Source organism: Aquarana catesbeiana, linkage group LG08 (assembly GCF_042186555.1).
Source record: "Aquarana catesbeiana isolate 2022-GZ linkage group LG08, ASM4218655v1, whole genome shotgun sequence".
Lineage (NCBI taxonomy): Eukaryota > Metazoa > Chordata > Amphibia > Anura > Ranidae > Aquarana > Aquarana catesbeiana.
In genome coordinates, this window is record NC_133331.1 from 3618001 (window position 1) to 3874947 (window position 256947).

At 46.2% G+C, this 256947-nt stretch overlaps 3 protein-coding genes across 3 annotated transcripts; 2 read left to right on the plus strand and 1 right to left on the minus strand.

Moving 5' to 3' along the window:
- Positions 1 to 3974: 3974 nt before the first annotated feature.
- CLSTN3 (calsyntenin 3) lies at positions 3975 to 144752 on the minus strand. Its single transcript, XM_073595434.1, has 19 exons — positions 144372 to 144752; positions 140708 to 140919; positions 76068 to 76190; positions 70263 to 70458; positions 66424 to 66632; positions 56772 to 56921; positions 52120 to 52305; positions 49614 to 49883; positions 47540 to 47652; positions 41700 to 41862; positions 39785 to 39835; positions 38028 to 38179; positions 37616 to 37764; positions 33551 to 33777; positions 30698 to 30862; positions 26332 to 26477; positions 15359 to 15494; positions 11813 to 12006; positions 3975 to 5633 (listed from the first exon to the last, which is right to left on the minus strand). Exons 2-19 carry the CDS (start codon positions 140778 to 140780, stop codon positions 5553 to 5555), a joined length of 2784 nt encoding a protein of 927 aa, XP_073451535.1. The 5' UTR covers positions 140781 to 140919; positions 144372 to 144752; the 3' UTR covers positions 3975 to 5552.
- Positions 144753 to 173639: 28887 nt separating this feature from the next.
- RBP5 (retinol binding protein 5) lies at positions 173640 to 195269 on the plus strand. Its single transcript, XM_073595435.1, has 4 exons — positions 173640 to 173908; positions 187682 to 187860; positions 192690 to 192791; positions 195127 to 195269. The coding sequence occupies exons 1-4, from the start codon at positions 173836 to 173838 to the stop codon at positions 195178 to 195180; spliced, it is 408 nt and encodes a 135-aa protein (XP_073451536.1). The 5' UTR covers positions 173640 to 173835; the 3' UTR covers positions 195181 to 195269.
- Positions 195270 to 217663: 22394 nt separating this feature from the next.
- On the plus strand, positions 217664 to 251547 carry LOC141105547 (complement C1r-A subcomponent-like). The gene is made up of 10 exons (XM_073595436.1): positions 217664 to 217761; positions 222487 to 222757; positions 225385 to 225571; positions 228548 to 228583; positions 232621 to 232740; positions 236583 to 236657; positions 241815 to 242576; positions 243836 to 243955; positions 245424 to 245498; positions 247939 to 251547. Coding segments are annotated over exons 1-10 (2448 nt in total). The 5' UTR covers positions 217664 to 217759; the 3' UTR covers positions 248739 to 251547.
- Positions 251548 to 256947: the final 5400 nt, after the last annotated feature.

The following is a 256947-nucleotide window of genomic DNA, read 5'->3' on the forward strand; positions in this document are numbered from 1 at the left end:
GAATATAGAGTAGCTAAGGTCCATATGGTCATAGTTGGTCAATGGCCATGTGACCCTCTCCCCGCCCTATGGGACAATACTGGGCCAATCACTAAGTACCAGCATTGTCACATGAGCAGAAAGGGAGTGAGTCACATGCTCCTCCCTACGTGGAGTAGTAGTGGGTGTTTCTCCACACTCCTGGTGGCTGAATATAGAGTAGCTAAGGTCCATATGGTCATAGTTGGTCAATGGCCATGTGACCCTCTCCCCGCCCTATGGGACAATACTGGGCCAATCACTAAGTACCAACATTGTCACATGAGAGGAAGGGGAGTGAGTCACATGCTCCTCCCTACCTGGAGTAGTAGTGGGTGCGTCTCTACGCTCCTGGTGACTAAATAATGAGTAGCTAAGGTCCATATGGTCATAGTTGGTCAATGGCAGTGTGACTCTCTCCTCGCCCTATGAGACAATACTGGGCCAATCACTAAGTACCAGCATTGTCACATGAGAGGAAGGGGAGTGAGTCACATGCTCCTCCCTACCTGGAGTAGTAGCGGGTGCTTCTCTATGCTCCTGGTGACTAAATAATGAGTAGCTAAGGTCCATATGGTCATAGTTGGTCAATGGCAGTGTGACTCTCTCCTCGCCCTATGAGACAATACTGGGCCAATCACTAAGTACCAGCATTGTCACATGAGAGGAAGGGGAGTGAGTCACATGCTCCTCCCTACCTGGAGTAGTAGCGGGTGCTTCTCTACGCTCCTGGTGACTAAATAATGAGTAGCTAAGGTCCATATGGTCATAGTTGGTCAATGGCAGTGTGACTCTCTCCTCGCCCTATGAGACAATACTGGGCCAATCACTAAGTACCAGCATTGTCACATGAGAGGAAGGGGAGTGAGTCACATGCTCCTCCCTACCTGGAGTAGTAGCGGGTGCTTCTCCACGCTCCTGGTGGCTGAATATAGAGTAGCTAAGTTCCACATGACCATAGCTAGTCAAGCGCATTGTCCAAATATAGCCATGTTGCCATATTAGGTCAATGATGTCATCAGTATCCCCGCCCCTTTCTTACTCATGTATCCCCGCCCTTTTCTTACATGTGGCTGCAGAGCATTCCCTGGCTGCAGCTGATAGGGCTGGCGGCCTGCTATCAGGGCCTTCCAATGGGTTAAGGCCAGACTGGGTTCAGATGAATCCATAGATCATCACTAATATAGTGGGGGGAGATGAGTATGTGCTGCTAGTGAGGGGGGCATTACAAAGAACAATACAAATATTCAAAAAAGCTTTCAACGCAATAGGCAGCCAGCACACTCTGTATCACTCACAGACCATAAAGGATATAGTGAGTAATGGGAAATTGTGCAGCGCTTTATAATATAAGCACATATAGGAAATCAATAATAAACCAATAATAACATGTAGCGGTACCCCCGTAGGGGCTGATGAAAGTTGTGGCCCACCTGTCACCCTGCCCAGCCCGCCGTTCACTTCCCTGTCACTTTTGAGACCATGAACAGTCCATGTGATCGTCTTGTATTTTTATTGAGGGGTTTGAACTTGGATAGGGATCGGAATATATGGGACGCCCAGTAGAACAAACAATTGGTTGATTGCAGGGATGGTTCCGATGATCTGACTCGAACATCGGGTGTTCGTTTGTTCGCACACAAACCGAACATATGGGGGGTGTTAGTGGCAAATTCGAGCGATGCGGAGCACCCCATAATGCACTACGAGATCGCAGTGCATTGACGGCTGCTGATTGGCCACCTGACCTGCATGCTTTGGCCAATCACAGCGTGATCTGCTGTGAGAGCCATGATTGGCCAAAGGTAGGGTGCCTTTGGCCAATCATGGTTCAGGGGACTAAGTCCAAGCCCCACACTTTATAAGACTGCTTACATGGCGGCCGTGTATAGTGTGCAATGTGCATTAAGGGAAAGAGATTGAGAATTTGAGCTAGATTAGGCAGGTTCTTTAGATATATATATACACAGTGTAGTCAGTGTAGAATATATATACAGTGCAGTCAGTGCAGAGTATATAATGGTGTATTGAAGTGGTTAAGGGGAACCCTGACAGAATTAAGAAAACAAAAGGCATGGGGTCCCCCTCAAAATCCATACCAGGCCCTTTGGGTCTGGTATAGATTTTAAGGGAGACTCCACACCAAAATTAAAAAAAAATTGACGTACCCCCCCAAAATCAATACCAGACCCTTATCTGAGCAAGCAGCCTGGCAGGCCAGGAAAGGGGGGGGATTGAGCAAGCGCCCCCCCCTCCTGAACCATACCAGGCCGCTTGCCCTCAACATGGGGAGGGTGCTTTAGGGTCCCCCCCCCAAAGCCACTTGTCCCCATGTCGATGGGGACTAGAGACTCGTCCCCACAACTCTGGCCCAGTGGTTGTGGGGGTCTTGTGGGGGGAAAATAGGGAAAAAAAAGCTCCGCCTCGATGTGAGGTGAGAGCTCCCGCCGACTGTTGTCTCTTGGCTGTGACAGCTGTTATATAGGCAAGGGCAGGGCCACCCAGTTATGTAACCGAGTGACCCCGCCCCCTATGATGTCATGTGACGTTTTTCTTTTTTCAATTTTGTTGAGGAGTTCCCCTTTAAATCTATGCCAGATCCAAAGGGCCTGGTATGGATTTGGGGGGGGGAACCCCACGCTGTTTTTTTTTTTTTTTACATTTTGGCGTGCAGTTCAACTTAAAATCCATTGCCAAGCAGTTGGGCAATATGATGTCACTTGGTAGGCTCTGACCCTACATGTTGCGTCACTGGGAGGGGACTCCATCACTCCACCTCCAAGTGGACTTGATGGTGTTGGAGAAGGTGTTCACTGGTTCACAAGTGAAAGATCACAGTACATACATATAAATAAAGAACGTGCACTTTTGGAAGCACAATGTAGAAACCGTAGCAAGCAGTTCCAACACCATCCAGCTGGGCATGATGATGTCACTTGGTAGGCTCCGACCCTACATGTTGTGTCACTGGGAGGGGACTTTATCACTCCACCACCAAGTGGACTTGATGGTGTTGGAGGAGGTGTTCACTGGTTCACAAGTGGAAGATCGCAGTATATAAATATAAATAAAGAACGTGCACTTTTGGAAGCACAATGTAGAAACCGTAGCAAGCAGTTCCAACACCATCCAGCTGGGCATGATGATGTCACTTGGTAGGCTCCGACCCTACATGTTGTGTCACTGGGAGGGGACTTCATCACTCCACCACCAAGTGGACTTGATGGTGTTGGAGGAGGTGTTCACTGGTTCACAAGTAGAAGATCACAGTATATACATATAAATAAAGTACATGCACATGTTTTGGAAGAACAATGTAGAGACCGCTACTAGCAGTTCCAACACTATGCAGCTGGGCATGATGACATCACTTGGTAGGATCCACTCTTATGTGTTGCGTCCTTGGGAGGGGGACTCATCACTCTACCTAGGGGACTTGCTGGTGTTGGAGCAGACCACCGCTAGAAGTTCTGAAGACAAATAGCTGGGTGTGATGACGTCACTTGGTAGGCTCCGACCTTACATGTTGCGTCCCTGGGTGAGGACTTCATCACTTCACCACCTTCATCACACTTTTATATGTTTATTATTGATTTCCTATATGTACTTAAATTATTCAGCACTGCACAAATTCACTACATTCACTATTACAAAGAACCTGCTGCCTTGTCCTGCATCGGCAATACTCAGGTTTATTTAGTAATCCACAGAGAGAACTGGGAACAACTGGACTGATATCAATGCAGGACAGGCAGATAGCCCAGGAAAGTCTTGGCTCACAAGGTTTCTGGCAGGATCAACAGGTATTTTTTTTTTGCACTTATCAAACCGATATAACAAAATTCTTTTAATAGTAAATTTAACAGACCAGAGAAGAGATCAAATAAGAGAAGTCATTGTAAAGTTTTACATACACTTTGACTCCTACCCAGAAAAAAAAACACACAGAGGCAAGATCTTTTCTATATATTTTTTTATATATAGTTTTATATATATTTATACCAGAAATCAGTGTTATTTCATTCATCGTCGTGACCCCCTCTTTTCTGAAAACTCCCTTTGCAGGGACTGAAAGATGACTCACGGTGAGGGGGGGGTGGAAGAAGATGACCGGGGCTACTTGGTAAATGCTGGGGTTAAGGAATTAAGGCCATTGCTCGCAGGAACCAATCATGTGTCATTGTTGAAGCTGTGCTGAAAAATGATTGGTTGATGTGAGCCACATGGACACCTTTTTCCGCGCACTAGCTTTTACTAATGAAGTCCCGTTATAGAGAGGAAAGGGTGATGGAATGGGTGGATGGATGATAAGTGGGGTAAGAAGGCTAATTTTAGGCCATGGTGTCCCGGGGTCATCAGCCTCTCTATAAACAAAGGACTTCCGGGAGTTGGGAAGGTTTTTCTGGTACACAAGGAAGACATATGGTCTTATTTATCGTGTCTGAAGGGAGGACTGTCTGCTTTTCCCAAGGTGGCCAAATTCTCAAATTCTCTACTTTAAAGGCCAGGTCTATAGACCACTTCTTGGGTAGGCACCAATGGGTCAATTCAGAGTTTCTTCTATCTCTTGGAGACTCTAATGGTGAGATTTCTTTGCAGTATTGCCTCTATCCCCTTTAACACTTTAGTTATTTGTTCACATTGTAATGAATCCTTTAAAGATGTGACTCAACATTGAAGTCTTCAAGCACAGGCTTGATGGAACTTGCCAACAATAAAGCAGAACCTAGTTTTGAGTTAATTGGCCTTTAAGAAAGAACGAAACAGAGGCTCCATTGGTTAATATGGGCAAGAAAGATGGTTCTTATCACCGATACTTTGATGAACAACGTTCCATGAGGCTAAAGCACAGAGAACTGTTTGTTGTCCATAACAAACCCAAAATTGGCCATAAAAACCCAATTTTCTTTCATGTTCACAAAGAAAATGAAAAGGAGAGTCTGACCAGGTGCTAAAAGTAATCCAGACAGTTCTTACTTCAGGCATTGATAAATAAGGCACTAGTCCCAGATGTTGGTGTGAATCTGACCCCCTTTGGCGTTAAAGTATTGAGTGATAATCTAAGTAGGGAGTGAATCCGCAGCCCCTCAAAAACCTAATGTCGAAACATCACATGAAACCGTTACAAACACAGCATGAAGGAGAGGAGGCGGCAAATTTTCCCCTGAGAAATGATGACATGAGTTGTGAGGGAGAGGGGTGGGGGGTGGGGGGTGGGGGAGGGGCGTCCAGAACAAGAGAGATGATGAGCGCATGACGCACAATCCAGCGAATGTGTCCAAGATAGAGACACTCCGAAGAAAGCACGCGCTTCAAATCAAGGAATAAAACAGGATATCCCCAGTCTTTAGTGTCTATACGTGGCACTCCCTGCTTAGAGTGTCAAAACATCGCACACGCCCCTAGAAGAGTGCGTAGGTTAAGTGGCGCAAACACCGCACAGTTGTGTCAGGATGTGGCAGACACACCAGGTGATGGTGGGAATGACACATAAGCGAGAAGCACACATATGCACGGCTTGTAAGAGTTGGCCTTCAGCGTGACTCGTCTTCCAGGTCCCCCTTCTCTGGGACGGCTGCTTTCTGTTTAGGACCCACATTACGAGACTGCAAGGACTGAAAGAGAAAGACAAAAAAAAACAAAAAAAACAGATATATGAAAGAGAGACCTACATACACTGAATGGTCAAACATTTATGGACACCTGACTAATACACCTACGCCATAGTTTTGTGGGGACCTAAATATCACACCTATATGAGCTAGATGGAGATTCTATTTCATGGCCATTTCTGTTCCTAAACCATGGACATGATGAAGCTGATCTCCCTTTTGCAGCCTCCACTGCTCTGGGAAGGCTTTCCACAAGATTTTGGAGTGTGTCTATGGAAATGTTGTGCCCTTTCAGCCAAAAGATTGGTTGTAAGGTCAGATACTGAAGTTGGATGAGAAGACCTGGCTCACAATCACTGTTCCAATTTATCCCAAAGGTCTTCAGTAGGGTTGACGTCAGAGCAGTTTGTGAGCTAGATCTTTTCATCCATCTTCTCTGACCCTTGGTTACTATTAGGGATGAGCTTCGAGTTCGAGTCGAACTCATGTTCGACTCGAACATTAGCTGTTCGCAAGTTCGCCGAACACCGAACAATTTGGGGTGTTCGCGGCAAATTCGAATGCCGCGGAACACCCTTTAAAAGTCTATGGGAGAAATCAAAAGTGCTAATTTTAAAGGCTTATATGGCTACCCCAAAGCACCCTCCCAATGTTGAGGGCATGTGGCCTGGTACGGTTCAGGAGGGGGGGGGGGCCGCACTCTCGTCCCCCCCTCTTTTCCTGCGTGCTCGGATAAGGGTCTGGTATGGATTTTTGGGGGAACCCCACGCCGTTTTTTTTTTTTTTTGGCGCGGGGTTCCCCTTAAAATCCATACCAGACCTGAAGGTTCTGGTATAGAATTTAGGGGAAACCCCACGTCATTTTTTTTTTTAAATTTTGGCCGGGGTTCCCCCCACGTCATTTTTTTTTTTTTAATTTTGGTTCGGGGTTTCCCTGGGGGGAATTCCCATGCCGTTTTTATCAATGAACTTCTATGTCTATTGTCGGCAATGCAATAGCCGCGGGTAGTTTTAAATGAGTTTTTTCCTTCCAAATGTCATTTTGCTGTCAGACTGTTCTAAACACAGGAAACATGCGCCCCTTTACAGGCATACTATACACACCCCCCAGGTACGAAATTTAAAGGGATATTACACTTTTATTGTTTGACTTTAAGCATTATTAAAATCACTGCTCCTGAAAAAACGGCCGTTTTTAAAACTTTTTTTTGCATTGATCCATGTCCCCTGGGGCAGGACCCAGGTCCCCAAACACTTATTTATGACAATAACTTGCATATAAGCCTTTAAAATTAGCACTTTTGATTATTCATGTTCGTGTCCCATAGACTTTAACGGTGTTCGCTTGTTCGAGCGAACTTTTTTCCTGTTCGCATGTTCTGGTGCGAACCGAACAGGGGGGTGTTCGGCTCATCCCTAGTTACTATGTAGGAGACCCTTGGTTACTATGTAGGAGACCCTTTGTTACAATGTAGGAGATCCTTTGTTACGATGTAGGAGACGCTTTGTTACGATGTAGGAGACCCTTGGTTACCGTGTAGGAGACCCTTGGTTACAATGTAGGAGACCCTTGGTTACAATGTAGGAGACCCTTGGTTACAGTGTAGGAGACCCTTGGTTACAGTGTAGGAGACCCTTGGTTACAGTGTAGGAGTCCCTTGGTTACGATGTAGGAGACCCTTGGTTACGATGTAGGAGACCCTTGGTTACGATGTAGGAGACCCTTGGTTACAATGTAGGAGACCCTTGGTTACAATGTAGGAGACCCTTGGTTACAGTGTAGGAGAGACCCTTGGTTACAGTGTAGGAGTCCCTTGGTTACAGTGTAGGAGTCCCTTGGTTACGATGTAGGAGACCCTTGGTTACGATGTAGGTGACCCTTGGTTACGATGTAGGAGACCCTTTGTTACGATGTAGGAGACCCTTTGTTATGATGTAGGAGACCCTTTGTTACGATGTAGGAGACCCTTGGTTACAGTGTAGGAGTCCCTAGGTTTATGACGTAGGAGACCCTTGGTTACGATGTAGGAGTCCCTAGGTTTATGACGTAGGAGACCTTTGGTTACGATGCAGGAGATCCTTGGTTACGATGTAGGAGACCCTTGGTTACAATGTAGGAGACCCTTGGTTACAATGTAGGAGACCCTTGGTTACAGTGTAGGAGAGACCCTTGGTTACAGTGTAGGAGTCCCTTGGTTACAGTGTAGGAGTCCCTTGGTTACGATGTAGGAGACCCTTGGTTACGATGTAGGTGACCCTTGGTTACGATGTAGGAGACCCTTTGTTACGATGTAGGAGACCCTTTGTTATGATGTAGGAGACCCTTTGTTACGATGTAGGAGACCCTTGGTTACAGTGTAGGAGTCCCTAGGTTTATGACGTAGGAGACCCTTGGTTACGATGTAGGAGTCCCTAGGTTTATGACGTAGGAGACCTTTGGTTACGATGCAGGAGATCCTTGGTTACGATGTAGGAGACCCTTGGTTACAATGTAGGAGACCCTTGGTTACAATGTAGGAGACCCTTGGTTACAGTGTAGGAGAGACCCTTGGTTACAGTGTAGAAGTCCCTTGGTTACAGTGTAGAAGTCCCTTGGTTACAGTGTAGAAGTCCCTTGGTTACAGTGTAGAAGTCCCTTGGTTACGATGTAGGAGACCCTTGGTTACGATGTAGGAGACCCTTGGTTACGATGTAGGAGACCCTTTGTTACGATGTAGGAGACCCTTTGTTACGATGTAGGAGACCCTTTGTTACGATGTAGGAGACCCTTTGTTACAGTGTAGGAGTCTCTAGGTTTATGACGTAGGAGATCCTTGGTTACGATGCAGGAGATCCTTGGTTACGATGTAGGAGACCCTTTGTTAAGATGTAGGAGACCCTTGGTTACGATGTAGGAGACCCTTGGTTACGATATAGGAGACCCTTGGTTAGGATGTAGGAGACTCTTGGTTACGATGTAGGAGACCCTTGGTTAGGATGTAGGAGACCCTTGGTTAGGATGTAGGAGACCCTTGGTTACGATGTAAGAGACCCTTTGTTACGATGTAGGAGACCCTTGGTTACGATGTAGGAGACCCTTGGTTAGGATGTAGGAGACCCTTGGTTACGATGTAGGAGACCCTTGGTTAGGATGTAGGAGGTCCTTGGTTACGATGTAGGAGACCCTTGGTTACAATGTAGGGGACCCTTGGTTACAATGTAGGGGACCCTTGGTTACGATGTAGGAGACCCTTTGTTAAGATGTAGGAGACCCTTGGTTACGATGTAGGAGACCCTTGGTTACGATGTAGGAGACTCTTGGTTACGATGTAGGAGACCCTTGGTTAGGATGTAGGAGACCCTTGGTTAGGATGTAGGAGACCCTTGGTTACGATGTAGGAGACCCTTTGTTACGATGTAGGAGACCCTTGGTTACGATGTAGGAGACCCTTGGTTACGATGTAGGAGACCCTTGGTTAGGATGTAGGAGGTCCTTGGTTACGATGTAGGAGACCCTTGGTTACAATGTAGGGGACCCTTGGTTACAATGTAGGGGACCCTTGGTTACGATGTAGGAGACCCTTGGTTACGATGTAGGAGACCCTTGGTTAGGATGTAGGAGACCCTTGGTTACGATGTAGGAGACCCTTGGTTAGGATGTAGGAGGTCCTTGGTTATGATGTAGGAGACCCTTGGTTAGGATGTAGGAGACCCTTGGTTAGGATGTAGGAGGTCCTTGGTTACGATGTAGGAGACCCTTGGTTACAATGTAGGGGACCCTTGGTTACAATGTAGGGGACCCTTGGTTACAATGTAGGAGTCCCTTGGTTACAATGTAGGAGTCCCTTGGTTACAATGTATGAGACCCATGGTTACAATGTAGGAGATCCTTGGTTACAATGTAGGAGACCCTTGGTTACAATGTAGGAGCCCCTTGGTTACGATGTAGGACACCCTTGGTTACGATGTAGGAGACCCTTGGTTACGATGTGGGAGACCCTTGGTTAGGATCAGTGCTGTGTTTTGGCCTAGGCCAACAAGGCCCACGCCTAGGGCGGCACTGGCACTTTGCGGGGGGGGGGGGGGCGGCAAAAAAGCCACCCCCCCACCACCACCACCAAAATGGCACCCACGCCCTCCTCCCGCACAGCAGGGCACATCAGGGGAGTACAGCTTAGGAGTGCAGTGGCGTCGCGGCTGCAGATGGGGCCAGAAAGCAGTTTAGGCAGGAGCCGTCAAGCCGCCCCCGTAAAGCTGTGATTCTCTCTGAATGGCCCTCTGCTGTGGCCAATCATGGGGAGGAAAACAGCGGTCAGGAAGCTGGGCGGCGGCGCGGTGAAACCAATTAGAGCCGCTCTCTCTCTCTTCTCCCTTCGGCTGACAGAAAGGGGAGGGGGGCGAGCGTTCTCTGGTAAATGGAGCAGCAGCGCTGTGACAGGGAGAGGAGAGATGTGGGTTGTCTGTGTATCTCCCCCGCTCGCCCCCCCTCCTCTTTCTGTCAGCCGAACGGAGAAGAGAGAGAGCGGCTCTAATTGGTTTCACCGCGCCGCCGCCCAGCTTCCTGACCGCTGTTTCTCACCCCATAATTGGCCACAGCAGAGGGCCAATCAGAAGACTCTGGGGGCATCATGGGAAAAGTAATTCCTGAAGAGTGACGGCCCCAGTGTGTCCACAGACATCATGCTACAGCCCCCAGCATGCATGCACTCTGCTGAGGGGGGTTACAGGAGGAGAAAAAGAATACTGTGCTGGGGGAAGCCAGACAGAGAGCCACGCTGTATCCCTGTACCCGCACCACCAGGGAGCCACGCTGTACCCGCAACACCAGAGAGCCACGCTGTACCCGCAACACCAGAGAGCCACGCTGTACCCGCACCACCAGAGAGCCACGCTGTACCCGCACCACAAGAGAGCCACGCTGTACCCCTGTACCCGCACCACCAGAGCCACACTGTACCCCTGTACCTGCACCACCAGAGAGCCACGCTGTACACACACCACCAGAGAGGGAGCCACGCTGTACATGCACCACCAGAGAGGGAGTCACGCTGTACCCGCACCACCAGAGAGGAAGCCACGCTGTACCCGCACCACCATAGAGAGAGCCACGCTGTTCCCGCACCCCCAGAGAGCCACGTTGTTCCAGAGTAAGCGAACATCCAGCCGGAGGGATCACTGTTGCGATTTCACCGGGTCTGGTAAGAGAGCCTGTTGGCCATTATCCATTACTGTTCCCAGGGACTGAGCCATTAGGAAGTGCCTAACCTGATATCCTCTAGGCCAACCCTAGTGACACCACTGTCCCGGAGACCACAACAAGTTCCGGAACTGAGTTTCGGTAACTGGCCAGACAGGGATGCGCCAGCGTGGGCACCCAGGACATCTGCCGCCCGGAGTCCCACAAGCGGTGATGGGCTTTCCGTAGCAGCCGACACCTCTCTCCCCACTGTCAGCCACACACACTCAGTACACAGCCAGGAGGAGGAGGAGCCACAGAGGAGGGACACGACTTCAGTGCAAGAGCCTCCCAAAGCACCCAGCACATATCCCCTTACCCCCAAATGAAAAGATGCCATATCGCTCACTGTCCTCCTCCCACGGTGTCCCTCTGTCCTCCCATGAAGATGACAGGGCGGATCTTAAAAAGGAAGGGGTGTGGCCTTGACAGGAAGGGGTGGGTCATAGTTAAATTAGGGGGTGCACGAGCTTAGTCAGGCCTAGGGCAGCACAAAACCTAAATACACCACTGGTTAGGATGTAGGAGACCCTTGGTTACAATGTAGGAGTCCCTTGGTTACGCTGTAGGAGACCCTTGGTAAGGATGTAGGAGACCCTTGGTTAGGATGTAGGAGACACTTGGTTACAATGTAGGAGACCCTTGGTTACAATGTAGGAGACCCTTGGTTAGGATGTAGGAGACCCTTGGTTACAATGTAGGAGACCCTTGGTTACAATGTAGGAGATCCTTGGTTACAATGTAGGAGACCCTTGGTTAGGATGTAGGAGACCCTTGGTTACAATGTAGGAGACCCTTGGTTACAATGTAGGAGACCCTTGGTTAGGATGTAGGAGACCCTTGGTTACAATGTAAGAGATCCTTGGTTACAATGTAGGAGACACTTGGTTACAATGTAGGAGACCCTTGGTTAGGATGTAGGAGACACTTGGTTACGATGTAGACTGTTCACCATGCATGGTCTTACCTCCATAGGGTTCACAGTTATGGTCATTGCTGAGTCCTCCCAGAACGGATCCCGCTGACTAGATGTTTCAAGTTCCTCCCCATCAAATCCTCCTCTCTGCCGCACGTTGTGTATCCTTGACAGCCCCAGAGTAACAATCAGCGCCAAGAAGCCGATACAGACGACGATGATCACCATGGCAACACCAGGAAAAACTGCAGAGAAGTGACAATGATTATGGAAACTGATCATCACAAGAAAGATAATGTTATCAACAACAACGTATCGAATGTTTACTGTAATTACCAACCCTAATAAAAAAATTGAAACAGTTGCAAAATGCGATTGTACGAGATTCTTTAAGGCTGAACTCTGGAATAAGCAAATATATTCTAAAGAGACGTGTGTATCCTTCCTTAAATCCTTGGGTCTTTTTATAAAAAAATAAAAAGTTTGCTGTACGAATGTGAAAAACATTCGCACAGCAACCAAAAATCTCTGTGTTTTGTTTTGTCTAATATGATTATTTCCTATAATCATAAGTACTATCTAGTGGCCACAATACGGTGTCTTTTACCTCAATCATGAAAATACTGCATTATGACCACTAGATGGCGCTGACAATCATGGCAAATACTCATATTAGAAAAAATATGGAGGTTATGCAAATTTTTGTTGAATTTGTACAGCAAATTCTTTTTATAAATAGACCCCCTTGGTAATCTTTGTGTATTGGGGAGCCTTTCCGGTGCAATTCCTGTCCGCATCGCATGCGATTTCCCCCACTACTCTTGTGTATGTGTGTGTGTGTGTGTGGAAAGGGAAAAGCGCCATCTAGTGGGCAGTTTAAAAAAAATGTTAGAACTCACTGTACATCTGGCCACATGCAAAATAATCCACATAGGTGTCCTAGTCCACGGATGATAGCAAATCACAGCCGCTGGAGGTGCTCACAGAGCTGGAGGAGAAGTTCTGGGACTCCCGTTGGTAAAGGGCAGAAGTGATGTCAGCTTGGTGGCGGACCGCCTCTACATCTCCTCAAGCCCTGTGAGCACCTCAGTGGCCCTGATTTGCTATCCTCGGCGGACCGGGGCACCTATGTTGATTATTTTGCATGTGGCCAGATATGTACTGTGAGTTCTAACATTTTTGAAACTGCCCACTAGATGGCGCTTTTATCCTTTTCATTACACACAAAGGAGCAGTGGGGGAAATCACATGCGATTCAGACAGGAACCGCACCGAATTCCTGTTCAAATCGCATGCGATTCTTTGCAGTGGGATTTGCGACCATTAATTTTCTATTGACGCAAATCACGCCGCAAAATATCGGTTTCGGTATCTGGAGCTTTTGGGCGAGTAGCAATACGGGCGCAAATGCTAGGTATCGGTGCACCCCTAGATAGAACCCGTCCCTTGGTCTTTAACCGCTTTACTTCCGCCGTACATCTTTAAAGCAGACTTAAAAAGCTGTGCGATTTTCAATGTGACTTTGATACAATCTTTGGGGTCACTTTGATAAGACATTCACACTCTCTGGCATTGAACTCTTATCAATGTCAGATCAAAGTATTGCATGAACCTCACAGCGACTTCAGTAGTGCCAATTGGAAGGGCTCTCATAGAGATACACGGCAGTTCACATGTCCTGTGACTTGGGCTCTCACAAGTCGGATCTTAAGACGCACAAGTGTGAAAGGAGCGTAAATAATAAAGTGTTGTCGGCTTATTTATTCACCGCCAGATATGCAGAAATAAACCCTTGTGAGGCGCCTGTAAATGGCTGTGATGACAGCTACCCTCACAGACACAGTGTACAGAGCCTGATCCGAGAGACTCTATCCGATCTTTGGTGTCATTGGGAGGAACTGTGCCCCATTGTTAGTGTCATTGGTAGGAACTGTGCCCCATCATTGATGTCATTGGTAGGAACCGTGCTCCTATATTTGGTGTCATTGGTAGGAACCGTGCTCCTATATTTGGTGTCATTGGGAGGAACTGTGCCCCATTGTTAGTGTCATGGGTAGGAATTGTGCCCCATTGTTGGTGTCATTAGGAGAAACTGTGCCCCATTGTTAGTGTCATTGGTAGGAACTGTGCCCCATCATTGATGTCATTGGGAGGAGCTGTGCCCCATTGTTAGTGTCATTGGGAGGAACTCTGCCCCATCATTGATGTCATTGGGAGGAACTGTGCCCCATCATTGATGTCATTGGGAGCAACTGTGCCCCATCATTGATGTCATTGGGAGGAACTGTGCCCCATTGTTAGTGTCATTGGGAGGAACTGTGCCCCATTGTTAGTGTCATTGGGAGGAACTGTGCCCCATTGTTAGTGTCATTGGGAGGAACTGTACCCCATTGTTAGTGTCATTGGGAGGAACTGTGCCCCATCATCGATGTCATTGGGAGGAACTGTGCCCCATCATTGATGTCATTGGGAGGAACTGTGCCCCATTGTTAGTGTCATTGTGAGGAACTGTGCCCCATTGTTAGTGTCATTGGGAGGAACTGTGCCCCATTGTTAGTGTCATTGGGAGGAACTCTGCCCCATCATTGATGTCATTGGGAGGAACTGTGCCCCATTGTTAGTGTCATTGGGAGGAACTGTGCCCCATCATTGATGTCATTGGGAGGAACTGTGCCCCATCATTGATGTCATTGGGAGGAACTGTGCCCCATTGTTAGTGTCATTGGGAGGAACTGTGCCCCATTGTTAGTGTCATTGGGAGGAACTGTGCCCCATTGTTAGTGTCATTGGGAGGAACTGTGCCCCATCATTGATGTCATTGGGAGGAACTGTGCCCCATTGTTAGTGTCATTGGGAGGAACTGTGCCCCATCATTGATGTCATTGGGAGGAACTGTGCCCCATTGTTAGTGTCATTGGGAGGAACTGTGCCCCATCATTGATGTCATTGGGAGGAACTGTGCCCCATCATTGATGTCATTGGGAGGAACTGTGCCCCATTGCTGGTGTCATCTCTCTTCAGATGTCTGACACACCTCCCTCTTGAGTCAGACCTATAGCTATTAAATCAGCAAATCTCATGCCCTTTGCTGATTGGTGAGCTCTAGATTTGACTCAGCAAGGCGCGTCTCAGACCTCTGCAGAGAGACCACTCTGAAGATTTATACATGGATGGAAAAACCTAAAGTTCTAAAATGGGCAAAGACAGGAACCATGGTCGGGAAATAAAAAAAACAAAAATTACCAGCTCACTTACCGGCCAGCCTGCAACAAAACCGAATTGATCTCGTCTAACAGGACAATTCGGTTTATTGCAGGCTGGCTGGTAAAATGAGCTGGTCATTTTTGGTTTTGATGTGCGTTGCCCTTCCACGTGCACCTTTCTGCAAAGGCCAGTTATAGGTGGGGGTGGGGGCCATTTGTATAGTTGATGACAGGGAATCGCCTTTTGCTGGAGTCCCCAGAAGACACTGGAGGGCAGTGAGCGATGGAGCCCACCACACCCAACTTAGAACTTAAAGACACCGGTAGGATGGACTGATTCTTTTAGAAGTTGGAGTAATCTTTGTAAGGCCCATTTTATCCGAAGGGTACAAACCTGAGCTGCGATTGGGACTGACCAGCGTGTGACCGGATAACTCTGCGGGGGGCTGGTGTACATTGTGGACAAACTGCTGCTGTGCTGATTGGATATGGCTGGGCGAGACCGCATGGACTCCGTGAAGAACATCAACCTGTTATAGAGATAATAGAGAAGAAGACATCTCATGAGGACAACATTCCACCGGAACATTCATCATAGATCATAAGGGAACCCCACTCATTCATGATGTCTCGGATGTAGTGAGGAGGGGTTAGAGTATCTGTCAAGTTTTTATTGGTCTCTCACTTTCTGTGGAGTCCCTGAAAAATGAAGTGGTAGGAAATAGAGATGTACAGGATGAAAACATGGTTTCATTGTTTTGGATTCATTAGTTAATCATTTCATTATTTTTGTTGTGTTAGAAAGATTTGTTATCGGAATTCGTTTCATATATTCGGATTTGTTTTGTATATTTGTTGTTCTAAATCGATTTGTATGTTCCGAAGTTATTTTGGAAGATCGGCGATATTCGTTTTAAACGTATTAATTCGTTATTTCGAGAGATTACGTCACTCTGAATCATCCCTGCTAGTCCAACCCACAAAGAGAAACGGAATGAGCTGATAGGAGTCGCATCCGAAAGTAACGAATGGAACGAAAATGGATTTAAGATTCATTCTTTATTTTATGATTCAGAGATTCTGATGGATCCACCTCCATCCAACCCAAACACAAGGGAATCATCTTATATCACTTTTTTACCTTACTGTATTTATTACAATACAGTGCATCCAAAAAGTATTCACAGCGCTTCACTTTTTCCACGTTTTGTTATGTTACAGCCCCATTCCAAAATGGATTAAATTCATTATTTTCCTCAAAATTCTACAAACAATCCCCCATAATGACAACGTGAAAGAAGTTTGTTTGAAATCTTTGCAAATGTATTAAAAATAAAAGACAAAAAAAATTCCATGTACATAAGTATCACAGACTCCTCCCACGTATATAAGTATCACAGGCTCCTCCCATGTACATAAGTATCACAGACTCCTCCCACGTATATAAGTATCACAGGCTCCTCCCATGTACATAAGTATCACAGACTCCTCCCTTGTACCTAAGTATCACAGGCTCCTCCCATGTACATAAGTATCACAGACTCCTCCCATGTACATAAGTATCACAGGCTCCTCCCATGTTCATAAGTATCACAGACTCCTCCCATGTACATAAGTATCACAGGCTCCTCCCATGTACATAAGTATCACAGGCTCCTCCCATGTACATAAGTATCACAGACTCCTCCCATGTACATAAGTATCACAGGCTCCTCCCATGTTCATAAGTATCACAGGCTCCTCCCATGTACATAAGTATCACAGGCTCCTCCCATGTACATAAGTATCACAGGCTCCTCCCATGTACATAAGTATCACAGGCTCCTCCCATGTACATAAGTATCACAGGCTCCTCCCATGTACATAAGTATCACAGGCTCCTCCTATGTACATAAGTATCACAGACTCCTCCCGTGTACATAAGTATCACAGACTCCTCCCGTGTACATAAGTATCACAGGCTCCTCCCGTGTACATAAGTATCACAGGCTCCTCCCATGTACATAAGTATCACAGGCTCCTCCCATGTACATAAGTATCACAGGCTCCTCCCAAGTACATAAGTATCACAGACTCCTCCCACGTACATAAGTATCACAGGCTCCTCCCACGTACATAAGTATCACAGGCTCCTCCCATGTACATAAGTATCACAGGCTCCTCCCATGTACATAAGTATCACAGGCTCCTCCCATGTACATAAGTATCACAGGCTCCTCCCATGTACATAAGTATCACAGACTCCTCCCACGTACATAAGTATCACAGACTCCTCCCACGTACATAAGTATCACAGGCTCCTCCCATGTACATAAGTATCACAGGCTCCTCCCATGTACATAAGTATCACAGGCTCCTCCTATGTACATAAGTATCACAGACTCCTCCCATGTACATAAGTATCACAGCCTCCTCCCATGTACATAAGTATCACAGGCTCCTCCCATGTACATAAGTATCACAGGCTCCTCCCATGTACATAAGTATCACAGACTCCTCCCACGTACATAAGTATCACAGACTCCTCCCATGTACATAAGTATCACAGGCTCCTCCTATGTACATAAGTATCACAGACTCCTCCCATGTACATAAGTATCACAGGCTCCTCCCATGTACATAAGTATCACAGACTCCTCCCATGTACATAAGTATCACAGGCTCCTCCCATGTACATAAGTATCACAGACTCCTCCCATGTACATAAGTATCACAGGCTCCTCCCATGTACATAAGTATCACAGGCTCCTCCCAAGTACATAAGTATCACAGACTCCTCCCACGTACATAAGTATCACAGACTCCTCCCACGTACATAAGTATCACAGACTCCTCCCACGTACATAAGTATCACAGGCTCCTCCCATGTACATAAGTATCACAGGCTCCCCCCATGTACATAAGTATCACAGGCTCCTCCCATATACATAAGTATCACAGGCTCCCCCCATGTACATAAGTATCACAGGCTCCTCCCATGTACATAAGTATCACAGACTCCTCCCATGTACATAAGTATCACAGACTCCTCCCATGTACATAAGTATCACAGGCTCCTCCCATGTACATAAGTATCACAGACTCCTCCCATGTACATAAGTATCACAGGCTCCTCCCATGTACATAAGTATCACAGACTCCTCCCATGCACATAAGTATCACAGACTCCTCCCATGCACATAAGTATCACAGACTCCTCCCATGTACATAAGTATCACAGACTCCTCCCATGTACATAAGTATCACAGGCTCCTCCCATGTACATAAGTATCACAGGCTCCTCCCATGTACATAAGTATCACAAGCTCCTCCCATGTACATAAGTATCACAGCCTTTGCTCAATACTTTGGTGAAGCTCCTTTGGCACCAATTACAGCCTCCAGTCTTTTTGAGTATGAGGCTACAAGCTTGGCACACCTATTTTTGGGCAGTTTCTCCCATTCTTCTTTGTAGGACCTCTCAAGCTCCATCAGGTTGGATGGGGAGCGTTGGTGCACAGCCATGTTCAGATCTTTCCAGAGATGTTCAATCGGGTTCAAGTCTGGGCTCTGGCTGGACCACTCAAGGACATTCACAGAGTTGTCCCGTAGCCACTCCTTTGTTACCTTGGCTGTGTGCTTAGGGTCATTGCCCTGTTGGAAGATGAACCTTCCCCCAGTCTGAGGTCCAGAGCACTCTGGAGCAGGTTTTCATCAAGGCTGTCTCTGTACATTGCTGCATTTATTTATTTATTTCAGGTACTTATATAGCGCCGTCAATTTACGCAGCGCTTTACATATACATTGTACATTCACATCAGTCCCTGCCCTTAAGGAGCTTACAACCTAAGGTCCCTAACTCACATTCATACATACTAGGGCCAATTTAGACAGGATCAGATTTACCTACCAGCATTTCTTTAGATTCATCTTTCCCTCCATCCTGACTGGTCTCCCAGTTCCTGCCGCTGAAAAATCCCCACAGCATAATCCTGCCACCACCATGCTTCACAGTAGGGATGGTATTGGTCAGGTGATGAGCAGTGCCTGGTTTCCTCCAGACATGACGCTTGCCATTCAGGCCAAAGAGTTCAATCTTTGTTTCATCAGACCAGAGAATTTTGCTTCTCATGGTCTGAGAGTCCTTTAGGTGCCTTTTGGCAAACTCCAGGCGGCCTGTCATGTGCCTTTTACTAAGGAGTGTCTTCCGTCTGACCACTCTACCATATAGGACTGATTGGTGGAGTGCTGCAGAGATGGTTGTTCTTCTGGAAGGTTCTCCTCTCTCCACAGAGAAACGCTGGAGCTCTGTCAGAGTGACCATTGGGTTCTTGGTCACCTCCCTGACTAAGGCCCTTCTCCCCCTATCGCTCAGTTTGGCCGGGTGGTCCGCTCTAGTAAGAGTCCTGGTGGTTCCAAATTTCTTCCATTTATGGATGATGGAGGCCACTGTGCTCATTGGGACCTTCAATGCTGCAGAAATGTTTCTGTACCCTTCCCCCCGATCTGGTCTACAGACAATTCCTTGGACTTCATGGCTTGGTTTGTGCTCTGACATGCACTGTTACCTGTGGGACCTTCTATAGACAGGTGTGTGCCTTTCCAAATCACGTCCAATCACCTGAATTTACCACAGGTGGACTCCAATCAAGTTGTAGAAACATCTCAAGGGTGATCAGTGGAAACAGGATGGACCTGAGATCAATTCTGAGTGTCATGGCAAAGGCTGTGATACTTATGTACATGGGAGGAGGAGCCTGTGATACTTATGTACATGGGAGGAGTCTGTGATACTTATGTACATGGGAGGAGTCTGTGATACTTATGTACATGGGAGGAGTCTGTGATACTTATGTACATGGGAGGAGTCTGTGATACTTATGTACATGGGAGGGGCCTGTGATACTTATGTACATGGGAGGGGCCTGTGATACTTATGTACATGGGAGGAGCCTGTGATACTTATGTACATGGGAGGAGCCTGTGATACTTATGTACATGGGAGGAGCCTGTGATACTTATGTACATGGGAGGAGCCTGTGATACTTATGTACATGGGAGGAGTCTGTGATACTTATGTACATGGGAGGAGTCTGTGATACTTATGTACATGGGAGGAGTCTGTGACACTTATGTACATGGGAGGAGCCTGTGATACTTATGTACATGGGAGGAGCCTGTGATACTTATGTACATGGGAGGAGCCTGTGATACTTATGTACATGGGAGGAGTCTGTGATACTTATGTACATGGGAGGAGTCTGTGATACTTATGTACATGGGAGGAGCCTGTGATACTTATGTACATGGGAGGAGTCTAGGATACTTATGTACATGGGAGGAGCCTGTGATACTTATGTACATGGGAGGAGTCTGTGATACTTATGTACATGGGAGGAGTCTAGGATACTTATGTACATGGGAGGAGCCTGTGATACTTATGTACATGGGAGGAGCCTGTGATACTTATGTACATGGGAGGAGTCTAGGATACTTATGTACATGGGATTTTTTCATTTTTTATTTTTAATAAATTTGCAAAGATTTCAAACAAACTTCTCTCACGTTGTCATTATGGGGGATTGTTTGTAGAATTTTGAGGAAAATAATGAATTTAATCCATTTTGGAATAAGGCTGTAACATAACAAAATGTGGAAAAAGTGAAGCGCTGTGAATACTTTCCTAATGCACAGTATGTTTCCATTTCATACGTATGGCATTTTTTATAGTAATTAAAAATATTAATGCAAAAAGAATAGGCTGATTATTAGAATATTCACGCTATGCTCACTAGAATAAAAACGAATGGTTCCAAATCAATTCAAACATTTACAAAAGGCTCAAACTATCGCATCACGTCATCTGAATGAAACAAATGAATATGAATGAATTAGTTGTTTTCGTTATAATTTATTTTGGATTAGTTAAAATTCATTATTGTTGTCATTTAGAGATTTGGATACATCAAAAGCCAACCCACAGAGAGGCCACATACAGTGCCTTGAAAAAGTATTCATACCCCTTGAAATTCTCCACATTTCGTCATGTTACAACCAAAAACGTAAATGTATTTTATTGGGATTTTATGTGATAGACCAACACAAAGTGTCACATAATTGTGAAGTGGAAGGAAAATGATAAATGATACAAATAAATATGTGAAAAGTGTGGGGGAGGGGCATTTGTATGGCGCCCCCCGGAGTCAATACTTTGTAGAACCCCCTTTCTCTACAAGTCTTTTTGGGGATGTCTCTACCAGCTTTGCACATCTAGAGAGGACATTTCTGCCCATTCTTCTTTGTAAAATATCTCAAGCTTTGTCAGATTGGATGGAGAGCGTCTGTGAACAGCAATTTTCAAGTCTTGCCACAGATTCTCAATGTGATTTAGGTCTGGACTGTGACTGGGCCATTCTAACACATGAATATGCTTTGATCTAAACCATTCCATTGTAGCTCTGGCTGGATGTTTCGGGTCGTTGTCCTGCTGGAAGGTGAACCTCCGCCCCAGTCTCAAGTCTTTTGTAGACTCTAACAGGTTTTCTTCTAAGATTGTCCTGTATTTGTCTCCATCCATCTTCCCATCAACTCTGACCAGCTTCCCTGTCCCTGCTGAAGAAAACCATCCCCACCACATGATGCTGCCACCACCATGTTTCGCGGTGGGGATGGTGTGTTCAGGGTGATGTGCAGTGTTAGTTTTGCTTTTAGGTCACAAAGTTAAATTTTGGTCTCCTCTGACCAGATCACCTTCTTCCACATGTTTGCTGTGTCCTCCACATGGCTTCTCACAAACTACAAACAGGACTTCTTATGACTTTCTTTCACCAATGTCTTTCTTCTTGTCACTCTTCCATAAAGGTCAGATTTGTGGAGAACACGACTAATAGTTGTCCTGTGGACAGATTCTCCCACCTGAGCTGTGGATCTCTGCAGCTCCTCCAGAGTTACCATGGACCTCTTGGCTCTTCTCTGATGAATGCTCTCCTTGCCCGGCCGGTCAGTTTAGGTGGACGGCCATGTCTTGGTAGGTTTGCAGTTGTGCCATACTCTTTCCATTTTCCAATGATGGATTGAACAGAGCTCCGTGAGATGTTCAAAGCTTGGGAGATTTTTTTTTATAACCTAACCCTGCTTTATACTTCTCCACAACTTTATCCCTGACCTGTCTGGTGTGTTCCTTGGCCTTCAGGTTTGTTCTCTGAGGTTCTCTAACAAACCTCTCAGGGCTTCACGGAACAGCTGTATTTATACTGAGATTAAATGACACACAGGTGGACTCTATTTACTAAATAGGTGTCTTCTGAAGGCAACTAGTTAAAGGTGGATGAATACAGATGCACGCCACACTTTTCACATATTTATTCGTAAAAAAATGTTGAAAAGCATTTATCATTTTCCTTCCACTTCACAATTATGAGCCACTTTGTGTTGGTCTACCACATAAAATCCCAATAAAATACATTTATGTTTTTGGTTGTAACATGACAAAATGTGGAAAATATCAAGGGGTATGAGTACTTTTTCAAGGCACTGTATGTGTGCCACGTTGGCAGGAAGAGGTTTTAGTTACGGGGGAGGGGGGGTGACTTTACGAATCCCTAGTTCTTCTACGTAACAGATGGGAATCCTTGCAGTTCAGCTTCTTATCAGCACTCACAAAGCATTACCAGTCTGTTAGGACCGCATTACCGCTATGAGTGCTTTTACTGCATAGGACTGTTTGTGGTGTCTCCGAACAATCGATAGAGTTCACCTGACCCGGAAAATAATGTTTGGAGAATGATAGTTCGAATCGGATTTTTTACGGGTCAATAAGGGTCTTCAAAACCTTTGATACGGAAGGTCACTGGTTATCGGAGGCCAAATTTTAAAGACAAAAGTGATTAGACTTAACAACAGCAACAACACTATAATCATCTGTAATTTCACGCTTCATATTTCCAATCCAATAACTGCAATTGTGAGGAAGAAAGGATCTTGTTTGTATAATTCAGCGATCATTGTGTACAGAAAATGGGATAGGGTATTGTTCCCGACTTACAGAAAATAATAAACAGCTTTACACAGCCATGAATAAATAACGCAGTAAATGTAATGACTTAATTGTTAGCGTGAGAAAATACATTATTGCCTGTCTGCGCTCCATTGTGTTCCCACTGGCATACAAGGTGTATTAACTGGATACAGACAGCGCACTTTACTGCATATTGATCTGGTTTTAAGGAGGTTTTCCATATTTAGATGCTGGAAAGGGAGTGTCTGGATGTAATAAAGTGCATGAGAAAGTGTATAACAAAGTTGTGACTGTTGTGACACAGTCTAGAACATTGGACAGTGTCCTTCTCTGACATAGTGAGGTGTGTGGACAGTGTCCTTCTTTGACATAGTGAGGTGTTTGGACAGTGTCCTTCGACATAGTGAGGTGTTTGGACAGTGTCCTTCGACATAGTGAGGTGTTTGGACAGTGTCCTTCTCCGACATAGTGAGGTGTTTGGACACTGTCCTTCTCCGACATAGTGAGGTGTTTGGACAGTGTCCTTCTCCGACATAGTGAGGTGTTTGGACAGTGTCCTTCTCCGGCATAGTGAGGTCTTTGGACAGTGTCCTTCCCTTCTTCAACATAGTGAGGTGTTTGGACAGTGTCCTTCTCCAACATAGTAAGGTGTTTGGACGGTGTCCTTCTTCGACATAGTGAGGTGTTTGGACGGTGTCCTTCGACATAGTGAGGTGTTTGGACAGTGACCTACTCCGGCATAGTGAGGTCTTTTGACAGTGTCCTTCCCTTCTTCGACATAGTGAGGTGTTTGGACAGTGTCCTTCTCTGGCATAGTGAGGTCTTTGGACAGTGTCCTTCCCTTCTTCGACATAGTGAGGTCTTTGGACAGTGTCCTTCCCCAACATAGTGAGATGTTTAGACAGTGTCCTTCTCTGACCTAGTGAGGTGTTTGGACAGTGTCCTTCTCGGACATAGTGAGGTGTGTGGACAGTGTCCTGCGACATAGTGAGATGTTTGGAAAGTGTTCTTCTCTGACATAGCGAGATGTTTGGAAAGTGTCCTTCTCTGAAATAGTGATGTATTTGGAGATAGTGAGATGTTTGGACAGTGCCCTTCTCCGACATAGTGAGATGTTTGGACAGTGCCCTTCTCCGACATAGTGAGATGTTTGGACAGTGCCCTTCTCTGACATAGTGAGGTGTGTGGACAGTGTCCTTCTCTGACATAGTGAGATGTTTGAACAGTGTCCTTCTCCGACATAGTGAGATGTTTGGACAGTGCCCTTCTCCGACATAGTGAGGTGTGTGGACAGTGTCCTTCTCCAACATAGTGAGGTGTTTGGACAGTAGGGGTTATTTACGAAAGGCAAATCCACTTTGCACTTTCAGTGCACTTGGAAGTGCAGTCGCTCTAAATCTAAGAGGTAGATCTGAAATGAGTGGAAGCTCTGCTGATTTGATCATCCAATCATGTGCAAGCTAAAATGTTGTTTTTTATTTTCCTTTCATGTCCCTCTCCGACCTACAGCGACTTTATTTCCAAGTGCACTTTCAGTGCAAAGTGTATTTTCCTTTAGTAAATAACCCCCAGTGTCTTTTTTCTTACATACATAGTACATGCACATTTTGCTATAAGCACTCTGTTGATAGCCACTAAATTAATTGCTTTTTCTCTTAATTTATTAGTTTATTTCCATTGTCTTGGGATATCATGCAAAGGGGCACAATACGACTTCCAGCCCAACAAGAATAAATCATTGGCCTTAGTAAAGGTTGCAAGGAGATAAAAGTGAGTTTAAGGTGACATAATGCAGCTTGACCCATTTTGCACTAGCTGTTCAGGGATGAACATTCTGCTGGACATCCTATTGAAGTGCGCTCATTTCTTTTGTCCTTCAGTTCTTGCTGCAGGCAATGCATAGAGGTCAGGTCAATAGGCGATCAATGTCACATCGTCACTCGATTAAAGGAACAGTAAACCCAAAACCACATGTAAAGGTATGTATGTAAAGAAAATTCATCATTTCACATCGTTCATTAGTAACATTACCATTCTGTGCTGCACATGATTTATTGTTTTAAATTGGTGGCTCAGTGGGGGGTGGGGAGATTTTCTCTACTGACTTCAGTAAGATATCAACTGTGTCTTTCAGCCTCTTGTAGCCTAAAAATGGTGGCTAACAATAAAGCTTTAGTTTTGATAATTTCCTAAAATTGGTTCTATTTATGAACTTCTTTTGGTTGACCACCTTACTTTTTTATTTATGTTAGTGACCCTTTAATAAGTCCCTTCATTGCAAGCTTTTTTTCACCAGTTGTATTGATCCAGAACAGTGGTCTCCAAACTACGGCCCAGGGGCCAGGTGTAGCCCTTTGTTTGCTTTTACCCGACTCTTGGGGCCATAATTCCCCCCCCTAAGGACACCAATGAAGGGGAACCTCCCACTAATACCAATAATGAGGCCCAATGACACTCAATGATGGGGCACTTTTCCTCCCAACGAGATCAACAATGGGCCCAATGACACCCAATGATAGGGCACTACTTCTCCCAATAAGATCAACAGTGGGGCCCATGAGACCCAATGATAGGGCATTATTCTTCCCTATGACACCAAAAATGGGGCTCAATGACACCCAATGATGGGGCACTATTCCTCCCAAGGAGATCAACAATGGGCCCAATGACACCCAATGATGGGGCATTATTCCTCCCAATGAGACCAACAATGGGGCCCAATGACACTATCGACAGGGCACAATTTCTCCCAATGACATACACAATTGGATCTTATGACATCAATGATGGGGCACAATTACTTCCACTTACACCAATGATGGGGCACAATTCCTCCCAATGAGTCCAACAATGGGGCCCAATGAAACCCAATGATAGGCACTACTTCTCCCAATAAGATCAACAATGGGGCCCAATGAGACCCAACGACGGGGCACTATTCTAACCAATGAGACCAACAATGGGGCCCAATGACACCAATGATAGGGCACAATTTCTCCCAATGGCACAAACAATTGGGCCCAATGACACCAATGATGGGGTACAACTCTTCCCAGTGACACCAAGAATGGGGCACAATCCCACCCCACCCCCCACCCCCCCGCTGACACCAAAGATGAGGTACAATTACTTCCACTGAAACAAATAATAGGGCATTTTTTTCCCCCACTGATGTCAAGACTTTTTATACTCTGAATGGTCACAGTGCGGCCCCCTAAAGTCTTAAGGACAGTAAACTGGCCCTTTATTTAGAATGTTTGGAGACCCCTGATCCAGGAGAAGACAAATCAAAGCATGTAACAGCTGCCGGTTCATTCTCCCGGAGAAAACTAAAATCCCGATACAAGATTAGATAGAATTTATGTCCTTACCTCAGTATATAGCTGGTTGCTTATGTACCTCCCGTTCATCTCGCTGCAGGACACATGGAATTTGCGTGTATACAGCTCCGCCCGGACCGCTGTGCGGTAGCTCACGCTACGCAGGATATCCTCATAGACAGCCACATTTTGCACACCTGTACAGAGATTGGTACAAGGAAACACCTATAAGAGGGGCAGTTACAAAAGTGGAATCTAGAACTTAATTTATACATCTAAATATATAGAAACTGATTCAACTCCAATTGTTGAGAGTACAAAAAGATTTGCGTCAGTCATGGCCAAAAAATCTTGGCACCCCTGCATTTGTGTCAGATAATGCACCACTTTACCCAGAAAATTGTTGCAATTACAAATGTTTAGGCATTCTCATGTTCATTTCTTTTGTTTGTATCGATATGACACAAAAAAAGGGAAAAAACAAAAAGCCAAATCTGACACATTCCACCCAAAACTCCAAAAATGGACTGGACAAAACATATTGCACCCCTTGGAAAAAATAACTGAAATCAATGGCTTCCTGTAACCATCAAGGAGTTTCTTACACCTCTCTACCGGAATTTTGGACCACTCTTCTTTCGCCAGCTGCTCCTCTCTGAGATTGGAAGGGTTCTTTTCCCAACTGCTGTTCCGAGATCTCTCCACAGGTGTTCTATGGAATTTAGATCTGGACTCATTGCTGGCCAGTTCAGTACTCTCCAGCACTTTGTCTTAAACCATTTCTGGGTGCTTTTTGACATATGGTCCTGCCGTATGGACCTGTTGTAAGACCCATGACCTCTGACTGAGACCCAACTTTCTGACCCTGGGCCCTGCATTGCACCTGAGAATTCTTTGGTAGGCTTCAGATTTCATAATGCCATGCACACAATGGCAATGCCAAGACATCCAGTGCCTGAAGCAGCAAAGCACCCACAAAACATCAATGAACCTCCACCATGTGTGACTGTAGGGACCGTATTCTTTTCTTTAAAAGGTCTCATTTATTTTTCCAAAAACAGTAGAATGATGGGCTTTACCAAAAAGCCGTCATTTTGTTTTGTCTATCCACATCACATTCTTCCGAAAGGATTTTGACTTCCTCAGGTAAGTTTTGGCAAACTCCAATCTGGCTCTTTTATGTTTTCTGTACCAGCAGTGGGGTCCTCCTGGGTCTCCTACCATAGTGTCCCTTTTCATTCAGAGGGCGAGTATAGTGAGAGCTGACACAGTTGTACCCGATGCCTGAAAGGCAGCTTGAGTTTGACTGGAAGTTGATTGAGGTTCTTTATCTACCATTCCAACAATCCTTCATTGCTGTCACGCACAGCTGTTATTCTATCTCGTGGGCTAATGGGGAGTTTCCTCTGCGCCGTTTTGCCAGACATTGTCCGACTTGCGGTGCCCCTCCCCCCGCTGCACGGCGTGACTTTGGTGGGCAGCACTCGCGGCGGCGTTATCTGGACGCTCTCCGGGGCGGCATGGGTACTCGAGGCTTTACACACACCCGATCACACATCCATTCGAAATTCCCCTTCCGAGGGGTCTTATTCCCTTTCAGGTACATTCATCACTTCCCCTTTTCTTGGTTACCACACTATGTTGTTTCTGTGTTTCCTTCACCTTGCTTTACCCCCTGATGGTCTGTTCCTCCATTCTCACATCTCTCACTTTTTCCCTATCACTTTACCCTACACCTGGGGGGCTCCCTTCCGCTTCCCATTCCTTATATCCTCTCTTTACATCCCAGCGCATCTTCACCCTCTTTCATTCTTCTCTAGACATCCCTCGGTTCCTATGCCTACCCTGGTTGGCTTCCGCTGCCGTCTCCGCGGGGCTCCCCACCTTGGCTCCCGTTTGGGGGCAGCCTGGATGGCTTACGGGGTCCCACCGCTACACCATCAGTACACAGTCTCCCAGTGAGTATATCCACACATCAGCCTGGGGGCTCGTATACCATGCTCCCCCATTATTATTACCCTTTGTCCAATTGGTATACTTAACTATCCTAATATATTTTCAGATAATACACGGGCTCGCTCCTGACGAGTGGCATGGAAGCCACGAAACGCGTTGAGCCACTATTTGCCGTGCCTAACTGTTTATTCAGTCCCTATCAACTATAATATTTTCATAAACCCCCCCCCACAGGTCTAGCGAGGCCTTAGGTCCAGCAGGCATTACTGGTTCTTAATTTTAATTTTACCCAACCTTGATTGTGATGTACTAGGGAATTTGTTTTAGGTGGTATCCTGAGTCACCATTACCTAACCTTTTATCCTGTTCATGTATCCATCAATTGTATGAATAATATTATCATGTATGTTATATTATACTTCCTTGTGCATTTATGGTTTTATACTGTATGCATTTTATGATTGTAATGTGTATGCTTTGGTATTATGTCAATAAATTCCTCTATGTTCATCTTATTACTTGCTTGCCGGTACATGCTTCATATAAAGTCCCACCCTCTCCTCCAACAATCCCCCTTGCTCGTGAATCCTTCATTGCAAAAATGTATAATTTTTTTCTGTTTCATCCACATCCAGGGAGATTGGCTACAGTGCTATGAGCTGTAAACTTCTAGAATGTTGCGCACAGTGGACACAGGAACATTAAGATCTCTGGAGATGGACTTGTAACCTTGAGATTGTCCATGCTTTTCCAAAATTTGTGTTCTCAAATCCTCAGACGATTCTTTACTGCTCTTTCTCTTCTCTGTGTGGCACACAACAGAAAGGTTGAGTCAATTTTTCACCATTTTAACCGGTTGCCAGTGTGATTTCTGTATTGTCAGCACAGGTTAATTAATTGATACAGGGGAGTTTAATTACAAATTACAGGGGCTTCACACACCTGGAATGCAATTATTTCTTACAATTTTGAGAATAATTTTGTCCAGTTTTTGGAGTTTTGCGTGGAATGTGTCAGGTTTGGCTTTTTTGTTTCTCCACTTTTTTGTGTCATACCGATACAAATACAAGAAAAAAACATGAGCATGCCAAAACATTTGTAATTGCAACAATTTTCCTGGGTGAAGCGGAGCATTGTCTGACAGAAATGCAGGGGTGCCAACATTTTTGGTCATGACTATATTCTCTCATATAATATAAGATGGAGGGGACATGTGGAGGCTCCGAAATGTGTTGGCTATTATTATTTGAGGAAATAAGGATTTTTTTTTTTTTTTTTTTGATGTTCCATTTTTCTATGTGAATTTTGGACAAAGTGCCCTCTCATGGCTCTTTTACGAATTTGGAGCTCCCTAACAAACTAGAGCAGTGATAGCGAACCTCGGCACCCCAGATGTTTTGGAACTACATTTCCCATGATGCTCATGCACTCTGCAGTGTAGTGCATCATGGGAAATGTAGTTCCAAAACATCTAGGGTGCCAAGGTTCTCCATCACTGAACTAGAATATGGTATACTGCCTGGTATAGATTGTCAGCACCAAAGAGAATTCAATATATTATTGGATCCAGTGCCTCTCACTACTAAATCCTAACACGGGTTAAATTCCTTCCCTATATCATCCAAAACTTAATAAAAAACATTTGGCTGTAGATTCCGTACACTTTAAATGTGGGGACCAGCAGGCTCACCTACAAATTACAAGGCCCCAAAGGAGAAATGTTGATGGCTTCTCTCTTCTCCAGCAACATCTCTCTAAGGCAGCCATTCTCAACTAGGGTTCTGTATACCTCTAGGGTTCCTCCAGAGGTTGTTGGGGGTTCTTGAATGCAGTGGCACTAAAAAACGCATAGGTGTGAACCAGGCAAACAAGTTGATGGTGCCTACATAATTCCAGGCCAACGCCACTTGGCAGAGCCAGTTGCATGACACCAATGTTCTTTTTAGCTGCTTGACCGCCACTGTAAGAGGAACATTTTTCCAACTAGTCGAAAATGGTTTTAGCTTGGTTACCTGAAAAGTCAAAATTAGTTCTAGGCTTCCTCTGGGGTAAAAAGGTTGAGAAAGACTGCTTTAGAGATATGTGACACTTTTCTGAGTATAGAATATGGTCAAATAGCAACAAAACTTTCAGATGTGAATGCTGTGGAAGTTCCTAATCAGAGGTGCATGAAGATTTTAGTACAAGTTGGATGTCCAGATCTGGAAGGACTAAATTTGGGTCCCAAGAATAGAGAAGAAGAAGAATATGGAAAAGAAGAGAGGTCATCTCCCACCCTCCCACGGCCCCATAGCCACCAAAGTAGACAGCATAGTTACATAGCCACATGTAGGTCCTCATGAAGGAAGCTGTGAGCTCCAATGTACACAGAACCTTCATGGTTCTGCCTTGGAGATAGTAGCAAAGAAAATCTAGGAGAATCTGGAACGTCTAGGAGATATACTTCAGGAAAACTCATCACCTGTGATGCGAAGGCTGCGGGAGTTGTTCTCGGTCTCAAGGCCACGTTGCCATGCAGAAGAGACATCCAGAGACAGGCTCTCATACTCCTGGTTCAGGTCCTCTCCCACGACACCGATCTCACACCGTTCAATAGAGCACTCTATTCCATCTGGAGACTGTACATCTAAGGGACATAGGAAGAATAGTCAGATTCGGTCATTTATTAAAACAGCGTCATTTTTAATTGGATCAGAAGTTGATTTGTCCAGATATTTATGTAGATACTTTTAGGTTATTCAAATAAAAGAAATCCACTAAATTTTGCTACAGTTGAGCAACCTGGGAAAGTTGAAATTGATCTGACTAAATAGATCGAATAGAGGGTCTTTTTTAATGTTTATTAAAATATTCTTGCAGGTTAGCAAGGTAGAGGGATATACAAATGTCATTACATAACAATGAAGTCATAGCCACATCCTTCATGTCTCAAGAAGGAATGTCTCTGAGATTAGTTTTGGTGGAGGGGGAATTGTGTTCCATACAAGAAGAACATTTCATAAAAGATATAAGAAACTTTATTGGAAATTAGTTTTTGTTGGTGTTATTGTTTCATTGGGTCCATATTCTGGTCAAGATTGTTGCTCTGTGGGGACTTTAATTTTGAAAGACTTCTAAGAGGATTGTGTGATGCAGGCTATAGACCATCCATTCTCAACCAGGGTTCCTTGGAACGCTAGGGTCCCTCAGGTTGCTAGGGGTTCCTTGCGCTTTGAATGATTGACCTCCCCTCTGATAGTGCCTTCATAGTTGCAGGGCCAACAAGACTTGGCAAAGTCAGCAACAATTACCTTTTCAGCTGTCTGCAAGGGTGCCATTCTTCCTACTGATCACCAATATAGGGAAATTTTTCTCCCCAATCCTGGAAGTACTGGTTTTAATAAGGGTTCCCTGTTACCTAAACTTTTTTTAGGGGCTCTTTGAGGTAAAAAGGTTGCGAGCTGCAATAGACTGTACAGTGGTTAGCACTCCCTCCTAGCCGCACTAGGGTCCTTGGTCCAAATCTCAACCAAGACACTACCTGCCTGGACTTTGCATGTTTTTCCCTGTGCCTGCGTGGGTTTCCTCCAGGAACTCTGGTTTCCTCCCAAACTCCAAAGACATGCTGGTAGGTTTATTGCCTCCAGTCTAAATTGGTCCTAGTATGTGAGTTAGGGACATTAGATTGTAAGCTCCTTGAGGGCAGGGACTGATGTAAATGTACAGTATATATGTAAAGCACTGCATAAATTGATGGCGCTATATAAGTACCTGTAATAATAATAATAACAGAAAAGAAACAGTTCCCTGTTTAACCTGAGGTTGAAGAGGTAAAAGACAAAGGGGGGAGGGGCATGTCCCTCCTCTGAATCAATCAGGGGTCATGATCTGACTTTATGAAATTTCAGAAATTAGTTCATCTTATCTCGCTCATCATCTTCTGTATTTCTATCCATTCCTTTTTGGAATTGGAGGCGATTAATCAACTTAAAGCCTGGAAACTTATCAAAGGATTCCTGGTATAGGGGTAAAAGTTATAGACTACTTTCCTGGGATTGGAATGAAAATTGGTTTGGGGTTTGTTTTTTGCCCCAGATCTAATTGTCTCCATCACTCTCCCTTTAAGTTTGGACCATTACCAGTGGTTTTATTTTTAAGATACATCCCCCTCTATGGCTATACCTGATGATCTGATTTTTCGTATCCCTATGACTCTGGAGCCTCAATATACACACAAATAGTTTTTGAACATACAGGTAATTTATATGACCAATTGTGGTTTTTGGCGCTATGCATTTTTGCCAACTCGCGAATGTTTCTAATTTGTAAAGTTTTGTTATTTACTTATGTTGTTCTGTGATTGTTTATTATTTTTCTTCTAAAAATTATTTTTATTTTCAGTGCTCACTATGCCTGATATCAATAAATCCTCCTGAAGAAGCCAATAACCCAGGCGAAACATGTAGAGATGAAATCAGTTTGCACTTGTAATAGTACTGTAATATCAATACTTACCCTTTGAAAGTTTGTTTTTAACAACGTTCTAATAAATTTCTACTTTTTCTACAATGATTTTGTTATAATTGTGCTCCCTAAAAATCCCAAAATACTCTCTGAAATTTCTCTGAATCAATCAGGTTGATTCAGAGAAATCAATCAATCAGGTAATCAGTGCCACAGTTCTGGAGTCCACAGAAAGTTCTGGATCTTGCAGAAAGCTCGCCAACATCTGGCTGATACTATTGTGAAATGTTCATATGCGCCCTATATACAATGGAACCTCGGTTTGCGAGTAACGCGGTTAAAGAGCGTTTCGCAAAACGAGCACTGTATTTCTAAAAATCCTAACTCTCTTTGCGAGCGTTGTCTTGCAAAACGAGCAGGATTCAGGCCAAAAGCGGTGTGCAGTACCGCTTTTGGCCTGAGGTGGGGGGCGCCGGAGCCAAACAGCGTCGATCGTCGGCGTTCAGAAATTCACGGAAAGGCCAGAGGACAGTTCGGCTGACCTTGGCAAACCTCGGAAAGGCTCGTGAACGGAGTCTTTCCAAGGTTTGCCGAGGTCAGCCGAAGTGTGCTCGGGCCTTTTCCGACGTTTCCGAGGCTCTCCGGCACCCCCCCCCCGCCTCTGGCCGCATGCGGTATTGCATCCCATTGAAGTTAACGCAAAACTAATTATTTTCGTTTCCATTGACTTCAATGGGAAAACTCTCTTTGATATGCGAGTACATTGGATCACTCCTGGATTATGCTCGTAATCCGAGGTTCCACTGTACATCAATTGAGGCATAAAAAAAAATTGTAAAAACATTTTTGCGACAGAAAAGTACCCCCTTACCTGCTCTTGGTGCTCTTTCGAGCTTATTTGGAGTTAATGAATGAGATACAGTGCAGGTAATCCTCAAATCTGGGAATATTGGGACCCCGAGCGGCCCCTGGAAGTCGAACATGGGGTGCGCGGACCGAGAGGACCCTGTCAGTTGGACTTGTGGGGCATCTGGCTGTAGAACCACAAGGTAGCCATCCAGATCTGGCACTGAGAGACATCCTTCGTCACTGACACACCTGAAGAAGCAGACACATCGCTATTCACCAACAAAACTGGTAAAGGACACCAAATACTACATATGGAGGTAGACAAAAGACATCATCACCAATCATTCCTGGTGTAACCTATATAATTAAAAAGCCATCACTGATGCATATTGTTTCCTAAATTGTGTAAATTTTGGGGAAAAAAATCTTGATATTTTGTTCAAGTTTCCCATATTGGCTAAAATGTATTGGAGTCAAGTGGTTTTGAAAGCGGCAGTTTAGGTATGGCAATTTTTACATAGTTACAGTACATTGGTTTAACTTAGCCCAGTGTAAATATGTATGTACAATGCCTGTGGGATCTCCATAGAAGCTGGAAATCACTGTAGTGGGCACTGCCAGTGAACTCCACTAGCTTGTGGGTCCTGCGCCCATTGACTGCTTTGTTGCTTACTGAACATAAAAGGTCGCTCATTTGGCGCCATTCAAATAACATTTTTCATTATTTTGGACCCCCGCTCACTGTAAGAAATGTCAACTGGGTACAGTGTTGTATGACCGCGCAATTGTCGTTCAAAGTGTGACAGCGCTGAAAGCTGAAAATTGTCCTGGGCAGGAAGGAGGTGGAAGTGTAGGCAAGTAGTTAAAAGTAATGCAAAATGTTTTCTGATTGGACAAGGTGGAGATTGTGACATCACCACCTTTTCTCTCCACCTTGCCCAAACTGAGAACGCTTTGTTTTCGTAGAGAACATACAAAGTGTTCCAAGAATGGCGACGATGCTGAACGAGCAACTTCCTGCGTTCACCATGCATCAGGGAAGCTGCTTGGCACGGGAAGCTGGTGGAGATCACTGTAGTAGAGGTGTCTTATACAGCAATTTCCAGCTTTCTTGGGGATCCCACAGGTATGGTATATACAGTCAATTGCAAGTATCCAAGCTGGACCAATGTAACTGTGTTAAAAATGACAGACCTAAACTTCATCTTTAAAGCCCAACTCCAGGTTTGGGGTCCTCCATCCTCATTTGGGGCATCCTTGGCACCTTTAAAAAAAATTCATATCCATACCTTTTTTTCCAGGTGTCTTTGGTCAGGACGTGGATCACCTGCTGGCGGCACCGTGGTTCCCTGGGCGGAGAGTTGTAGTTCCAGTGTCCACCAGCAGGTGTCTCCCAGCAGCCAGCAGATTCCAGTAATCACTCTCCACCTGGTGCTGGCTGCTGGGAGGGTATTTAGTTCCCCCTCTACCAGTGCCTTCGGAAACAGTGTTTTGCTTTGCCTGCCAGTTAGATGCTTGCTTGCTGTTAAAAAAACACCTGTGCATGTGGTAGGCTAACACCGGGGGGGGCGCAAGATGCCTCTAGAAGTTTCATTTGGAACTCCCAGGGTGCATGAGGCCTATTTGGTGAATCTGCGGGGGACATCTGGAGGGGTTTTTTTTTTAGAGAGGCTGTGGGGGGATCCACTCATGTAAATGCAGTCCCTGTACAGAAAAGCTCAGACTGGGGAAGAGAGAAGCAGCACAAGAGCCAATCAGGTGTGCTGCAGTGCTTATATGCTAACAAGTGATATGCCGATGGGAGGAGAGAAGAGTGACACAAGTGTTGGTGAAAATCTTTGCTTTTTTTAAAGTCTTTCTTTCTCGGTGTATATTGGTTCATCCATCCATTTACCCATCCATCCCTTCATCCATTCACCCATCCATCCATCCCTCCATCCATTCACCCATCCATCCCTTCATCCATTCACCCATCCATCCCTTCATCCATTCACCCATCCATTCACCCATCCATCCATCCCTCCATCCATTCACCCATCCCCCCATCCATCCCTTCATCCATTCACCCATCTATCCATCCCTCCATCCATTCACCCATCCCTCCATCCATTCACCCATCCCTCCATCCATTCTCCCATCCATCCCTCCATCCATTCTCCCATCCCTCCAACCATTCACCCATCCCTCCATCCATTCACCCATCCCTCCATCCATTCATCCATCCCTCCATCCATTCACCCATCTCTAAAGAGGTGTCAGCAAGACATTCTGCACTAACAAGGTAATGATGCAGGGAGCTAATATGCTAATGGCTATTCGACAACCATAATGTATATTATATTATTCGAATTTCAATGTAAATTAAATATAATTGGTTACTATGGAAACTGTCGGTTACTGTTCAAGAAACATTTTTATAGAATAAGCGCACTGTCATACTTTCATACAAAGTAACCTAACAGAGCCTCAGAAGGGCTCCTCTACCTCCATCTGCTCCGGGAAATGAGCCCCATAAAGTTCTATTGGGCTCCTCTTCCTCCATCTGCTCTGAGAAATGAGCCCCATAGACCTCTATTGGGCTCCTCTACCTCTGGCTGCTCTGGGAAATAAGCCTAATAGACTTCTATTGGGCTCCTCTATCTCTGTCTGCTCTGGGAAATAAGCCATATAGATGTCTATTGGGCTCCTCTACCTCTGGCTGCTTTAGGAAATGAACCCCATAGACTTCTATTGGGCTCCTCTACCTCCATCTGCTCTGGGATGTGAGCCCCATAGACTTCAATTTGGCTTTTCTACCACCATCTGTTTCCGGAAATGGGCCCCTTAAACTTCTATTGGGCTCCTCTACCTCCATCTGCTCAGGGAAATGAGCCCCATAGACTTCTATTGGGCTCCTCTACCTCCATCAGCTCCTGGAAATGAGCCCCATAGACTTCTATTAGGCTCCTCTACCTCCATCAGCTCCTGGAAATGAGCCCCATAGACTTCTATTGGGCTCTTCTACCTCCATCTGCTCCAGGAAATGAACCCCATAGACTTCTAATGGGCTCCTTTACCTTTGTGTACTCTGTGAAATGGGCCCCATAAACTTCTATTAGGCCCCTCTAGCGCCATCTGCTATGGAAAATAAGCCCCATAGACTTCTCTTAGGCTCCTCTCGCTCTGTCTGATCCGGGAAATGACCCCCAAAGACTTCTGTTGGGATCCTCTACCTCCGACTGCTTTAGGAAACAAGCCCCATAGATGTCTACGGGGCTCTATACTGTGCAGAAGTAGCCGGGGTGAGAGAACTTGTGGTGCAGGATGTGAGCAATCCCTAGAGGCTACGGACATTGAGCTTCTGTTAGGTCAATGGAGGGGGGGGGGCAAAAGTATTATACTATATGTAATAAAGGCTTATTGCACCTAAAAAATTTGGGGGGGGATTTTATGGCAAATGCTGAAGAGTGGAACCACCTGATCATTTCTTATTGTCTGACACCCAGGTGTGACCTTTATGTTCCCAGCATTGCACACCTGCCCGGCTCATACAAGGAAGGTCTATTTTCCGGGTTAGGTGCTTGTTGGGGTGATTTGTATGTGTCTTTAGGCAGGGAGTATTGTAGAAGTGCCATGTTGGATATGAGGAAGAGGAAGACTTTGGGGTTTGATTTTACAAAGGCAAATAAACTGCTCAATTAACAAGAGAAATTGCGCTTTGCATGGGCATTTTCCTCAGAGTTTAGTGAATGTAAAGTGAATGTAAAGTATAGTTTTCAGTGAAGCAAAAAATACCCAATCACATGCAAGGAAAAAAAAAATGAAAAAGGCATGATTGGATGATGGAAGTCAGCAGAGCTTGGCCTCATTCACTAATCGATGGGGAAAATTCTCTAGCAAAGGGAACAGTCTATTTGCCTTTAATAACTCAATTCCATTGGCTATTTTTTTTTTTTGCATCAGAGCCTTTTCACTTACTGGAGAAGCCACAAAGACTTCTAACTGAGGTCAGTTAAACGGCATAGGTAAGAACCAAACCTACAACAATATTAGGATAGGCACAGCCAATGACCCTTGGGTGACATTGGGTAGCACGCGGTACACCCACCTGACGGAAGTCTTCAGTTTAAGGGGTCGAACGCCCGGTGTTGGAAACTGTAGAGAGTTGAGGTATTCAACGTGCTGCAGAGCTCGGCTGAAGGAGACGGCGTCATCCCCTTCCAAGGACAGCTGGGACTGAGCGGGGTTCACATGAACCTGGGAGCAAAGGTCAAAGATATCCCACAATCAACATGTGCAGCTCAGAGGAACTCCAAGACAAAAGGTGCCGAAAATAGGAAGAGAACCCCAAGTGGCAAGTAAGAGGTGCTCTGCTATTCATGGCCTGTCACAGTATAGAGGGACTGATAGTTGGGTTTAAATGAAATGTTAACCAAGGATGAGGAGATCGTTGGTTAACATTTGGCGATTCCAAGTTCTGGCACATCAACGTGTTACTGACAATCTCACAATTCTGTTACCTTCATTCCTTTCCCCAGACTGTCAAAGTCGGTGTACTGAAGACCCTCCTTACAGGAGTAGAGACATTCTATCACTTCCCGAGAATCCACGGGACCCAACCGAAGGGACAGGCCAGAGATATAACCACGCAGAAACCGGCCAGCAGAAGTGCCTGGAACAACAGCAAAAGTTCAAAATGAGCAGTTTAGCAGGATAGCACAGGGGAGAGGACAGGAGAGAAGAAAGAAGAGGAGAGCACAGAGGAGAGGAGAGGACAGGAGAGAGGAAAGAAGAGGAGAGCACAGAGGAGAGGAGAGGACAGGAGAGAAGAAAGAAGAAGAGAGCACAGAGGAGAGGAGAGGACAGGAGAGAAGAAAGAAGAAGAGAGCAAAGAGGAGGGGACAGGAGAGCACAGAAGAGAACAAAGAAAAGGGCAAGAGGGCACAGAGGAGAGGACATGGGAGCACAGAGGAAGAAGGGGACAGAACAGGAGAGGAGAGAGGAGAATGGGGGGGGGGGATTAGAGGAGAGGTGAGGAGGGGACAGGACAGCAGAGAGATGAGAATAGGAGAGCACAGAAGAGAAGAAAGGGGAAGAGAGCACAGAGGAGAGGAGAGAACAGGGAAGCACAGAGGGAGGAGAGGAGAGCACAGAGGAGGAGAAAGGATTGGAGAGGAGAGGAGAAGAGAATGCAAAGGAAAGGAGAGGACAAAAGAGCACAGAGGAGAGCAGAAAGTAGAGGAGAAAACAAGACAGCACAGTGGAGAGGAGTGGACAGGACAGGAGATTTGAGAGAAGAAGGGGGGGGGGGGATTAGAGGAGAGGTAAGGAGGGGAGAGGAGAGAGGAGAAGGGGGGATTAGAGGAGAGGGGAGGAGGGGACAGGACAGCAGAGAGAAGAGAACAGGAGAGGACAGAAGAGAAGAAAGGAAAGGGGAAGAAAGCACAGAGAAGGAGAAAGGATTGGAGAGGAGAGGAGAAGAGAACACAGAGGAGAGGATAGGAGAACACAAAGGAAAGGAGAGGACAGAGGAGAGCAGAGAGGAGAGGAGAAAACAAGAGGGCACAGAGGAAAGGACAGGAGAGGAGAAGAGGGGGGGGGGGAATTAGGGGAGAGGTAAGGAGGGGACAGGACAGCAGAAGGAAGAGAACAGGAGAGGACAGAAGAGAAGAAAGAAGAGGGGAAGAGAGCACAGAGGAGAGAACAGGGAAACACAGAGGGAGGAGAGGAGAGCACAGAGGAGGAGAAAGGATTTGAGAGGAGAGGAGAACACAAAGGAAAGGAGAGGACAAGAGAGCACAGAGGAGAGCAGAGAGGGGGGGGGGGACAAGAGAGCACAGAGGAGAGGTGAGGGGGGGGGGGGGACAAGAGAGCACAGAGGAGAGGTGAGGGGGGGAGGGGGGGGGGACAAGAGAGCACAGAGGAGAGGTGAGGGGGGGAGGGGGGGGGACAAGAGAGCACAGAGGAGAGGTGGGGGGGGGACAAGAGAGCACAGAGAAGAGGTGAGGACAGGAGAGCAGAGAGGCGAGGACATTGGAGAGGAGAGCAAGAGATCACAAGAGATCACATCGGTGAGGAGAGCAGAGGAGAGGACAGGATAACACAGAGGTAGGAGAGGAGAGCACAGGTGAGGACAGGAGAGAGGAGAGGACAGGACATGAGAGCAGAGAGGGTGGAGAGGACAAGAGAGCATATTGGAGAGGAGAGCACAGAGGAGAAGAGAGGATTAAGGAGTATATATTATACTGTATATACAGACATAATGGGGACAACATACCTGGGGCTCTTGAAACTTCATTGTCATTCACTCTCACCGAAAACTTCTCATCTGTCGAAAAAAAAAAACATAGTTTATGTTGCTTTAACATTTTACTTCTTTTTCATAGATTGAAATCTATTTTAATCTTCTCCTCTCTCTCTAGAGGTTACTTCTGCAAGGAGCAATTTCTGGTTCCCACTGACACCATTGATCTCTTGATCTATCTGTAACAGGGCAACTCTTCTCAATGACCACAAGTGTAAGGAGCATTCTTCCCAATGACCATCACACTAAGGCTCCATTCACACCTGAGAGTTTTGTAGCTTGAAGCTACAAAACGCTTGAGGGGAAAAAATTCATTATTCTCTATGGAGATGGTTCACATCTCCACTCCAAGTCGCCTGAAGCCCAACGCCTGAAGCTCAAACAAGTTCTGGACCCTTTTTTGTCACGCGATTTGGGCATTTTTGGAGCAGGAAGCAAATGACAAAATCTAACAACATAGAAACAGATGATCATTTTTCCTATTGGCTAATAAAGAAAATGCCAAAGCTCAAAAACGCCGGACAACGCTGCATGGAAACGCGTATATATGCCCAAAAAAAGCTTGACAAAACGCCGGAAGAAATGCTAAAAAAACCTGAGCGTAGTGTTTTTGAGCGTTTTTCAAGCATTTTGTCACGTGTATTGTCGCGCTTACTTGCGCGTATTTGCGCGTTTCCATGCAGTGTTTTCCGGCGTTCATTTGAGCTTTGGCGGTTTTTTTATTAGCCAATAGGAAAAATGATCATCTGTTTCATCATTTGTTGCTATGTTTTTAGATTTTGTCATCTACTTCCTGCTCCAAAAACGCCCAAATCTGCCCGATTCGCGCGACAAAAAAGGGTCCAGAACTTGTTTGAGCTTCAGGCGTTGGGCTTCAGGTGACTTGGAGTGGAGATGTGAGCCATCTCTATAGAGAATAATGAATTTTTTCCCCTCAAGCGTTTTGTAGCTTCAGGCTTCAAGCTACAGAATGCTCAGGTGTGACTGGGGCCTTGTAGATATTGTTGTTTTTAGCAGAGGGTTCCTTGAGACCGGAATGTTATTTCTAGGGGCCCCTCTGTGTTGAAAAGGTTGAGAAAGGCTGGTATGGACCCCTGAAAGCTTGTCCTGAAAATGTAGCTGACTTGTAGTTTTGCAACAGCTGGAGGTCCGCTAATTGCAGATCCCTGATGTACAGTATTTAGCTTGAGTTATACGTACGTTCCTCCCTCAGCTGCTCCAAAGTATCTCAGGGATGGGATAAAACCCGACCCTGACCGCTTCTTAATAGTTTATGTAGAGTGAAACTCTGTCTCATCAGAATTTTTTGTGAAGTTATCCTCTTATTAAAAAATATTTCTAAACATTTAATATACAGATACAACATTGATTGATGTAGTGAATTGATACATTGATTCAACTCAATACGATTTAGGTGTCTAAATGGTTTAGGTAGACCACACCTGGTTTATATTTTGATATTTTTCATTCTTATATAAATTAATAGGGAGAGAAATATTACGAAATGAACATTAAATTCCTTTTTGAAAGCAAGTATTCATATTACTTGAGATTTGGCCAAAGTGCATGGCCATAAGGTCTTCATATCAATGAAGGTGGTCTTTGGGGCGTACTTCATACACTGTAAGAGTCTGCAGAACTGATTGTCCATTCTGTTATTTCCTTTACTACACCTCAGTGTATCTTCTCCCAGTTCATCCATCTATGGAAAAGTATCCCATGCCTACCAGAGTCCAGTGCACAGACCTTATGTCCAGTATAGGAACCGCATAGAGAAAAGGTCAACACTATGGACTTTAGTTATAAAATTTCGATAAAACTAGCAAAACATTTGACCTCTGCAACCTCAATACTCAAAAACATCCCATGGCTTTCAGTGGGTACTTACCTGTCCAGCAGCCTCCAATCATGAGCCTGGCCTGACGTTTGGGAGGAGTCAGGGCTCCATTATCATGAATAAGTGCCGGATCGTACGTCACTCCATCCACATAGAGGGAGACGGTTGGGAATTCGAGGCTCAGAGCATAATGATGCCACTCTACATCGCACACCTGATATAAGACAAAAAAGGGGCACGGATGTCACAGGAGAAAAAAGATTAAGGGTCAGAATTATTAGAGAGGACAAGACAAGAAGAAAACATGAGAGCAAAGAGGAGGAGAGAGGAGAGACCAGAACCGTAAAGAGGAGAGCACAGAGGAGGTGAGAGGAAAAAAGGAAGACAGAACCAGAGAGTACAGAGGTGGGGGAGAAGAGAAGCGAAGAGAAGACAGCAAAGCAGAGGAGAGGGGAGGATAGAAAAGAGGACAGGACAGGGGAGCACATAGAAGGGGAGAGGAGAGTACAAAGGAGAGGAGAGGTCAGAAGTGCATAGGGCAAAGAAGAGGAGAAGACAGGAGAGCATGGGAATAAAAGAGCACAGAGAAAAGGAGAGGAAACGAGAGCCAGGGAAGAGAAGAGCGCAGAGAAGGGGCTAGAAGAGCACAGAGGAAAAGACAGGATAGAAAAGAGGACACCACAAGAGAGCACAAAGAAGAGGAGAGGAGAGCATAGGAGAGAAGCGAGCACCAAGAAGGGGATAGAAGAGCAAACAGGAAAGGAGAGGATAGAAAAGAGGATAGGACAGGGGAGGAGACCACTAAGAAAGGGAATGTGGAGTATGGAGGAAAGGAGGAGAGGAGAGCTGTCAGGGCCTGGGTCTGAACCTGCGACCTCTGGCTGTGGCTCTTCTCATTGTGCCACTAGAGATGCTGGACAGCTCCCTTCCTGACTCTATAGACAACCTTACCTTTTGTTTCTCTTGAACCTTGAACTCTTTGCTCCTCCCATGAACTTCCTGAATAAAGCCATGTCTCTGCATTTCCTGTTTGCCAGATTATTGTGCTCTCTTCAGCCGATATCTTGCTCCCTTACATACCTGCTGCTGTCCCTATCTTCGCTACCTCTCGTTACCGATCCTTGGCTTGTTCATGGACTACGCTTCCGTCTGATTCCATCCAGCTACTACTTCTTACCTTTGGTTTGTTTACTGACTACGCTACCTGCTATATCTGGTACCAAAACCCGGTTTGCTCACCTCCTGGTTGGGTGAGCCTGAGGAGCGGGACCTGACAATAGCACGCAGCAAAACCCATCCCCACCATCAGGAGCTCTAATGAATGACGGTTAGTGCTTAGACTCCACACCTCGGGTCATCTGCTAGGCGAGGTCTGCTTGTACCTTTCCAGCTGACTACAGATGAGCCTCTCTACTGCTACAATCACTCGTCTCTGAGCCTGACCCCAGACTGTGATGAGAGGAGAGGAGAACACAGGGGAGAGAAAAATACTGAGAAGAGGATAGAAGACCACAGAGGAAAGGAGAGGAGAAGACAGGGGAGAGAAAAACACTGAGAAGAGTATAGAAGACCACAGAGGAAAGGAGGGGAGAGGACAGGAGAGTACAGGGGAGAAAAAAACAATGAGAAGAGGATAGAAGACCACAGAGGAAAGGAGAGGACAGAGAAGTGCACAGGGGAGAGGAGAAGACTGGACAGGAAAACACAGAGAAGAAGAGAGCACAGAAGATAGGATAGAAGATCACAGAGAAAAGGAAAGGAGAGAAAAGAAGAAGATATCACAAGAGAGCACAGAGAAGAAGATAGAAGAGCACAGAGGAAAGGAGAGGACAGGAGAGTACAAAGAAGAGGAGAGGACAAAAGAGCACAGAATAAAAGAAAGGACAGGACAGAAAAGAGGAGATAACAGGAGAGCAGAGAAAAAAAAGCAGAGGACATTGGAGCACAGAGGAAAGGACAGGAAAGGACAGGAGAGCACAGGGGAGAGGAAAGCACCGAGAAGAGCACAGAGGAAAGGAGAGGAGAGGACAGGAAGTGCACAGAGGAGAAGACTAGACAAGAGAGCACTTAGGAGAGGATAAATAGAAAAGAAGTAGATGGGACAAGAGAACACAGAAGATAAAATAGCAGATCATAGAGAAAAGAAGAAGACAGTACAAGAGAGCACAGAGGAGAAGATGGAAGAACAACGAGGAAAGGAATTAACAGGACATCACAGAGGAGATAACAGGAGAGCAGAAAAAAAGCAGAGGACATGGGAGCACAGAGGAAATGACAGGAGAGCGCAGAAGAGAGGACTGAAGGGCACAGCCTAAAGGAGAGATTATGTGAACACATAAGAATAGGGAGGGAGTAAAAGAAGAGGACAGGAGAGCACAGAAGAGAGGAGAGGACAGGAGAGAGGACAGGACAGGAGAGAACAGAAGGGGGATAGCAGATCATCGAGGAAAGGAGAGAATAGAAAAGAACAAGAAAGGAAAGGAGAGCATAAAGAAAGGAAGAGGAGAGCACAGAGAAGTGGATAGAATAGCATGGATTAAAGGAGAGCACAGAGGAAAGTAGAGGAAGGGAGTGAAAAGAAGAGGACAAGACAGGAGAGCATAGAAGAGAAAAGAGGACAGGAGAACCCAGAAGAAAGGAGTAAAAAGAAGAGGACAAGAGAGCATAAAGGAAAGGAGAGGGCAGGAGAGCACCGATGGGAGGAGAGGGCAGGAGAGCACAGAAGGGAGAAGAGGGCAGGAGAGCACAGAAGGGAGGAGAGGACAGGAGAGCACAGAAGAGAGGAGAGGACAGGAGAGCACAGAAGAGAGGACAGGACAGAAGAGAGGAGAGGACAGGAGAGCACAGAAGAGAGGAGAGGACAGGAGAGCACAGAAGAGAGGAGAGGACAGCAGAGCACAGAAGAGAGGAGAGGGCAGGAGAGCACAGAAGAGAGGAGAGGGCAGGAGAGCACAGAAGGGAGGACAGGAGAGCACAGAAGAGAGGAGAGGACAGGAGAGCACAGAAGAGAGGAGAGGGCTGGAGAGCACAGAAGAGAGGAGAGGGCAGGAGAGCACAGAAGGGAGGAGAGGACAGGAGAGTACAGAAGAGAGGAGAGGACAGCAGAGCACAGAAGAGAGGAGAGGGCAGGAGAGCACAGAAGGGAGGACAGGAGAGCACAGAAGAGAGGAGAGGACAGGAGAACACAGAAGAGAGGAGAGGGCAGGAGAGCACAGAAGGGAGGAGAGCACAGAAGAGAGGAGAGGACAGCAGAGCACAGAAGAGAGGAGAGGGCAGGAGAGCACAGAAGGGAGGACAGGAGAGCACAGAAGAGAGGAGAGGACAGGAGAACACAGAAGAGAGGAGAGGGCAGGAGAGCACAGAAGGGAGGAGAGGACAGGAGAGCACAGAAGAGAGGAGAGGACAGGAGAGCACAGAAGTGAGGAGAGGGCAGGAGAGCACAGAAGAGAGGAGAGGGCAGGAGAGCACAGAAGGGAGGAGAGGGCAGGAGAGCACAGAAGGGAGGAGAGGACAGGAGAGCACAGAAGAGAGGAGAGGGCAGGAGAGCAGAGAAGAGAGAAGAGGGCAGGAGAGCACAGAAGAGAGGAGAGGACAGGAGAGCACAGAGGAGAGGACAGGAGAGCACAGAAGAGAGGAGAGGACAGGAGGGCACAGAAGAGAGGAGAGGACAGGAGAACACAGAAGAGAGGAGAGGGCAGGAGAGCACAGAAGAGAGGAGAGGACAGGAGAGCACAGAAGGGAGGAGAGAGCAGGAGAGCAGAGAGGAAAGGACAGGAGAGCACAGAAGGGAGGAGAGGACAGGAGAGCACAGAGGAGAGGACAGGAGAGCAGAGAAGAGAGGAGAGGACAGGAGAGCACAGAAGAGAGGAGAGGACAGGAGAGCACAGAAGGGAGGAGAGAGCAGGAGAGCAGAGAGGAAAGGACAGGAGAGCACAGAAGGGAGGAGAGGACAGGAGAGCACAGAAGAGAGGAGTGGACAGGAGAGCACAGAAGAGAGGAGTGGACAGGAGAGCACATAGGAGAGGAGAGGACAGGAGAGCACAGAAGAGAGGAGTGGACAGGAGAGCACATAGGAGAGGAGAGGACAGGAGAGCACAGATGGGAGGAGAGGACAGGAGAGCACAGAAGAGAGGAGAGGACAGGAGAGCACAGAAGGGAGGAGAGAGCAGGAGAGCAGAGAGAAGAGGACAGGAGAGCAGAGAGGAGAGGACAGGAGAGCACAGAAGAGAGGAGTGGACAGGAGAGCACATAGGAGAGGAGAGGACAGGAGAGCACAGAAGAGAGGAGTGGACAGGAGAGCACATAGGAGAGGAGAGGACAGGAGAGCACAGAAGAGAGGAGAGGACAGGAGAGCACAGAAGAGAGGAGTGGACAGGAGAGCACATAGGAGAGGAGAGGAGAGGACAGGAAAACACAGAAGAGAGGAGAGGAGAGGACAGAAGAGCACAGAAGAGAGGAGAGGACAGAAGAGCACAGAAGAGAGGAGAGGACAGGAGAGCACAGAGGAGAGGACAGGAGAGCACTGAAGAGAGGAGAGGACAGGAGAGCACAGAAGAGAAGAGAGGACAGGAGAGCACAGAAGAGAGGAGAGGACAGGAGAGCACATAGGAGAGGAGAGGACAGAAGAGCACAGAAGAGAGGAGAGGACAGGAGAGCACATAGGAGAGGAGAGGACAGGAGAGCACAGAAGGGAGGAGAGGACAGGAGAGCACAGTAGAGAGGAGAGGACAGGAGAGCACATAGGAGAGGAGAGGACAGGAGAGCACAGAAGAGAGGAGAGGACAGGAGAGCACATAGGAGAGGAGAGGACAGGAGAGCACAGAAGAGAGGAGAGGACAGGAGAGCACAGAAGAGAGGAGAGGACAGGAAAACACAGAAGAGAGGAGAGGACAGGAGAGCACAGAAGGAAGGAGGGGACAGGAGGGCACAGAAGAGAGGAGAGGACAGGAGAGCACAGAAGAGAGGAGAGGACAGGGGAGAACAGAAGAGAGGAGAAGACAGGAGAGCACAGAGGAAAGGAGAGGACAGGAAAACACAGAAGAGAGGAGAGGACAGGAGAGCACAGAAGGGAGGAGAGGACAGGAGAGCACAGAAGAGAGGAGAGGACAGGAGAGCACAGAAGAGAGGAGAGGACAGGAAAACACAGAAGAGAGGAGAGGACAGGAAAACACAGAAGAGAGGAGAGGACAGGAGAGCACAGAAGAGAGGAGAGAACAGGAGGGCACAGAAGAGAGGAGAGGACAGTAGAGCACAGAAGAGAGGAGAGGACAGGAGAGCACAGAAGAGAGGAGAGGACAGGAGAGCACAGAAGAGAGGAGAGGACAGGAGGGCACAGAAGAGAGGAGAGGACAGGAGGGCACAGAAGAGAGGAGAGGACAGGAGGGCACAGAAGAAAGGAGAGGACAGGAGGGCACAGAAGAGAGGCGAGGACAGGAGAGCACAGAAGAGAGGAGAGGACAGGAGAGTACAGAGGAAAGGAGAGGACAGGAGAGCACAGAAGGGAGGAGAGGACAGGAGAGCACAGAAGAGAGGCGAGGACAGGAAAACACAGAAGAGAGGAGAGGACAGGAGAGCACAGAAGAGAGGAGAGGACAGGAGAGCACAGAAGGGAGGAGAGGACAGGAGAGCACAGAAGAGTGGAGAGGACAGGAGGGCACAGAAGAGGGGCGAGGACAGGAGAGCACAGAAGAGAGGAGAGGACAGGAGAGCACAGAAGAGAGGAGAGGAGAGCACAGAAGAGAGGAGAGGACAGGAGAGCACAGAGGAAAGGAGAGGACAGGAGAAATAAAGAGGAAAACAAGACAGTCCATGGAAGGGAAGGCAGAAAAATATGTCAGGAGAAAGTAAAAGTGACAACAAGTCAACCAGTATGGCTGGTCTCATGTAATTACCTGTTCTAGTTTCCAGAGGAACTTGACGGGACGAGCGCTGTCCAGTAAGGACCAGTAGAGGAAGGAGATTCGGCAACCGTGAACCGCCAAAGTGTAATGTGAGAAGCTGCCATCTTTTCGAGAGGGGGGGGGGGGGTGCAGAACATAAAATTGAGGTTAAAAGAAAAAGAAAGAAAGAGAGTGATACTTCTGTACACAGCACTGTGTTATTTACTAGAACCTAGAGGTTCAAACCTAGATCCCATCCACTAGACCACACCCCCTGCAGTGCATTGGTTAAATATAATGTATACAATATAACACCTAGGGGAAAACAGTGTTATTCAACTCAGCCAATCACCTTCCAGCTTTCTCCATTTTACACTACACTTCCCCCCCTAAGAACAATGAAGATGTACGTACTTTCTTTCCTATATTTATTAGTATAAGGACTAAAAATATAATATTTTCCTAAGCAATTATAAATATGAAACATTTTCTACAAGCACAATGTTGTCTTTTCTTAGCAGTAGGTGGAGCTCTAGACTCCTTTTCGTGTGTTTAGCCATTTTGTATAAAAAAAAGCCAACTGTTTACAGACTACAATAGCTCAGGCTGAAATTTAAACACAAGGGAATGATAAAGTAACACATCACTTATCGGTGGTTTCGATTTGATAAATCCAGCCAAAAGACAGGAAACTTTTGCTGTAGGAAAGGAAGTCCTAAATGTCACACATCACAGCCGGGCTCCAACCAGGCCACCCTCCAACAGGTTTTAACTCTGCCCCTGCCCTGGATTCCCCATGATTAAGCTCCGGGAGGACAGGCGAAATGTGTTGGGGGCGTGGCCTGGTTGGAGCCCAGGCTGAGGCTGTCATATACCTCCTCACAGGGTTTTGCTGTGATGTGCGACTTTTAGGACTTTGTTTCCCCGACTGGATATTTTGAGCTGGGGCGAGCTCTGTCCTTGTCGGCACACCTAGTGATCTGTCATGAAAGAGGACCTGGTGGAGCACCTGTCATTTTTATTGTGGGGAACTTCTGCTGTCTTGTCTCTTTAGATAACTAGGCTTGTGCAATTTGTTTCAGTCCGAATTAGTTTTTTAACGAATTTGGGCAAATTCGGAAAAAATATCCAAAATTAACGAAAACCCATTTAACAAATTTTTCTGAATATTGGTAAATGTGAATAAGCGAAAATTCAGAATTTATGCATTTCCGGATTTTGAATTTTCGAATTGACGAATTTACGAAATTCGAAAATCCGAAAATTTGGAAATTCTAGATTCGCAAATCCGAAAATTCAGAAATTCTAAATTCGAAAATTTGAACATTTGAAAATTCGGAAATATGAAAATTTAAAAATCTGAAATAATAACTAACTTATAATAACTTAACTATTACTAACTATTAAATTATATGTTTTGGAATTTCCTTTCAAATGTGTCTGTTAGTGAAAGTAACAAATTTATCCGAAGTTACGAATTTTCCGAAATAAAGAACCTTATCTAAACAAATGGAATGTAATGAATTAATAAATAACAATAATAATAAAAACATTTTGTTATTATTATTATTAATTTGTCCTGTTCCATTTGTTTAGATGCGACATTCGTTATTTCGGATAATTCGTAACTTCGGATAAATTTGCGTTTGTTACGTTCACTAACAGCCACATTTAAAAGGGAATTCCAATACCTATAATTTAATAGTTAGTTAGTTATTATTTTGAATTTCCAGATTTTGGATTTTCGAATTTCCGAATTTCTGGATTTCTGATTCTTAGAATTTCCGGATTTTGAATTTTCTAATTTATTAATTTTTTGAATTTACGAATTTTGATCATAACGAATGACCCGAAAAAAATGAAGAAAAAAACCCCAGAATGAAACAAAAACAAATGAATTTTTTGGCAGTGCAAATGTCTATAGATAACCCGTAGTGCTCTGGGAGCTCTTTGTCATTTAAAAAATGTTTATAAAGATGTAATGTAATGTAATCGGTTTAAAACCATACGAACTTGAAAAGAAATAATACAAATCTAATTTACAATGACCCCCCCCCCTTTTTAGCACACACCCCTTCGTTCTCACCATTTTGTACGGTGTTACACAACAACACTTCCTCTTCTTTTCCTGCCTTCCCTCCACCTCCCCCTGCATGTTTCAGCCAAAAAGAAAGAGTCAGATGATCAGCTGCTCCGCCCCCTGCAGGTAATCGCCCAGGAGGAACTTCCACTGACTGGGATCCATTGAACCAGTAGACGGGGCTGCTGTCCGGGGTGTCCTGTATGGGGAGGCCGTGTGTCCAGTTGTACAAAGGGCTGGGGGGAGGGAGTAAGTCAACATCTCCAGCGGCCGCTCCTAGAAATAAATGAGGAAGATTTCAGCGTCTGCACAGAAGTGGGGACTTTATCCCTTTCATGACTAAGCCTATTTTTGAAATGTGATGTTTACAAGTTAAAATCCGTATTTTTTGCTAGAAAATTACTTAGAGTTCCCAAACATTATATATATTTTTTTAGCAGAGAATCTAGAGAATAAAATGGAGATCGTTGCAATATTTTATATCACACAGTATTTGTGTAGCGGTGTTTTAAACGCAAATTTTTGGAAAAGGGACATTTTCATGAATTTTAAAAAATCCAAACAGTAAAGTTACCCCAATTTTTTTGTATAATGTGAAAGATGATGTTACGCCGAGTAAATAGATACCAAACATGTCACCCTTTATAATTGCACGCACTCGTGGAATGGCGACAAACTACGGTACCTATGAATTTCCATAGGTGACGCTTTAAATTTTTTTATGGTTACCAGGTTAAAGTTACAGAGGAGGTCTAGGGCTAGAATTATTACTCTCGCTCTGACGATCGCGGCGATACCTCACATGTGTGATTTGAACATCGGGCGCGACTTCCGTATGCATTTTCTTCGCTGTGCGAGCTCGCGGGGACGGTGGCGCTTTAAAAAATTTTTAATTTTATTTATTTCTTTATTTATTTATTTATTATACTTGTAAATTGTGTTTAAAAAAAACATTTTTTTTTTTATTTTATTGCTGTCACAAGGAATGTAAACATCCCTTGTGACAGTAATAGGTGGTGACAGATACTCTTTATAGAGACCCCCGATCCCTCCTTTGCACTTCACAGTATTCAGATCGCCGAAAACGGCGATTCTGAACACTGTATATTTTTTTAAAACCGGCGCCATTGGCAGCTGAGTAAACGGGAAGTGACGCCATGACATTGAGAAGGCTGGAACGAAGCCGCCCACAGCTTCGTTCCAGCCCGCCCCCAGCCGCCGATTGGACACCGGGCTTCCCGATCGCACGGGAGGCCCGGTAAGAGCGCCGGGAGGGGGGGATGTCCCCTCCCGCTCCTCCGGTATAACAGCCGAGCGGCTTTTAGCCGCATCGGTTGTTATAACCGGATAGCCGATCGCCCGCTCTAAGCAATGGTACCGGGATGATGCCTGCAGCTGCAGGCATCATCCTGGTATAACCCCGGAAAGCCGAGTACGCAGATGTGCGTACGGTCGGCGGGAAGGGGTTATAATATGTCCATTAAAACTGGATCCATAGATAGTGCCGTCCGTTCTCCTGACTGGTAGACATGTGCAATTAGTTTAGTTCCGAATTCGTGTTTTAACGAATTTTGACAAATTCGTTAATTCCGAAATCTCCAAATTTCCGAATTTTTCAATTTCCAAAATTTCGATTTTCCGCGTTTCGAATTTCCAAATTTTAAAATTTCTGAATTTTTGAATCTCCGAAAATTCGACATTTCGGGAATTTGGAATTTTGGAAATTTGGAAATTAGAAAATTTGAAAATTCAAAATTAGGAAACTCAAAAATTAGAAATTTAAAAAATTTAAAAATGTGGAAATTTGAAAATGCGAATATAAGAATGAAAATCTGAAAATTCAAAAGAATGAAAATACGAAATTTCACAAACCCGTAAATCTGAAATAATAACTTACCAATAATAACTATTAAATTGTAGGTATTGGAATTTCCTTTCAAATTTGGCTGTTAGTGAACGTAACAAGTACGAATTTATCCGAAGTTACGAATTATCTGAAATAACGAATGCCGTATCGAAATGAATGGAACGTGACGATCTAATAATAATAATAACAATAATAATAAAACCTTTTTATTATTATTATTTATTATGAATTTGTTCCATTCCATTTGTTTAGATGCGGCGTTCGTTATTTCAGATAATTTGTAACTTCGGATAAATTTGTATTTGTTACGTTCACAAACAGCCAAATTTGAAAGGAAATTCCAATACCTATAATTTAATAGTTAGTTATTATTAGTTAGTTATATTTTTGAATTTTACTGATTTTCTTTCTTATTTACAGATTTTCGAATTCTGAAAATTCGGAATTGGAAAATTCGGAATTCGAAAATTTGAAATTCGGAAATTGGAAAATTTGGAAATTCGAAAATTCAGAAATCCGAAATTCGAAAATCCAAATTTTCAAACAAAGTTTTTGTCAGTGCACATGTCTACTGACTGGTTCTCCTAGTTATCTAGTTACTTCTAGTTATCCTCGCCATTTACCACTATTATATTACTGACTTACCGCACAGCTTGCGTAAGGACTTCTCGGAGTAGTTGTCCCGATCGCAGCCCTTGGCGATGTGACTGGTTTGGATCTCCACCGTGGCCTGAATGTTCCATATCGGCTCCTCGCAGGTCTCCAGGTGAATGCTGGGAAATAACGCCAGGCTACCTGTGCCAGGTACGTATTCAATGCGTTTGCTCCAGCCTGGTGGGGAAGAGAGCAGAGCCATCACATATCTATAGGCACACAGTGGAAGGTAAAGGAGGCGCTATAGATGAAGCTTCACCAAACCCCAAGAATGGTAATTAGATGGACAATCAAAGTGTAGACAATGCATAGAAAGAAAAAGCACACACTGGCAGAGCAAGCATTGGCAGAGCCAAGACACTGAACACACATAAGAGTATAGACCAGGGGTAGGCAACCTCGGCCCTCCAGCTGTGGTGGAACTACAAGTCCCATGAGACATTGCAAGACCCTGATTATCACAGGCATGACTCCTAGAGGCAGTGTCATGATGGGATGGCATTGCCTCTTATGAGGCTCTGCTTCACCCACTAATCTACCACCAAGGGTGGTAATGACTCTTCCCAGGATTTGCTGCCCTCACTCACCACCAAGGGGTGCTACCACCCCGGGTATGGGGTAATTGTGGGCAGTGGAACTTCCCCCCAAGGTTCATCTGCCCTCACTCCCCCACACCCAGCATACTGGTGCTCCCCCCAATCCCCATGTACATGCACTCATCTACCACCAAGGGTGGCCATGCCTTTTAGGTCCGCTACACCCACTCATCTACCACCAAGGGTGATATGCCGAGGTTGCCTATCCTGTCCCTGGCAAAGACTGTCACTGCATTTACTGGGGTGGAATTTGTAAAGTTGCAGTTGCTCCAGAGCTTAGTAAATGAGGAGACGTCGCTCTGACCGTGGAGGACATAAAGATCTTGTGTTCCTGCTAAGCAGGAACACGGATCTCTATGCTGTCCCATTCAGTCCACACCCCCCCCCACACACACACAGAGTTAGAAATCACTCCCAGGGAACACACTTAAACCTTTGATCACCCATGGAGTTAACCCCCTCCCTGCCAGTATCATTAGTACAGTGACAGTGAATATTTTTAGCACTAATCACTAGACATGTACAATCCCGAAAAATTCATTTGTTTTTGTTTTAGTTTCATTCGTTTTGTTTTTTTTTTTCCTTTTTGGGGTCATGATCGCAATGCGTAAATTCATAAATTGGTAAATCCAAAAATAAGAACGAAAATCCGAAAATTCTAAATAATAAATAATTATTAAATTATAGGTATTGGAATTTGCTTTAAAATTTGGCTGTTAGTGAATGTAATGCATACAATTTTTTTTTTCGTTTTTGGGGTCATTTGTTATTATCTCAATTCGTAATTTTGTAAAATTTGTAAATTCGGAAATCCAAAGTTAAGAACGAAAATCCGAAAATTCAAAATAATAACGAATTATTCAATTATAGGTACTGGAATTTCCTTTAAAATTTGGCTGTTAGTGAACGTAACGAATACAAATTCATCCGAAAGTTACGAATTACGAAATTACGAATGCCGCATCTAAACCAATGAAACAGAATGAATTATTAATAAATAATAATAATAAAAAGGTTTTATTAACATTATTATTTATTATTATCATTAATTCATTACGTTCCATTCGTTTAGATACGGCGTTATTTTGGATAATTCGTAACTTCTGATGAATTGTAACTTCGGATAAATTCATATTCGTTGTGTTCACCAACAGCCAAATTTGAAAGGAAATTCCAAGACCTATCATTTAATAGTTAGCTATTATTTCAGATTTTCGAAGTTTCGGATTTTCTTATTTCGAATTAACGAATTTTAGAATTTCCGAAATTTTAGAATTTCCGAATTTTAGAATATTCGAATTTACGAATATTCAGAAAAATTTGTTAAACGGGTTTTCATTTTTTCTGATGTTTTTCGAATTAAGGGAATTTGTCAAAATTGGTGAAAAACGAATTCGGAAAGAAACGAATTGCACATGTCTACTAATCACTGTATTGGTGTCACTGGTTCCCAAAAAAAATTGTCAGTTAGTGTCCAATTCGTCCGCCGCAATGTCGTAGTCCCGCTATAAACCGTTGATTGCCGCCGATTCTAGTAAAAAAAAAAAGAAAAAAATGAATACAAAATTCCAAAAAATGTCCCATAGTTTTTAGACGCCATAGCTGTTGTGCGAACCAATAAATATACACTTATTGGGATTTTTTTACCAAAAATATATATTGGAATAAATTGATGAAGAAATTAGATTTTTTTCAACTTTTTATTGGGAATGTTTTATAGCAGAAAGTAAAAAATATTGTTTTTTCTTTCAAAATTGTCGCTCTTTATTTGTTTATACAAAAAATAAAAACCACAGAGGTGTTCAAATACCACCAAAAGAAAGCTCTATTTGTGGGGGGGGGGGGGAATATGTCAATTTTATTTGGGTACAACGTCGCGCGACCGTGCAATTGTCAGCTAAACTAGCGCAGTGCCGTATCGCAAAAAATGTCCTGGTCAGGAAGGGGGGTAAAACCTTCCGGTCCTTAAGTGGATTAAAAAAAAAATCTTCATCAATTTAGGCCAATATGAATTCTGCTACATGTTTTGTGAATAAAAATTCCAATAAGTGTAAATTGATTTGTTTTGCGCAAAAGTTATCGCATCGCGTCTACAAACTATGGAATATTTTTCTTTATTTTTTCTTCATTTTTTACTAGTAATGGAGGCGATCAGCGACTTATAGAGGGACTGCGATATTGCGGCGGACAAATTGGACACTAGGTGAAATTCCAACACCTATAATTTAATAGTTAGATTTTATTTCAGATTTTCAAAATTTTTGGATTTTCGAATTTCTAATTTACGAATTTTCGAATATTCACGAATATTCTGAAAAAATCATTAAACAGGTTTTCGCATACTGGTGCTCCCCCCAGTCCCCATGTACATGCACTCATCTACCACCAAGGGTGGCCATGCCTTTTAGGTCCACTATACCCACTCATCTACCACCAAGGGTGATATGCCGAGGTTGCCTATCTCTGGCATAGACTATCACTGCATTCACTGGGGTGGAATTTACTAAAGGCAAACAGAGTGTGCACTTTGTAAAGTTGCAGTTGCTCCAGAGCTTAGTAAATGAGGAGAAACCGCTCTGACCGTGGATCTCTATGTTGTCCCATTCTGTCCACCCCCCCCCCCCCCCCCACACACACACACACACAGTTAGAAATCACTCCCAGGGAACACACTTAAACCTTTGATCACCCATGGAGTTTTGTTTTTTTTTTCCTTTTTGGGGTCATGATCACAATGCATAAATTGGTAAATCCAAAAATAAGAACGAAAATCCGAAAATTCTAAATAATAAATAATTATTAAATTATAGGTATTGGAATTTGCTTTAAAATTTGGCTGTTAGTGAATGTAATGCATGCAATTTTTTTTTTCGTTTTTGGGGTCATTTGTTATTATCGCAATTCGTAATTTTGTAAAATTTGTAAATTCGGAAATCCAAAGTTAAGAACGAAAATCCGAAAATTCAAAATAATAACGAATTATTCAATTATAGGTACTGGAATTTCCTTTAAAATTTGGCTGTTAGTGAACGTAACGAATACAAATTCATCCGAAAGTTACGAATTACGAAATTACGAATGCCGCATCTAAACCAATGAAACAGAATGAATTATGAATAAATAATAATAATAAAAAGTTTTTATTAACATTATTAATTATTTATTATTATTAATAATTCATTAGGTTCCATTCGTTTAGATACGGCTTTATTTCTGATAATTTGTAACTTCTGATGAATTGTAACTTCGGATAAATTCATACTCGTTACGTTCACCAACAGCCAAATTTGAAAGGAAATTCCAAGACCTATTATTTAATAGTTAGCTATTATTTCAGATTTTCGAAGTTTCGGATTTTCTTATTTCGAGTTGCCGAATTTTAGAATTTTTGAAATTTTAGAATTTCCGAATTTTAGAATATTCAGAAAAATTTGTTAAACGGGTTTTCATTTTTTCGGATGTTTTTTGAATTAAGGGAATTTGTCAAAATTGGTAAAAAACGAATTCGGAAAGAAACGAATTGCACATGTCTACTGATCACTGTATTGGTGTCACTGGTTCCCAAAAAAATTGTCAGCTAGTGTCCAATTCATCCTTAGATGTGGTGGCTGCAGTCCTTTTCTTCCTATAGTTTGACCTGGCGATCATCCCAGCAATACATTTCCTGTGCTCTGGTGACAATGCTCACTGTACTGTATTAAGCAGCAGCATTGTCACTTCAGGACAGGACTATAGAACACCTTCCCCTCTCTTCACCGTTACATAGGGGTGAGGGGTTCTGTAGTCCATAGAAAGGAACAGATAGGGGGGGGCTGCAGATGCATCATTCCATATTGGCTACTTAAAGTGGTTGTAAACCTCAGACATGAAATCTGAACAAAGCATATCCCTCTATAGTGTGTACCTTTAGGATTTAGGATTTGCTTCCTCTCTATGTATCACCTGAGGCTGTGGAATATGGGGGGGTGTAAGGAACATACATATGTTGCTAGCTTACGCTAAGAAGCAGGTCTGATGACACAATGGATTGGTAGATTCTGCGGTTACCTTTCCAGCTGGGTTTGCAGATGGGCTTCACCTGGATCTCCACCTCTGCGTCCTCCACGGCCCGTTTCTTGCCGCAGTCGTATGCCGTCACAGTGAATCTGATCAGCCGATCACCATTGGCTTGCAGAGGCTGAGTGTTCTTTATATAACCTGCCGACATGATAGAAGTGACACGTGAGGTCACAGAGGACACGTGAGGACACAGAGGACACATGAGGACACATAGAGCACACAAAGAGGACACGTGAGGACACATAGAGGACACATAGAGTACACAGAGGACATGTGAGGACATATAGAGGACACGTGAGGACACATAGAGGACACAGAGGACACACTGAGGACACATAGAGGACACGTGAGGACACATAGAGGACACATGAGGACACGTGAGGACACATAGAGGACACATAAAGGACACGTGAGGACACGTGAGGACACATGGAGGACACATAGAGGACTCATAGAGGACATGTAGAGGACACATAGAGGACACGTAGAGGACACATAGAGGACACGTGAGGACACAGACAACACGTGAGGACACATAGAGGACACAGAGGACACACTGAGGACACATGAGGACACGTGAGAACACATAGAGGACATGTGAGGACACATAGAGGACACACAGAGGACACGTGAGGACACGTGAGGACACATAGAGGACACATAGAGGACTCATAGAGGACACATAGAGGACACATAGAGGACAGGTGAGGACACATAGAACCGCCGGGGCTTCCAAGTCACCCCTTTTCTCCGCCCACCACCCACCTCTGAGCATGATCCTCTGAAGCCAGGAACAATAAATCCCCCCCCAGCTACAATAGACCAGAGTCTTGTAGAGCGGGAAAATTATCGTTCTATCTCCAGAGTCGATCCCCTTTTTAATGCATGCCAATATTCTGTTGCAGGGGTGTCCAAACTTTTTTCAAAGAGGGCCAGATTTGATGAAGTGAACAGGCGGGAGGGCCGACCATTTCACCTGAGATTCTTAGATCCATTAAAATTCGGTCTAAGTGTGTTCGTTCGAGCACCAATACACGGCCCAACAAGAATTCTCTTGCCTTTGTGGCTGTGTGTGGTGAAGAGATGAGCTCGGGGCGTGTTATTTGGATATATCGTATTTATCAGCATATAACACGCACCTTCACTTTAAGAGGGAAGTTTCAGGAAAAAAACTACATTTTAAATAAAGAACTCTGAAGCAAAATAAGGGTCAGTGCTCATCAATACAGCCTCATCAGTGCCCATTAATACAGCCTTATCAGTGCCCATCAATACAGCCTTATCAGTGCCCAGCAATAGAGCCTTATCAGTGCCCATCAATACAGCCTAATCAGTGCCCATCAATACAGACTAATCAGTGCCCATCAATAGAGCCTTATCAGTGCCCATCAATACAGACTAATCAGTGCCCAACAATACAGACTATTCAGTGCCCATCAATATAGCCTAATCAGTGCCCATCAATACAGCCTAATCAGTGCCCATCAATACAGCCTTATCAGTGCCCATCAATGCAGCCTAATCAGTGCCCATCAATACAGCCTAATCAGTGCCCATCAATAGAGCCTTATCAGTGCCCATCAATACAGCCTAATCAGTGCCCATCTATACAGCCTAATCAGTGCCCATCATCAATATAGCCTTATCAGTGCCCATCAATACAGCCTTATCAGTGCCCATCAATACAGCCTTATCAGTGCCCATCAATGCAGCCTTATCAGTGCCCATCAATACAGCCTAATCAGTGCCCATCTATACAGCCTAATCAGTGCTCATCAATACAGCCTAATCAGTGCCCATCAAATGAAGCCTTATCAGTGCCCATCAATGCAGCCTTATCAGTGCCCATCAATACAGCCCTATCAGTGCCCATCAATACAGTTTAATCAGTGCCCATCAATGCAGCCTTATCAGTGCCCATCAATGCAGCCTAATCAGTGCCCATCAATACAGTCTAATCAGTGCCCATCAATGCAGCCTTATCAGTGCCCATCAATGAAGCCTTATCAGTGCCCATCAATGCAGCCTTATCAGAGCTCATCAATGCAGCCTAATCAGTGCCCATCAATGCAGCCTAATCAGTGTCCATCAATACAGCCTTATCAGTGCCCATCAATACAGCCTAATCAGTGCTCATCAATACAGCCTAATCAGTGCCCATCAATACAGTCTAATCAGTGCCCATCAATGCAGCCTTATCAGTGCCCATCAATGCAGCCTTATCAGTGCCCATCAACGCAGCCTTATCAGTGCCCATCAATACAGCCTAATCAGTGCCCATCAATACAGCCTTATCAGTGCCCATCAATACAGCCTAATCAGTGCCCATCAGTGCAGCCTAATCAGTGCCCATCAATACAGCCTAATCAGTGCCCATCAATACAGCCTTATCAGTGCACATCAATACAGCCTAATCAGTGCCCATCAATATAGCCTAATCAGTGCCCATCAATACAGCCTAATCAGTGCCCATCAATACAGCCTAATCAGTGCCCATCAATAGAGCCTTATCAGTGCCCATCAATGCAGCCTAATCAGTGCCCATCAATACAGCCTAATCAGTGCCCATCAATAGAGCCTTATCAGTGCCCATCAATACAGCCTAATCAGTGCCCATCTATACTGCCTAATCAGTGCCTATCATCAATATAGCCTTATCAGTGCCCATCAATACAGCCTTATCAGTGCCCATCAATACAGCCTTATCAGTGCCCATCAATGCAGCCTTATCAGTGCCCATCAATACAGCCTAATCAGTGCCCATCTATACAGCCTAATCAGTGCTCATCAATACAGCCTAATCAGTGCCCATCAAATGAAGCCTTATCAGTGCCCATCAATGCAGCCTTATCAGTGCCCATCAATACAGCTCTATCAGTGCCCATCAATACAGTTTAATCAGTGCCCATCAATGCAGCCTTATCAGTGCCCATCAATGCAGCCTAATCAGTGCCCATCAATACAGTCTAATCAGTGCCCATCAATGCAGCCTTATCAGTGCCCATCAATGAAGCCTTATCAGTGCCCATCAATGCAGCCTTATCAGAGCTCATCAATGCAGCCTAATCAGTGCCCATCAATGCAGCCTAATCAGTGTCCATCAATACAGCCTTATCAGTGCCCATCAATGCTCATCAATACAGCCTAATCAGTGCCCATCAATACAGTCTAATCAGTGCCCATCAATGCAGCCTTATCAGTGCCCATCAATGCAGCCTTATCAGTGCCCATCAACGCAGCCTTATCAGTGCCCATCAATACAGCCTAATCAGTGCCCATCAATACAGCCTAATCAGTGCCCATCAATACAGCCTTATCAGTGCCCATCAATACAGCCTAATCAGTGCCCATCAGTGCAGCCTAATCAGTGCCCATCAATACAGACTTATCAGTGCACATCAATACAGCCTAATCAGTGCCCATCAATATTGCCTAATCAGTGCCCATCAATACAGCCTAATCAGTGCCCATCAATACAGCCTAATCCGTGCCCATCAATGCAGCCTTATCAGTGCCCATCAATGCAGCCTTATCAGTGCCCATCAACGCAGCCTTATCAGTGCCCATCAATACAGCCTAATCAGTGCCCATCAATACAGCCTTATCAGTGCCCATCAATACAGCCTAATCAGTGCCCATCAGTGCAGCCTAATCAGTGCCCATCAATACAGCCTAATCAGTGCCCATCAATACAGCCTTATCAGTGCACATCAATACAGCCTAATCAGTGCCCATCAATATAGCCTAATCAGTGCCCATCAATACAGCCTAATCAGTGCCCATCAATACAGCCTAATCAGTGCCCATCAATAGAGCCTTATCAGTGCCCATCAATGCAGCCTAATCAGTGCCCATCAATACAGCCTAATCAGTGCCCATCAATAGAGCCTTATCAGTGCCCATCAATACAGCCTAATCAGTGCCCATCTATACTGCCTAATCAGTGCCTATCATCAATATAGCCTTATCAGTGCCCATCAATACAGCCTTATCAGTGCCCATCAATACAGCCTTATCAGTGCCCATCAATGCAGCCTTATCAGTGCCCATCAATACAGCCTAATCAGTGCCCATCTATACAGCCTAATCAGTGCTCATCAATACAGCCTAATCAGTGCCCATCAAATGAAGCCTTATCAGTGCCCATCAATGCAGCCTTATCAGTGCCCATCAATACAGCTCTATCAGTGCCCATCAATACAGTTTAATCAGTGCCCATCAATGCAGCCTTATCAGTGCCCATCAATGCAGCCTAATCAGTGCCCATCAATACAGTCTAATCAGTGCCCATCAATGCAGCCTTATCAGTGCCCATCAATGAAGCCTTATCAGTGCCCATCAATGCAGCCTTATCAGAGCTCATCAATGCAGCCTAATCAGTGCCCATCAATGCAGCCTAATCAGTGTCCATCAATACAGCCTTATCAGTGCCCATCAATGCTCATCAATACAGCCTAATCAGTGCCCATCAATACAGTCTAATCAGTGCCCATCAATGCAGCCTTATCAGTGCCCATCAATGCAGCCTTATCAGTGCCCATCAACGCAGCCTTATCAGTGCCCATCAATACAGCCTAATCAGTGCCCATCAATACAGCCTTATCAGTGCCCATCAATACAGCCTAATCAGTGCCCATCAGTGCAGCCTAATCAGTGCCCATCAATACAGCCTTATCAGTGCACATCAATACAGCCTAATCAGTGCCCATCAATATTGCCTAATCAGTGCCCATCAATACAGCCTAATCAGTGCCCATCAATACAGCCTAATCCGTGCCCATCAATACAGCCTAATCAGTGCACATCAGTACAGCCTAATCAGTGCCCATCAATACAGCCTCATCAGTGCCCATCAGTGCAGCCTAATCAGTGCCCATCAATACAGCCTTATCAGTGCACATCAATACAGCCTAATCAGTGCCCATCAATATTGCCTAATCAGTGCCCATCAATACAGCCTAATCAGTGCCCATCAATACAGCCTAATCCGTGCCCATCAATACAGCCTAATCAGTGCACATCAGTACAGCCTAATCAGTGCCCATCAATACAGCCTTATCAGTGCCTATCAATACAGCCTTATCAGTGCCCATCCATTCATCCTAATCAGTGCCCATCAATACAGCCTTATCAGTGTACATCAATACAGCCTAATCAGTGCCCATCAATATAGCCTAATCAGTACCCATCAATACAGCCTAATCAGTGCCCATCAATACAGCCTTATCAGTGCCCATCAATACAGCCTTATCAGTGCCCATCCATTAATCCTAATCAGTGCCAATCAATACAGTCTTATCAATGCACATCAATACAGCCTAATCAGTGCCCATTGATACAGCCTAGTCAGTGCCCATCAGTACAGCCTAATCAGTGCCCATCAATACAACCTAATCAGTGCCCATCAATACAGCCTTATCAGTGCCCATCAATACAACCTAATCAGTGCCCATCAATACAGCCTTATCAGTGCCCATGTCAGGCGCCGCTGCCGCCTATGGAGGGATCAGATGAAAACGGACAGCATGTCCGTTTTCATCAGATCTCACCCGATCCGATCCGCCCGCGACGGACCTGGACGTAGGGCCATCCGTCTGCTTTTAGCGGATTGGACCGGGTCGGATGTCAGCGGACATGTCTCCGCTGACATCCGTCGCTCCATAGGCTAACATGGAGTGCCCGTTCAGGTCCGCCGTCAAAACTGACAGGCGGACCTTAACGGTCCTATCGTGTGAAGGGGGCCTTAGCCCTAGAAAATAAAATGGTGGGTGTTGCAATTTTCTACGTCACATGGTAATTGCACAGCGATTTTTCAGGTCTATAAGATCCCAAATCTCTCCTCTACCCTGGAAAGCATGAATTACAAAATAAAAAAAAAACAATGATCTCTGCTTCCAGAAACAAAAATGGCGGTGTTTACATCTGTTAGATAAAGCCATTGGGTACAAATGTAGATTATGGGTTTCTAAAAAAAATTGCTAATTAAAGCAAACTTTGCATGAAGACCGTAGTCGAATTTTTTTCTTGCTTTTGAAGAGTATGAGGAAGAGTTACAACCTTAGCTGGGTGTCCCCATTAGGGAGATTTTCCCTCACTTCCTGTTCCCGGGACACCTATACAAGAAAAGGGGCTGTGGGCATCACTGGGACACAAAAGTAGAGACTCCAATGAAAATGTAATTGTCAATGTTACATGAGCTAAGTAATTGATCTTTGCATGAGCATACAAGCTCATATATCTATTATGTCCTTGCACTAAGCTTAGCTACTGATCTTATGTTGGGAGATCAGCTGTTCCACCTACAACAATCAGCCCACAACGTGGCAACAAGCCCACAGAGATTCACTATATGGTCAAACGTTTGTTAGTTCCCCCCTATCCCACCTACATTAGTTTGTTGGACAGCCCATTGTAAAACTATGGCCACTGATATGGAGTTGTCCCTCTTTGCCACTATGACATCCTCCACTCTTTTGGGGAAACTTTGCACAAGATTTTGGAGGGTGTCTGTGAATGTGTGACTATTAGGCCAAGGGAACCTTTGTGAAGAGGTTAGATGAGAAGACGTTGCTTGCAATTGGAGTGCCAGTTCAACCCGAGCACAGTCATGCTTGAACAGGAAAGGGCCTTCACCAAACTGTTGGGCGTTTAATTTCCAAACCATGGCCATTAATATGGAGTTGGTCTTTCTATGTGATTATAACATCCTCCACTCTTCTCGAAAGACGTTCCAAAAGATTTTGGAGCATGTCTATGAATTTGTGCCTATTAGGCCAAAAGAACATTTGTGAAGTCATGTACTGATGTTGGACGAAAAGACGCAGCTCGCAATTGGAGTTCTAATTCATACCAGAGGTGTTGATATCAGGGCTCTGTGCAGGACACTCAAGTTCCTCCATGCCAAATCATCAAACCATGTCCTTACAGAACTGGTTTTGTACACAGGGGTACAGTCATGCTGGAACAGAAAGGGGCCTTCAACAAACTGTTGGGCATTCAATTTTCAAACCATGGCCAATAATATGGAGTTGGTCTTTCTACGTGACTATAACATCCTCAACTCTTCTGGAAAGACTTTCCACAAGATTTTGGAGTGTGTCTGTGAATTTGTGCCCATTAGGCCAAAAGAACATTTGTGAAGTCAGGTACTTAGGTTAGATGAGAAGGCCTGGCTTGCAACTGAAGTTCTAATTCATCCGAAAAGACTTTAGTAGAGTTGAGGTCAGCCCGTTCTAAAACTATGGCCATTAATATAGAGTTGGCCCCCTTTACCGCTATGACATCCTCCACTCTTCTGGAAAGACTTTACACAAGTTTTTGGAGTGCGTCTGTAGATTTGTGCCCATTCAGCCAAAATAACATCTGTGAGGTCAGGTACTGATGTTGGATAAGGCCTGGCAAACTAGTTCCTCAAAAAGGTTTTCAGTAGGGTTGAGGTCAGGGCTCTGTGCAGGACTTTCGAGTTCTTCCACATCAAACTGGTCACACCATGTCTTCATGGAGCTGGCTGTGTACACAAGGGCACAGTCATGCTGGAACAAAAAAAGGCCTTCACTAAAATGTTGGGCATTTAATTTCCAAACCATGGCCAATAATATGGAGTTGGTCTTTCTATGTGACTATAAAATCTGTGGAGGAAAGACTTTCCATGAGATTTTAGAGTGTGCCTTTGAATTTGTGCCCGTTAGGCCAAAAGAACATTTGTGAAATCAGGTACTGAGGTTAGATGAGAAGACCTGGCTTGCAATTGGAGTTCCAGTAGGGTTGAGGTCAGGGCTGTGTGAAGGCCACTCAGGTTCCTCTGTACCAAACTCATCAAACCATGTCTTTATGGAACTGGCTTTGTATACGGGGCACAGGCATGCTGTAACAGAAATGGGCCTTCACCAAACTGTTGGGCTTTTCATTTCAAACCCATAGCCATTATTATGGTGTTGGCCTCTCCATGTGCGTGTGTCTATACAGGCTTCCACTTTTCTAGGAAGACTTTCCACAATATTTTGGAGTGTGTCTGGGAGAATTTGCGCCAATTCGGCCAAAAGAAAACTTGTAAAGTAAGGTGCTGATGTTGGATGAGAAGACCTTGCTCGCAATTAGAGTTCCAATTCATCCAAGGGCATTCAGTATAGTTGAGTGCAGGGCTGTGTGAAGGCCACTCAGATTCCTCTGCACCAAACTCATCAAACCACATCATTATGGATCTGGCTTTGTACACAGGGCACGGTCATGCTGAAACAGAAATGGGCCTTCACCAAACTGCTATCACAAGGTCCAAAATGTCTTTGTATGCTGCATCATTAGTAGTACCCTTCACTGGGGACACCTTGGGGTTGATTTACTAAAACTGGAGAGTGCAAAATCTGCTGCAGCTGTGCATGGTAGCCAATCATCTTCTAACTTCAGCTTGTTCAATTAAGCTTTGACAAAAAAAAACCTAGAAGCTGATTGGTTTCTACGCACAGCTGCACCAGATTTTGCACCAGTGGAGGCCCGTCCATTAGGGGCGCAAGGGTGGCGCCACCCCCCCATCCATGCATCCGCCCCCCTGATCCACAGACAGGGCACCTCACCATGGATTCCAATTGGGGGGGGGGTTTAAGCACGTGATTAGAGTCAGAGGCTCTAATTAGCTTCAAAATAGGGTGGATTCGGGGCGCAGAGCCCACCCAGTTGTGTGACAATAGCGAATGAATATATGCTATTGCCACACTAATCCTCCTCCCGGCCAATCAGGAAGCGGATCTTGAGACCCGTCAACAGATGAAAGAACAGTTGGCTCTATTGGATGCCTAGGAGGAGGGAGGAGACGCATGATGCAGAAGGAGGAGGAGAGGACACAGGAGCTGCTGCCAGCCACCTAGATGGGGTGAGTGCTGGGCTGGATTCACACTTGTAGGAATCCAAAGTCGTGGGACTATGGAGTGGGGTTGCCACCTCATCCCTTTAAACACATATTAATTACACAGGTTCTGTGGCTGATTAAGGTAGTAATTAAACTCACTTGGTGTCTTATCTGCATTCAATTAACCTCAGAACCCGTGAAATTCATATGTGTTCGGGTTTAAAGGGATGAGGTGGCAACCCTACTTTGGAGTGCAACTTTGGACGGGTGCAACTTGGATATGACTTGTTGTTCCTATGCAAAGTTGGACCTACTGTTGCATGTAAAGCATTCAGGTTCAACTTTCATGCAACTTTTGAGGGTTAACATTGAAGGCTATGGATCTCAAGCTGCCTGAAAGTCTGACCAAAGTAGTGCATGAACTACTGTGAGGTTGCTGTGACTTTAAGTCAAACATATATGAATGTTTTTTATTGGAAAACATGGGGTACGACCAAGTCGTACAAGTGTGAATGGGGTCTAAATCAACCCCTACGTCTTTATGGAGCTATCTTGTCATGCTGGATCAGAAAAAGGTCTTCTCCAAACTGGTTGGAAGTCCACGATTGTTTAAAATGTCATTGTGTAGCACATTGTAAACACCCCCAACCCATTAACTTGGAGGGTTGTCCAATTACGTTTGACCACATAGTGTAACGACTGTTGCTAGAAGAAAAGTAAATATGAATTAAAAACTATCAGATTTAAAGCCTGGCTCTGTACAACATGATGAGACAACAAATCTCTGGCACGACTTACCGTCATTGTCGATGGTGAAGGGCACGTTGGGGGTGAGGATCTGGTAGAAGCAGACCTGGCTGTATTGAGGGGAGCAGTCCTGGTCCCACGCCTGCACACGCAACACACGTTCGTACATACGCCCCTCGGTGACAGAGGCCCGGAACACCCGCTCTCCAAAGACTGGGGCAAACTCGTTGACGTCATTCACGCGGACATGTACCGTCGCTCTATAACAGACATGAAAGGCGAGAGTGTGAGATCAAAACGGGTAAAAATATCCATGGCAGGTTCATCTAATTAATACTCAGAAACGTGTGAAACAAGATCCACTGTATGTGAACGACGAGGTTGACATAAAGGGGGTTTCATACTTTCCTGGTGAATATGAGAAAAGCAAGAAAATTATTTTATGTTTTTTGTATAAAAGCAACGTTCTTGTAGGTTGATATAAAGAATAGCCCTTGAAATATAATTTCTTGTTAGCGTGATTGGCTCACTGCTATTCCCAGAAGTCTCCACTAAGTCATATTTTAGGCACCCCCTGCAATAGGAATTTCAGTTTTGGTGAGAGATTCCCCAAGGGTTAAATACTTCTAAAGGGATGCTAAAAATGCAGCTCAATAGAACACAGAAAGTGCACCAGGTGATTATATTAAACCAGTTCGGTGATTATATTAAACCAGTTCTTCCTATTCAGAATCAGTGTCCGGAATCAGCAGCATACAGTATACACTTACCGGCCACTTTTATTAGGCCCATCTTGCTAGTATCGGGTTGGACCCCCTTTTGCCTTCATTCTTGGTGGCATAGCTACAACAAGGTGCTGGAAATGTTCCTCAGAGATTTTGGTCCATAGTGACATCATAACATCACGCAGCTGCTGCAGATTTGTCGGCTGCACATCCAGATGCCAATCTCCTGTTCCACCCATAATTTAAAACCGAACACATAATAATTACACAGATTCTTTGGCTGATTAAGGTGGTAACTGAACTCAGGTGGTGCCTTATCTGCATTAAATTAGCCTCAGAACCTGTGTAATTCATATGTGTTCAGGTTTAAAAGGATGAGGTTGCAACCCTAGTTCCACCACATCCCAAAGGTGCTCTATTGGATGAGATGTGGTGAGTGTGGAGGCCATTGGAGTACAGGGACCTCATTGTCCAGTGGTGAGATGATTGGAGCTTTGTGACATGGTGCATCTTCTGATGGAAGGAGCCATCAGAAGATGGGGACACCATAGTCATAAAGGGGTGGACATGGTCACCAACAATACTCAGGTAGGCCATGGTGTTTAAACCCCATCCCCCACACCATTACACCCCCACCACCAGCCTGAACCGGTGATAACCCATCCCCCACACCATTACATCCCCACCACCAGCCTGAACCGGTGCTATCCCATCCCCCACAGCATTACACCCTCACCACCAGCCTGAACCGATGATATCCCATCCCCCACACCATTACACCCCCACCACCAGCCTGAACCGGTGATATCCCATCCCCCACACCATCACACCCCACCACCAGCCTGAACCGGTGATACCCCATCCTGCACACCATTACACCTCCACCACCAGCCTTAACCGGTGATATTCCATCCCCCACACCATTACACCCCCACCACCAGCCTGAACCGGTGATATCCCATCCCCCACACCATTACACCCCCACCACCAGCCTGAACCGGTGATACCCCATCCCCCACACCATTACACCTCCACCACCAGCCTGAACCGGTGATAACCCATCCCCCACACCATTACACCTCCACCACCAGCCTGAACCGGTGATACCCCATCCCCCACACCATTACACCCCCACCACCAGCCTGAACCGGTGATACCCCATCCCGCACACCATTACACCTCCACCACCAGCCTGAACCGGTGATATCCCATCCCCCACACCATTACACCCCCACCACCAGCCTGAACCGGTGATACCCCATCCCCCGCACCATTACACCCCCACCACCAACCTGAACTGCTGATATCCCATCCCCCACACCATTACACCTCCACCACCAGCCTGAACCGGTGATAACCCATCCCCCACACCATTACACCCCCACCACCAGCCTGAACCGGTGATATCCCATCCCCCACACCATCACACCCCACCACCAGCCTGAACCGGTGATACCCCATCCCCCACACCATTACACCCCCACCACCACCAGCCTGAACCGGTGATACCCCATCCCCCACACCATTACACCCCCACCACCAGCCTGAACCGGTGATACCCCATCCCCCACACCATTACACCCCCACCACCAGCCTGAACCGGTGATACCCCATCCCCCACACCATTACACCTCCACCACCAGCCTGAACCGGTGATATCCCATCCCCCACACCATTACACCCCCACCACCAGCCTGAACCGGTGATATCCCATCCCCCACACCATTACACCCCCACCACCAGCCTGAACCGGTGATACAAGGCAGGATGGATCCATGCACCAAATTCTGACCCCACCATCTGAATATTACACCTGAAATCCAGACTCATCAGACCAGGCAACGTTTTTCCAATCTTCTATCGTCCAATTTTGGTGATCCTGTGTGAATTGTAGCCTCAGTTTCCTGTTCTTAGCTGACAGGAGTGGCCCCCGGTGTGGTCTTCTGCTGTTGTAGCCCATCTGCTTCAAGGTTGGATGTGTTGTGTGTTCAGAGATGGTATTCTGCATACCTTGGGTGTAACGAGTGGTTATTTGAGTTACTGTTGCCTTTCTATCATCTGGAACCAGTCTGCCCATTCTCCTCTGACCTCAACAAAGCGTTTTCCTCCACACAACTGCCGCTCACTGGAAATTTTCTCTTTTTCCCACCATTCTCTGTAATCCCGAGAGATGGTTGTGTGTGAAAATCCCAGAAATACTCAGACCAGCCCGTCTGCCGCCAACAACCATGCCGCGTTCAAAAGTCACCGAGATCCCCTTTCTTCCCCATTCTGATGCTCGGTTTGAATTTCAGCAAGGCATCTTCACCACGTCTAGATGCCTAAATGCATTGAGTTGCTGCCATGTGATTGGCTGATTAGCAATTTGTGTTACCGAGCAATTGAACAGGTGTACCTAATAAAGTGGCCGGTGAGTGTATATTTAGCGTGGTTTTAAAGGCTCATGGTTTTTTTACCTTACTTCTGGGGGATCCGAGAAATCATTGCAGCAAAGTGTACCATTGCCAGAGCTTGGAGGAAGCCCTCGGTTGGGTTTGCAGAGGTGTAGAGCATTCCGACTACCCTCGTGCTTCATGAGAAAATAACCAGTATACTTCATGACTCTCACGCTAAGTTCTCCAAAGTATGGAACCCATGGTGGTCTTATGCTCTCCCCACTCTACCCCCCCCCCACTCAAACCAACCTGGAACACCATCTAACCCGCAGGTTCCATCCTCTCTCCCTGTCTAGGTTTATACCTCTTTCCTTCCTTTCCTCTTTCTTGTCTTGACTGTTTCCTACCTTCTCCCCTTGCTTATTTCTACCCTACTCTTCTTGCTTCCTCATTCTGACTATCCCCATCCTTTCCTCTTCCCACCTTCTCCTCCGCCCCCCACCTTTTTCCTTCCCCTCCATTATGGAATGACGATCCCATTCCTTGCGCCTCACTATATCCTGGGCCTTCGAGCCCAGTTACTCGTTGTCACTTCCGACACTAGATGCCATATTCTCCCACTCTTTGCTTGGAAACCTTCAAAAAGATGTTTCTTTTGTATCTACATGTGCTTTACTGTTTTGCTCAAGCTTGTATCTTGATATCATTTTACTAAAACTATTGTACCAGAAAAGGTCAAATGGTCTTAAAGCCTGGCAGAGGAAGAAGACAACGTGGATATTTGACTCACTTGTGGGACTTCTTGCTGTTTGCTCCATCAGGACCTTCTCCGCAGTCATGAGCCTGGATGGTGAAGGTGTGCTCTCGTTGTGCCTCGCAATCTACGGGGCCCTTGGCACGGATTAGACCTTCCCCTGTTGTTCGGTCTAGAACCACAGCTTCAAAGGGAGTCCCGGCTCCATGAATCCGGAATCCGCAGATTTCACCTACGACATGGGAAGAGAGGAAACATTGGCACATGGAGTGACTATAAAGATGTCCTTGATACATTGGTGTTCTGGTGCTTTCTGTATGCACCACCTTAATCTCATGGGACAACAAGGCTAGTGTCTTTGTATCAATGTAGTCAGTGGTAAAGGACTGCCTTGGTCAAAATAAGGAAAAGCAATATTGGGCGCCATTAACAGGGTCTGACCTTCTATTGCAGCTTTTCTTAACCTTTAAATTAACCCTTGAAATGTGTAGCGCTACCCTCTAGAGGGCCGCCAAGGCTTTGGGGCTTGCATTCTCCTTGGGCTTATTTTTGTGTTTTATTGAGGGAATATAAACTTGGATGGGGATAACGGGGTTATGGGATGCCCAAACTGAGTTCAGCAACAACTTGAAGGACAACTTCTCTATGTACAACTTGCAACAAAATGGAATTTAGACTGAACTCCCCCCAGAATAATGTCAGTCCCTAATGGATCAGCAGGGAATATCCCATCTGCTTTCAGGAGCTCTATGTCCCCTTAACAGAAAATGCCAGTGCACCTGGCTTTTATGAGTGAATCCCAGAACAAGGGGGTTAAGGTAAATTGTGGCACTGTCCCTTTTCAGGCTAACTGAATGTTGTATCCGGCTGCCTTCTCCCTTTGTTGGGGGAGGTACTTAAAATGTCCTTTGAAATCCTGGTGCATAGCAAAGACTGCTATTCAGGCCTCCTGCTGTAGAGATCCTCCTTTGCAATACAAGATGTCTGTCTCCTGGATAAGACTGAAGGGTGGTGAAGCTCCCTCTGGTAAAGCTGCTCCTTTCCTTCCTTGGATCCTTCCTGGAGGTAGAGCCCCCAGCCCCAGGGGGCCCCTCCAGGCCTCCCGACCTTCCACTCAGCACAGCGTATTCCAACCAGCAACCACCCCCCTCCCCACTGGTTAGGGTCTTCAGTATTTATGGGCACATCTTACTACCCTGCCAGGCTTCCTGCCTGGGGATTGGTAAAACTCCTATAAATATTCAGATTCCTGCCTCTGTACCTCCGCCCACTAGCTTCTAGAAGTTGCTGGGAAAATTCCAGAACCAGGGGGAGGTGACAGAGGCCTGACCTGTGGAGCCCCCCAGCCTGACACTTTAGCTACTTTTGAGCCAAACTAAATTTAGCTAACACTGTGCTACAAATGATTTTAAGGTCTCAGGGAGCCCCTGGTAGGATTGGTCCATCGGGGTCATGGGGGAAAATGCCTCTTATGAAGCACCCTCCTAGATAGGTGCTAGGATTAGGTAGATTTAGTGCTGGCTCGCCGTGTTCAGTGGAGCTGTATTTTGGTTGTTAGGTAAATGTAGCTTGTCTCAATGTAACCAGTGTGGCTGTAATTGTTGTGTTAGGTAGATTTAGTTGTGCTCACTGTAATCAGTGTAGCTGTATGTGATTAGCTAAGTCTGCTCAGTGTTCCAGCTGCTGCTGGTTTTTCTGTTTCCCCTGCTTTCAAGAGAGCTGGAGAGCTGGAGAATACTCTGGAATATAGGTGTGGAGAAATGCAAATAGCAGCATGAATATTAATACAGCCCTGGGAGGGTGGCCCTGCTAGGAGTCTGTATAAATTCTCTGAGACACAGAACAGTTAGGTCTTTGCCTGCAGAGGGAAGGTCCAGCTTGGAGGGCTTGCTGCCATGTGCTTGCTGTTCATGAGGCCTCAGGAGGGTGACTTGGTGGCCTCGATGCTGAAGCTACAGAGAGCTGACTAAGGGGCTGTCATCTGAAGATTTAGTGAAAGGTGTCCCTTGGATGTTGGAAGGAGGCAACCAACTGTCCCTGGACATTTGTGAGTACAGACAGTGAGAGAGATCTTAGAGACATTTGGGCTGCTGCCATTCCTCTTGGGAGAGTCAGCTGTGTGTTTGACCAAAGGGGACATCGACTGGTGTCCTGAAGAGCTCAGTCTATCTGATTCTAAGTGAAGGGACTCTGCTCTTATTGCTCGAAAGCAGTGGTTTCCAAACTGCGACCTGAGGGCCAGATGCGGCCCTTTGCTTGCTTTTATTCGACCTTGAGGCACAAATTCATCCACTGACACCAACATTGGGGCAAACTTCCCCCCCACTGACACCAATGAAGGGGCACAACTTCTCCCTATGACACCAACAATGGGGCCCAATTACATTAATGATGGGGCACAATTTCTCCCAATGATACCAACAATGAGGGGCCCAGTGACACCAATGAGGGGCACAATTCCTGCCAGTGACAAAAATGATGGCACACAATTTCTCCCACTGACACCAATGATGAGGCACAATTACCCCCACTGAAACAAACAAAGGGGCATTATTTTTCCCACGAACATTGGCAGCTTTGCTACTCCCAATGGCCACAGTCCAGCCCCCCAAATTCTGAAAGGATAGTAACCTGGCCCTTTGTTTGGAAAGTTTGGAGACCCCTGATCTAAAGGAAGAAGCTTGTGTGCGTTAACTGCTTCTACTACATGCCAAGTCCACAGTTTGCTATATTCAGTTTGATTTCCTCAATCTGGACATAGTTCTGATTTGGAGTATCCCATTTAAATCCCTCAACCTGATACCAGTTACTCCAAAAATAAAAACAACAAAAATAAAGAATACCCCTAGACTGGTTATTGAGGAAAAGAGTGACTGTGTTCGTGTGCCTGGCTGTGGGGCAGTCTACTGGGAAAAGAACCTGGGCAATTTCCAGCGGCTCCTCCTGGGGTAACGCTTCACTTACACTGGTGGGGGGAAGTAGGAAGAATTCCCACCCTACGGGGGTAGGCAGAATGACACCCTTGCAGTAATGGCGCTGGCTCTGCTAAGTGGCGTTGGACCTGAATCTACGCAGGCACCATCAGATGGAAGATCGGTTAGTCACAGCTCGAGGAACACCAAGACAACTTTGGAGGAACCCTAGGCCAGTGTTTCTCAACTCCAGTCCTCAAGGCGCCCCAATGAGTCTTATTTTCAGGATTTCCCTCAGATGAAACAGCTGTGGTAATTACTAAGGCAGCGAAACTGATCAAATCACCTGTGCAAAATAATGGAAAGCCTGAAACCATGACCTGTTGGGGCGCCTTGAGGACTGGAGTTGAGAAACACTGCCCTAGGCGTCCATGGAATCCTGGTTGAGAATGGCTGGCCTAGTGGGTGATTGCTGTTCTTTGAGACTATGGACTACATTTTAGGACATTGGCTAGCAGCCAAAATCTGCTTTTCCGCTATCCTCACTAATCATACATCCATATGGAAAAACCACAAGAGAGCTCAGAAATAGTTAATGCCACCATGTCTCTAATTTAAAAAAAAAAAAAACTAACAAAAAGCCATTGCAAATGCATAGGCACTTGACCCCACTGGAGAACCTCTGTGGTCTTGACTTTGCCTCATCACACGGTTTCCTTCCTTCTCTATGTCTTTCAAGTGTTTCAATGCTACCTGCATATACAAAGAGATGAAATCCAGAACATTCCATACCGATTTCCCCCGAAGATTTCCTATTAAAACGTAAATTCTGAATTTCCTGCAGAATCCAAGAAGGCAATTTTAAAATACTCCCCCGATGATTTCTGATACCTTCTAAGGTTCATGAGATCTCGCGCACTCATTCTGATGTTTGTTGGTGCTGCCATCCATGTATTAGATAATTCTTGCGCACATCGTAGGGATGTCATCCTATTTGGTGTGAAGTTGGTGTCTTTTAATTAAGTTTATCTTGCTGACATCCCCAATTTCCCCCAAAGTGGTGCTACTTATGAAAATTCCTGGTTCTATTACTGATGCCAAAATTGTGACTTTGAGATTCTTTCTGTTTGTGGCTAGACAGGCCATCCCTAGACATGGTTGGATCTGGGGGGGGGGGTGCACACAGGGGAATGTTTCAGGGTGGAGAGTGGAGGACAGAGAATGTTAATATGTCATATTTACCAGCCCTTTCCTTTCTTGAATGCACACAGTGAGTGATTAGTAATGATCGGTCCTGTCTCCATTCATTACTGTAGCATAGTAAAGTGTTTGTGAACGAACAGGAGCCTTAGTACAGAGCTTTCTGTTCACTCACTGTCCAGTGCAGCTGAGGCTGCCGAGAAAGGGAATGGGGAATTTATGTCCTCAGTCCCTTTCTCTGTTTCAAAAAAAGAGATATCAGTCTGTTTAGACCCCTGATATTTCACCAAAGCCCCCCCCCCATGGAGTTATGAAAAAAATAAGTCTAAAAAAATTATAGAAAATGTAAAAAATAATAAAAAATTTAAGAAATAAGAAAAAAAATAAAGGCTTGTTCGCACCTTACTGACCCCCTGTACACTGTCCTACCAATTCCTGTACATTCTCCTGCTGACCCCCTTTACACTGCCCTGCTGCCCCCTGTCCTTTGCCCTGCTGGCCCCTGTCCTCTGCCCTGCTGCCCCCTGCCCTGCTGTCCCCTGTCCTGCTGCCCCCTGTCCTGCTGCCCCCTGTCCTGCTGCCCCCTGTCCTGCTGCCCCCTGTCCTCTGCCCTACTGGCCCCTGTCCTCTTCCCTCCTGCCCCCCTGTCCTCTTTCCTGCTGCCCCCTGTCCTCTGCCCTGCTGCCCTCTGCCCTGCTGCCCCCTGTCCTCTGCCCTGCTGCCCCCTGTCCTCTGTCCTGCTGCCCCCTGTCCTCTGCCCTGCTGCCCCCTGTCCTGCTGGCCCCTGTCCTCTTCCCTGCTGCCCCCCTTTACACTGCCCTGCTGCCCCCTGTCCTCTGCCCTGCTGGCCCCTGTACACTGCCCTACCAATTTCTGTGCACTCTCCTGCTTACCTCCCACCCTTTGCCCTGCTGACCCACTTTAAACTGCCCTGCTGCCCCTTATCCTCTGTCCTGCTAGCCCCTGTCCACTGCCCTACTGATTCCTGTACACTCTCCTGCTGACCTCCCACCCTTTGCCACCGCTGACCCCCTTGTCAGGGCTGGGCTCAGCCTTTCCTTCTCAGAGCTGGCTGCTCAGCTGTCAGCTAATTGCCAGCTCCTATCTCTCCACAGTTACTCAGCTGTTGATGATGTCCTGCTTGTCAGTCCTCCCTACTTAAGCTGTCCAGTCCAGAGGATCTCTGCCTTCGACTTGGTCAACATCACAGAGGCATTCTCGTGCATTCCTGTTTAAAGACTGGCTTTGCTGACATCACTTCTGGCTCCATATCCTGCTTGCTGTTCCACTACATTGATCCCTGACTTCTGGCTTGGCTGATTATCTATTTCGGTTACTGAACTTTGGCTATGTTTTGACTACGTTTGTTTATTTTACTTTTATTATTAAACAAGTGTGATTTAACTGTACTTCTGTCTCGGCCTGATTTCATGGTTTCTGACACCCCTTTACACTGCCCTGCTGTCCCCTGTCCTATTCCCTGCTGCCCCTTGTCCTCTGTCCTGCTGGCCCATGTACACTGCCCTACAAACTAATAGCCTCTGTACACTGGTTTGGCAGGCTCACTTTAAAGGGATAAGTAACCAGAACCTAGGTATGAGAAGGCCAATTCTGCTACCGGCGCGGTGGAATACATTTCAAGGCACAACTTCACCTTCTGAAAGTTGGAGAGATCTGAGCAAAGCCCTTGTTATGCATACCACATTCCCCCGATAATTCCTGCCAGTACCTGCGTATCTCAGCGGTGCATCCTTGTCCAAAGCAAACAGTGGCGGGTTAAGCAGCACGGTGTTGTCATTCTCCATTATGATCCCCTGGTACTGCGCTTCCATCCATGGCTTGTGCTTGTTACCTGCAGAGAAGACACAGATTACCTATAAGAAGGGACAGATCCATCGCTCAAGCATTTTACTATGCAAAAACAGCATTGAAAGCGTATCTATAGACAAAACTTTCTCTTTTTCATTTTAAAAAACATAGGGTAAGGTTTATATTCCTATAACTCTGGAGCCTCAATTTACATACAAATAGTTTTTGAATATACAGGTAATCAATAGGACCAATTATGGCTTCAGCGCTATGCATTTTGCCAATTCATGAATGTTTTCAATTTGTGTTATATATCTTGGATGTTTTGTGACTTTTATTGTCCTATTTTTCTAAAAATTCTTTCTACTTCTAGTGCTCACTGTGCCTGATATCAATAAATTCTCCTGAAGAAGCCAATTACCAAGGCGAAACATGTAGTGATGAAATCAGTTTGCAGAGAAAGGGAGGGATACTTATACAGTAAACCCAGGTCGGACTTTAAAGGCATAGGGAACAACAACAAATATAGAAAAATAACAATGTTTATTGAAAAATACAAAGCATGAATAGAGCATTCAAAGAATTAAAAATCATGTATAATAATATACAGTAAGCCCTTGTGCGTCAAAGCGTTTCACAGTTAGGCTTCTTCAGGGCACATTCAAGGTTCTGCAGATAGCAATAGAGAAAATGGATCTCACTGTCTTGTAGGGAATTAGATATCAGATATAGATATCCAGATGAAGAAATTCAAAAGTATCATCCCAACAAGGACTGGTTCATCAGTCTGTACATAAATAGGTAGCACCGGCCAGATCTGCTAGCAAAATGGAGCAAAATTAATAGCCAAGTAATTCCAAAGGCAGGGGCAAAATGATACCATAGGTGGTGACCCAATACCAGGAACCAAAAATAGAGGGAGTTGAGACATTAAAGCCCACCAACCCTTATAGTAATCGGACAAAGACTCATGTGCCTAGACAGAGTACTACGAAGTTATCCCGAATATATAGCAAGATTTCCAAGAAGGAAAAATGACGAATGGCCCCTGGGAGACAGCCTTCCGCTAGTCACAGTAAGTGACTAGCGGAAGTCACTGTAAGCAACTCATACATTTAGAAGGGTGGTCAGATGTTCTAATATAATACAACCACCATCAGGGTTGACTGTCCGCACCTGGGCACCGCTGATCAAAAAAGGAAACAATAACCTGTCCTTAGAAGACAGCCAGTCCTCCAATGGTGACAATGGGCACTCATGTGAACAATTCGTTGTCTCATATAAAAAAAAAAAATTCAACCAACTGACTTGACATCTATCCAATGAAAAAATGGTGGTCATACTGGGGAACGCCATGGGCAGATTCCAAAATATCTGGGCTCCCTGGATTAACCATTCCCCAATGGTTTTGATGGCTCTCTATTGACTATATGACATCTACCCACTTCCTTCCTGGTATCTCCTGGATGCTCCAGGAACGGAGGGAGCTTCCCTTGTCCTGAGGTTCTTTCCTCTTTGAACTCCCCCTATGCCTGACCCACCTCTTGTCTCATGGCTCATACTCTTTTATTCCTTTTTGGAATTCTTCCAAATGACCATGACTTGGCAGTTGGGTTACCCCAACAGAGTTGGGACGTTGATGTATTATATGCGTGGGTGATCCGGCCATGTACTCGTGGGCTCAGCTGCACCCCCATCCTACTTTTACACCTTTTCAGGCCATCGGGTCTCTTTTTTGCTTGTCTGATGGTGGTCTGTTGTGGCCACTTTGGTGGTGACTTTGGGTAGCAATGTCTCTGACCTGTAACTGTACTGTTGGCCAACGCCAAGTCCATTGTTATCATTGTATCCAGCCATTGCTTTGTAAATTGTAAAACTTCAATAAAAAGATGAAATCAAGTATAAGGCTCCTGTCACATACATAGTTACATACGCTATATTGTCAAAAGTATTGGGACGCCTGCCTTTACACACACATTAACTTTAATGGCGTCTTAGTCCGTAGGGTTCAATATTGAGTTGGCTCCGCCCTTTGCAGCTATAACAGCTTCAACTCTTCTGCGAAGGCTGTCCACAAGGTTTAGGAGTGTGTCTATGGGAATGTTTGACCATTCTTCCAGAAGAATATTTGTGAGGTCAGGCACTGATGTTGGACGAGAAGGCCTGGCTCTAAGTTTACACTCTAATTCATCCCAAAGGTGTTTTATCGGGTTGAGGTTAGGACTCTGTGCAGGCCAGTCAAGTTCCTCTACCCCAGACTCGCTCATCCATGTCTTTATGGACATTGCTTTGTGCGCTGATCCAAATCATTTGGTGGAGGAGGGATTATGGTGGGGGGGGATTATGGTGGGGGGGTTGTTTTTCAGGGGTTGGGCTTGGCCTCTTAGTTCCAGTGAAGGGAACTATTAAGGCATCAGCACACCAAGACATTTTGGACAATTTCATGCTCCCAACTTTGTGGGAACAGTTTGGGGACGGCCCCTTCCTGTTCCAACATGACTGCCCACCAGTACACAAAGCAAGGTCCATAAAGACATGGATGAGCGAGTTTGGGGAACTTGACTGGCCTGCACAGAGTCCTGAACTCAACTCCGATAGGTCAGGACTGAATTAGATGATGAATGGGATGAATTAGAGCGGAGACTGCGAGACAGGCCTTCTGGAGGCACTTGACTGGCCTGCACAGAGTCCGGACCTCAACCCGACAGAACACCTTTGGGATGAATTAGTGCGAAGACTGCGAGCCAGGCCTTCTCGTCTAGCATCAGTGCCTGACCTCACAAATACTCTTCTGGAAGAATGGTCAAACATTCCCATAGACACCCTCCTAAACCTTGTGGACGGCCTTCCCAGAAGAGGTGAAGCTGTTATAGCTGCAAAGGGCGGAGCCAACTCAATATCGAACCCTCCGGACCAAGACTGGGAGGCCATTAAAGTTCATGCGTGTGTAAAGGCAGGCGTCCCAATACTTTTGACAATATCGTGTATATTTTGTCAATTACTCTTTTGAAAGATATTATATATTTGTATTAATATTGAATGTTAATATGGAGATTTAGCGCTGCTTTCCTTTTTTAAGATAATTTTTAAATGCGCATCTGACGGATCGCCTGCCAGTCCAGCGAGCGCCATCTTCTGTCTATGGGGCGGTCTGCTGTCCCGCGTACTGCGCTGAGCTAAGCGCAGACAAAAGAAAAGCGCAGTTTAGGCGATCGGCCCCTCCAGATCTCAGTCAGTCCCCAGCAGGAGGACGCTACAAGCGGCTCGGATTCTGCGATAATCTCAACTGCAAAGCCTTCAAACCATCTGCCACGGCACAGCTGTGCGGCTTCCAGAGACCGGCGCCAGCATCTGCAAACTACCACAGCAAGTTAGTGTCATCCTGGCACAGCGATCGCCCGTGACGGCGGTGACCTTCAGACACACAAGAAGTGTTTTCTCAAGTGTCTGATGGAATTACAGGATTGAGGACAATATCGGAGAGGACAGAAGATTGGTGCAGCAAAAGGGAAGAATGACGTTTTCCTAACGGCATTGAAGTAGACCTCGGCTCCGATATATATATATATTCTTCTCCTTATAAAATTCATGCATAATAAGTATTGAGAGTGACACCTCCAGGTATGTATCACTTCCCATAGAGATCACAGGATGGATTCATCAGCTCTTCTCCCCAACAGGGCGGCGCTGTGCTTGATGGACTTCCTGGACTGAGATGACACAAATGTCCTACACAAGCTGCAGGCTCTCACCTTGAGACTATACAGTGTTACCGTCTGATCACTGGGGGGGAGGGGGAGACTGAGGAAATGCTTCCCCCTGCCTGCGGCAGACTGATGACATTATCCCAGCCTAGGGCAAAAAGTCACTGGACTGGAGGGCCGCTCTCCAATGGAAGGAGGTTTAAAAGTATATTGTTGCTGTATATCTGAGGGGTCTCCAAACTTTCTAAACAAAGGAGCAATAGTGCCCCATCATTGGTGTCAGTGGGAGGAATAGTGCCCCATCACTGGTATCAGTGGGAGGAATAGTGCCCCATCATTGGTGTCAGTGGGAGGAATAGTGCCCCATCACTGGTATCAGTGGGAGGAATAGTGCCCCATCATTGGTGTCAGTGGGAGGAATAGTGCCCCATCATTGGTATCAGTGGGAGGAATAGTGCCCCATCATTGGTGTCAGTGGGAGGAATAGTGTCCCATCATTGGTATCAGTGGAAGGAATAGTGCCCCATCATTGGTGTCAGTGGGAGGAATAGTGTCCCATCATTGGTGTCAGCGGGAGGAATAGTGCCCTCATCATTGGTGTCAGTGGGAGGAATAGTGCCCCACCCATCATTGGAGCACAGGTGTGTCAGGAGGAAGCTGTCTGGAGCTGCTGCAGATCCGTGTGAGAGGGGACTGGTGAGGAAATCTCTCCCAGCTCTCCTGGCCCCTTTCTGGGGAAGCCATGGAGGCCAGCAGGGCCTCTCCTGCTGGAAGCTCTCAGCCATCTCCTGGGCCGTCAGGTGACATGCCTTCCTCTGTACAAGCCATGGCTTGTGATCTTTCTGCCCCTGGTAAGGATGAAGGCTCAGAGGCAATTCAGGAGCGAGTGGTGGCCGGGATTAAAGCCCTGAATAGGGAAAGAGACAAGCTCTATAAACTGAGAGCAGAGCTGAAGCGCTTGAGAAGGCAGCGTGAGGGCTTACATAGCCAGAAACGAGGGTCCATGGATCCGGAGATCCAACTGGCCAAGGTCCGGGTGGAACATCAGGAGACCATTGTGTCCATCATGGAAGGAAGAGATGGGCCATTTAAGGAAAAGTTCTGCAATGACAGAAGGTTTGCCAGGATGACAAAAATGGAGGTGGAGGAGGAGACCCCCAGTTCTGACCCCCTGCCCCCTCAGGGAGAGGTAAGCAGCCCCATGCCTTCCCAGGACTCAGGAGGCATGCTCAGGGCCATCCAGGCAATGGAGTCTCCTATACGGGAAGATCAGTTGGTGTTCCATGAGGAGGACATTACTGATAACATGCCTGACAAGGTAAAGCCTGTCAAGCCCCATGTGGTGCATAAAACTGTTTTTGTGAACACTGTGACTGATACAGACAATGTGCCCAGTGACAATCAGGCTGCTAATCCCATTTGTAGCAATGCTGTACCTGCTGATGCTACAGTACAGCAAAGTTTGCATTTAAAAAATGACATTCCTGCAGATGAACTGCAGCATTCAGCAGAGCCAATTAACCCCCCTTCAGCTGAGTCTAATGCTGTTTGCCCCACAGCTGCTGAGGACTCTACAGCACAGCTTCAGGAGACAGCTGGTATTGCAGCAGAAACTGTGATTATTCCTGATGGGAATGTGAATGTTTGTGTGACTGATAAAAATCATCCCAGTACAAGTGTGATGAATAATGGTCCCAGTTCAAGTGTGATGGACAGTCCTACCAACTCCGTTCCAGCAGATAATAATAATTGTAATGTACAGACTAATGTAACATCAGTGTGGGGCCTTGGCCCTGATAAGCCTACATTTGCCCAGGTGGTACGTTCTGCTCCTGGTAGCTCTGCCCCCAAGAGGGTTTTCCCCCTGCGACCTACCACCTTGAGCACCCTGGGATCTGGTCTTGGGTCTCTGGCTTCTGCTGGGGGTCCAAGAAGAAATGTAGTGATTCTTAAATGGGAAGGTGGTGCAACCCCTCCAGCACGGCGTGCAGTGGTGGACATGATTTTGGAGATGGGTTTTGGGGCAAACGATCTGTATGCCCTAATACATGTTGCTGGGAGCCGGGAATATACTATTAGTTTCACCAGGCCAGAGGGTCTTGACCTGTTCTGGGAGAGATATGAGGCTCGGTGCAGGTCAAGACCCGAATGGGAAGGTCTGACTCCAGTTGCAGTTTCACAAAGGTCTACAGTGAAAAAAATCACAATTATTCTCACTAATGAGAGTGTTCCTGCTCGAGATCTAGAGGTCTGGTTAAAGAATTATGGTGAGGTATTGACTAAGCCCGATAAAATACTTGATGAGCGTAACATCTGGACTGGGGGTTGGTCGGTTACAGTCAGGTTGGCCAGGGATGGGAATGTTGTCCGTCACCTGCCCTCCTCAGCTTTTATAGGGAGGGATAGGATGACTATTTTCTACCCTGGTCAGCCGAAGCTGTGTCACCGCTGTGGAGAAAAGGGACATTTGAGCTCCTCCTGTTCAACCTTGATATGTTCAGTGTGTCGGGGTCAGGGTCATATGGCCAAGGACTGCACCGAGATGATCAGGTGCAACCTGTGCCTGCGCCTTGGCCACCCCTATAGCAGATGTCCTGAAGCCTGGCACAATATGGAGAAGGAGGTAATTGATGACATGTCAAGGCTGGACAGGATGGAGGGTGATGCCCCTGGTGTACCATCCTCCTCTGTGGTGACCGACTCCCCTGGTCCTGCTCAGGATCCCTCTCCAGTTCCTGTGGCCACCCCTCCTGTGTCTGTAAGTATTCCTTCTGTATCTGTCTCTGTGTCCCCCCAGCCTACTGTATCCCCTCCTCTTGTGTCAGAACCTTCCAAGTCTGTGCCCCCCGAGTCAGTTACCCCCCAGGAGTCTACCCCTCCTAAGTCTGATTCAAAGGGAGCACCCCCCCCACCAGGAGTGGTAGCGGGTACTAAAAAGGTTGCTTCTTCCTCTATAAAGAAGTCTTCTGTAAAGACTTCACAGAAAAAAGTAAGAGATGAGGGCATCTCTGAAGCTGACCTGCAGTACCTGGAGGAGAGAAGGAAGGTTGGGAAGCGGAAGAAGCAGGTGGTGAGGACGGAACAGGCTCCAGTGCCTGTCTCCAACCGTTATAGGTCCTATAATTGGGAAATTTCTTCATCTGGAGCTTCTTCAGAGCGAAGTTCTGATTCTGAGATGGAGTTTGAGGCGGCCTCAAGAAAGAGAGAGGCTTCTGGTGATGAGCAGCAGAGGGGAGCTAAGAAGCAATCCACCCAATAACCCAAATGGCGGTTCCCCCTCCGTTAAAAGTGGTGACAATAAATGTCGCCAGCATTAAGTCAGTAAGAGCTCGTTCTATGGCCTTCTTTTTGTTCAGCCAATTAGATGCTGAAATTTTATTTTTGCAAGAGACTAGGCTCACCTCCTTGGCAGATATTCATATGGCCAAGAGAGAGTGGAGGTATGGTCCATCTTACTGGTCTCTTGCGGCCGAGCCTTACGGCGGTGTGGCGGTGTTGTTTAAAACCGGCATGGTAACTGTCCGGCGGGTTATTGAGGTGGAGATTGGGAGATGTATGGTCTTAGACGTCCTTGTGGGAGGGCAGGACCTGCGCCTAATTAATGTTTATGGGCCGCACACAAAGTGGGACAGGAAATGCCTTTTTACAAGGATCAAGCCATTTCTTTTTACATCCCGGCAAGTGGTCTTTGGAGGTGACTTTAATACAGTAACTAGGCCCAAGGACAGGAAGGACTTCAAGGACAGGCTGGGATATGATAGCGTTTTTTTAAATAGTATGGTTAGGGATGCTGGTCTTGTGGATGTGCACATTAAGCACCTCCCGGATGACACTGGGTTCACCTTTCATCGAGGTAATAGTCAGAGTAGAATAGATAGGTTTTTTTTGAAGGAGACCTCTGCTTTCTCACCCCCAGTGGTACAGGCAGTGGAGTTCTCTGATCACTGTATGCTATCTGTGGTCCTGAATGCTTCAGACGCCCCTCAGAGGGGTAAGGGCATCTGGAGATTGAATTCGACTCTACTCAAGGAAGAACATGTTAGACAATCCTTTGAGGAATTCTTTCAGGCACAGGTGACCATCCTGGACTTTTGTAGCAGCAAGGCTGAGTGGTGGGAGCTGACCAAAAAGAGGATTGCTGGATTCTTCAGGGGCCTAGCCAATAGAAAGCAGTTTAATAAATACATGACCTACCAACGTTTACGGAGGAAGCTGGATATTCTTGTCTCGAGAGGAGGAGATCCTGGGGCAATCTCCGAAGTGAAACTCCTTCTCAGGAAGTGTCAATATGACCGGCATGCCTCTTTGGTTCTGGAGAGGGACTATGGGAAGTACCACTCGCCTGACCCTTACCAGAACTGCAAACAAGGTGTAGCTGTTAAAACGGTCGTTGGCCTTAAGGACAGTACAGGTTCCTTGACAAAGTCCAGGTCAGGGATTCTGGAGGTCGTGAGGTCCTTTTATGCTGACCTTCTTGGGAGGAAAGAGCTTGACCGTGACAAGATGGAAAGCTTTTTGGACTCTACTCCAGGTCTAAATGATGAAGATGTCCCATTGATGAATTTGACAGAGGAGATCACAGTTGAAGAGGTGATGAGGGCAATTGAACAGCTTGCCATCAAAAAGTCACCTGGACCGGATGGCTTGACGGCTGAGTTTTACAAAGCTTTTAAGCCCATTCTGGCCCCACATTTGGTAGAGGTTTTTAACAGTTGCCTTGCAGAGGGGGTACTTCCCCCTTCCATGAGGCACTCAGCTGTGATTCTTCTTTCAAAGGGTAAAGATCCTTCGATGATTGAGAATTGGCGCCCCATCAGCCTTCTTAATGTCGATAGAAAGATACTGGCAAAGATCATTTTCTGGCGCCTATCGTCAGTAGCAGAGTCTTTGCTTTCTCGTCATCAGCACTGTTCGGTCCAGGGTAGGTGCACCTTCACAGCAGTTTTAGCTGTCCGGGAGGCCTTGGAGCGATGCAGGGCTGCAGGCTGGGGAAAGTATTTGCTGACATTGGATCAGGCAAAAGCTTTTGATCGTGTTAACCACGAGTACCTGTGGTTGCTCCTTAGTAAGTACGGTCTGCCGGGTGGTTTTGTCAATTGGTTAAAAGTCTTGTATAAGGGGGCAGAAAGCTTTCCTCTTGTTAATGGTTGGGTTGGGCAGTCCTTTGAGGTTGGCTCCGGGGTGCGCCAGGGTTGTCCCCTGAGTCCCTTGCTCTATGTGTTTGCAATCGACCCCTTCATCAGGAGGCTAGAGAGCGGCATGTTGTGTGGGGTGCCAGTGGGGCTCCCAGGTGAGCAGCCTTTGAGGGTTGTTGCCTATGCGGACGATGTGTCCGTGATTGTCACTGGGGCGGATGAAGCAGAGGAGGTGGTCTCTCTGACATCACGGTATTCTGAAGCATCAGGCTCCAAGATCAATCAGGAAAAGACTGAAGTTTTCTGGATGGGAAAGGAAGGTGAGGGTTTTGATCTCCCGGACACCTTTCCAGTGCCCCAGGAAAGAATTAAGATTCTAGGCATTGAATTTGGACCTGGTGATTATGGCCTCAAAAACTGGGAAGGCAGACTGGAAATTGCCAATACTAAGGTGGTCAGCTGGAAGAGATGGAAGTTATCTATGAGGGAAAGGGTTGATCTGATTAAGACTTACCTGATTCCGATCTTCTTGTATGTCAGCTTTGTCTGCATCTTGCCAGTGTCTCTCTATGCTAGGGTCAGTAGTGTGTTCTTCCAGATGTTGTGGGGGAACAGACTGAACCCCATCAAGAGGAATGTCACCTATCTATCCAGGAGGGAGGGTGGCTTAGGTATGGTCAACCCAGTTCTTTTCTTTTCACTGCTTTTTCTCAAGTTTAACATTGGTAATATGCTTGCAGTGGAACCTCCTGGATGGGTAGGCATCTTTAGATCTTGGTTTAGGCCTTTTCTGCGACTTTGGGAAGAGGGTGGCCAAGTGAAGAATCTCAGGGGTCATCGTGGTCAGCTACCAGCCTATGTCGCTCCGTGCCTGAAGTTACTACGGCAGTGGCGATTGTCGGCTGAAGATCTCAGATCGGTTCCGAGGAAAGTCCTTATGAGTCGAGTCTTGAGCGAAGTCTTTCATGACCCACTGGCCTTAAGGGATTGCCCAGGCCCAGTTTTGAGGGCAGGGTTAAGACTGATTAATTTGGACAGAGTACCTCCTAAATTTAGGGATCTGGCCTGGTTGTGCTTCCATGGGAGGCTCTATGTTAGGGGCAATTTGAAATTCCGCAGTGGGGTGGATCGTAGCTGTCCTCGGGAGGAGTGTGCAGGTGAGGAGGAGACTATGGACCATTTTCTGCTTCATTGCCCCTTTAACATAGAAGTGTACAAACAGGTGGGGCGGGCCCTCGGTGTCCCTTTCCTCTCCAGGCTGGGTTATGCTGAGTGGGTGTATGGAGCATTCAATACTGGTGGGCTTTTTTGTTTAGATACACTTTTTCTAGTTAGCCTAGTAGTCCGTTATTTCACTTGGAATGCACGGTGTCAGGTCTGCATTCGGCGTAAAATCCTTCCTGTTCAGGTGGTGGTGTATGACATTCTGCATGAGGTGGAGAAGATTCGGGTGCTCGAGAGAGACAAGCGGAGTCAGGGGGCTTGGTTGAAGGCGTGGAGGGGTTTCAAGCCTCCCTGACTGCCAGGAGTCTCTTTCCCGGGTGTGGCTCTCTGTCTCTTATCACCCTAGATTATTATTATTTGGATTTATTTTTTGATAAATGGCTGCGTACATAGGTGATGGGTTGTGCCTCTTAGGCCCTCTCTGCTGCTTTATGTAAATAATTTTGGTAGTGGATTATGTATATATTGTATATATTCTGAACATGGATGTGTATTCCTTGGATTTATGTTGAAGTTTTGTACTTTGGTTTTGTTTTTTACTTTTGTATAAAATTGGTTGCTTGATTCTTTTTAATAAAAGATCAATAGTGCCCCATCATTGGTGTCAGCGGGACGAATAGTGCGCCATCATTCGTGTCTCAGTGGGGGGAATAGTGCCCCATCATTGGTGTCAGTGGGAGGAATAGTGTCCCATCATTGGTATCAGTGGGAGGAATAGTGCCCCATCATTGGTGTCAGTGGGGGAATAGTGTCCCATCATTGGTATCAGTGGGAGGAATAGTGCCCCATCATTGGTGTCAGTGGGAGGAATAGTGCCCCGTCATTGATATCAATGGGAGGAATAGTGCCCCATCATTGGGGTCAGCGGGGGGAATAGTGCCCCATCATTGGTGTCAGTGGGAGGAATAGTGCCCCATCATTGGTGTCAGCGGGACGAATAGTGCGCCATCATTCGTGTCTCAGTGGGAGGAATAGTGCCCCATCATTGGTGTCAGTGGGAGGAATAGTGCCCCATCATTGGTGTCAGCGGGACGAATAGTGCGCCATCATTCGTGTCTCAGTGGGGGGAATAGTGCCCCATCATTGGTGTCAGTGGGGGAATAGTGTCCCATCATTGGTGTCAGCGGGGGGAATAGTGCCCCATCATTGGTGTCAGCGGGACGAATAGTGCGCCATCATTCGTGTCTCAGTGGGGGGAATAGTGCCCCATCATTGGTATCAGTGGGGGGAATAGTGCCCCATCATTGGTATCAGTGGGAGGAATAGTGCCCCCTCATTGGTATCAGTAGGAGGAATAGTGTCCCATCATTGGTGTCAGTGGGGGGAATAGTGCCCCATTATTGGTGTCAGTGGGGGGAATAGTGTCCCATCATTGGTGTCAGTGGGGGGAATAGTGTCCCATCATTGGTGTCAGTGGGGGGAATAGTGTCCCATCATTGGTGTCAGTGGGAGGAATAGTGCCCCATCATTGGTGTCAGTGGGGGGAATAGTGTCCCATCATTGGTGTCAGTGGGGGGAATAGTGTCCCATCATTGGTGTCAGTGGGAGGAATAGTGCCCTATTATTGGTGTCAGTGGGAGGAATAGTGCCCCATCATTGGTGTCAGTGGGGGGAATAGTGTCCCATCATTGGTGTCAGTGGGGGGAATAGTGCCCCATTATTGGTGTCAGTGGGGGGAATAGTGTCCCATCATTGGTGTCAGTGGGAGGAATAGTATCCCATCATTGGTGTCAGTGGGGGGAATAGTGCCCCATTATTGGTGTCAGTGGGGGGAATAGTGTCCCATCATTGGTGTCAGTGGGGGGAATAGTGCCCCATTATTGGTATCAGTGGGAGGAATAGTGTCCCATCATTGGTGTCAGTGGGGGGAATAGTGTCCCATCATTGGTGTCAGTGGGGGGAATAGTGCCCCATTATTGGTATCAGTGGGAGGAATAGTGTCCCATCATTGGTGTCAGTGGGAGGAATAGTGCCCCATTATTGGTGTCAGTGGGGGGAATAGTGTCCCATCATTGGTGTCAGTGGGGGGAATAGTGCCCCATTATTGGTGTCAGTGGGGGGAATAGTGTCCCATCATTGGTGTCAGTGGGGGGAATAGTGTCCCATCATTGGTGTCAGTGGGGGGAATAGTGTCCCATCATTGGTGTCAGTGGGGGGAATAGTGTCCCATCATTGGTGTCAGTGGGGGGAATAGTGCCCCATCATTGGTATCAGTGGGAGGAATAGTGTCCCATCATTGGTATCAGTGGGGGGAATAGTGCCCCATTATTGGTGTCAGTGGGAGGAATAGTGCCCCATCATTGGTGTCAGTGGGGGGAATAGTGCCCCATTATTGGTGTCAGTGGGAGGAATAGTGCCCCATCATTGGTGTCAGTGGGGGGAATAGTGTCCCATCGTTGGTTACGGTGGCAGGAACTTTGCCCCACTGTTGCTGACAATATGGGGGAATAATGCCTCTAGGGCCAGATAAAAGCAAAGGGCCGCATCCGGCCCCGGGGCCACATTTTGGAGATGACTGCTGTATATGATATGTTAGGGATTTTTTCTAAAGGGTCCACATTTGAAATGATAATACATGGAATTAGAAAAGACGAACCTTGTAAAGCCACAACATGAGAATATAAATGAGACGGACCCTTGAAGGACGGAAATAATGGATGGAGCTGTCACTGAAGACCAGAAGGCCCCCTATGAAGAGTGAGCGTAGGCGGCAATGTTTGTTCTCACTCATGACTTGCAGAGTTCTGCATTTTTGGTCAAACAGAGTTTTTAAAGCGAGCCCCTAAAAAATGCTGACAAATGTGCTTTTCAAGCATTTTTTCAGGCGCTCCTATTAAAGTCTATGGGGCCAAAAACACGCAATTCTTCCACAATAGAAGCTCATGAAGGTTTTCAAGCTTTAGGTGTCGCAGCGCTCAGGTGTGAACGGGAATATTGGTGCAGCGCTACTCCTCAAGGGGCCACGGGTAATAGCTGGTTCTTTCCAAATAGTACAGAGGCTGACCACCACGACAAGCACCAGTCTCCACACACCGCCTCCAATCACTCAGTCTAGGACACGTGTCAAACACAAGAGCATTTCATGTGGCCTTTGCACCTTTCCTGCAGCTGTGGCACCCCCCTTGTCTCAAACCCCCACCTTGTCTCAGCAGTTGGCAGCAGAGAGGGGAACACAACTCCCGATCCTGTGATTCTATGTGCAGCTGCCAAGGGGCTCGAATCTGGGGCTCTTGTCTCATCACCCCCCCCCCCACCTCAGCAGTTGAAGGAAGAAAGGAGGATAGAACTCCCCCTACAGATCCTGCGCTTCTCTGTGCAGCCACAGCACTCCATCATCTCTTCTTCCTCTGGTTTCAGCATTCAGCAGCACAAGGTAAGGGGGTGCACAGTGATGTAAGGGAGGATGGGGGATTCATGACTTCTGATGGTGGGGGCTCTTGACATCTGATGTAATGGGGGGGGTTGGTTGCTCTGAACATTTAGTCTTACAGATACAACTGGCCCTTGGAGAGCAACCATAATGCTGATGTGGCCCGCAATGAAATGGAGTTGGACATCCCTGGTCTAGGGGATGAGTTGGACATCCCTGGTCTAGGGGATGAGTTGGACATCCCTGGTCTAGGGGATGAGTTGGACATCCCTGGTCTAGGGGATGAGTTGGACATCCCTGGTCTAGGGGATGAGTTGGACATCCCTGGTCTAGGGGATGAGTTGGACATCCCAGGTCTAGGGGATGAGTTGGACATCCCAGGTCTAGGGGATGAGTTGGACATCCCTGGTCTAGGGGATGAGTTGGACATCCCTGGTCTAGGGGATGAGTTGGACATCCCTGGTCTAGGGGATGAGTTGGACATCCCAGGTCTAGGGGATGAGTTGGACATCCCTGGTCTAGGGGATGAGTTGGACATCCCTGGTCTAGGGGATGAGTTGGACATCCCTGGTCTAGGGGATGAGTTGGACATCCCTGGTCTAGGGGATGAGTTGGACATCCCTGGTCTAGGGGATGAGTTGGACATCCCTGGTCTAGGGGATGAGTTGGACATCCCAGGTCTAGGGGATGAGTTGGACATCCCAGGTCTAGGGGATGAGTTGGACATCCCAGGTCTAGGGGATGAGTTGGACATCCCAGGTCTAGGGGATGAGTTGGACATCCCTGGTCTAGGGGATGAGTTGGACATCCCAGGTCTAGGGGATGAGTTGGACATCCCTGGTCTAGGGGATGAGTTGGACATCCCTGGTCTAGGGGATGAGTTGGACATCCCTGGTCTAGGGGATGAGTTGGACATCCCTGGTCTAGGGGATGAGTTGGACATCCCTGGTCTAGGGGATGAGTTGGACATCCCAGGTCTAGGGGATGAGTTGGACATCCCTGGTCTAGGGGATGAGTTGGACATCCCTGGTCTAGGGGATGAGTTGGACATCCCAGGTCTAGGGGATGAGTTGGACATCCCAGGTCTAGGGGATGAGTTGGACATCCCTGGTCTAGGGGATGAGTTGGACAACCCTGGTCTAGGGGATGAGTTGGACATCCCAGGTCTAGGGGATGAGTTGGACAACCCTGGTCTAGGGGATGAGTTGGACATCCCAGGTCTAGGGGATGAGTTGGACATCCCAGGTCTAGGGGATGAGTTGGACATCCCAGGTCTAGAGGATGAGTTGGACATCCCAGGTCTAGGGGATGAGTTGGACATCCCTGGTCTAGGGGATGAGTTGGACATCCCAGGGATATTTATTGCTTGAAGAACCCTAAACAGGGGAGGGGTCAGGGAATAGGATACTACAAAACACTCGCTTAGTAACAGGAAGACACTCTTCTCTAGGCTCTCACTCTGGGATTCTGCTGAGAATAGTGGAACAGCCAGTACTCTGAGACCTTATGAGAGTCATAAGAGAGAGAGAGAAAGAGACAAGGTCATCCAGCGCTCAGGGCAAAGATGCCAAACTACTCCCCCCCCCCCTCCCCCTAGGGTTAGGGTTAGCAGTGATGTCGCTGTCACTACTCCTATCAGCCTTGTAACAGAAGCAACTGGCTCAGGGCACCCCCAATCCCTACAATAAACCACTGCACCCAGGGCAGCCTCCACTCTTGCCCCCCACTTGTCTTGGCCGCCCAGGGCAGCCGCCACCTCTTGCCCACAACTTTTCCTTGCTCTGCGTCTCAGTCCAAGCTACCTCTGGCACTTATATCCCAACCACAAATAGTCACCAGGAATCAACTCAGGGTTATTACTCACAAGTCCCCAGGACAGCTGCCACCTTCCAGCTTCCACCAGGCACTTCTGAGTGAGGGACACAGTCCTTTTCCATTGGGGAGAAGTCCCACAACCAGCTCCTCTGGAAGATCACTCCAGGCCCTCAGTCCTGACAGCGCTGAGCCCTCAAGAACAGCTACTGAGTCCACAGGCTGCCTCGGGACAGGAGCTCCTGAGGGTGGAACCAGTGGCGGCTGGTGTTTTTTTTGGGGGACGGCAAACCCCACCACCAATCCCCCCCAAGTGGCAATCCACCACCCCCCCCCCCCATGCCCCAGAGCAGCACAAACCCACAGAAGAAGCCAACGACTAAATGTGCCTAGCTTTCTGCCCTAGGAGGGCGCTACATCGATAATAATGGGATTCTTCAACTGTGCATTGTAGCCCCGCAAGTGAACGGACTCAATGAAGATCTCTTATTCCTAAAGCGGTAGAAAACTCTGCCAAATTTTTGTTTTTTTAAATGGATCCCTGCAGATATATGTCATATAATGTGCTAGTATGCGCCGCCACATTTCTATCCTCACAGGTCGTAGGGACACCTTAATCCAATCACCATGGAAGGGCAGAGGATGGGACGGGAGGGGTGAGAATTGTGGAACCATCCTTGGTATCAAGAAGGTCTTCATAGGTGTAAATCCTTCCATTTCCCAGGATGAAGGTGTGAATTGCTGTCTTCTGGGTAGAGATGGGGTTTTTTGGTCACATATGTGTCACACTGGGAGATCAATAAGGAGACAGCAAATCTGAAACTTGGCGGGTTTTGTAAAGGCAGAACTTCAACCAAAAATAAAATTAACCGCTTCAGCCCCGGAAGGTTTGGCTGCTCGATGACCAGGCCATTTTTTTTGTAATGCGACCCTGCGCCGCTTTAACTGACAATTGCGCAGTCGTGCGACATTGTACACAAACAAAGTCAACGTCCCCCCCCCACACACACACACACAAATAGAGATTTCTTTTGGTGGTATTTGATTGCCTCTGCGGTTTTTATTTTTTGCGCTATAAACAAAAGAAGAGCGACAATTTTGAAAAGAAAAACACAATATCTTTTACTTTTTGTTATAATAAAAATCACACATTTTTTTTTCAAAAACACTATTTTTTTCCTCAGTTAGGCCGATATGTATTCTTCTACATATTTTTGGTTAAAAAAAAAGAAAAATCGCAATAAGTGTATATTGATTGATTTGCGCAAAAGTTATAGCGTCTACAAAATAGGGGATAGATTTATGGCATTTTTATTTATTTATTTTTTTTACTGCGATTTTGTGATTTTTATTGGGACTGCGACATTATGGCGAAAACATCGGACACTTTTGACACATTTTTCAGACCATTGACAATTATACAGCGATCAGAGCTATAAAAATGCACTGATTACTGTGTAACTGTCACTGGCAGGGAAGGAGTTAACACTAGGGGGGTGATCAAGGGGTTAACAATCACGGCGGCTCTTTACCATGTGATAAGTTGTGTCCAATCACAGTTTAAACAGGATTTGCCAGTTATCGGCATTCCTTTCCTCACACTGACAGCACGAGAGGAGAGGAGAGGAGAGCCGATAAGCGGCTATCCCTACAGGGGACATCTACACTGATTATCAGTGCAGCCCCAACAGTGCCTATCAGTGCCATCAGTGCCGCCTATCAGTGCCCATCAGTGCCGCATATCAGTGTAGCCTGATCAGTGCCCACCAGTGCTGCCTATCAGTGTCCATCAGTGTTGCCAATCAGTGCCTATCAGTGCTGTCCATCACTGTCCATCAATGCTGCCTGTCAGTGCTCATCAGTGATGCCTAGGAGTGCCCCTATCATTGCCACCAGTGCCGCCTATCAGTGTCATCAGCGCTGCCTACCAGTGCCTGTCGGTGCCGCCTATCAGTGCCCATCAGTGCCACATGTCAGTGCAGCCTTATCAGTGCCTCCTCATTTGTGCCCATCAGTGCTGCATATCAGTGCCTCCTCATCAGTGCCCATCAGTGCAGCCTATCAATGCCTATCAGTGCCACCTCATCAGTGCCCATCAGTGCAGCCTCATCACGGACATCGGTGAAGGGGAAAAATTACTTATATACAAAATTTTATAAAAGAAACTAAGAAAAACTTTTTTTTTCTCCAGAATTTTCTGCCTTTTTTTGTTTGATAAGCAGAAAAATAACCCCCCCCCCCCCCCCCCCAGAGGTGATTAAATACCATTAAAGGGAATCTCTGTCTCAAACAAAAAAAGATAAAAATGTCCTTTGTGTACAGTGATGGATGACCGCGCAATTGTTATTCAAAGCGCAACATCACTGAAAGCTGAAAATTGGCCTGGGCAGGAAGGGGGTGAAAGTGCCTGGTATTGGGGGGCAGGAAGGGGGTGAAAGTGCCTGGTATTGGGGGGCAGGAAGGGGGTGAAAGTGCCTGGTATTGGGGGGCAGGAAGGGGGTGAAAGTGCCCAGTATTGAGGGGGGCAGGAAGGGGGTGAAAGTGCCCGGTATTGAGGGGGGGAGGCAGGAAGGGGGTGAAAGTGCCCGGTATTGAGGGGGGCAGGAAGGGGGTGAAAGTGCCCAGTATTGAGGGGGGGAGGCAGGAAGGGGGTGAAAGTGCCCGGTATTGAGGGGGGCAGGAAGGGGGTGAAAGTGCCCGGTATTGGGTGGGGCAGGAAGGGGGTGAAAGTGCCCGGTATTGAGGGGGGGCAGGAAGGGGGTGAAAGTGCCCGGTATTGGGTGGGGCAGGAAGGGGGTGAAAGTGCTCGGTATTGAGGGGGGGCAGGAAGGGGGTGAAAGTGCCCGGTATTGAAGCGGTTAAATAAAAGAAACATTCTTTTGAGGAAAGTGAGGGGCACCTTTTGGACAGAGAGGACAACTGGTTCACAGAAGACGTGAAAGAAGACATCTACGTCACACTGGAAGGACCATCGCTGAGCAACGTTGGGGGCCTCCCACACCATCTACCTTTCACCTATAATGACGTTTTACCATCTGACATTTAACCCTGACAACAATTTACACCATCAGCCATGGAATTCGAAGGGTTAAAACCTGTGCAGCCAAGGATGGGACGAAGTAACTAGAAGAAGAAAATGGTTCTGCAACATTCACACCTCCAATCCTGATCTTGGACAATCAACACCTGCCTTGACACATTCCATGGTGACTGCATGAAGGTGTTGGGGCTCCCCGTGTGGATATAAATGTTGTGGAATGTTCCTGAGAACACTCATTACAACTGGAAGAAGAGGCTTGGAGACGCTAAGAAATGTCTTCAACGGTACAGAACCAGAACAAGTTCAGCTCAATGTGAACTATTGAAGAACAATCTTGTGATGGTTGGACTAAGATGGACTTGTGTCTTTTTTCAACCAGTATAACAATGTAGAAATGTCCTGCATTTTCCTGTCGCGTTTTGCGATTTGCTTTGCGTTTTTGAACAAGCAATTTTGATCGGCTAATAGAAAAGTATGACAGTTCTGTTCATGTAGTGCGACTTTGATGTGACTTTACACTCTCTGGCACTTAAGTAGCATCAATGTAGTGCAAGAACCATTATGTGTCCAAAGTCGAATGTTAGGGTTAAGGATTAGGGTTAAGGGTTAAGGATTAGGGTTAAGTGTTAGGGTTAGGGCTAGCCCTAAATCCTAGCCCTTAACCCTAACCTTAGCCCTTAACCCTAGCTATCAACCCTAACCTTAGCCCTTAACCCTAGCCATTCACCCTAACCCTTAATCATAACCCTAGCCTTGAAACCAAACCCTAGCCCTTAACCCTAACCTTAGCCATTAACCATAAGCAAAGCCCTTAACCATAACCCTAGCTCTTAACCCTAATCTTAGCCCTTAGCCCTAAGCCTAGCCCTTAACCATAACCCTAGCCCTTAACCCGAACCCTAGCTATCAACCCTAACCTTAGCCCTTAACCCTAACCCTAGCCCTTAATCCTAACCCTAGCCCTTAACCCTAACCCTAGCTATCAGCCCTAACCTTAGCCCTTAACCCTAGCCATTCACCCTAACCCTTAATCATAACCCTAGCCTTGAAACCAAACCCTAGCCCTTAACCCTAACCTTAGCCATTAACCGTAACCCTAGCCCTTAACCCTAATCTTAGCCCTTAACCCTAAGCCTAGCCCTTAACCATAACCCTAGCCCTTAACCCGAACCCTAGCCCTTAATCCTAACCCTAGCCCTTAACCCTAACCCTAGCTATCAACCCTAACCTTAGCCCTTAACCCTAACCCTAGCCCTTAATCCTATCCCTAGCCCTTGACCCTAACCCTAGCCCTTAAACTTAATCTTAGCCCTTAGCCCTAAGCCTAGCCCTTAACCATAACCCTGGCCCTTAACCCCAACCCTAGCTATCAACCCTAACCTTAGCCCTTAACCCTAGCTATCAACCCTAACCTTAGCCCTTAACCCTAGCCATTCACCCTAACCCTTAATCATAACCCTAGCCTTGAAACCAAACCCTAGCCCTTAACCCTAACCTTAGCCATTAACCATAAGCAAAGCCCTTAACCATAACCCTAGCTCTTAACCCTAATCTTAGCCCTTAGCCCTAAGCCTAGCCCTTAACCATAACCCTAGCCCTTAACCCGAACCCTAGCTATCAACCCTAACCTTAGCCCTTAACCCTAACCCTAGCCCTTAATCCTAACCCTAGCCCTTAACCCTAACCCTAGCTATCAGCCCTAACCTTAGCCCTTAACCCTAGCCATTCACCCTAACCCTTAATCATAACCCTAGCCTTGAAACCAAACCCTAGCCCTTAACCCTAACCTTAGCCATTAACCGTAACCCTAGCCCTTAACCCTAATCTTAGCCCTTAACCCTAAGCCTAGCCCTTAACCATAACCCTAGCCCTTAACCCGAACCCTAGCCCTTAATCCTAACCCTAGCCCTTAACCCTAACCCTAGCTATCAACCCTAACCTTAGCCCTTAACCCTAACCCTAGCCCTTAATCCTATCCCTAGCCCTTGACCCTAACCCTAGCCCTTAAACTTAATCTTAGCCCTTAGCCCTAAGCCTAGCCCTTAACCATAACCCTGGCCCTTAACCCCAACCCTAGCTATCAACCCTAACCTTAGCCCTTAACCCTAGCCCTTAATCCTAATCCTAGCCCTTAACCTTAATCTTAGCCCTTAGCCTAGCCCTTAATCCTAACCCTAGCCCTTAACCCTAACCCTAGCCCTTAATCTTAACCCTAGCCCTTAACCTTAATCGTAGCCCTTAGCCCTAAGCCTAGCCCTTAACCATAACCCTAGCCCTTAACCCTAACCCTAGCTATCAACCCTAACCTTAGCCCTTAACCCTAACCCTAGCCCTTAATTCTAACCCTAGCCCTAGCCCTTAACCCTTAACCATAACCCTAGACCTTAACCATAACCTTAGCCCTTAACCCTAACCCTTAACCATAACCCTAGACCTTAACCCTAACTCTAGCCCTTAACCCTAACCTTAGCCCTTAACCATAACCCTAGACCTTAACCCTAACCTTAGCCCTTAACCTAAGCCTACTATTTAACCCTAACTCTAGTCCTTAACTCTAAACCTAGCCCTTAACCCTAACATGCAACTTTGGGCACGTAAGGGTTCCTGCACTACGTTGATGCGACTTGAGTGCCAGAGAGTGTAACGTCATATCAGAGTCACATCAAAGTCACACTACATGAACAGAACTATCAGACATTCCTAGTAGCCAAAAAAAAAAATGCAAAATGCATCAGAAAGTGGGTAAAAGTGCAACACTTGCATTTTTGGTGCGGTTCCATTGAAGTCTATTACGCGCAAAACGCAATCTGCTGCGGGGAAAAAAGCCCCGACCCTTTCCAAAAGACGCAGCGGCTCAAAACTCATGATAAATGGACTGTAGTGAGCTTCTGCAAAACGCACTAAAGAACGCATAGGTGTGAACCAAAGGAAATGCTGCAAAAACAATTCAACATTTGTAATAACAAGGTATAGACAGTAATTTCCCTTTACACCACAGAAAAGGGAGAGGTCTCCATATTTAAGTGTCAAAGTGCACCGTCCACCTCAATAGTAAGGTCCAGTCATTCATGGTGCTCTCCTCCCTAAAACACAACATAAATGTACTCGGGGGGGGGGGGGGGGGGGGGGGGGGATTGTTAGATAATATACTTCTGCAGTGAAAGTGTGACCTCATCCTCCTGCCAGCTAGATCCATGGGAACAACCCAGATCTCGTGAGAAGGTGCTGTAGCAAAAGCAGTAAAAAGTTTTGGGGACAATCAAAGCTGCCATCCAGGAGACCATGTATAATAGTAAATACATCAACACATAAATATATAAAACTACAAAATGTATTCCATACATATAAAAATAAGGGTAAGATCCATTTGATCTATAATAAAATCAACACAATTTGTAAAGTAGAGCGTCCCAATATAGTACTTTTGTGTCAACGTGTTTCATTAAAATGGCTTCATCAGGACATGGGTGCGCTGGGTGAATCTTCCATATATATCCCCAACATAGATCTACAAAATTAAGTGACCTCATCAAAAGATAAGGCATTCCAAAAAAATAAATCAGTGTATCAAAAAAAAACAAACCAAAACATAATGAACAAAATATACAAAGTCAATTTATATTGTGTAATGTGAGTGAAATTGAATCAATCATATTATACAGTACACATTTACTTGAGGTTTCATTTTTTGATTAGGTTACTTATTTTTGTAGATCTGTGTTGGTGATATATGGAAGATCCACCCAGTGCGCCCATGTCCTGATTAAGCGATGTTTCGCGAAATGCGTTGGCCTAACAAGACTATTTTAGGGCGCTGTACTTAAATTGTGTTTAATTTTATTAAAGATCAAAGTGATTTTACCCTAATTTTTATCTGTATGGAAAAACTTTTGTAGTTTTGTATATTTAATGTATAGTATCTATTATTATCAGGGCTTTTTTTCTCTGAGAATAGGTGCAGGAACTCCCCCCGTCTGAGTCACCCCTTGTCTCTGCCCCCTATCCACCTCTGACCACTGTCCCTTGATTCCACCCCCTACCCACCTACAAGGACTGCCCCTTTTAGAGAATACAGAACCAAGTATCATTTTGTGGTGCTAAATCATTTGTATGGAACATGTTGATGATAAAAAGAAAAGCAGTAAAATAGATCCCCTGCAGCCAGGAACAATAGAATCCCAGAAATAGATCCCCACACTACAATAGACTCCCCCAGCATCAATGGACTCCACCCCAACAACAATAGATTCCCTGCAGCAACAGTGAACCAATTAACGTGCGGTCCTTCTAGGTATGATAACCTCCCTATACTTAGTAGACCACCACTGCGCCTCTGGAGATCAACCTAGGTTATGACTATCCTTAGTTGGTGTTTTCTACCTATAGCTGCCACTTTAAGTGAATATAAACCATATACCAAATAAATTTCAAATCTTGTGACGTGCTAGTGGTGTCCTACACCCACGTGAAGAATCCAAAATTTGTGGTGCTATCCTAAATGCACTTATGTTAACACTGTATCCAGTGTAAAAAACTAATCTAGTGTACCCTTTATTTCAGGTGTAGAATGAAAATTCAAAAATCAAAAATCAAAAATGAATACTAAATAAATCAATTAAATACATCAAATAACTACCATACCAACAGTGACTTAGTGCTGATAAAAATAAATCATATATGTGACACCTTCCTTAGAAAATAGGTGACTTAATATAAATAACTAGCACCTTGCTTGTTAACAATGTGACTGAAAAATATGACTGGAAAATAAAATCCGTGGAAAATACACACGTATGTGTAGAAAAAAAGTCTGTGATAGTGGTTGGATAAAAAGTAACAATTGTGCCACAGCAAGTCCTTAGTGTATCCTGATGTTAGATGGAACCTTCCACCACACCTCTGTGTTCAGTGCTCCCTCTCCCAATAGACAGTCTCTCACCAGCTCTCTCTGCCTCCACTCTCGTATGAGGCTATAAAGCATAGGAGTATCCAGGCTATCAGCAGGGGTGAAGTTACATCCATCCAGGGATTTGCTCCATATAAGAATGAAAAAAACTCCCAATAGTGTGATAACGTCACAACTTTTAATAATACACACTTCAAATAGCACTACAAAGGATGCACTCACATTGTGTAAAATCTTTAAAAGCACAGCACAAAACCACAGCAATCTGCACACAGCAAAATCAACACAGCGATCTGGACAAGCCTCACTGGGGGGTATGCGGTCACGGCGGACCCTGTCACGGCTGGCGTGTAAGAAGACTCTCTCACCCTCTCCTCGCTTGCCCGTCCACCGGACACACCGTCTCTCCTGTTAGGTAGACCACCACGATCGCTTCCTCCTGTCACTAGGTATGTAGTGTTTAACCTCCGCTCGGCCACGCCCCCGACATGTTTCGCTACGTCTGTAGCTTATTCATGGGATAGGCCGCTCAAAGCATCAATCTCCTTTTATGTACTCCCCTACTCTCCATTAAAGTAGAGAGATCACAGTGCGCATGCGCATCCTGTGTATCTCGCGCCTGCGCAGTTCGAGTGTCCCCGTGAGCGCAAACCCCCGCTGCTCATATAGGCCGGTCTGCAGTGTATAATACACCTCAACCAGATTGTCGGCAGCTCTCTGATGGATCATCCATATTACTGGCTATCTTACAGAGTAGTGGGTGATTTTATAGCATTCTAACGTTCTGACATGTTTTTCCAACACACTTTATGTGCTCTAAAATTCATTAAAATATACAATGTTATTACAACAAATATATTATGACTTCTCCAAGCACTATCTAATCAGGTTATTGATAACACACCTACTTAATATTTAAAATTATATATCCATAAAGATAAATGATGTGATAACATAAATGGGAAAACTAAGACTTAAATGAAGTGATGATATTAAATATCATATTAAATATCCTGAACCGTCTTGCCACGTGCAGCTGGCATAGCTAATATATAGTGTCAGACAAATAAAAATATATTATTAAATAAAAAAATTAAAAAAATTTTAAAAAATTTATTTAAAAATTTTTTTTATTATGGCTGGGCTGCGTTTGACATATTAAAACTGAAAGCCGAAACTCCTTGATTCAGTCTTGAATCGTTCTAAATCCATAAATTAAAATCATCATACACACTGCTATTGGTCATTCGTGCGATTCTAATCTTTGCACTAATGTTACGTCAAACCGCAGCTTCATGTATGGATCTCTAAAAATCTGTATGAGACAATATTAGGCTAAAAGTGGATCCTGTATTTCAATTAAAATGGGGGATTCCCATATCATAACTGAACGAGATTGTTTAGTTAAAAGTCATTGATGAAGCAATTGAGATCTAGTTCAATGTTAAGTCCCCTCGGGGTGAGACTTTTAAAAAGGAATATCCATTCCGTTTCTCTGCGTGACAAGTCTCTCACTCTATTTGAGCCCCTCCATGAGGGGTATACCACATCAATGCCACAAAATTGCAGCAGCGATGGGTCCTGTTGATGTTTTTCCTTAAAGTGCATGGATACGCTGTGGTACTTATAACCGTTTTTTATGTTGGTCAAATGCTCATTAATCCGAACCTTCAGTTGCCTTTTAGTTCTACCAACATAATAAAGACCACAGGGGCACCACATGAGGTAGACAACATGTGTTGTGGTACACGTACTAAATTCTTTGATCTCAAACCTCTCTCCTTCTCTGTTGGTGACACTGGTGATGCCTCTATTACTAACCTTCACTGTTTTGCAGCAGACACACCTCCTACAACAAAAGAAACCTCTAAAATTAAAAGATAAGGACCTTGGATTTGGTGGATCCAAAATCTTCTTAACTATTTTGTCTCCTATACTTGGGGCCCTCCTATAAATAAATTTCGGTTGGGTTGGTAAAATTTCTCCCAAGTGTTTGTCCTTGCAGAGGATATACCAATATTTTCTAAAAATGTGCTCAATTTCCTTATATTGGCAGTGGAATCCAGAAATAAAGCTCACTTGATGTTGGGTATCCTCTTTTACCACTTCCTTTTCCTTTAGACATCGTTCTCTAGGAATGTCTGCTATTTCTTGTGTAATTTTGGTTAGTATATCCTCCTTGTAACCCTTCTGAATAAACTTCTTCTTCAAGATCTCCGATTGAGTTAAGAAGTCGTCCTTCAGAGTGCAATTCCGACGGATCCGCAATAGTTGGCCCTTTGGGATATTTTTTATCCAAGATGGATGATGTCCACTGGCCACAGACAAATAGCTATTGCGGTCCGTCGGTTTGAAATACACCTTGGTTTTCAACGTGCCACCTACTTTCTCTATGACAACATCTAAAAAGTTTACTGTAGTCTCGCTAATTTGGTAATCCAATTTAATATTATTGGTATTCCTATTTAATTGCTCCAGGAATATTTCCAAGGATTCCTTGGGCCCCTCCCATATTAACAAAATATCATCGATAAATCTTCGATAGAAGATCAACTGAGGCCTATTAGTATTAAACACCCGTCTATCCTCCCATTCAGACATGAACAGGTTGGCGAGGCTGGGGGCATATTTGGCAGTGAACCACCCACTACAAAATATCACACCAAGTAATAAAATATCCACCCAAGCAACATTAGACACCCCCCCCCCCCCCAGCAACAACTGATCTCTCAGCAGCCAGCAACAATGGATCCTCCAGCAGCAAGTAAAAAATAGACCTCTCCCTCAACAATAGATCCCTTCCAGCAACATAAGACCCCCCCAGCAACAATATATTCCCCATCTGCAACAATAGACCCTCACACAAAATCAGATCCCCACCAGTGACAATAGATCCCCCAGCAGCCAACATCAATAGACCCTCCAGCACACCCCACACCCCATGCTATTACATACATTCAGTGCTGGAGGTGCCGGAACTGCGTTCCCCCACGTTCCCGCTGAAAAAAAGCCCTGATTATTATATATGGTAACCTGGATGGTAGTTTTGATAGTCCCCAGCACATTATATTTTGGATATTATTTAATTTGAACCTCTTTATTCGGTTTAATTTCAGTCCTGCTGTGTTCAATCATAGCAGAGCGGGTGGGTGTGGGCGACGCACCCTGAACCCAGAAGAAAGCCGCAATGTACAGGTATGTTATGGTGCCTGTAAGAGCCACCCATCTGCAGTATATGTACTGTGGCGGGTCGGCAAACGGTTATACTCCCCTTTCATTTGCTATCTTGTTGCTCTGTTCACTGATTGGAGCTTACACAGGGCTAGAGGTTCTTCCCATACTTCCTGTTGCTCAGTTCACCAGTCAGAGCTTACACAGGGTGCAGGGTTCTTTCCATCTTCCCTGTTGCTCTGTTCATCGATCAGAGCTTACACAGGGCTAAGGGTTCTTCCCATGCTTCCTGTTACTCTGTTCATCGATCAGAGCTTACACAGGGCTAAGGGTTCTTCCCATCCTCGCTGTTACTCTGTTCACCAGTCAGAGCTTACACAGGGCTAACGGTTCTTCCCATGCTCGCTGTTGCTCTGTTCACCAGTCAGAGCTTACACAGGGCTAAGGGTTCTTCCCATGCTCCCTGTTGTTCTGTTCACCGATCTGAGCTTACATTGGGCTAACTGTTCTTCCCATGCTCGCTGTTGTTCTGTTCACCTATCGGAGTTTAAACAGGGCTAAGGGTTCTTCCCATGCTTCCTGTTACTCTGTTCATCGATCTCAGCTTACACAGGGCTAAGGGTTCCCCCCATGCTCCCTTTTGCTCTGTTCATGGATCGGAGCTTACACAGGGCTAACAGTTCTTCCCATGCTCGCTATTGCTATGTTCATCGATCAGAGCTTACATAGGGATAGAGGTTCTTCCCATACTTCCTGTTGCTCTGTTCATCGATCGGAGCTTACACAGGGCTAAGGGTTCTTCCCATGCTCCCTGTTGCTCTGTTCATCCATCAGAGCTTACACAAGGCTAAGGGTTCTTCCCATGCTCCCTGTTGCTCTGTTCATCCATCAGAGCTTACACAAGGCTAAGGGTTCTTCCCATGCTCCCTGTTGCTATGTTCATCGATCAGAGCTTACACAGGGCTAAGGGTTCTTCCAATGCTCCCTGTAATGCCCCGTACACACGGTCGGACTTTGTTCGGACATTCCGACAACAAAATCCTAGGATTTTTTCCGACGGATGTTGGCTCAAACTTGTCTTGCATACACACGGTCACACAAAGTTGTCGGAAAATCCGATCGTTCTAAACGCGGTGACGTAAAACACGTACGTCGGGACTATAAACGGGGCAGTGGCCAATAGCTTTCATCTCTTTATTTATTCTGAGCATGCGTGGCACTTTGTCCGTCGGATTTGTGTACACACGATCGGAATTTCCGACAACGGATTTTGTTGTCGGAAAATTTTATCTCCTGCTCTCCAACTTTGTGTGTCGGAAAATCCGATGGAAAATGTCCGATGGAGCCCACACACGGTCAGAATTTCCGACAACACGCTCCGATCGGACATTTTCCATCGGAAAATCCGACCATGTGTACGGGGCATTACTCTGTTCATCAATCAGAGCTTACACAGGGCTAAGGGTTCTTCTCATGCACCCTGTTGCTCTGTTCACTGATTGGAGCTTACACAGGGCTAAGGGTTCTTCCCATGCTCCCTGTTGCTATGTTCAACAATCTGAGCTTACACAGGGCTAGAGGTTCTTCCAATGCTCCCTGTTGCTCTGTTCATCGATCGGAGCTTACACAGGGCGCAGGGTTCTTCCCATGCTTCCTGTTACTCTGTTCATCAATCAGAGCTTACACAGGGCTAAGGGTTCTTCCGATGCTCCCTGTTGCTCTGTTCATCAATCAGAGCTTACACAGGGCTAAGGGTTCTTCCCATGCTTCCTGTTACTCTGTTCATCAATCAGAGCTTACACAGGGCTAAGGGTTCTTCCCATGCTCCCTGTTGCTCTGTTCATCAATCAGAGCTTACACAGGGCTAAGGGTTCTTCCCAAGCTCCCGGTTGCTCTGTTCATCGATCAGAGCTTACACAGGGCTAAGGGTTCTTCCCATGCTTCCTGTTACTCTGTTCATCAATCAGAGCTTACACAGGGCTAAGGGTTCTTCCCAAGCTCCCGGTTGCTCTGTTCATCGATCAGAGCTTACACAGGGCTAAGGGTTCTTCCCATGCTTCCTGTTACTCTGTTCATTAATCAGAGCTTACACAGGGCTAAGGGTTCTTCCGATGCTCCCTGTTGCTCTGTACATCGATCGGAGCTTACACAGGGCTAAGGGTTCTTCCCATGCTCCCATGTGACAATGCTCAAGGCTGGCAATTGGCTTCTCTGGGCACCAGCCCTATCAAGGTGAGATATGAGATACTTCCCCAAAACCAAAGAGCCATATATTTCTTTACGCTCCATTGAAATAGAGCAACAAGGAGGGGGTGGCATTTAAGTGGACCTGTTCCTTTGCTCTGCTTGGGCAAAACACAGGTTCACTTTAAGTCAGGAAGTCCTGCAGGCATAAGAATGGTATGACAGGCAGCCAACAGACATTTTCAAAAAGAGAGGTCAGCAACGGCAACCCACACATATCCTTATCAGCTTTTCTCATACATGTCTCATCTTCTCTTTCCCTAAAACAGAGATGTTAATTATCATTTGGAAACGCTGCAAATGTACTAATCTAAAAAAGGTTCAAAGAATACATCTCCAGACTCGCTCGGAAGCATATTAACAATTCCGAACGGCTGGCGACTTTAAATAGTTTTTCCGCCACAAAGCGAGCCGTGTAACCACCAGAAGCGGAAGTTAATTAATCCAGTGCCTTCCAGCCAGAACTACAAAAGCCGTACTTGAAGACCCATAAACCTAAAATTAGGCATCGATATAAAAAGGCTTTGTATAGAAGAGCAGCAAATAATACAGCACAAAGAAAAGTCCAGCGGGGTCATCGTATTTCCCGCATTGATAGGCGTTCTCTGTTGAGTTCATTTTTAGCTGAATCTCTACAACGGCAGCACTATCATTGCTTCTACTTTAATGAAGGACAGTAGTAAAGTTAAATGAAAGGAAAATCAGTCAGTGAGCTGTCAACAGGATCCAGGAACTGAGGCAAGAAGGGAGCTAGTTCAAGCCAAATGCATTATGTTACCAAAGGTTGGTGGACACCTGACCATCACACCTACCTCTATGATCAACAATAGGTGGACCCCCCTCCAAATAATTGCATTCAGGTGTTTCCATTGAAGGGTACTGTTAAATCTACAGCATACAGAGACATTTTAGACAATTGTGCTCATCCAACCTTGCGCCAACAGTTTGGAGAAGGCTTTTATCTGCTCTAGCATGACAAAGCCAGCTCCATAAAGATATGGCTTGAGTGTGGCGTGGAGGAACCCACATGTGACCTTCACAGAGCCCTGACCTCAACCCTACTGAAAACCTTTCGGATGAATTTCAATGTCAGGACCTGGGTCTGAACCTGCAAACTCTACTGGTGATGTCTCTTCTTGCTGAGCCACCAGGGATGCCGGAAAGCTCAGTTGAACCTTGAACTCTTTTCTCCTCCCATGAACTTCCTGATTTAAGCCATTTCTCTGCACTTCCTGTTTGCCAGAATTTTGTGCTCTCTCCAGCTAATATCTTGCTCTTGCCAATACTGCTGCCACTGGTATCTTTGCTACCATTTGTTACCGACCTTTGGGCTTGTTCCTCGACTATGCTTCTGCGTGATCTCAACCTGCCAACACTTGTTGCCAACCTTTGGCTTGTTTACTGACTACACTTCCGCTTATCCCTATCTGCTATTGGACCCCGGCTTGCTCATCTCCTGGTGGGGTGATCCTGAGAACCGTGACCTGGTACTAACACACAGCAAAAGCCATCTTCACCATCAGGAGCCTTGGTGAACATCGGTTAGTCCTTAGACTCTGCACTTCAGGTGAGCCCACGTCATCCATCAAGGTGACCTGCTTCTGTACTTATCCAGCTAGTCGGTGGGAGTCTCTCTACTGCTATAGCTACCTGTCTCTGAGCCTTACTCTAGGCCATGACATTGAATGGCTATTATGAGCCAGGTCTTCTCTTCCAACTTCATTACCCAACCTCACAGAATGGGCACAAATCCCTACAGAAACACTCCAAAATCTTTTGGTAATCTTTCTTAGAAGAGTGGAAGTTAGAAGAGCACCAACAGTGGGGGAAGCAACTCCAAAATAATGCCTGTGATTTTGGAATTGGAAGACCAACAGGCTTTTTCTAAGCTTGGTCAAGCTTTAAAATAAGTCAATGCAATGAGATTTGTAGGTTTCTAATTCAGCTGCTAGACAAGGCTCATTTACTTTCCTGCTTTTGACTATAAGTGCAGCCTTTTTTCTCTCTCTTGAAATGACCCAATTGTGAGCCTTGCAGGAAGGTGTCTATTGTTCATAGTAGCTGGACAAGACTGGCCACAGCTTATCCTAAACACTCTATTCATAACTGATGACCCCCACATCTTTTTAGGTCTGCAGACTGGGCCAGCAACCTCAATGGAACCCATCTCCCATACAGTTTGTCGGTGGAAAGCGCGCTCATCAATGCCCAGGACCAGGTGGAGACTGAGGTCATGTGCACAATCTAACATTAAAGCAGTTGCCTGACTTAGAGATGAGCTTTCACTGAGTGCAGTAATAAAATACAGAGTTCCTCTGAAAAATGCTGTCCCGTGTCACTGCACATTGTAACTTGTATGGTTGCATAAGGAGGGATCCACTGAGTCTGCGCCCACTCCACCAGTCCAGCGTACCTCTGTTACCTTACTGCCAGTAACAGAATGAGGCCCCCACCGAGCACCTAGTGCTGACCTCATGAATGGTCTTTCGTTCTCTCCTTTCCAGGTCATAGATCTCGTGACCAGGCCATAGATCTCCCTAACAGGGTTCGGATCCGGTTGTGGTTGCATACCGACCGCTAGGAAGGGAACCAGACAGAGACACCCTCGTTAACGGGGGACCTGTCACCTTGCCAGGTACCACACCTAATGACTTGTTGCTTGGTGTCCTGAACTTGTGCTTGGCTACTCTTAGCAACTACACTCTTCCGAGTTAACCTTTCTAGTGGTGCAACTTCATACCCCATACTGCTTCACAGACCCTGGTTCTTCAGATACGCCAAGACCCACTTGCAACCCCTTTCAATAACTTCAGACCAGGCTCAGAACAGTTGGTGTAACTTTACGGAAGAAATATGGCATTACAGTTCAATATGAACAACGTTCTTTCCTAATCCTAACTATTGTAGCATATTGGCCCAGGCATACCTCGGTGAGAAGAGAGTTCAAAATGGCATTGTCCATGGCTGGATGTCTTCCGAAAACTCTGGTCAAACGATACCACTCACAGGCAGTACTGTTAATCACGAAACCACTCTTGACTTCTCTCTCTGGACCTCAGCCGTCACCCCTTTTTATAGGCACAGGTGGGCTGGCTAGGACCAAAAGCCCGGGAACTGAGCTTGCAGCATTTAACCCTTTCCCCCAGCCTGGGCCAGATGCTAAATTACTTGTACCAAACACATTTCAACCTGCCTACAAGTTGCTCTCCTGTCCACCCTCCACTGGTGTTGGGTGGCAATAAAAATGCACTGCAAGCATTAAAAGGCTGCCATTTATAAAATCAAGGAGGACCTCAGCTTGACTGTTGTATGTTGGCCTACTACTGTCATACTGGTTCCCCCCTGTCCACCCTCCACTGGTGTTGGATGGCATCAAATATGCACTGCAAGCATTGAGAGGCTGACATTCATCAAAGGAAGGAGGAACTCGGCTTGACTGCCCATCTGCCTCCTAAAATTGTACGTTGGCCTACTACTGTCATACTGGTTCCCCCCTGTCCACCCTCGACTGGTGTTGGATGGCATCAAATATGCACTGCAAGCATTGAGAGGCTGACATTCATCAAAGGAAGAAGGACCTCGGCTTGACTGGCCTTCTGCCTCCTATATTTGTATGATAGCCTACTATTTCTTGTGCAACATTAATCCAAACTGGCCCCATCTGTCATACAGGTGCTCCCCAGCCCACCCTCCACTGGTGTTGGGTGGTATTAAAAACGCACTGCAAGTATTGAAAGGCTGCCATTCATAAAATGAAGGAGGACCTCAGCTTGACTGCCCATCTGCCTCCTAGAGTTGTACGTTGGCCTACTACTTCTGCTTCTGTGACATTAACCCAAATTGGCCCAATCTGTAATACTGGTTCCCCCCCGTCCACCCTCCACTGCTGTTGGATGGCATCAAATATGCACTGCAAGCATTGAGAGGCTGGCATTCAAATGAAGGAGGACCTCGGCTTGACTGGCGTTCTGTCTCCTAGAGTTGTATGATGGCCTACTATTTCTTCTGTGATATTAATCTGAACTGGCCCCATCTGTCATACAGGAGTTCTCCTATCCACCCTCCACTGGTGTTGGGTGGCATAAAAAATGCACTGCAAACATTGAAAGGCCAATATTCTTTAAAAAAAAGGAGGCCTGGGTCTTGACTGTCCATCTGCCTCCTAGAGTTGTTTGTTGGTCTACTGTTGCTTCTGGGACATTAATCTGAACTGGCCCCATCTGCCATACAGGTGTTCTCCTGTCCACCCTCCACTGGTGTTGGAAGGCATCAAATATGCACTGCAAGCCTTGAAAGGCTGACATTCATAAAATGAAGGATTGGGTCTTGATTGCCCATCTGCCTCCTAGAGTTGTATGTTGGTCTACTATTTTTTCTGTGCCGTTAATCTGAACTGGCCCCATCTGCTATACAGGTGCTCTCCAGCCCACCCTCCACTGGTATAAAAATGCACTGCAAGCATTGAAAGGCCAATATTAATAAAAAAAAAAAAAAAAAAAAGGAGGCCTGGGTCTTGACTGTCTATCTGCCTCCTAGAGTTGTACATTGGCCTACTACTTCTGATTCTGTGGCATTACCCCGAACAGGCCCCATCTGTCATACAGGTGCCCTCCTATCCACCCTCCACATGTACCATAGAATAAATGCACCATCATCAACACCATCACTATTATCACTAACCAACACCACTAAAAGAGAGATTCCATCACCCGAAGCCGCAGCAGCCGACACCCGGGGCAGTCTGTAACGTAAGCAATGCATAATCCTGACTCAGCATCCAGCAATGTCTCCAATCTGTATAATAAACACCAACCATCGATGACCAACTGCTGTCACTTTTACTTACTAACTGCTGCTGTGGTTTCTGTAACTACCTCTGATACAAACAAACTGAATGTGGTCACAAAAAAACAAAAACAAAAAAAACATAAAAAAAACAAGAATTAAAGGGGTTGTAAATTGCATTCTATGCATTAAGGTGAAAAAACTTTTGACAGTACCGCCGCCCCCAGGCCCCCCGTTTTACTTACCTGACGCCTCGAATCTTCGCTGCTTGTCCTCGTCATCTTCATTGCAGCTCAGCCTGGTCGCTGATTGGCTGCAGTGGATGGATTGAAAGCAGCGCAGCCATTGGCTCGCGCTGCTGTCAATCACATCCGATGACGCGGCGCGCCGGGGGGCAGGGCCGAGTGATACAGCGAGCGGCTATAGCCGCCGGCTGTATCACGGGAGCGCGCCCGCAAGCACTCACCACCGTAAGAGGGAGCTCGCATTAAGGTGGTAAATGCTTGCGGGGAGGAGCTGAAACAGCCACCGAGGGACCCCAGAAGACCAGGTTCGGGGCCACTCTGTGCAGAACGAGCTGCACAGTGAAGGTAAGTATAACATGTTCGTTATTTAAAAAAAAAAAAAAAAAAAAACCTTTACAACCCCTTTAAACATTTCCCACTGTTATCACCTTCTTCCTCTTCTCCCAAAGCTTTTATATTTATAATTTTTTTAAATTTTTTTTATAGTTTGAAAAATGTTAAACTTTTAACATTTAAGGGTTAAACGATTAAAGTGTTAAACGTGTGCCTAGTCGGTGTTTTTCCAAACTGTGAGAGGTGCATTTTCCAAGGGAAGACATGGATCCTTGTCCCTGCTTTGCAGGAACACAGGATCCTTCCCTCCTGGAAAAACATCAATGATAAGTACATTTTTTTATAGTATTGTATGCTTGTTCCATTTCTCTTTTTAGACTTTATTATGTACAGTGAGGGGAAAATACTGACTGGCTCCCCTGCAGATTGTGTAAGTTTGCCCACTGACAAAGAAATGAAGGGTCTATAAATTTTATCATAGGTGTATTTTATATGATGGAGACAGAATACCAACTAAAAATCCAGAAAAAACCACACAATACAAATGTTATAAATGGAGTTCAGCGAGTAAAATAAGTATTTGATCCCCAAGCAAAACATAACTTGGTAGTTGGTGGAGAAACCCTTGTTGGTGATCACAGAGGTCAGACGTTTCTTGTAGTTGGTGATCAGGTTTCCACACATCTCAGGAGGGATTTTGGTCCACTCTTCTTTACAGATCTTCTCTAAACCCTTAAGGTTTCTTGGCTGTCTCTTGGCAACTCGAAGTTTCAGCTCCCTCCATACATTTTCTATGGGATTAAGGTCTGGAGTCTGGCTAGGCCACTCCATGACCTTAATGTACTTCTTCTTGAGCCACTCCTTTGTTGCCTTGGCGGTATGTTTTGGGTCATTGTTATGCTGGAAGACCCATCCATGACCCATCTTCAGTCTTCTGGCTGAGGGAAGAAAGTTCTCATCCAAGATCTTACAATACATGGTCCCGTCCATTGGCCCCTCAATGTGGCAAAGTCGGCCTGTACCTTTAGTAGAAAAACAGCCCCAAAGCATCATGTTTCCACCTCCGTGTGTGACTGTAGGGATGGTATTCTTAGGGTCATAGTCAGCATTTTTCTTCCTCCAAACACAGCGGGTCAAGTTGATGCCAAAGTTCAGCGGGCAGCTGCAGCGGTTTTTCTCTGCAATGATCCCTGTCTACTCACATTGCGCTGCTCAGTATTCCTCCCCATGTCTCCATGGTGATGGGTACGCCTGTATGGTGATTGGCTGTGTCATTTGTGTGATATGCATAAAAGTGGGTGAGTCATGGCCAGCCGCCGCCGCTGAGGAAGTCCCGCCCCCCTTTAGGGACATAACGCGTACGGCACCGCCCACGTTGTCTGGTTCGTGACGTCACCCGCGTTCCGCTCGTCCATCCGATGTGGATCATCTTTCACTGATGCTGCTTTCCTTTGCACTGGGGTACAGTGCGATGCTTGTGAGTGTTTTAATCTGTTTATAAATAAACCACTTTTTAGCCATCAACAGAGAGCACTAGATTTCCTTTATATTTTACATGTCATGACTGCAAGATTATCTTATTGCTGAGGCTTGACCGGGATCTGCTTTTATCGCCCCCTGCTCTTATCCCTGTGAGGGAACTGCTGATTTGACCTGACTGATTTTACTCAGGGGTCCATCTGTAGAGGTGAGCGGCTTGTGCTACCGAAGGTGGAGGTCCATGTCACTACAGTCACATAATCAACTATTGCATGTCACGAATATCACTGAAGGAATTGCTGGATCTGAACTGGCTCTATTTTAAATGGACATTCATTGACTGTTTTATTTAGGATTATATATGCGCTGTACTGCTTTTTTCATATACGTTTTTTTGGGATTTGATATATTATTCCTCAGTACATTAGCTGCTTTTAGTTAGGTTGTAGGTTTGCGCTGGTCGATTTTGTTTTGCTGATGCCAAAGAGCTGAATTTTGGTCTCCTCTGACCACAGAACTTTCTCCCCAATCCTTCTCTGAATCATTTAGATGTTCATTGGCAGACTTCAGATGGGCCTGTACATGTGTCTTCCTGAGGAGGGGGACCTTGCGGGGGCTGCAGGATTTCAGTCCATGGTGGTGTATTGTGTTACCAATGGTTTGTTTGGTGACTGTGGTCCCAACTGCCTTGAGATCCTTCACAAGCTCCTCCCGTGTAGTTCTGGGCGGATCCCTCACTTTTCTCATGACCATCCTCACCCCATGAGGAGAAATCTTGCATGGAGCTCCAGACCGAGGGAGATTGATGGTTATTTTTTATTTCTTCCATTTGCGAATAATCGCTCCAACAGTTGTCTCCTTCTCACCAAGCTTCTTGCTGATGGTCTTGTAGCCCATTCCAGCCTTGTGCAGGTCTACAATCTTCTCCCTGACGTCCTCTGACAGATCTTTGGTCTTCCCCATGATGGTGAGGATTGAATGGAAGAAAGAGATTCTGTGGACAGGTGTCTTTTATACACATAACGAGTTGTCGTTAGGAGGACCTTCTTACATTGACAGGACTAATCTGTGTACCACATGAGGACCTACTGTAGACAGTCTGTGGGGGCAGAATTATTGTTGGTTGGTGAGGCATCAAATACTTATTTTACTCCATTTATAACATTCCTCTTGTGATTTTTTCTGGATTTTTGGTTGATATTCTGTCTCTATCATATAAAATACACCTATGATAAAAATTATAGACCCTTCATTTCTATGTAAGTGGGAAAACTTACACAATCTGCAGGGGAGGCAAACATTATTTTCCCCATTGTACATAACAATATTTTTGTATGCTAAGGTGATTTCTTTTAAGAAGTAGGACTTGTTTAAAGTAGAAGTAAACCTAATTATGTTAAAGATTAAAGTGATTTTTTAATAAACATTTTCTCTATTATTAAATCTACAGCTTTCACTAAAATAATGCCTGGTGACCCCGCCATAGAGGACTTTGTTCTGTTAAAGGATGATGACTATGAAGAGGAATAATGAGAAGGAATCCCCATTGTCATCTGATTTCACCCATTGTGAGGATAAAACTGCTACAAGAGCATTAGCCATGGGGGGCCAATGAAGACAGGAAAGGCTTTACATTGTAACTATATCTAGAAATATTTTATTAAATGTTTAATCAGGAGTCTCTGTTTTAGTTTTAATTATCTATGAGAAAAAAAAAATGTTTCGTTACTTATGTCTAGACATTACACGTGTAAATTCGTGAGTCAATTGGTAAGATTGATGCAAAAAAACGAAACACCATGTGAACCAAAAAAGTGCATGTGAAATACACACAAAAAAAGTGCTACCAGTTCCCTCCCCAAGAGGAAGGACCTTCCCTGACCTACCTCCTGGGGCACGAGGCCGCCGACAGGGACAAAGACACTCTGGTCCACTCGCAGGCAGGTGCAGTCTGTTTCCTCCACTGTAGGTGGCGCTTGACCAGAGCGGTACTGCAGCTGGATTGAAGGTCAAGGCCTGGTTTCTCTATGGTTTCCTCGGCCCCCTGGAGCAGCGTTCCAGTTGGCTATGCTGCACCCAAGTCTTTTTAAGTCCCTGTCCCAGGATTTGGCGTGCATTTTTGAAGTGGCTATTGTAGAGAGAACTCACCCATCTGTCAGGGACAGCACTAGAGGCAGGGAAAGGTTTCAGAGGAATAGGGAAGGAGCAAGGCCTACACCTACACCTCCGCAAGCTCCCTTTTGGTTTGGACTGGCCATGCCGCACTCCACCTCCCTTGGCAGGTGCTCTCTTCAGCTCAGGCTTACCATCACTGATGCTCCGCTGCATTGACTGAGTTCCCAGATGGGCATCCCACCCCACCGGGCTGTTGTAACTGTTCTACAAGTTCCTCAATACATTGCTTTTTGAGCATCCTGGGCCTCAGCATCATTACTGCTGCTGCATCTACCCCACACACCTATCCAAAAGGCCTGGTGGTCACCCCTCCTCGTGGCCGGCCGAAGCCAACCACCAAGTACTAGGTTGAGGTCTCTCCCATAGACTCACACCCTACCACCCTTGTAGAGTGAAAAATCCATTTTCCAACTGTATAGAGTACAGTGCACTAACACTGTCAAGAAAAGTAGAGAAGGAAGTCCTAAGCAAAAGGTGTGATCTGTGGCATCATGCACAGTAACACTTAGTGAGACTCTCACTGAGTTTCAGGAACACTACCCCTAGCCACGGCCATCAGCCTGGTGCTAAAAGGGGAAAGAAATAAGTGAAGGGCCTACATGACTGGATGAGAGAGTTTCCCTCTTAGGGCACCCATCTTGCCGAATCGGGTGTTTATTCCCTATTGCCTTGCACTTGATTATATAAGGCTAGGGAGGAAAGATTGGCATGGTCCGAAAAGAAGAGAAGGCAGCCATGTAGCAGATAGAGAAGAAGAGCACTGCCCCTTGCAAGAGTTGCCAGGAGGCCTAGGGCCCGAAAAAGAACCCTCAACACATTTGAAATGTTTTTTTTTTTCAGGGAGCTGGTACCTTTTTTAACAGGTACCCGCTCCCACTTTCTCAATTCTTGACTGGACCTCCCCATCGCCGCATATGTCCAGGTCTCATGGGAAACATTACACATCCCATGAGGCTGCTGGACCAGTTCCATAGTGCTGCTGTTTCTCCCCATGTGCAGTGGGGAGTAGGCTGTGAGACATCAGGAAGATCTAAGATGGTGGCACAGGAGAGTAGAAGTCGAACAAATAATCAACTGCAGGGAAGGCAGCGCTGGACTCCAAGTCCAAGGGTTGGTAAGTGTTTGCTTCTGCTGACTTTTAGTTTTTTTAAAAAGTGAAGTTCCTCTTTAAGAGATGTCCAGTAAAAGCCAGAAAAAGGCAACTGCAACGACTGCAGTGTACTGACTACTGTATTTATGCAAGATTAGGAGATTTCAGTACATGCTTTTAGGAGGCAGGTTGCACAGCCCACACCAGAAGAATGTATTCTGAAAAATTAAGTGTTGCGCTCAAACCTGATCAACCTAGCAACTGGGGGTGGCCAGTTGGGATGAGGTTTATTCCCTTGGTGGAGGTTTAAGACCCCCTCATATCATGTTACACACCCGGTATCTTAGGACCCCATGTCACATGGACCTCAGGCATACAGATTGACCTTGGAGCCCTAGCCTGAACCATGGAAAATGCAAAACAGCCTGCTCCGGGAGTAAAGGCAGGTTGATATGGAAGAAGATCAGGGGGTTGGAGTGAAGAAGGTTTCAGACCCACCATCCGTGAACATTGGAAAACATGGAGTTCTGTGTTCACACCAGGGCAGGCAACTAGCTTAACAACCTAGCCCCTTGGTGACTTGCATGACTGTAGGCCACTAGCTAGAGTTCCAACCATGTGAGGAAGCTAAAAGTCACCTATGAAAAATAAAATGGCCACTTGAAGTGTTCTGATTGTGAGGAGCTCATAATGATGATCTTTGGGATGAAGGAATCAAGTTCAGTCAGATCTGCAGTAGTCAAGAGAGCTTCCCTCCATCCCACTCACCCACCCTCCCTACCTACCTACCCACACTATAGACTTGGGACATTCTGAGTACAAGTTATAGCAGCTGGTATGCAGTTTGGGTCCTTGTTAGGTGGCTTAATCTGGTGGTATTGGAAAATGGTTGTGTGCTCTATTCGGTGCCTTATTCGGTCAACTTTTAGTGAGCAGGTAGCGATGGACTAGTATGAGTCTGTGGTCAACTAATATCTTCCTCTATGACATGTACTGCAGTTAAGGGCCTAGAGATAGATACTTGGTGCAACTGACCCAGGGAATGGGTGATGTTCACGTGGTGCCTTCAAAGACCATGTGGTTATTTAAATTGTATCAAGAAGATGATGATAAGCAAGCTGCATGCCAATGATGTTACCTCTTGATAAAATTAAGCCAGTGGTGACATCATTGGCGTTTGGCTTGCTTTTCATCATCGTTCTGGAACTAGGAGCATGGATGGGCCGTTTGGTCGCCATCCATTACATCAACGGTGGAGGAGAGGATTCAGTTTAGGCCAATATATATTCTTCTACATATCTTCTCACTGAACTGCAACTCCATTTATAACATTTGTATCGTGTTTTTTCTGGATTTTTGGTTGATATTCTCTCTCTATCATATAAAATTCACCTATGATAAAAATTATAGACCCTTCATTTCTTTGTAAGTGGGCAAAACCTACACAATCTGCGGGGGAGCCAATCCTTATTTTGTCTTACTGTATGTCGACCTTTGTAAACATCAAGAAACCTCCCCCTAGATATAGCATGCGGCAGCTACTTTAATGCACGCAGAAGACATGAAGTGGTTGCACATTGCTTTAGAAAACGAAATGTCCTTCATGTAAGGTTTATGCGTACTTTGTAATTGTTGCTGGGCTCACGGTCACAACGGTTTTCTCATTTGTCTCTTTTCTGCGTCATTGCACATAGAAGGCACCGGGGAATTTTATCTCTCCTACTAAGCTAATACAAGTCTGGGGAAAAGGTTACAGCATATACTGCGAATTTATGGAATTATTCCGCTAAATAATAGTATAATTTTCTAGAGCCGTATACTCTTGGAAGAGATGGGGGGACTTGTATACTGTATATGGGGTATGAAACAGAAGAGCCACATCTCCAGACTCAGATGAGGAGTTGTCAGATCTATGTAGACCACCCTGCTGGTCCCTCCCACCGGCCATGACCCATCTACATTGTATAGAAGACCACAGAGATCCAGTGATGGTACCACTAGGATTAACCACTTCCCACCTGATGTACGTACAATATATTGGCAAAAGTAATGGGACGCCTGCCTTTACACACACATGAGCTTTAATGGCATCCCAGTCTTAGTCCGGAGGGTTCAAAATTGAGTTGGCCCACCCTTTGCAGCTATAACAGCTTCAACTCTTCTGGGAAGGCCGTCCACAAGGTTTAGGAGGGTGTCTATGGGAAAGTTTGACCGTTCTTCCAGAAGTGAATTTGTGAGGTCAGGCACTGATGTTGGAAAAGAGGGCCTGGCTCGCAGTCTCCGCTCTAAGGTGTTCTATCGGGTTGAGGTCAGGACTCTGTGCAGGCCAGTTAAGTTCCTCCACCCAAAACACGTTCATCCATGTCTTTATGCAAGGGCCACATGAAATGCCATAGCGGGCCACATTTGGCCTTGTGTTTGACACGTGTGTACTAGAGCATGATGCTTCACCCTTAATTTCTTTGTATGGGGCCACCACACCCCCCACACCCCCACCCAACCACCATCAGCAGTGGTTCCTGGGCTCTTCTGTTCTTCCAGGGAGTCCAGGGCCACCATAAATGGTCAGAGCACAAGAGGGGAGATGGAGGATCATCTGTTCCCTGATCTCCTTGAATGATCCCGGAAGTGATGAGGATTCTATCACTTCTGGTTTCAGAGTTGTTACTTCCTGGCTGTTACAGTCAGGGTAGCATCTAAGCAAGCACGTTGCTATGGGGGCACTGGTGTGTGCTCACTCCCGAGCCCTGCTCTATGCATCCATAAGACATATAGAGCTGCAGGTCTTATAGCAACACTGACAGAGTGTGAGGAGAGGAGCCGATCAGTGGCATCTCCTCACAGGGGACAGCTAGGGATGTAAACAGTGCCCTGATTACAATTAGTGCCCACCACTGCCAGCAATCAGTGCCAACCAGTGCCCACAATTGCCACCAATCTGTGCCCACAAGTGCCAGCAATCAGTGGCCATTAGTGATGCCAGTCAGTGCTGGCTATCAGTGCTGCCCAACAATGCCCATCACTGCTGCCCTTCAATGCCACCCATCAATGCCCATCAGTGCCGCCTATCCATGCTGCCTATCTGTGCCCACCAGTGCTGCCTATCTATGCCCACCAGTGCCGCCTATCTATGCCCACCAATGCCGCCTATCTGTGCCCAGTGCCCACCAGTGCCACCCATCAGTGCCGCCTATCAATGCTTATCAGTGCCACATATCAGTGCCACCTATCGGTGCCCATAAGTGTGGCATATTCGTGCCTCCTCATCAGTGCCACCTAATCAGTGCCCATAAGTGCCGCCTCATCAGTGCCCATCAGTGACAGAGAAAAATTACTTATTTACAAAATTTACTGACAAACTAAGAAAACCCAGAGGTGATTAAATACCACCAAAAGAAAGCTCTATTTGTGTGAAGAAAATGATAACAATGTCAAGCGTCTCTTCTCCAGAGAGAATAAGTTCAGAGCTCACAACCTTTCCTCATAACTAAGATCCTCCAGACCCTTTATTAGCTTTGTTGCCCTTCTTTGTAGTCGCTCCATTTCCAGTACATCCTTCCTGAGGACTGGTGCCCAGAACTGGACAGCAAACTCCAGGTGCGGCCGGACCAGAGTCTTGTAGAGCGGGAGTATTAACGTTTTATATTACAATGTCATCGGCATGTTGATGAGAAGGGAAAACCAGGGAAGGCAACCGAAAAAATGGAAAAGACGACAGTTCCCCTTTAACGGCATGAACATTTTTTAAATGTTTTCTCTCCAGTCTCGGCAATTCTTTGATTGACACGTCAAAGATTCCAAAATAGATATGCAAGTCCACCTTCCTACATCCTTCTCCGCATGTTGATTAGCAATCCATGCAAATCAGCGTTACGTGTGGTGGTTGGGTGGTGTCAATCTGTTTTATTTTTATGCTAATCTCTCCCTGTAGGTCTGTCAGCATCTGTGCATGCGTCTGCGGAGAAGGAACCCAAGCAACATGTCTGTTTACCTAACACCTATGCACAGGATCACACACACGTGATTTGTCTGCTCGCCTGTCGCCATCAATCACTCTGAGCTCCCGTGGCTTCAGAATATTTACATGTCTGTGATCGATGGAGAACATGGGAAGCTGATCCATCAATGTATGACAGGCAAAGGGGGCAGCGCTGGATTATACGTTAGGTGCATATATTTGAAATTTCCCAACATAAAAACTAAACTTCAGGCAAAACCCCCCCAAAAAACACTTGTTGATGAACGTATGAGTTTATGATAAAAACCTTAGTGGGTGTATGTATAAAGAATTTTTTTTTTAAATTGCCTGGTGAAAGTACATGTACACTTTAGGGAGGGCAATAGTTGTGGTCGGGAGGAGAGGGCCACATGGTTAGAGGAGACAGCCAAAGTTTGTGGCTAGAGGAGAGGGCACGGGGGGGGGGGGGGGTTTAATGTTTATGATTGGAAGAGGGAGCCACAAAGGTTGGAGGAGAGGACCACAGGAGGGAGAGCGATGTTTGCAGTTGGAGGATAAGGCCACAGAAGGAAGGCAAAGTTTGTGGCTAGAGGAGAGGGCCCAGGAGGGAGTGTAATGTTTATGATTGGAAGAGGGAGCCACAAAGGTTGGAGGAGAGGGTTACAGGGGGGATTGCAAAGGTTATGGTTGGAGCAGAGGGCAACAAGAAGAAGGGCAATGCTTGTGGTTGCAGGGGTGGGCCACAGGAACAAGGGCAATGTCTATGGTTGGAGGAGAAGAGCAATGTTTGTGGTTCCAGGAGAGGCCACAGGAGGGAGGGCAATGTTTATGATTGGAGAAGAAGAGCAATGTTTGTGGTTCCAGGAGAGGCCATTTGAGGGAGGGTAATGTTTGTGGTTGAAGGAGAGGGCCACAGGAAGGAGGGGAATGTTTGTGGTTGAAGGAGAGGGCCACAGGAGGGAGGGGAATGTTTGTGGTTGGAGGAGAGGGCCACAGGAAGGAGGGGAATGTTTGTGGTTGAAGGAGAGGGCCACAGGAGGGAGGGGAATGTTTGTGGTTGGAGGAGAGGGCCACAGGAGGGAGGGGAATGTTTGTGGTTAGAGGAGATGACCACAGGAGGGTGGGTAATGTTTGTGGTTGGAGGAGAGGGCCACAGAGTGGAATGGAATGTTTATGGTTGGAGGAGATGGCTACAAGAGGTAGTGTAATGTTTGTGGTTATAGCAGAGGCCCACAGGAGGGAGGGCGATGTTTGCGGTTGGAGGATAAGACCACAGAAGGAAGGCAAAGTTTGTGGCTACAGGAGAGGGCACAGGAGGGAGTGTAATGTTTATGATTGGAAGAGGGAGCCACAAAGGTTGGAGGAGAGGGTTACAGGAGGGATTGCAAAGTTTATGGTTGGAGCAGAGGGCAACAAGAAGAAGGGCAATGCATGTGGTTTCAGGGGTGGGCCACAGGAACAAGGGCAATGTTTATGGTTGGAGGAGAAGAGCAATGTTTGTGGTTCCAGGAGCGGCCACAGGAGGGAGGGTAATGTTTGTGGTTGGAGAAGAGGGCCACAGGAAAAGGGACAATGTTTTTGGTTGAAGGAGAAGGCCACAGGAGGGAGGGTAATGCTTGTGGTTGAAGGAGAGGGCCACAGGAGGGAGGGGAATGTTTGTGGTTGAAGAAGAGGGCCACAGGAGGGAGGGGAATGTTTGTGGTTGGAGGAGATGGCCACAGGAGGGTGGGTAATGCTTGTGGTTGGAGGAGAGGGCCACAGAATGGAATGGAATGTTTATGGTTGGAGGAGATGACTACAAGAGGTAGTGTAATGTTTGTGGTTATAGCAGAGGCCCACAAGAGGGAGGGTAACGTTTGTGGTTGGAGGAGAGGGCCACAGAAGGGGCAGCAATGTTAAAAAGGTTAAAAGAGGGAGCCACAAAGTTGGAGTACACAGGAAAAAAAGAACAATGTTTGTGGTTGGAGGAGAGGGCAATATTTGCGGTTAGAGATGAGGGCCGCGGGAAGGAAGGCAATGTTGGGGTTGGAAGTGAGAGCCGCATGAAAGAGGGCCTTGTTTAAGGAGAGGGCCACAGGTGGAAGGGTAATAATTGTGGTTGGAGGAGACAGACTTTGGAGGGAGAGTAATGTTTGTGGTTGGAGGTGAGGACCACAAATGGGAGAGGAATTTGTGGTTGTAGGAGTGGGCCACAGGAAAAAAAGCAATGTTTAAGGTTGGAGGAGAGGGCCAAAGGAATAAAGACAGTGTTTGTAGTTGGAGGAGAGGGCCATAGGCGGAAGGGTAATATTTGTGGTTGGAGGAAAAGATCACATGAGTAAGGGAAATGTTTGTGGTTGGAGGAGAGACTCACAGATGGGAAGGCAACGTTGGAGTTGGAAGAGAGAGCCGCAGGAAGGAGGGCAATGTTTGAGGAGAGGGCCACAGAAGAGAGGGTAATTTTTGTGGTTGGAGAATATGGCGTTTGGAGGGAGAGTAATGTTTGTGGTTGGAGAAGAAGGCCACAAGTGGGAGAGAATCTGCGGTTGTAGGAGTGGGCCACAGGAAAAAAAATGCAATGTTTGAGTTTGGAGGAGAGGGCCACAGGAATAAAGACAATGTTTTTAGTTGGAGGAGAGGGCCATAGGCGGAAGGGTAAAGTTTGTGGTTGGAGGAGAAGATCGCATGAGGGAGGGAATTTTTTGTGGTTGGAAGAGAGGGCCACAGATGGGAAGGCAATGTTTGTGGTTGGAGGAGAGGACCACAGAAAGAAAGGCAACTTTTGCTGCCGAAAGAGAGGGTGACAGGCGGGAGAGCAATGTTTGTGGTTGGAGAACAGGGCCAAAGGAAGGAAGGCAATGTTGGGGTTGGAAGAGAGAGCCACAGGAAGGAGGGCAATGTTTGAGCTTGGAGAACAGGGTCACAAAAAGGGAGGTTATTGTTTGTGGTTGGAGGAGAAGGACATTGGAGGGAGGGTAATGCTTGTGGTTGGAGGAGAAGGCCACATGAGGGAAAGCAATGCTTGTGGCCAGAGGAGAGTGCACATGAGGAAGACCGATGTTTGTGGTTGAAAGAGGGAGACATAAAGTTGGAGGAGATGGCCACAGGAAAAAGTGACAATGTTTGTGGTTGGAGAAGAGGGCCACAGGAGGAAGGGCAATGTTTGTAGTTGGAGGAGAAGGCCACAGAAGGGAAAGCAATGTTTGTACATAGAGGAGAGGGACACAGGAAGAAAGGAAATTGTTGATGTTGGAGGAGAGGGCCACAGAAGAGAGAGCAAGTCTTGTGGTAAGAGAAGGGGGCCACAGGAGGGAAGGCAATGTTGGAGTGGGAAGAGAGAGCCACAGGAAGGAGGGCAATGTTTGAGGAGATGGGCACAGGAGGGAGGGTAGGAGGAGATGGCCTTTGGGGGAAGAATAATGTTTTGTGGTTGGAGAAGAGGGCCACAAGAGGGAGGGATATGTTTATGGTTGGAGGAGAGGGCCACAGGAACAAAGGGCGTTGTTTGTGGTTGGAGAAGAAGGCCACAAGTGGGAGAGAAATCTGTGGTTGTAGGAGTGGGCCACAGGAAAAAAAGGCAATGTTTGAGTTTGGAGGAGAAGGCCACGGGAATGAAGACAATGTTTGTAGTTGGAGGAGAGGTCCAAAGGCAGAAGCGTAATGTTTGTGGTTGGAGGAGAAGATCACACGAGGGAGGAAAATTTTTGTGGTTGGAGGAGATGGCAACAGATGACCACAAGAAAAAAAGACAATGTTTGTGGTTGGAGAAGGGGGCCACAGGAGGGAGGGCAATGTTTGTAGTTGGAGAAGAGGACCACAGGAGGGAGGGAAATGTTTGTAGTTGGAGGAAAGGGCCACAGGATGGAGGGCAATGTTTGTGGTCAGAGGAGAGATCCACAAGATGGAGGGCAATGTTTGTGGTCAGAGGAGAGATCCACAGGAGAGCAATGTTTGTCATTGGAAAAGGAAGCAACAAAATTTCCAAGGAAAAAGGGTAATGTTTGTAGTTGGAGGAGTGGACCACAGGAGGCAGAGTAAAATTTATTGTTGGAAACAAAAACCACAGGAGGGAGGTAAACGTTTGTGGTTGCAGGAGAGGGCCACAGAATGGAAGTCAATGTTTGTGGCTGGAGGAGAGGGCCATAAGAAGAAGGACAATTTTTGCTGTTGGAGGAGAGGGCCAGAGGAGGGAGAGCAATGTTTGTGGTTGGAGAAGAGGGCCACAAGAGGGAAGGCAATTCTTGTGGTTGGAGGAGAGTGTCACAGGAGGGAAGGCAATGCTTGCAGTTGAAGGGGATGGTCACAGTAGGGAAGGCAATGTTTGTGGTCGAGGGGGCACAAGTGAAAGACTAACAACTGTGGTTGGAACAGAAGGCCTTAGATAAGAAGGCAATGTTTGTGTTGGAGCACAGGGCAGTGTTTATGATTGGTAGAGGGAGCCACAAAGTTGAAGGAGATGGCCACAGGAGAAAGGGCAATGTTTTGTGGTTGGAGGAGAGGGCCACAGGATGTCAGGCAATGTTTGTGGTTGAATAGGAGGGCCACATGAGAGAGAACAATGATTGTGGTTGGAGCAGAAGGCCATAGAAGAAAGGGCAATGTTTGTGCTTGAAGTTCACAGGAAGTAGGGAAGTGCTTATGACTGTAGGAGAGGATCGCAGTAGAGAAGGCAATGTTGGGGCTGGAAAAGAGAGGCATCAGAAGTAGAGCAATGTTTGTGGATGGAAGAGGGAGCCTCAGGGATGAAGGACAGGGCTACAGAAAGAAGGACAATGTATGTGGTTGGAAGAGGGGGCCACAGGAGTGAAGACAATGTTTGTGGTTGGTGGATGGGGGCACAGGAGGGAGGGAAATGTTTGTGGATGGAAGAGGGGCCACCAGAGGACGTGTAGTGTTTGTGGTTGGAGCAGAAGGCCATGGAAGAGAGCGTAATGTTTGTGGTTGGAGCAGAAGGGCACAGGACTGAGGACATGTTTATGATTTTGAAGGGCCACGAGAGGGAGGGAAATGTTGGGATTGGAGGAGGGAGCCACAAAGAAGGAGAGCAATATTTGTGGCTAGAAAAAGGAGTCACAAGAGGGAGAGCAGTGTTTGTGGTTGGCGCGAAAGGCCCCAGGATGGAGGGCAATGCTTGTGCTTCAAGAGGAGGGCCATAGGAGGACCATAATTTGTGGTTGAAGGAGAGAGCCACAAGGGGGGGGGGTATTTGTGCTTTGAGGAGAGTGGCACCAGAGAAAAGGTAAGGTCTTGGAGCAGAAGGGTAGAGAAGGAAGTGAAATGTTTGCAGTTGGAGAAGGGGGCCACAGAAGGGAGGACAATGTTTTGCGGTTGGATGAGGGATGTGATCAGGGGGCCACAGGAAAAGATACAATGTTTATATCTGTACCATCACCAGAGAGGGGAGGGGTCTTGTGCCCGGACATTGGCACTTTGAAGGCATAGGTAGAGCTATTGGAGAGCAGCCACCGAAAGACCATGACTGATCATCAGATTTTGGCAAACATATCCTCTAAAGCACCAATACAGAAATGCATAACTCCACCATGCATCCTGAACCCTTTATTAAACCCCAGAAACCTTGTATTCTGTTTGGCCATCCCTGTAATTAACACTTGGCATGAGTATGATGCCATTACTCAGTGCCCACAGGTCTGCAACTCCCTGTGTCACCTCCCCACCCCCATTCCACTCCATTGGGTGGTACTAAAAGTATTTAAAATTCCATGACTTCTCCTTTAATGACTTAATGATTGGAATAAAGGCCGTTTATTGCTTTGCTCTGAGTTTTGCTTTACCTACATTGAGATCTCCTGTGCCGGGCCCCGTAGCGGTGGCATAAGCTGCTATGTCTACCCTTGCTTGTCCCCCATCTGCGGAGATGTTAATACAAAGCCTCTGGTGATGTTTACAGGCGCTGGTAATAAGAACATGGACCCTAAAACAATGGGGAGAAGTGCAGGCTGCGCTTTATATTCACAGCATATTTCTCATTTTAATTCAGCTGTCTAATCCTCTTAACTTCAGACAGACATGATGGGAGGCGCAGCGCTGTGGGGGATTGTGAGATGCCAAGCACGTGCGTCCTCTGAGGCTGTGCATCACACTGGGCAATCCCAGTTCCTCCGATCGCCAGGGAACTACGAGTCCCAGCATGCACTGCACGCAGTTGCGGATTATACAGTACCTTGAAAAAGTATACATACCCCTTGAAATTTTACACATTTCGTCATGTTACAACCAAGAACGTAAATGTATTTTATTGGGATGTCATGCAGGATCCTTTCACCATTTCCTCCCCAGCTTGACTGTCCCTGGTCCTGCCCCTTTCATCCTCTAGATTTTAGTTCTTTCAATCATGGAGGCTCAGCATCACACGTGGATGTCTGCCTGCAAATACAGCCTGTCTAGGAACACCCACTCCTCCAGACTGACTGATAGCAGGAGAGAGCAGAGCGACAGAGACTGTCACTGACCAATCACAGGCTGGGGGCGGGTCCATGACAGCCTTGGCCCTAAGGAAGTGGACTGAATGATGCAGCCCTTTATTCAACCTGGAAAACTAAGGACATCTAGTGGTGGAAAAGAAGTTCTGCCTGGGACAACTCTGAATTGAAGATGACTTTTGTATCAAAGGTTTTTTTTTTTGTTTTTTTTTTTTTTATAATTTTAGCTTTTACCAGGCTATATTTTATTATTATTTTTGACTGAGGTTCTGCTTTAACTTTTCAAACCACTGAGGTGGAAAATAGGCTGCTTAGGTATCTTTAGTACAACCTTTCCTCATTAGGCTGACACACAATTTGCACCTTCAATGGCCAAGGCAATTCTTTATATTTTTCACACATTCTGGTGAAAAACACACTGCAAATCTAAAATCTGCTAATGAACCCCTAAATTTATAATTTTTTTAGATAGGGAAAGGTCCATAATTAGGAGATAATAATAACCATAAATGATTTACATTCTATGATACTCCCACATGTGCTTATGAGAATTACATTGCCCAACAAAAATCCCAAAACTATTATGAGCATGCAAAATACAATATAATCACCAAAACGGCTTCTATACTCCACGGATGTGGAAATACGGGCCAATTTAGGTAACAGCGCTCACAGGTCAATTGGCTTCAGTATAAATCACACAAATAGGAGACATAAGATTCCTACTGAATTTCAAAAGAGCCAACTTCCCTAAATTACGAACCTTGCTAGAAGGCATAAATTGGGATAAAATCTTAGGAACAAAGAACATGGAGGAGAGATGGGCTTGCTTTAAGAGCATATTAAATAAGGGCATTAGCCAATGCATCCCATTGGGTAATAAATTTAAAAGAGCAAACAAAAGTCCTGGATGGCTTAACTGCAATGTAAAAATGCATATAAAAGCAAAGGAGAAGGCCTTCCAAATATTATAAGGTTGAGGGATCATCCACAGCATTCAGAATTTATAAAGAATGCAATAACAAATGTAAGGGTGCAATTAGGGCGGCTAAGATAGAACATGAAAGACACATAGCGGAGGAGAGCAAAAAAAATCCCAAGAAATTCTTTAAGTATGTAAACAGTAAAAAAGGGAGGACAGACCATATTGGCACCATAAAGAATGAGGAAGGACATCTGGTTACAAAGGATGGGGAGATGGCGAAGGTATTGAGTTTATTCTTCTCCTCAGTCTTCACGAGGGAATCGGGGGGCTTCAGTAACCAAAACTGCAGTGTTTATCCTCATGACACAACACAGGAAGCACCTCCATGGTTAACAGAGGACGGAATTAAAATTAGACTTGGGAAATTTAATATTAATAAATCACCGGCACCGGATGGCTTGCACCCGAGGGTACTTAGGGAACTCAGTCAAGTAATTGCCAGGCCATTGTTCCTAATTTTTACTGACAATCTACTGAATGGAATGGTACCAGCGGATTGGAGAAAAGCCAATGTAGCACCAATATTTAAAAAGGGCCCAAAATATATCCCTGGGAATTACAGACCAGTTAGCCTAACATCAATAGTATGTAAACTCTTGGAGGGGATGATAAGGGACTATATAAAAGATTTTAGTAATGAGAACAGTATCATTAGCAGTAATCAGCATGGATTCATGAAGAATCCTTCTTGCCAAACCAATCTATTAACCTTCTATGAGGAGGTGAGTTGCCATCTAGATAAAGGAAGGCCCGTAGACGTGGTGTATCTGGATTTTGCAAAAGCATTTGACACAGTTCCCCATAAACGTTTACTGTACAAAATAAGGTCCGTTGGCATGGACCATAGGGTGAGTACAGGGATTGAAAACTGACTACAAGGCGAGTTCAGAGGGTCGTGATAAATGGAGAGTACTCAGAATGGTCAGGGGTGGGTAGTGGGGTTCCCCAGGGTTCTGTGCTGGGACCAATCCTATTTAATTTGTTCATAAACGACCTGGAGGATGGGATAAACAGTTCAATCTCTGTATTTGCAGACGATACTAAGCTAAGCAGGGCAATAACTTCTCCGCAGGATTAGGAAACCTTGCAAGAAGATCTGAACAAATGAATGGGGGAGGGGCGACTACATGGCAAATGAGGTTCAATGTAGAAAAATGTAAAACAATCCATTTGGGTGGCAAAAATATGAATGTAATCTATAGACTGGGGGGAGAACCTCTGGGGGAATCTAGGATGGAAAAGGACCTGGGGGTCCTAGTAGATGATAGGCTCAGCGATGGCATGCAATGCCAAGCTGCTGCTAACAAAGCAAACAGAATATTGGCATTAAAAAGGGGATCAACTCCAGAGATAAAACGATAATTCTCCCGCTCTACAAGACTCTGGTCCGGCCGCACCTGGAGTATGCTGTCCAGTTCTGGGCACCAGTCCTCAGGAAGGATGTACTGGAAATGGAGCGACTACAAAGAAGGGCAACAAAGCTAATAAAGGGTCTGGAGGATCCCAGGGGTGGCGATTGGGATCGTTTGATACTCCAAAGGGAATCCCTGTGGATCGAACGACTCAACGCCACCATTCCCCCCGGCCTTAACGAATCAGTGTCCTACAGGGCCTTCCTATGAGGTCTTGCTTCAGTTCCCCCCCCCCCCCCTTTTTGTTTTCCTTCTTCCCCCTCCCCTTCCCCCCTTTCCCCTCCCTCCTTCCCTTTCCTTTTTTCCACATCTCCTTCCCCTTGTTCCTTCTCACCCTACCCTACCCTTTTTTTTTTTTTTTTTTTTTTATTATATATTTTTTTTAGTTCTGATCTGTTCCCTACACAGATGGAATTACTGGTTTTCTCCCCCTTTTTCACCGACCCACTGGTCTTCCTCTTCCGTCCATTTCCCCCTTTTTCTTCCCCCTTTTTTTCCCCTCCACCTTTTCCCTTCCCCCTCCTTTCCCCTCTTTCCCTTTCCCCTCCCCCTTTTCCTCTCCCCTCATGGTCTCCTTCTCCCTTGTCCTTTCCTCCTTTTCCCTTTTCTCCCCCTTCCCCCCCCCCCCCTCGTTTTTTCCCCCTCCCTTTCTCCCCCCTCCCTTCCCACTTCTTTTCTTCCCTCTATTCTCTTATCCCCCGGTATTCCCCTTGTGATCACAATCCAATATTTTTTTTTTTCACACTGGTTGTTTGGAAATCTCAGAACTTTAACACTGGCACCTCTACACTACACTCTTCCTTTTGAAAAAAAATTTTTTTGATCCCCTAATTCAGTGACTTACATATTCAATTATTTAAAAATGTATTCACCAGAGGCTGTTTGCTATCCCCTGTGTTCGCCGCAGGGGGAACTACATGGGGCCTTACATACCCACAGAGAATCCTTGAACGGGTGAGCTTATCCTTATTGTATATAATCTGTATGTAATTGTTTAATGTATGATTTAATGATTTTGCTGCAATAATGATTTTTTCATACACCTGTTGATCTGTTTGTATTTATTACAATTTATTTCATATTGTACTATAGATATTGCTCTCCTGAGGAAGCGGTGAATACCGCGAAACCAGTCGAGAATTCAAGCTATCTATGTATCCATTATTATTTTTGGGTGTAAACCATATGGTTGTATATACTGTCTCCGCTTTGAATTACAACTGTATGTGATATTGTAGTAATCTTTTTTAATAATGTTTTCTATTAAAATTGAATTTTTATCCAACCATTATTTTCTTTTCTACCTTTCCTTACTTAATATTTAGTTATATCCAGTACCGTAATAGTCCCCTCCTGTTTCCTTGTGGGGGGTTGAGATACTGGCCGACAGGAGCAGCCAACTGAGGCCGTTCCCTACCCCCTGCCCTTCTCCGTACTAGACACTTGGGATGATGGTACTTTATGTAGTAATTAAATCCTTTTATTGCAAGCGCTTTCTTCTTTAGGATCTTAGTTATGAGGAAAGGTTGCAAGCTCTGAACTTATTCTCTCTGGAGAAGAGACGCTTGAGAGGGGATATGATTTCAATTTACAAATACCGTACTGGTGACCCCACAATAGGGATAAAATTAGATTAAAATTAGAAGAAAAGGGGTTTAACCCTAAACTACGTAGAGGGTTCTTTACTGTAAGAGCAGCAAGGATCTGGATTTCCCTTCCACAGGCTGTGGTATCAGCGGGGAGCATCGACAGTTTCAAAAAACTATTAGATAATCACCTGAATGACCACAACATACAGGGATATACAATGTAATACTGACATATAATCACACACATTTTCAACCTCACCTACTATGTAACTATGATCTATTTTTTTTTCTTAATAAACAGACCCCTTAAAGTAGAAATGTTTTTGAAGGCTTCCCCAGGGCTGGGCCAAAGGAAAGGCAGAAGGGGTGGTAGGCTTGAGCACAGCAGGAAGGAGGTGCAAACAAGGCAGGACCTGCAACCTATGTTGCTGATGTAGTTCAGAGTTTAGGGGGGTTTAGCCCTTTTTTCTTTGGGTGATACAGCTCCTTGTCTTAACACTGGGCTTTCCTACAACCCACCGATGGGCACTTGAGTTGGAGTGTAGACAAGTGCTGCCCATAGACTTATCAAGACTGAAAGACCTTGTCTCAGCACTGGGCTATCCTATAACTTTGGAATCTGTCAGCAAACAGGAACCTGTGGGTTGTACCTGAAGGTGCAGATAAGGGTGGGATTAGCATAGTGTGGCCACATGATTATACTGGCTGTGGGAATAGTCTGAATTCTAGCTCCTGGGCAACGAGCAGGGGTCCAGCAAGTGTTTTGTATAGAGACACCCTTTAGGAGGTTGGTGAAATCCTCTATTGGAAACAAATGTTCCCCTGGTGATCTGTCCACTGACAGACGAGCACTTGAGTTAGGGTGAGCATAGACAAGAGTCATCAAGATTGAAGGACCTTGTCTCAGCACTGGGCTTCCCTACAACTTTGGAACCAATGAGCAAACATGAACTGGTGGGTTGGACTTGAAAGCGCAGATGAGGGTGAGATTAGCATAGTGTGGCCACATGGTGATACTGGCTGCCTGTGAGAAGAGTAAGGATTCTAGCTCCTGGGCAACGAGCAGGGATCAGAAAGTGTTTCAAAATGGAGACACCCTCAGGAGGTTGGTGAGATTTTCCATTGGGAAAAGATGTTCCCCTGGTGATCTGTCCATCAACAGACAAGCACTTGAGTTGGGCTGAGTGTAGACAACTGCAACCCATAGAGTGGTCAAGACTGAATGATCTTGTCTCAGCACTGAGCTTCCCTACAAGCTGGGAATTTCTCAGCAGTCATGAACTGGTGGGTTGGACCTGAAGACATAGATGAGGGTGAGATTAACATAGTGTGGCCACATGGTGATACTGGCTGGTTGTGGAAAGAATCAGGATTCTACCTCCTGGGCAATGAGCAGGGATCCAGAAAGTCTTTTAAGTAGAGACACCCTCAGGAGGTTGGTGAGATTTTCCATTGGGAACAGATGATTTGACCATCAACAGACGAGCACTTGAGTGTATACAACTGCAACCCATAGAGTCGTCAAGACTGAATGATCTTGTCTCAGCACTGGGCTTCCCTACAACTTGGAAATCTATGAGCAAACATAAACTGGTGGGTTGGACCTGAAAGCACAGATGAGGGTGTGATTAGCATAGTGTGGCCACATGATTATACTGGCTGTGGGAAGAGACCGAATTCTAGCTCCTAGGCAACGAGCGGGGATCCAGCAAGTGTTTTCGAATGGAGATACCCTCAGGAGGTTGGTGAGATCTCCCACTGGGAACAGATGTTCCCCTGGTGATCTGTCCACTGACAGACGAGCACTTGAGCTGGGCTGAGCATAGACAAGTGTGACCCATTGAGTCATCAAGATTGAAGGACCTTGTCTCAGTACTGGGCTTCCCTACAACTTGGGAATCTATGAGCAAACATGAATTTGTGGGTTGGACCTGAAGGTGCAGATGAGGGTGAGATTAGCATAGTGTGGCCACATGATTATACTGGATGTGGGAGGAGTCAGAATTCTAGCTTCTTGGCAATGAGCAGGGATCCAGGAAGTGTTTTGAATGGAGACACCCTCAGATGGTTGGTGAGATCTTCCATTGGGAACAGATGTGATCTGTCCATTGACACTTGAGTTGGGCTGAGTGTAGACAACTGCGACCCATAGATTCGCCAAGACTGAATGATCTTGTCTTAGCACTGAGATTCCCTACAAGTTGGGAATTTCTCAGCAGACATGAACTGGTGGGTTTGACCTGAAGGCACAGATGAGGTTGAGACCACATGGTGATACTGGCTGGCTGTGGAAAGAATCAGGATTCTACCTCCTGGGCAATGAGCAGGGGTCCAGAAAGCCTTTTTAAATGGAAACACCCTTAGGCGGTTGATGAGACCTTGCATTGGGGGCAGATGTTCACCTGGTGATCTGTACATTGGCAGATGAGCATTGAGTTGGGCTGAGCATAGACAAGTGCAACCCATTTGCCACGTACACACAGTCGGATTTCCGACAGGAAATGTTCGATGTGAACTTGTTGTCGGAAAGTCCGATCGTGTGTATGCTCCATCGAACGTTTGCTGTTGGAATTTCCACACACAAATGTTTGAGAGTAGGTTCTCAAATTTTCCGACAACAAAACGTGTTGCCGAAAAGTCAGATCGAGTGTACACAAGTCCATCGCACAAAAGTCCACGGATGCTCTGAATCAAGCAGAAGGAGCCGCACTGGCTATTGAACTTCGTTTTTCTCGTCTCGTCGTACGTCTTGTACGTCACCGCGTTCTCACGTTTGGAATTTTGGGCCAACATTTGTGTGACCGTGTGTATGCAAGACAAGTTTGAGCCAACATCCTTCGGAAAAAAATCCAGTTTTGTTGTCGGAAAATCCGATCGTGAGTACGGGGCGTTAGAGTCATCAAGATTGAAGGACCTTGTCCCAGCACTGGGCTACCCTATAACTTGGGAGTCTATGAGCAAACATGAACTGGTGCGTTGGACTTGAAGGCACAGATGAGGGCGAGATTACAATAGTGTGGCCACATGGTGATACTGGCTGGCTATGGAAAGAGTCAGGATTGTAGCTCCTTGGAAATGAGTAGGGGTCAAGAAAGCCTTTCGAATGGAGACACCCATGGGAGGTTGGTGAGACCTTGCATTGGAAGCAGATGCTCCCCTGGGGATCTGTCTATCAACAGAGGAGCACTTGATTTGGGCTGAATGTAGGCAAGTGCTGCCCAAACAGTCATCAAGACTGCAGCAAGAGTGTGCCATGTGCAGCTGTAATTCTACTCTACTACTCCCAGGCAAAAGAGATGCTGCCACAGAAGTGATGGTGTGGTAACCTGGCTGCTACCAAACTCAGTAGGAAAAGAATTGTTGCACAGTAGCACTGGCTGGACTTCTAGCAGCATCATAAAGGGCTCTGGGTCACCACTCCTAGAAGTTCCTAATAATAACTGAGTCTGTGTTTCTACCTCCAAAAGAGAAGTCCACCTTGGGCAAGACCCAATGTTCATCCGGGTTAAGGCTGCTGAGAAATATGAGCAACAGTTCCTGACTCCTGGCATTCCTGGCACAATTATATCTCAGGTGGGGAACCCCTGCCCCCTAGAGCAGGTCCCAATCTCAATCCTTAAGTACCCCCAACAGGTCATGTTTTGGGAATTTCCCTTAAATAATTGTCATGAATACCAAGCCACTTGCATTGATTTAAAACACCTGTGCAAGGTAAAGGAAATCCTAAAAAACATGACATGTTGGGAGTACTTAAGGACTGTGGGTGAGAATCACTCCCCTAGAGCAAATATGGCAATGGGGAATTCACTGACCTCTCAAGGAATAAAGGGGGAAGGGTGGAATAAAGTTAATTGCAATATAGTAAAGTGGTCCTTTGGGACTTCTTGTAACCAACTTACTACTGATTATTTTCCCAGCAATATACTGTACATAATGGGATACACTCAGCCAAATCATCAATTTTCCATTATCCATCTAATCACTAAAGCTTATGATATTCTACAGCAGCCATTCCCAACCAGGTTCCTCAAGAGGTTGCTGGGGGTTCCTTGAGCTGTTGCCAATTGGCTTCCCATCTGATGGTGCCGGCATAGTTCCAGAGCGAGGAATCATCTGCATCACTGCAGGAGGGGCCATAAGGGGAACATTCTTCCCACTGATCACCAATGTAAGGAGCATTCTTCCCACTGATCACCAATGTAAGGAGCATTCTTCTCACTGACCACCAATGTGAGGAACATTCTTCTCACTGATCACCAATGTGAGGAACATTCTTCTCACTGATCACCAATGTGAGGAACATTCTTCTCACTGATCACCAATGTAAGGAACATTCTTCTCACTGATCACCAATGTGAGGAACATTCTTCTCACTGATCACCAATGTGAGGAACATTCTTCTCACTGATCACCAATGTGAGGAACATTCTTCTCACTGATCACCAATGTAAGGAACATTCTTCCCACTGATCACCAATGTAAGGAACATTCTTCTCACTGATCACCAATGTAAGGAGCATTCTTCTCACTGATCACAAATGTAAGGAGCATTCTTCTCACTGATCACCAATGTAAGGAACATTCTTCTCACTGATCACCAATGTGAGGAACATTCTTCCCACTGATCACCAATGTGAGGAACATTCTTCTCACTGATCACCAATGTAAGGAGCGTTCTTCTCACTGATCACAAATGTAAGGAGCATTCTTCTCACTGATCACCAATGTAAGGAGCGTTCTTCTCACTGATCACAAATGTAAGGAGCATTCTTCCCACTGATCACCAATGTAATGCCGCGTACACACGAGCGGACTTTCTATCCTACTTGGTCCGGCACACTTTCCGACGGACTTTGTCCGCCAGGTGCGCCGGACTTTAAAACGGACGGACTTGCCCACACACGCCGGGACTTTCCGGCGGGCTAAGTCCGCCCGTCTTTCCGACGGACTTTCGCCGGAGTTCCGGCGGACTTTCAGAATGAACGGACTTGCCCACACACGGACAAGTCCGTTCATTTTGAACGTGACTCAGGTGCGACGGGACTAGAAAAGGATGTCAATCTTGCCGCTTTTATCGGCGAGATTGACACCTTACTAGCCCCGTCGCGGGGCATACCAGGCCCTTAGGTCTGGTATGGATTATAAAGGGGAACCCCGCTACGCCGAAAAAACGGCGTGGGGTCCCCCTAAAATCCATACCAGACCCCGATCCGAGCACGCAGCCTGGCCGGTCAGGAAAGGGGGTGGGGACGAGCGAGCGCCCCCCCCCCTCCTGAACCGTACCAGGCCGCATGCCCTCAACATGGGGGTGGGTGCTTTGGGGGAGGGGGGCGCCCTGCGCCCCCCCCCAAAGCACCTTGTCCCCATGTTGATGAGGACAAGGGCCTCTTCCCGACAACCCTGGCCGTTGGTTGTCGGGGTCTGCGGGCGGGGGCTTATCGGAATCTGGGAGCCCCCTTTAATAAGGGGGCCCCCAGATCCCGGCCCCCCACCCTATGTAAATGAGTATGGGGTACATGGTACCCCTACCCATTTACCTAGGAAAAAAGTGTAAGTAATAAAACACACTACACAGGTTTTTAAAATATTTTATTAAACAGCTCCGGGGGGGGGGGATCTTCCTCCGGCTTCGGGGGTCTTCTTCCGGCTTCGGGGGTCCCTCCGCTTCATCTTCTCCCGGCGTCCGGTTGGTTCTTCTCCCGGTGTTCCAGTTCTTCGGCCGGCTCCTCTGCTGTCTTCAGGTAGCTCTCTTGCCAGCAGAGGTCCGGACTTCTGGGCTTCTGGGCTTCTGGGCTTCTGGGCTTCTTCTCTTCTCTTCTCCAGATGTTGACACGACGCTCTCTCCGGCTGGACTGCTCTCCGAGGGCTGCGTTGTGACTTATATAGGCGGAGACCCCGCCCCCTTTTGATGTCACAGTCCCTGGGCATGCTGGGACTGTGACGTTTTAGGGGGCGTGGTCACTGGGTGATGTTGACCACGCCCCCTAAAACGTCACAGTCCCAGCATGCCCAGGGACTGTGACATCAAAAGGGGGCGGGGTCTCCGCCTATATAAGTCACAACGCAGCCCTCGGAGAGCAGTCCAGCCGGAGAGAGCGTCGTGTCAACATCTGGAGAAGAGAAGAGAAGAAGCCCAGAAGCCCAGAAGCCCAGAAGTCCGGACCTCTGCTGGCAAGAGAGCTACCTGAAGACAGCAGAGGAGCCGGCCGAAGAACAGGAACACCGGGAGAAGAGAGCGGAGAAGAACCAACCGGACGCCGGGAGAAGATGAAGCGGAGGGACCCCCGAAGCCGGAAGAAGACCCCCGAAGCCGGAGGAAGATTCCCCCCCCCGGAGCTGTTTAATAAAATATTTTAAAAACCTGTGTAGTGTGTTTTATTACTTACACTTTTTTCCTAGGTAAATGGGTAGGGGTACCATGTACCCCATACTCATTTACATAGGGTGGGGGGCCGGGATCTGGGGGCCCCCTTATTAAAGGGGGCTCCCAGATTCCGATAAGCCCCCGCCCGCAGACCCCGACAACCAACGGCCAGGGTTGTCGGGAAGAGGCCCTTGTCCTCATCAACATGGGGACAAGGTGCTTTGGGGGGGGGGGCGCAGGGCGCCCCCCTCCCCCAAAGCACCCACCCCCATGTTGAGGGCATGCGGCCTGGTACGGTTCAGGGGGGGGGGGCGCTCGCTCGTCCCCACCCCCTTTCCTGACCGGCCAGGCTGCGTGCTCGGATCGGGGTCTGGTATGGATTTTAGGGGGGACCCCACGCCGTTTTTTTCGGCGTAGGGGCTTCCCTTTATAATCCATACCAGACCTAAGGGCCTGGTTTGCCCCGCGCTCGCCGCAATAGGAAAATTTGTTTTTCCTATTGCAGCGAGCGTGAGATGCAATACCCTGCCCTCGTGTTGTATCTGGTCCGTCGGACCAGCCTACACACGAGCGGGCTTTCCGTCGGACCAGCACACACACGAGCGGACTTTCCGCCCGAAACTGATTCCGGTGGAAAGATTTAGAACTTTCTTCAAATCTAGGTCCGGCGGGCTTTTGGGAAAAAGTCCGCCGGAAAAGTCCGCCGGTGCCTACACACGGGCGGATTGTCCGGCACACTCTGGTCCGCCGGACCAAGTATGCCGGAAAGTCCGACCGTGTGTACGCGGCATAAGGAGCATTCTTCTCACTGATCACCAATGTAAGGAGCGTTCTTCCCACTGATCACCAATGTAAGGAACATTCTTCTCACTGATCACCAATGTAAGGAACATTCTTCTCACTGATCACCAATGTAAGGAACATTCTTCTCACTGATCACCAATGTAAGGAACATTCTTCCCACTGATCACCAATGTAAGGAACATTCTTCCCACTGATCACCAATGTAAGAGACATTCTTCCCACTGATCACCAATGTAAGGAACATTCTTCTCTCTGATCACCAACGTAAGGAGCATTCTTCTCACTGATCACCAATGTAAGGAACATTCTTCTCACTGATCACCAATGTAAGGACCATTCTTCTCTCTGATCACCAATGTAAGGAACATTCTTCTCACTGATCACCAATGTAAGGAGCATTCTTCCCACTGATCACCAATGTAAGGGACATTCTTCCCACTGATCACCAATGTAAGGAACATTCTTCCCACTGATCACCAATGTAAGGAGCATTCTTCCCACTGATCACCAATGTAAGGAGCATTCTTCCCACTGATCACCAATGTAAGGAGCATTCTTCTCACTGATCACCAATGTAAGGAGCGTTCTTCTCACTGATCACCAATGTAAGGAGCGTTCTTCTCACTGATCACCAATGTAAGGAGCATTCTTCCCACTGATCACCAATGTAAGGAGCTTTCTTCTCACTGATCACCAATGTAAGGAGCGTTCTTCCCACTGATCACCAATGTAAGGAACATTCTTCTCACTGATCACCAATGTAAGGAACATTCTTCTCACTGATCACCAATGTAAGGAACATTCTTCTCACTGATCACCAATGTAAGGAACATTCTTCTCACTGATCACCAATGTAAGGAACATTCTTCCCACTGATCACCGATGTAAGGAACATTCTTCCCACTGATCACCAATGTAAGAGACATTCTTCCCACTGATCACCAATGTAAGGAACATTCTTCTCTCTGATCACCAACGTAAGGAGCATTCTTCTCACTGATCACCAATGTAAGGAACATTCTTCTCACTGATCACCAATGTAAGGACCATTCTTCTCTCTGATCACCAATGTAAGGAACATTCTTCTCACTGATCACCAATGTAAGGAGCATTCTTCCCACTGATCACCAATGTAAGGGACATTCTTCCCACTGATCACCAATGTAAGGAACATTCTTCCCACTGATCACCAATGTAAGGAACATTCTTCCCACTGATCACCAATGTAAGGAACATTCTTCCCACTGATCACCAATGTAAGGAACATTCTTCTCACTGATCACCAATGTAAGGAACATTCTTCCCACTGATAACCAATGTAAGGAACATTCTTCCCACTGATCACCAATGTAAGGGACATTCTTCCCACTGATCACCAATGTAAGGAACATTCTTCTCTCTGATCACCAATGTAAGGAACATTCTTCTCACTGATCACCAATGTAAGGAACATTCTTCTCACTGATCACCAACGTAAGGAACATTCTTCTCACTGATCACCAATGTAAGGAACATTCTTCCCACTGATAACCAATGTAAGGAACATTCTTCCCACTGATCACCAATGTAAGGAGCGTTCTTCCCACTGATCACCAATGTAAGGAGCATTCTTCTCACTGATCACCAATGTAAGGAACATTCTTCTCTCTGATCACCAACGTAAGGACCATTCTTCCCACTGATCACCAATGTAAGGGACATTCTTCCCACTGATCACCAAGGTAAGGAACATTCTTCTCTCTGATCACCAACGTAAGGACCATTCTTCCCACTGATCACCAATGTAAGGAACATTCTTCTCACTGATCACCAATGTAAGGAACATTCTTCTCACTGATCACCAATGTAAGGAACATTCTTCTCACTGATCACCAATGTAAGGAGCGTTCTTCCCACTGATCACCAATGTAAGGAACATTCTTCTCACTGATCACCAATGTAAGGAGCGTTCTTCTCACTGATCACAAATGTAAGGAGCGTTCTTCCCACTGATCACCAATGTAAGGAGCATTCTTCTCACTGATCACCAATGTAAGGAGCGTTCTTCCCACTGATCACCAATGTAAGGAACATTCTTCCCACTGATCACCAATGTAAGAGACATTCTTCCCACTGATCACCAATGTAAGGAACATTCTTCCCACTGATCACCAATGTAAAGAACATTCACTCCACTGATCACCAATGTAAGGAACATTCTTCTCACTGATCACCAATGTAAGGGACATTCTTCTCACTGATCACCAATGTAAGGAACATTCTTCTCACTGATCACCAATGTAAGGGACATTCTTCTCACTGATCACCAATGTAAGGAGCATTCTTCCCACTGATCACCAATGTAAGGGACATTCTTCTCCACTGATCACCAATGTAAGGAACATTCTTCTCACTGATCACCAATGTAAGAACATTCTTCCCACTGATCACCAATGTAAGGAACATTCTTCTCACTGATCACCAATGTAAGGAACATTCTTCTCACTGATCACCAATGTAAGGAACATTCTTCTCACTGATCACCAATGTAAGGAACATTCTTCTCACTGATCACCAATGTAAGGGACATTCTTCTCACTGATCACCAATGTAAGGAACATTCTTCCCACTGATCACCAATGTAAGGAACATTCTTCTCACTGATCACCAATGTAAGGAACATTCTTCTCACTGATCACCAATGTAAGGAACATTCTTCTCACTGATCACCAATGTAAGGAACATTCTTCCCACTGATCACCAATGTAAGGAACATTCTTCTCACTGATCACCAATGTAAGGAACATTCTTCTCACTGATCACCAATGTAAGGAACATTCTTCCCAATACCCCCCCATGGACTAGTCTTATATCAGGGTTTCCCTTGGCTGGCCATACATTATACAAGGGTACCTCTGGGGTAAAACGATTGGGAATGGCTGTATGCTGTGTGTTAATGTGTCACCTACTGTCCACCGGTGGTAACACTATTTCATACTTATGTCCTCATCACACAGTAAAGTGGCTCCCTTTATTCATTGTGTGTCACCAAAAAGTCCACCTTTCCGACTCCCTCTTATGGGGGGGATTTGTGCTGGCTGGATTTGGGGAGACAGATACTGGGACAAGGTCATCTAGAGCCCGGGGCAAACATGCCAAATTGCGCCCCTCCCCCAACAAAAATCTGCATGCTCACTCCCTAAAAATCCCCCCTCCTCCCAGCACAAATTGTTCTCCCCCCATCCCACCTCTTAAAAAAAAGTCCCCCTCCTAGCACAAATTTTCTACCCCTAAAATTTCTCCACCAAGCACAAATTTGCCCCCCCCGCTCCAAATCCCCCCCTTCCAGTACAAATTTCCTTCACCCAATCCCCCCTCCTAACACAAATACCCCCCAATCATCCCTACTAGCACAAGTCGCCCCCCCCCCCACAAAAAAAATATTTCCCCTCTACCATATTACTTATATAAAAAACAAATCTCCCCACCTATCATAAATCGTTTTCCCCCTCCCAACACAATGCCCCCCAAATCACCACTCCTAGCACACCTCCCCAACTTTGCCCTAATTCTTACTCCCTGCTAAATTTCCTATCCCAACACAAATACCCTCCCCTCAATCTCCTCGTGGTGCCCCGGGCATTCGCCCCACCTACCCACACCTTGTCCTGGCCCTGTATGTGGGGCAAATATTTGTCCTGGGAGGGGGGATTTATACTTTGGGGGAGGAAAGCATGCAGATTAGTGCTCAATTCATTTGGGGGTGGGGATTTACATCTTGGGGGGGGGCACAGTTTGGCATACTGCTCTGGGCTGTAGATGACCTTGTCCCAGCTCTGAATGGCACACAGGAAGTGGCTTGCAAAGAGCCTGGAGGAAACCAGCAACAGACATGATGTGAACACCCCCTTAGGACAGTGATGGTGAACCTCGGCACCCCAGATGTTTTGGAACTACATTTCCCATGATGCTCTTGCACTGTAGTTCCAAAACATCTGGGGTGCCAAGTTTTGCCATCACCGCCCTAAGGTATGCCAACCCGCATTGTGCAGACATGATGGAAGCCCACCCTGTGCATCGTCATGCAGACAGGAAGTGGCTGCAAAGAGGCCGGAGGAGATCAAAGAAAGGATGAAGAAACACCAAAAACAGTATTTTTGCAAATAAATTTAAAAAAACGCAGCCATCGCTTATGATACACATTTAGCAAAATGAATGCCCTCCGGCTGGGGTTCACCCCCTACGGCAGAGCCTGTTGTAAATACACACAGCTACGGAACATGTTGGCGCTATAGAATAAAGACGGTCCGTATTGCACATGGCGTGTCACTGACCTTTATTGCTGGCGGCGGTGTGGAGGATTGCCCCGGCCAGGAGCACAGACAGGCAGAAATCTCTCCGGATCATCCTTGGCGGCCACACCGGGCGTCTCGCGCTGCACACACCGGGCGTCTCGCGCTGCACACACCGGGCGTTTCGTGCTGCACACACCGGGCGTCTCGCTGTTCTCTTCGATAATATGGATTTATGAAGGCATAAAGCGTTACTGAAAGAGAAAAAAAAAAAAAAAGACGATCAGTGTTTTGTGGCTCCGTACAATCGACTAAACAGCCTGTGAATCTTCCTGACGCTTCGCAGTCTGTCTGCCACCCCATGAGGTCGGTACAATGTGACGAGGTGTCGGTAGATACAATCCCCCCCCCATAAAAAGATACAATTTATAGTGTGACATTGTCTGTAACTATATGCTGCCTGTTGCTATTAAAAAAATTTTGAAAAGAAAGATACAATTTCTATACAATATGATTATAATGATACAATGTGTCCTATAAGAACACACAGGCCTCTCCTCTGCTGTCACCTTCCAGAGCCCCCCCTCCCCTCCCCCATTGACTTGCCATCTTGTCTCACCACTCATGCCAGGCAAAACCAACAGGGCGGTGGATTCTGTAAGGGTGCCAATGGGGTGCAAAGTTCCGTCGCCCTTGGCAACCAGAATTCATCAATTTAGAACAATCTGAGCAAACGAAAAACAGGCGGTATTGGCTGCTCTGTCTCATTGCATCGAATGTCCTTTGCCTTGCTAAAAAAATAAAAATTAAAAAACACAAACAAAAAAAACATGGGCTCTGTAATACACTTATTTGGTAAAAAGGAGGATGTGCAATGTGCTGTAACCCAGAGCAACCGGATTTAGGTGCAGAATAAGGGTGATGTGTGATGTCTTGTATGCAGGACAAACAAATTTCAGTGCACGGGGCAAGGATAAGGTGCAGCTTGCCCAGAGCAACCCGAATTTCAATGCAAAAGAGTAAGGATGATACGTAATGTGCCCAGAGCAAGCGCATTTCGGTGCAAAAGAGTGATGTGCAATGTGCTGTAACCTATAGCAACCAAATTTCAGCCCCCCAAAGAGCAAGGATGAGTGCAATGTGCCCAGAGCAACTGAACGTTAGTGCTAAGGGTGAGGATGATTTGCAAAGTGCTGTTACCCATAGCAACCGAATGTCAGTACATAAAAGCAAGGATGATGTGCATTCGCTGCTACCCAGAGCAACCAAATTTCAGGGGGAAAAAATAGTGAGGATGGCGTGCAATGTGCTCAGAGAAACCAGATGTCAGTGCAAACGTGTAAGGATGAGTTCAACGTTCTGTAACCCAGAGCAACTGCATTTCAGTGCACAGGGCGAAGATAATGTGCAATTTGCCAAGAGCAACCAAATATCAACATGAAGAGTAAGGATGATAGGTAATGTGCCAACAACAACCAAATGTCAGTGCAAAGGGCACGGGTAAGTACAAGGTGCCGTAACCTACAGCAACCATCAGTGCAAAGGGCACGGGTAAGTACATTGTGCCCAGAGCAGCCACATTTCAATGCAAAACAGTAGAGTGATATGCAAAGTGCAGTAACCTACAGCAACCAAATTTTAACCCAAAAAGAGCAAGGATGAGTGCAATGTGCCCAGAGCAACCAAATGTCCGTACATAGGAGAGCGGGGGATGTGCAATGTGCTGTAACCTAGAGCAACCAAATTTTAGTGTGAAGAGTAAGGATGATGTGTGATGTATTGTAACCCAGAGCAACCACATTTCACCACAAAAGGGTAAGTATGATATGCAATGTGCTGAGAGCAACCGAATTTCAGTGCATACAGAAGGATGTGGTTGCTATGGGTTACACCGATGCCTTATTGAGCAAGCATAAAAGGAAGAGTTGAATGATAAGTGAAGAAAACACACAGTCACTGGCTGTGTTAGGCGTCTGGCCGTACCGTCTATGTCTGTCTCAATGTCACAGGTTGCAGCATGTAGCCTGTGGGGGTCCCCAGTCCCTCCCAGGTGCCCCCGTCTCCCAGTCTGTGACCTGTGGGGGGTCCCCTGTGCCCCCGTCTCCTGGTCTGTGACCTGTGGGGGGTCCCCTGTGCCCCTGTATCCCAGTCTGTGACCTGTGGGGGGGGTCTCCGGTGCCCCCGTCTCCCGGTCTGTGACCTGTGAGGGTCCCCGGAGCCCCTGTCTCCCGGTCTGTGTCCTGTGGGGGTCCCTGGTACCCTTGTCTCCCGGTCTGTGTCCTGTGGGGGGGTCCCCGGTGCCCCCGTCTCCTGGTCTGTGTCCTGTGGGGGGTCCCCAGTTCCTCCCCGATGCCCCCGTCTCCCTGTCTGTGTCCTGTGGGGGGCCCCGGTACCCCCGTCTCCTGGTCTGTGTCCTGTGGGGGGTCCCCAGTTCCTACCCGGTGCCCCTGTCTCCCAGTCTGTGTCCTGTGGGGGGTCCCCAGTTCCTCCCGGTGCCCCCGTCTCCTGGTCTGTGTCCTGTGGGGGTCCCCGGTACCCCCGTCTCCTGGTCTGTGTCCTGTGGGGGGTCCCCAGTTCCTCCCTGGTGCCCCCGTCTCCTGGTCTGTGTCCTGTGGGGGGTCCCCAGTTCCTCCCCAGTGCCCCCGTCTCCTGGTCTGTGTCCTGTGGGGGGTCCCCAGTTCCTCCCTGGTGCCCCCGTCTCCTGGTCTGTGTCCTGTGGGGGGTCCCCAGTTCCTCCCCAGTGCCCCCGTCTCCTGGTCTGTGTCCTGTGGGGGGTCCCCAGTTCCTCCCTGGTGCCCCCGTCTCCTGGTCTGTGTCCTGTGGGGGGTCCCCAGTTCCTCCCCAGTGCCCCCGTCTCCTGGTCTGTGTCCTGTGGGGGGTCCCCAGTTCCTCCCGGTGCCCCCGTCTCCTGGTCTGTGTCCTGTGGGGGTCCCCGGTACCCCCGTCTCCTGGTCTGTGTCCTGTGGGGGGTCCCCAGTTCCTCCCTGGTGCCCCCGTCTCCTGGTCTGTGTCCTGTGGGGGGTCCCCAGTTCCTCCCCAGTACCCCCGTCTCCTGGTCTGTGTCCTGTGGGGGGTCCCCAGTTCCTCCCCAGTGCCCCCGTCTCCTGGTCTGTGTCCTGTGGGGGTCCCCGGTACCCCCGTCTCCTGGTCTGTGTCCTGTGGGGGGTCCCCAGTTCCTCCCCGGTGCCCCCGTCTCCCTGTCTGTGTCCTGTGGGGGTCCCCGGTACCCCCGTCTCCTGGTCTGTGTCCTGTGGGGGGTCCCCAGTTCCTCCCCGGTGCCCCCGTCTCCCTGTCTGTGTCCTGTGGGGGTCCCCGGTACCCCCGTCTCCTGGTCTGTGTCCTGTGGGGGGTCCCCAGTTCCTCCCCAGTGCCCCCGTCTTCTGGTCTGTGTCCTGTGGGGGGTCCCCAGTTCCTCCCCAGTGCCCCCGTCTCCTGGTCTGTGTCCTGTGGGGGGTCCCCAGTTCCTCCCCGGTGCCCCCGTCTCCCTGTCTGTGTCCTGTGGGGGTCCCCGGTACCCCCGTCTCCTGGTCTGTGTCCTGTGGGGGGTCCCCAGTTCCTCCCAGATGCCCCCGTCTCCCTGTCTGTGTCCTGTGGGGGTCCCCGGTACCCCCGTCTCCTGGTCTGTGTCCTGTGGGGGGTCCCCAGTTCCTCTCCAGTGCCCCCGTCTCCCGGTCTGTGTCGGAGGTTGCTGGGTAGGGTGCTGTACCAATTGCTCGCTGTCAGGATGCTGGCCGGTGTCGTCCTCCGTGGCTGAGCAGATGCTGATGTTGCGATGTGATGGGGGGAGGGGGGATGCTGAAGAGCAGGTGATGCTCGGTTACAATGCTCTGCAAAAAAAAAAGGGGGGGGGGGTGATGCTCTGCTGGCGAATTCACGCTTGTTGCTCCCTCCGATGCTCTGCAAAAAGTTCTCCGGGTGGAAGGTCTGGATTAAAGCCCCGGCTGTGGATTTCTCCCCTCCAATCCTCTGCTCTGGGGGGGGGGATTATTTCATTGCACAAAATAAAAAATAGCAGTGAGACGAGTTCTGTGCTCTGCTATGGGGAATATTCTCTTAGGTGTACTCTAAAGGGGGGGGGGAGAAATGGTCTGCTGGAGGGGAGATGCTCTGCGGTGATGGGGGGGGGGTGTTCAGCTTCAGGAAAGGGATGGGGGGGGGTGCAATGCTTTGGGGGAGGTTCTGTAATGTCCTAAGGTTGAAGCAGTCTAGTAGCACTGCAGGATGACATCAGCTGAAGAGTGGCAGCTCTGGACGGCCAATCAGAGAGCTGCTGCAGGTGGTGGAAGAGGGAGGAGGGGGATGAGGGTCTCTATGTCCCCCCCCCCCCATACCTTGTGCTTCATGTCCTCTGCGTTCTTCTCCCCTCCCTCTCCCACACCCACCATATTACATTCTGTCTTCCCACATCACTGTCCACAAGGCACATGTGTGACCGGGGAGAGGGGGGGGCACCGGCAACATGGCTGACAGCGTGCCGACTATGGCTGCACACATCATTATAAAATATATATATATATATTATATATACACAACACTGCTGATCAATACTGTGCTATATGTGAAAAAATATATATTTATATTATAGATATATATATACTGTATATGTGCAACACAGCTGATCTGAAGCGCGCAATATTGGGAAAACAAAGTAATATATATATTTTTTTTACATATTGAATCAGCAATTTTGTTTATACTGTATATTATAGATATACGGTATGAAATATAATATATTTTTATTTCACATAATTCACAGTTGCGATCTACAGTGTTGTAATACGTTACAATGTAATTATGTATACAGCCGATTGCGCTGTACAATCCGCACGATCAGCAGTATTGTGCATATAAATACTATATATATATATATATATATATATATATATATATATATATATATATATATATATATTTTTTTTTTTTTTTTCACATGTAGCACAGTATTGATCAGCAGTGTTGTGTATATATATATATATATATATATATATTTTATTTTTTTTAAATATATATTTTTTTTTAAATATATATATTTTTACATATTGAATCAGCAATTTTGTGTATGTTTATACTGTACAATCAGAGGTATTGTACATGTAAATACTCTCTATATATATTTTTTTTCACATGCAGCACAGTATTGATCAGCAGTGTTGTGTATATATAATATATATATATATATATATATATATATATATATATATATATATATATATATATATATATATATATATAAAATTATTATTATACATAAAATATGAAATATATATATATGTTTTTTTTATATATATTTAAAAAAAATATTTTTTTTTACATATTGAATCAGCAATTTTGTGTATGTTTATACTGCATAATATATTTCTACAGTATATGTAATATAATATATTTTTATTGGACAGTTGCGATCTGCTGTGTTGTAATATGTATTGTATACAGACGTTTGCGCTGTACAATCTGCACGATCAGCAGTATTATGTACGGAAATACTATATATATATATATATATATATATATATATATATATAATTTTTTTTTCCCTCACATATTGCACAGTACCAATCAGCAGTATTGTTTGTTTATATATTTATATACACACAATGCTGCTGATTGGTACTGTGCAATATGTTAGGGAAAAAAATAATGATATATATAGTATTTCCGTACACAATACTGCTGATCGTGCAGATTGTACAGCGCAAATGAGGGGGAAAAAATGATACATATACAATATTTAGGCACACTGCTGATCGTGTGGATTGTACAGTGCTGATCGCAGCTGGGAATTATGTGAAATAAAAATATATTATATACTGTGTATATAGTATATATAATATACAGTATAAACATACACAAAATTGCTGATTCAAAATGTGAAAAAAAAAAAAAATATATATATATATATATATATATATATATATATATATATATATATATATAAATGCAGTGTACAAATACACAATACTGCTGATTGGTACTGTGCAATGCATGAGAAAAAAAAAAAATATATACACACATCTACAGTGGGGAAAATACTGATTGTCTCCCCTGCAGATTGTGTAAGTTTTGCCCCCTTACAAAGAAATGAAGGGTCTATAATTTTTATCATAGGTGTATTTTATATGATAGAGACAGAATATCAACCAAAAATCCAGTTAAAACACATGATACAAATGTTATAAATGGAGTAAAATAAGTATTTGATCTCCTACCAACCAACAATAATTCTGCCCCCCACAGACTGGCTACAGTAGGTGCTCATGTGGTATATATATGGAGTATATAGAGAGTATATATAGTATATATGGGGGGTATATATGGAGTATATAGAGAGTGTATATAGTATATATGGGGGGTATATATATGGAGTATATAGTATATATGGAGTATATAGAGAGTGTATATAGTATATATGGGGGGTATATATGGAGTATACACAGACACTACAGTAGGTGCTCATGTGGTACACAGATTAGTCCTGTCAATGTAAGAAGGTTCTCCTAACGACAACTCGTTATGTGTATAAAAGACACCTGTCCACAGAATCTCTTTCTTCCATCCAATCCTCACCATCATGGGGAAGACCAAAGATCTGTCAGAGGACGTCAGGGAGAAGATTGTAGACCTGCACAAGGCTGGAATGGGCTACAAGACCATCAGCAAGAAGCTTGGTGAGAAGGAGACAACTGTTGGAGCGATTATTCACAAATGGAAGAAATAAAAAATAACCATCAATCGTCCTCGGTCTGGAGCTCCATGCAAGATTTCTCCTCATGGGGTGAGGATGGTCATGAGAAAAGTGAGGGATCAGCCCAGAACTACATGGGAGGAGCTTGTGAATGATCTCAAGGCAGTTGGGACCACAGTCACCAAACAAACCATTGGTAACACAATACACCACCATGGATTGAAATTCTGCAGCGCCCGCAAGGTCCCCCTCTTCAGGAACACACATGGACAGGTCCGTCTGAAGTCTCCCAATGAACATCTAAATGATTCAAAGAAGGATTGGGAGAAAGTTTTGTGGTCAGATGAGACCAAAATTCAGCTCTTTGGCATCAACTTGACTCGCTGTGTTTGGAGGAAGAAAAATGCTGACTATGACCCTAATGCCCTGTACACAGGACCGGTTTTCCCGTCGGAATAAAGGTTTTTCCGACGGAGCTCCGCTCAAGCTGTCTTGCCTACACGTGGTCACACCAAATTCCGACCATACAGAATGCGGTGACGTACAACATGTACGACGGGACTAGAAAATGGAAGCTTCAGAGCAAGCGTCGTTTTTGGTCCGTCGCAACAGCATACAGATGAGCAGGTTTCCCGATAGGAATTGGTTCCCTCGGCAATATTTAGAACATGTTCTATTTCTAAATCTGTCAGAATTTTCGAAAAAATAAGTCCGATGAGGCCTACACACGATCGGAATATACGATGAAAAGCTTCCGTTGGACTTTTTCTGTCGGACATTCCGCTCGTGTGTACGCGGCATAAGAACACCATCCCTACAGTCACACACGGAGGTGGAAACATGATGCTTTGGGGCTGTTTCTCTGATAAAGGTACAGGCCAAAATTGTCTCATTGAGGGACCAATGGACGGGGACCATGTATTGTAAAATCTTGGATGAGAACCTTCTTCCCTCAGCCAGAACACTGAAAATGGGGCGTGGATGGGTCTTCCAGCATGACAATGACCCAAAACATTGTCCTGCTGGAAGGCAACAAGGCAACAAAAGAGTGGCACATTATGGTTATGGAGTGGCCAGGCCAGTCTCCAGACGTTAATCCTATAGAAAATTTATGGAGGGAGCTGAAACTTCGAGTTGCCAAGAGACAGCCAAGAAGCCTTAAGGATTTAGAGAAGATCTGTAAAGAAAAGTGGACCAAAATCCCTCCTGAGATGTGTGCAAACCTGATCACCACCTACAAGAAACGTCTGACCTCTGTACTTGCGAAGAAGGGTTTCTCCACCACCTACTAAGTCATGTTTTGCCCCCCACTTTCACTGATCCTTGTTTCTAAGGGGGATGGTTACTCACAGTACAACTCGCTGGGGTGCCTGCTCTTCATCTCCAACTCTCCACACGACTCCCCACATGGCAGGCCCCAGCAGTATTTATGTGGTGCCCGCCCCATCAAGCTATCAGCTTAGGATTGGCCAGGGCTCCCACAATACTGCCAAACAGTGGCTATCTTCCCTGCCAGTCAATCTCTGGGGAAACCCTGTAGATTTCTACCCAGGCTGCTGAGGGGGACCCAGCAAAGCCAGCCCACCCGGGTCTGTCCTGCCTACTAAAAAGCATAAAGATTATTTACAGGCTCTAGTACCTGCACGGTGCTACGCTTACAAAATCTGCAGGGGAGCAAATCATTATTTTCCCACTGTATATAGATGTACAGTATATAATATAGTACACACATACACAACACTGCTGATTGCAACTTTGCAATATGGGGAAAAAAAAATCCTACATTGTATATATGCAGTATATATATTTATATATATTGTGCTGTAGCCCATCTGCTTCAAGGTTCTCTGCAATTACAGCTGCAAGTCTTTTTGGGGATGTCTCTACCAGCTTTGCACATCTAGAGAGGACATTTCTGCCCATTCTTCTTTGTAGAATATCTCAAGCTCTGTCAGATTGGATGGAGAGCGTCTGTGAACAGCAATTTTCAAGTCTTGCCACAGATTCTCAATGTGATTTAGGTCTGGACTGTGACTGGGCCATTCTAACACATGAATATGCTTTGATCTAAACCATTCCATTGTAGCTCTGGCTGGATGTTTCGGGTCGTTGTCCTGCTGGAAGGTGAACCTCCGCCCCAGTCTCAAGTCTTTTGTAGACTCTAACAGGTTTTCTTCTAAGATTGTCCTGTATTTGGCTCCATCCATCTTCCCATCAACTCTGACCAGCTTCCCTGTCCCTGCTGAAGAAAACCATCCCCACCACATGATGCTGCCACCACCATGTTTCACGGTGGGGATGGTGTGTTCAGGGTGATGTGCAGTGTTAGTTTTCCCCCCACACATAGCGTTTTGCTTTTAGGCCAAAAAGTTCAGTTTTGGTCTCATCTGACCAGAGCACCTTCTTCCACATGTTTGCTGTGTCCTCCACATGGCTTCTCACAAACTGCAAACGGGACTTCTCATGGCTTCAAGGGATGGTTCCCAGATGGGACATTTTGATACGTTTCACCACTGCCAGTGGACTTCCCGTATCTTTGTAAGCAAGCTAGAATTGGTGAAAAGCTTTAACAAAGGTCGGTTCCCAGGTAGAGACAACTGACGCATTTCACCACTTCCAGAGAACTTCCCCTATTCTTGTAAGTAGCCAGGAGTGGTGAAACGCATCAACGCAAAACAGGTCAAATGTCTCCACCTGGGAACTGACCTATCTTGATGCAGTTCACCGCTCCCAGTGGACTTCCCCTATCCTTGTAAGAAAGCCAGGAGTGGTGAAATGTGTCAAGGTAGGTCGGTTCTCAAGTGGAGACATTTCTGACACTTTTCACCACTCCCGGTGGACTTGATATGACTTAAAAGGTCTCATAAAGACAGACTATACTGGGTGGCACCCAGATTATCCACCGGGGGGAGGGGCATGTCTTGAGTAGAGTTGTGGATTGGTTGTGTTACTGAGATGCTCTGGTCCAGAAAAATCACATGATACAAATGTTATAAATGGAGTTGCAGCTCAGCGAGTAAAATAAGTATTTGATCCCCAAGGAGAACATGACTTAGTACTTGGTGGAAAAACCCTTGTTGGCAAGCACAGAGGTCAGACGTTTCTTGTAGTTGGTGATCAGGTTTGCACACATCTCAGGAGGGATTTTGGTCCACTCTTCTTTACAGATCTTCTCTAAATCCTTAAGGTTGCTTGGCTGTCGCTTGGCAACTCGAATTATCAGCTCCATCCATAAATGTTCTATAGGATTAAGGTCTGGAGAGTGGCTAGGCCACTCCATGACCTTAATGTGCTTCTTCTTGAGCCACTCCTTTGTTGCCTTGGTGGTATGTTTTGGGTCATTGTCATGCTGGAAGACCCATTCACGACCCATCTTCAGTATTCTGGCTGAGGGAAGAAGGTTCTCATCCAAGATTTCACAATACATGGCCCCGTCCATTGGCCCCTCAATGCAGCAAAGTCAGCCTGTACCTTCTTGAGGAGGAGGACCTTGCGGGGGCTGCAGGATTTCAATCCATGGCGGCGTATTGCTTTACCAATGGTTTGTTGGTTGACTGTGGTCCCAACTGCCTTGAGCTCCTCCCGTGTAGTTCTGGGCTGATCCCTCACTTTTCTCATGATCATCCTCACCCCATGAGGAGAAAGTTTGCATGGAGCTCCAGACCGAGGACGATTGATGGTTATTTTGTATTTCTTCCATTTGCAAATAATCTCTCCAACATTTGTCTCCTTCTCACCAAGCTTCTTGCTGATGGTCTTGTAGCCCATTCCAGCCTTGTGCAGGTCTACAATCTTCTCCCTGACGTCCTCTGACAGATCTTTGGTCTTCCCCATGATGGTGAGGATTGAATGGAAGAAAGAGATTCTGTGGACAGGTGTCTTTTATACACATAACGAGTTGTCGTTAGGAGAACCTTCTTACATTGTCAGGACTAATCTGTGTACCACATGAGCACCTACTGTAGCCAGTCTGTGAGGGGCAGGATTAATGTTGGTTGGTAGGGGATCAAATACTTATTTTACGCACTTAACTGCAACTCCATTTATAACATTTGTATTGTGTGTTTTTTCTGGATATTTGGTTGATATTCTGTCTCTATATAAAATACACCTATGATAAAAATTATAGACCCTTCATTTCTATGTAAGTGGGCAAAACTCACACCACCTGCAGGGGATCAAATCATTATTTTTTCCACTGTAATATTATTGACAGGGCACTAGAGGGCGACAACATGCTGAGCATTTTAGGGTTGGGGTTGTCGCTCTACTAGGGTCCCAGAAAGTAGCGACGACCCAGTGGAAAAATTCTCCCTGTGGACGCCCTTGGGTAGAGCCTTTGTCAAGTTTTTACTGTTGTCTATGTCTCAGATGGGTAGATTTCCCCTCACTTCCTCTTTGGACAGGAAGTAACAGGAAATCTCTCCTAATGGGGATGCAGACCAAATCAACAACACATTTTTGGTATTCGGGAAGGGTTAGCGCATCAAACTATGTTTTCCTTGCTGTCTTTCTATCCCAGTGACAACCACATCCCCATTTCCTGTTTGGTTGTCACAGGGACAGGAAGTAAAGGCAAATCATCCCAAAGGGGTCACAGATGGAAATAAAAGCCTGGAAGAAATTTGAACCCTTCCCAACTGTATGAAAAACCTCAGGCTGGAATTGAAAAGGGGAACCATTACCATGCAGTAAATATCTCGCCCCACCAAATGTTTGGCTCTGGCTCTGGCTGGGCCGCTGGAGTTTTCCCATCAAGCAATATAAACATCCAACAGCTTACCGCAAAATACACAGTGACAGCTGGGCTCGCCATTACTGCACACATAGGTAGGGCAGGTTATGTAATGTCATTCATGTGTGTTCTCAGTAACCAGATCCTGCCAGTAGTGAGGGGATTAGGATAAGACATGGAGAATAGGCGTAAATCCCTAATCCCAGATTCTTTGTCACTTCGGAGACGCCCATCTTCTTCAATTTAATGCTGGGGATTAAGCAGAAAGAGTCTGATATAATGCTCAGTAAATACCTATACAGTCCACTAAGCTTCTAGTTTGGCCACTTTGACCAAGGTGGTTGACGTTGACTTTTTTTTTGGCATATGGGCAGCTCTGTTGACGAGCCGTAGAGCCGTACTAGCTCCATTTTGTCCGTGGCAGGGGATTATGGGATTGAACAATAATACCTAAGGCCAAGGCTAGGCCATGGGGTGAGCAAAAGGGGAGGCTGCCTTGGATGCTTTAGCAGTTATGCATTTTGTACATCTGAGGTATGGAGATCATTTGAAAGTACCGACTCCATTCTTCTAATCACAGGGAGTGGTGGGGAAAGATTGCAAAAAATAACTGCCATGGCCAGGTCAAGGTCAAGGGGTGGGCAGAAGGGGTGGCCACCTTGGGCTTTTAAGCAGCTAGGAATTTTGTACACTTGAATGGTAAGGTGATGACTTCATGGCACCAGCCACAGTCTTCCAATACCAGGGAATGGTGAGAAAGATTGCAAAAGCAGTAGCCATGGTCAAGGCCTGGGCCAAGTGGTGAGCAGAAGGGGCTTCTGCCTTGGGTGCCTTAGCAGCTATGGATTTTTTACACCTGAAAGATAAGGGGGTGACTTCAAAGCACCAACCCTTTTCCTCAAATAATAGGGAATGGTGGGAAAGATTGCAAAAACAGCAGCCATAGACAGGGCTGGGCCAATGGGTGGCCATCTTGGTTGCTTCAGCAGCTATGGATTTTGTACACCTGAAAGATAATGAGATGACTCCAAAGCACCAGCTCCATTCTTCAATAACAGGGAATGGTGGGAAAGATTGCAGAAATAACAGCAATGGCCAGGGCCTAGCCAAGGGGTGGGACGTAGGGACGGCCACCTAAGTTGGTTCATCAGCTATGGATTTTGTAGACCTGAAGGGTAAGGAGAATACTCCATGGCACCAGTGCCAGTCTTCCAATACTAGGGAATGTGGGAAGGATTGCAAAAACAGGAGCCAGGGCAGGGCACAGCCAAGGGTTGGGCAGGAGGGACGGCCACCTTGGGTGCTTCATCCGCTATGGATTTTGTACACCTGAAGCATTAGGAGATGATACCAAAGCACCATCTCCATTCTTCCAATACCAGGGAATGATGGGAAAGATTGCAAAAACAGCAGCCATGGCAAGGGCCTGATCAAGGATTGGGCAGAAGTTTCATTCTTCCAATACTAGGGAATGGTGGGAAAGATTTCAAAAATTGCAGCCATCAGCCACCAAGAGGTTGGAAGTAGGGGCAGATACTTTGGATTTGTAAACCTGAATTTAAGGAAATGACTCCAGGGCACCAGCACCAGTCTTCCAATACCAGGGAATGGTGGGAGAGATTACAGAATTAGCATCCATGGCCAGGGCTAGACCAAGAGGTGAGTAAAAGGGATAGCTGCCATGGGTGCTTCAGCAGGGAAAGGTGGGAAAGTTTGCAAAAATAACAGCCATGGCCAGGGTCGTGTCAAGAGGTGGGCAGTAGGGGCAGCTGCCCTGGTTGCTTCAGCAGAAGGGTGGTGCAAAAAGAGCAAATCTTGCAACCTATGGGCCTGAGAATGTTCATAGCTCATGTATTGGGGTGCACCCTGGCTTTTTGGCCCTGGGAGATGTAGGACCCTATCCTGACACATTCGTAGCTTTGTCTCCTTGTCCAGGAATGTCAGTGTGGACATTTTAAGAATTTTCAAGTCCCAACTCCACATAAAATAGCAAAAACATTATATGCCCCACCACAAAAGGCAGCTTTTTCTGTGATATTTACCTCTTGTCTACTGCTGGCCACCAAGGACCCTCCAAAGACCCACCATTTCCTTCTTCTCCTAATGCTGGTCTTCAGGGTTAAATGATGCCCAGTATCATTCATCCAACTTCCTAAAAGCCCATGGCATCATGGTCACACCCTTTGGCTGTGTATCATCACACCCCCTGAGAAATCAATAAACAGAGCAAGTAATCATCTCAAGAGTCCATAATCCTTTACTGTTGACAGCAGTGATACCAGGGTGGAAAAATGTAGCCAAAAGTTCTCCCTTCTGAGTTACACCTTAATGGTACTAGAAGGACACCAGGATCTGTATGGCATAGACTGTCCCCCAGGAGCACAATTAAGAAGCCCTGCTATTGTGCCCAAGCCCTGATGAAGGGGCATCTTATGACCCCCAAAATGCCTTGAAAATCATTTTTCTTCCTGCTTTTTGTATTGCTATTAATGATAAAAGATTATGGACTCTTGAGATAATCGTTTGGCGCTGGAGTTCTTCTGTTGGGTGGCCAATACTTGATGGGGGACCCAGCGTTGTATTGCTTTATCAGTGGTCAAAAAGGTCAAAGTTCTACTACCATCCAGGCCGTCACATTCACTTTGTTCTTGGAGTGCACCACCCTGGTCTCAGATTGCTGCTTTGTACGGAATGGTGCTCATACATGCACTCAATAATCATCCACCGCTGAAGGGAAGAAGAGGACCTGAACCTCACATGACCAAATGGAATGGTGTCCCATCATTGGTGTCAGTAGGAGTAATGCTACACCATCACTGGTGTCGGTGGATGGAGCAGTGCTCCATTATTGGTGTCAGTGGATGGAATAAGGCAAGCAAAGGGCCACATCCAGCCCATGGGCCGCAGTTTGGAGACCACTGATCTAGCCCTTTCCTCTCCAGCCTGACTGTCCCTGACCCCACCCTTTCATTCATTGGATTTCCATTTTTCCAATGTTGGATTTTCAGCATCACATGTGGGTGGTCTGCATGCAAATGAACCTGCCTAGGAACACCCACCCATCAAGGTGTTGCGATATTTGCATAACTCCTCCCAAGAGCCTGCCCACTGCTTTGCATCAGGACTGAGGGCTCTGGAGAGAAGTACTGGGGCAGGGTGCTGTGATTTTTTCAGGAAGCTGTGTATAATCCACTTTCACCCCTCCCATCATAGGTAGGGCAGGTATGGCAGGTTCTCTGCATTGCATAGAGAAGCATAGAACCAGTAAGCATATCACTGAGTTTAACATAAGGTGTGTGCAATGAAAACAGAAAGGTTTTATTTAAAATTGTCCTTAGCATGTTGATGGGGGGGGCGGGCAAGCCCGGACTGGCCACAGAGCAAACCGGACACCTGCCCGGTGGGCCGGGGCCTCATGTCCTTGTGGGGCCCAAGGCAGCTGGGCAGTTCTTTGTGCCCGTGCCGTTCACCCACCTTCACCAAGGTCTGCTGGCCGCCAGTTCAGTTCAATTGTCGGGCCAGGAGGCAGAAACTACCTGTCACCATGAAGAGAGAGGGGATCAGGGGGAGATACCGGATCAGAGACAAAGTGAATGTCATTCCCCATGCACCTGAATAGGAGCTGTGGGGCGGCTGCTTATAGAAGAATCAATCTCCCTCTCTGAATTTTCCTCCTGCAGCCTCTGAAAGCCTGCTTCTCCTCCTTTCCCTCCTCCAGGTATTCAGAGGCTGCAGGAGGAAAATGGAGAGATTGATTCTTCTAAATGCAGCTGCTTCTCCTAGCCAAATTCTTTCTGCTGCCCCCCCCCCCCCGCTCTCTAGGCCCCCAGTGCTCTCCGCCCCCCGTGCTCTCTAGCCCCCCCAGTGCTCTCTGCCCCCCCCATGCTCTCCAGCCCACTCTGTGCTCTCCAGCCTTAAGCCCCCCCTGCAGCCCCACTGTGTTCTCCAGCCCCTCCAATGCTCTCAGCCCCCCTGTGCTTTTAGGCCCCCCTGTTCTCTTAGGCTACTTCCAGTGCTCCCCACCCCCCCAGTGCTCTCCGCCCCCCTGTGCTCTTCTGCCCCCCTGTAATCTTAACCCCCCTGTGTTCTCTGGACCCTCCATGCTCTCCACCCCCCCGTGCTCTCTGCCCCCTCCCAGTGCTCCCCACCCCCCAGTGCTCCCAGCCCCCCCGTGTTCTAAGGCTCCACACAGTGTTCTCTAGCCCTCCCTAGTGCTCTCCCACCCTTCCTTGTTCTCTCTGGCCCCCCTAGTGCTCTCGGCCCCCCCATGCTCTTCACCCCCCTCTGTGCTCTTTGTCCCCCCTAGTGCTCTCCGCCCCCCTATGCTCTTCACCCCCCGTGCTCTCCAGTCCCCCTGTGCTCTCTGGCCCCCCTAGTGCTCTCCGCCCCCCTATGCTCTTCACCCCCCCTGTGCTCTCCGCCCCCCCCCCATGCTCTCCAGCCTCCCTGTGCTCTCTTGCCCCCTGTACTCTTTCCTGGCCCCCCTCGCCTCCGTTAGGATGGAGAGTGGGGAAGGGGCCAGTAAATATGTCATGGGCTGCTCAGTCTAAAATGCCCGGATCTATTTTTTGTCCCAGTCCGGGCCCGGGACCAGATAAGGAAAAATATAAGCAGAATAAATTTCAGCTTTAACTTATTACTTTACAGGTAACTTTTCGCACCGACTAATAATAGAGGGGGAGGGGCGGGACAACCTTGCATTGATTTAATGACTGTTCTTTTATCTCGGTATTTAATTAATTATTTTCTTCAAGCACTTTGTCCCCCGTATAGATTGTCTGTTCATTGTTTGCTGTACAATCCCTTCCCATACAGGAGATCAGACAGGAGGAGGTGCGTTCACAAAGATGCGTCATTGTGAGAAGGAAATCTACAAACTCCGCTCACCGGGAAAAGTTCCCAAACTTCATATAGAAAAGTTACAAAGTAAAGTTCAGGAAATTAAAATGAAAGTGATTGTAAACCTCAGACATGAAATCTGAACAAAGCATATCCCTCTATAGCAGGAATCAGATCTACCTGGACAACACGGGGGATAGCAAAGACCCCCGAGGTGGGGGAGCGGGGTACAAGGAGGTGTCCTTAAAAATAAATAAATAATAATATTAAGTTACTAATACAAAGATATAGACATAGTGTTCTGTACACCCCCCCCCCCCAAAAAAGTAGTGTTTTCTGCCCCGTTTACATTACCCTCCCCCCACTGTAGTCTCCTCTGCCCCCCTCCCCCCACAATAACGTTCTGTACTCCCCAATGCTGTGCCCTCTGCCCCCTATACATCTCCCTCTCCCACTGTAGTGTCCTGTGCCCCCCTCCCCCCACAATAATGTTCTGTACCCTTCAATGCTGTGCCTTCTGCCCCCTTCACATCTCCCTCCCCCACTGTAGTGTCCTGTGCCCCCCTCCCCCCACAATAACGTTCTGTACTCCCCAATGCTGTGCCCTCTGCCCCCTATACATCTCCCTCTCCCACTGTAGTGTCCTGTGCCCCCCTCCCCCCACAATAATGTTCTGTACCCTTCAATGCTGTGCCTTCTGCCCCCTTCACATCTCCCTCCCCCACTGTAGTGTCCTGTGCCCCCCTCTCCCGACAATAATGTTCTGTTCCCCCCAATGCTGTGCCCTCTGCCCGTTATACATCTCCCTCCCCCACTGTAGTGTCCTGTGCCCCCCTCCCCCCACAATAATGTTCTGTACCCTCCCTTACATGCTGTGCCTTCTGCCCCCTTTACATCTCCCTCCCAAAGCAGTGTCCTCTGCCCCCCTTCACACCCCCCACAGTAGTGTCCCACCACCCCAAAGCAGTGTCCTCTGCCCCCCTTCACACCTCCCCCCACAGTAGTGTCCCACCACCCCAAAACAGTGTCCTCTGCCCCCCTTCATACCCCCCCCTCCCACAGTAGTGTCCCACCACCCCAAAGCAGTTTCCTCTGCCCCCCTCACATCAAACCCCCCCCCACAGTTGTGTCCCACCCCCCCAAGCAGTGTCTTCTGACCCCCCCTTCACATCCAACCCCCCCGCAGTAGTGTCCCACCCCCGAGGCAGTGTCCTCTGCCCCCCCTCACATCAAGCCCCCCCCACAGTAGTATCTCACCCCCCCAAAGAAGTGTCGCTTGCTCTCCACAGTGTCCTGTGCTCCTCTGCCCCCTTAAAGCAGTGTCCTCTGCCTCCCCATCCCCCAAAGCCCAATGCCCACCCCCCACAATTTTTTATTCTGTTATAAAATTTTGCATATAGGTCATTTTTCTTCTTTACCGATGGGCACTGATGAGGCTGCACTGATGGGCACTAATAGATGGCACTAATAGATGGCACTGATAGGCTGCACTGATGGGCACTAATAGATGGCACTGATAGGCTGCACTGATAGGCACTGATGAGGCTACACTGATGGGGACTAATAGATGGCACTGATGAGCACTGATAGATGGCACTGATAAGCAGTGATAGATGGCACTAATGAGCACTGATAGGCTGCACTAATGGGCACTGATGAGACAGCACTGATGATATGGCACTGATGTGCACTGATGAGATGGCATTGATGGGCACTGATAAGCTGCACTGATGAGCACTGATAAGCCGCACTGATGGGCACTGATGAGATGGCATTGATGGGCACCGATAAGCTGCACTGATGGGCACTGATAAGCCGCACTGACGGGCACTAATGAGACAGCACTGATGGGCACTGATAAGCCACACTGACGGGCACTGATGAGACAGCACTGATGGCCACTGATAAGCCGCACTGACGGGCACAAATGAGGCAACACTGATGGGCACGGATAAGCTACACTGATAGGCTGCACTGATGGACACTGCTGAGGCGGCACTGATGGGCACTGATGGACACTGATTGGCACTGATGGGGCTGCACTAATGATCAATGTAAATGTCCCAGGATAGCCAGTTATCAGCTTTCCTTTCTTCACACACCGACAGCGCTGATAACCGGAAATTGTTCACATGGGATCAGCTGTAATTGGACACAGCTGATCACATGGTAAAGGGCTGCTGTGATTGGGCCTTTACCTCGATCTGTAATCAGCTGTGTCTGAAAGACAAAGCAATCTCAGAGCGTGTCCAATACGCGTCATGAGGGCGTGCAGGGGGGGGCGGGGCTCTGGGGGGTCATCAACAGATGCCCTTCCCGAACTGGATGACCGCGCTGTAGTCATCTTTCGGCTATAGCGCAGCCGGCAAGTGGCTAACACCTTATCACTTTGACTGCGACCCAAAGCATGAAATTCCTCACTGTCCAATTAGGAAACAAATTGTCCAATTCAGCACGACAAGACCTTCCAAGGCTTTTCCAGCATCCCAAGGTACCGTTCTGACCACATCTCAAAGCCATTTCCAGCCGGCGAGCTCCTTATATAATGAACATTGGCATATGAGCACCATTTATCGTCATATAAAGGTCATAGAAACCATTAGTAACTATCAGCTAACGGCAGTGTGTGAAGACTGACGCATTTCACACCAATGGGCCTCGTCATCGATGACTGAGCGTGTCATTGTGGAACGCGTCGAGGAATTCACAGACTGCTGTCACCATTATGACTCACCTTTGTGAGTAAGCCTCCTCTTCTTCAGACTTGCTGCAAGGACAAATCTTTAAAGAATTTGAGCATGCGTGCATTTTTCGTGTATTCCCATGCATCACGTTTTCGGGCAGACCATTCGTTTTAAATGTAGCGTCCCCTTACAGTATATGGAAAAAATATATATAAATACGCAACAAACTCATTCACTTCTTCTACAATCTCCTATTGTAGAACTTCACTCAACTGAGCTCTCGGTCTTTCACTAGACTTCCTGATCCACGTTCCACTCAATCTCCTGAGCTCTTCCAATCTTCTCACTCAGTGTCTTCCTCAAGCGTCACCCCCGCGTCCCTGCTGGGTCCCTAGCCTGGCTCTCACAGATACTCCTCAAGCGTCACCCCCGCGTCCCTGCTGGGTCCCTAGCTTGGCACTCACAGATACTCCCCAAGCGTCACCCCACTGGCCTGCTTGGTCCCTGACTTGGCACACAATAATGCTCTGCAAGCGTCACCTCTGCTGGTTGGGTCCCTGGCTTGGCACTTGCTGAAGTTTCCCAATTCTTCACCATCCCCGGCTGGCGAGAAGTCTGCTCCAGTACTGGCTCCAGCTACTCACTGTGGTCCCTGGTAATAAGGTGGTTGGTCCCTTAGTGTTGACAGCTTCCCCCTCTACCCTTCCGACCACAACTGGTTGGACTTCAGGCCGCAATCCCAACCCTGCTCTGCTCTCTTACTTCTGGATAGGCCCCTCAGACAGTCTAGCAGCCAGATTTCCCCAGGATAGGCCTCAACTCTGGCCTGGCAACCCGGGGCAGTACAACACATGTCCACCCAGACAGCCATCCAGGTGGCACAGAACCCCGATCACCTGACTCCACCCAAATAAATAGGCTGTCCCAGAAGGCCAAGGGACCCAAGAAAATCCCTGTCCATTGGCTGAGACATCCCATCTACTCCTAATCTGTCCTTGCAATGCCCTTGTCTTATCTAATGTCACCAGATACTGGGCCACCCAGTGACAGAAGAGAGAAGTGCAGCAATTCCAGAATTAGGGTGAAGTCAGTTGACCTCCTAGCAATTGGCCAAGGCAACTATCACTTGGCAGATAAATTTAATAGCCTCCCCGCCTAAACATCAGGGTGCTACATCTATATCTATCTATCTATCTATCTATCTATCTATCTATCTATCTATCTATCTATCTATCTATCTATCTATCTATCTATCTATCTATCTATCTATCTATCTATATATATGCACTGTTTTTTATTAAATATTATTTATAAAAAGCTGGAATGCGGTGCCAGGCTACAGATTTTCTTATAACACAGAGACCGATCAGGTGGAGATAATGAAGGCAGACCCTCCAGCATAGCAGTCACCTCCGACAATGGAAGGTAAGGCCATGTAGGTAATGTTCTGTGTCGGCGTTCGCTCAGACTCATTGCACTGGATATCACTGACCCGGGAGGGATTTTTATGTCCAGACATAGATAATTACCATCACAGACAAGAAATTATCCAGCACCGGCCTTTGTGCGTTATTCATCCCTGCAGTTCCTGCGCTAATAAGATTGCCTGGTACAAATTAGAGCTGAAGTCAGGTCTGGATCCACAAAGCTGCAGTCTAAGCACCAAAACATTTCAGGAGATCTGAACACCAGTGACTCTGACTGCATAGGACCCCCAAAACGTTGCCCCAACAGGCCCCCACCACCAACAGGCCAGCTGTAATTTCTTCTATTGTCATGTATTCACTTTACCTCCTTGCTGCCTGCCACTTCTCTCCATTGACTATCCCTGTGTGCCAAATGAGGGTGTACTGGTTGCTTCACCTTCCATTTTGGTGCCATACCAGCCTTGGGGCCCCTGAATACTGGGGTCTACCACAAACCTTTCTTGATCGCTTGTCTATTGGGGTCATTGTTGAGTTTATTTTTTGCACACGTTAAAATCAGCATTCAAAATTACTTAGCGCCTCCAAACATTACATATTTTCTGAAAGCAAAGGCCCTGCAGAATAAAATGTTGCAATTTTTTTTTATGCCGCACAATATTGGTGCATATATCAAATATATAACATCAAATGCAAATTTTCAGGAAAAAAATACACTTATATGATTTTTAGTGCAAACAAACACAATGTGATGCCCAGCTTTTTGGTAAAATATAAGGTTAGGTTCCCACTTGAGCGCGTGTTCCCGCAACCACTCCCAGCCAAATCACGCAGGACTGCCATTCATTCCTAATATAAGACCCCAAATCTCTCCTCTACCTTACAAAGCAAAATATTAAAAAAAATTGATCTTATGCTTTAAAAAAAAAAAAAAAAGATATTTACATCCACTCTGGACTGGAAGTGATGTCATGACGTCACTCTGTTCCTCCTAGACCATGGATCTCCAAACGATGGCCCTCCAGGTGCTCCAGAACTACACGTCCCAAGAGGCATTGTAAAACGTTGATATTCACAGACATGACTAGGCATGATGAGAATTGTAGTTCCTGAAGAACAGGAGGGCCATAGTTCGGAGACCTCTGTCCTAGATCATAGAAGTGATCAGAGACGATCTGGTTTCTCCTCTCCTCATCTCTGTGACCAGCCGTGCGACCCTCGGATCATCTCCCGGGCTTGCTGGTAAGAACGGTAAGCCTGAGAAACCCTCCCGCTGCTTCTAAAAGCGATCCAGCTGCTAATAAGCCGCTCTGTTCAGTTTTATAAGAAAGAGAATCACTGGCTGAAATAAAACAATACCAGGTCCATAACCCCCGGTAAACCACTTCAAAGCCACAATGTATATATATATGTATTGAAGAGGTTAAAGGGCTGACAAGCTTGGTAAACCAGCTGACAAACCCACATGTATTTCAGTAGCTTCACACTCCGCCATGTTTTTACGAGATAACATCTGATGGGCAATTTCATTCTCAGGGTCCCCCTTGCAGTAGAAGCACAGGTAGTACTATATTGCCAATGGTTTGTGGACACTTGGCCATCACATCTACCTGAGATGGTTGGACAACCCATCATTCCAAACTCATGGGTATCAACATGGAGCTCCCTCTTTATCTTCGCAGCCATAATCGCCACCTGGGAAGGCTTTCCACAAGGTTTTTGGAGGGTATCTGTGAGAATTCATGCTCATTCTGCCAAAAGGACAATTGTGAGGACAGATACTGAGGTCAGATACAGATACTGATGTTGGATGAAAAGACCTGGCTCAAAATCAGAGTTCCAATGGTTTTAAATGGGTTTGAGATCAGGGCTCTGTGATGGTCACTGAAGTTCCTTCACACCAAACTCATCAAACCATGTCCTTATGGATCTGACAAAGGTTCCAGGTTCTTTTATGTAAATACTTCTTCTGTAATGCCTTCCCAAGGGCAATGGTCACAAGGTCTCCTTCAATGTAGTGCAGTGTTTTTCAACCTCATTTCTCATATAGCCCCCAGTGTTCCATGTTTTGGGAATTTCCTTTGGATAAAATAGCTGCTATAAATACCACACCATTGACATTGATTTAAAGCACTTGTAAAAGGTGAAAGAAATTCTGAAAACATGACTAGTTGGGAGTACTTGAGGACTAAGTTGGAGAACCAATGATGTAAAGCAGGGGTGTCAAACTCGATTTCATCATGGGCCGCATCAGCATTATGGTTGCCTCAAAGGGCAAGATGAAAGGACAATAAAGATAAAAGGGCAATAAGTATAAAAGGGTAATAAAGATAAAGGGCAAGACAAATAAATAAGTAAGACTAGATACTTATCCTAGGCTTTTTTTTCAAAGAGAATAGGTGCAGGAATTCAACCATGACCCCCCACCAAACCGGATCGAACAGTAGGTGTGGTTAAATTGCACTAACTGTGGGAGGATCTTAAAGGGGCAATAAATTTAAGGAGTGCATTATATTTTGAGGTCAGGGATGCGCTATGTACAGACTGAAGTTTCAGTGGTGCTGTATGCATAGAGTGCAGAGTTCAGGGGTGCAATACGTACATAGTGCAGAGTTCAGGGGTGTGCTATGTACAGAGTGCAGTTTCAGGGGTGTTCTATGCGCAGAGTTCAGGGGTGTGCTGTGTACATAGTACAGGGTTGAGGAGTGTGCTACATACAGAGTGCAGAGTTTAGGTGTGTGCTGTGTACAGAGTGCAGGCTTTAGGGGTGTGCTGTGTATAGAGTGCAGGTTTGAGAAATGTGCTACATACAGAGTGCAGAGTTTAGAGGTGTACTGTGTACAGAGTGCAGGGGTGAGGAGTGTGCTACAGATAGAGTGAAGGGTTTAGGGTGTACTGTGTACAGAGTGCAGAGTGTAGGTGTCTACTGTGTACAGAGTGCACAGTTTAGTTGTGTGCTGTGTACAGAGTGCAGGGATGATGAATGTGCTACATACAGAGTGCAGAATTCAGGAGTGCATTACATACAGAGTGCAGAGTTCAGGGGTGTTCTGTGTACAGAGTGCAGGGTTGAGGAGTGCGCTATATACAGAGTGCAGACTTAATGTGTGTGCTGTGTACAGAGTGCAGAATTTAGGTGTGTGCTGTGTACAGAGTGCAAAGTTTAGGTGTATGCTGTGTACAGAGTGCAGAGTTTATGTGTGTGCTGTGTACAGAGAGCAGAGTTGAGGAGTGTGCTACATACAGAGTGCAGAGTTTAGGTGTGTGCTGTGTACAAAGTGCTGAGTTTAGGCGTGTGCTGTGTACAGAGTGCAGAGTTTAGGTGTGTGCTGTGTACAGAGTGCACAGTTTAGTTGTGTGCTGTGTACAGAGTGCAGGGATGATGAATGTGCTACATACAGAGTGCAGAATTCAGGAGTGCATTACGTACAGAGTGCAGAGTTCAGGGGTGTTCTGTGTACAGAGTGCAGGGTTGAGGAGTGCGCTATATACAGAGTGCAGACTTAATGTGTGTGCTGTGTACAGAGTGCAGAATTTAGGTGTGTGCTGTGTACAGAGTGCAAAGTTTAGGTGTATGCTGTGTACAGAGTGCAGAGTTTATGTGTGTGCTGTGTACAGAGAGCAGAGTTGAGGAGTGTGCTACATACAGAGTGCAGAGTTTAGGTGTGTGCTGTGTACAAAGTGCTGAGTTTAGGCGTGTGCTGTGTACAGAGTGCAGAGTTTAGGTGTGTGCTGTGTACAGAGTGCAGAGTTTAGGTGTGTGCTGTGTACAGAGTGCAGGGTTGAGGAGTGTGCTACATACAGAGTGCAGCGTTTAGGTGTGTGCTGTGTACAGAGTGCAGAGTTTAGGTGTGTGCTGTGTACAGAGTGTAGAGTTTAGGTGTGTGCTGTGTACAGAGTTCAGAGTTTAGGTGTGTGCTGTGTACAGAGTGCAGGGTTGAGGAGTGTGCTACATACAGAGTGCAGGGTTGAGGAGTGAGCTACCCTGCCTTTGTACACATCTCCCTCCATAGCCCTTATCTCTTCACACACACCCCCAATTACTTCCTTGCATCTCACCTACCTGGCCTGCTTGCAGTACCTCCCGGCAGTGGTAGACGACTCCACCTCTCTCTCTCACTTGCAGGGAGATCATTGGTCGGCACCTGTGCACCCGGGCACAGATGGGGTCACAGTGCAGCTTACCATGTGATGCCCTATCAAACCTATGACCACACTGCACCTGCATATCCCTTGTCCTCGCTGTAAGTGCAGGGCAGGCAGGGAGCTGTGAGAGCCACTGTCCTGTGAAGGCTTCTGTGTTTACAAGTGACAATGGTGAGCCGAAATCGAAGAGAGAGAGCTGGAGGTGGTGGAAAGGAGTTCTGCCACGTTCTGGCTGAAAAAAAGCCCATGGGTGTGAAGTCCACATGAAATGGCCTAGAAGGCCAGGTTTGGCCCGCCGACCTTGTGTTTGAGGATCCTGAGGGACTGATATCAGGAGACTGTTCAGGTAGACCTAATGATTGTCCAGCTAGGCCTAGCCCTCCAAGAACTGAAGCAGAAAATACATTTGCGAAGAATCACTTAGGACTAACGCTCATCCAGAGTCTTTTAAATTTTTTTTAAATGTCCAAATTGGGCCCAAAGTGTCAATATTTTGTGTGGCCACCATTATTTTCAAGCACTGCCTTAACCCTCTTGGGCATGGAGGTCACCAGAGCTTCACAGGTTGTCACTGGAGTCCTCTTCCCCTCCTCCATGACGACATCACGGAGCTGGTGGATGTTAGAGACCTTGCGCTTCTCCACCTTCCGTTTGAGGATGCCCCACAGATGCTCAAAAGGGTTTAGGTCTGGAGACATGCTTGGCCAGTCCATCACCTTTACCCTCAGCTTCTTTAGCAAGGCAGTGGTGGTCTTGGAGGTGTGTTTGGGGTCGTTATCATGTTGGAATACTGCCCTGCGGTCCAGTCTCTGAAGGGAGGGGATCATGCTCTGCTTCAGTATGTCACAGTACATGTTGGCATCTTTAAAAGAGGCTTCCTTCTGGCATGACAGCCATGTAGACCAATTTTATGCAGTGTGCGGCGTATGGTCTGAAAACTGGCAGGCTGACCCCCCCACCCCTTTAACCTCTGCAGCAATGCTGGCAGCACTCATACATCTATTTCCCAAAGACAACCTCTGGATATGACGCTGATCACGTGACCTCAACTTCTTTGGTGGACCATGGCGAGGCCTGTTCTGAGTGGAACCTGTCCTGTTATACCGCTGTATGGTCTTGGCCACCGTGCTGCAGCTCAGTTTCAGGGTCCTGGCAATCTTCTTATAGTCTAGGCCATCTTTATGTAGAGAAACAATTCTTTTTTTCAGATCCTCAGAGAGTTCTTTGCCATGAGGTGCCATGTTTAACTTCCAGTGAGTGACAAGTATGAGAGAGTGAGAGTGATAACACTAAATTTAACACACCTGCTCCCCATTCGCATCTGAGACCTTGTAACACTAACGAGTCACATGACACCGGGGAGGGAAAATGGCTAATTGGGCCCAATTTGGACATTTTCACTTAGGGGTGTACTTACTTTTGTTGCCAGGGGTTTAGACATTAATGGCTGTATGAAGAGTTATTTTGAGGGGGCAGTAAATTTACACTGTTATACAAGCTGTACACTCACTACTTTACATTGTAGCAAAGTGTCATTTCTTCAGTGTTGTCACATGAAAAGATAGAAGAAAAGATTTACAGAAATGTGAGGGGTGTACTCACTTTTGTGAGATACTGTACATTCTTGTATAACCCATTGCATGCTGCACTTGGCCAGTGAACTGCAAGCGAGGAATGACCTTGGTGAACTCATAACTAACACTGCAAACTGAAAGACAAAGCCACTTGGATACCGTAGTTAAGCCGACCTCATCAGCGTGGCACGTGACAGATAATGACTTACTTAGTGGCATCTGCTTAAGGAGCACATTGTTTTTTATAATGGCCCATGCAGAGACAGTATCATTCCCTGGAGACACCACTGGCCATTATTCTCAATTATACCAAATAATAGAATAAAAAGGTCAAAAGAGCAGAGTAAGTTGCATGGCGATGCTCAGTAGAGCAACATGGGCTGTAGAAGGGTGAATACCCAATAGGAGTTGGGTAGAGAAGCCCATGGAGTCCCTGTGTTGCTTCATATGGGGTTATACCTGGTGTCCAACCACTCTCCCAGCAAAGTCTAGCTTAGAAAGTCAATTGGTTGGAGCCATCTGGGTAAATGTAAAGAGACCACTAGCCAAAAATATTGTATTCTGGTAATGACATGGGGTTAATGCCTGTAATGAAAGTATGAATACTATATTGTTTTTAGGTCTAGGTCTTTATTTATATTTTTCTCCATATGTGAATGCAGACTAAGCTTCCCAGGAAATGTTAGTTACAAGGGTTTGAACAAACCACATAACATGTTTGGGGGTGCTACATTGGTCAACTTTTATTCAAATGGTAAAAATGTGTTGGTCACTTACCCAGTCCTCCAGTCCAGTGCCATATGGAGAGCCTGAGACCATAAGCCAGCTGCTTGTAAAAGTATACAGTATATAGTCTTTCTTGGTCTCTCAAAACAAGCGAACACAAATGGTTTCTTCAGCAAAAGAAAGGCAAACATTCCTCAGTCCTATTATCATGAAGACCACATGATAGAAAGGCAAACATTCTTTAGTCCTATTATCATGAAGAACACAAAAACGACTCCCCACCAGTAACTCAGTCCCACATTTGGGTTTAGGGTTCCCATCTGTTTCAGGGTGCAAGATAAGCCTCAGGAGCTCAGTAAACTGAGTCTCAGACACCAGCTCACAGTTTCACAGCTCTGGACCACCTACCTCATAGACATGTGCTGACTCCTTCCTGTTGCTTTTAAAGCCTCCCTTGCAGGTAGGTAAGCCCATTTGGGACCAAAGTCCTTGTAATCAGGGTTTAGAGCCCCTTTGCCACGCAAATTCTTTCTCCCAATTCTGGGTCCCAAATGAGGATTTACCCATCCAGAGAATACTGGAATCAGTCCTCTCCTCTACAACTGAACTATCCCTGAACCCTTCACCCGGCACGGGTGAAAGCCCCTTGAACTCTGGCTTAAAGGGACTACAACCCTGTCTCCTGTCCAGGACCCATCCCTGGCATCCTGTACCTATCCCCCCTCCCCTCTGCCTCAATGTGGAGGTATCAGAGGCACTACGGGGTGCCCTACAGCAGGGGTGTCAAACTCAGTTTCATAGTGGGCCACATCAGCATTACGGTTGCCTTTAAGGGGCCGGTTGTATCTGTAAAGACTAGGTGTCAAGAGCCCCCCCATCATCCAATGTAAAGAGTCTCCCACCCTCCCTTACATTCAAACTGCACCCACTTAATGGCCAGGCACTTTCGATCCACTATGGTGGAATTTGTCCAAGCAGCTGTCAATTTTCTACTAAGAAAAACTATGGGTTGTTCCTGCCCAATGACCTCTTGGGACAGAACGGCTCCTAAGCCCTCAATGGAGGCAACTCTTTCGAAAAATCTGGAGCAACCAACACTGTATACTGGCATAATAAGGCTGTTCTAAGCTCAAGGAAAGCCTCCTCATCTTTGTCATTCCACTTGACTTCTTACCCTTTGTCAAGTTAGCCAGTTTTGTAGCAACAGGGGCAAAGTTGAAGACAAACCTATGGTAGTACCCAACAATGCCTAAAAAAAGCTTAGACTTGTTTCTTGGTGATGGAACCCGGCCAAGGCTTGAATAGCCTCACAACAGGATAATACGTTGACACCGTAGCGCTAAAGGATTCCAGAGAAACCATACGAACAGCCACAAGTATATACATTGGTAATGCTCAACCTAGACTGGATATTTAGACTGATGCAGCCAATCCTAAGATCGGGGAATCTTGCAACTCTATAAACAGAATCAAACAAAAAGGGCACAAACGCCTAGCTCATTATCCACAGCACTTTACTGAAGGATTAAAAAAACAGAGTACATACTCACAAAAGCAAATGTTTTAACAGTGTTATAAATAAACCAAGGAACAGAAGGGACTAGTATACAATACAACTCTTCTGGTTCAAAGTATGTAGCTATCAGTTGACGGGGATATGCCCCTTTTTAAGATTGTTGCTTTGAAGAATGGGGCATAGCCCTCGAAACACTTCAGCTGATAAAATGACATACTTTGAACCAGAAGAGTGGTATCAAGTGCTAGACCCTTCAGTTCCTTGGTTTAGGTATAACGCTGTTACAACACTTTTGTGAGCATGTACTCTTTTTTATCCCTCAATAAATTGCTGTTGATAATGCACTAGGCATTTGCACCCTTTATGTTTGATTCTGTTTCTTGAATACCCTCTACCTTGTTCATTTGGGGTTTCACCAAACCTCTACCCTCAATGTACCCAAGTTTCTTGGTCTCCCATTGCAGTGGCAACCTTTTATGGATTAAAGGTAAACCCCTCCTTCCTTAGATAGTCCAAGACAGCCTGCACATGGGGAAGATGGGACAGTACTAAAGATGACAATGTTGTCTAAATACACCAGAGTGTATTTCCGATGTGGGTGTAGTAGTGTTGGCTCTGCCAAGTGGCCACAGCTCAAGGAAAAGTCAGGATTCCATGGAATCCTGGTTGAGAATGACTGTCCCTGGTATAGGAACAAACCGATGGTAGTACCCAACGATGCCCAAAAAAGTTCTGACCTGTTTCTTGGTCATGGAAAAGAGCCAAGCCTGATCAGCTACCACCTTGTTCATCTGGGGTTTCACCAAACCCCTACCAACAATGTACCCCAGGTACATGGTCTCCCATCGCAATGGTACACATTTCTGGATTAATGGTAAACTCTGCCATCTTTAGAAAGTAAAAAACAACCCGCACTCTGGGAAGATGGGACTCCCCATAAGTACTAAAGATGATAATGCTGTCCAAAAACACCAAGGTGTATTGCCGAGGTGGGCATGGTAGATTTTGCTCTGCCAAGTGACCACAGCTCAAGGAGTCCCTAGCAAACTTTTGAGGAAACCTAGGATTTCATGGATCCCTGATTGAGAATGGTTGTCCTAAGCTGACGATCCCTGGTATAGGAACAAACCCATGGTAGTAACCAACGATGCCCAAAAAAGCTCTGACCTGTTTCTTGGTGATGGAAAAGAGCCAAGACTGACCAGCCTGCACCTTGTTCATTTGGGGTTTCACCAAACCCCTACCTACAATGTACCCCAGGTACATGGTCTCCCATCGCAATGGCACACTTTTTTGGCACACTTTTCTGGATTAATGGTAAACTCTGCCATCTTTTGACCCCTTTCACACTGGAACGGTTTTCAGGTGCTTTAGCGCTGGATATGACCTCTGCTAAGCGCCTGAAAACTGCCTCCCATTCATTCCAGTGTGACTTTTCACACTCGGACGGTGTGCTTGCGGAACGTTCTGAAAAGTCCTGGAAGCAGCATCTTTGGGGTGGGTTGGGAGCACTGTATTTAGCACTCCCAACCCGCCCCTGCCCATTAGAATGAATGGGCAGCACTTTCAAAGCACCCTAAAAGCGCTTCGAAAGTACAGCAAAACAGGAGGTCTTAACCCTTTTTTGGGGTTTAAAAGCGCCCCACTAGGGGCCGAAAAGCAGCGCAGAAGCACCACTTAAGCAGTGCTAAAGCGCCGCTGAAATGAGCAGGGCTTTAGCGCTAACGGCCTGTGCTTTCATTGTGAAAGTAGCCTTAGCAAGAAAACAGCCTGCACTCTGGAAAGATGAGACTCCCCATAAGCAGGGCTGTCTTTTCGTATGGGCACGCTGGGCAGTTGCCCGGGGGCCCCACTTGCCTGGGGGGCCCCACCTGCCCAGCGACCCGAGCCAGGGCCGGACTGCCCTACCGGGACACCAGGAAATTTTCCGGTAGGCCGTCTAGGGGGGTGGGACCTTGTTACAGTGCGGCCGCCGAACACAGACCCAGACAGCACCGTGATACACAGGAGGAGATGCCCGCTGTGTGTATGTTACCAGGCAATGGAGAGTCTGTATTAATTGGCACAGTGATGCTGCATTCATGGGCACAGTGAGGGTGAAATTGTGGCCACAGTGAGACTGCATTCATGGGTACAGTGAGGCTGTAATGGTGGGTACAGTGAGGCTGCATTCACGGGCACAGTGAGGCTGCAATGGTGGACACAGTGAGGCTGCATTCATGGACACAGTGAGACTGCATTTTATGGGCACAGTAAAGCTGCATTTGATGGGCAATCGTGCGTGATTGTGTAGACAGGGCCCCAGTGCACTGTATTGCCCGGGGGCCTATAATGCTCTTAAGATGGCACTGCCCATAAGTACTAAAGATGACAATGCTGTCCAAATTAAAAAATATGAAAAAAGTGAATGCGACAGCGCTACATTAACAGATGAAGCCACGAGGTAGGTGGCGTAACCGGTAGAGGTGGAGCCTGGCGGTGGAAACCTTCGTAAACAAGTGAGATCTGTTTAATGGAACTTGTATCAATGCTTTTACTTTTTCAATAAATGTGAGTTTAATATTAGCTGGGGTGGTGAGGTTCCGTTTAATCCCCTTGACTGCACTGCACTTTTGGAGGCACTTTTGTTTCTTTTATGTTACTGTGGAACTACCGGCAAATAATGTGGAGTCAATCTTGAATCAGCATATTGGGAGGATACTGCACCTGCTGCAGAGTGTTTTTTGTCTCTTGAGAGTCTAAAAGGAATTGTCGAGGACCAGTGAGGAACATTCCTTGCACTGAGGGCAAGGTGTGTTTAACCCCCTGCAGGGTCCTACAAGGAGGTGAGCGAGCATTGCACGCGGTGGTGGGAGCACTGTTGTTGTGAAGGAGCAGTGAAGCACGTGGAAAAAAACTCTATCCTCTATTTGCACTTTAGCAGAAGATCCGTCACTTATATGTCACTAATGGACTTTTTTATTTGAGCACTTTCATTCTATTTTTATTTTGTGATAGATTGTATCTAATTTGATTTTAGTGTTGATACAGCGCTGTCACATTCACCTTTTTCATATCTTTTTTCTTGTGGGAACACATAGGTGACACAGCAGCAATTTGTTAGCTTAGTATATTGAGTAGCAGCACGCAACTACCTCTTTATATAATGCTGTCCAAATACACCAAGGTGTATTGCCGAGGTGGGCATAGTAGATCTGGTTCTGCCAAGTGGCCACAGCTCAAGGAGCCCCTAGCAACCTATAGGATTCCATGGAATCCTGGTTGAGAATGGCTGTCCTAAGTTAACGATCCCCGGTATAGGAACAAACCGATGGTAGTACCCAACGATGCCCAAAAAAGTTCTGACCTGTTTCTTGGTGATGGAAAAGAGCCAAGCCTGACCAGCTACCACCTTGTTCAACCGGTCATTTCACCAAACTTCTACCAACAATGTACCCCAGGTACATGGTCTCCCATCGCAATGGCACACATTTCTGGATCAATGGTAAACTCTGCCATCTTTAGAAAGTAAAAAACAGCCTGCACTCGGGGAAGATGGGACTCCCCATAAGTACTAAAATGACAATGCTGTCCAAATACACCAGGGTGTATTGCCGAGGTGAGCATAGTAGATCTGGTTCTGCCAAATGGCCACAGCTCAAGGAGCACCTAGCAACCTTTTGAGGAACCCTAGGATTCCATGAGACCTTGGTTGAGAATGGTTGTCCTAAATTGACAATCCCTGGTATAGGAACAACCCGATAGTAGTACCCAACAATGGCCAAAAAAGCTCTGACCTGTTTCTTGGGAATGTAACAAGGCCAAGTCTGACCAGCCACCTTAATATGGGGTTTCACCAAACCCCTACCTACAATATATTGCCTAGGTGGGCATAGTAGATCTGGTTCTGCAACGTGGCCACAGCTCAAGGGGCACCTAGGAACCCTAGGATTCCATGAGACCTTGGTTGAGAATTGCTGTCCTAAATTGACAATTCCTGGTATAGGAACAAACCGATAGTAGTATCCAACAATGCCCAAAAAAGCTCTGACCTGTTTCTTGGGAATGGAACAGGGCCAAGTCTGACCATCTGCCAAGTGGCCACAGCTCAAGGAGCACCTAGCAAACTTTTGAGGAACCCTACGATTCCATGAGACCTTGGTTGAGAATTGCTGTCCTGAATTGACATGCCCTGGTATAGGATAAAAACCAAGAGTAGTACCCAACAATGCCCAAAAAAGCTCTGACCTGTTTCTTGGGAATGGAACAAGGCCAAGTCTGACCAGCCACCTTAACCTGGGATTTCACCAAACCCCTACCTACAGGTACATGGTCTCCCATCAAAATGGCACACTTTTCTGGATTCATGGTAAACCCTACCATCTTTAGAGAGTACAAGACAGCCTGCATTTGGGGAAGATGAGACTCCCCATAAGTACTAAATGCTGTCCAAATACTCCAAGGTGTGTTTCTAATGTGGGCACGGTAGTGCTGGCTCTGCCAAGTGTCCACAGCCTAAGGAGCCACTAGCAACCTCTTGAGGAAACGTAGGATTCCATGTAACCTTGGTTGAGAATGGCTGTCCTCAGTGGACCTGGTGCAGTGCTCCCGGGCAAGGCAGAGGTTAATATTGTTGTTATTGTGGTTGGTATAATCAGAGATTATATTGCTGCATGGGCCTGACTGACACATAATGGGGATTACTGGGAACATTAAAGGCAGGCAGAGAGAGAAGAGAGAGAGATCATTCACTCAGCAGAAGACGAAACGTTGTCTACGCGGACACAGTCTGGTCTAGAAGATGAGTTAGAGCGCACTGGTGGAAGATACGAATCATCCCGAAGAAGACAGACTTGCGTCACACCATGGCCGCGGACCTGACCGGAAAGTTCCAGCTGATAGCCCAGGAAAATCTGGAGGAATATCTCAAGGCGTTGAGTAAGAATTTTCATTTTCAGCAGCTTAACGTTCAAGTCAAGACAAAACTTTTCACAAAAAAAAAGAAAAAAAAAGGTTTTGCCTATAAATACACTTTAAAGGAATCCTGCCGGGAGGGAAAACGCGAGCCGCCATGGCTGCCTTATCATAAAAATGCTGGTTTTCTGGCTGGTATCAGGCATCGGGAGTTGTGAATTCACTTCAATCCAACTTGTTACATTGTTGCAAAGATAGAAAGTTTTAAAAACCAAAGGCAGCCAAGGCAGTAGGAGGTCAGTACTGTATTATCAATATATTCATATAAGCAGTAGCAGGTCTTTTTTTCACAGAAAATAGGTGCAGGTCAGTGAAGGCTGGTGGTTTTTTGTTGGGGGGGTGCGACAAACAACCCCCCCCCCCCGCGGCACCTCAACCCCCTCCCTCCTCGCTGTCTGCCGGTCCACCGGCACTTACCCCAATATAGACGGCAGGCACATCGGGCAGTGGCAGGGATCAGGCATCAGCGGGCACATCAGGCAGCGGCGGGGATCGGCAGCGGTGGGGATCAGGCATCAGCGGGCACATCAGGCAGCGGCGGGGATCGGCAGCGGTGGGGATCAGGCATCAGCGGGCACATCAGGCAGCGGCGGGGATCGGCAGCGGTGGGCACATCGGGCAGCGGCGGGGATCAGGCATCGGCGGGCACATCAGGCAGTGGCGGGCACATCGGGCAGCGGTGGGGATCAGGCATCGGCGGGCACATCAGGCACCGGCGGGGTTCGTGATAACAAGAAAAACAGAAAAAATAGATCCCCTGCAGCCCCCAGACAGTGCCGGGACAAAGTCATTCGGTGCCCAGGGCAAAGATGAAAAACTGTGCCCCCCCCCCCGCTGTGAAAAGCTACAGCGCCTACAGACGATGGGATCTATACTAATGCATCAGTGCATTAACCCCCTTCCTGCTGCATATTACCAATACCATTGCTAATTAAGCAAAATCCCCTCAGAGACTGCAGACACGATATAAGACAAGAGATGGTTAGAGACTGCTGACATGATACAAGAGATCAATGCAGTCTCACTGTGCCCATAATCGCAGCCTCACTGTGCCCATAATCGCATCCTCTCTGTGCCCATAATCGCAGCCTCTCTGTGGCCTAATCGCAGCGTCACTGTGCCCATTAATGCCGCCTCACTGTGCCCATAATCGCAGCCTCTCTGTGTCCATAATAGCAGCCTCTCTGTGTCCATAATAGCAGCCTCTCTGTGTCCATAATAGCAGCCTCTCTGTGCCCATAATTGCAGCCTCTCTGTGCCCATAATTGCAGCCTCTCTGTGTCCATAATAGCAGCCTCTCTGTGACCATAATTGCAGCCTCTCTGTGACCATAATCGCAGCCTCTCTGTGCCCATAATTGCAGCCTCTCTGTGCCCATAATTGCAGCCTCTCTGTGCCCATAATTGCAGCCTCTCTGTGCCCATAATCGCAGCCTCTCTGTGACCATAATCGCAGCCTCTCTGTGCCCATAATTGCAGCCTCTCTGTGCCCATAATTGCAGCCTCTCTGTGCCCATAATCGCAGCCTCTCTGTGCCCATAATAGCAGCCTCTCTGTGCCCATAATCGCAGCCTCACTGTGCCCATAATCGCAGCCTCTCTGTGCCCATCAATGCCACATCACTGTGCCCATAATCGCAGCCTCTCTGTGCCCACAATTGCAGCTTCTCTGTGCCCATAATCGCAGCTTCTCTGTGCCCATAATCGCAGCTTCTCTGTGCCCATAATCACAGCCTCTCTGTGCCCATAATCGCAGCCTCTCTGTGCCCATAGTCGAAGCCTCTCTTTGCCCATAATCGCAGCTTCTCTGTGCCCATGATTGCAACCTCTCTGTGCCCATAATCACAGCTTCACTGTGCCCATAATCAAAGCCTCTCTGTGACCATAATTGCAGCCTCTCTGAAATATATATATATATATATATATATATATATATATATATATATATATATATATATATATATACATATATATATATATATTAACCTCACCTCAGCCTCCTCCCCTCCCCCAATGCAGCCATTTATTAATCTGTTTCTGCTGCTTACTTTTACACAAGTTCAGTCCGGACCGCAGTAGCACACTGTCTGTCACACTGATCTTCTAGCTTAGCTTCCTTCCAGACCAGCTAGAGCCAGGCAGCGGCTCCTCGGCTCCCCTAGGTCAGGGAGGATGAGGGAAGGGAGGATGCAGGAGCGCACACACAATTTGTACAGTGCTGCTGGGCACTGACATAGGTGACACTTGTACAAACTGGTGGGCGGCGGCCGTGGCAGAACTTCACCTGCAGGCTGCGCCCCCCCCTCCTATAGCAAATGGTACCGCCCAGGGCACGTGACCCTTCTGCCTTGTACCGGCCCTGCCCCCAGAGCAATAATAGATCCCCCACAGGAACAATAGAATCCCGTCTGCTAGGAACAACAGATCCTTTCCTTAAAAGTAAATCTCTTCAAGCAACAATTGCCCCCCCCCCCCCCAGCAACAATAGACCCCCTGCAACAAAATACCACCACAGCAACAATAGATTCACCCCAGACACAATAGCCCCCCCCCCCCAGCAACAATAGACCTCCTTCCAGATATTCCCAGGAACAATAAATCCCCCAGCAGCCACCAGCAATAGACGCCGCAGCACCCCCCATCACCCCTTGTTATTACATAGATTTAATGCTGGAGGTGCCAGAACTGCGTCCCCCCCACCCACCCACCCAAAACAAAGCCCTGATATGTAATTCTTTAAAATAAACTTATCAGGAAAAAAAATAAGACGGCTGCCATTTGCGATCTGCTCCTGAAAATGCTAGGTGCTTGGCTTTCCTGATTTTTTTTTTTTTTGACTACTTGAAATATGTATATAGATAGAAGCTGGAGGCTTGGAGCTGAAGTTTATTCTGCCCTGGGGGGGGGGACTTGTGCCTGCTCGCTCCCGAGCCCCGCTGCTGTGTCCATTGACATTCCTTGCATTAAGGTAAAAAATGTTTAGCCCTCAGTATCCCCCCCTTCTCCTTATACTTACCGGAGCCCCATTCAATCCAGCGCCGTGCACGTCTGCCGCTCTTCTCTCCCCTCACTTCCAGGTCTCACTGGCTTTGCTGGGGCACCGGGAGGCCATTGGCTGCCAGCGCTGTCAATCAAAGCCAATGACGAGGGGGTGGGGCGGCGGGGGCCGAGTCAATGGACGCAGTAGTGAGGCTCGGGAGGGAGCGCACACGAGTGGCCCCCATGTAATAGGAATAAAAGTGATCAAAATACTTTTTGTTTTTTTTAAATGGACAGTGTAAAAATACAAAAGTAAAATGTCAAATAAATAAGAAAAAATTTTTTTTTTTTAAAGCGCCATCCCGCCAAGCTTGCGCGCAGAAGCGAACGCATACGTAAGTGACGCCCGCATATGAAAACGGTGTTCAAACCACACATGTGAGGTATCGCCGCGATCGGTAGAGTGAGAGCGATAATTTTAGCCCTAGACCTCCTCTGTAACTCAGAACTGGTAACCTGTAAAAAAATGTAAACGTCGCCTATGGAGATTTTTGAGTTCCAGAGTTTGTCGCCATTCCACGAGCGGGCGCAATTTTGAAGCGTGACATGTTGGGCATCAATTTACTCAGCGTAACATTTCACAATCTAAAAAAAAAATTGGGCTAACTTTACTTTTCTTTTTTAAATTAAAAAAAAAGTGTATTTTTTTTTTTTTAAATTGCGTTTGTAAGACCGCTGCGCAAATACGGTGTGAAATAACGCAACGGCTGCCATTTTATTCTCTAGGGTGTCTAAAAAAAATATATAATGTTTGGGGGTTCTAAGTGATTTAGCAAAAAAAACCTTATTTTAACTTTTTACTCTATTTTATTACTTTCTATTTCTGTTCTTCTATTTTATATCCAATTTTGTTCTGTTTTACTTTATTATATTATATTCTTTTATTTTCTATTTTTTTTCTATTCTATTTTATACTCTTTGGAAATGTGAAAACTTTTCTAATTCGAAATCTATTCGAAATTGTTTAGAAAACGTTTAGCATAGATCCGAATTCGAAAAAATTTGCATCAAGTCGAAAACGAATAAGCGAAACAAATTCCGAAAAACGAATTTAAACGAATTTATGTAAATAATAAATCGAAACTAAAGAAATGTTTTTGTTCTGCACATGTCTACCAGTGAGCCCTTCCCCCAGACAGTTAGAACACACAGTGAGGGAACACATTTAACCCCTTTGATCACCCCCTGATGTTAACCCCCTTCCCTGCCAGTGTCATTAGTACAGTGACAGTGCATATTTTTAGCTCTGATTACTGTGATAATGTCACTGGTTTCCAAAAAAGTGTCAAAAATGTCTGTTCGGTGTTCCGAACTGTCCGCCGCATTGACGCAGTGCCGCTAAAAATCGCTGCTCGCCGCCATTACTAGCAAAAACAAATAAATAAATAAATAAATAATAAAAATGCCATAAATCTATCCCCTATTTTGCAGACGCGATAACTTTTGCGCAAACCAATCAATATTATAAATTATTATTAATATAAATTATTGCGATTTTTTTTTTTTTTTTTTATCAAAAATATGTAGCAGAATATATATTGGCCTAAACTGATGAAGAAATTAGATTTTTTACTATTTTTTTTTTTTGGAAATGTTTTATAGCAGTAAGTAAAAAAAATTATTGTTTTTTTTTTTAATTATCGTATTTTTTTATTTTTAGCACAAAAAATAAAAACCGCAGAGGTGATCAAATACCACCAAAAGAAATTTCTATTTGTGGGGGAAAAAAAGGACGTCAATTTTGTTTGGGTACAACGTCGCACGACCGCGCAATTGTCAGTTAAAGCGACGCAGTGCTGAATCACAAAAAAATGGCCTGGTCATTAAGGGGGGTAAATCCTTCCAGGGCTGAAGTGGTTAAAACAAAAACAATTAAATAATAATTAGCTTTACAACCACTTTAAATGTTGCCTTTCCCCATCAACATGCTACTGAAATATTTAAATCAAACTTTTATGTTTCTTATTGTATACGTTATTTTAGACCCAGTGAGTGATGTCATCGCTGGGTCCGTGAGGTTGTGCGCCCCAAAACTCGAACACGTATGTGTATATATATATATATATATATATATATATACTGACGGTGTCATAAGAGCTGATATTGGTGTCTTAAGGGCAGTGGACATTGTCAGGAGTTTTTATTTTTATTATTATTTTTTTTTATTAACTTTTACAATTGTATTTTTTTTTTTATTCATTTAAAAAAAAATTATTTTTTTTTAGGAGAAAAAAAGGAGACATTTTTTTTATTTGGTCAAAAATATCTGGGGGTTTAAATAGGGGGTATATGCGCCACACAGAGTGATTAGGGTGTGCCTGTTTAAACCCCGGATATTTCACCAAATAAACAAAAAAAAAATCTCCTTTAAAAAAAAATTGTAAAAAAAATAATTTAAAAAATACAATTGTAAAAGTTAATAAAAAAATAAAAATATTAAAACGACTGTGCCTGGCACATCCTGTGTGCACGTCTATGACTGGGTCTCTGTGTTTCTCTACACAATGCAGCCAGATGATGGCTGGTGGGAGGGGCCTGGCACGGGGGCTGGCTTCCTGAAAAAAAAAAAGACAGCCCCCAGCCTCAGTCCTCCTCACAAGAGCCCTTCTGATGCAAGCAGTGGGTTGGCTGTTAGGAGGAGTTGATGGATGGGTGTCAGTCTGGAAGAATTGGTGTTCCTAGGCGGGTCAAAATGGTGTGAAAACTCCACATGTGATGCCGCGCCTCCATGGGGGGTGGGGCCAGGGACAATCCAGCCAGGAAATGGGGCGGAGCTCTATCTGCCTTGCTGCTGCAGCTTCTAATGCACATGGTGAGAAGCTCACAGTGTGCAGTGAAATCAGAGGAAGCTTCTGTGCAGGGGGAGGAGCCGGTACACCTGTGCAAGACTGAAGGGGGAGGAGCCAGTACACCTGTGCAAGACTTAAGGGGAGGAGCCGGTACACCTGTGCAAGACTGAAGGAGAGGAGCCGGTACAACCTGTGCAAGACTGAAGGAGAGGAGCCGGTACACCTGTGCAAGACTGAAGGAGAGGAGCCGGTACGCCTGTGCAAGACTGAAGGAGAGGAGCCGGTACACCTGTGCAAGACTGAAGGAGAGGAGCCGGTACGCCTGTGCAAGACTGAAGGGGAGGAGCCGGTACACTTGTGCAATACTGAAGGGGAGGAGCCGGTACACCTGTACAAGACTGAGGGGGAGGAGCCGGTACACCTGTACAAGACTGAGGGGGAGGAGCCGGTACACCTGTACAAGACTGAGGGGGAGTAGCCAGTACACCTGTACAAGACTAAAGGGGAGGAGCCGGTACAACCTGTGCAAGACTGAGGGGGAGGAGCCGGTACACCTGTGCAAGACTGAAGGGGAGGAGCCGGTACACCTGTGCAAGACTGAGGGGGAGGAGCCGGTACACCTGTACAAGACTGAGGGGGAGTAGCCAGTACACCTGTACAAGACTAAAGGGGAGGAGCCGGTACAACCTGTGCAAGACTGAGGGGGAGGAGCCGGTACACCTGTGCAAGACTGAAGGGGAGGAGCCGGTGCACCTGTGCATGACTGAAGGGGAGGAGCCGGTACACCTGTGCAAGACTGAGGGGGAGGAGCCGGTACACCTGTGCAAGACTGAAGGGGAGGAGCCGGTACACCTGTGCAAGACTGAAGGGGAGGAGCCGGTACAACCTGTGCAAGACTGAAGGGGAGGAGCCAGTACACCTGTGCAAGACTGAGGGGGAGGAGCTGGTAAACCTGTGCAAGACTGAGGGGGAGGAGCCGGTAAACCTGTGCAAGACTGAGGGGGAGGAGCCAGTACACCTGTGCAAGACTGAAGGGGAGGAGCCGGTACACCTGTGCAAGACTGAAAGGGAGGAGCCGGTACACCTGTGCAAGACTGAAGGAGAGGAGCCGGTACTCCTGTGCAAGACTGAGGGGGAGGAGCCAATACACCTGTGCAAGACTGAAGGAGAGGAGCCGGTACACCTGAGCAAGACTGAAGGGGAGGAGCCAGTACACCTGTGCAAGACTGAAGGGGAGGAGCCGGTACACCTGTGCAAGACTGAAGGGGAGGAGCCGGTGCACCTGTGCATGACTGAAGGGGAGGAGCCGGTACACCTGTGCAAGACTGAGGGGGAGGAGCCAGTACACCTGTGCAAGACTGAAGGGGAGGAGCCAGTACACCTGTGCAAGACTGAAGGGGAGGAGCTGGTAAACCTGTGCAAGACTGAAAGGGAGGAGCCGGTACACCTGTGCAAGACTGAAGGAGAGGAGCCGGTACTCCTGTGCAAGACTGAGGGGGAGGAGCCAGTACACCTGTGCAAAACTGAAGGGGAGGAGCCCTTACACCTGAGCAAAACTGAACACCTGAACAATAACCAATGGAGGTGAGCCAATCAGGCTGTGTATGATCCCTGGAGGTGGGTTCTTCTATACATGAATGTGGAGAATCTCTTTCAGTTCTCAGAGTGTAGAAATACTTGGAATGGTGCCGGGCCGTGAACTTCCCATTCAAGAACAATCAATCCAAATATTTCCAGGACAAAAACTCCAAACCAGCAGCTGTCCCATCAGGGCATTTGTCAGTTAGGACCAAAGTAGGAGAAGCACCACTCTTGGGGGATGTGGTGGTGGTGGTGGTGGGGGGGGAGCGGGGGTGGTGTTGGTTATGGTGGTGGGGGTGGGGGGAGGGGGGGTGTCAGCTGGGACAGAAGCCTTTCCTGCCTCTACATCCCCCTGCCGTCTTCTGCTCTTTGCAGGACTGAGTTATCAAACCAACATCTCCATCCTTCAGATCACATCGGGTGTTCTGCTATAAGCCGCTGACACCACTCCTGATAAAAAGAAACAAAGGAGCCACAGAGCCTCTAGGGATAGGCTGTCACCGTGACTTAATTTATTTATAAATCAGGCCTTCAGTCCATTCTGCCCCAGCTGTTGCTTTAAGCAAAAGACATAACTCCTGAGACCCAACAACTTGCTGACTCGGCAAGATCCACAGGCCGTTTTCAACTCACCAAGAAGCCAAACCCAATGCCGTTATTCCATTTTGGAACGTTTCAGAAGAAGGTGTTTTTGTCTTTGTTTCTAAGAGGTGAAAAGACGATCCTGTTTAAATACCTCCTTCCTTTGTCAGTTAAAATAGCAAGTAGGCGTTGTATCCTAAGTGGAAATATAGGAAGGTGCAAAAGAAAGCATAGACACATAATACCTTAAAATGTTACAATTTAATTGATTCATTAATAAAGGCTGAACCTATAATCTGGTTGGGGCTGATCTATAAATTGGAAATGTATGTCATATTTATTATGCCAATTATTACACATTGATGGACTCCAGCTACAGAGAGAAGGACTTCCTTTGGGGAAAAATCAAACCTAATGAAGAATAGATGTAGCACCCTGGGGTTTAGTCAGGGAGCTCCTCACAAATTTACCTGCCAGGAGTAGTTATCCTGGTTGATTTTTGGGGATCCATTGATTTCCTCATAAGTTTGGCCTTGTTGCACTTTTCTCTTCTACCACTAGGTGGCCGGGTACTTGGTGGTACTAGATACAAGAAGGACAACCCAAGGTCAGGTTATGGGTATATGGGGTAACTCAGCCAATGGGCAGGGCTTTTCTTAAATCCCTTGGCCTGCTGGGAGAACCTATATATTTGGGTGAAGTCAGGTGATCAGTGTTCTTTGCCACCTAGATGGCTGTCTGGGTGGACGCGTGCCGTACTGCTAGGCCAGAGATTGGGCCTATCCCGGGGACATCTGGCTGCTAGGCTGTCTGAGGGTCTATCCAGAAGCAAGAGAGTAGCGCAGGTTTGGGACAGTTCTGCCGGCCAGAGAACCTGTCGTGGTCGGAGGTAGAGGGGAAGCTGTCACCAGTAAGAGACCAACCACCTTATCACCAGGGACCACAGTGAGTAACTGAAGCAAGTACAGTATTGTGGGCAGTATTCTCACCAAACGAGCACGGTGGAGAATCAGGAAACTTCAGTGGGTATCAAGCCAGGGACCCAACCAGCCGAGGTGATGCTTGTAGAGCAGCCTTGTGGGTCAAGCCAGGGACCGAGCAGCCCAGTGGGGGTAATGCTTGAGAGGTATCTGGAGTGCCAAGCCAGGGACCCAGCAGAGAGGCGGGGGTGAAGCTTGAGGAAGATACCACCATGAAGATTGGAGGAGCCCAAGGAATTCAGTGGCAGTAATTCAGTGGGTCTAGTGAGAGACGGGGAGCTCAGTGTATGGAAGAACTACAAGGAGAAGTTGTAGTGAAGGTGAGAGAACTGTTATGCTTTGTGTTAGGAACGGTTAAAGACTGTTGCCCTGGGAGACAGCATTCCTGCACGTGCTGATGTGGCTTCTTGCTGAAGGCTTTCCCTGCATGGCTGTCCTCCTATTGAGGTCTCAGAGTCTGCTGATTGAGCTTGCAACTAGTCAGGGGTGTCCTGGCCCTAACCCTCTCTCCCCCCAAAAATACAAAACTTTTGCATCCAAGAAGTGTCTGGCACCCAATAACTTTATCCATCTTGCGCCCACTTTGCCTCACAACCTACCACATAGAGAAGGATGTCAGCTATCTCTGGCCCTGGAGGTTCTCATCAGACTGAAGGAGGCCTGGAGAGAAAAACAGCAAAAGGCGCCTCTTAAAAAATAGGTCAAAGAGTCCGCGCTTAGGACCGTGAAAGGGCTGCTGCCTTTCCCTAATTAGTTCCCTAAAAGGGGGCTAATTGACAGGTAAAAGAGGTAGTTGGGAAAAATTGGCACTGCCCTACTAGCAGTACTTAATTAATTGGGGATGTGTAATCCATTGTGAAACAAGCATTAGCTTAGTGAGATATATAAATAAGAAACTATCTCCTAAAACCATATGTGAGGATAAATTATAATCTATAACAGAGCTGCCATATGTATGGAGATCAAAAAATAATAAAGAAAAAAGGAGAAAACACCGAACATAAATAAAGCTATGTATACAATCCTTATATATTTAAAAAATATAGATAGGTGCCGTGTATAAGTAAAATATATAAATATATGTGAAAAAGTTTTTAAATAAATGTGTAAAAGTTTGTGTGGGCATTAATATCCCCAAAGATCTAAAGTTTTGTGACAGTGTAGCGCCCCCTAGGGGCTAGCAGTAATAATAGTGAGAAATACTAGTTAATATTAATATTAAGTGCCAGTACCACCATATATATGACCTCTATATGACCTCTTACTTTAAACCAGTCAGTAATCTGACCTATGTGCTGATATATGGTAAATCACAGTAAGGCTCATACGATATATACAGGGTTATAACAGTCAGCAATGTACGTAAATAGGCAGTTGATAGTAATAATCAATAATAAATTTAAAAATGCCCGAGAGTCTCCAGGAAAAAATAGAAGTATGGAGCAAAGTCCAGTGAATATGCAATTCATGGATGACAGGAGCAGTAAACAGTGACTTCCGTGCTCTTTATAGCTGGTGACTTGAAGTGCTCCCCCCCGTGCTCCCCCACTCACCAGAAACAATCACCCCCACAGGGGTACCGAGCGATTGGGTGTCTTGGGGTGGTTAATTTCGACCAGATTAAGCTGCCGTTCCTCTGCTCCGTGAGATCCCTCCAGTAATTCGCGGTTCCTACCAGGCGTTCCAGGACTAGGCTCCTCCACTGTTTCCCACAATCAACCTGTTTAATCCTCCATCTGCTTCTGTCCTGTAGGTAAGGGCTTGCCAGGCGCCTCTTAGTTAGATTGTAATATTCAATGACAAATGGGCATTAAAAACACTCACATGTAGTGACATATTAGTCCGGTGCAGGGAATAGCAGTAAAGGCCATAGGTGATCTCTGCAGTCTTTAGGTAGAAGGGAGCCTTATTCCTCAGCGCTGTCTGCCGTATGTGTAGCGTGGGCTTCCGGGATCCGACCGCGATCCAGAGCGAGGCTTGCACCTCAGTCAGGCAGCCAAGAGGAGGGCTGGAACGTAGAGTCAATAGTATGCGCTGTACTGCCGTTAAGCAACGCGTTTCAGAGCATGCGCTGTAGGGCGCGCTCCTTTCTCAAGCTCATTGCGGTCTCCATGCTTTGTACCATAAGGTGCCTCTCCTTTTTATCTCAGAAAGTTGGGGGGTATGGGGGCAGAACGCACTAAAGTGTACAGACATCCAAACCATGAAAAATCGGCAACAAGGTGAAAGTAAAAATTTTTCTTTATTAATTACAAGAAGTAAAATGTTCCATAGGACAACCAACACTGATGCGTTTCATGAGTTATGAATAAGGTCTTCATAAACTGAACCGCATTAGTGTTGGTTGTCCTTTTGATTAATAAAGAAGAAGAATTTCTCCTTTTGCCTTGTTGCCAACTTTTCATGGTTTGGGTGTCTATAAACAAGCAGATGGAGACTGCTAGTCTGGCATGGTGATGTATAACCTCTGGCCTGGGAACTGTTGGATCACGTTGTAGCACCATACTTTGGTCTTGATCTTCACTCAAGACATTGTCCCGTCACTGCGTAGGGCTGCATAGTATCACTGTAATGTGGACCAAGCTTCTCTGCCTTTTGGTCAAGATCAAGTGCAGCATCTGCTATTTTCAGTATCCAGTAGGGGTGATCCATCGTCATTCTGGCTGGAATGGCCAGTTGTATAGTACCCCTGTTGGCATGATGGCGGTCTTGAGGGACCTTCCTCATGGTAAAGAAACTGAATTTGGTACCCACTTGGTAAGGCGGGGTCGGGGCCCAGTGGCTGCTGATTTGATTGGTGCTACTTGGCCTGGTTGAAGGCTGGAAAGGGAGAGAGCCCACGGAGTCAAGTACTCCCTGGGAAATGCGACCCAGGGGTGTCGGAGTAAAACTATGGATTTGGGATCTCACTGTGTAAAACTACACTAGGCCATGACACCACCTACATCTTTTCTGCAATTTGCCTCAAGACCAGAGCAATTTTGGTCGACTTTGGCTAGTCATGAGAAGACGGTCCTCCCAGCTCTTTTGGTTAGGTGGACCAAAATGCCTTTCCCTATCAGGAGTAGGGGAGGGTGTGGGTCTTTAGGTCTCTAGGGGGAGGATGAGTGGTCCTTAGGTTCATTTCTCTCCTGCCTGGGGCAAGTCCCTCTTCTGGAAACCCCTAACCTAGTATTCAATGGTTGACCTTGTCTAGTCATGAGAAGACGATCCTCCCAGGTCTCTTGGTCAGGTGGACTGGAAGGCCTTGCCCTATCAGGAGTCTAGTGTCAGGGAAAGGTCCTTCCTTTTCAGGAGAGGACCAAAGTCACACCAAGGGGCTGAGAAATTAAACAGCTTTTTCTCACGTTTTGAAGTAGCAGTACCCCGGTGTACCTGTGGTACACGAACACGAGGTGCATCAGGCATTCAAGTCCGTTAATGTTAGGAAATCAGCGAGTCCAGATGGGGTCCCAGGGAGGGTTGTTAAGGCCTGTGCCCACCAACTTGCAGGGGTCTTTACTAATATATTTATTCGATCATTATCATTGGCTGCGGTTCCAACCTGCTTAAAATCTTCTGTTATCACCCCGATACCCAAAAAAACAAATATAGATAGCTTGAAGGACTACAGGCAGATTGCACTCACCTCGGTAATAATGAAGTGCTTTGAGGGACTGGTTTTACAAGGTATCAAAACAGCCTTACCAGGTAGTTTTGACCCTTACCAATTTGCGTACAGAGCCAATAGAAGCACTGAGGACGCTCTTGCTCTTGCAATACATGTGGCTTTCAGTCATTTGGAACACACTGGCAACTAAGTAAGAATGTTGTTCATTGACTATAGTTTGGCTTTCAACACCGTTGTCCCAGATTTACTGGTGGAGAAGATGTTGAAGCTGAATTTGCCGCCATCCCTTTGTTCTTAGATAAAGGACTTCCTGGTAGACCGCCCACAGGTGGTCAAACTTGGTAAGCATGCTTCTTCCCAGCGTGTGGTTAGCACAGGTGTACCATGAGGTTGTGAACTGAGCCCCCTTCTACACTTGTGATTGTCATCCTTGCTTTCCTACAAATAATATCATCAAATATGCAGATGATACCACCATAGTAGGTTTCATCACAAGAGGGGATGAGAAGCATTTTAGGGAAGAGGGGGCTGATCTAGTAGAGTGGGGTGAGGGAAACAATTTGTCCCTAAACACTGGAAAGACCAAGAATAATTGATTTTAGGAAGACATGGTTCCTCTCTATCTCAGAGGAGAGTTGGTTGAGTGGGTTCCCGTTTTCAGGTATTAATGTTTCAGAAAATCTATCCTGGTCATTGAACGTGATAGCTGTTACCCAGAAGTGTCAGCAACATTTATATTTTCTTAGACTTCTCAGGAAAAATGGCCTAGGAAAAAAACATCTTGGAGTCCTTCTATCGCTCCTCCATTGAGAGCGTGCTGACATTGTATGTATCTTATCTTGCTTTACTAAAGCTGGAGAGTGCAAACTCTAGTGAAGCTCAATATAAAAACCAATCAGCTTCCAGTTTTTTTTTTTTTGTCAAAGCTGAATTGAACAAGCTGAAGTTAGAAGCTGATTGGCTACAATGCACAGCTGCACCAGTTTTTTCACTCTCCGGTTTTAGTAAATCATCCCCCAAGTCTACTTTCTTTTAACATTCACCTTTTTGGTTCAGTTGGTGTTTAGTTATTGTAATGTGGACTGAGCACTACAGTTATTGCACCCCAGAGAATCTCAGGTACCCCTAAATTAAGTCAGACTTTGTCTCTCTTTCTAGATGTCAATATGGCCTTGCGGAAAATCGTGGTTCTGCTGAAACCGGAGAAAGAATTTGTGGTGGACGGGAACCACATGAAAATCAAGACGCTCAGCACCTTCAAAAACTACATCATGGATTTCACCTTGGGCGAGGAGTTTGAGGAGAACCTGGCCATCATTGATGGGCGAATCTGCAGGGTAAGATACACGGGAGGGGACCATTCACACCTTTTACGAAGATGATAGTTGGCCAATCTGGCTAATTCTTGAAAGATTAGTCAACAATCTCATTTTTAGTAGATGTTGGAGGACTCCTCCTGGCCAACTCCTCTCAAATGGAACAATTACTGCTGGAAAGACAGAACACATTTTTGGTTTCGGAGGTGTCTCCCAAAATAATTTAGAGCATAGTGCAGCAGTCTTCAATCTACGGCTTGAGGGCCTGAATTTGGTCCTTTGCTGGCATTTATCCTGTCCCTGAAGCAATGTTCCTCCCACCGACACCAAGGATGGGGCAATATTCCCCCCACCAACACCAAGGATGGGGCACTATTCCCCCCACCAACACCAAGGATGGGGCACTATTCCTCCCACTTACACCAATGATGGGGCACTATTCCCCCACTGACACCAATGATGGGGCACTATTCCTCCCACCGACACCAATGATGGGGCACTATTCCTCCCACTGACACCAATGATGGGACACTATTCCTCTCACTGATACCAATGATGGGGCACTATTCCTTCCACTGACACCAATGATGGGACACTATTCCTCCCACTTACACCAATGATGGGGCACTATTCCTCCCACTGACACCAATGATGGGGCACTATTCCTCCCACTGACACCAATGATGGGGCACCATTCCTCCCACTGACACCAATGATGGGGCACTATTCCTTCCACTGACACCAATGATGGGGCACTATTCCTTCCACTGACACCAATGATGGGGCACTATTCCTTCCACTGATACCAATGATGGGGCACTATTCCTCCCACTGACACCAATGATGGGACACTATTCCTCTCACTGATACCAATGATGGGGCACCATTCCTCCCACTGACACCAATGATGGGCACTATTCCTTCCACTGACACCAATGATGGGGCACTATTCCTTCCACTGACACCAATGATGCGGCACTATTTTTCCCACTGACACTAATGATGGGGCACTATTCCTCCCACTGATACCAATGATGGGGCACTGTTTCTTCCACTGACACCAATGATAGGGCACTATTCTTCCCACTGATACCAATGATGGGGCACTATTCCTCTCACTGATATAGGGATGGGATGTCACCGGTTCAGGCTGGTGGTGGGGGTGTAATGGTGCGGGGGATGGGGTATCATCGGTTCAGGCTGGTTGTGGGGGTGTAATGGTGTGGGGGATGGGATATCACCAGTTCAGGCTGGTGGTGGGGGTGTAATGGTGTGGGGGATGGGATATCACCGGTTCAGGCTGGTGGTGGGGGTGTAATGGTGTAGGGGATGGGATATCACCGGTTCAGGCTGGTGGTGGGGGGTGTAATGGTGTGGGGGATGGGGTATCACCGGTTCAGGCTGGTGGTGGGGGTGTAATGGTGTGGGGGATGGGATATCACCGGTTCAGGGTGGTGGTGGAGGTGTAATGGTGTAGGGGATGGGATATCACCGGTTCAGGGTGGTGGTGGGGGTGTAATGGTGTGGGGGATGGGATATCACCGGTTCAGGCTGGTGGTGGAGGTGTAATGGTGTAGGGGATGGGATATCACCGGTTCAGGGTGGTGGTGGGGGTGTAATGGTGTGGGGGATGGGATATCACTGGTTCAGGCTGGTGGTGGGGGGTGTAATGGTGTGGGGGATGGGATATCACCGGTTCAGGCTGGTGGTGGGGGTGTAATGGTGTGGGGGATGGGATATCACTGGTTCAGGCTGGTGGTGGGGGGTGTAATGGTGTGGGGGATGGGATATCACCGGTTCAGGCTGGTGGTGGGGGTGTAATGGTGTGGGGGATGGGATATCACCGGTTCAGGCTGGTGGTGGGGGTGTAATGGTGTGGGGGATGGGATATCACCGGTTCAGGCTGGTGGTGGGGGTGTAATGGTGTGAGGGATGGGATATCACTGGTTCAGGGTGGTGGTGGGGGTGTATATATAGTATTTATATAAAAATATAAACATAGCACAATACAACTAATTAATGTCTTCGTTTAGTTTATATAATGTATAAATATAATGAATGTCTCCATATTTGTATCTATATTTATATTGCCATCCATCCCATGCACCCCGCGCTCTCTGTACACAGATATAGAAGACGGCGGAGCTTTGTAAGAAAACAACCTTCATGTGGAATATAAAAATACATCTTTATCAATAAAATATCCCCTCCCCCCATTATATCCTACGGGAGCCGACAACAACACTGCAATGCAATCCTTCCCTTGTACTACACTGACCCCTGCTGGCGACGATCAGAAATCCCTCCGGCGTCCTTTTTATAAAGGGCGGAATTCATATCTGGCCATCTTTTCATTGGAAGCTTCGTTCGTTCCCGATTGTGTCATCTACAAATATAGACTTGTGCACAACGGGGAAATTTTGTTTAGTTTCGGGTTCGTTGTCATTCGTAAAATACATCATTTCGTTCTGTTATATTCGTTATGTTACGTTAATTCATTTTCGGATAATTCGTTTTTATTCGTAGAGTGTCGATATTTGTTATACTGGATCTCAAATCCTGTCGAATTCATTTGTTATATCCGCTATAATTTCTTTCGTCTTAGTTAAAATTTGTTATTTTTTTATGCATCCGAATGTCCGAAAGATGCAAAATTAGTCCGAATTTCGATTCGTTATGAAATGAATTGCACATGTCTAATATAGAACAACAACAGATAAAAAGCACACATGTTACAATCTGATTGTACAATCCCCTTTAGATCCGCAAAGCGAAGTGCATTGGATACAAACTGATTGGACTAGGTGGGTCATTACATCATTTTGATGGATCTAAATTTGAATGATTGGCCAGATTGTAGCATGTATGGTGAACCTAAGTGCTCCATCAAATCTGAGAATAATAAATATTGTCTAAATCCATTCATCGTGTGTCTTCTTCCAGGATTTCGCTGATCTTTGTGCATCTCTTCCAGATCTGTGCCGTCATCCAGTGTGAGACTTCCTGTAATAAAGACCGCCCACTGCTGATCTCTCTCCTTGTGCAGGGGGACTGGTCTTGTCTCCGCCCCCCTTCTGTTGTTTTCTGTAGTGGGTGGAGCCTGCTGGGCCCCTCCCACAGCTGCTCTCTCTCCTTGAGCTGGGTGACTGGTCTTGTCTCCACCTCCCTCCTGTTGTTTTCTGTAGTGGGTGGGGCCTGATGGGCCACTCCTACAGCTGCTCTCTCTCATTGAGCTGGGTGACTGGTCTTGTCTCCGCCCCCTCCTGTTGTTTTCTGTAGTGGGTGGAGCCTGCTGGGCCCCTCCCACAGCTGCTCTCTCTTTGAGCTAGGTGACTGGTCTTGTCTCCGCCCCTTCCTGTTGTTTTCTCTAGTGGGTGGAGCCTGCTGGGCCCCTCCCACAGCTGCTCTCTCTTTGAGCTAGGTGACTGGTCTTGTCTCTGCCCCCTCCTATTGTTTTCTGTACTGGGTGGAGAATGCTTGGCACCTCCCACAGCTGCTCTCTCTCCTTGAGCTGAGTGACTAGTCTTGTCTCCGCCCCTTCCTGTTTTCTGTAGTGGGTGGGGCCTCATGTGCCCCTCCTACAGCTGCTCTCTCTCCTTGAGCTGGGTGACTGGTCTTGTCTCCGCCCCCTCCTGTTGTTTTCTGTACTGGGTGGAGCCTGCTGGGCCCCTCCCACAGCTGCTCTCTCTCCTTGAGCTGGGTGAATGGTCTTGTCTCCGCCCCCTCCTGTAGTTTTCTGTACTGGGTGGAGCCTGCTGGGCCCCTCCCACAGCTGCTCTCTCTCCTTGAGCTGGGTGACTGGTCTTGTCTCCGCCCCCTCCTGTTGTTTTCTGTACTGGGTGGAGCTTGCTGGGCCCCTCCCACAGCTGGTTTCTCTCCTTGAGCTGAGTGACTGGTCTTGTCTCTGCCCCTTCCTTTCTGTAGTGGGTGGGGCTTGCTGATCCCCTCCTCCAGCTCTGCTCTCTGCACAGACTCATTTTACCGGGTAATATCTGGGTTTGCAAAGGCATTTGGTGCGCGCAAAGTGGCAGTTACAGTATCTCACGAAAGTGAGTAGACCCCTCACTTCATGTCATTAGACATTAATGGCTGTGTGTTGAGTTATTTTGAGGGGACAGCAAATTTACACTGTTATACAAGCTGTACACTCACTACTTTACATTGTAGACAAGTGTCATTTCTTCAGTGTTGTCACATGAAAAGATACAAGAAAAGATTTACACAAATGTCACTGAGGGGTGTACTTACTTTTGTCAGATACTGTATGTGTATATATATATAAAATGTTTGGGGGCTCTAAGTAATTTTCTAGCAATAAATACGGATTTCAACTTTTAAACAAAAAGTTCCAGAAAAGGGCGGGACTTCCGGTGGATATATGGGGAAATGTCCATGTATTGTAGCGTTGTACCATACCTCCCAACATTTTGAGATGGGAATGAGGGACACCTACCAGCAAACGTATGTAGGCATAGGACACACCCCCTGTCACACCCCCTTAAAGGAGAATTAACAAAAAAAAAGTTCACTAAATCCACAAGGGCTTTTTTTTACCACTACTATTCCTTTATATTGGCTTTTAAAATTTACAAATGCAGCAATTTAGAATTTGGATGAAAGGTTTAGCACTGGGAAACACTTTTTGAAAGATAAAAAGTGAATTTTATATACATCTCTATAGATCAGACCAAAAAGAGGGACAAAGGAGGAGGAATGAGGGACAGAGGGACATTGCTCCAAATCAGGGACAGTCCCTCTAAATCAGGGACAGTTGGGAGCTATGTTGTACTGCATGTGTTTTTTAGGTATCCCCCAACCCTCTAGTTACCCTTCTACTCTCTCTCTATTAGACCACCGTGTTTTGGGAGGGTAACAAGCTGGTGTGTGTTCAGAAAGGCGAGGTGCCGAATCGCGGCTGGAAACAGTGGCTGGAAGGCGACTTGCTGCATGTGGTGAGACCAACTTTATACAAGACATTAAAATAATCCTTTAATATTTTTCTACCTTTGGAATAAAAAAAAAATAAAAACAAAAAAAAGGTTCAGAGAACCCTTGAGAGAAGAGAGTTGGGAAAACTCCTAGAGAAGAAAAGAAAGAGAAAAAGTTTGGGAGATGAATATTAGGAAATGTGAAAAAGGGGTAAAGACGAGATTGGTAAGGAACGGGATATGGGGGAACTAGGACATAATACTGGGGGCTACAAGTGTTTCAGGCTGGATGGATTCAAGGCTGGAAAGGCGAAGGTTGGCCATGGTTTCCATATTTTTCTAAATTTTGTTTGTGAATCATTTAAGATACTAGTTAATTTCTCATTAACCAGTATCCAATTCTTCCACTCTTTGACCATGCGAAAACAGTTAATGGGCTTCTTCCAAACTTTGGCAATCAATTGGGTAGTGATCAAAATTAAGTATGTAGCCAGTTTCTGTTGAAGTATGGAAAGGCCCGTGACTGTATGGTGCAGAAGAGACATCTTTGCACCCTTTGGGACAACTTTGTGGAATAAGGTTTGGAAGAGGCCAAACTTTTGGATCTTTAATGATTTTCAGTCCCTGTGACAATGCACACCATGACTAACAATGGAGGTAATTCTGCACAGAAGGGACGCAGACAGCCAATAGTTGGTAGGTTATTTAACCTTCATCTACTCTAAAATTAAAATAAAAGGTTTGGCTTTAGATACACTCTAACGACCTTAGCCCAATGCTTCATCTTGTTAGGAAGGGGAGAAGGTTACATGCTCCACCATACCTGATGGTAGTAGATATCTCCAAGGGTTTCATTGGACGTGATTTCCCCACCACCGATACTCATCTTGTTTCCTCTCCATCACGTCCATTGAAACCCTTGGAGATATCCCTTACCTACAAGTATGGTGGAGCATGTAACCTTCTCCCCTTCCTACCAAGATAAAGCACTGGGCTAACTATGTGGCATAAGGCTTGGAGGAGGCCAAAGCTTTTGTATTTCTCATGACTTTCTATCCCTGTCATGGTCACCATGACTAATAACAAGGATAATTCTACCCAGAAAGGGACACAGACAGCCAAAAGTTGGCAGGGTTTATAACCCTTCTCTACTCTAAAATTCAAAAATTTTGCTTTAGCTAGGCTTTAATGGCCTTAGCCCAATGCTTCATCTTGATAGGAAGGGGAGAAGATTACATGTTCCACCATACCTGATGGTAGTAGCTATCCCCAAGGGTTTCAATGGACGTGATTTCCCCACCACTGGTACTCATGGTTTCAATGGACGTGATTTCCCCACCACTGGTACTCATCTTGTCTGTTCTCCATCACATCCATTAAAACCCTTGGAGATATCCCTTACCTCCAAGTATGGTGGAGCATGTAACCCTCTCCCCTTCCTACCTAGATAAAGCACTGGGCTAACTATGTGGGATAAGGTTTGGAGGAGGCCAAAGATTTTGGATTTCTCATGACTTTTGGTCCCTGTCATGGTCACCATGACTAATAACAAGGGTAATTCTACCCAGAAAAGGACACAGAGAGCCAATAATTGACAGGGTGTATAACCCTTCTCTACTCTAAAATTAAAAGATTTGGCGTAAGGAAGGCTTTATTGATCTTGGCCCAATGCTTCATCTTGGTCGGAAGGGGAGAAGATTACATGTTCCACCATACCTGAAGGTAGTAGCTATACCCAAGGGTTTCAATGGACGTGATTTCCCCACCACTGGTACTCATCTCATCTGTTCTCCATCACATCCATTAAAACCCTTGGCGATATCCCTTACCTCCCAAGTATGGTGGAGCATGTAACCTTCTCCCCTTCCTACCCTTCTCTACTCTAAAATTAAAAGATTTGGCTTTAGGAAGGCTTTAATGATCTTGGCCCAATGCTTCATCTTGGTCGGAAGGGGAGAAGCTTACCTGCTCCACCATACCAGGAGGTAGTGGATATCTCCAAGGGTTTCAATGGACGTGATGGAGAGCAGAGGGGATGAGTACCAGTGGTCATCTATGTGGAATAAGGTTTGGAGGAGGCCATAACTTTGGGATTTTTCATGACTTTGCTTTAGGTTACACTTTAATGACCTTAGCCCAATACTTCATGTTGGTAGGAAGGGGAGAAGGTTACATGTTCCACCATACCTAAAGGTAGTGGATATCTCCAAGGGTTTCAATGGATGTGATGGAGAGCAGAGAAGATGAGTATCAGTGGTGGGGAAAATGAGCTTTCAAGAGAGCCTGTCACTTGCCATGATAACCTGTAAGTCTTAAATTATGAGCTGTGCTACCCAATGACATGCCATTCTCTTTACAGGAACTCACAGCTAGAAATGTGGTCAGCACACAGACCTTCCGGAAGGTCTCGTGAAGAAGACCTGAACCGCTGCCTCCTTTGTTTTTCATGCATTTATGGATAATTGGCTCTGGAATTGTATATTAAAGTCTAATTTTACTCTATCTGGTGTATCTTCTTTATGATCTGCTAAAGACCTCAAGAATGAACTAACTGAAGTCCTTACCTACCTTACCCACAACTAGTAGACTTCTAAAGCCCAAATCCAGCCATTTGGTTCTTTTTTTTGGAGAGAGCAGGGAAGTGTTACAATGTCTACCTGTTTTTTGTTAGTCTTTGACTCAGTTGGAGAGATATTCCCTCACCTCCTGTTCCTGTGATACCAGAACAAGACATAGAAGGGTGCAGTTGTCACCTGGACAGGATGGTGCAGATGTGAAAGAAACATTGTCAGATGAAGACTGTCTAAAAACGGGGTTTGTGTGTTTCCATTGGAGATATTTCCGAGCATTTCATGTATACTTACCAAAATCTCAGCCCTGACCACAGTCTGCCTCAAGCCAGTGACAGGACAGCCTCGCTCAGACCCCACACACTCATGGAAGTAACCTACTCACACCCCACCTGTAATTATGTGGGGGCCACACATTCTCAGTCCTCCATCAGCATAATGAATACCTTATTAATTTACTGTGCATGAGCAGAAACTCAAACAAAGGTGACGCTGTGATCCCAGGACACAGTCCGGGACACAGCACCATCAGGGCAGAAGTCCAACATGCAGGGCATTTCTGGCAGATTCAGGCTAGCTGACATTTATGCTTCCTGTCCTGACAGGAAGTGAGGGCAAATCTCTCTTTTAGGGAAATTAGATTGAAATTAAAACCTGAGAGAGTATAACCCTACCCTGCCCATCTATGTCCGCAATGGGAAGATTCCCCTCACTTCCTGTTTGAGGAAAAGCTGCCAATGGGAAGGAAAGGGACAGGAAATACAAAAGTAGTCACCAAAGCATTGAGGGAGGGCTAATCACCCAAAAGGGGTGAACCCTGTCCAATGACCTCTATCAAGTCATGGATTTCCCATCACCCTGGAGAGATTCAATGTAGTGTGGTCTGTTCTGTCTCTAGGACAGAGAGCTAAACCTTCCTGCTCCATAAACTCCAGATACCATATTTCTTTGATCTTAGATTTATTGAAACAAGCCATCTTTGCAATCTATACACTGGGGGGAGAACCTCTGGGGGGAATCTAGGATGGAAAAGTACCTGGGGGTCCTAGTAGATGATAGGCTCAGCAATTCAGCAATGGCATGCAATGCCAAGCTGCTGCTAACAAAGCAAACAGAATATTGGCATTAAAAAGGGATCAACTCCAGAGATAAAACGATAATTCTCCCACCAAGACTCTGGTCCGGCCGCACCTGGAGTATGCTGTCCAGTTCTGGGCACCAGTCCTCAGGAGGGACGTACTGGAAATGGAGTGAGTACAAAGAAGGGCAACAAAGCTAATAAAGGGTCTGGAGGATATTAGTTATGAGGAAAGGTTGCGAGCTCTGAACTTATTCTCTCTGGAGAAGAGACGCTTGAGAGGGGATATGATTTCAATATACAAATACCGGACTGGTGACCCCACAATAGAAATAAAACTTTTTCGCAGAAGAGAGTTTAACAAGACTCGCGGCCACTCATTAAAATTAGAAGAAAAGAGGTTTAACCTTAAACTACGTAGAGGGTTCTTTACTGTAAGAGCAGCAAGGATGTGGAATTCCCTTCCACAGGCGGTGGTCTCAGCGGGGAGCATTGATAGCTGCAAGAAACTATTAGATAATCACCTGAATGACCACAACATACAGGGATATGTAATGTAATACTGACACATAATCACACACATAGGTTGGACTTGATGGACTTGTGTCTTTTTTCAACCTCATCTACTATGTAACTATGTAAGCCAGGTGAAACTACAAATTGATAAAATACATATCAGTACATTTTTTTTTTCATAAAATAAAGGAACAATGCACTATAACACAAAATGAGATAACAGGAACTCCCTTTTTATGCTCGCTGAGGGGCGGTGGCGAGAGATCAAAGAAATCATGCCTTCCTGCCCCTGAAGATTCTTAAAATGGAAGCTCAGTCACTTCCTCTAGAGGTTTCTTCCAGAATGCACTGGTTCCTAACAACTTTATTAACACATTCTAAGAGAATACAATAAGTAACTTCTACAAACAGCAAAGCTAAACCAGAAAGGGAACAGTAGGTGGCGCCTGTGCTCTGCATATAACTAGCTTGGTGTACATAAAGAAAACTCCACATGTTATTTCAAGCACATAAACATAAGTAAACTGAATAGAAGCCCGGTGGGCAGAACACGGTCAGGACAGGTCCTTGAGGGGTTCCCCTATGGATAGGAGGCGGTGCACCCCCAGAGGCAGCCACCAGGAGCTGAAGAATCAGGCACATGGCTCTTGGAACAATTAAAATGGAAGCTTTTCAGATGCTTTGGAAAAAATATACACTAAATTCTAATTATTTTACAGTATGTTTAGTTTACTAATATATTAAAAACAGAACTCCAGCTAAAAATAAAAAAGCTTATTGAAAAACATCTAACAAAAAAAATAGCAAAGCCGGCTTTTGCTTCAATAGTCACCCTCAATCCCGAGATTTCCCTACCACTAGATGTCCTCAGTCAGATGGCCAGCATCATTCAATTCACTTCCTCTGAGCCCAGGTCATCCTGGACCCCTCCCCCAGCCTGTGATTGGACAGTGAAAGGAGAAGCAGCACAACTATGAACTTACTGTATCCTTTCTCCAACCCCATAAACATTAGAGGCAAAAGAGACTTGTGCCACGAAGGTGAGATGTATCCAACAAAAATCAGCAAAAAGTCCAACAACTTTATTGTACATAAATATGTGCAATAAATAAAATATATAAATAATTTACATATTGTAAATAAAAGATCATTAAAATCACAAAAATAATAGTTGCCCGATGTGGTTGTATATAGTTGGCACATATGTATGATTCCAATATGACATGATGGATCGACGCGTTTCTCAATAGGGAGTGGATCCTGAGGAAGTGAGAAATAACACATGGGGGCGCAACCTGTGGCCCTCCAGCTGTTGCAGAACTACAAGTCTCATGAGGCATTGCAAGGCTGACTGTTACAAGCATGTCTTCTAGACATGTACAATTCGTTTTTTGACGAACTTAGACAGATTCGTTAATACTGAAATATTCGAATTAACAAAAACCCATTTAACTAATTTTTCCAAAATTCGAAGATTCGAAAATCCGAAAATAAAAAAATTTGAAAATCTGAAAATAAGAACGAAAATGCAAAAATTCGAATACCGAAAATTTAAAAATCTGAAACAATAACTAACTAACTAATAATAACTATTACTAACAATTAACCACTTAAGGACCGAGCCTCTTTCTGAGATTTGTTGTTTACAAGTTAAAAACAGTTTTTTTTTGCTAGAAAATTACTTAGATCCCCCAAACATTATACATTTTTTTTAACACCCTAGAGAATAAAATGGCGGTCGTTGCAATACTTTCTGTCACACCGTATTTGCGCAGCGGTCTTACATGCGCAAAAAATAAGACAACAGTAAAGTTAGCCCAACTTTTTTTTTATTGTGAAAGATAATGTTACGCCGAGTAAATTGATACCCAACATGTCACGCTTCAAAATTGCGCCCGCTTGTGGAATGGCGACAAACTTTTACCCTTAAAAATCTCCATAGGCGACGTTTAAAAAATTCTACAGGATGCATGTTTTGAGTTACAGAGAAGGTCTAGGGCTAGAATTATTGCTCTCGCTCTACCGATCACGGCGATACCTCACATGTGTGGTTTGAACACCGTTTTCATATGCAGGCGCTACGTATGCGCGCAAGCTCGTCGGAATGGGGCGCGTTTAAAAAAAAATTTTTTTCTTATTTATTTTACCTTTTTATTTTTATTTTTACACTGTTTAAAAAAAAAAATACACAAACCCGGAGGTAGGTAGTGACATACAGGTAAGTTGCTTTGACTACGGACACCCTAAACCTGGAGGTAGGTAGTGACATACAGGTAGGTTGCTTTGACTACAGCCGCCCTAAACCTGGAGGTAGGTAGCGACATACAGGTAGGTTGCTTTGACTACAGCCGCCCTAAACCTGGAGGTAGGTAGCGACATACAGGTAGGTTGCTTTGCCTACAGCCACCCTAAACCTGGAGGTAGGTAGTGACATACAGGTAGGTTGCTTTGACTACAGCCACCCTAAACCTGGAGGTAGGTAGTGACATACAGGTAGGTTGCTTTGCTTACAGCCACCCTAAACCTGGAGGTAGGTAGTGACATACAGGTAGGTTGCTTTGACTACAGCCGCCCTAAACCTGGAGGTAGGTAGCGACATACAGGTAGGTTGCTTTGCCTACAGCCACCCTAAACCTGGAGGTAGGTAGCGACATACAGGTAGGTTGCTTTGACTACAGCCACCCTAAACCTGAAGGTAGGTAGTGACATACAGGTAGGTTGCTTTGACTACAGCCACCCTAAACCTGGAGGTAGGTAGCGACATACAGGTAGGTTGCTTTGACTACAGCCACCCTAAACCTGGAGGTAGGTAGCGACATACAGGTAGGTTGCTTTGACTACAGCCACCCTAAACCTGGAGGTAGGTAGCGACATACAGGTAGGTTGCTTTGACTACAGCCACCCTAAACCTGAAGGTAGGTAGTGACATACAGGTAGGTTGCTTTGACTACAGCCACCCTAAACCTGGAGGTAGGTAGCGACATACAGGTAGGTTGCTTTGACTACGGCCACCCTAAACCTGGAGGTAGGTAGTGACATACAGGTAGGTTGCTTTGCTTACAGCCACCCTAAACCTGGAGGTAGGTAGTGACATACAGGTAGGTTGCTTTGACTACAGCCACCCTAAACCTGGAGGTAGGTAGCGACATACAGGTAGGTTGCTTTGCCTACAGCCACCCTAAACCTGGAGGTAGGTAGTGACATACAGGTAGGTTGCTTTGACTACAGCCGCCCTACATAGGGATGAGCTTCGAGTTCGAGTCGAACTCATGTTCGACTCGAACATTGGCTGTTCGCAAGTTCGCTGAACAGCGAACAATTTGGGGTGTTCGCGGCAAATTCGAATGCCGCAGAACACCCTTTAAAAATCAATGGGAGAAATCAAAAGTGCTAATTTTAAAGGCTTATATGCAAGTTATTGTCATAAAAAGTGTTTGGGGACCCGGGTCCTGCCCCAGGGGACATGAATCAATGCAAAAAAAAGTTTTAAAAACGTCCGTTTTTTCAGGAGCAGTGATTTTAATAATGCTTAAAGTCAAACAATAAAATTGTAATATCCCTTTAAATTTCGTACCTGGGGGGTGTCTATAGTATGCCTGTAAAGGGGCGCATGTTTCCCGTGTTTAGAACAGTCCGAGAGCAAAATGACATTTCGAAGGAAAAATTCCATTTAAAACTACCCGCGGCTATTGCATTGCCGACAATACACATAGAAGTTCATTGATAAAAACGGCATGGGAATTCAACACAGGGAAACCCCGAACCAAAATTTTAAAAAAAAATGACGTGGGAGTCCCCCTAAATTCCATACCAGGCCCTTCAGGTCTGGTATGGATATTAAGGGGAACCCCGGCCAAAAAAAAAACGGCGTAGGGTCCCCCCAAAAATCCAGACCCTTATCCGAGCACGCAACCTGGCAGGCCGCAGGAAAAGAGGGGGGGACGAGAGTGCGCCCCCCCCTCCTGAACCGTACCAGGCCACATGCCCTCAACATTGGGAGGGTGCTTTGGGGTAGCCCCCCAAAACACCTTGTCCCCATGTTGATGAGGACAAGGGCCTCATCCCCACAACCCTGGCCGGTGGTTGTGGGGGTCTGCAGGCGGGGGGCTTATCGGAATCTGGAAGCCCCCTTTAACAAGGGGACCCCCAGATCCCGGCCCCCCCCGTGTGAAATGGTAAGGGGGTACTTACCCCTACCATTTCACTAAAAAACTGTCAAAAATGTTAAAAATGACAAGAGACAGTTTTTGACAATTCCTTTATTTAAATGCTTCTTCTTTCTTCTATCTTCCTTCATCTTCTTCTGGTTCTTCTGGTTCTTCTGGCTCTTCTGGTTCTTCCTCCGGCATTCTCGTCCAGCATCTCCTCCGCGGCGTCTTCTATCTTCTTCTCCTCGGGCCGCTCCGCACCCATGGCATGGGGGGAGGCTCCCGCACTTCTCTTCATCTTCTTCTTCATCCTCTTCTCTTCTTCCTTCTTCTCTTCTTCTCTTCTTCATTTTCTTCTCCGGGCCATTCCGCATCCATGCTGGCATGGAGGGAGGCTCCCGCTGTGTGACGGCGTCTCCTCGTCTGACGGTTCTTAAATAACGGGGGGTGGGGCCACCCGGTGACCCCGCCCCCTCTGACGCACGGGACATGACGGGACTTCCCTGTGGCATTCCCTGTGACGTCACAGGGAAGTCCCGTCAAGTCACCGTGCGTCAGAGGGGGTGAGGTCACCGGGTGGCCCCGCCCCCGTTATTTAAGAACCGTCAGACGAGGAGACTCCGTCACACAGCGGGAGCCTCCCTCCATGCCAGCATGGATGCGGAGCTGCCCGGAGAAGAAAATGAAGAAGAGAAGAAGGAAGAAGAGAAGAGGGTGAAGAAGAAGATGAAGAGAAGAGCGGGAGCCTCCCCCCATGCCATGGGTACAGAGTGGCCCGAGGAGAAGAAGATAGAAGATGCCGTGGAGGAGATGCTGGACGATAACGCCGGAGGAAGAACCAGAAGAACCAGAAGAACCAGAAGAAGAAGAAGATGAAGGAAGATAGAAGAAAGAAGAAGCATTTAAATAAAGGAATTGTCAAAAACTGTCTCTTGTCATTTTTAACATTTTTGACAGTTTTTTAGTGAAATGGTAGGGCTAAGTACCCCCTTACCATTTTACACAGGGGGGGGGGCCGGGATCTGGGGGTCCCCTTCTTAAAGGGGGCTTCCAGATTCTGATAAGCCCCCCGCCCGCAGACCCCCACAACCACCGGCCAGGGTTGTGGGGATGAGGCCCTTGTCCTCATCAACATGGGGACAAGGTGTTTTGGGGGGCTACCCCAAAGCACCCTCCCAATGTTGAGGGCATGTGGCCTGGTACGGTTCAGGAGGGGGGGCGCACTCTCATCCCCCCCTCTTTTCCTGCGGCCTGCCAGGTTGCGTGCTCGGATAAGGGTCTGGATTTTTGGGGGGACCCTACGCCGTTTTTTTTTTGGCCGGGGTTCCCCTTAATATCCATACCAGACCTGAAGGGCCTGGTATGGAATTTAGGGGGACCCCCCCACGTCATTTTTTTTTTTTAATTTTGGTTCGGGGTTTCCCTGTGTTGAATTCCCATGCCGTTTTTATCAATGAACTTCTATGTGTATTGTCGGCAATGCAATAGCCGCGGGTAGTTTTAAATGGGTTTTTTCCTTTGAAATGTAATTTTGCTGTCAGACTGTTCTAAACACAGGAAACATGCGCCCCTTTACAGGCATACTATAGACACCCCCCAGCTACGAAATTTAAAGGAATATTACACTTTTATTGTTTGACTTTAAGCATTATTAAAATCACTGCTCCTGAAAAAACATCCGTTTTTAAAACTTTTTTTGCATTGATCCATGTCCCCTGGGGCAGGACCCAGGTCCCCAAACACTTTTTATGACAATAACTTGCATATAAGCCTTTAAAATTAGCACTTTTGATTATTCATGTTCGTGTCCCATAGACTTTAACGGTGTTCGCGTGTTCGAGCGAACTTTTTTCCTGTTCGCATGTTCTGGTGCGAACCAAACAGGAGGGTGTTCGGCACATCCCTAGCCCTAAACCTGGAGGTAGGTAGCGACATACAGGTAGGTTGCTTTGACTACAGCCACCCTAAACCTTGAGGTAGGTAGCGACATACAGGTAGGTTGCTTTGACTACAGCCACCCTAAACCTGGAGGTAGGTAGCGACATACAGGTAGGTTGCTTTGACTACAGCCACCCTAAACCTGGAGGTAGGTAGCGACATACAGGTAGGTTGCTTTGACTACAGCCACCCTAAACCTGAAGGTAGGTAGTGACATACGGGTAAGTTGCTTTGCTTACAGCCGCCCCAAACCTGGAGGTAGGTAGTGACATACAGGTAGGTTGCTTTGACTATAGCCACCCTGAACCTGGAGGTAGGTAGTGACATACAGGTAGGTTGCTTTGCCTACAGCCGCCCTGAATCTGGAGGTAAGTAGCTACATACAGGTAGGTTGCTTTGACTACAGCCACCTTAAACCTGGAGGTAGGTAGCGACATACAGGTAGGTTGCTTTGACTACAGCCACCCTAAACCCCTAAACCTGGAGGTAGGTAGCAACATACAGGTAGGTTGCTTTGACTACGGCCACCCTAAACCTGGAGGTAGGTAGCGACATACAGGTAGGTTGCTTTGACTACAGCCGCCCTAAACCCCTAAACCTGGAGGTAGGTAGTGACATACAGGTAGGTTGCTTTGACTACAGCCACCCTAAACCTGGAGGTAGGTACTGACATACAGGTAGGTTGCTTTGACTACAGCCACCCTAAACCCCTAAACCTGGAGGTAGGTAGTGACATACAGGTAGGTTGCTTTGACTACAGCCACCCTAAACCTGGAGGTAGGTACTGACATACAGGTAGGTTGCTTTGACTACAGCCGCCCCAAACCTGGAGGTAGGTAGCGACATACAGGTAGGTTGCTTTGACTACAGCCACCCTAAACCTGGAAGTAGGTAGCGACATACAGGTAGGTTGCTTTGACTACAGCCACCCTAAATCTGGAGGTAGGTAGCGACATACAGGTAGGTTGCTTTGCTTACAGCCGCCCCAAACCTGGAGGTAGGTAGTGACATACAGGTAGGTTGCTTTGACTATAGTCACCCTGAACCTGGAGGTAGGTAGTGACATACAGGTAGGTTGCTTTGCCTACAGCCGCCCTGAATCTGGAGGTAAGTAGCGACATACAGGTAGGTTGCTTTGACTACAGCCACCTTAAACCCCTAAACCTGGAGGTAGGTAGCGACATACAGGTAGGTTGCTTTGACTACGGCCACCCTAAACCTAGAGGTAGGTAGCGACATACAGGTAGGTTGCTTTGACTACAGCCACCCTAAACCCCTAAACCTGGAGGTAGGTAGTGACATACAGGTAGGTTGCTTTGACTACAGCCGCCCCAAACCTGGAGGTAGGTAGCGACATACAGGTAGGTTGCTTTGCCTACAGCCGCCGCTCGCCCACAGTACATTGCGGTCACTAAGTGGATAAATATTCCGCCGGGAGTGAAAACGACGCATTTCATTACAAAGTATCCCATGTGACGTTCTATTGGACAATTCCCCACAGTGGCGGCACTTTCCATGCGTTTTGGGGGGGATGCTCGCCCTGCGTCTCCATAGATTAATATTTAATGATCATCCAGCGGGATCGTCGAGACGTCCCGACGTAATGGAGAGCTCACGGCTCATCGCACGCCTGCCGCATTCTCCTCTTCTGTAACGCAAAAAAAAGATAAAATAACCATGGAAACCCCGGGAGCCGTACAAGTGTGGATCAACGCGTTCCGGATCTGTCACTGCGCACAGCGACTGCGATATTCCTCAGGACAGCTCCGCCTTCCATCATTAGGAAGATGTCCTCGGGCTCCAGAGAGTGACTCAGCGTCCAATGAGAGCGTCAGACCGAAGAGTCCAAAGTCTTTTATTATTTGTGTTCGTTCATACCTAGAACACATAAAACAGCCAACGCATTTGGGGATTTAACCCTTTCGCTGAGACGTTGGCGGCAGCCAGGGTGCAAATCTGATGAGCCAACTGTCTGCTGTCGGGTGGCAGCGCTCCGGCAGCTGTGCGGGAACCCACGGCTCGTAAGACTGGGGCGGAGCTTTCTGATTTTCTGCAATTCCAGAATTCCCGGATACTTCACCGTGTCCGGCACAGAAGGTGCATGATGGGAAAAATGGGTTTCGTTTTGCTTCGGATTTATTCATTAAGATAACAATTTAGTTTTACAATATTTTACAATTGTCATCCACGGCTCAAACCTCTGCACACAGCGATGGTGGGGGGTTCCAGGGGTTGTGGGACATCACTGGTTGCCAGGATCGGTTGAGAGACATTAACAACCAGGAAGCAGACCAGAAACCGGAAGTGGCTACGCGTTTCATCAAGCTTTGATAATGGTAGGTAGGTCCAGTGTTTTGGGGGGGGGGCACCACTGCTTGTCTGGATTGGACAAGGGACAGCAGGAAGCAGAAACAAGCTGACCAGAAGTGACATCAGTCCCGGAAACTGGAAGGGGGCGTGGCTACGCGTTTCAGAGCTGCCCAGCTCCGTTGTCAAGGCTTGATGGAATGCATAGTCACTCCCCTCCGGTTCCCGGGTCTGCTTTCTGTTTGTTGATGTCATCTGATCTGGCCAAGCAGGGGGACCCCACAACCCCTGGACTCGCCTACCATCGCTGTGTGCAGAGTATTGAGCTGTGGATGACACACACAATATTACCAAAAGTACTGGGACGCCTGCCTTTACACACACATGAACTTTAATGGCATCCCAGTCTTAGTCCGTAGGGTTCAATATTGAGTTGGCTCCGCCCTTTGCAGCTATAACAGCTTCAACTCTTCTGGGAAGACCGTCCACAAGGTTTAGGAGGGTGTCTATGGGAATGTTTGACCATTCTTCCAGAGACGCATGATGGGACTTGTAGTTTCGCAACAGCTTGAGGGCCGCCAGTTTGAGACCCCCTGAGGTAGATGGTGAGCCTGGATGATGTCTGAACAAAGATGGTGCCGTCCTTCTGGAGAGAAAAAGCAGATGAAGCCATTGTCAAAGGGAGTCCTGTGATCTCTGTGAGGGGTAATAAATGCCTGGAAGGGCCACGCTGACGCACTCCTGAGCATGTACTAAACTTGAACAAGATACAGTATCTGACAAAAGTAAGTACACCCCTCAGTGACATTTGTGTAAATCTTTTCTTCTATCTTTTCATGTGACAACACTGAAGAAATGACACTTGTCTACAATGTAAAGTAGTGAGTGTACAGCTTGTGTAACAGTGTAAATTTACTGTCCCCTCAAAATAACTCAACACACAGCCATTAATGTCTAAACCGCTGGCAACAAAAGTCAGTACACCCCTAAGTGAAAATGTCCACATTGGGCCCAATTAGCCATTTTCCCTCCCCGGTGTCATGTGACTCGTTAGTGTTACAAGGTCTCAGGTGTGAATGGGGAGCAGGTGTGTTAAATTTGGTGTTATCGCTCTCACTCTCTCATACTGGTCACTGGAAGTACAACATGGCACCTCATGGCAAAGAACTCTCTGAGGATCTGAAAAAAAGAATTGTTGCTCTACATAAAGATGGCCTAGGCTATAAGAAGATTGCCAAGACCCTGAAACTGATCTGCAGCACGGTGGCCAAGACCATACAGCGGTATAACAGGACAGGTTCCACTCAGAACAGGCCTCGCCATGGTCCACCAAAGAAGTTGAGGTCACATGCTCAGCGTCATATCCAGAGGTTGTCTTTGGGAAATAGACGTATGAGTGCTGCCAGCATTGCTGCAGAGGTTGTAGGGGTGGGGGGTCAGCCTGTCAGTGCTCAGACCATACGCCGCACACTGCATCAAATTGGTCTGCATGGCTGTCATCCCAGAAGGAAGCCTCTTCTAAAGATGATGCACAAGAAAGCCCGCAAAAGTTTGCTAAAGACAAGCAGACTAAGAAGATGGATTACTGGAACCATGTCCTGTGGTCTGATGAGACCAAGATAAACGTATTTGGTTCAGATGGTGACAAGCGTGTGTGGGGGCAACCAGGTGAGGAGGACAAAGACAAGTGTGTCTTGTCTACAGTCAAGCATGGTGGTGGGAGTGTCATGGTCTGGGGCTGCATGAGTGCTGCCGGCACTGGGGGGCTACAGATCATTGAGGGAACCATGAATGCCAACATGTACTGTGACATACTGAAGCAGAGCATGATCCCCTCCCTTCAGAGACTGGGCCGCAGGGCAGTATTCCAACATGATAACCACCCCAAACACACCTCCAAGACCACCACTGCCTTGCTAAAGAAGCTGAGGGTAAAGGTGATGGACTGGCCAAGCATGTCTCCAGACCTAAACCCTATTGATCATCTGTGGGACATCCTCAAATGGAAGGTGGAGGAGCGCAAGGTCTCTAACATCCACCAGCTCTGTGATGTCATCATGGAGGAGGGGAAGAGGACTCCAGTGACAACCTGTGAAGCTCTGGTGACCTCCATGCCCAAGAGGGTTAAGGCAGTGCTGGAAAATAATGGTGGCCACACAAAATATTGACACTTTGGGCCCAATTTGGAGATTTTCACTTAGGGGTGTACTGACTTTTGTTGCCAGCGGTTTAGACATTAATGGCTGTGTGTTGAGTTATTTTGAGGGGACAGTAAATTTACACTGTTATACAAGCTGTACACTCACTACTTTACATTGTAGACAAGTGTCATTTCTTCAGTGTTGTCACATGAAAAGATAGAAGGAAAGATTTACACAAATGTGAGGGGTGTACTTACTTTTGTCAGATACTGTATGTTCATTTCATATGATCGTCAGCTCCATCTAGTGGCCATAGGGTGTTTTTTTGGGGGTTTTATTCTGATTGCGGTATTTCAGGAAAATACCGAATTATGGCCTCTAGGTGGAGCTGACGATCGTATAAAATGAACAAATTAGACATAATATGGGGATTATTGACGATGGCTGTGTGAATGCCGAGACATTTATACAGCAAATTTTTGATAAGTAGAATCCTTTGTGTTCAGCCTATTCCAATAGAAAAAAAAAACAGAACTCAGCGCAGGGATGGTGAGAACTCCTCATAATGGGCACAGCAGGTATTGCAATGAATGGTCCATGGAGAGCTCCTCTTTGTGGAATGCAATGTGCATCGTGATCTGTGGACCCTCGGAGGTCTATGGTCAGATTCCTATACATGTTCATTCAACTCAAGTGAGCATTTGTATTCAGCCCTTGTAGAGAAGAGGATTATCCCTGCAAGTTCAGTTCATTACCTCCACCACCTCTTGTGCCCACTAGATGGCAGCCTTGTATGTTCGAATTGTGGATTGTTTTTGCAACAATTAAACTCTCCAGTATCTTCCTGACTATAACAGGAGAGCTGAAGAAAGTATTTCATAAATTTGCCTTTTCTTTGTCCCCGGCGACCCACTCCAGATTGTGAAGGGCCTATATGTTGACACCGGACCTTTTTACAATTAATATATTGGGAAATTGTTGGCGGTTTGTCCTATTATCTTTTCAATCTGTCGTTCATTTTGAATTTTTGCATCCTTGATTTTCTTTTTTTACATATTCTGATATATTCTTTGTAACATTTGAACGATGATAGTGTTCCTTAATTTTTTATATCTATTAAAAGCTCTAATTAAGAAAACATCTATCAGCCCCCATACTTACACTTATATAACAAATGTTGTCTACTATATATATATATACACACACAGATATATACAGTGGAGGCGGAAATTATTCAGACCCCCCTTAAATTTTTCACTCTTTGTTATATTGCAGCCATTTGCTAAAATCATTTAAGTTCATTTTTTTCCTCATTAATGTACACACAGCACCCCATATTGTACACACAGCACCTCATATTGTACACACAGCCCCCCATATTGTACACACAGCCCCCATATTGTACACACAGCACCCCATATTGTACACACAGCACCCCATATTGTACACACAGCCCCCCCATATTGTACACACAGCACCTCATATTGTACACACAGCACCCCATATTGTACACACAGCCCCCCCATATTGTACACACAGCCCCCCATATTGTACACACAGCACCTCATATTGTACACACAGCACCCCATATTGTACACACAGCACCCCATATTGTACACACAGCCCCCCCATATTGTACACACAGCACTCCATATTGTACACACAGCACCCCATATTATACACACAGCACCCCATATTGTACACACAGCCCCCCATATTGTACACACAGCACCCCATATTATACACACAGCACCCCATATTGTACACACAGCCCCCCATATTGTACACACAGCCCCCCATATTGTATACACAGCACCTCATATTGTACACACAGCACCCCATATTGTACACACAACACCCCATATTGTATACACAGCACCTCATATTGTACACACAGCACCCCATATTGTACACACAACACCCCATATTGTACACACGACACCCCATATTGTACACACAGCACCCCATATTATACACACAGCACCCCATATTGTACACACAGCCCCCCATATTGTACACACAGCACCTCATATTGTACACACAGCACCTCATATTGTACACACAGCACCCCATATTGTACACACATCACCCCATATTGTACACACAGCACCCCATATTGTACACACAGCACCCCATATTGTACACACAACACCCCATATTATACACACAGCACCCCATATTGTACACACAGCACCTCATATTGTACACACAGCACCCCATATTATACACACAGCACCCCATATTGTACACACAGCACCTCATATTGTACACACAGCACCCCATATTGTACACACAGCGCCCCATATTGTACACACAACACCCCATATTGTACACACAGCCCCCCATATTGTACACACAGCACCTCATATTGTACACACAGCCCCCCATATTGTACACACAGCACCTCATATTGTACACACAACACCCCATATTGTACACACAGCCCCCCATATTGTACACACAGCACCCCATATTGTACACACAGCACCTCATATTGTACACACAGCCCCCCATATTGTACACACAGCACCCCATATTGTACACACAGCACCCCATATTGTACACACAGCACCCCATATTGTACACACATCACCTCATATTGTACACACAGCACCCCATATTGTACACACAGCACCCCATATTGTACACACAGCACCCCCATATTGTACACACAGCACCCCATATTGTACACACAGCCCCCTATATTGTACACACAGCACCCCATACTGTACACACAGCACCCCATATTGTACACACAGCACCCCATATTGTACACACAGCACCCCATATTGTACACACAGCACCTCATATTGTACACACAGCACCCCATATTGTACACACAGCCCCCCATATTATACACACAGCACCCCATATTGTACACAGCCCCCCATATTGTACACACAGCACCCCATATTGTACACACAGCACCCCATATTGTACACACAGCACCTCATATTGTACACACAGCCCCCCATATTGTACACACATCACCTCATATTGTACACACAGCCCCCCATATTGTACACACAGCCCCCCATATTGTACACACAGCACCTCATATTGTACACACAGCGCCCCATATTGTACACACAGCACCCCATATTGTACACACAGCACCTCATATTGTACACACATCACCTCATATTGTACACACAGCCCCCCATATTGTACACACAGCCCCCCATATTGTACACACAGCACCCCATATTGTACACACAGCCCCCCATATTGTACACACAGCCCCCCATATTGTACACACAACACCCCATATTGTACACACAGCACCCCATATTGTACACACAGCCCCCCATATTGTACACACAGCACCCCATATTGTACACACAGCACTCCATATTGTACACACAGCCCTCCATATTGTACACACAGCACCCCATATTGTACACACATCACCTCATATTGTACACACAGCCCCCCATATTGTACACACAGCACCCCATATTGTACACACATCACCTCATATTGTACACACAGCACCCCATATTGTACACACAGCACCCCATATTGTACACACAGCACCCCCATATTGTACACACAGCACCCCATATTGTACACACAGCCCCCTATATTGTACACACAGCACCCCATACTGTACACACAGCACCCCATATTGTACACACAGCACCCCATATTGTACACACAGCACCCCATATTGTACACACAGCACCTCATATTGTACACACAGCACCCCATATTGTACACACAGCCCCCCATATTATACACACAGCACCCCATATTGTACACAGCCCCCCATATTGTACACACAGCACCCCATATTGTACACACAGCACCCCATATTGTACACACAGCACCTCATATTGTACACACAGCCCCCCATATTGTACACACATCACCTCATATTGTACACACAGCCCCCCATATTGTACACACAGCCCCCCATATTGTACACACAGCACCTCATATTGTACACACAGCGCCCCATATTGTACACACAGCACCCCATATTGTACACACAGCACCTCATATTGTACACACATCACCTCATATTGTACACACAGCCCCCCATATTGTACACACAGCCCCCCATATTGTACACACAGCACCCCATATTGTACACACAGCCCCCCATATTGTACACACAGCCCCCCATATTGTACACACAACACCCCATATTGTACACACAGCACCCCATATTGTACACACAGCCCCCCATATTGTACACACAGCACCCCATATTGTACACACAGCACTCCATATTGTACACACAGCCCTCCATATTGTACACACAGCACCCCATATTGTACACACATCACCTCATATTGTACACACAGCCCCCCATATTGTACACACAGCACCCCATATTGTACACACAGCCCCCCATATTGTACACACAGCCCCCCATATTGTACACACAGCACCCCATATTGTACACACAGCACCCTATATTGTACACACATCACCCCATATTGTACACACAGCCCTCCATATTGTACACACAGCCCCCCATATTGTACACACACACCCATATTGTACACACAGCACCCCATATTGTACACACAGCCCCCCATATTGTACACACAGCACCCCATATTGTACACACAGCACCCCATATTGTACACACAGCACCCCATATTGTACACACAGCCCCCCATATTGTACACACATCACCCCATATTGTACACACAGCACCTCATATTGTACACACAGCCCCCCATATTGTACACACATCACCCCATATTGTACACACAGCACCCCATATTGTACACACAGCACCTCATATTGTACACACAGCACCCCATATTGTACACACAGCACCTCATATTGTACACACAGCACCTCATATTGACAGAAAAACACAGAATTGTTGACATTTTTGCAGATTTATTAAAAAAGAAAAACTGAAATATCACATGGTCCTAAGTATTCAGACCCTTTGCTGTGACACTCATATATATAACTCAGGTGCTGTCCATTTCTTCTGATCATCCTTGAGATGGTTCTACACCTTCATTTGAGTCCAGCTGTGTTTGATTATACTGACTGGACTTGATTAGGAAAGCCACACACCTGTCTATATAAGACCTTACAGCTCACAGTGCATGTCAGAGCAAATGAGAATCATGAGGTCAAAGGAACTGCCTGAAGAGCTCAGAGACAGAATTGTGACAAGGCACAGATCTGGCCAAGGTTACAAAAACATTTCTGCTGCACTTAAGGTTCCTAATAGCTCAGTGGCCTCCATAATCCTTAAATGGAAGACGTTTGGGACGACCAGAACCCTTCCTAGAGCTGGCCGTCTGGCCAAACTGAGCTATCGGGGGAGAAGAGCCTTGGTGAGAGAGGTAAAGAAGAACCCAAAGATCACTGTGGCTGAGCTCCAGAGATGCAGTCGGGAGATGGGAGAAAGTTGTAGAAAGTCAACCATCACTGCAGCCCTCCACCAGTCGGGGCTTTATGGCAGAGCGGCCCGACGGAAGCCTCTCCTCAGTGCAAGACACATGAAAGACCGCATGGAGTTTGCTAAAAAACACCTGAAGGACTCCAAGATGGTGAGAAATAAGATTCTCTGGTCTGATGAGACCAAGATAGAACTTTTTGGCCTTAATTCTAAGCGGTATGTGTGGAGAAAACCAGGCACTGCTCATCACCTGTCCAATACAGTCCCAACAGTGAAGCATGGTGGTGGCAGCATCATGCTGTGGGGTGTTTTTCAGCTGCAGGGACAGGACGACTGGTTGCAATCGAGGGAAAGATGAATGCGGCCAAGTACAGGGATATCCTGGATGAAAACCTTCTCCAGAGTGCTCAGGACCTCAGACTGGGCCGAAGGTTTACCTTCCCACAAGACAATGACCCTAAGCACACAGCTAAAATAACGACGAAGGAGTGGCTTCACAACAACTCCATGACTGTTCTTGAATGGCCCAGCCAGAGCCCTGACTTAAACCCAATTGAGCATCTCTGGAGAGACCTAAAAATGGCCGTCCACCAACGTTTACCATCCCCCTTGACAGAACTGGAGAGGATCTGCAAGGAGGAATGGCAGAGGATCCCCAAATCCAGGTGTGAAAAACTTGTTGTATCCCAAAAAGACTCATCAAAAGGAGCTTCTACTAAATACTGAGCAAAGGGTCTGAATACTTAGGAGCATGTGATATTTCAGGTTTTCTTTTTTAATAAATCTGCAAAAATGTCAACAATTCTGTGTTTTTCTGTCAATATGGGGTGCTGTGTGTACAATATGGGGTGCTGTGTGTACAATATGGGGTGCTGTGTGTACAATATGGGGTGCTGTGTGTACAATATGGGGGGCTGTGTGTACAATATGGGGTGCTGTGTGTACAATATGGGGTGATGTGTGTACAATATGAGGTGCTGTGTGTACAATATGGGGTGCTGTGTGTACAATATGGGGTGCTGTGTGTACAATATGGGGTGATGTGTGTACAATATGGGGTGCTGTGTGTACAATATGGGGGGCTGTGTGTACAATATGGGGAGCTGTGTGTACAATATGGGGTGCTGTGTGTACAATATGGGGTGCTGTGTGTACAATATGAGGGGCTGTGTGTACAATATGAGGTGCTGTGTGTACAATATGGGGTGCTGTGTGTACAATATGGGGTGCTGTGTGTACAATATGGGGTGTTGTGTGTACAATATGGGGGGCTGTGTGTACAATATGGGGTGCTGTGTGTACAATATGGGGGGCTGTGTGTACAATATGAGGGGCTGTGTGTACAATATGGAGTGCTGTGTGTACAATATGGGGAGCTGTGTGTACAATATGGGGTGCTGTGTGTACAATATGGGGTGCTGTGTGTACAATATGAGGGGCTGTGTGTACAATATGAGGTGCTGTGTGTACAATATGGGGTGCTGTGTGTACAATATGGGGTGTTGTGTGTACAATATGGGGTGATGTGTGTACAATATGGGGCGCTGTGTGTACAATATGGGGTGCTGTGTGTACAATATGGGGTGTTGTGTGTACAATATGGGGGGCTGTGTGTACAATATGGGGTGCTGTGTGTACAATATGGGGGGCTGTGTGTACAATATGGGGTGCTGTGTGTACAATATGGGGTGATGTGTGTACAATATGGGGCGCTGTGTGTACAATATGGGGTGATGTGTGTACAATATGAGGTGCTGTGTGTACAATATGGGGGGCTGTGTGTACAATATGGGGGGCTGTGTGTACAATATGGGGTGCTGTGTGTACAATATGGGGTGATGTGTGTACAATATGAGGTGCTGTGTGTACAATATGGGGGGCTGTGTGTACAATATGGGGGGCTGTGTGTACAATATGGGGTGCTGTGTGTACAATATGGGGTGATGTGTGTACAATATGAGGTGCTGTGTGTACAATATGGGGTGCTGTGTGTACAATATGGGGTGCTGTGTGTACAATATGGGGTGATGTGTGTACAATATGGGGTGCTGTGTGTACAATATGGGGGGCTGTGTGTACAATATGGGGTGCTGTGTGTACAATATGAGGTGCTGTGTGTATAATATGGGGTGCTGTGTGTACAATATGAGGTGCTGTGTGTACAATATGGGGGGCTGTGTGTACAATATGGGGTGCTGTGTGTACAATATGGGGTGATGTGTGTACAATATGAGGTGCTGTGTATACAATATGGGGGGCTGTGTGTACAATATGGGGTGCTGTGTGTACAATATGGGGTGATGTGTGTATAATATGAGGTGATGTGTGTACAATATGGAGTGCTGTGTGTACAATATGGGGTGCTGTGTGTACAATATGGGGTGTTGTGTGTACAATATGGGGTGCTGTGTGTACAATATGGGGGGCTGTGTGTACAATATGAGGTGCTGTGTGTACAATATGGGGTGATGTGTGTACAATATGGGGGGCTGTGTGTACAATATGGGGGGCTGTGTGTACAATATGGGGTGCTGTGTGTACAATATGGGGTGATGTGTGTACAATATGGGGGGCTGTGTGTACAATATGGGGGGCTGTGTGTACAATATGGGGTGCTGTGTGTACAATATGGGGTGATGTGTGTACAATATGGGGGGCTGTGTGTACAATATGGGGGGCTGTGTGTACAATATGAGGTGCTGTGTGTACAATATGGGGTGCTGTGTGTACAATATGGGGTGATGTGTGTACAATATGGGGGGCTGTGTGTACAATATGGGGGGCTGTGTGTACAATATGGGGTGATGTGTGTACAATATGGGGTGCTGTGTGTACAATATGAGGGGCTGTGTGTACAATATGAGGTGCTGTGTGTACAATATGGGGTGCTGTGTGTACAATATGGGGTGTTGTGTGTACAATATGGGGTGATGTGTGTACAATATGGGGCGCTGTGTGTACAATATGGGGTGCTGTGTGTACAATATGGGGTGTTGTGTGTACAATATGGGGGGCTGTGTGTACAATATGGGGTGCTGTGTGTACAATATGGGGTGTTGTGTGTACAATATGGGGGGCTGTGTGTACAATATGGGGTGCTGTGTGTACAATATGGGGGGCTGTGTGTACAATATGGGGTGCTGTGTGTACAATATGGGGTGCTGTGTGTACAATATGGGGTGTTGTGTGTACAATATGGGGGGCTGTGTGTACAATATGAGGTGCTGTGTGTACAATATGGGGGGCTGTGTGTACAATATGGGGTGCTGTGTGTACAATATGGGGTGTTGTGTGTACAATATGGGGTGCTGTGTGTACAATATGGGGTGCTGTGTGTACAATATGGGGTGCTGTGTGTACAATATGGGGTGCTGTGTGTACAATATGGGGGGCTGTGTGTACAATATGGGGTGCTGTGTGTACAATATGGGGGGCTGTGTGTACAATATGGGGTGCTGTGTGTACAATATGGGGTGATGTGTGTACAATATGGGGTGCTGTGTGTACAATATGAGGTGCTGTGTGTACAATATGAGGTGCTGTGTGTACAATATGGGGGGATGTGTGTACAATATGGGGTGCTGTGTGTACAATATGGGGTGATGTGTGTACAATATGGGGTGCTGTGTGTACAATATGAGGGGCTGTGTGTACAATATGGGGTGCTGTGTATACAATATGGGGGGCTGTGTGTACAATATGGGGTGCCGTGTGTACAATATGGGGTGCTGTGTGTACAATATGGGGTGCTGTGTGTACAATATGGGGTGCTGTGTGTACAATATGGAGTGCTGTGTGTACAATATGGGGTGATGTGTGTACAATATGGGGTGCTGTGTGTACAATATGGGGTGCTGTGTGTACAATATGAGGTGCTGTGTGTACAATATGGGGTGCTGTGTGTACAATATGGGGGGGCTGTGTGTACAATATGGGGGGGGGCTGTGTGTACAATATGGGGGGCTGTGTGTACAATATGGGGTGCTGTGTGTACAATATGGGGTGCTGTGTGTACAATATGAGGTGCTGTGTGTACAATATGGGGTGATGTGCGTACAATATGGGGGGGCTGTGTGTACAATATGGGGTGCTGTGTGTACAATATGGAGTGCTGTGTGTACAATATGGGGTGCTGTGTGTACAATATGGGGTGTTGTGTGTACAATATGGAGTGCTGTGTGTGCAATATGGGGGGGCTGTGTGTACAATATGAGGTGCTGTGTATACAATATGGGGTGCTGTGTGTACAATATGGGGTGCTGTGTGTACAATATGGGGTGTTGTGTGTACAATATGGGGTGCTGTGTGTACAATATGGGGTGCTGTGTGTACAATATGAGGTGCTGTGTGTACAATATGGGGTGATGTGCGTACAATATGGGGGGGCTGTGTGTACAATATGGGGTGCTGTGTGTACAATATGGGGTGCTGTGTGTACATTAATGAGGAAAAAAATGAACTTAAATGATTTTAGCAAATGGCTGCAATATAACAAAGAGTGAAAAATTTAAGGGGGTCTGAATACTTTCCATCACCACTGTATATATATATATATATATATATAGATAGATACAGGCAGTCCCCGAATTACAAACACAATACAGACTGTAGGTTTGTTCGTAACTCGGGACTGCCTATATATATAGATATTTATATACAGTGCCTTGCTAAAGTATTCACCCCCCCGGCATTTTTTTTTTTTTGCCCACCCTTGTAATTTCTTCATTTGAACAGCAGAGGGCGGCACAGGAGAGGCACTGTGACTGTTACCAAAACTTTGCGTAAGGTACATTATTGCCCTTCTGCACCCCCCCCCCCCCCTTCTTCTTCTCCTCCCATCTAAATCTGTTGTTTGATGCTAAAACATTCATTTTTGGAGATTTAACCGGCACAGCGGGAGTCGGGAGAGAAAAGGAAATGTGAGTATTAATCTTCCAAGGGTTAAATATCGGCCTGTGAACACAGCTAGAATGAATATGATGCAAGAGTCTGCTATTTAAGTTTCTAACAGTTGTGGGATTTCGGGTTCTTTCACAGAATTTTTTTTTTTTTATATCTGGGAATTTTAAAAAATAGTTTATTTTTTAATTTTTTTTATTTTTTAAAAGTTTAAACATATACACAAATAAATACAATGTATAAAATAGGGCAGACTTTATGGACTATGTGGTCTTTTTTCCGCAATTACCCTTGAAGTTTCAAACAGTTACAGGATTTCAGGTTTGTTTTGGGAAGTTTTTTTTTATAGCTGGGATTTTTATTTATTTATATTTAAAAAAAAAAAATGTTAAAAAAAGATACAAAAATGAATAACATTTAAAAAATAGGGAATACTTGATGGACCACTTTGAAACTTCAAAGGTAATAGCAGAAAAAAGAGGTCCATCAAGTATTCCCTATTTTTTAAATGTTATTTATTTTTGTATCTTTTTTTAACATTTTTTTAAAAATATAAATAAAATAAATTACCTATTGTATAAAAATCCCAGATATAAAAAAAAACTTCCCAAAACAATCCTGAAATCCTGCAACTGTTAGAAACTTTAAGAGTAAGGGTAGTAGAAAAAAAGACCAAGCGGTCCATCAAGTCTGCCCTATTTTTCAAATTTTAGTTATGTTTGCAGTATTTTTTACTACATTTTTTTTAAAAACATAAATAAAATAAATTAACTATTGCATAAAATTCCCAGTAAAAAAAAAAAAAAACTTCCCAGAACAATTCCAAAGCCCTGCAATGGTTAGTCTTTTTTTCTGCTATTACCTTTGAAGTTTCTGACGCCCTGTACACACGACCGGTTGTGCCGTCAGAATAAACTCCGAAGGATTCTCCGACGGAATTCCATTCAAGCGGTCTTGCCTACACACGGTCAAACCAAAGTCCGACCAAACTCCGACCGTCCAGAACATGGTGACGTACAACATGTACGACGGGGCTAGAAAAAGGAAGTTCAATAGCCAGTAGCCAATAGCTTCCGTCTCGTACTTGCTTCAGAGCATGCGTAGTTTTTAGTCCATCGGAACAGCATACAGACGATCGGTTTTACCGATAGGAATTGGTTCCGTCGGAAATATTTAGAACATGTTCTATTTCTAGGTCCGTCAGAATTTTCGAAAAAAAAAAGTCCAATGAGGCCTACACACAATCGGAATATACGATGAAAAGCTCCGTCTGACATTCCGCTCGTGTGTACGCGGCATTACAGTTGCAGGGTTTTGGAATTGTTCCTGGGAAGTTTTTTTTTTTTTTACTGGGAATTTTATGCAATAGTTAATTTATTTTATTTATGTTTTTAAAAATGTAGTAAAAAATACTGCAAACATAACTAAAATTTGAAAAATAGGGCAGACTTGATGGACCGCTTGGTCTTTTTTTTCTACTACCATTACCCTTAAAGTTTCTAACAGTTGCAGAATTTCAGGATTGTTGTGGGAAGTTTTTTTTTTTATATCTGAGAATTTTAGACAATAGTTAATTTATTTTTTATATTGCTGTGGATGTTGGGGTCAGGTGCAGAGGTGATCTGTGGATGGTGGGGTGCAGAGCTGAGCTGTCCATGGTGGGGTGCAGAGGTGATCTGTGGATGGTGGGGTGCAGAGGTGATCTGTGGATGGTGGGGTGCAGAGCTGAGCTGTCCATGGTGGGGTGCAGAGCTGAGCTGTGGATGGTGGGGTGCAGAGGTGATCTGTGGATGGTGGGGTGCAGAGGTGAGCTGTGGATGGTGGGGTGCAGAGCTGAGCTGTGCATGGTGGGGTGCAGAGGTGAGATGTGAATGGGAGGTGCAGAGGTGAGCTGTAGATGGGGAGATGCAGAAGTGAGTAGCGGATGAGGGGTGCAGAGGGGAGTAGTGGATAGGAGGTGTAGAAGTGAGCTGTAAAATGGGATTAATAATTGAGCTGTGGATGGTGGGGTGCTGAGCTGAGCTGTGGATGGTGGGGTGCTGATCTGTGGATGGTGGGGTGCAGAGTTGAGCTATGGACAGGGGTGCAGAGGTGAGCTGTGGATGGTGGGGTGCAGAGCTGAGGATGGTGGGGTGCAGAGGTGAGCTGTGGACAGGGGTGCAGAGGTGAGCTGTGGATGGTGGGGTGCAAAGGTGAGCTGTGGATGGTGGGGTGCAGAGCTGAGAATGGTGGGGTGCAGAGGTGAGCTGTGGACAGGGGTGCAGAGGTGAGCTTTGGATGGTGGGGTGCAAAGGTGAGCTGTGGATGGTGGGGTGCAGAGGTGAGCTGTGAACAGGGGTGCAGAGCTGAGCTGTGGATGGTGGGGTGCAGAGCTGAGGATGGTGGGGTGCAGAGGTGAGCTGTGGATGGTGGAGTGCAGAGCTGAGCTGTGGATGGTGGGGTGCAGAGCTGAGGATGGTAGGGTGCAGAGGTGAGCTGTGGATGGTGGAGTGCAGAGCTGAGCTATGGATGGTGGGGTGCAGAGGTGATCAGAGAATGGTGGGGTGCAGAGGTGATCTGTGAATGGTGGGGTGCAGAGGTGATCAGTGAATGAGGGGTGCAGAGGTGATCAGAGAATGGTGGGGTGCAGAGGTGATCAGTGAATGGTGGGGTGCAGAGGTGAGCTGCAGATGGTGTGGTGTAGAGGTGATCAGTGAATGGTGTGGTGCAGAGGTAATCAGTGAATGGTGGGGTGCAGAAGTGATCAGTGAATGGTGGGGTGTAGAGGTGAGTAGTGGATAGGAGGTGTAGAAGTGAGCTGTGGAATGGGATTTATACTTGAGCTGTGGATAGTGGGGTGCAGAGGGGAGCTTTGGAGAGGAGGGCAGAGAAAAGTGTTTTGGACAGTGTGTTTCAGAGCTTAACAATGTCCCTTTAAAACCCTCCGACTGACAAGGGGCTTTACAGAAATTCTCATTTTATAGATCATAAGGGGATAAGACAGCCCAACTACTTTAAGGAAACTTTAGAAATGCCCCCCACAGAGGCCTATCGTCTATGCCAAATTATACACAACCTACGAACCTTACAGAGAGATGGGGTAGATATCACCACTAGGACCCCCTTTGAGAACAGATGTGTGAAAGCGCCAGAACCAAGGGGAGGGATCACGGAATTATACACCATGTTCAACAATTAGAGTACCAAACGGCATGGGAGGCGGACCTAGGGGAGATAATTGAGGAGGAGGTGTGGGCGAAATGGTCGACCATGGTGCACAAAGGTATACTAAACACCTCATTGGTGGAGGCGAACTATAAAGTGTTATTGTGTTGGTACCTTGTTCCTACAAAGCTAGCAAAAATATACCCTGGTTCTTCCTCCCTATGCATTAGGGGATGCGGACAGGAAGGAGATATGTACCATGTCTGGTGGTCTTGCCCGAAGGTCCGATGGTTCTGGATTAGCATGTTCAACCTAATCTACTCAGTGACCGGACAAAATTTACCTAGAAGGGCCAAAACGGGGTTGTTTAGTGATCTCCCTGAGGAGATCCCCAGACATCTGTGCACTCTCATATTCTTCATTCTTTTAGCGGCTAAAATAACCATTGCACGTGCATGGAAATTGCTTGTAATTAATATTGCCCTGGTGAAACACAAGATGTCATGGATCATGAACAATGAAAAACTGACTAGTATTCAATGAGATAAGCAAACTAGGTTTGAAAAAGTGTGGAATCCCTGGATCGCTTATCTCCAGGCTCCTCGAGGGCGTGGCAGGTTCATGAGGGGAAACCCTGAGTGAAGGGACACACCCAACTCTACTCTTTTCTGATTCTCCGCCCCCACCCCCTTCCCCCCCCTTTTTTTCCCCTTCTTCTTTTCTCCCCTTCTTTATTTTTGAATTTTTTTTGCTATCAGCTCTGTAATGTCATGTGGCAAAATTTTGGTAGGATGCTACCCCAACCATGCTACATTCTTGATCATTATGTTTTAGTGATGTTTACTGGGTTGGGAAAACGGATCTTATCGGAGGCTGCATCCTTGTTGTAACTATTTCATGACAATTATTTGAACGCGAACGTCTGTATGATGATTGAAACTTGTAATAAAAACCATTGAAACAAAAAAAAGACCCTCCGACTGTAATGTAGTGCAAATTGGTCACACCCACCCTACAACGCCGTGCAACTTCTTTCCCCCATGTGCGGGTGGGGGATGGGATGGGGGCAGTTCCTGCACCTATTCTCTGACAAAGAAAGGAAGCTCTGGTCAACTCAAGACTAATATTTTGGTTATTGGTGAAGCCTGTTGGAGATTGACGGCCTAAATATAATGTCATGAAAACACAATGGATGGAAGAGATTGGGGTCTCTCTATAAATGTCTTCACACAAGATTCACGTGACGTTCAACCAAGACTCACACATCGGTCCTATTGATTTCAACAGGAAAAACGGGTGAAAGCTGTGTGAATCTTGGGTGATAACATTTATATATTTTTGCATGTGAGTATTACAGAATTAATTTCATGATAATTTTGTTATGAATGTGTTTTTAATTACTCATGAATAAAATATATACATTTTAAAACAGATACTTCAGTTACGTATGTTGTATGGTAACTTCTAAAGTTAAATGTAGAATTACATAATCGCCTGACTTATGTCATTGTTGTAGTCCTGACTATAGTAAATAAAAAAAAGGAACCTACAGTATGTGCTAACCCTCTATAGATTCCTGTCTGACGTGTTTCGTCCTACAGGTTCCTCTCGGTTCTCCTGCTTCTTGGAGGTGTCTCCTGCTCTTCAGCCTCTTCACCCCGATATGGATTCGTCACGTCCCCTCATTTCCCCAAGATGTATCCAACTGAAAAGCACATCACTTGGAATATTGCCGTCCCCGAAGGGTACAACATTTCACTGAAGTTTCTGGCGTTTAGCATTGAACTCTCTGAAGGATGTACCCGAGACTTCGTGACGATATCGGAGCCACGTAAAGCACGCCGCACAAGGACACTAGGTCTTCCATCTCAGGTTGGCGAGTATCTGAATTCAGTAATGACAATGATATGACAAATAAGCAGACATATTCCTCAACTGCCAAGTTCATCTGTGCGTATCTATGGTAGAAAGGCTAGCAGGTTTTGCGGTACAATTTCCTTTACCAAACCTACGGAATAGAAGGGCCCACCTATCTATCGATTCATTCTGTATGCAATCAGGCAGGCCCTTACACTACATGAGGGGTGCCCAACCCACAGCTTGTGGGCCCCAGAGAGTTTAGTATGCGGCCCAGGCCTGTCTGGAGGGACGCTGGGGATGTTGTGCAAGCATAGCAGCTTTGGCAGTTTACATTGACAAGCCAGGCAAAATGCATGCCTGGAAAGATGCCAGAGATGCCGTGCAAACCTAGTTGATGGGGGCAGGGTGTGTGTGCTAATGAGGTCAGCTGGTGAACTGCTTCCTGTGGCATATTGGCCGCTTCCTGATTGGAGAATCAGGAAGACAATAGCAAATATTAATTCGCTATTATTACACAATTGGGTGGGCTCAGGGCGCAGCGCTCTGTACCCTAAGCCCACTCTTTTTTGAAGACAATTAGAGCCTCCAGCTCTAATCATGTGCTTCTAAAAAAAAAAAAAAAACCCATTGGAATCCATGCGTCCGGCACCCTGCATGAAGATTAGGGCCAGACGCATGGATTACGGTGGTGGCGCCCCTCCGCCCCATATGGACGGGCTGCCACTGGTTTTGGCTAAGTAGGATTAACGGTTCTGCTGAAAAAATTGCTTATTATAGGCCTTGGGAATGCATTTCTGTATGTATAGTGTGTTTTGAGAGGAGGTCAATGGCTGCAGAGAACCATACTCTGTCTCTCAGCTGTGCATTCAATGTGTAGCACCCTCTTAGTATAGAGTAGGCTGCTAGGTAAATTTAGCTAGCTCCACTGTAATCAGAGGAGCAGGGGTAGATTGCTTAGGGCTGCTCAGTGTTTCACAGGCTGCTGCTCTGTTACTTCCTCCTGTTTTCTGGAGGATTCTAGAACATAGTAGGAAGAACAGGGTATGCAGCCTGAATATTTATGGAACTCCAGCCAATCCCTGGAGAGGTGTGCCTAGAAGTTAAAGAACCCATAAATAGTCTGAAGCCTGAGCAGCAGGGTATAGTGTTCCTGGATCCAGTTCTGCAGGAGGAGACCCCTGGGGCAGAAGTCTGGAAGGAAGCCAGCCAGAAGACACTGAGGTCACAGCTAGGCTTAGCATGGGAGGTCTGTTTTCATGTCCAGGTCAGGGGATGAAGTTGGGTCAAGAGAAGCTCACTGGAGAGAGCCAGGAGGAAGTTGGTGGGAGAGAGTCCATCTGTCCTATGGTGGTGTGAGTCTACATCTCCCTCACTAAGAAGTGCCTGGTGGATATCGGCAGGAGGCAACCCATGATTCTGTGGCTGCGTGAGTAAATGATCTCCATCTTTATTAGAACCAAAATTAAAAGTCTTTATATACAGTTAAAGAGGAGCCCCCCCCTCCCCTGCTTCATATTACTCTAACAATACAACTGTAACCAGAAACCTAATTAACATGAGCTAGTTTACTAAATCAATTACCCAGACTAGGTGACTCAGAGACATGACCTTTGGGACAGACTTGTGGTCACTGAGCTTCACACATTAGTATAAACACAGGACACCTTCTCACAATAGCAGGAATTAATTACAATTAACAATACAAACAGTGATCTCCTCCCCCTCCTCAGCCTAGTAGGCAACAAACTATAGTAGGAGTAGACTGTCCGGCTCCTACCCAGTTCTAGAGGCCAATGTGATCAGCTCTCTCAACTAACATGTTGAGTTTAGAATCAAACAAACCAAGAATAGTCTTTACATATATCCTGGGAGATATTGTGGATAAATATTACTGTCCAATTTTAAGTAATCCAATCATACTCTCAGGGTTCATTCTTTTCTTGGTCACCCTGCGCCCAACAGTGACTCCCGTCACAGTCACCATCAGCAATTAGTTTCTGCAGGACATTCATTCTTGTGTACCGTACAACCAGAAGTCCTCAAGTTGTTCAGTTACACGGTTTTCAGGGTATCCCATGCTCCCTATCCCTATCCAAATTCATCTTTCCCAATAAAAACCTAAAAAAAAACCCCTAGACTGTTCTTCTGAGCCAGTGGAAGAAAATGTTGTGTGCCTGACTTTGTGCCTGTGGAGTGGCAGACAGTCAGGCACACAACAGTGGAAAAAAGGACTACATTCACCAGTGGCTCTTTAAGGGGGAGGGGGGGAGGTGGTGCTACAAATGTAAAAAATTTGATGGTGGAATAAGAATTTTGATTATGACACCCTAGACCACATCATCATCTTCACACATACTGTAAATAATGTGGAAGTATGGATACTTTCATGTACATACAGTATAGGTATTTTCAATGAATGTTTACTTGTCTACAAACTATAAATAGGAAATTGATTTTTGTTTTTAACATTTTCGCAGTTTGATCGGTTTAGCCAAAATTGGATTTTCCAAATGTAGCCATTCACATGGATATCAAAAACATTTGTAGGTTTTAGCACAGGAACGCACAAGGGCTCTTATCTGTGGGTAATGCCTCTTAGTATGTTTCGGCGCTCACCACCTTGCTTGTTGTCTCTGCAGGTTTGGGGTGACAGAAAGGAACTGGGGAGATTCTGCGGCCCCATGAATTCCAGTTCTCACCCTGGTCATCAACGTTTTGTCTCTGAAGGCAACCAAATGACAATTGAATTCCATTCTGATTCTTCCAAAGAGATGAATAACTCCACCATCCGTTATTTCGGATTTCAAGCCTATTACCAGGCAGTGGGTAGGTAGAGTCAACTGGAGAAAACTAAATTGTTGCTGAGATACCAAAGATGGGGGGACTCAGGGGAGATGCTAATAACATCTTTCTGTGAATATGTGCAACAAATGATCAAACTGACCATCTGTCACTGTCTAGACCAGCCTTTCTCATCCTTTACAGAGGAACCCTGGATATATCTTTCCGGTCTCAGGAAACCCCTACTAAAAGTGACTATATCTACAACTCATGATACATTAGTGTGATGGTCAGTGGGAAAAATGTCCCTTACACTTGTGGTCATTGGTAATATATACCCCCTTACAGATAGCTAAAATCATCAATGGTGTCAGTGGGAACTTATCTGAGAGGCAAAAAATTGCTCATTGCTCAAGGAACCCCTAACAACCTCTGGAGGAACCCTAGGCTTTCATGGTTGAGAAACCCAGGTCTAGAATATGGTTCTGTCTTAAATAGTTCATGGTGCACTCAGTTATGCAAACTCCAAATTCAGCTCCAAGGTTGGTCAATGAGCCCAAACTTGAAGGACCAGAAATAAGGGTCAGTATGTGGGTGTTCTTACATTGAGAGATCGTAGTAGTAATGAGCAAAGGGTGGGAAGAAGGAGGCAATAGATCAGATAATTCAGTTTTCTGCATTGGGGGGGGGGGGGGGGGGGTGTATCTAATGGTATATGCAAGCACCTCTAGGTTCATCCACTTTACAATTAAACAATTAGGCTCAATAAAAGCTCACTTTAAAGTGACCCTGTCACCTCAGGGTCTCTTTTACTCAAATGGTTACCTGTAAAAGAAACATGGATCTACTTACCTTCCTGATGGCCCATGTACTGAAAAGTCAACGATGCTCCTCCGATGTAAGTATTGGGTGTGGAATACTTGGTCCCCTGTTGGCCGCTGTGTTTCCTCCCTCCAGCTCATATAACTCTACAGATTGGGGGAGCAAGTATTCGACTCACCAGACTCACACAACCGTTGAATGCTTGAAGAGGCTGGGGAGAGCGGAGATTTGGTGGCCTTTGAATACATGAATCACCAGAAAGTATATTTACGTTTCTTTTACAAGTGACCTTTCAGGTAAAAGTGACCCTGTGGAGACGGGTCACTTTAAAGAGTAATTATTTTTCACAATGGTATCTATTATTATCTTCCATGGTCTCTCTGTCCAGACATCTGTCCTAATGAATTTCTAATAATAGACTGTGTGTTTTTTCCCCTTACAAAATGATGAGTACTCTTCCCCAATTCATGAAGTTTCCCACCATGCCAGCATTTTTGCCACTATATAGGCAGCTTCTGCCCCTGCTTCCCAGGGTATGACCTACAGAATGATAGGAGGTGGTGCAAAGGTAAGCCTCATATCAGTAATGTTCAGAATTGGTATAGGTGGAAACCCAAATATTAGTCTTCTAGCACCCCAAACGCTAAGATACCATTATTCTGCGATCCTAACTGTGGATTCTGTGGATTCATGGGTTCCAAATAAGGTCTAAGAACTCAACTTCTAATCATATGGCATTAATCACAATTTTCCAAATTATTTGCTGTAGAGACCCCCCATTAGATCAGAGTCCCCATATATCAGTGCCAACCACTTAGAGACCCCCCTATTAGATCAGAACCCCCTTATACCAATGCCCCCTTAGAGACCTCCCATTAGACCAGCGTGCCCTTATATAGATGTTCCCTTTAGAGATCGGCCTATTAGATCAGAATTCCCTTATATCAGCACCCCCCTATAGATTAAAGACCCCCTCATTAGAGGAGATCCCTTATATATCAGTGCCCCTGCTTAGAGACCCCCATTAGATAAAGGTCCCCTTATCAGTGCCCCCCCCTTAGAGACCCCCCATTAGATACGAGTCCACTTATATCAGTGCCCCCTTACAGACACCGCATTAGATCGTCACAGTCCTCTTATATCAGTGCCCCCCTTATATTAGAGACCCCAATCAGATTAGATTCCCTTTATATCAGTGCCCCTCCTTAGAGACCCCCCTCCCCCCATTAGATCAGTGTCTCCTTATATCAGTGCCCCTCTTAGAGACCCCCCATTAGATCAGAGCCCCCTTTATACCAATGCCTCCCTCTTAGAGACCCCCCATTAGATCAGAGTCCCCTTATATCAGCACCCCCCTTAGATTAGAGACCCTCCCATTGCATGAGATTTCCTTTATATCAGTGCCCCCCCCTTAGAGACCCACCATTCGATCAGCGTCTCCTTATATCAGGGCCCACCTTACAGTTTCCCCATTAGATCAAAGTCCCCTTATATTAGCGACCCCCCATTAGATCAGAGTCTCCTTATATCAGCATCTCCCCTTAGGGACCCTCCCATTATATCAGAGTCACCTTATATCAGCACCCCCCAACAGACCCCCATTAGATCAGGGGGCAGAGCAGGGAGGTGTGCATAGTGCTATTTTCCTCCCACTGTGCACAGTGGCAAAGTGTGTCATCGGTTGCTAGGCGTCAGTGGTCCTAGTAACCAATGACTGCAATGGTAATTGAGGCAGGGGAGAAGCCAGGGCACAGGCAGGCACTCCCAACAGGAATCCTCACTGGGAGCACTGTGTAAGAGCACACATTGCACCCATGGAGGATACCCCACTGATTGGAGCCCAGTGGCATGACACATGCTCTGGCACTGGCTCGGGGACTCCAGCCCCATAGACTGGATTTACTAGAAATCCTGGAATGGTTGGGAAGTCTGTGTCCAGGTTTCAGGCGGTCTAAAACCTGGACACAGGATTCAAAACCTGGACTGCCTGGGCGAATCTCGGACAGGTGGCAACCATACCCAGGTGTCAGCGTGTCATTGATCTGGTCCCTCAAGTGTCCATGTGTCATTTTTTTTAAATACAAGTGTTGATATGCTCTTAATGTACCATTGTTTCAGGACCCTAAATATTAAAGTGTAATTATTCTTCCTGTAATTGTCAGTAATACATCTCTGTTTCTCTGTTTTTGGTCATTGCAGCCTTTGGCTTTGAGAATTCAGAAGATCTAATCAAAGGTTTGTATACGCCCCTGACGTACTTCCCTTTTATAACCCAGAGCTGTAAGGAGCTATGCTACAAAATGGTGATGGGAACCCGTACATATGCAAGGTCTTTGGATAGACATGAGGTTATGGCCTTTTTCTAGTATACCTCCAACTGTTCATGATGAGTGGCTACCCCTCATAGGAGGCTAAACCACACTGCTGAGGCACCGATTACTCAACCTATTCATAGGTGAGGTCACTGCTGGTGGGACTCGAGAATAGGTTTGGGAAATGCTGCTTTAAAGGACCAGTTAACCAAAAACAGATATTTTAGTTTATGGTACTGTAGATGTTGGAGAGTAATACCCGTTGACAGTCTCTTCTGTCTCCCGGGGACTCTATTGGTGAGATCTCTGAATTTCAAGGTCATCACATCTACTGCACCCATTATGAGGGGCAACACCATGCTTGCTGAATTTCTGTGTATTTTTTATTACTGGGAATGCAACAGGAGGAGTTGGGACTCACAAAGGTGGACGGGAACATCCAAGACCCCCAGGTGGACAGGAACAGACCTGGGAACGATAACAGGGAGATTTAACAGTTTTATGTATCCAGGACACCAAGCAATGTGTGAGTAGACTGGGGCACAAAAGGGGGACTTTCTCTCACAGTATGAAAAACTGTTTCCCCTTATCCTATATTGGACTGTAGTTTCATTTTTGCTATATACCGACTATGCACACCAATCAGCCATAACTTTTTGACCACCCACTTAACCACCTAATACTGAGCAGGTCCCCCTTTTGCTACCAAAACAGCCCTGACCCATCAAGGCATGGACTCAACTAGACCTCTGAAGGTATGCTGTGGTATCAGGCACCAAGTCATTAGTGGCAGATCTGTCAGGTCACCTGAGGGACCAAGTGACTAGGAGTACATCACAGAGGTTGTGGACAGGGACACTTTTTTGGCTGTAGGCGGAGTCCTGTTTTAATTAGGGGGCAGGGCATGCATTTGGGCGTGACAAAGGGGAAAAGCAAAAATGCGGCGCGCATGGCTAGAACCCCCGCCCCTTTCCATAACAGACTGGCAGCGGGGCGGGGGGTAGGTGGGGCGGGGCGGAGGGTGGGCGGCGACACAGGAGCTACGTCTAGCCCCCCCCCCAGACATCTTCCTGGTCTTCTTAAAAATGGCAGCCGGTGGAGACAATGTCTCCGCCGGCCGCGGACCTCTAGCGGCGGCGAAAATCCGTGAAGAACCGGATTTCTCAGGACATTTACCGGGAAACAACAAAATCGGGAATGGAGTCTAAATCCCGGGAATGTCCCGGGAAATGCGGGACAGTTGGTAACTATGCAAACGGGTGACTGCTGAGGGTCGATGGTTCTGTGAAGCAGCTACACAGGGTCGCAGACACGGTCCTGGACAGGGAGCTAGAGCGTCAGATTCCCCAGGTTGAGTCTAAGAGCCAGCAGGTTTTCACCAGAGCCTCTGGTAGTGAGGATGGACTTGGCTGCAGCTGACTCCAGGTCACGGCCCCCAGAGTCTACCAGCTCGTGCTCATGGCAGGCTCTGGTGGATGGAGAGGAAGCAGCAGTCCAGGGCGACGCAGAATAATCAGGAGGACAAGCCAAAGGTCAGGGTAACAAGCAGACGGGGATGGTCAGGAGAACATGCCAAAGGTCAGAGCAGACAGGGATGGTCAGGAGAATACACCAAATGTCGGTACACAGAATCAAACGTAGAGCACACGGCAAGAATCACTCAGGGAAGTCTTCACACAATTGTTTCTTAGCAAGGCTGTCTTGCAGTGCGTGGGGTTAAATGGTGTTTCCTGTTAGAGGCCCGGGTGGAGCCATGCTGAGAGAAGATTACTTAAACACACAGTGGTGAGAGGTCAGTCCTTAAAGCTGATACATAGACCAAAGAGGTAAGCAGACAGTCAGGGCATGAAACATTACTGCAGATTCATGACAAGATCCTTTAAGTTCTTTAAGTTGGGAGGTGGGGCCTCCATGGATCGGACTTGTTTTTCCAGCACATCCCACAGATGCTCGATTGGATTGAGATCTGGAGAATTTGGAAGCCAAGTCAATACCCCAAAGACATTGTTGTGTTCCTCAAACCATTCTTGAACCAATTTTGCAGGGTGGCAGGGCGCATTATTCTGCTTAAAGAAGCCACTTCCATCCAGGAATACTATTTGTTCACCAACAATGTTTAGGTAGGTGGTACGTGTCAAGTAATGTCCACATGAATGGCAAGATTCAAGATCTCCAAGAAGAACATTGCCGAAAGCATCACACTGCCTCTACTGGCTTGCCTTCTTCCCATACCGCATCCTGGGGCTATCAGGTAAGCCGTGAACAAACACCCGGCCATCCACATGATATGAATTTCTCCATGGCCGCCCGCGGCCACCCCCTATTCATGTGTCCAGCCCCTCAGGCGCCAGAATTACAGCAGCTGGGTTTTTTTTAAGCACCTGATTTGAGCCATAGGCTCTAATAGGATTCAAAATAGGGTGGGCTCGGAGCGCAGAGCATTGCGCCATGAGCCCACCCAGGTGTTACGACAGTAAATGAATATTCGCTGTTGTAACACTGGTCCTCAATCCGGACAATTAGAAGCAGGTCTGTGGCCCATTTTCCGATTGGCCGAAAAGAGAAGACTGCCGCCGCCGAGCAAGGGAAGCTGTCAGCGGAGCGCTGCATAAATGGGGTTAGTGCACCACCAGCCATCACTGCTATCAGTACCCTTCAAATAGTCTCTGGGAACCCCTGCTAAAATCTATTTATTGGGGATCAGTGGGAAAAATGCCCCTAAGATTACTGGGAAGAATAAAGCCATTGCAGTGATCGTCAGAATTCCACTCTTACGGGTATAAAAAGATTTTTGGTGCCATGCACTGGATCTGTCAGGTGGCACTGTCTCCAACGGCGTCACCAGGGTGGGGCCTGAGGGGGCCACGACCCCCCAATTTTCCTGTGTGCCCCCCAAAGTTAAGTACTGAATGTCACTGTAATAACCGAATAATGGCCGCCGGCTGGCGCTGCGGCTGTCCGAGTGCAGTCCGCCCACTTGAATGACTCACTATGACTGTCAGTCTCTGAGTCAGTAAGCAGGGCTAGCCCAGGTGACGTCGCATGACAGCTGCCGGCCACCGCTATTGTTTGTGGGAGTTGTAGTCCGCGGCGACAGCTGCGTGCTCAAGCTCCTTGCTCCCGGGGGTGGAGTCAGTCTAAGGAGAGGAGAGCAGCGCAGCCAGCCTGAGCCTGCGTGCTACAACTCGGAGCTCCCATCACCACGGTCCGATATTGCCTGGACACTACGTCACGTGGCTGGCCTGGGTGCGCCTGGTGCCTGCAGACAGTACAGAGTACTGTGGAGTGGAGACCCCAGGAGCAACATCACTGACCAACCCCCACGACTGGAGGAAGCAGCAGTGCAAGGAAGGAGAAGGTGGAAGAGAGAGGACCCGTCCTGTCCTGCTGACAGTGCTGAGCTCTGAGTCTGCCGAGCAAGGTGAGAGACCCTGACACCCGAACTGGATCGATCCCCCCCATACACCTCATCTACCTTGCCCATCATGGCCTGTGATTCCTGCTGGGAGCTGCCCATGGCCTACAGGCCAGCAGGACCTCCGACCCACATGCCATGGTCGGCTCCCAGCAGGACCCACAGGTCAGTATATTTGCGTTTTATGGTTGGCCCCCCTACTATTGTCCTTGTCCCCCCATGTGTCCCCCCTAAATATGAAAGCTAGAGACGCCACTGACTGTCTCTAGAACTTTGCAGGAAACCTCAGATGGCTGCCTGCTCAAGAAACCCCTAGACACTGCTGGAGAAACTCTAAGTTTCCATGGAACCTGGTTGAAAATGGTTGCCCCAGACTAAGCCTACATTTGTTGGTGTGCTTGGAACTGTGCCTGGGACTGGCAGCCTCTGTACTTTAGCAAGGGAGGATTGAGAAAACAAGGGGCACAGCAAGCCTTACCACCCTCTTCCTACAACCTCCTGGAGAAGCTGCCATCTAACTATTTTTTGGTCTGTCTCTTCTCTAGTTGCGGTCTGTGGGAATCCCGCGAGAATTGACCATGGTGAAGTTACGTTTGGATTAACTCTTTATCAGTCAGAAGCCAAATACAGCTGCAAGACAGATTATTATACCCTTGTTGGAGAAGGTGAGAGTTGGAATAAATCACAAGTCCTGTATTGTATGTGTTACTATTATGGGGCGTACACATGGTCGGACTTTTCGTCTACAAAAGTCCAACGGACGCCAACGGACTAAAGCTGGCTGGTAATCCGATCGTGTGTGGGCTTCCCCGGACTTTCAGCGGACTTTTTCAGCCTCAAATCCGACAGACTTTAGATTTGAAACATGCTTCAAATCTTTACGTCGTAACTACGACGGACCCCGAAATCCGCTCGTCTGTGTGCTAGTCCGACGGACAAAAACCCACGCTAGGGCAGCTATTGGCTACTGGCTATGAACTTCCTTATTTTAGTCCGGTGTACGTCATCACGTACGAATCCGTTGGACTTTTGTGTGGTCGTGTGTAGGCAAGTCTGTTCGTTAGAAAGTCCGCCGCAAGTCCGCCGAAAGTCCGCCGGAAGTCTGTCGGACAGGCTGTCGGACTTTTGTAGACGAAAAGTCCGACCGTGTGTACGCGGCATTAGAGGTCAGTGTGAGAAGCCTTTCTTAACCTTTTTAACACAGAGGAACCCTTGAAATAATGTTCTCAGGAAACCCTGCTAATAATTATCTCCAGCTCACTCTACATTAGTGGGAAGGATGTTCCTTACATTTTGGGTCATTGGAAAGATAATTAAAAAGATAAATGGTGTCAGTGGGAACTTATCTGAGAGGCAGAAATTGTTCATCAAGGAACCCCTAACCACCTCTGTAGGAACCCTAGTTTAAAAAGGCTGCCTTAGAGAGTCCTCTAACACAGTGGTCATCAACCCTCAGGGCCCACTAACAGGCCAGGTTTGCAAGATAACTGAAATACATCACAGGTGATATCATCTGCTGCTCAGTGATTGCCGTATTCTAGTCTGTATCTCCCCCCAAGGTAATACATAAAATCTGGCCTGTTAGGGCCTGTTCACACGGGGGCGACTTGTCAGGCGACCTAGCCGCCTGACAAGTCGCCTCCCGTTCTGTACAATGGAACCGTTCCAATCGGAGCGACGCAAGTCACTCCGACTTAGAAGAAAGGTTCCTGTACTACTTTGGGGGCGACTTGCATAGACTTCTATACAGAAGTCGTCTTGCAAGTCGCCCCGGCAGTCGTGTGCAGGTCGCCTCGGTGAGGCGACCTGCAAGTCGTGCCGCGTCTAGTGTGAACCGGCACTAAGTGGGCCCTGAGGACAGGATTGATGACCACTGCTCTAACGTATGTGTTCCTATGGGCAATTCAGTAAATTTATCACCCACTGAATACAATTTATGTTTTATTAGAATTGCCTTCTGTCCATATCTGGATCTGGAAATGACACTTTGCTACAATGTAAAGTAGTGAGTGTACAGCTTGTATAACAGTGTAAATTTGCTGTCAAAATAACTCAACACACAGCCATTAATGTCTAAACCGCTGGCAGCAAAAGTGAAAATGTCCAAATTGGGCCCAAAGTGTCAATATTTTGTGTGGCCACCATTATTTTCCAGCACTGCCTTAACCCTCTTGGGCATGGAGGTCACCAGAGCTTCACAGGTTGTCACTGGAGTCCTCTTCCCCTCCTCCATGATGACATCACAGAGCTGGTGGATGTTAGAGACCTTGCGCTCCTCTGTCACTGGAGTCCTCTTCCCCTCCTCCATGATGACATCACAGAGCTGGTGGATGTTAGAGACCTTGCGCTCCTCCACCTTCCATTTGAGGATGTCCCACAGAGGGTTTAGGTCTGGAGACATGCTTGGCCAGTCCATCACCTTTACCCTCAGCTTCTTTAGCAAGGCAGTGGTGGTCTTGGAGGTGTGTTTGGGGTGGTTATCATGTTGGAATACTGCCCTGCGGTCCAGTCTCTGAAGGGAGGGGATCATGCTCTGCTTCAGTATATCACAGTACATGTTGGCATTCATGGTTCCCTCAATGATCTGTAGCCCCCCAGTGCCGGCAGCACTCATGCAGCCCCAGACCATGACACTCCCACCACCATGCTTGACTGTAGACAAGACACACTTGTCTTTGTCCTCCTCACCTGGTTGCCCCCACACACGCTTGTCACCATCTGAACCAAATAAGTTTATCTTGGTCTCATCAGACCACAGGACATGGTTCCAGTTATCCATGTCAATAGTCTGCTTGTCTTCAGCAAACTGTTTGCGGACTTTCTTGTACATCATCTTTAGAAGAGGCTTCCTTCTGGGATGACAGCCATGCAGACCAATTTGATGCAGTGTGCGGCGTATGGTCTGAGCACTGACAGGCTGACCCCCCACCCCTACAACCTCTGCAGCAATGCTGGCAGCACTCATACATCTATTTCCCAAAGACAACCTCTGGATATGACGCTGAGCATGTGACCTCAACTTCTTTGGTGGACCATGGCGAGGCCTGTTCTGAGGGGAACCTGTCCTGTTATACCGCTGTATGGTCTTGGCCACCGTGCTGCAGCTCAGTTTCAGGGTCTTGGCAATCTTCTTATAGCCTAGACCATCTTTATGTAGAGCAACAATTCTTTTTTTCAGATCCTCAGAGAGTTCTTTGCCATGAGGTGCCATGTTGAACTTCCAGTGACCAGAATGAGAGAGTGAGAGCAATAACACCAAATTTAACACACCTGCTCCCCATTCACACCTGAGACCTTGTAACACTAACGAGTCACATGACACCGGGGAGGGAAAATGGCTAATTGGGCCCAATTTGGAGATTTTCACTTAGGGGTGTACTGACTTTTGTTGCCAGCGGTTTAGACATTAATGGCTGTGTGTTGAGTTATTTTGAGGGGACAGCAAATTTACACTGTTATACAAGCTGTACACTCACTACTTTACATTGTAGACAAGTGTCATTTCTTCAGTGTTGTCACATGAAAAGATAGAAGAAAAGATTTACAAAAATGTGACTGAGGGGTGTACTCACTTTCGTGAGATACTGTGTATATGTATTGTGGTCTATAAGTGGTTATACATCACACATGGCGTGTGCTGAGGTCTGCAGCAATGAAGGATTTCTCTTCCTTTCCCCGGTTGGGTGAAATTTTAACATTTATCGTTGTAATAAACAAGAGGGTTTTTTAGCAGCCAGTAATAATCAAAAAGTACAAAACTGGTAACGTAATAAATAGTTTTTATTGTTACAAAACATCAAAAAGTATTGCTACTGACATATATAGTCAGAACATGAACTGTGGTACACAAGCAATGGGTTAAAAACGACACCAATGACATAGAGTGATACACGGTATGTTACACCATATGCGGCACTAATACAGTAATACAGAAGTCTTGTATGTAAGATACTGACGCGTTTCGACCCCAGTGGGTCTTCTTCAGGGGATATATATATAAAAACTGTAAAGGTGTAAACATGTATTAAAATACTTAAAGGAGAAAAAAGAAAACTATGGACAAATCTATTTATATGTTTTTACTGGTCACATTGTATTCAATAGTTTCAAGTAGCCTTGGTGTAGAAAAAATTCCTTCTTGCTCTATCCTAGAGTCTCCCAGTGGCACTTTAACTCTTCTGGTCGAATGTTCTGAAGGCTTCTGCAGGAATGCTCAGTCATTGGCAAAGCAAACTTTTCATACTTAGAATCCTAAACATGGCCACAGCCTAGATTTTTATTTTTTATATTACAATGTACTGTTCATGTTAATAACGAATTGTAAGAATTAGTAATTATTAGGAGGGGTTCTCTGTGACCTGAAAGTTATTTTATTGTTTATTGTGTTATTTATTGTTTATTGAAAGTTGTACGTTATTCCATATTACAAAGTTTCAGGCTGAGCTGATCTAATCTTTTATCAATGTGCAAATATTTCTGGACACTGGACTCTTCTCTTCTCCTACAGAGACCTATCACTGCTCTTTGGATGGACTCTGGGTAAACAGTAAAGACCAAAGTGATCCTCCTACGTGTAAACCAGGTGAATGTATACAGTATATACTCCAGTATATACGGTACTTTTTTTTTAGTACTTGCCAATACCAATTACCGATACTGTTTTGTTTACACTTCAGTTGTCAGCAATGGTACAAAGCAGTGAAAAGTTATTTACAAATGAAATAAAAAAAAAAAAAGTTTGCATTAATTTTTTTGCGCTTTTATTAAATGTGAAACAATATAAAGGAATAGTAGTGGTAAAAAAAAAAAAAAAAAGCACTTGTGGGTTTAACCAATCTTGGATTTTTTGTGCAATTCTCCTTTAAGGGGGCGTGGCAAGGGGTGTGTCCTATGCCTGCATACTTTTGCTGATAGGTGTCCCTCATTCCCATCTCAAAAAGTTTGGGAGGTGTGATGACATCACTGGGTCTAAAATTAGATCATGTAATTAAAAAAAAAAAAAAGGAAAGCTTTTTTTTTTTTACTTCATTAACACGTTGATGGGGAGGGAGGAACCAGGGAAGGCAAAAAAAAAGGGAAGATTAAACATCAGCTTCAAGCTAATCAAATAATATAGGGGGGGTCTATGTATAAACCGTTTGTTGAACGAATGTGACACTCACCGGATACAACGAAACTTGACGTATTTTCCGTTATATAACTATCATGTGTAACCCTGAGCGCCATCTAATGGCCAAAAATCCCCTTTACTCACGGACTGGGGTACTAAACAATAAATACTGCTTTTTGGCCACTAGATGGTGCTTACAATCTTTCAAGAGAGTTATATAAGGCGGGATACGGCAAAGTTTGTTGTAGCTGAGCGGATGTGAGTCAGTTATTCGAGGAACTGTTTATACATACACCCCATAGTGTAACAGTTAAAGCGGAGCTTACATGTCCAGATGGATGCTGGGGGACGCCAGGGTTTTCAGTTGTAGTTGGCGGCAGATAAGCTGCTACTGCCGTGATTTCCTCCACGGTGCCGTCATTACTTGGGCCACTCGCTTGCCATGTCCTCCATTGAGGAAACGTCTTGTATTCTTTTCGGTCAATGCATGGCCTTCTCTGATTTGACAAGGATAGAACGGGAAAATTCATCTGCCCCTCCTCCCCAAATTGTTACTTACAGGAACTGTACAGCCAGTTTTAGTTTCGGATAAGGTAGAAAAGTGTTAACACCCCTTCCAGGTTATTTTTTGTCTGTGTACCTTTGGGAGCATTTCCATTCATTTCCTGTCCCGGTAACACAACAGGAAGTTACAAGAAAATCTCCCCAAATGAGGGGAATTCACCTCTTATGCCCCGTACACACGGTCGGATTTTCCGATGGAAAATGTCCGATCGGAGCGTGTTGTCGGAAATTCCGACCGTGTGTGGGCTCCATCGGACATTTTCCATCGGATTTTCCGACACACAAAGTTGGAGAGCAGGAGATAAAATTTTCCGACAACAAAATCCGTTGTCGGAAATTCCGATCGTGTGTACACAAATCCGACGGACAAAGTGCCACGCATGCTCAGAATAAATAAAGAGATGAAAGCTATTGGCCACTGCCCTGTTTATAGTCCCGACGTACGTGTTTTACGTCACCGCGTTTAGAACGACCGGATTACTTTACTTCCTGTACTTATACGTCGGCAGAATGGCACGGCTGCGCAAATGGGCGTACCTGTACATCCCTTTGAATTTGCCGCCATGCCATCGTGCACCCGCCGCCAGCTCCATGAGTAGGATCTAGGGTCCCGCGGACATCGATACCCATGATCGTCTCACAGAGGGGAAGAACGGGGAGATGCATTGCAACAAGCATTTCCCCATTCTGCCTAGTGACAGGACACTGATCACAGCTCTCCCTGTAATCGGGAGCGGTGATCAGTGACATGTCACTCATAGCCACGCCCCCTCACTATTAGAATCACTCCCTAGGACACACTTAAAGGGGTTGTAAAGGTATTTTTTTTTTAAATAACAAACATGTTATACTTACCTCCACTGTGCAGCTCGTTTTGCTGGTCTTCTGGGGTCTCTCGGCGGCTGTCTCAGCTCCTCCCCGCAAGAACTAAACACCTTCATGCGAGCTCTCTCGCATGGTGTTTAGTTCTTGCGGGCGCGCTCCCGTTATACAGCCAGAAGCTATAGCCGCTCACTGTATCACTCGGCCCCGCCCCCCGGCGCGCCGCATCATTGGATGTGATTGACAGCAGCGCGAGCCAATGGCTGCGCTGCTTTCAATCCATCCACTCTAGCCAATCAACGGCCAGGCTGAGCGGTGCAGAGGATGTCGGGAGCGAGCGCGGGACTTTCGAGGGGTCAGGTAAGTAAAACGGGGGGGGGGGGGCCTGGGGGGGGCGGTATTGTCGGATGTTTTTTCACCTTAATACATAGGATGCATTAAGGTCAAAAAACGTGAACCTTTACAACCCCTTTAACCCCTTCCTAGCCAGTGTCATTTTTACAGTAATCAGTGCAATTTTATAGCACTGATCGCTGTAAAAATGACAGTGGTTCCAAAAATGTGTCAAAAGTGTCCGATGTGTCCGCCATAATGTCGCAGTCATGATAAAAATCGCCGCCATTACTAGTAAAAAAAAAAAAATTATTAATAAATATGCCATAAAACTATCCCCTATTTTGTTGACGTTATAACTTTTGCCCAAACCAATCAATAAACGCTTATGGCGATTTTTTTTTTTACCAAAAATATGTAGAAGAATACGTATCGGCCTAAACTGAGGAAAAAAAATGTTTTTTAGATATTTTTTGGGGATATTTATTATAGCAAAAAGTAAAAAATAATGTGTTTTTTAAAAAATTTTCGCTCTTTTTTTGTTTATAGCGCAAAAAATAAAAATCGCAGAGGTGATAAAATACCACCAAAAGAAAGCTCTATTTGTGGGGAAAAAAAAGGACATCAATTATGTTTGGGAGCAACATCGCACTACCGTGCAATTGTCTGTTAAAGCGACGCAGTGCCGAATCGCAAAAAGTGCTGTGGTCTTTGGCCAGCCAAATGGTCCGGGGCTGAAGTGGTTAACCCTACAGATGCCAGTAGTGTGTGTAAAGCCGACAAGCCGATTGTCAGTGCTGTTACCCCCCCCCCCACACGCGCACGCGGGTGCTCCTGCAATGTTTCCCAGGCTCCCCGCACCCATTGGTTGATTCGGGAATGGCATGGATGGTGCCATCGGTAGAGGGGAAAGAGATGGGGGAACATCTTTTTTCGCTGATCTCCCTTTCCTGTTAATGACCCGCAATTGACCTGTAAAGTGTCACTCTTGGGTCCAAGTGCTGCTTTCCCTGCTGGGACAGTCCTTCTTGTCCTTCTTTACAAGCGGTGGAGATGCTCTCTAGTACAGTCCGATTACACCAGGCATCCAAATCACACCTCTCACGGTGCGATAAACAGTCTCTCCCGATTGTGGTTAGCTATGGCAGAGTTCCGTTAAACCTGCAGCCCATTTTTTTTTTTCACACCTCTCCAGCTTAAAAACTGTCCTCTCCCCTTTCCTCTCAGCAGCCTGCAGACAACGCTTCTCCTTGCTCTGTTGCATCAGCCGATGATCACCCTCTGTGCTCGATCTAGACCCCCGCCAAGGTGGCTGCCACCTGCAATGGGGACGCTCCATAGACGGGCATTACACACTGGTCTCCTTAATTTACTCCCTTCCTGCCCAGGACAATTTTTAGCTTTCAACGCTGTCACACTTTGAATGACAATTACGCAGTCATACAACACTGTACACATATGATATTTTTATAATTTTTTTCACACAAATAGAGATTTCTTTTGGTGGTATTTAATCACCACTTGGGGGGTTTTATTTTTAATAAACAAATAAAAAAGACAGAAACATTTTGAAAAAAATAAAAGTTTTTCTTAGTTTCTGTTATAAAATTTTGCAAAAAAGAAATTTTTCTCCTTCACTAATAAGCTGCAAAGATATTCTGCACTGTTGAGGTGGCACTGATAGGCACTGATGAGGCGGCACTGATATGTACTGATGAGGAGGTACTGATAGGCACTGATGAGGCGACACTGATAGGCACTAATGAGGAGGTACTGATAGGCACTGATGAGGCGGCACTGATAGGTACTGATGAGGAGGTACTAATAGGCACTAATGAGGCGGCACTGATAGGCACTAATTAGGAGGTACTAATAGGTACTGATGAGGCGGCACTGATGAGGCGGCACTGATAGGCACTGATGAGGAGGTATTGATAGGCACTGATGAGGCGGCACTGATAGGCACTGATGAGGTACTGATAGGCACTAATGAGGCGGCACTGATGAGGCGGCACTGATGGGCACTAATGAGGAGGTACTGATAGGCACTGATGAGGCAGCACTGACGAGGCGGCACTGATGAGGCAGCACTGATGAGTCAGCACTGATAGGCACTGATGAGGAGGCACTGATAGGCACTAATGAGGCGGCACTGATAGGCACTAATGAGGAGGTATTGATATGCACTGATGAGGCAGCACTGATGAGGCGGCACTGATAGGTACTGATGAGGAGGTACTGATAGGCACTAATGAGGTGGCACTGATGAAGCGGCACTGACAGACACTAATGAGGAGGTACTGATAGGCACTGATGAGGCGGCACTGATAGGCACTGATGAGGAGGTACTGATAGGCACTGATGAGGCGGCACTGATAGGCATTGATGAGGAGGTACTGATAGGCACTAATGAGGTGGCACTGATGAGGCGGCACTGATAGGCACTAATGAGGAGGTACTGATAGGCACTGATGAGGCGGCACTGATAGGTACTGATGAGGAGGTACTGATAGGCACTGATGAGGCGGCACTGATAGGCACTGATGAGGCAGCACTGATGATACTGATCAGGAGGCACTGAAGAGGAGGCATTTATGAGGCTGCACTGATGGGCACTGATAGGGGGCACTGATAGGATAGATAAAGATGACTGCTGCACTTCTGAATTAATGAATATTCAATTTATCCTGGTCTACACTGCAGAAGGATAATACAGCAGCAACAATGGAAAAACGTTCTGTAGCAGTTATCTGCTACCGTCCTGATTGAATTTTGATTGTATTTATGCTTCAGTGGCGCCATCCGCCATTTTACCATATCGCCTTCCTTTGACTGGGTCTCATTGCTGTATGGAACACATTTCACTCTTTGTATAAATACATTTAATATCAGTCTTCTTTTTATTTCCAGTCTGTGGCAGAACGACTCTGCAGCTATATTCCAGAATATATGGAGGCTCCCCAGCAGAGAACGGGTACTTCCCTTGGGTCGTACATTTTGCATCAGGAAACACAGGAGGAGGATCGCTCATATCCGATCAATGGGTCCTCACAGCTGCCTCCCTGGTGCATGACAATCTCCAACCCAAATTACGCGCCGGTGATGTCTTGCTCCGTAACGCAGTGGAGCTGGTGGCCAAGAAGGTCATTATCCACCCCAGATGGATCACAGGAGATATTGAGAACAGACAGAATTTTGACAATGACATCGCCCTCGTCCAGCTGAGTCGTAGGATTGAAATGGGTCCAAGTATATCTCCGGTATGTCTGCCGGAAGATGTAGAGGACTCCTCCCCAGATATAGATGAAGTCGGGTATGTGGCAGGCTGGGGAAAGTCAAGCGATGATTTCAAGAGAGCGAAAAACGCAAATCTGCAGTATGCTCCCGTTTCTGTCCGCAAAACCGAAGACTGCAAGAAGTCGGTAGTCACCGACCAAGTCTTTACCGAAAACATGATCTGCGCAGGTGGAGATGGTAAAGATAGCTGTCAAGGTGACAGTGGCGGTCCGCTCATGTTCAGATATGTGTCTGATGAAGTTAAGGACACAAAATTATATCTTGGTGGTATTGTCTCCTGGGGCCTTGAATGTGGCAAATTCGGAATGTACACCAGAGTGAGGAATTATCTGGAGTGGATCAAAGAGACAATAAAGGAGGTCGAAAAGGAAGACGGTGAGCAGAAGACCGAACCACTGAATATTTGTAAATAGAATATACAGTAAATGGGAAGTAACATCAATTACTGTCCAAGTGATTATTATGAGAAGCCATATATAAGCACTATATACAGAATATATCATCTCAATAAAAAAAAAAAAAAAAAATATATATATATATATATATATATATATATATATATATATATATAATGTTACTTTTGCTTTTTGAGTATTACAGGCAAGTGATCAGGGGTTATAATACTGGGGGGGGGGGGGCATGTTCCCTTGGTGCATGTTTTCACTTCTCATCATTTGCCCTTCACTGTACATAAAGGAGGTAAGATGCTTAAAGTTTATTCCAAAGAAAGAAAAAAATAAATTGCGTGAGTGACGTCATCTAAGCCTGCCCAATCAAAACAGTTGAAGATCAGAACCCGGAAGAACCCTGGGGAAAAGATGTCAGTGGCTGGTGAAGGAGCTTCTAGCCATGGCATTGCTGGACTAGAGGACAGTTGTCCTTAAAATATAGGGTGATCAGATGTCCCCGGTTTCCGGGGGGCAGTCTCCGGCCTTAGGACACTGTCTCATTACCAAGTCTGTCCCCGGTTTTGTCCCCCAGCAGGGGTGGCACCAGAGCAGGGCCACTGATAATCCAGTACAGCCGGCCCTATTGTACCAGGCCCGGGCCCCGGCATCCTCAGCTCGGCGGGGTGGGGGCCCAGGCAGCCTTACAGATAATCGGTGCGGCGGTGGGGGGGGAGTTACAAGCACCGATCTCCCTGTGTGGCTTTCAATGAAGCAGCTGACAGTCGCTTCTCCTCCTCTCCTTCCCGTGGCTGTCAGCTGCTTCATTGAAAGCCACACAGGGAGATTGGTGCTTGTAACTCCCCCACCTCCCCCGCTGCCCCTCAAATGTCCCTTAATCTCTGGGCGGTGCACTCCTTTAGCTCCTCCGGCTCCCTGTGTCCTTCTCGGGCCCCCCCTGTCCACCTCCGGCTCCCCAGGTCCTCCCCTGTCTCCCTGCCTGCTCAAGGAACCCCTAGACACTGCTGGAGAAACTCTAAAGTTCCATGGAACCTGGTTGAAAATGGTTGCCCCAGACTAAGCCTACATTTGTTGGTGTGCTTGGAACTGTGCCTGGGACTGGCAGCCTCTGTACTTTAGCAAGGGAGGCTTGAGAAAACAAGGGGCACAGCAAGCCTTACCACCCTCTCCCTACAACCTCCTGGAGAAGCTGCCATCTAACTATCTTTTGGTCTGTCTCTTCTCTAGTTGCGGTCTGTGGGAATCCCGCGAGAATTGACCATGGTGAAGTTAAGTTTGGATTAACTCTTTATCAGTCAGAAGCCAAATACAGCTGCAAGACAGATTATTATACCCTTGTTGGAGAAGGTGAGAGTTGGAATAAATCACATGTCCTGTATTGTATGTGTTACCATTAGAGGTCAGTGTGAGCAGCCTTTCTTAACCTTTTTAACACAGAGGAACCCTTGAAATAATGTTCTCAGGAAACCCTGCTAATAATTATCTCCAGCTCACTCTACATTAGTGGGAAGGATGTTCCTTACATTTTTGGTCATTGGAAAGATAACTAAAAAGATAAATGGTGTCAGTGGGAACTTATCTGAGAGGCAGAAATTGTTCATCAAGGAACCCCTAACCACCTCTGTAGGAACCCTAGTTGAGAAAGGCTGCCTTAGAGAGTCCTCTAACGCAGTGGTCATCAACCCTTAGGCTCGGTTCACACTAGGACGACTTGTCAGGCGACCTAGGTCGCCTGACAAGTAGCATCCCGTTCAGTACAATGGAACCGTTCTAAGGGGAGCGACTTAGAAAAAGGTTCCTGTACGACTTCGGGGGCGACTTGGGGCGACTTGCATAGACTTCTATACAGAAGTCGTTTTGCAAGTCGCCCGTGCAGTCGTGTGCAGGTCGCCTCGGTGAGGCGACCTGCAAGTCGTGCCGCCTCTGGTAAGAACCGAGGCTCAGAGCCCACTAATAGGCCAGGTTTGCAAGATAACTGAAATTCATCACAGGTGATATCATCTGCTGCTCAGTGATTGCCGTATTCTAGTCTGTATCTCCCCCCAAGGTAATACCTAAAACTTGGCCTGTTGGTGGGCCCTGAGGACAGGGTTGATGACCACTGCTCTAACGTATGTGTTCCTATGGGCAATTCAGTAAGTTGATCACCCACTGAATACAATTTATGTTTTATTAGAATTGCCTTCTGTCCATATCTGGACATACAGCATCTCACAAAAGTAAGTACACCCCTCACATTTTTGTAAATATTTTCTTCTATCTGACTTTTGTTGCCAGCGGTTTAGACATTAATGGCTGTGTGTTGAGTTATTTTGAGGGGACAGTAAATTTACACTGTTATACAAGCTGTACACTCACTACTTTACATTGTAGACAAGTGTCATTTCTTCAGTGTTGTCACATGAAAAGATACAAGAAAAGATTTACACAAATGTCACTGGGGGGTGTACTTACTTTTGTGAGATACTGTATATATTTATTGTGGTCTATAAGTGGTTATACATCACACATGGCGTGTGCTGAGGTCTGCAGCAATGAAGGATTTCTCTTCCTTTCCCCGGTTGGGTGAAATTTTAACATTTATCGATGTAATAAACATTTATATATATATTTTTTATAAAAACTGTTGTATTGTGAGTGTATACTGAACCATGAGAGTCCTCAGTGCCTCAACTCAATTCTGTACAATAAAAAAACAATTTCATGAAAAATAGATTACAGGGCCATTAAATAGAGGGAAGTTTCAGGCTGAGCTGATCTAATCTTTTATCAATGTGCAAATATTTCTGGACTGGACTCTTCTCTTCTCCTACAGAGACCTATCGCTGCTCTTTGGATGGACTCTGGGTAAACAGTAAAGGCCAAAGTGATCCTCCTACGTGTAAACCAGGTGAATGTATACAGTATATACTCCAGTATATATGGCTCTTTTTTTTTTTAGTACTTGCCAATACCAATTACCGATACTGTTTTGTTTACACTTCATTTGTCAGCAATGGTACAAAGCATTAAAAAGTTATTTACAAATGAAGTTTAACAAAAAAAAAAAAATTTTCATTAATTTTGCGCTTTTATTAAATGTGAAACATGAAAATATATTTTACAGGTAAAAAAATATTAACAAATAAAGCAAACAAAAAAAGTTTGAATTATTAATAGTTTATAAAAATAGAAGTGAACAAAAAAAAAGGAGTTAATAAGGCCGATAAGAGCAAATTAAGTGTTTACAAGGAATTAAACAGAGGAACATTTAATAAAAAACAAAAAATATATATATATTTTTTTTTTTTTTACTTGACAGGTTGCTTTAAACCAAGTGACCTCATCTGCAGATTGAAGTTCATTCTTTGATCTGTAGATGAATAAACAGAAAGATACAAACTGAAACAACAATTCTTTTTATCTTTTTTGTGTTAGAGGCTGAGCAATCGGTTGTTAAGGACGTGGCGGCCCCGCTCCTTAACAACCGGTAGTTGTTTTTTTTTGTTTTTTTTTTACATTTCAGCTGTCAGTGGGGGAATCTCGCTGACAGCTAAAAAAAAAAAAATACAAGCCTGAAAGTATCGGTTCTGGATATCGGAACATTTGCATGAGTACCGATACTCGCGCAAATGCTTAGAATCGGCACCGATACCGGTATTGGTGGAACTCTACTATTTATTTCTACAGCTTTTGAAAACTTTCTATTGTGTCCGTTGTCACCAAAAGAAGGACTCTGCCAAGCACCGTTGGGGTTCAAATCTGAACTCCGGCCTTCCCTTCAGTCTTGCACAGGTTGTACCGGCTCCTCTGCTGGACTGAAATTACTTCCTCTGATTCCACCGCACACCGTGAGCGTCTCACAATGTGCATTGGAAGCCGCGGCCTATCAGATAGAGCCCCTCCTGTCCCTGGCCCAACCCTTTCCTTCATTGGATTTCAGTTTTCACTCATCTGAGTCTCATCATCACATGTGGGTGTTCCCTAGGGTGGTCTGTATGCAAATGCAACCTGACTAGGAATGCCCACTCCTCCAGACTGACACCCACCCATCAATGCATTTTAAGATTTGCATAACTCCTCCCACTGCCTGCATCGGGGGCTGAAGACTCTTGAGAGGAGAAATGAGGCCGGGTGCTGTGATGATTTCATAGAGCTAAGTACAGCCCCCCCCTGCCGGCTCCTCCCACCAGCCATGATCTGCCTGTATTGCAGGGACCCAGTGATGACACATAGCTCCCAACTGTCCCGGATTTCAAGGGACTGTCCCTGATTTGGAGCAATGTCCCTCTGTCCCTCATTCCTCCTCAGTTGTCCCTCATTTTGGTCTGATCTATATAGATGTACAGAAAATGCACTTTTTATCTATCAAAAAGTGTTTCCCAGCGCTAAACCTTTCATCTGATTTCTAAATTGCTACATTTGTAAATTCCAAAAGCCAATATAAAGGAATAGTAGTGGTAAAAAAAAGAACTTGTGGGTTTAACCAATCTTGTTTTTTTTTGTACAATTCTCCTTTAAGGGGGTGTGGCAAGGGGTGTGTCCTATGCCTGCATACTTTTGCTGATACTCCTAAACCTTGTGGACGGCCTTCCCAGAAGAGTTGAAGCTGTAAAGGGCGGGGCCAACTCAATATTGAACCCTACGGACTAATGCCCCGTACACACGGTCGGACTTTGTTCGGACATTCCGACAACAAAATCCTAGGATTTTTTCCGACGGATGTTGGCTCAAACTTGTCTTGCATACACATGGTCACACAAAGTTGTCGGAAAATCCGATCGTTCTAAACGCGGTGACGTAAAACACGTACGTCGGGACTATAAACGGGGCAGTGGCCAATAGCTTTCATCTCTTTATTTATTCTGAGCATGCGTGGCACTTTGTCCGTCGGATTTGTGTACACACGATCGGAATTTCCGACAACGGATTTTGTTGTCGGAAAATTTTATCTCCTGCTCTCCAACTTTGTGTGTCGGAAAATCCGATGGAAAATGTCCGATGGAGCCCCCACACGGTCGGAATTTCCGACAACACGCTCCGATCGGACATTTTCCATCGGAAAATCCGACCGTGTGTACGGGGCATAAGACTGGGATGCCATTAAAGTTCATGTGTGTGTGTAAGGGCAGGCGTCCCAATACTTTTGGTAATTATAGTGTAGGTACACTTTAGCAATGACAGACCTTAAAATATTGACAAACACACTGAAGGGGCCCCGGTGGACGGGGTTAAATTGCTTTAAGAAATTGTGATCTAGCATATCTTTTGGATTGCTTCCAACAGTTCTATTATAGTTGTAAAAAAAGTTCTTATGTTGGGTGATTAATTGTGAGCTCTTTTGCCCACAGTGTGCGGAATGCCTTCAAATCCCGTCACCGGACACAGCCGCATTATCAATGGTGCGGAGGCGAAAGCGGGGAACTTCCCTTGGCAAGTTTTACTGCTTAAAAATGGGCGTGGTGGTGGCATTCTGATAGGAGAACATTGGGTGATGACGGCTGCCCATGTGATAAGGGACAAGGCAGGCGAAGCCAATCCAGATGATGCCAATAGCCTGCACGTTTTCATCGGTGACACGGATGTGGATCAGCTGATAAAACGAAGTAACCTGGCCGTTCGGGAAGTTCACGTGCATCCAAGTTATATCCCCGGCTACCACGACCACGACATCGCTCTGATTCGCCTGAAGGATCCCGTCACCATGGATGAGAACACCTCCCCTATCTGCCTCCCCGGAGACGGTGACGAGTCCCTGTACGATGCCGGCACTGTGGGGTATGTAAGCGGATACGGAATGACGGAGAGGAACAGAATTTCCAACCTTCTGAAATACGTGGCTTTGCCCATGGTCCAGCGGGACAGGTGCCAGGAACATCTAAAGAAGAAGCAAAGCGCGTTGCCTTCAAGCAGTAAAATCAAAGGGGTGAAATTCACAGAGAACATGTTCTGCGCCGGATTTCCAGAGGCCGAGAAACGTCAGCAAGACTCGTGCCAAGGAGACGTTGGGGGGCCATATGCCTCTCAAAATGGGGACAAGTGGGTGGCCACGGGTATTGTGTCTTGGGGTATTGGTTGTGGTACCGGCTATGATTATTACACCAAAGTCAGCAATTACATGGATTGGATAAAAGGCCATCTGAACAGTTAAAGTGTCTGTAAAACCAAAACTTTGAGGGATTAAGATAGAGAAGGGTTAAATGCTTTATAAGGTTAAAGGGGAGTTCCGGTGAAAAAATGTATTTTTTTTTAATTAATCCTAGCATTATTACTAATGAAATACAAAAACGAGTATACAATGATCATGGTCGATTTAGCAAAAATCTAAATTTCTTACTGCATCTTTTCTCTTGTTGTGGCCGTCGCCATCGTGTTTGTGGGGCGTGTGAAGCCCAATCGAGATCTCTTCCTGGATTAGCTTTGGAGAGGTGCATGCTGGGTAACTATGGGTAACTATGCTGCCTCAGTTGAGCCTGAAGCCGGAATTCATAATGAACCAACCCTGACGGCGCTTGAAACTGGCCGTCCTGGCTTGCGGGTAGGGGGGCCATCGATATGCCAGACAATGTCTGAGACATTTTTTAAATAAAAATATATTTTAAACTGAACAAATATTTGCTTACATTTTCTGATTGGCTTTCTTTTAGCCGACCATGACCGAAATTTGGGGAGTCCTGAAAATTGTGTAAATTGTGGTTGTGTAACATTAGAAAGCACTGTTGCCTCTGAAAACACTAACTTTACTACAAAAAAAATGCTTTTGAGCATTGAAAGAAGAAGCCACACATTGTTCATTATCAATCTTTTTAATCAAAGCACAATCACATGTGCGTTTCTAAAAGGTTTTTTGAACAAACCAACATGTCTCTTGTATAACAATTTTTTAGGTCACATTAATAATAAGTAGAAATTGCCTTTTAAGGTAAAACAGACATGTTTAAAACCATAAAAAAATACACAACTCTGGAACTTACAAAGTTCAACTTTTCAAGAAAGTGAAGGCAATATCAGACATGAGTATTTATAAACTGTGTTTTATACTGTGTTCAGCAGATGGGGTGGTGTCACACCTGGAAAAGCCAAATTTTGAAGATGCACACAAATTGCCGACATGTCAACATGTGCTAGCTGCCATCATGGGGGATCAAGGGACGTGTTTTGTGGGTGCAACCCCTTCCTCTCAGCTACTTTATTATTGAGGAAGGGGTTGCACCCCCAAAACGCGTACATTGATCTCCCGTGATGGCAGATAGCACATCTTCAAAATTTGGCTTTTCTATAATGTGTCAAAAAATTGTCAGAAAAATATCAAGAAAAAGCAGAAATAATTCAGGGATTTCTGGGTGTTTTTAAATTCTCCCTAAAACATCAGTGATCTTCTTCATTTTGTTTTGAACATCATTGATGTTTTTCTTGATGTTTTTCCAAATCCCTATTACACCCCATTATCTCCCCGATGAGGATCTGGGCACTTTCACTGGTGAAGTGACATTCCTCTTCCACAACATCACGATCACCTAAAATATTAAAAAAAAAAAATACCATGTGTAGCACTAACTCTCGGTGGAGCTGCTGGTTTAAGTGGGCTTGTTACCTTCACTCTCAATACCTCTGTTTCACTGGCACCGGGTCTAGGGTTCCGTTGAGTTTACCTCTGGACGATATAAGCACCAAACACTTGAGTACGTTTTCAATGCTTTATTGGACCAAGTAACGAAGGAAGTAGCAGGAAAGAGGCAGGAGGAAAGCTCAAATACCTTTCTTTAGGTTTCTTTAGAACGTCCTTAAAAGTTGAATACTGTAATTAAATGCGATCCCCTTTGTGGGACACGATCTTTGCTTGCCTGGATAGGCCTCTCTCACTTGCCTAGCAGCCAGTACGGAGCACGAATAAAAGTCTCTGCCACAGACTTGCTTGAAATAAACCCGTACGATCCTCTGCCACAGGATGTATTGGTTTGCGGTGAATGTCAGACACAGTACTTGGACCTCTAAGCCAACCCGGCAGTACTATGTAATAAGACTACTTCAGGATACGTCCTCCAACCGAGTCACCAGGCCCCTCTCCAGACCAGCACTCTGCATGATCCTTCCATGATGGGTCCTCCCCTGGGATCTTCTCGGTTGTCCTGCTTCTTCCCTCTGCATAGACAGCTCAGGACCATTGTTCGGTTGCTGTGGTAGGCCCCAGACATGCCTCTGGGCCCACCCACGCGCCGCAGCGGTGCGGGCCTCCGGAACGGAGGACCACCAGGTAGCACTCTAACGCATACCTGTCAGCCAGGAGGGCCAGCAGGTGGCTGTAAAACGAACCCCAAAACATGGCGTCTGTCCCATAAATACCCTCTCCCAGAATGCAACTCGGAGGACCACCTCCACTGAGTTGTCCCCAGGACAGAAGAGCATCCATATGCTTAGGCACGTTGCCCTTCCAACACCAGCCAAGGGTAACAACGACACCCACCGGCTCAGTGTGGAACCACACGCAACATCAGCCAAGCTAGAACAGAGGCAAACCTAACTTCCTATAACGAGCAATTCACTAAATTTACCTATCAGATGGTAGATCATAAATCTACCAGCGCTACACATGTATTATAAATCTGCCGGCATCCATCTCTTACCTGAAGCTGTGGTCGCAGACACTCACCTGTTGTGGTGACAATTTCCACCACGTCTCCTTCCTTCTCCTCCTTTGGTTGGGTTTGTGGGATTTCCACTTCTTCCTGAGGTGGGGGGTCTGTTGTTGTCTCTGATGAGTGGTGTCCTCTGAGTCTTTTCTCTCCTATGTTAAAAAAAATAGGTATACTTAGCACACAGATATTTGATGGCAGAAATAGGAATATGAAACATTGCTTGGAAGTGGGGTACAATTGTCTGTTTTGGCAGAGTTGCAAGATGAAAAATTTTGTTGTGTGTATACCATGACAATAAAGTATATCTATCAATCTATGAAGAAATATTTTTGTCCTTTGTCAAGCTTGAATACTTACCTGTTTTGTACAAGCTTCACAGATGGAGACCCCCCTATAGTATACACTGGAGCACCTGTGTGGACCCCCTTATAAGAAGGGTCTTCTGGTGTCCCACACTAGTGCTCCATCGTCCAGATGTGTAAAATGCTGAGTGTCCTCTCCTTACACAGAATCTAGTTTGCATTTCATTCTCGTTACAAACCCATCTAGACAACCAACTTATTTTAAGAGAAGTAGGCCAGAAAAAATGTATTGAACTGCATCTGGCCAAAACATGGTGTTTTAGTGGCCGAATGAACAATGTTTCCTACGAACGAATAATGTGTCCATGAACATGAAAGTTGCCATTTTAAACTGTACAACATTAAAGCAAAGCACATGGAGCAGCACGAATGTTATAAAAATAAAGAATAGGAACACAGGACAACTACTTACTTTTTTGCAGCACTCTCCTGATCCTTCTATACTGATCGTGTTCCCTGATTTTGAGGTCCGACCACCGCTTTCTCAGTTGATCCTTGGATTGCCGTACCCCAAAATTCTGGTGCAGACTCTTCACAACTTTAGTCATGATCTTGGCCTTTCTGACATTTGGGTTTGGGTAAGGTCCATACTTCCCGTCATGGTCGGCCCTTTTCAATATGTCGACCATCTCCACCATCTCTACAAAGGCCATATTTGAGGCCTTAAATCTTCTCCTGTGGCATCGTGACGTTTCTGGCACCGGGCTTTCCTCCTCCTCCTCCTCGTTGCTGGAATTATCACGCACCTGTTGTGTCTCCGCCATGTGCTCGTCCCCACTGGATCAAAAGAGAAGGGGCGGGGAATATACTAGAAAGAATGTCAGGGGCGGGCAGAGTTTCACGCATGCGCAGTGTATATAAAGCGTAACACACGTGCGTCGTACGTACGATCTGTGAGCGGAGGAAGGGGTATCGGAAGCGCCGATCCAGATAACAAAGGTACAATTTTAACTTGGGCCTATACTGCTTATAGATTGAGGCCTAAATTGGGACAAGATTAGGAGACTTTAGCCTGAGAATAGGGTTTGTCTTGTGTATTGCAGATAAAATGGATGGCTTCAATTACCACAACTTCCTCCCCCTGTTCATAGATAAATACAGGGAGCTGCCCTGTCTATGGCAGGTCAAACACCCGCATTATAATCATAAATAAAAGAGGCATGCAGCGCTGGAGAAACTGCTGGAGTTGGTGAAGCCGGTGGTCCCCACAGCAACCATCCCCTATTTAAAAGCCAAAATTGGTGGCCTGAGGAGCACTTATCTTAGGGAGCGCAAGAAGGTCACAGATTCCCAGAGATCAGGAGCTGCAGCAGATGACATTTATGTCCCCAGGCTGTGGTACTATGAGAGACTTCGTTTTCTGTCAGACCAGACTGAAGTCAGGGAATCCCTCTCCACTCTTCCTTCCACTCTTCCTTCCACCCCAGCTGAGGCTTCCGATGTCCAACCTGGGACTTCCAGACAGGAAGAAGTGGAGGAGCCCAGCTGGAGCCAGGTCTAGCATTGTTCTCCAGATTTCTGGTCAATAAATAAATGATGTTTCCTAGATGTTATTATTGATCACTATTTGCTGATTTAATAAAGTGTTTTACATATCAATAGACAGTAGTGGGCAAAAATAATTGGGACAAGAATGAAAAATGCTGGGCTCAGAATGATAGTCTTTTCTATTTATAAAATTCAATTTGCAACAGTCATGAGATGAAAATTGTGTGTGATTGATGAAGAAAAAAACTAAAACTATGAGGAAGACCTCAGCCAGGAGGAGGCTGTGGAATGTGGCACACAGGAGGAGACTGTGGAATGTGGCACACAGGAGGAGGCTGTGGAATGGGGCACACAGGAGGAGGCTGTGGAATGTGGCACACAGGAGGAGGCGGGGGTTAGTGGCAGCCAGGAGGTGGCCGGGGTAAGTGGCAGCCAGGAGGAGGCCAGGCCCAGTAGGAGCCTCACAGAATCGCAGGTCCCTCCCCTCTGCCTTCCAACCGAAAGACCCAGGAAGGGGAGTAACGTGGAGGAGTCAGCGCTCAGGCTGATTGGGGAGGCTTCTGCGGCCCTCAGAGCCACCCCCACTCGTAAAGACGCCTTTGCCTGCATGGCTGCTACCAAACTGCAGGACATGGAGGAGGGCCAATGCCTCATGTGTGAGGAAATTCTTTTTTGAAACATTAATTAAGGGGGTGAGGGGCCAAATCACACCCAATACCCACCTGTGTGAGTTGCATCCTCCTCCTCCTCCTCCTCCTGCCACAACTCCACCACCATAGACACAGCCTGGAAGGAAGAGTGGAAGGAAGACAAGAAAGTGATGGCCCTGGGTTCAGTCTGGTATGACGAAAGATGCAGGCTCTTGTATGACCACAGCCTGGGGACATACATGTCATCTGCTGCTGTTCATGATCTCTTGGACTTCTGGACCAGATTGTACTCTCTTATATATGGACTCCTCAGGCCACCAAATTTGCATTAAAATAGTTGATGTGTGCCCTGGGGGCCAAAGTCTTCACCAATCTCAGCAGATTCTCCAGTGTTGCCTTCCCTCTTTCTTTGGTTAGGACCCCTTAATAAAGGTATTTTTTTTTTTTTTTTTTATATAATACTCACCTATGTGTTTTCCTTCAAAAAGGACAGTTTGTTTGTGAGTAGGCAGGTACATTTCAAAAATACAATGTGAGAAATACAATGTGAAATTAACACCAACACCAAGCAACCTCCTTGAGATTAAATAATACAAGATAATAATGGTGTTGTGGTAACTTGACACACAAAACACACCCAAAACAATTCTGGAGATCCAAAAAAAAAAATAATTAAAAAAATAACAGGAAATCAGGATTTCAAAAAATAAAAACAAATAATACAAAATATAAAAACAATAAAAAAAATTATTTTCGGGAGATGTGACAAATAAAAATATTATATTCATGAAATCATGAGAAATAATAAAGAAAGAAGTTTGTGAGAAGTGTGTGTGAATATGAGCAGCAAAACTACTTCATTCTTCTAGCATTATAAAGAAGAAGAGAGTGCGCTGCATTAAACAATATAAGACGAAAGTGCTATATCCATTCCGAACGCTAATTTTACCAGACCGAGCTGTTCCGTCTCGAAATTTATTCTGGGCATGCGTGGCACTTTGTGCGTCGGAATTGTCCACACACGGTCGGAATTTACGCGAACGTATTTTGTTGTCGGAAAATTTTATAGCCTGCCTTTAAACTTTGTGTGTCGGAAATTCCGATGGAAAAAGTCCGATGGAGCCCACACACGGTCGGAATTTCCGACAGCAAGCTCCAATCGCACATTTTCTGTCGGAAATTCCGACCGTGTGTACGGGGCATTAGAGGTCAACCTCACTAAAGAAGAAGTTGTCCTTTTACCGTTGGCTTCATCTGCCTAGGCTTGCATTGCAGTGTATTTTATAGGTGTTGTTTTGGTGCGTTTTCTCAAATTGCTACAGAAAATTGGTTGAAGTTTGGTTTGTGTGCCGCGGTAAGTCCATACAAACAACAGATATAAATGGAGATGGGAGATCACACAAGTTGAGGTTTGTAGGTGTGTTATAGTAACAACATAAGGACCAATGTGTTGGTCATTTTGCCCTTTTATGATGTATGAAATACCATTGCTCTGTACAGTTATAGCCATATATGTCAGACCTGCCCATATCTGCCTACTGTGATTATAGAAAGATGGAGGTATTGGGTAACAAATTGTGAGCTGTTGCACCAACGTTGTGCGGAAAGCCAATGAATCCCATCACCAGACAATACCACATTTTCAGAGGTGAGTTAGAAGGAGTTGGCAACTTCCAGTGGCAAATGTTACGGGTCAAAGGTGAATGTGATGTAGCATTTTGATTGGGGAGCATTGGGTGATGACAGCTGCCCATGTGAAAAGGGCATGAAATGAAGAGGAACCGAATGATAATTTCCAATGACCTGCAGGTTTTGGCCAGAGACATAAATGCAAGTTAAAAGAAAGTGTTTTTTTAGCAGTTCAGGAAGTTTATGGTACCCATTGGCAGGTGACGTGGACAATCCCGAGGCACAGAATCTAAGTGGCAGTTGGCTTTCACCAGAACTTCTGATGGTAGAGATCGGCCAGAAACCCCAGTGGTCCCAATTTATTGCTGCAAACTGTTATCAGGTCCTCAAGATCACCCCACCAAGGGGATGGCTGGCTGGAATGCAGAGGCTATAGTGCAGAGACTTCACAGTGCTGCAGACCACATAGTAGTCAGGTCCAGACATGGGATGGTGAGAGAGCTGTCAGGTCCAAGCAGAAGTCTAGGCAGGCAGCAAACAAGAGCATGGTCAGATCCAAGCAGAGGTCTAGGCAGGACGCAAGTGAGAGAGCGTAGTCAGGTCAAACCTGATTATCGACAATGACAACTAGCAGGCAAATATCATAACTCTCAGGTAGCTGACTATAAGACACAAAAACAGCCACTTCAAACGTTGGTGACTAAAGAGGACCTTCAATCAAAAATGAGTTTTTTGTCAGGTACCCACTCCGACTTCCTCAATACTTCCCTAGGCAAGAAATGACATCCCCCACCTGCTACCTCCTGTGACAGGTTACAGGTCCCTTGGAGCCTGCAGGACCAGTCTTGAAGGCTTGTAGTGCTGCCGTGCCTTGAGCATGCACAGCGGTGAGCCGGTTCTGAGACATCTGGAAGTCACAGCCAGCTCCAAAATCAAAAATGGTGGAGCTGCAGCCATCTTGAGTAAGGGCAGATGATTCCTGTAGCATTTACTTCCTGGAGTCCGTCTGCCCTTAGCTCAGGCACGCAGGCAGGAGGGTTGTGCTTAGCTGAGAAAATACCCTCCTCCCCTTTTCCTAAGAAGACTCCTGCGATGTGTGACATCATTTCGGCCTGAGCCAGAAACCAGGAAGTAACTGAAGAAATGTAAAAAAGTTTATGACAAGTAAATATAATAGACTTTCTTATCTATTTATTAATGCCGGCAGCATAGGGGTTCAAAATAGCTATGCTGAGAGTTTAGTTCTGCTTTAAAAAGTAACTCCTCCCCCCTTGGGGAGATCTCTGTACATTGCAGGGATTGTAGCAAACTTTGTTGCAGATTCCTCCCTTTTGTTATTCTGAAGAAATCGCTGTTTGTTTCTCTGTGTCCATGTGCAGAGTGAATGTGAATCGGAGTGACTTTATGATTATCAATCAGCTGCTGCACCTGCAGGGCTCTAATGAGGAAAGTGGCAGGGTCTGCGTCCCTTTAGATGTGATTTCTCTTTGGGAGTTTCTCAGCAAAAATGTCATTCTTGTTGCAGGGGATGCCCAAACTCTGACTTGTATCCTAGTGCAGACTTCAGGGAAAATCAGTCAACCAATCACACAAGA

Coding starts and splice junctions, on each gene's coding strand:
- CLSTN3 (XM_073595434.1), bottom strand. CDS start 140,780: ATGATCCGGAGAGATTTCTGCCTGTCTGTGCTCCTGGCCGGGGCAATC. Junction 70,459..76,067: donor TGCACCGCTGAGATACGCAG/GTACTGGCAGGA, acceptor CCCATGTCGTAG/GTGAAATCTGCGGATTCCGG. Junction 5,634..11,812: donor TAACTGTGAACCCTATGGAG/GTAAGACCATGC, acceptor TTTCTCTTTCAG/TCCTTGCAGTCTCGTAATGT.
- RBP5 (XM_073595435.1), top strand. CDS start 173,836: ATGGCCGCGGACCTGACCGGAAAGTTCCAGCTGATAGCCCAGGAAAAT. Junction 173,909..187,681: donor GGAATATCTCAAGGCGTTGA/GTAAGAATTTTC, acceptor CTCTCTTTCTAG/ATGTCAATATGGCCTTGCGG. Junction 192,792..195,126: donor AAGGCGACTTGCTGCATGTG/GTGAGACCAACT, acceptor TTCTCTTTACAG/GAACTCACAGCTAGAAATGT.
- LOC141105547 (XM_073595436.1), top strand. Junction 222,758..225,384: donor CACTAGGTCTTCCATCTCAG/GTTGGCGAGTAT, acceptor TTGTCTCTGCAG/GTTTGGGGTGACAGAAAGGA. Junction 243,956..245,423: donor TTATACCCTTGTTGGAGAAG/GTGAGAGTTGGA, acceptor CTTCTCCTACAG/AGACCTATCGCTGCTCTTTG.